This window comes from Culex pipiens, chromosome 2, assembly GCF_016801865.2.
Source record: "Culex pipiens pallens isolate TS chromosome 2, TS_CPP_V2, whole genome shotgun sequence".
Lineage (NCBI taxonomy): Eukaryota > Metazoa > Arthropoda > Insecta > Diptera > Culicidae > Culex > Culex pipiens.
In genome coordinates, this window is record NC_068938.1 from 213,479,684 (window position 1) to 213,686,060 (window position 206,377).

The 206,377-nt window shown below is 37.8% G+C and overlaps 13 protein-coding genes and 1 non-coding gene across 20 annotated transcripts; 10 read left to right on the plus strand and 4 right to left on the minus strand.

The window, feature by feature from the left end:
• Positions 1 to 14,670: 14,670 nt before the first annotated feature.
• Positions 14,671 to 16,189, plus strand: LOC120416826 (pickpocket protein 28-like). The gene is made up of 3 exons (XM_039578713.1): positions 14,671 to 15,224; positions 15,283 to 15,627; positions 15,679 to 16,189. Exons 1-3 carry the CDS (start codon positions 14,671 to 14,673, stop codon positions 16,187 to 16,189), a joined length of 1,410 nt encoding a protein of 469 aa, XP_039434647.1.
• Positions 16,190 to 19,892: 3,703 nt separating this feature from the next.
• On the plus strand, positions 19,893 to 22,422 carry LOC120416850 (pickpocket protein 28-like). The gene is made up of 3 exons (XM_039578741.1): positions 19,893 to 21,066; positions 21,122 to 21,472; positions 21,533 to 22,422. The coding sequence occupies exons 1-3, from the start codon at positions 19,898 to 19,900 to the stop codon at positions 21,774 to 21,776; spliced, it is 1,764 nt and encodes a 587-aa protein (XP_039434675.1). The 5' UTR covers positions 19,893 to 19,897; the 3' UTR covers positions 21,777 to 22,422.
• Positions 22,423 to 22,887: 465 nt separating this feature from the next.
• LOC120416861 (zinc carboxypeptidase-like) lies at positions 22,888 to 24,440 on the minus strand. Its single transcript, XM_039578757.2, has 4 exons — positions 23,638 to 24,440; positions 23,377 to 23,579; positions 23,239 to 23,323; positions 22,888 to 23,174 (listed from the first exon to the last, which is right to left on the minus strand). Exons 1-4 carry the CDS (start codon positions 24,392 to 24,394, stop codon positions 22,975 to 22,977), a joined length of 1,245 nt encoding a protein of 414 aa, XP_039434691.1. The 5' UTR covers positions 24,395 to 24,440; the 3' UTR covers positions 22,888 to 22,974.
• A 630-nt stretch (positions 24,441 to 25,070) lies between these two features.
• LOC120416862 (zinc carboxypeptidase-like) lies at positions 25,071 to 26,650 on the plus strand. Its single transcript, XM_039578759.2, has 4 exons — positions 25,071 to 25,866; positions 25,922 to 26,124; positions 26,184 to 26,268; positions 26,325 to 26,650. The coding sequence occupies exons 1-4, from the start codon at positions 25,104 to 25,106 to the stop codon at positions 26,564 to 26,566; spliced, it is 1,293 nt and encodes a 430-aa protein (XP_039434693.1). The 5' UTR covers positions 25,071 to 25,103; the 3' UTR covers positions 26,567 to 26,650.
• Positions 26,651 to 44,601: 17,951 nt separating this feature from the next.
• LOC128092715 (uncharacterized) lies at positions 44,602 to 58,118 on the minus strand. The gene is made up of 2 exons (XM_052707092.1): positions 57,959 to 58,118; positions 44,602 to 44,840 (listed from the first exon to the last, which is right to left on the minus strand). Exons 1-2 carry the CDS (start codon positions 58,116 to 58,118, stop codon positions 44,602 to 44,604), a joined length of 399 nt encoding a protein of 132 aa, XP_052563052.1.
• LOC120416854 (transcription factor collier) lies at positions 56,984 to 130,450 on the plus strand. 7 transcript variants are annotated; one of them, XM_039578744.2, is made up of 14 exons: positions 56,992 to 58,238; positions 69,886 to 70,042; positions 70,165 to 70,228; positions 74,126 to 74,181; positions 88,643 to 88,716; positions 90,502 to 90,570; positions 120,843 to 120,924; positions 121,682 to 121,859; positions 123,130 to 123,284; positions 123,517 to 123,643; positions 123,723 to 123,953; positions 124,013 to 124,192; positions 128,737 to 128,911; positions 129,014 to 130,450. In XM_039578744.2, the coding sequence occupies exons 1-13, from the start codon at positions 58,117 to 58,119 to the stop codon at positions 128,877 to 128,879; spliced, it is 1,638 nt and encodes a 545-aa protein (XP_039434678.1). In that variant the 5' UTR covers positions 56,992 to 58,116; the 3' UTR covers positions 128,880 to 128,911; positions 129,014 to 130,450. The 7 variants fall into 7 exon arrangements, with proteins under 7 accessions (XP_039434681.1, XP_039434683.1, XP_039434685.1 ...); XM_039578748.2 differs by having other exon boundaries at positions 56,994 to 58,238; positions 121,682 to 121,796; XM_039578746.2 differs by having other exon boundaries at positions 56,994 to 58,238; positions 69,886 to 70,039.
• A 5,199-nt stretch (positions 130,451 to 135,649) lies between these two features.
• On the plus strand, positions 135,650 to 135,721 carry Trnad-guc (transfer RNA aspartic acid (anticodon GUC)). The gene has a single exon. It is a non-coding gene; the product is annotated as a tRNA-Asp (tRNA).
• Positions 135,722 to 135,772: 51 nt separating this feature from the next.
• On the minus strand, positions 135,773 to 142,935 carry LOC120416840 (zinc finger protein 271-like). Its single transcript, XM_039578729.2, has 2 exons — positions 142,774 to 142,935; positions 135,773 to 137,080 (listed from the first exon to the last, which is right to left on the minus strand). The coding sequence occupies exons 1-2, from the start codon at positions 142,800 to 142,802 to the stop codon at positions 136,042 to 136,044; spliced, it is 1,068 nt and encodes a 355-aa protein (XP_039434663.1). The 5' UTR covers positions 142,803 to 142,935; the 3' UTR covers positions 135,773 to 136,041.
• A 125-nt stretch (positions 142,936 to 143,060) lies between these two features.
• LOC120416838 (SET and MYND domain-containing protein 4-like) lies at positions 143,061 to 148,184 on the plus strand. Its single transcript, XM_039578727.2, has 2 exons — positions 143,061 to 144,416; positions 147,635 to 148,184. The coding sequence occupies exons 1-2, from the start codon at positions 143,125 to 143,127 to the stop codon at positions 147,918 to 147,920; spliced, it is 1,578 nt and encodes a 525-aa protein (XP_039434661.2). The 5' UTR covers positions 143,061 to 143,124; the 3' UTR covers positions 147,921 to 148,184.
• Positions 148,004 to 149,224, minus strand: LOC120416839 (probable cGMP 3',5'-cyclic phosphodiesterase subunit delta). The gene is made up of 3 exons (XM_039578728.2): positions 149,047 to 149,224; positions 148,804 to 148,990; positions 148,004 to 148,668 (listed from the first exon to the last, which is right to left on the minus strand). The coding sequence occupies exons 1-3, from the start codon at positions 149,097 to 149,099 to the stop codon at positions 148,453 to 148,455; spliced, it is 456 nt and encodes a 151-aa protein (XP_039434662.1). The 5' UTR covers positions 149,100 to 149,224; the 3' UTR covers positions 148,004 to 148,452.
• A 2,764-nt stretch (positions 149,225 to 151,988) lies between these two features.
• LOC120416821 (midasin) lies at positions 151,989 to 172,544 on the plus strand. The gene is made up of 8 exons (XM_039578708.2): positions 151,989 to 152,225; positions 152,289 to 156,284; positions 156,341 to 156,638; positions 156,733 to 159,111; positions 159,176 to 167,290; positions 170,341 to 171,253; positions 171,339 to 172,122; positions 172,187 to 172,544. Exons 1-8 carry the CDS (start codon positions 152,133 to 152,135, stop codon positions 172,367 to 172,369), a joined length of 16,761 nt encoding a protein of 5,586 aa, XP_039434642.1. The 5' UTR covers positions 151,989 to 152,132; the 3' UTR covers positions 172,370 to 172,544.
• A 743-nt stretch (positions 172,545 to 173,287) lies between these two features.
• Positions 173,288 to 174,289, plus strand: LOC120416824 (signal peptidase complex subunit 2). Its single transcript, XM_039578710.2, has 2 exons — positions 173,288 to 173,467; positions 173,572 to 174,289. Exons 1-2 carry the CDS (start codon positions 173,423 to 173,425, stop codon positions 174,106 to 174,108), a joined length of 582 nt encoding a protein of 193 aa, XP_039434644.1. The 5' UTR covers positions 173,288 to 173,422; the 3' UTR covers positions 174,109 to 174,289.
• Positions 174,290 to 178,847: 4,558 nt separating this feature from the next.
• On the plus strand, positions 178,848 to 191,898 carry LOC120416823 (regulator of microtubule dynamics protein 1-like). The gene is made up of 3 exons (XM_039578709.2): positions 178,848 to 179,234; positions 179,588 to 179,827; positions 191,188 to 191,898. The coding sequence occupies exons 1-3, from the start codon at positions 179,067 to 179,069 to the stop codon at positions 191,782 to 191,784; spliced, it is 1,005 nt and encodes a 334-aa protein (XP_039434643.1). The 5' UTR covers positions 178,848 to 179,066; the 3' UTR covers positions 191,785 to 191,898.
• Positions 191,899 to 198,416: 6,518 nt separating this feature from the next.
• On the plus strand, positions 198,417 to 202,913 carry LOC120416852 (regulator of microtubule dynamics protein 1-like). Its single transcript, XM_039578742.2, has 2 exons — positions 198,417 to 198,852; positions 202,016 to 202,913. Exons 1-2 carry the CDS (start codon positions 198,766 to 198,768, stop codon positions 202,613 to 202,615), a joined length of 687 nt encoding a protein of 228 aa, XP_039434676.1. The 5' UTR covers positions 198,417 to 198,765; the 3' UTR covers positions 202,616 to 202,913.
• The last annotated feature ends 3,464 nt before the right edge of the window (positions 202,914 to 206,377 follow it).

A 206,377-nucleotide genomic window follows, 5' to 3' on the forward strand; every position in this document is an offset into this window, starting at 1 on the left:
GGGCTTTAGGACACAATTTATGAAAGTGTTAGTTCTTTTTTCAATCGTGATTATGTGGATAATTCAACAATTTTACACTAAAAATGTACAAACCAAATTATTTTCTCTGATATCCAGTTTACTGGATTTTCATCTACTGAAATTGCAGTAAATGATTAAGTTATTTAGCTTTACTGAATTTTCAGTTAACTGACATTTGTCACTTTGATAGATAGTTTACTGAAATTTTCAGGGCGATGGCCTGATATGAGCTACTGAACAACATTGGCAATATGGCGTCGTTTGTTTACAAACATGGGATTGTTCGTGGATGAACCGAAAAATTTACTTTTTTGTAAAAAAATCTATAACCATTGTGCAATAACATTAAGTCTTGCACCCAAAACTGGCAGCGCTAGTCCGAGAGAATGATGGTCTCGAGTCGAGAGAATAGTGGTACCATTCACGGACGCAGAGAACACAGCTCGAGATGGGCGATAGAACTATTCTCTCGTGGTTCATTTGCAAAAAAAGTTCATCCGTCAAACAAAAAACCAAAAGTGTCGACAACGGGAATCGAACCAGAGACCTTTGATAAACCAATCCTATGACTTAGCTGCCTCGGCCACCACAGCTTGGTGACCAAAGAGAAGTCAGAAGTCGATGTATGACACTTGTTGGCGATTTATTGATTCAACTAACGAATGAACTCAATTGTTATGATGGTGTGAGTTGGTACCATTATTCTATCGATTTTGGCACTGAGCCCTCAATAAATTTTGAGAGAACGATTATCTCGACTCTGAATTTTGGGTGTGCAAAACAGTCAAAATTTCGTTAAATTCTAGACCAGAATTTATTTTATTATTATTTTTCAATTCAAACCAATCAAAATTCTCATCAAGATTGCACATCAAATCATCGTGCCTTTAATGTATCTTTAGAATTTCACATCGATTCGCTGTAGATTCGTGTTTAAATTTTGAAATTTAGCTTAAATTAAAATAAGTTGCACAATTCCCAACTTCAGCCATGTGCAACAATTTCCACATCACCCATGCGGGAAACCGATAATGGGGTAATTCATGCGTTCCAAACTGTCAAAATTCCAAAACTTCATTGCCATCAATCTTCGGTTCGATGCTTTTGTTCGTGTTTGAAGTTTCGGGCCGAGACTCTGGAAATTTCAGTAAACTGATACCAAAAAAAATGGAATTTCAGCAAAAGAAACACTTCAAATTATTATGCTGAAAATTCAGTAATTTGACATTTGCATTCAATTTGACAGATCAGATCAGCTGAAGATTCAACAATCGTTGTTGTTGAATGTTTTTAAAGACTGAAATGATTAGCAAATCAATTTTTCTGTAATTCGAACAATACTTTTTTAATTAAAAGCATTATCTTAACAAAAAAATAACTTCAATAAACAAATCCCAATTTGAGCATAGTTTTTAATCTACCATTCTTGAGTGACAGTGCGTGGCCGAATGGTTACGCTGTCCGCTTTGTAAGCGGATGATTCTGGGTTCGATTCCCATCTGCTGCAACCTTCCATCGGATGAGGAAGTAAAATGTCGGTCCCGGCCTTGGTTGTTAGGCCGTTAAGTCATTCCAGGTGTAGGAGTCGTCTCCATGCCATAAGTACAAACAACACACCAAACCAAGCCTACTCCGGTGGAATCGCTGGCGGCGGTTGGACTCGCAATCCAAAGGTCGTCAGTTCAAACACTGGGGTGGAAGGTTCCTTGGAGTAAAAAGAGGTTTGGGTGTTCTCCCCATTCAAGCCTTCGGACTCCTAGGTTCGAGCAGAAACTTGCAATAGAGACCACAAAAGACCCGGGGGTCGTTAATGTGGATGGTTTGTTTTTTTTTTTTTTGAGTGACAAGATTCCGACTAAACTTCTAGGGGCGGCAACTACAGTGTGATGGTAACGACCGAGGGAAAGTGGCATTCACTCTTGATTTGAATTTTCCGCCTTTTCCACAATGCACTGGTACAATCAGTCTGTGTGGCTGGGCTATAGAGTAACCGAGGAACCGCAATAATTGAATCATTTCGCGAATTGGATTAACCCCGGCACTTGATGAGCGTGATTTCCCGCAACGTTTGCGGTTTCGAGGCTAGATTTGGAACCAACCATCATTGGGCTGGAGTTTCTGGGGGTTCCGTTATTTGCTTCATTTAGTGCGCTGGAATTCGGTTGGATTGCTAAATTTTGGTTAAATTGGGTTGGGAATTGAGGGGTAGATGTTTTGGCGATGTCTTGATTTGCTTGAATGTTGAAATTTAATTGTGCAGCAAAAATAACCCTTTAATATTGCGACAAATTGTGGTTCCCTCAATCGCGCCAACAATTGGATCGATTAGTGGACAACATTTGTTCACGTCAATTACGATGTCAACTGTCAATAGAGTTGTCACGGCGTGGGTGATATATTCCACAAGCTCGAGAGCCGATTATTGCATTACCAAGGGCATAAATTATTCGCCACTTTTGGTGCAAGATTTAAAACACACACACACACAACACGCACATCATTATGTGGCAATGCAAATGCAAACCGATTCGACTCACCCTTCCCCAGCAGGTCATTTCAGCATCATTGCATTTTGTGTGGCGCAGGAGAAGGGTTGTCATTAGGGGTTGGTTAAGGGGTAGTTTAAATTTATTAACATCAGGCCAACCAAACTCCACTTGCTTTGTGTGGATTCAACGCTGGTCACAAAACCAGAATAGATGGACCCAACTCGGATGTGCTGTTGGTGGATGTTGGAACAAGTCAGTCTTAATTACTGCGTGCATTGTAAGGCTCTGTCATCCGTGGCTAGCCGATGTGTGTTTGGGCTTTGGGCTTGTGTTTCGATCGGATATTGGTTTGTATTTGCAGCTCTGGGAAGGCTGACCAGTGTGACTTGACTGTTGAATGCCTACCTTACTTGTGGTTGGAGAAGTGGTTGTCTTTTTGGTTGAGGTGAGTTTAGCAGATTTTAAATTTGATACAATCTGTTACAGTTTAGAGAGTAAAATGGCTTCGGATTTGTCTGTGGGAGTCATGCCCTTTAGAATGAACTTGAGAGTAAAATGCTCTCTGTCATCTATGGCATGCTTTCTTCACACTGTTGACTTTATCGTTTTTCCTAGTGTGGTAGTTTGCTTCAAAAATTAACTAATTTTTTTCTTTCTGATAAAATTTTATAAAAGTTATATTGCTGATCCTCGGTTTACTTTAGTTTGAGGTTTTCATTGATTTCTATGTAAAATTATCCGGGATCCGTTGATAAAATGAAAAAAAGAAATACCTAAAATAAAACTATAAGTGCACAGCTAAAAAAGTAGTAATCCAGCTGAGTGTAAAAGGTCTGGGTGTAAAATAAATATTGCAGTACTTTATGCAATTTTATGTGATTTTACACTCTGAAATATGTAGCCCATCAGTATGGGAAACCTACTTGACCGAAATGTCAAGCTCATATATGCGTTTATCCTTACAGCTTTACATCGGTCTGATGGCCGAGTGGGCTAAGGCGCCAGTCCTTACTGTTGGTGCTGGGTTTGAATCCCGTCGGTTGCAACTTTTTTTTGTGTTTGCAAAAATTGTACATGCAGTGTGTAATATTAAGTGTTTATTTTGACGAAGGTGATGTGCATGCTTTTGCATGCGATTTTACCATCGGATTTTTTGCTGTGTGTAAACAAAATTAGTTGCTGTGCATTGATGGGTTAATTTTTATTCTTATAGTCAAAATCAAACCATCCACATTAACGACCCCCGGGTCTTTTGTGGTCTCTATTGCAAGTTTCTGCTCGAACCTAGGAGTCCGAAGGCTTGAATGGGGAGAGCACCCAAACCTCTTTTACTCCAAGGAACCTTCCATCCCAGTGTTTGAACTGACGACCTTTGGATTGTGAGTCCAACCGCCGCCAGCGATTCCACCGGAGTAGGCTTGGTTTGGTGTGTTGTTTGTACTTATGGCATGGAGACGACTCTCACACCTGGAATGACTTAACGGCCTAACAACCAAGGCCGGGACCGACATTTTACTTCCTCATCCGATGGAAGGTTGCAGCAGATGGGAATCGAACCCAGAATCATCCGCTTACAAAGCGGACAGCGTAACCATTCGGCCACGCACTGCCACTATTCTGCCACGATTCTTATAGTACTATTCTCCAATTCTTTTTGATGATTCATAATTGGTTAAACAATTATAGGATTTTAAGCGTTTTCCTTGATCGACGCCCATCTTGAAGCAGGGTTGGGTCTTGGAAGGTTAAGTACAAGACAAATAGAGTAAAGATCAATTGACAATGAGACATCGATATTCCAACTTAAAAATGGTAAAGGAAATTTAAGTGAAATCATTCCCCTGCTTTTACAGTCATATTTTACGTGTTTAGGTTTATTGAACAATCTTAAGAGTTTTTGAAAATTTTTGATTTACAGTACCGCAAAAAGATTTTCTTTCGCTAAATTTTTTGTTATCGTCAAATCTTTCATTTAAAAAAACTGATGATAGCAAAACAACTGAACTACACAGAAAAAAAAATCATGGTAATATTACATCTGGGAAGGGGTACATCTTTAATGTCAGAAAAAAGGTGTAATTTTAACTCTGGAAATGTGTAATTTTACCACTTTTCTGGTGTAATGTCACTTTTTCAGTCTAAATTGAGGTAAAATTACATCATAAAAGAGGTAATATGCAACCTTCCAAAATTACAGCTTCAAAATTTACATTTTTTTCTGTGTAGTGTAAAATGCATTTTAAAACACTTTTTTCATTCATATGTTGAGAATTAGGCTTGTTACTTTAATTTTTGCCCCCTCTACTCTCGACAACGGGCAGAGCCGAGGGACAAATCTTTTAAAAATATTTTCGAAAAAAATTGCACTGAAGGTGGCTTTAATCCTTTTCGTATAGTTGAAAATAAAATCATTTCTTCATTGAAAAAAATCTTCGGTCTTATTTAGCACTAAAAATATTTTTTAGAAAAAATGGTCTATAATATTTATTATCATGTACTGTGAAGCAAAAGATGTAATTATTTATCCCTTAAACACATTACAATAAGGAAAATCACAAAATTTGTGTGGAAATTAAAACTACAGTAAAGTAATTCTTTGCCAACTCAGACGAAATCGGAAGAAGTTTCCCTATTCCCCTGTGATTTCCATGTTTTTTTTTTAATAATTTACAAATCGAAATGGTGATGAGTTGGAATTTTTTTGTCAAAGGAACATGTAAGTTCCGGATTCAAAATTTAAAAAACGTATTTTTTCATCAGAAAACGTTTTTAAAATGTTTTAAAAACTCTTTTAGATTTCGATGTTGTTCAATGTTAACAAAAGTAAAACGTAATGTAATTTTTTAATCTGTATAATTCAGATTTTTTTTTCAATTTTGTTGCATGATTTTTGATTAATTTCAAAATTTTAATTTTATATTAGTTTGCTCGTAACCATAACGAGTTATCGCGATTTCAGGAAAAAACTTTTTAAAAATCAGTTTTTGCGTTTCCCTTTGGTTTGTCGTTTGTACTTTGTCGCAACAAAGTGCAATTAGAAATGATGGAAAACATTTTCCATTAACTATTTAATTTAACTCGAAATATTTTGTTTTCAATTAATATTGTAATTATCCAACATATTTATATTAAAATTTAATTACGTCAAGTGTGTGTGGTGCATTCTGTAAAGCTATTTTGAAACATTATTTAATTTTTTGTTCAAAAATCTAAAAGTTTTCCGAAACCAACCAACCACTCAACGCACCCCGTCCTGAAATTCGCAAGCATGTAACCGATAATCGTCTGCGGAAGGTTGACTTTCAATCGGCCTGAACTCAATTGAACGGAAAATTGCACCACTTCCAAATCCCTCAATTATGGGGAAGGCAAGCGAATCTGTGACAAAGTGCAACCTTCATCTCAGCAGAATTTATATCTACGCGAGCATTATTTATTCAGTGCATATTCCGTGGACCTGCCGTTCGCCGTTCCAAGGGCTGTCTCAGCAGCATAGCAGCATTAGCAAACCGTTACACGAACTTCGTCAATGTCTTCTTCGGCGGTCGATTGCGTGCGGGACGGAAAATGTTCGCATTTGAATATTAATTCAATTATTCGAATCGAACCGCCCGGTCGTTTTGCGATATTGAGCAAAATATGAACTCGAGGTCGAGGGTTCCCTACTTTGCTTCTTTTGGCGGCAATTATGCTCTTACTCACCACCGCCGGAATCATCTCTACAAATGATGAAAATTGCACGGTTTACCAATGTTGTTTGCTGATTAATAATTGACGACCGGGACGAGGTATTGTCAATTTCGGTGATTAAATTACACATTTCATGCCTGATTGTTATTGCTGTTGTTGTGGGGGTTGGAGGGTTTTGTTGAATTTGGGTCATTTGTGCGAATAATCGATAATTTGCATAACCTTTGTGCGCGGAAAGAGGTGTTCGAACCAAATGATCCTTTGTGTATTTTTTTACAACGGCTTAAACAGCCAAAAAACCTGCAATCTTCCAAACTAACCCCCAGACCGTCCCAACTTTGATTTTCCCGCTGGGAGTTGATAATTTTCCGCCTTCCTCGAACGTAAAAGAAGCTCATTTTATTTTATTTTTATTTACTTTCCTTTCACCACTATCTTGTCCTCGGAAGGACTTTTCCCCTTTTTTGGTCGCCCCGGAAGGTCCTGAAGAAAGAAATCACAGCCGTTTGGATTGGACCATATAAGTAAAACACGGGACACGAGAAGAAAGGAGCAAAGAAAGGAACTTGCGCTGATAGCGAGTGTCATTACTTCTCACATCATTACAATTGCGCTTTTCCCCCGAACTAATGTTTGTGTCGGATGGTTTCGTCTTGTCTTGTGTAATCACTGTCGTACAACCCTTGTTTTATTTCGCACCATCATCATACGAGGATCGTGTTACTGCTAATTACGGGGGTTGTGATTGCGATTCTTGCTTTCTTGAGACCGGATGGAGCGATGTGTTTGCTAACGAATCGTTTGGTTTGGAACGTGACCGGAAAGAAGGGAGACATGCTTTGAAGAACATTTCCGTTAAAAAGAAGTTTTTTTTTAGAGTGTATACATTTATTTAGATTACAAATTAATCAGGTTATCATAATCGTAGAAAATATGAATCAACCGATCAATTCTACAGTAATTTTTTCAAATAACTAACTTCAAATGTGCTATTAGGGTGCCCAGATTATGGGACTTTTCCTCAAAACCTCGCTCCACAAGCTGAATATTGTTCCTTGGGCTATTTTAGGGCTCTGGGTCAAATATGAGCAAAATCGGTCACTCACTTTTGGTAATATTTGGATGGAAGTAGCGCACCGTGCTGACCAAACCGTAAGAAACTTGAGTTTTCCATACATTTTTTCGATTTTTTCCATGCAAACTTCACCTCCGAGTATCAATGTGTAAATGATGTCCGATTTTGTTCATATTTGGCCCAGAGTCCTAAAATAGGTCAAGGAACAATATTCTGCTTGTGGAGCGAGGTTTTGAAAAAAAGTTTCATATTCTGGGCACCCTAATGTGCACTCATTTAAAAAAAAAATAAAAACTGCGACTATTTTCAAAAAAGTCACTTAATAATGGATATAATTTGAAAGTGGTGCACTTTATTAAAATTACACTAAAGTACTTTTTGATTGCAAATTTGATTTTACATCGAAAAATGAAGTTGAAAAATTTTTGCGACCAATATTTCGATTTTTTTTTTTTAAAATCAGTATTGATTAAAAAATTAATAACTCGGTCAAAGATTTTTTGCACAACCTGGAATTTTCTGAAAAGTTGACATTTTGTGTCCTCGAAAACATATAAAAAAATAATAAAAATAGTGTTTTTTTGCAAATCAAGTTTGAGTGATAAAAAGTTAAATAAAAAATGACAATTTTTTTACCGTGTATTATTTTTTCCAGTGTAGTCCCTATCCTTAACTACAAATAGAGTATTGGTATTTTTTATTTCAAGCCATTTTGAAATTTATTTAGTCTATTTTCAGTTTAACTCTGAAAAGATGTCTAACGAAAATGCAAATTCAGCCAAAATTATAATTGCCTGCCTTGCATTCTTCAGTTGAATTATTTATCCAGTTGAAAATATGAAAAGAGACAAGAATCGAAAGATTGTCTCCTTTTTATCAAATTGAATATCATGACTTCTTCGTTAAGAACAACATAAAGTTTATTCAAAATTTGGGTATATTCTAAAAATACATAAACTTTTCTAACTGAAACTCAGATTTAACCCATTTTTTGCATTGTAAGTTTATATGAAAAGCACTAAAATTTGTGCAACCAAAAAAAAAACAATACAATAATCACGATTTAATTTTTCCGAAAACCGGAATTTTATTTACGTATTTCAATTACGAAAATTTTGGTACCGTAACATGTATAGGCCATCGCTTAAATTTTTAATTTATCGCAGTTTGATTGAAAAAAATCTATTATTTGACGTTTTCGACATTTTCCAGCTTTGCGCGCGGCGCGTCGAAAACCCTAGTTTTTATTTTTAAAAAATCGTATCTTGGAATATTGAAACCATAGCTTTACAATTTTGTGATATATTATGTAAAATTTTCCGAGGAATCTGATAAAAATATTTTCAGACATATGCTCTTTGGTCCCGAGACCCTCAAAAGAGCATTTTATGTTTTCATTTGACCTTTTCAATTGTTAGACTAGATATTTGAAACTTTGAACTATTTTTTTAAAAGCCTATCTAATACCCTATACTATACTATTCTATCGGCCAAGGAAACCCCAGAAAATTTTTGAGTCCGATCGGAGAACTTTTTTTTCGAATCATGCTGTTTTCGTGGAGAATTGCTGAAAAGACATAAATCGAAAGATTATCTCCTTCTTTATCAAATTGAACGTCATGACTTCTTTGTTAAGAACTAAAGTTTATTTAAAGTTGGAGTGTATTCTGAATATTTCTCACAAAAACTCAGATTAACCCAAATTTTTTTTTCGGTTTTATGCAATGTTAGTTTGTATGAAAAACACTTAAATTTGTATGAGGAATTGAAATTACCCAAAAAAAGTGTCCACGTGGTTTGTGGATAAGCCCTAACAAACTTGATGCCCAATTCCGCCTAAAATAGTTAACTTTACTGAACTATATTCAAAAGATATTAATTTTCCCTTTAAAAATATGGAAGAAATCAAACCATGGCTCCCTCAGACTTTCTGTACAATTCCATTAAAATCATCAATAATTCCGTCACTACTTCCATTAATCAATCCCGACATCTCGCATGATTAGCATCGTCTCCACCTTCGTCATTCGCAAATTTTCCTGACCGTCCTTCATAGGAAAATTGGTTTCCTTCTGTGATACCATCGTCTTACATTTTTCCACCAGTCAATCCCACCCTGCCAAAATGATAAGTTTGATTACCGCAATCCAATCCGGTCCCGAACCCTTTGCTCGCAGAAAACCTTAGGGCCAAAGTAAATGCAATTTGGTTTTATTTTATTCCACCCGACGCTGGCTCCCTCATCACCCACCGAGTTCGACAGCATCATCATCATCCTCATCCCGGAGTCGTTTAATTTCTTTGCGGCCAGGCCCAGCTTTCCACACCTTCGCACAATTCCATCAAATCTCGAAGCTGAACGAAATTCCGGTGGGAAATTTCTTTGCAATTTGCTCTCCTCGCGTGCTCTTCCCCGTCAAAGTCCGCGCCATTTTCCGGGGGTGGTGGTTTTGTGAATGAGAGTCGACTTCATTTTTCTCACTCAATGTGATACTTTCCCTGCGCCGCACCCTTCCAATCATCCCTTCGAACGGGTACGTGATTGTAATTAAAGCGAACGAGATCGGGCTAAACAAATAGGCGACATAGATAAATGGATCTTATGAGCTGATGTAGATAGACGAAAATTCAAATTATTTACGAATTCTAGAGACAGTATTTTTATTTCGAAAAATTTCCTTTTTCATTATTTGTAGTTACAACAAATAATGAAAATTTATGCCACGAACATGCTTTTCCGAAGTGTAAATGAGCTGTGAAAACAGCCCCGAAGGCACAACACCAAACAAACCACATGTTTATCCACTCGAAAGGGTTTAGGGCACACCTATTTCCACATGACTATCCACTGACACTGTTGTTGGTTGTAGGCAAATGTGGTCTCTTTAAGGGTCCCGGGAAAATTCTCACCAGGAGGATAATTTATATTAATGATGTCAGCCGGTGAAGATTGCCACTCTGTGTTTGCCAAAGGCCACACGCACATTAAATTATTAACCTCGAAAAGCCATTTTCTTGCATATATACGAGATATTTATTAAGAAGATGATTATCTTCTCATATGGCGGTCGTCGTCGTCGTCGTCGCCGACGGATTTTTTGGTCGTTTTGAATATATATGCCAGAGCGAATCCTGAAAGTTAACATTAATTACGGAACGAAAGGGTTGTTCTGCCTGTTCTGAAAGAGTAGAACAGTGGGTAATTAAAACACATTTTTATTGCCGTGCTGCTAATGACTGTTTTCTCTAAATAAGATTTATCTCGCCGTTTCGGTGATTTATGCAGACCCAACACATGAGTTATGCTTGTAGTTGCGAGATTTTAAACATTTTTGGGGTAATGTATATTTTCTTTACATGGTTGAAACCACTACTGAATAATTAGTTGTTGTAAAACATTTAAACTGTATTTCTTCGGTGTGAGCTTATAAAAATAAAAAAAGCAAACATAAAGATTCGAAAAGCGCATTTAATCTTCCTAAAAATGACAAACAAGATAATAATAAACAACAAAAAAAAGTTCAATTATTTGATTGATTCCATAAATAATCTAAGGATGTTTTCTTGTCTGGGATAAATGGACAAAAATTACTGCATACTTCAAATATAGCAAATGTTACTAAAAAATACATCCACAGTTGACTTCTGAAAAAAAAACGTCACTCAATCCACCCTAAGGTGGTTGGTGCCTTCCTCACATTTAGAGGGTAATGCTATCCAAAATAGATACAAAAGGGCGGACCTTTCAGTGTTCTATCAACTTGATTCCTTATTCATACCATCAGATTGGATAGTCAGATCTTCATAATTCAGGGCACTTATGTGCTTATAAGTTTTGATAGGGTTGTCAGATCTGCAATCTTTTGAACTCGTTGGAAAGGTCTTTTGAATACCTTTCTAAAAATATATAATATGACGGGGTTTTTTACAAAACCACCCTTTTTACTATCTTCCGAACTTTTGATAAAATCGTTTTTTCAGCATAACTTTTGAAGTACTTAACTGAACTTTATAATTTTCAATAGCGACTTATGGGACCTCAAGACGGATCGAATGAGACCAAAACGGTCTAAATCGGTTCAGCCAGTGCCGAGATAATCCAGTGCATTTTTTTTATCAACATCCCACCACACACACAGACATTTGCTCAGAATTTGATTCTGAGTCGATATGTTTACGTGAGGTTTACGTGGCCTATTTAAGAATTTCGTTTTTCAAGTGATTTTATAGCCTTTCCTCAGAAAGGTGAGGAAGGCAAAAAAAACCATTTTTAACGGTGCACAGCAACTAAAGAAGATGTCGTATTCTTATTTCAAAATTGTCAAACTTACGGACTCAATCCTGCAACAATTATGCTGTAAAAATAGTCAAAAACTGTTGTAAATAATTTTGAAGACAGCTTTTTAGAATCAAAAATTATTTCGAAAGATCCTGTATTTTGAAGATAATAAAATGTGTGAATCAGAAATCTTGGTGCAAAAAGCTCTGGTTGATGTGCACCGTTAAACACATTGTTCTTGTGACTGTCACATTAAACAAGTCAATTGATTAATCTTTCCACCCTATAATTTTCTTAAATTTAAAATGTTTTTCTATTCAATACATTTCAAAAATCTTAAAATTAGCTGGAAAATTGGGTTGGCAGGTAGATGGTTAACTAAGCTCATCAGCTATTGAACAAAATTTGTAAAAAAAATTTGCTCCAAATTAATTAGAAATTGAATTTTTCACAAAAATGTTTTTTTTTGTTGTCAACAAAACTAGTTATGCAGCATGAATCAATTTTTTTCATGTTTCTACAAAGTCATGGTAATATTATATCATTATATATTGAAAAACACCTCTTTTTTCGCATGTTCAAAAATGGAAGGAGTCGTACCGCCCCTCCGTCACGAGATATCAAAAAACTGGCCTCGGATTCATAATCAGGGACAAAAGTTACCCCTAAGGACAAAGTTTCACGCAAATCAAAGAGGGGTCGGGGCAACTTTTCCCGATTTCCCATTTATAAAAAAATAATCGATAATGCTGTCGTTTTTTTTATTACAAAACTTTTTGATTGAGAAAAACATGACATTTTGAGAGTATTACCATGATACTATTTTCAATGATATCCTGATTATAGTTAACTAACTATTTTTTTAGTTAACTAACTATGCAAACTTTTTAAATTTTGTTAAAAACTACTTCAAGAGGTTCTTCTCTACAAAGCCAGTATGGTTTCATACCATCTTCAACCTATCAATGTCACACCAGTATATCCCAAGTAACATTTTTTCCAGGAGTTCTACAAGAGCTCTTTAAGATAGCTACAGCATAGCAGTTTGGACCGCGGTAGGATAAAATTCTCTTCAAAACTTCTTCAGGAGTTTAGAAGAGTACTTGAGGAGAGTTTTATCCTACCGCAGTCCAAACTGCTATGCTGTAGCTATCTTGAAGAGCTCTTGTAGAACTCCTGGGAAAAAATGTTACTTGGGATGGTACCTTCCTCTGAATAAAGTATTCAAGAAATACCATAATATTGCCATATTCGGTCAATGACTGCGTCACATGAATTTGGATAGTAATGAACGTTTAAAATAACTCCAAATTATCAGTAGGAACTTTTCGATAAATCAAAACGTTATTTAAATGAACAATATTTTTTTGGTTAAAAGCGTGACTTTTTTATCTGTTCATGACTAAGCTTCACCATCTCTGAGAATTTGTTTTATTTTTATAGAGATCGGATAGATTCCTATAAATTTGCTTAAAAATACATACAAAAAAGGATAGTTTCAAATCAGCCCTATTATTTAATATGGTCAGTGTTTTAGGGCCTGCAGGGTTGATTTGAAAATTTTGGAAATATTTTTTCTTTGAGGAAAACGGTACATGATATTAAATTTTATGTATATTACTTTTAGTCAAAAACGTATTTTAACCTTTTCTACGATTTACAAAAATTATGATTTTTCTCAAAATTAACTTCCAAATTGATATAGACCAACATCCGTCGCAGATCAAAGGATGATTTTTTTTTTTTCATTTAAAACTTATCGAAAAACGAGATTTTTCAAAAATGGATATGTGCCCATATTGAATTGCGAGTTTGTTTAAAAAGATGAATTTATTTTGGTGATTTGGTATTTTTTCTCAAGTGTAACTATTTTATAAGTTCTAAGCAATATCTAGAACATTGTCAAAGAAACCAAATTGATCAGGAGTTTCTTTCTCAAGATACATATTTTTCAATATTGTAATAGCCTTATTGTATGGATAGCTGCCAAAACTGCATGAAGACTTGTATTGACAAACTAATGATGTTACCAAAGTGGCACTTTCCAAGTATCTTTACGTTTGTGTGTGACATGTTCGTTTTCCGCAACAATGTCAACCTCCCCATTGCCCATTTCCAGCAGAGAAAGGGGTTCGATTGTAAAAATATTTTTGCAAGATTTCCTCCCGCTACACAGCTTCCCACCCACATACCTGAAAACTTCCTTGCTGATGGGTGATCGGAAAATGCGAAAATACCCTTAAGTGCAGGAACCTGTTGAGATTTGAAAATCCCACAACGATCCCTTCAACGAACCATCGCCGTCGTCGTCGTCATCATCGTCATCGTCCTCATCATACTATACTGTGGAATGAGAGAGTTCGGTGTGTCGTCTCGGTCTTGGAAGATATTTTCGGGTTGTTCCATCTTTGTGGTTATGTATATTTGCGTACATATTCAAAGTAGCACACTCATATGCTGATTTGGTAGTTTCTTGGAAGCAAGGGGTGGGTTTTCTTCATCCGGAAGTGAATATTTATGTGGGTTTTCCTTTGGTATTGAGATGAACGTGTAACCGCATTAGGGTTTATGGAAATGCATTGCCTTTTTGACGTAATTCGGTTGTCAGATTTGGAATTCATGTGAAATGTCTATAAATTCCAACCTAAAAAAGAAACAATTACACGCAGAGGTGTGAAATACCGCTCACCAAAAATTAATTAACTTATTACGTGGGTAGGCCTAGTACGAGTCATCAAAGTGGAATAAATTAGCGCCTCGTCCAAGGCCGGAAGGTGTGACTAAACGATACCGGCGATGCTCGTAGACCGCTCATTTGCATATCTATCCCACCCACGGTGTCCTTTACGATGTCGACCAAAAAAAAAAACCCCTCGATTCTTATCAAACAACTGTCCCATCGCCCACAAAATTGGCGTCCCCTAATTTTGGCCCGGATGAGTAATTAACAGGCATGACGCACTCAATTACCATTCATCAAACCGTGGGGCCTCTCGATAACCCTTTGGAAAGTGGATTAACGGTAAGATAGTCCCCGAAAATTAATATATAAAAATGCTGACTGTTGGAATAGTTGCGGTATTTCAACTGTGGAGTTGACACTCTTCGGACCGGAAATGGACGAGTCGGACACGAAAAGTGATGCTGCAAAACGGGTCGTAACTCAAGAGAATGGTGTGGATCATCTGGATCTTGAAGAAGACGATGTAGTTGCGGAACAGAAGGAGGGCTCTTTTCGGGAATACCTGCGGAATACATCGTTCTTTGGCATTAAATACGTGTTTAGCAGTGAGCTTAAGCTGATTGAACGATTGTTCTGGTTGACGATCCTCGTAACGGGCAGTGTGTTTTGTGGAATCTTTCTGGCGATTTGTTGGAAACGGATTTCGTATCAGCTGGTAATTAAAGTCCCGAACGAAGAACCTTCACCGATTTGGAGCATTCCCTTTCCGGCTGTGACCATCTGTGGTCAGTTGAGTAGTGGCTTGCGGGAGGATCAACGAGGACAGTGCTTGTCCCGGATTGTGGCGCTGGACCGGTTCTGCGAGCAAGTGTGTTGGCATCACCAGTGCGACATCTGCAAGTCGCTGTTCACGGAGACTAGAACTGAGAATGGAGTGTGCTACAGCTTCAACAATGTGGCGGCTGAAGAATTGTTCAACCCAGATGTGTTAGTATTGAAATTTGCCCTTGAAATGCGAAATATATAGTCGAAAATCTCTTTGCAGTATTGTCCCAGACTCGATCCTTTCGAACGCCACAAAGTCTTTGGAGAACTGGAGTCTCCAAAGTGGTTACGCCAATTACGGAGTTTTTTTGAAGTATTACCCTCGACCTGCGGTCGACCTTTCAGGAAGATACCATCTCAAGCTGAAGCTGAAGTTCAACGAGACTTTCCGCGATGACGAATGCGGCGATTCTGCTCAAGTAACTATATTTTTGCATAATCCTGCGGATTTCCCAGGAAAGGGCAAGAATGGCGTGCAAGTCAGATCATCAGAAGTCGTGGACGTTACCATCAAACCCACTGCCTTGCATACATGTCCTTATATGAATTACTATCCGGCACAAAGGTAAGACTCTAACATTCCCGACTAACCCTCGTAACGAACCCCTTATTGCAGCACCAAGTGCTACTTCGAGGGTAAACGTTACCTGCGATTCTTCCGGACCTACACCAAAGACAACTGTGAACTGGAATGTCGGACCAACTACTTTCTGCAAAAGAAAAAGTGCGTTTTGGCGTACATGCCAAGGGATTCCAACGCCAAACTCTGCAACAACAGCTACCAGTCGGATGATCAACTTGACAAAGAAGCGATAATTCAAGCTCGGACGGAACAATTTCCGCTATCGCAGTACTTTGTGAAAACCTGCAACTGCTTGCCGGCGTGTAATTATGTGAGTTATGGCAGTGAAGTGACTAGGAAGGAGAGTTTGGATGGAGGAAACTTTACCGATGTTACGATAAGGTTTGGAGAGGATCACTTTTACGGGACAACCAGAACGATTCGGTACGGGTTGATTGATTTTGTAGCACATTCCGGGGGATTGCTGGCGTTGTTCTTGGGTGTGACCGCGATAAGTGTCGTGGAGATGATCTATTACTGTACGCTGAGACCATTGATTAATTAAATAGCACTAATCTGTAAACTACACAGTTCTGTACTATGAAAGAACTCTTCCTTACCTAATTTAAGCGATTCTGATTTCATGAGTTTTTTTTATATGTTTATGTCAAAATAAGCAAGAGAAATAAGCTGCAACTAACCAGCAGCTCGAAACTGTCCCCAAGTTTCCCGTTAGTGAAAAATGAATTGCTTTATTCGCTGCAGAAACTTTCTTATTCACGTTGATTACCCCATGAAAAAGAAAATCACGCCAATCCCTTCCGCGGGCACGAAGTGGCCACTTCTGGCAAAACTCTTCCTCAACCCTCAGCATAATCCTGCACCCAGGGTGAAATATTAAATTCATAAAACGCGACTTTTATTAGCGTTTAACTAGCGGACAAGGAAGGTCTTCAAACTTGCGTTAAGGCAAATCCCCGAGCGGCAAGTTTGTCTTGTGAATGTCCGTAAGAAAACCCCTTTCTTCCTTCACCGGAACATGGAACACGCTGTAAACGCGGAAAAACTTTTCCCCCCGTTTTCTTTAGACAGTTGATTTTTTTTGCCCTCTCTTGTTCCGTCTTGGTCGTCTCGCGTGATAAAGGGGTGTGAACTTTGGCGAGGAAAAATCTCTATTTAATTAGACGGAAGCCACTCGTCAAAAGGTAATTTTCGGCGCTAATTCGAACTGACAGCGCGAACAACCGGAAGCTCCCTCGAGGGGTTCCGAAGGGTGTCCTGCCTGCGGGTGGAGTGGACTCTTGGGAAGGGTAATTTTTTTTCCTTGCGGGGACTAATCGTAACTTTTCTTCTAAAGGGTGGTGGGACGGACTATCAATTGCCACTTGTCGTAAAGTTTTGTAAGCCTTTCACAGGAAGTTAAAAAAAAGTTCTGGTGGGGACACTGATTTGAGGACTTGTTCTCGGATGAATTATTGCTATATTTTTCCTTCGTTTAATTTCATCTTCTCGGACTAATTTGCGAACAAGAGAATCATTGAAAAAAACAGCTTAATTTTTCTCAATTCCTCAATCATGCAAACAAATAGTAATGCATTCAAACATTACTTTTGCAAAAGATTTGGCTTTCAAAATGGTGGTCCAAATTTGATTTCTCTTTTACTGGTCCGTAATTTTTATTTTCGAAGGTCTAACAAGCTCCTGAAAGCTCAAAACTGCAATGTTATACATACCAAATTTGACATGAATCGCAACATGCTGAATTAGGACATTATTTTCATTAACCCTGTTAGACAGGGTGGGCACCTTGGGGGAAAAAACGGAAATCGGGAAAAGTTGGGATTTTGAATCCGGCGGGAGAAAATGTGGAAAATCTCTGGAATTCGACTGAAAAACCGAGAAAATATTTGAAGTTACCCAATTTTGCACAAACTTCTCTTAAATCAATTAAATATTTTTCTTCTCCATTAGAATATTATTATGCTAGTTTTTCTCATAAATTTGCGTGCCAATAGTTAGAATCAAAGAACAAAATTGTGCACAAAAATATGATTTTTGAAGTCTTATACACATTTGAATTCTATGAACTCAATAATCAATCGAATCATCATTTAATTTTTACTGTAAACCGTTAGATGAAATTTAGAAATTTAGTAAACGCCTCAGTTTCGTCAAGGTATGATAGATTTGGGCTCCCTGAACACGCTCCAATCAACAGAATTGAATTTTAGTGAATTCTCTGCAAATAAATAAAATTGTAAATTTGGGTATAAAACCTATGGAATCATGTTAAACAACCATGCGTTCCCTCATATAAGCAACCATGCGCACCCCCTTATTTTTGCTACCCCCATAGATAAACGTGGGTGCGCATGGTTGCTTAAGATAATTCCATAGAATTTGTTCCCAAATTTATAATTTTATTTATTGGCAGGGAATCCACTAAAATTTAATTCTGTCAATTGGAGTGTGTTTAGGGAGCCCAAATCTATCATATCTTGACGAAACTGAGGCGTTTACTGACATCAACTTTAAAAATGTCGAGTCGTGTAATTATTTATTTTGAATAAAGCCTTGAGAAAAAACGGAAACATTTTTTTAAATAAATCCAATTTCAATATATTATTTAAACTTTCAATTTGCCTCTAATATTTGGTATTCAGAATATATTTAATAGATGTTTAAGAAACATTAAATTCGTTTAAAAACGTGTCGAGCATTTGAACTTCAATTAAAAAAAAACGTGTTCTATCGCTTCTCTTCGCTTGATGGCGATTATTTTAGTGGATTGCATACTTGATATCGTCATGTTGTAAGTTGAATATCTATCTTGTTTTTTTTATTTTTTTCTTTAATCCTGAGAAATGAAAATATCCAAGATATAGTATTTCAATACTAAGGTCAGATTGAAAAATATTGGAATTTGATATAAAAACCTCGAAAAAAATCCGGGAAAAACGAACATTAAAAATTGAGATCTGGTGACCACCTTGCTCTAAGATACAACTCCACCTATAGGTTGACATCAATCTATAAATTCACCAGAAATTCATGTTCAATCAATTTCTGATCTTCTTAAAACATTGGGAAGAAAAACTCTTAACTGTTTTGAAATGCTTCAGCTTTGAAGATTTTACTAACTTGATATGACTCTGAAAATGTTTTGAAAACAACATTTTTTTCTGTGGTCAACTTTGGCCCTGTTTTTAACCAATATCTCCTACATTTTATGTCAAAATGGAAATGCACAATTGATTTGATGTTCCAGCATAAAAAATGCTGGTAATGTTCATCAGGATATGGTGACAGATTTTGTGTGAAAAAATGTGTAATATTACATCAGAAACTGGTGAATTTTCATCACTTTCTGAAATTTATCTTTTTGCTGTGAGATTTTACATACTTTGCTGCGAATTCAAAAAGCTAGTTTTTATACAAAAATGTTAAAATTACTAAAAAATCTAAAACGTAGCTAGAAAATTATGAAAAAACAAGAAGAAGAAACAAGATACTAAACAAAGTTAAAATTCTTGCTAAAGATGGTCTCCTGAACACGGGAAAACATGGCTGGTACAAATTTTATTTAAAGTTTTTGTCCCCCCCCCCTTCAATGTTGGCCCGAAAAATCAGGGAACAAAAAAATATTTTTTTCAAAAAACTTCAATATTTTTATGAAAATTTAAGTGCAATTAGTTAAAATCAATTTAAAATGAATTCCCCTGCGTTTAGAATCATTTTTAGCATGTTTGGGTTGATTTAAAAATCTTTTGAATTTTTGAAAATTTTCGATGTCTACTATCGCTAAAGTTTTTTTTCGCTAAAATTTTTGTTTTCGTCAAATTTTACATTTTTTGAAAACTTTTATTGCAAAACAACTGAACTAGTGTAAAATCCATTTTAAAACACTTTTTCCATGCAAATGTTGAAACTATGGCATGTTATTTTAATATTTATTTTTTTATTTTTTTGCCCCCCCTTCGACTCCGGCCAGAGCCGAGGGACAAAAACTTTTAAAAATATTTGCATCGGCCTAATCTTTTAAAAAATAATGTAAATGTGCTTCGACAAAGTGTAATAAAGTCATACAAATCAACTAATTAAAATTCTTCTAAAATTAATAAACAACAGAATCATGATTCAAGATATTCTTAACATTTTGACCCATCGAAATCATATCATGCAAATTAAATATTTTATTCCTACTACTTTATGACACACCTCACTCCCCGAGGAACTCTCAACCCGTTCCCCAACTATAACCAGGGAACAATAAATGATGAATTGCACACCTCCATCAAAGTTCGAAGGGCCGCGGGACAACCACCTATCAGTAGTATCCATCATGACCTGCGAGCAACCGGACGACGACTCCGAACCCGCGGCCTCGACCGCGGTTGAAGTTAGCGATGTGTCCGTGACTGCACCGACTGAGATAAAGAGTCCTGTTGGGGTGCGCAACTTTGGAAATGGACTCATCAGACGACTGGGAAACAACAAGCACTTGAAGCAGATTCACTCGCTGGAAGACTCGTTGGTTGATTTTTGCGGAAGTAGTTCGATTCATGGCGTGAGGTATATTGGCTGTAGAAGCAGTTCGTACATTGAGAAGCTCGTTTGGACCATCATCTTCGCGACGACGCTGTACTTTGCTGGCACTAACATTGTGGAAGCTTGGATCAAGTGGGAGAAGAATCCGGTCAAGATTGTGTCCGCGGAACATGTGACCTATAGCTGGGAGGTACCATTTCCAGCGGTCACCATATGTCCGCAAACCAAGTCCAAGAAGTCACTGTTTGATATCGGAAGGAGTTATCGGGAAACGGAGGGTAATCCGGCGAAGTTCGATGATCATCTGAAGGGGCTGTTGCAGCTGTGTGATGCCCCATGCCCGTACAATGTGAATTTCTCAAGTCCGGCTAATCCGAGGATTGTCCGAGCGATACGTGAGGTATCGTTGTCGTTGGACGACATCTGCGAGAGCGTGACCTGGGATATGGACAAGCAGAGCTGCGCTGGGATGTTTCACCGGGTGTTGACTGAGGACGGCATTTGCTACAGCTTCAACGGGCTTGCCGGTAAGGAGTTGTTTCGGGGTGATCGACTTCATCGGCATTACAATCATAGCGAAGGGACGGCGGCGATCCAGAACTGGAATCCGGAGGTAGGGTATGGTTCGGCGGAAGCAGAGATTGAGTACCCGAGGAGGTCATTCTTGGACGATAAGAAGATCGATCTGGTGATTAACTTGCGGCTGGATCGGGGTGATTTTGATTACAGCTGCCGAGCGGAGCAGGGCTTTATGGTGTACGTGCATTCGCCGGAGGACTTCCCGCAGGCTCGACTCGGGGCCATTTATGCTCCTATGGGCAAGAGTACGTACGTTACGGTGAAGGTGCGGGACACCCAACTATCGAGCAAACTCGTGGATTTTCCTCCGGAGAAGTAGGTAGCGAGTTGAGTTATTTGGAGAAGTAACTTGAAGAGTAGTTCATTACAGGAGAAAGTGCTACATGGTTGGTGAAAAGGAACTGGAGTACTTCCGAGTCTACACGCAGAAGAACTGTGAGCTGGAGTGCCGTGCCAGGGAGCAGCTTTTCACCGAAGGTTGCGTTAACTTTGCACTACCTCATGACGAAGAGGATAAGTTGTGCAATGTCCAGAAGCAACACTGCGGTACAGTGGACAGTCATCACCGAAGTCGCGAGAAGAAGATTCGACCCCGGCGGAACTCGGACGCCAAGAGTTGCCACTGTCTGCCGACGTGCACCTATGTCAAGTACGAAACGGAAATGCTGCAGACGGACCTGGACTACCGGAGCATCCGCAAAGAGCGCAAGGAGTCGTCCAAGTGAGAACTTTTACTTCGGAAAAATGACCTTTTTCCTTAACAAACCTTCTTTCTTTCCAGCATTTCCTACACCCAGATCAGCGTGCACTACAACAAGGAAAAGTTTCCGACCTTCGAGAGGACGGACTCGTACACGATAACCGAACTGCTCGGAACGTTCGGCGGTTTGCTGGGCCTGTTCATGGGAGTGTCACTGCTGAGCTTCGTGGAGATTCTCTACTTTTGCACGCTGCGACCGTTTTGCGTGTGGCGCCGAATGAACCGGAAGTTGAAACTCCAACAGCAGCAGGGAGCCTCCACATAATATCCAACGGCATGCAACATTGTCCAATCCGACCGGTTCTCACCGGACCCAGTGCGACATAAAATATTCAAAAGGCGGAGATTTCCCGCCAACCCCACTCTGCTTTGCTGTACACAGTACATAACACTATGTTTTTGCAGCTTTTCTCTCCTCAGATTTGGGAACATGCGCAAAGCTGCCCGCCGGAGCTTTCACCTACTTTTTATGGTCATTTACTCTCTGCGTCCGGATTTTTAGTACAAGCATTAGGAAACAAAGATGTCCCCAATCCTGGAGTTGGACGCGAGGGCGGATCCTAGCAGGCTGCCGTAAAAATAAAATTACAATAAAAAAATTCAATATCTTCCCATAACGCTGTAATGAATGTAGAAATAAAAATTTCCAGCAAGGAAAAGGGACATTTTTGGACGGTGTCATAAATTCAATTACTTCGCCCCTCTCTTCGTTGACTCTGATTTACATCAAAAGGCTTCTAACGAAGGCTGCGGAATCTATATGGGAGTGAAGTGTGAAATAGAGAATCGGAAATCGAGTCTTGCAGGATGCTGATTTGTCATTCGATATCAATTATTATCGGGACAGAATGGCACTGAACCGGGCTTGAATGAACTTACTGGAATAGAATTACTCAAGAGGAGGAAATCTGCGTCAATTTCACAGGACAAGAAATTGTTATTATACCAATAGGTTTAATGTTGTCTGAGTGTTAATTTGCTCCAAATATTTAAATTTTTACATCGTTGATGGTGCTTTTATTCTTGCGTTCTTGTATTCTTGCATGTAAAAAACAGTTTTCTGTTTACTATCAATAGGCATGAATGAACAAGTCTATTCTATTTTTATGTGTCCATCAAGTGCACATTATCTAGATTAAATTTTCAAAACAACCTATCCCTCATGGGTTTCCTATGCAGATAGGACCTATTGAAAATTTAATCTTTAATGTTTGTAGATGATGTCATTCATCATCAGAAGTAGTAAATTGATACGAAATTTAATCAAGAATTGATTATGTGGAATGCTTTATGTTATCAATAGGCATGGATGATAAAAAATCTTATCTAATCCCACCATATAGCTTCAAATACGTAATCAGTAATCACAAATAAAGTCCATTGTAAATTTAGAAGAGATTTTTTATTGTGACCATTAAGCTTATCAGCAAATAACGCTCAAAGTCCACCGCAAATCAAACAAATCACCGTCGGTGCAGACCGCGGGCCTCGCCCTCCTCCAGGATCACGATGATCGAGTCAAGCGTTTCCTCCGAGTTGGGAATGATCTGCTCCGGCGGCAGCACGAATCCGTGCTGGCCCAGATCGCGCAGCTCGTACGTGTATACGATCGGCGTCTGGTAGACGCCCTTGATCCAATCGATGCTACCCCCGGTGGCAATGTCTACATGGGAAGAATTGACTGTGTTATGAGGTATTCAGGAACCGAAGTTTGCGACAGAACTTACAGATGGCCTCGGCAATGTTACCGATTTGGTACTGAGTTCCGTAACGCTCGGCGAGCTTCGCGATCGCCTTGGTACCGATCTCCATCTGGAATTGAATGTGTTGTACAAAAACTCCTTCAAGAAATCCATTTTACTTACGATTTCATGGTAGTTATCCAGCGGCGCAGTGGTATGTCCGTACGGCAGCAGCAACAGCTGCGAGAACGAGTGGAATGACAGGTACGTGCTGATCGTGCTCTCCACCGACGAGAAGTAGTCCGCCAGCAGACGAGTTTCCGGCTCGGAGAAGGGTTCCGGTCCGGCGAAGGTATCCGAGCACGGGTTGTTCGAAGCGCCTCCCTCTGCGATGATTGGGAACATTAATATCTAAGTTGATCCGGCTGTCGCTAGTGTACTTACGCATGAAGTTGTACGCCCAGTTGCGGTTGGGATCGGCTCCAGTGCACAGAATTCCATGCGGCTGACGAGTCTTCCTCCACATACGGTTGTTCGTGTGGGTGAATTCGTAACCGTCCGGATTCGTCACCGGGAAGAAGTACCAGTCGTAGTTCTCGGCAATGTTGCGCACCTGGCTGTTGGTCGAGGTCAGCAGCTCGTTCAACACCCACGTGACCGTAGCTCCACTGACCCACTCGCGAGCATGGATCGTTCCCTCCATGAACACTCCCGGATTGCCCGACTTGTACGACACCTTAATACCGCGGATCGGACGACCTTCGAACGAGTTTCCAACGTTGATCGGCGACAGCACGTTGGGATACTGAGCCAGCAGACCGTCCATCCAGGCGTAGATCTCACCCAGCCGGTAGTAAGCGTTCCATCCGAAAGCTTCCTTCGTTGGTCTTCGCTGCTCTGCATCAAACAACTTCTGCAGATCCTCAACGTTCAGTTTGGCCTTTAATCCAAATCGTTCAACCAGCTCTTCAAACTCGGCAAACTTGTGCGGGGGCACCACCAAGTCCACATCGCCATCAACCTGGGCAGGTTCGGACCAGAAGTTGTATCCCTCGTTGAGTTCTTGAACCGCTTGCAGCACCTCCAGTTGGGCCACGCTCTCAACGCGGATCCGGTACAGCCGGTAGTTGTCGAACCGTGCCTTCTCGGCAAAGGCTGCCGTAGCGAGCAGCGCTAACGCGAATATTAGCTTAAAACCCATCACGAGTTCCACGGCAATTCAAGTGGAATTGACTGAGCTAGGGCTTTGTTTTGAAGTGCTTTTATAGTCCGCGAAGTACGTCCTGAAAGCGTGCAATCTAATCTTCGGGAATACACAGATTGGTTATTGTCTGGATTGGACTCGGTATACTGGAAAGCCCAAACGGTAGCTTTTTGTCTAGTAGATAGCAGTTATCGACGAATTACGTTGAAAACAGTCGTTGGCCAGTTACAACTGACGCGTTGATGAGTTGCTTTTTGGGATTATCTTTACATCGCGATAATACGTTACTGAAAGCTTAATATATTGACTTCTCATGTATCCTTGTAATTAGGCCAAATCACTCTATGAGCTAGAAGTAATCATTAAAATGTCAAGAAAACATAACTGGATCTACAGTTTTATTCATAGACTTCTATCCTACCAGAAACTTGGAACAATCTTCAACAAATCATTTTTGAAATCAAATCAGCATCAACTTTATGAATGAATCTATGTTCATACATTGATAAGCAGCTTAGATTGTTACGCTAGGTCAGGTAACCGATTTTCGGGCGTCGCTATCACCTGTGATTGATTACGCAGAGTGTCATCAGCAGGTGACGAATCGGCAGATAACGATATCTCACAACGATTGTATTAAACGTACAATGACTATAAAAAGCCCTTGTCGTGGCCATTGTCCGGCTTAGTTCCGATTCCGATCGCGATGAAGTTGGTGATACCGCTGTTTGCAGTTTTGTTAGCGGCGACTTCGGTCGCTCTAGCGGAGAAAGCTCGCTTTGACAACTACCGGTTGTACCGGATACAGATTGACAGTGTTCAAGATTTGGAAGTGCTTCAAGCGATCGAGCAACTTAGAGAGGGATACACGTTCTGGGCGGAACCAGTGCAGCTGAACAGTCACGCTGATTTGGTTGTTCCACCCCATAAGTTTGCCGAGTTTGGAGAATTGGTCGAACGGCATGGACTACGAGCGGAGCTGACCGTGACGGACTTGCAGAAGTTGTTCGATGATGAGCAAAGAAAGTCTAAGCGAGAAGGCTTTGAATGGGAAAACTATCACCATTTGGAAGAGATCTACGCGTGGCTCGACGAATTGCTGGGTCAATACCCGGATGTTCTAACACCAATCACCGCAGGAAACTCCTACGAAGGTCGTCCAATTCGCGGCGTCAAGGTGTCCTACAAGGCCGGCAACGCTGGTGTCATCATGGAGGGAACGATTCATTCGCGGGAATGGATTAGCTGTGCTACGGTCACGTGGATCCTGAACCAACTGCTGACTTCAACCGACCCGCAGATTCGTAACATTGCCGAAAACTACGACTGGCACTTCTTCCCCGTGGCCAATCCGGATGGCTACGTGTACACACGCACAACGAATCGCGCCTGGAGAAAGACCCGCAAGCCGCACAACATCCTGTGCGTTGGCGCCGATCCTAACCGGAACTGGGACTACAAGTTCATGCGTGAGTGGGTCAACTTGCCTCTTAGACATTTATTTGAATCTACCACAATTTTCAGAGGGCGGAGCTTCGAGCAATCCCTGCACGGATACCTTCGCCGGACCGGAACCGTTCTCCGAGGATGAAACTCGAGGTCTTTCGCAGTACATCACTTCGGTGGCCTCGACCGTCAGCACCTATCTGGACTTCCACGCTTACTCGCAGCTGTTGATGCTTCCGTACGGTCACACACCAGAACACCTTGACAATTATGATGAAATGGTAATTTGGGGTATTGACCGTTCGATATTGATGGCCTAATGATCGATTTTCTTATCTAGCTGGAAGTGGCCAAAAAGGCAGCTGATAAGCTGAAGGAACGCTACGGAACGGAGTACAAAGTGGGCAACATTGCCGAAATCATTTGTAAGAAGTGATTAACCTATTTAAAAGTTACAGTGATTAAAGTTACAATCTTGCAGATATCGCGTCCGGTAGCAGTTTGGATTGGGTAAAGGGAAATTATCAGACTCCGATTGCATTTGCGTACGAGTTGCGTGATACTGGACGGTACGGATTTGTACTGCCCCCGGAACAGATCGTGCCTACTGCGGAGGAAACGCTGGATTCGGTTATCGTTATCCTGGAGGAAGGTGAACGGTTGGGTCTTCATCAGCCGTTTGCGGAAGCTGCAGCTAAGAAAGCGGCTAATCGGTTGGAGTGATCAGACCTGCTACAATTAAAATCATTAGAAGTAGATTTAAATTTGCAACATAAATTAAATAATATGAAAACTTATCCTGGATAATACTTGTGTTTTATTTATTTATAAAATTCATTCGAGATCAATAAAGGGCTGTGATTGTCGGTTTAAGGTGAAACGGGATGCAGCGCCATATTGAAACCACGACTCGAGTTTCTGGAAGCACTTTTAAGGAAAACGCCTCAACTAAAACAAGTTCTGTCTGTTGCAAACGATAAATTTAAAGATAGCAAGCAATCTGTTTAGTTAAGAAATGATTTTTTTTTTTTTGCTATTCCGCTGTGAAACTGTCAACTTTTCCTGTCCTTTTAGAGAAACAGAATGGCCTACTTTCCTAACAAAAAATAACAGAATGGAAAATTAATACCTTTCAATAACTACTTTTCAGCACTAAGATGGGTGCTGAAAAATTGAACTTTTCAACACTGGTATTGAAAAGTAACATTTTTCATTTTTTTTGTTTTGGGCGGTGAATTTACTATGGATGTTTGACATGAAATTCCATTCAAGAAGCGTTTTTGGAATTGCAAAAAATCTTCCTTTTTCAACTTGTTGCATAAACTATTATTAGTTTAACAGGATGATCGAATCATCAAAGCAGTCAGCTTAAAAAAATCCGCTTTTCAATGTTAAAATATGAATTATTTGTTAAGAATGATTCATATTTTAATATTGAAAATCGGACCATTAGTGGCTGACCATTTGATGTTTGAGTGAGAATTAAAAAAAAAACAATTTTCCTGTTTTCTTTTTATCTGCTGTATCTTAGCAACCAGTGATCCAATCTTCAATGTTTCTTAGGCGAAATTGTAGGAAAATTTTCTGAACATTTCGACAATCATGGACACTATTTTAAAAAGTCAACTAACCAAAATTTGTCGGACAATATTTAACTTTGAATGGCTATATTTTGAAAACGGTCCACTTAATCCTTGACTTAAGAAAATTGTAAAGTACTTTTCAATTGCAAATTCGATTCTACATAAAAATGAGATGAAAAAATTTTAAATACTGGATTTCAGTTTTTTTAAAGACCACTTTTTTTAAAAAAAACATCATCGTCGGACAAATTTTGGTCCATACTTCAGAATGACTTAAAAGATGCGGGGTTTTGTCCCCTAAAACAAATTAAAAAAGATCAAAAATTTTAAAAATCGAATTTTAGGAAATTTATTTTTTTTGTGAAAATAGTTGAGGGTAATTCTCTACCAACTCACACGAAATCGGGAAATGTTGCCCCGACCCCTCTTCGATTTGCGTGAAACTTTGTCCTAAGGGGTAACTTTTGTCCCTGATCAAGAATCCGAGGTCCGTTTTTTGATATCTCGTGACGGAGGGGCGGTACGACCCCTTCCATTTTTGAACATGCGAAAAAAGAGGTGTTTTTCAATAATTTGCAGCCTGAAACGGTGATGAGATAGAAATTTGGTGTCAAAGGGACTTTTATGTAAAATTAGAAAAAAAGTTACTTTTTGCGTTTCTCTTTGTTTCGTCGTCCGTGTCTGTCGCGGGTGACCATGAACGGCCATGATCGATGACGACCAACTTTTTTAAAACTTTTTTTCGTAAAATCGTGATAACTTGTGATGTTTATAAGCAAACCCCTTATGTATATATATCAAAATTTTTGTAATTGTCTGCTCTACAACTTTGTAGGACATTGTTACACTCTAAAAAATAACCCTGCAAAGTTAGAAAAAACACGAAATTTTAAAATGAAAAATTTTGTTCTAAATGAAAAAATGACCCTTCTGGGACAATGTAGATTCGAAAAGTACATTAAATTTCCCATAAAATGACATGTTCCAAAATTTTTTACAGTCGAGTAACGGAAAATGGGAGAATTTTTAAAACTTTTTTAGTGTTTTTTTCGATGAAAAATACGTTTTTTCGGAATTCTGAGTACGCCATCAAATCGGGCGTCTAATTTTACATAAAAGTCCCTTTGACACCAAATTTCTATCTCATCACCGTTTCAGGCTGCAAATTATTGAAAAACACCTCTTTTTTCGCATGTGCAAAAATGGAAGGGGTCGTACCGCCCCTCCGTCACGAGATATCAAAAAACGGACCTCGGTTTCGTGATCAGGGACAAAAGTTACCCCTTAGGACAAAGTTTCACGCAAATCGAAGAGGGGTCGGGGCAACTGCTGTGTGAGTTGGCGGAGAATTACCCTTGAATAAAATCAAAAAAAGTTTGAACAGGTAATTAAAATTGATTTTACTTTTCTGAATAGTCCTCATCAATACCTACAACTTTGCCGAAGACACCAAATCAATAAAAAAAATTCATAAAAAGTTACAGATTTTCGAATATTTACGTACCATTTTTGTATGAACAGCTGCCAAAATTGTATGGAGATTTGTATGGGTGAACCAATGACACAAAATGGCTTCTTTAGTGATAGAGAAGGCCCCCACAAAGTTTGAGCCAAATAAAAAAAAAATCTAAAAATAAAAATGGTCAAAATCGGCCAATTTTGTTGAGAATCGCTCATTTAATGAAAGGAACTATTATGTTTATAAGTTTAATATAATTTTATCACATAAAAATATTAAAAAAAAACAAAATTTGTTTACAAAATCCCAAAACCACGCAAAAGATTAGCTAATCCATTCGACCACCGCAGTTTGCTAATCTTCGTTCTTTTTGTTCGTCCCAACCTTCACTCTACCAGCATGTGTACGTACAGTATAGGGTGGTGTTATGATTAATGTACCCATCGTCAGAGGCGTTTTTGAACCCTACCCAAGTCTCTGTGCCTAGCAAGCAAGGGAGTGACATTCGCCAAGGGTCGAGCCGAGCTCTACAGAAGTTAACATATGTGAGGACAGAACTCGCCATGGGCGGTCGTTAACCAGCGAGAGTACAACAAAAAAAAGTTGAATTCTAGGACTTCCGTGGAAAGGGGACATTTTCGAGAGTATTTCGTTACAGGGTTAATTGGGTTTTTTCGTGCTTTCGAGGATCGACTTCCGCACGAAAGGCTAGGTAAGGTTTTTTTTTGTGTCTGTTTGATAATGTAATTTTTTTTAAAGAGTGAAAAAAGTTGATTAAGGAACGGATAATTGTGCCAGCCGGGATAATTTATTGCGACAATTACTAATAATTTTGCTTTGTGAGAGCTCTTCAAATGACGTTGAAGTGCGGAGTTCATTTGCATATGAATAAAAGCAATTCTGACCTGTTTTTTTTTTACCAGAATTAATATTTTCACAAAAAAGAGTGATGAGCCCCAGAATCGTCCCCGATTGTTCCCGCCGAAATCGATCCAGCTAATTATCCGGGGCCAATTTGCACTCCGCACCTGTCAGTGCTCCGAAATGCCACACCCCCGGGCGCTGTCAAACTTTTATCTTCAAACTGTTGATTACCCATTGTCTTTATCGCGGATGATTTTTTTTTCTGTCCTCTCACCCCCTTTGATGACTCGTTTTTCCGCCAATTTCCGCACTCGGTGCGAATATTTCAGCACATTTTCACCACGGTTGGAATGTCCTCGTGGGAATTTAGAGAGACGGGTGCGCACAAAAAACAAAATTTCCGCCCCGCGAAATCTGAAATATTGACAAGCATCATTATCGCGAATGAAAAAATCCGCAAATTTTCCCCTCCCCAACTTGAGCGTTTTTTGGGTGAGATTTTCGCGCGGGGTTGGAAGGAAAATAAACCGGATAAAACAAGTCATAAAGTGATTACGAAATTGGCGAATTTATTCTCATTTGAATAGAAAACACATTTCGCGTAATCACTTTTAATGTTTTGCGGAGTGCATACCTCGCAGGCGTGATTTCTGCCTCGTAGATCCACATTAATTTGATAAAGCTATTGTTTATCAATTTCGGGGGAAACCCTCCAGGAAGAAAATAAGGAGAATGATATTGCCGAGCGAATGAAAATTTAAAATATCCCTTGGAGGGAACAAATTTATTATACGGCTCTTTAAACAATTTTGAGTTCGTAAAAAAATATGAACCATAGGGCCTTTGCTGCCGTTGTCTATCTTCCAGGCGGATGATGTCTTTTCCCCAGGTTGACAATCATTCCCTTAACTTGCCACTGCAACAGCAGCAGAAGAAAAAAAAGTCGCGTTCTTATCTAATAAATTTTTAATGCTTTCCCTTTGCCGTGGAAGATGAACTTAACGAGGTGCGGCATTGCCGCGCATTTTCGCATTTGAATTGCAGCTATAAAAATAAATTCTTAAATACAGCAGAAGCAGCGGCAGCGGCGATATTTGCAAAGGGGCAACGTTGTCGCCCCTTTATGCGATCTATACCTTTGGTCAGGGGCGTCTGATGATATTTTTCTAGTAGAGCAAAATGATTTCCATGTGATGATCAAATAAAACAAAAATAAAAGTTTTTTCTTGATTTATTTTTGAAAAGATTCAATAAACCAAATTTTATTCTTTTGCTTTTCAGGTGTTTTTAGTACCTCTGGCTCTACGCGGTTTTAAAAACACTTTGAAAAAATATTATTTTTGGTTTATTGTACCCTCTAAAGAAAAATTCCAATTCCAACTTTTGCTTGAAATTTTATATTATTAAGATAAAATTGATTAGGAATGATAAAGGTGAAGTAAAAATAACTTATTCAGAAGTGGAAAAAAACTACTGAATTATTTTTTTTATTAGATTAGAAAAATAAACCAATTTGGTAAAGCTCAGTCTTACCTTAAATTAAAATATAAACAAATTTTTAACCCATTTTTGGGGTCTTGAATCCTCAGCCATTTACATATTTTCTTGGTCACATACCAGAATAAAAACAAAAATAAAAAAAATAAGTAGAACAACAATAAGGCCGTTGCAAATATTTATTTTCATATTTTTCCAAAACTTCAAAGTTTAAACGGAAATGGAACTCTATAATCAACTTAAAACAATCTTAAATGTTTTAAAAATACCAAACATGTTTGGATTTGCATAAACAAAAATTTCGTAAAATTCCGATGTGCAGTACCGTAAATTAAATTTTCCGTTGCAAAAAATGATTAGTCGTTACTTCGATGTTTTATAAACTAAAAATTTCAAAACAGTTGGACTCATGTAAAATGCACCTAAAAATATTTTTTATTCAAATGTTGAAACCATGGTTTATGGATTAATTTTTTTACGAAATAAAGAAATGATTAATGTTTTGGGTCATTGAGTATTGTTATGACATTTTTTTAGTTGTTGTGTCTCTCCCTCCAAAAAAGGGAAAAAGATATTTATAAAAAAAATGAAAATTTTCATGTAAAAATATAATACTATGCCTTCAATTGTAACTGTTTAGCATAAATCCACTTTTTGTATTTCTATTAAAAATGGATATCTAAAATCAACTCCTTGACAACAGATTAAAAAAGTTGAATACAAAAAACAAGCATTTCAAGATTTTGTAGTTGGAGAGCAAAAATTGGTATCATTCCATTTTTTGGTTTTATTCTAAAAATGCAAAAATCAAAAACTGACAAAATTCACATACTAAATGAAGGTATTTTTATGGTAATTCAGTTATTTACCAAATTTCCCTGAAGCTTTGAGGAAAATTCATCAAATTTTGACAAGGTTGCTTAATTTGTATCAATGTGGTATTTCGAAACGAATGTTTTTTTTAAATAAAAATATTGATTTTTTAAATGATTAGTATGCCTCTTAAGTTTTCTAGGTCGATATTTTTGGTACTTTACTTAATGTAATGGCATTTGAAAAAGGATTTAAAGAGCTTCCACAAGCAGGGAATATCTTTTTGTTCATGACGACGCATCTGGACCGAATATGCCACTCTATAGGTCAAAGGAAAGTGGGTCAAATCGGAACACTACGTTTTCAGGTTTAAAAACGTCAAAAAAAATTAATGTGTTTGATCAAACCGTTCTCAATCTCAAATGGCAGTCCCAGATGTCCCCAAAAAGCTTCAGGGCGATTCGAGTTGATATCTGGATGGAACACTTATATATTTGAGTTTGATAATTTGGCTTTTTAGTGCAGTGTAGTAGATTTAACCAAATGGGATGCTTCACCCTCCATTTTGTTGCATTTTTTCCTGATTTTCAGATGTATTTTGAGTTTAAAAATTCAATTCAATTTTGCCTAAATTACAGCCTTTTTTAGATCTTTGACGTTTTTAAATCGTTAAGCTTTGTGTCCCGATTTACCCCACTTTCAGTTGACATTTTTTATTCGTAGTATTTTGTAGAAGCTTGGCTAAGAAAAAGTTTCAAACATGTGCCGCTTATCAATGCCCATATGGTGAAGAATATATTAGAGAACAATTTAGAATCAACAGATTGTAAATTTGCCTGCATAAGGAATAAGGAAACGACATGCTAGACTAAAAAAACACCTGCTGTTATAAAGGGGTTTTAAAATGCTATTAAAATAAATTTTAAACGTTGAAAAAGCAAAAAAAAATTAATTATTCGATGATTGTGCTTTTCAAAAAAAACCTAAATCATAATTATAATATTTTCAAGGTGGCCCAATTCACCCTTCACCACGCCACTGCCACTTGGCCAAGGTGGACGGACATTTTCCACGTTTTGAAACGATGCCATTAGGCATAAATTTATCATCAGTCGCAAGTGATCGCTTGGGGGCGTATTGAGTCAGTCGAAACTTGTCACAAAGAAAGTCAAACTTTTTTTTCCTTTCGCAGAAATTGCTTCAAATTTTCGATACTTCTGCGAAAAATGTCGAAATAATGTTCACCTTGCAGTAAAAATAACCATTAATCATAATTCCACCTTCACACACTCACATACCGTGGGTGGTGAGGTGTGTGTGTGTTTTGACACACCTCACACCTTCAGACCGGGGAGAAAATTCCGACGAAGGGCTTTGTGCCCAAATCCGCAGAAAACGAATGTTTTCCAAACATCCTCGGGAAAAATCCCCAGGAGCATTTCCACGAAGCATGCCATGGAGCTGGGCCATATATTGAACACCACCACAGTACGCCATGATTCGGCGAAAAAAATATCTGAAGGAAAAAAAGGTTTGAAATTAAACAAATAAATACAAATTATTGAAAGTGTACACAGCCAAGGTGTGGAACAAAAAGACACCGGGAGAAAGGGATTAGGATCGGGGAGAGAAGCGAGAAAAAAAATCCTTAAATCTACACGGAAGCAAAAAAGGATAAATTTCAAAGTCAAACATGTAAACAAAAACACCACAGAGAACTAGAAAGGTAAGACCCAGGTAAGCAGGATCATTCGTTTTTTTTCCTCTCTACACACTAACTCGCCGAATAATCCCTCGTAATTTGAGGGGATGAGCCGTAACTAAACGGGTTATTTATGGATTTATTACGGGTACTGCGGTGGAGATTTTTTGTACTTTGGACCACTTTCGAGATTTATGGGGACCGGTTTGATAGCGGCTCTTTTTTTGTGCCTAAATTGTAGCCATGTTCAACCTTTCACTCACAGATGTGAGAAAAAAAATTATGTATAAAATGTTGAAATTATTATTGCTTCGCTAGAAAATGTGTCATAAATCATCCAAGTCGCCCGAACCGAAGTCCTTTTGAGTGGTGCGTGATTGGATTTAGCATGCCAAACATCGGTGCCGAACAGGACATCGCAGTAGCCGGTGTGGGTGGAGTCCCCCGAGGGAGAGGTCCCAGAAATAGTCGAGAAATTGGATGTCCAAAGTTTTTCGGTCCTTTTTCTCAAGTCGTAGGAGGCGGGATTTTTCTTCGACCACATGGACAAGGGCAACTTTTTCGATTGTTTTCTGTGGCCATATTTCCATCATATCATCATTACGGGAGGATGAGAGCTCTGGACCACGGGGAGACAAGGGTTTTTTTTTCGGACAGGAGCTGTACTCTGGCCAGAGAAGGGAAGTGTTGCCGCATGTGGGAATCACGTTGAACAGTGAATTGTTCATCATACGGTTAAGGCTTTTTCCAAGAAAATAAAATGATTTAAAAAAGTGGAATTCATTACCCATTACCAAAGAAAAAATCAAAAAATCTAACAAAACAAAGAAACATTCTTGAAAATACGTATATAGGGGATTGACTGTACGGCTAGTAGTCTAACCTTACAGGTTTTCATTGCAATCACGTAAATATTGTGACGGGAATAAATTTCTTTTGCAGACATGCGGCTGAATCAAATCTTTCTGAGCAAAATTTCTCATACTACTGGGTGGGTGAACGGCATCGTTGCTCTGGAGGGTCAGAGAAGTGTTAATTCATCAAACCACCCAGAAAGTGTCTGTAATGGTTTTTTATTATTTATTATCGTTTTTTAGGAAACACTTTCCTGATCTTTTCAATAGATCTTCAAATCCTCAAGGGACGTGAGGTCAAGTAGTTTGACTTTACACCTGGTCAAGATTTAAAATGAAATAATGGAGAGAAATTTGGCTGTAATACAACAGCAAAAACATTGGAAGCTAAATTCCATGCAGCTCAAAAGATTTGTTTTCATGCAAAGAACAAATACCTCCGAAAAAACAAACAATCGATTATGCTGCGAAATCAATTCGTAATCCCCTTTCAAAACTCTCAAGTCGAGTTTTTCTTTCTTCCACCAAAAGAGGGGGAAAACTTTACCCACCGATTTGAATATGAATTGACAGATGAGCTGGAAATTGATCCATTCATATTTGGGCTCAATATAGAACAGACTGGTTTTCCCCCTCTCACTCATTGCCAGCTCGAAATGCATTTTTTATGTTTCATTGATTGGGTTGGTTGTAATTAATGGGCGCACATTTCAATTCAATATGGATGATGATCAACCGGGGTTGACAGTTTAGATCGGGAAAGATGAGTAAGAACCAAGGCTGTATATCATAGGTACTCGCGATCTTGCTTTGCATTAGTGTGAGTGCATGGCTCCGTGCCACTAAAACCAAAACAATAACAAACGAACAATGGACCGTGCCAGGAAAACCAAAACATAAACAATGTCAGTGTCAGTGGAGTGAGAGAGTCAGAGATAACGATTTTGACAACCGCACTACTACACACTCAATCGCGAGTACCTTAGGTAGAAAGCCATGAGTTAGAACGGGATGGGTAACTTTTAAGACTGAGTTTGTCTATTATTGATGATATCAATTTGTATTCTGATTAAATGCATGATTTTATAATTTTGTGAAGAATAATGTTTCTAATAATCCCATTACAATATTTTTTATTCCGTTTTGGCCTACTATCATCTAAATAACAATGCTGAAAAGTTCATTTTAGCACTGATTTGGGTGCTAAAAATTTCTGCTTTTAAGCACTTGTATCGGTAACAGTTTAGGTTTTTTTAGTTGATGAACACATAGATAAATAATCCATATCTTAGCCAATTTGATCTTAGCAGTGATAAAATATCCAAGCAATGCTCCAAAGAATAACCTTTTTTTTAAATTTAGTTGATGATTTTTTTTATTTGGATGAAACTTTGTGTGTACAAAATAAGTCATTTGGCATCACAAGTTTCCATGCAGTTTTGGCAGCTTTCCAGCTTTACAAAAGGCTATTAAAATTAAATTTAAATATTCGAAATTATGTATCTGAAGCACCGATATCTTATCGTGCAAGTGTCTTTGTCAATTTATAGGACTTTTAAAAAAAATACACTCTTTTGCAGATTTCTCAAAACACTTATTTTTTATACTCTATTTTTTATATGTTTAAGATGACAAAAAAAAGTTTTAGCTTTGGCAAAAGCAAGTCAAAATTCATTAGGCAGTGTTGTCAAGTTATCGAAAATAAGGACTTATATTCTGGAATTATTTTTGACTCTATTTAAAAATGTATAGTAAAAAATGCAATCAAAAAGTACTTAAAATAAATTTCGATATTGATCCATTTAAAAATTATATCCACTTAAACTTGTTTTTTTTTTTGTTGATAACAATTTCGAACAAATGATTAAAATTTTCAGTAATATATTGCCCAATCCACTTTTTTGTGTAAGGGTATTATTTTTTCAAAAGGTGTAACTTTTTTTCTGAAAGGTCATAAACAGGGTTGCCAAGTAAAAATTGAAAAAATCTTATCAAAAAAAAAAAATCTGAAAAAATCTAGCTGACGAAAATTTAACTATTCTGGATTTTTTTTAAAATGGCCTTATAAACAACATTTTCAACATTTGTTTTTTGGGTGTTTTTGATACCGCCTTGAGTCAAGGGTATTCAAAACATCAAAAATCAGTGTCTTGCGAACCTTCGTGGTGAACGGACACTAGAGCTGCGGTATTTTTTACTACCTAAGCTCAGAGTTATTTCAAAACAAAATTCACAGTCTTTTTAAAGACTACCTGAGTTATTTTCCAAAATTCTAAACAGTCTTTTCAAGACTAACCCCACCTGAAATTTTGTTGTATTTTACAAACAAAGCCATCTTTTTAAGAGAACTTTGCTTGCAAAATGCGTCAAAACAAAGGTAAACGCAAATCTTCTGAAGATTTGGTCGTTACGTCGGTGAAGCGTTTGAACGCTAAACCGGCTAACGGAAACAGAAAAAGAAAACAGCCTCTTCTGAGGTCTGATTCTGATTCTGAATGTGAGGTCAATCCTCCAATTCCATTGACAAACAGTTTCGGTGTTTTATCCGAAACTGATGACAAGGAACCTTCTCCTCGTACTGAGCCTTCTGCCGTCGAGAAACGAGTAAAGGCTCCGCCAATTGTAGTGACTTCCGTCTCTGATTTGGCCAGCTTTCGAACGCAACTGAATAATTGCAAGGAAACTTGCAATTTGAAGGTTTCGTTCCAGCTTGGTCGAAGAGGAGAATGTCGCTTGTTGACGGAATCTTTACAAGATCACCAAACTTTTGTTGGTTATTTGAAAAACCACAAACACAATTTCTACACGTATGATACCAAGAATGCTCGGCCATTCAAGGCGGTCTTGAAAGGTCTCTCCAACGACTTGTCGGTGGATGAGATCAAAAACGAACTTAAGGTGTTGCTTGGCTTTGCCCCATCCCAAGTAATACCGATGAAGAAAAAATCAAACGGGAATATTTCTCGCTTTGGTTTGACTTCACAATTTTATCTGATTCATTTCAACAGAAATGAAATCAACAATTTGAAACTTTTGGACAAAGTTGGGTAATTCTCCGCCAACTCACACAGCAGTTGCCCCGACCCCTCTTCGATTTGCGTGTCCCTGATCACGAATCCGAGGTCCGTTTTTTGATATCTCGTGACGGAGGGGCGGTACGACCCCTTCCATTTTTGAACATGTGAAAAAAGAGGTGTTTTTCAATAATTTGCAGCCTGAAACGGTGATGAGATAGAAATTTGGTGTCAAAGGGACTTTTGTGTAAAATTAGACGTCCGATTTGATGGCGTACTCAGAATTCCGAAAAAACGTATTTTTCATCGAAAAAAACACTAAAAAAGTTTTAATAATTCTCCCATTTCCCGTTACTCGACTGTAAAAAATTTTGGAACATGTCATTTTATGGGAAATTTAATGTACTTTTCGAATCTACATTGTCCCAGAAGGGTCATTTTTTCATTTAGAACAAAATTTTTCATTTTAAAATTTCGTGTTTTTTCTAACTTTGCAGGGTTATTTTTTAGAGTGTAACAATGTTCTACAAAGTTGTAGAGCAGACAATTACAAAAATTTTGATATATAGACATAAGGGGTTTGCTTATAAACATCACGAGTTATCGCGATTTTACGAAAAAAAGTTTTGAAAAAGTTGGTCGTCATCGATCATGGCCATTCATGGTCACCCGCGACAGACACGGACGACGAAACAAAGAGAAACGCAAAAAGTAACTTTTTCAAAACTTCTTTTGGTAAAATCGCGATAACTCGTGATGTTTATAAGCAAACCCCCTATGTCTATATATCAAAATTTTTGTAATTGTCTGCTCTACAACTTTGTAGAACATTGTTACACTCTGAAAAATAACCCTGCAAAGTTAGAAAAAACATTAAATTTTAAAATGAAAAATTTTGTTCTAAATGAAAAAATGACCCTTCTGGGACAATGTAGATTCGAAAAGTACATTAAATTTCCCATAAAATGACATGTTCCATAATTTTTTACAGTCGAGTAACGGGAAATGGGAGAATTTTTAAAACTTTTTTAGTGTTTTTTTCGATGAAAAATACGTTTATTCGGAATTCTGAGTACGCCATCAAATCGGGCGTCTAATTTTACACAAAAGTCCCTTTGACACCAAATTTCTATCTCATCACCGTTTCAGGCTGCAAATTATTGAAAAACACCTCTTTTTTCACATGTTCAAAAATGGAAGGGGTCGTACCGCCCCTCCGTCACGAGATATCAAATAACGGACCTCGGTTTCGTGATCAGGGACAAAAGTTACCCCTTAGGACAAAGTTTCACGCAAATCGAAGAGGGGTCGGGGCAACTTTTCCCGATTTCGTGTGAGTTGGTAGAGAATTACCCAGTTCAGTTTTTGTTCCATGTACGGGTAAAGTGGGAGCATTTTAAGAAACATGGCGGTAATGGCCAGAATCTGACCCAGTGCCGGCGTTGCCAGGCATTCGGTCACGGTACTGATCATTGCGCCATGGTTCCAAAATGCATGGTTTGCGGGGATTCTTCTCACGACAAGGACAATTGTCCCGTGAAAGAAGTCACCCAATTTAAATGTGCAAATTGTGGTGGAAATCACAAATCAAATTTTTGGGATTGCCCCATCAGAAAAAAGGTTTTGGATTCTCGTGCTAAGCATCAGCCGAAATCCAAACCGAAATATTCTCAAAGTCAGGTTGTACCTGCATCTTTAAATCAAACGTTCGTGCTGTCTCACTCGAACAATTCTAGAAATACCCCTACCGTGGAAAAGTTAGGTAACAACAATGGCATTTCTTATGCTAACGTCGTTTCGGGTTCATCCACGAATTTTAAATCCTCTACCAATCTTTCTGAAATTGGGCAGGTACCTCAAATCTCATTTGAAAATTTTTCTGCTGGCAACGCTTTGGGATCTTCTGATCTCGGCGATGTTACGTTTGAAAAAATGACTTTTTTGCAAAACTCACTGTTTGGTTTGATTCAAACAATGAGTAATGCTACATCCATGATGGAAGCTATCCAGATTGGATTAAAATTTGCGAATGATGTTGTTCTTACCCTGAAGTTTAATCATGGATCTAAGTAATTCCATCAATATTATGAATTTTAATGCTCGCTCTTTAAAAGCGAAAGAAAATGAATTTTTCAACTTTTTACGAGTTCATAACGTGCATGTTGCTGTTATAACCGAAACATTTTTAAAAACTGGCACTTATTTGAAAAGTGATCCAGATTATAAAGTTATAACTAATAACCGAATGAATCGAAATGGCGGTGGAGTTGCAATAGTTATCCACCGTAGTATGACTTATAGCACGTTACGTGACTTTAAGTTAAAAGTTATTGAAAGTTTGGGCATTGAACTTGAAACTTCTTTTGGGAAAATTATGATTGCAGCTGCATACTTGCCTTTCCAATGCACTGGGGAAAATAAAAATTATCTTAAAGGGGATTTGAATAAACTTACTCGGCATAGATCTCGATTTTTGATCATCGGTGATTTTAATGCCAAACACCAATCTTGGAATAATTCAAAAGTAAATTCCAATGGTAAAATTCTGTTCAGAGATTGCACTTCTGGTCTTTATTCGGTTTTATACCCGAATGGGCCAACTTGCTTTTCTTCTGTTAGAAATCCATCAACAATTGATTTGGTTTTGACAAATCAAAGTCAGTATTGTGGTCCTTTAGTGACTCATGCTGATTTTGATTCTGATCACCTTCCAGTAACTTTTTCACTTTCTCATGAAGCAGTTACCAGACCCAATAGTTCTGTGCTAATTGGGACAGGTATCAGCATCATATTGAGAATAATTTAAATCATGATTTTGTTTTAGAAACCAAAGCTGATATTGATTCAGCCTTGGAATCTTTAACTAATGCAATTTTGGATGCTAGGAATATTGCTATTCCTAAAGTTCAAGTCAAATTTGATTCTCCCATTATTGATGACGATCTTCAGCTTCTGATTCGTCTGAAAAATGTTCGCCGAAGACAGTATCAACGTTCTCGTGATCCTGCACTGAAGCGAATTCAAAAAGATTTGCAAAAGGTTATTGACCACAGATTCACTCTCCTGCGAAATGAAAAGTTCGCAAGAGATGTCGGACAAATTAAACCTTATTCCAAACCTTTTTGGAAACTTTCAAAGGTTCTTAAGAAACCTCAAAAACCCATCCCTTCTTTAAAAGATGGTGATAATATTCTATTAACTAATGGGGAAAAAGCTCAAAAACTTGCTCAGCAGTTTGAGAGTGCTCATAATTTCAACTTGAATGTTTTGAGTCCTATTGAAAATCAAATTTCAATAGAATTTCAGAATATTGTTGAACAAGAATTTTCATCAGATGAAGTTTTTAATACGGATCTGAATGAAATAAAATCTATTATCAAAAAATTTAAAAATATGAAAGCCCCTGGTGAGGATGGCATTTTTTACATTTTAATTAAAAAATTACCAGAAGCAACTTTAAGTTGCTTGGTCAAAATTTTCAACAAATGTTTTGATTTGGCATATTTTCCCAGTAGTTGGAAAAATGCCAAAGTAATTCCGATTTTGAAACCGGATAAAAATCCTGCTGAAGCCTCAAGCTATCGGCCCATTAGTTTGCTTTCATCTATTAGTAAATTATTCGAAAGAATAATTCTTAATAGAATGATGACGCACATTAATGAAAATTCAATTTTCGCTGATGAGCAGTTTGGATTTCGCCTTGGGCATTCAACTACTCATCAGTTGTTGAGAGTTTCAAATTTAATTCGAAGCAACAAATCTGAGGGCTATTCTACTGGCGCTGCTCTTCTAGACATAGAAAAAGCATTTGACAGTGTTTGGCATAAAGGATTGATTGCGAAATTGAAAAGGTTTAATTTTCCGATTTATATCGTGAAAATTATTCAAAATTATTTGACGGATCGTACTCTGCAGGTATGTTATCAGAATAGCAAATCTGATCAACTACCTGTGCGTGCTGGCGTCCCTCAAGGAAGCATTTTGGGTCCAATTTTATACAATATTTTTACTTCTGACTTGCCTGATTTGCCCCCAGGATGTCAGAAATCACTTTTTGCTGATGACACAAGCATCTCCGCCAAAGGTAGAAGCCTTCGTGTCATCACAAGAAGATTACAAAAAAGCTTGGATATTTTCAATTCTTATTTGAAAGAATGGAAAATTACTCCAAATGCTGCAAAAACTCAACTTATTATTTTCCCTCACAAACCAAGGGCTGATTTTCTTAAACCAAAAAGTCATCACATTATAAAGATGAATGAGGTAAATTTAAAGTGGGAGGATCAAGTGAAATATCTTGGACTTGCTTTTGACAAAAACCTTACTTACAAGGATCACATTGAAAGTATCCAGGTTAAATGTAACAAATATATTAAATGTTTGTATCCACTTATAAACAGGAATTCTAGACTTTGTCTCAAGAATAAACTGTTGATTTATAAACAAATTTTCAGACCTGCCATGCTTTATGCTGTGCCGATCTGGACAAGCTGTTGCTTAACCAGGAAGAAAAAACTTCAGAGGATTCAGAACAAAATTCTGAAAATGATTCTGAAACTTCCTCCCTGGTTCAGCACCAGTGAACTTCATCAATTAGCCGAAGTTGACACTTTGGATGTTATGTCCAATAAGATAATTGATGCATTTCGACAAAAATCATTGCAGTCTTCAGCTGCATTGATCCGCTCTTTATATAGTTTATAAGTTAGTTTTAAGGTATCCCTTTTCCCTTTTGTACATGTAGGACCTCCTACATTTGAAATCACTGAATAGCGAAAGCTACAATATTTCATGAATAAATGAAAGTTGTTAGTATTTAAAATTGAGGTGAAAAGTCATCGTTTGTGATTGGACACTCAATAATATTTTAACTGAATGAATGTACATGGAAAAGAAATTTGAATAAATATAAATTAAAAAAAAAAAAAAAAAAAAAAACATCAAAAAAGCAAAACAAAAAAATGCAAATTTTGTTTTAAGGACCTTTTTAAAAAAACTCTAGAATTGTAAATGGAGAAGGGGAAGGGGAAGGGGATATTAATGTATAATTTATAAGGTTGAAATGCTATTTGGCCTAAAACGGATTGAATTAACAATTGCAAAGCCGTCCATAATATAAATATTTTTTTTATATTTTAATAGCCTTTTTGTATGGAAAGCTGGCTAAACTGGATGAACACTTGTAATGACGAACTTATGATGCCTCTATGATCATAGAAAAAGTACACACAATTAAAGAAATTAAAATTTAAGTTTATGCCAAGTTTATGCAATTAAAAATATGCATTTGTTGCCTAATTCCAGACAATATTCAATTTAAATGCTGGTAATCGCGTTAGCCAAATTATACCGATATCAAATCGCTAATTTCACGTAAATCCAAATTTGTCCCAATTCGGCACAACTCGTCCGGCGCGAGGCCATTCTCAGTTCAGGAATAATTTACGCCCCGGACACGATGCTACTGACTGGCCAAAAATGTACCAACCGCACCGATTATTGACACCATCTGGCCCGTACAATCGCCATTAATTAAAACAAATTGTAATTTGTAAACCTGTACCCAGGCATGACACAATTGTCACTCCCTCCCTTTCACCCTCTTACAAATTTGCACGGTATTGCAACTGGACCAGAACTGCAGCGAATAAAAAGTAAAACAATAGCGTCTCATTTACCTGATCATGTCCCCCACCAGTGCAAACAACATTGCCAACGGGATAAATTCACAATTCGAAATAATAATTAATAATTTCCCGATAATAAATAAAATAAATTTAATGAAGGGGGCGCGCGGCGGCTTTTATTGCCCTCAGAGAGTGTGTGTGTGAGCTCGATTGTGTGCATGCAAAAGGGACGACCCCTTCTGTTGACGTGGGGTCGCCACGAGGGTGCAATTTGGTGCATCAACATTTACAAATTATTAATTTCCGAAAGAACTTTTTTCCTTGTTTGTGCAAACTTCTCGTTTTTTTTGCGTGAAACAATTGAGAGCAAAAGGGGAGGTGGGGTTGAAAGAAGTGTGTAAAACAATAAATTTGCATTTGTCCCTGCTTATTTATTTAAATGCACTCGAAATTAATTGTTATTGAAAGTTGGAGAGAATGCTTTTGGCTTGAATGAAAGAGGGTGTTACTTTAATAGGTCCTTGCTCTCAATTGCTTTTTCGGAATTGCAGTTCACCGGGAGGATATTTTGAGGGAATTCTAAATAAACTGATCCTATTTTTGAAAATAACATGGTGAGCCACAAATAAATGTGAAGGTGGGTTCAAGAAGGCCACTTAATATTTTGTGAATAAAATTACACTATTCCTTAATCTATTATTTCCCAAGAGTCCGATAAAATGTATCAGCTCGATTTCTCACTCCCATACAGGGAAGCAACCGGCAGGATACGTTCCCGAAGTTATAGGTGTACTATAATACGATAAAGTGGAAGTTACTTTTTTTTTGTTCGACCCCAGTCATTGCGTGTGAGAGGTGGTTTGTCTTATTTCTGGAATAGATGGTCCTTAAATTAGGATAGCGTGCACCGGGAATAGCTTTGAGTGTTTATTTTGGAAAGGCATTTTGAGACCAAAAGTTCACGGTTATGTTGTAGGTCACGTGTAACATTTTCGGTATTGTACAAAAAATAGCAATGAGTTCTACAAATGTTATCCGAACTCTACCGACTCATAAGAACGTGGAGTGAACTCACGGCCAAGCCAACTCCACCTCCCATGATGCACCTTCGCAGTCCCTGAGAAGATTTGACCAGCACTCCAGTACAAGCCCCGGCGGCTACGTTGTTCCAGAGGTCATCCCGACCTCCCCGAGTCAACTGGAACAAAGCGCCCAGCGAACAGTACAGCAAAGCCACCGATCCTAACGCGATTCCACCGGATCTTGACCGTTTCAAAAAGTGATTCAAAATGCTTGAAAAAATAACTAATTTGAGTTTTAATCCCACCGATCTCAAATTGAAAGCTCACTGCGACCGTCGTATCGTTCCGTCCATAAATCTCGTGGAACCGATTCCTTCAATGATTCCAGTCAGTCCCCCCGTCACGAACCCCACCAGGAAGGAGGCACCAATCAGGGGGAAGGCACGCTCCAAGCGACCCCTTTGGCGTGGGATTATCGTGGGAAGGGCTGGGTTGTCGTCCAGCAGGTCGGCGTCGATGTTAAAGTAGGGCGAAAGTGGCTTGATCCTTTCACTTTGAAGTACTGGAATAAGGGTATAAATTATTCTCAATTCAATATATTCAACTTTTTAAATGTTCACGTTTAAGTTGCAGTTTAGAACTGGAGAGAGAGGTTTTTTCTTCAGATTGTTCAACCATTTTCTGGTAAAATTCTCTAATAAATTTATTTTACACATAATTTGACAGATATTTTTGCAGATTGATTTTAATGCACTGTTATAATCTAGTAAGCATATTTTCTTAAATATTTGCTTTCAGTTTAGACTCGATTATAGGAAGTCCAAATAAAAATATTACTTGGGATAAATAATCGAATTACATTTGTTTTGATTTTGTCTTTTTTTGGGGTCTTTGAGCTTAAAATTGACCCCCAAAATTATTTAAAATGATCTGCAAATTTGTTATGACAGATGGTGGATGTGATGACATATTTATTTATAATATTGATAATTTGACTTCTATGTGGTCACTTCAACATAAAAACGTTACTTAATCCACCCTTAGGTGGTTGGCGCCTTCCTCACATTTAAAGGGTGCTATCCAAAATGCAAAAGGTGCGTAAATAACACTTAAGTGCTTATAACTTTTGATAGGGTTGCCAGATTGTCAATGTTTTGGACGCGTTGGAAAGCTCTTTTGAATACCTATCCAACAATCCGGACAACGTTTTCATCAACATATCTGAGATCCGGCCTCCAAAAAGCGTATAAATAACACTTAAGTGCTTATAACTTTTGATACAGTTGTCAGATCTTCAATGTTTTGGACGCGTTAGAAAGGTCTTTTAAATACCCATCCATTGATAAGTCGTATGAGAGATCTGGACAGCATTTTCATCAAAATATCTGAGATCCGGCCTCGAAAAAATGCGTAAATAACACTTGAGTGCTTATAACTACTGATAGGGTTGTCAGATCTTCAATGTTTTGGACGCGTTAGAAAGCTCTTTTGAATACCTATCCAACAATAGGTCGCATGAAAGATCCGGACAACGTTTTCAACAAAATATCTGAGATCCGGCCTCCAAAAAGCGTATAAATAACACTTAAGTGCTTATAACTTTTGATAGATTTGTCAGATCTTCAATGTCTTGGACGCGTTAGAAAGGTCTTTTAAATACCTTTCTGAAAATGTATAGCATGACGGGTTTTCTAACAAAAACCACCCTTTTTACAATCTTCCGGACTTTTGTTAAAATCGTTTTTTTAGCATAACTTTTGAAGTACTTAACTAAACTGCATAATTTTTAATAGTGACTTATGGGACCCCAAGACGGATCGAATGACGCCAAAACGGACAAAATCGGTTAAGCCAATGTCGAGATAATCGAGTGACAATTTTTTGATCAACATCCCACCACACACACAGACATTTGCTCAGAATTTGATTCTGAGTCGATAGGTATACATGAAGGTGGGTCTAGGAGGTCTAATTGAGAAGTTCATTTTTCGAGTGATTTTATAGCCTTTCCTCAGTAACGTGAGGAAGTCAAAAATTGAACATACAAGGACATTTTTTTTTTCATGAATGAATTATCCCAAGTGAACTGTACACCAATGTGGAATCTCCAGCTTTTCATTTTTTTAGGTGCGTGAAAAAATGTTTTTTTTTTCCAATATGATTTGGCACACTCAAAGCTGTTTTTTTAATTCTGATTTTGAAAACACGCAAGGTGTTAAAGAAGGCAAAAATGTACTAGGAAATGAATGGACATTTTTTCTCAAGTTGGTATTTTTTTAGAATGATTGATCATTTTTTATTTAATTATTGTTCTAATTCAAATATCTTTGATTTTTGAAAGTAGAATCTATATTTGAGTTTATGTGTAGCTTAAAGTATTGTGAAATTAATGTTTTACTAAATTTTTACCTAAACAGCTCATTTTCGGGGTTTCGACTTGTTTTAGGTCAACTTTATGCTTGACTTTATGTGTTTATAAAAATGTTTTTGTGAGTTACAGACAAAAGTCACAATTTTCATATAATATTTGAAGTTCACAAATAAGATTTATAAAACTTCAGGTTTTTGAACTAGTATTTTGCCTAGACAATTTTCGGATTAAAAAAAAAATGTTTGAATTTAGATGCAAAGCTCGAGTTTTTTTTCAGCACTCCTCATATACATCTAACTTGGCAGAGTTCAAATGCTCAATTTGCCACTTGTTTCTTCAACTACCATTTCAGAATCCACTGAAAAATTATACTTTTTGGAATTAGAGCAGTTCTCTGCGGAATCGGTCATTTTCTTTAATTTTAATTTTTGTATTTTTTAATCCGACTGAAACGTTTTTGGTGCCTTTGGTATGCCCAAAGAAGCCATTTTGCATCATTAGTCCGTCCATATAATTTTCCATACAAATTTGGCAGCTGTCCATACAAAAATGATATGTGAAAATTCAAAAATCTGTATCTTTTCAAGGAGTTATTTGATCGATTTGGTGTCTTCGACAAAGTTGTAGGTATAAATATCAACTACACTGAAAAAAATGATACACGGTAAAAAAATTGGTGATTTATAATTTCACTTTTTGTCACTAAAACTTGATTTGCAAAAAACACTATTTTTTTTTTATTTTGAAACAATACAGATTTTTTCGAAAAAATCGAAATATTGGTCGCAAAAATTTGTCAACTTCGTTTTTCGATGTAAAATTGAACATGCAATCATAAAGTACTGTGAAATTTGACAAAGTGCACCGTTTTCAAGTTGTGTGTGTTTGTGTGGTCCAATCCAATACCCGTTAACCGGTAGCGATATTATGGGAAAGTATAGTTTGTATCAGACTTTGTATATGCCGAATGCTGATACAACTTATCTCAGTCCCGGGTATTAGGTGGTGATAGCCCTCGCGCTGCTTCCAACGACCCGTTTCAGAATGACAGAGCTCCTTGCGGTCCAATTCCGAGGTCGCTGGGCATTGTTCGGCCCCGCCTAAACATAGAAGCAAGCATCTGAAGGAAACTCGATCTATATTTAGACTTCCAATCCCGTCAGGCAAATCAGGGATCAGCGCGTATTTAATATGAGAAGATAGCATTTTTCAACACTACGGATCAATTCTCTGCTAGAGTGTGAACCTTCTGATGGCCGACTGCTTAGCGTCCCAGACCACCAATCCAGAGGTGTGAGTTCGAATCCCACCTGATTCAATTTCGTTTTTTGTTCATATTCAATGTTCAAATTCCTGATTCCAAATTTCAAAGGTACCGGCCGGGATTTGATCCTTGAACCTTCTGCTTGTGAGGCAGAAGCCGTAACCATTAAGCCACGGAGCCGGTCTGACAAAGTGCACCGTTTTCAAGTTATAGCCATTTTAGGTAACTTTTTTCAAAATAGTCGCAGTTATTCATTTTTTTAAATTAGTGCCCATGTTTGGCCACCTTTGAAAAAAAAAAATGAACAGCTGAGAAAATTCTCTATATTTTGCTTTATTGAACTTTGTTGATACGACCCTTAGTTGCTGAGATATTACCATGCAACAGGAAAATTGAAGTTTTCTAAGTCTCACCCAAACAACCCACGATTTTCTAATGTCGATATCTCAGCAACTAATGGTCCGATTTTTAATGCTGAAAAATTAAACATTCGTGAAATTTTCCGATCTTTTTAAAAACAATATTTTTGAAAATTTTAAATCTAGATTAACATTTCAAAAGGGCGTAATATTGAATGTTTAACCCTTTTGAAATGTTAGATTTGATTTAAAAAGAAGACACCATATCTATCAAAATATTCCTTCAAAAGTTACAGATTTTTGAATTTTTACATATCATTTTTGCAAGGACAGCTGTCAAATTTGTATGGAAAATTATATGAACGAAACTAATGATGCAAAATGGCTTCTTTGGGCATACCAAAGGCACCAAAAAAGTTTTAGCCGGATTAAAAAAAATCGAATGACCGAAATCTCAGAGAATTGTTCATTACAAAAAAACAATTGCAGGGAACTCGTTGTAAAACTCGAATATTTCAACACATGTTATATTTCAAGACTTTTTTTTTATTAGGTCATATAAACATATGAAACACAATAGTTTATAGAAGTTCTCAAAAAAGACTATAGATTTGTTCCATTGAATACTATTTTACTATGAGTTGAATACCAATACCAATTTATAAAAGGGATGTATCCACAACTGCCGTTGCAAATATGTGTCTCCAACTGAGCAGCAGGGGAAAAAATAGAAAAAAAATGAATTCACAAGCCACCATGGCTTACACACATTTACAATTACATTACATTTGAATGAAAAAGGTATTTTAAATTGCATTTTACATCCAAATATTTAAGAATTGACTCTCAATTTTTTCTCGATAAAAAAATTGCGGAAGATGCATCGAAACTTCACAAAAATGTAGAATGTTTTTAAACGAGCTCAAACATGCATATGAAGGGTTGTAAATGCTGGAAAATGCATTCCAAATTGTATTTAGTTGATTAGACTTCTAATTCGATTAAAACTAAGCTTTTTTTATTAATGTTACGCGCCTGATTTTTGAGCCGATAAAAACATTAAAACATTAAACAAAAAACTGCTTCCTAAAACAATTATTGAAAAAAAAAAACAAATTAAAGTTTTTCAAATGTCAGCTAACCAGCATTTTATCTTCAAATGCCGATAGTTTCTTAATGAACTGATAATCAATTTTGAATGTTTCCTGAAATTGAGGGTAGACAAAAACCGAAAATTGTCATTTGATCCATGAAACCACTGCTAAACTGTCTAAAAAGTACCACTCAAAGTGGTACCACAACCGTTTCCATCCGTCATCAAATATTAATCATCCAATTTGACCGAAAAGGGGGAACCACGTATCCTTTTACCACAAAACTCTCTAAGCCAACTCTAAACCACCACCACCGGGTACCGTCCAGCCAGATGTCGTCCATTTTTTCGGCCCATCAGCTAACGATTTGTCTTCTGCCGTCCATTGATTGGGCTAACAAACCGCACGCCAAGTGTGCTGCTCAACGTTTCACATGTGTTTTACCAATTTTCACACAATTTTTGCGGCCAAACCTCCCTCTCCTTTCCAGTCAGCGGTTTTTACGATCGTTTTCCTGAATGGTCGCTCGTTTTTGGAAAAGGATTGTCCCATTCGATTCATCGATACTTGGTTTGACCACTTCTTTTTCAACGTGGGGTGACCAATTCGTATTGCCTTGAATCAGTATTAGGATGTTCCTTTGGACTTTGATGGAACAATGTAATAATAGGGTGATACACTTTAACAAAATTGAATTAGCTTAAATTTAATTGAAAGAAACGGTTAATCACTTCAAGTTGACATTACTTTCTAAAAATTAAAATAACTCAAATTCAACACCCTAAACCTGAACAACCAGCAGATGATTTTGGGTGCCAATGAGCTTGGACTTTGGACGATTCATCGATACTTGGTTTGACCACTTCTTTTTTTAACGTGGGGTGACCAATTCGAATTGCCTTGAATCAGAATTAGGATGTTCCTTTGGACTTCAGTGAAGCAATGTAACAATAGGGTGATACACTTTAACAAAAGTTTATGAATTTAAATTTAATTGAAAGAAACGGTTAATCACTTCAAGTTGACATTACTTTCTAAAAATTAAAAAACCGAATTCAACACCCTAAACCTCAACAACGAGCAGATGATTTTGGGTGCCAAAGAGCTTGGACTTTGGACGATTCGTCACTGATGAATTTATGGGTCCCTGCGGGTGGGCCGTTTTTGCGGTCATGACTATCTAATGGGATTAATCAAACCCCTTTTCCTTGCTGCCGCAGAGGCTGGCCTCTCCATAGGCTATTGGTCGTCGCCACCGCCGCCGGATGGTCCGTTTTCGGAATCCCACAGAGAGTGGTTCGCCGAGGCTGGTTTTTGTTTTTCCCACATGGGTTTTGACACCACAAACCTGGAAGAGTTCGAAGTGTAATAATCCTTCTGTTTCGGAAAGTTGGAGGAAGTGCCGCTCGCCTCGGCAGGAAACTTTCAACTTTTGACCCTTTCTCCGTATCCTCCTCCCCCTTTCCCTCCGGTCCGGTCAGTCCCTCATCCTGGTGGTGATTATCATCTTGCTTAGGCTTTCAAAGTTTTGGGCCATACAAATGGGTTGTTGCATGGAAAACGAATTGTGGCCAGGGCGTTTATTGTTAATTTATGGCCCCTCTCGGACGTTGCAATCGGGGGTTGGCCACGGGGCAGTGGGACATCCGGCAGGGCGTCGTGGGCTCACACTTTTTGGGGCTGACCTAGTCAGTTAGTGAGGGAAGGATATCGTTGGAAGTTTTTGAAAAAGTTAGATTTTTGTTGGTTTACCGCAAACATGAGAGCAGAAGGTGTGAAACGTTTTTATTGCTTTTGTGAATAATTTCTTCAACGAGATTCGAAAATACTATTCCGTCAATATTCTGCAAGTTTGATACACATAATACTCTCATATTATTTGATTCAAGTTCTAAGCAATTAAAAGTTGGTATTACTTTTTATTTTATTGTGTAATTTGTAAAATTACATTAATTTCAAATATTAATTATAGAGTAATCGGTACACTTTATCGAACCAGCACCAGCGCCAGATACAATTTTCCTTAATATTGTTTTTTTTAAGGACCCTCCATCACACCCCCACACCAAAAAGCTCATAATTGAGCCCCCTGGTAGTGGTCTCCTTAAATGCTCAGCTAACAAAAGTTAATGTAAAGGACGAAAGCAAACTAAATTTATGCTGAGAACATTGTTTTACATTGGTGGGCAATGAAGAATAACTACTGCTAATACTAAGGTGAAATCCCAGTGGAAAAAAGATTTGCTTTTAAGGGATCCACAAAACTAAAATAAATGAAAATAGCTCGACTAATAACAAGAAATATAACCTATTTTATGTATTCGGTGTTAAGTGTATTCTATTGGAATAGTTCGTGTAACTTATGTTTTAAATGCTGTTTTAATCTGATTGTGAAAATGGAGGTGCTAGTGGTTTGTTTCAAATCAAGGGGAAGTGTGTTGTTCGGTTTTATCAAAAACTATTATTTAATTGAATTAAATTAGTTTTTCGTGCTCAAGATACAAATCTGTCCATTAAAGTCTATATACAATCTGATAGCTGTTCTTACAAAAACTGATGATTTTTTAGGAGTTTTGGGAGCAAAAAACTCATTTTTTAGCTAATAAGAAGCATGGACAAAACCTAAAATCATGTTTCGTAAATTTTTACATTTAATAAAATAAATATTATTTCAATTCACAAAAAAATATCAATAGTTCTTTAAAAATATTGATTTATGTTTCACTTTACATTATTTTTTTTTCGAATGGTGTTTCAGAAACACATTAAAAATTATTATTTAGTAATTGATTGGTAGGATTGGGAAACAAACTTGCAAACTAACATCAGAAATATATGTTTTTTTTTTTTTGAAAATCCTGGGTTTATTGATTTGGCTTGTAACTTTGCCAATGTCTTTTACATTTTAGTTTGGTCAACGTTGTCAATGTTTTAGATGATAATTCCTTCTTTCAGTGTCAAAATAACTTTTTGCAGTAATTCTTCTTCTTTTAATGTCCTAGATTTTGTTTTTATTTAAGAGTGAGTTTTTCACAAGTGTGTAACAGGTCGCATCGAGGTGCACCGTAAATTTGATTTTAAAAAAATAATTATATAAAACATTAAAAAAAAAGATTTTGTACACCCTGTGATCAATACGTCAAATGTTGTATCAAGTAGGCGAATAACTGTTTTACCCATAATTCGACAAAATGTTAAAAATTATTCAATTTATTCTAAATGGCATTTTTTCAATCAAATTAACAACTTTTTAACTTCAAACTTGCGTGAAATTTTCCGAGGAATCCGAATATATACAAAATTTTGCCAAAAAGTGCCGTCTTCTTGGGCTACAGGGCAAAAGTTAACGTTGTAAAAAGTTTGTTATAGAAAAATCGCAAATCTATGAGAACGTATTCATACGTTAGTAAAGAAACAACAGTAAAAGCATTTGTGTTTTTTTTTCACAAAGAAGAGTTTGAAAATTGGTTATATATCTTTAAATAAGTTTCTTCAATTATAAATCAAATAAGGAAATGAAATAAGGAATGCATAAAAAGTATCAGTTTCTTGTTGTGTATAAGAAGTTGAAATTAATGAAAACTGTTTCTTCGTTTGTAAACTTGAATTTACACATGTAAATGTTGTTTTATGACCTCCTTCAAAAGTCAACGACGCCCTTCACACACTCAAACCCATTTTACCGCCCGCAGGAAATGAGCCCTTAAATTGCTGCTCGGCAATTTCGCGTGATTCCACGCATATAAATCCAATTATCCTGAGGAGGCCAGAGAACGTGGGCGAAATGAGCCCCACTTGAAGATTGCTTCCCGAGGAGTGGCGCGTCCTGAATGCTCTCATTTTATTATTCTTATGCTAATTTTTATTATCTGTATACGAGCTTTGTCACCGAAGCTAAACACCCAAGTGCCATATAATTTCTGAAAGTGCTTCTTCTTCAAGTTATTTTCTTTTACTTCATTGGATTGTAAAAGTCCTTCCATATATCGACAATGTCTCCCACGGTTTGTTACTTCGCGCTTGAAGAAAAACACGAAGATCTCTCAATCAGGCTTGGCAGCAAGCCCGTGATTTCATCCTGCTTCCACCTTCCAACGTATAAATCGCGACTTTTTCCTTTTATGTTCGACAATATGTTTATGCATACATTAAGGCGCCCTGCTCGTACAACACGCTGCGATGGGGGTTGTCTACCATCAGGAGAAATCTTCCGAGAGCATAAATTTGCTTACGCGCTGCTTCTTCTTGCCTCTTCATCCTTCTTCATTATCCTTATCGTGTGCACACGTGGGTGGGTGGGGGACGCAATCCTTGACAATGCCAAACCTACTTGAAAATCGCGAGTACGCGCGCTTTTCGGCTCACCACAGAAGAGGTGAGTTCACTTCGCGGCTGGATTGAGTTCATCCTCTTTCGTATGCAAATTGGATGCTATTTTTATTTATTTATTAGCTTTGGCCTGGAAAAAAAGCAAACTTTCCTCCTTTCAGTTCACGTTTAACAAGTGGGAGTCTAGTATGAAAAATACGATGGGATAAAATAAGACAAGATTGGTGTATTGTTGTTGCTCGTGCTTCAAAGGTGGGAATCTTGACTTTGTTGAAGAATTTATTGCACTTGAGTTCGCAACCAGCCAAATCGCTTCACATTTGATATTCATCAGATTAATAATCTTGAGTAGATAATACATTTTTTTCTTTTATAGAAGCTAGAAGCAACCCCAGAGCAGAAGATAAACTGTTTGTTGTCTTATCGCTCGGCAGTAAACACATTAGATTTGAAAGGTTACGTGAAATATGGTTATGAGATAAACGGTTCTAAGGCTGAGCGAAGCCTAAGGAAAAATTGTTACTTGGAGCAAGCACCAGTTAAGTGGAAAAGTGTTTTCGACAAGCGAATTATGAAGGATGGAAAGCATTCAAGCATCTTATGAAAAATACATCGAAATAGAAGAAAAAGTAACATTAAACATTGCTTGACTTTATTTTCAAGCAAAAATTGCTACATTGCACTCGCATGTAAAGTACTTTAGTTATGATCAAAGAAGCAATATGATTTCTGAATAAAAAAAATAGTTTCGCATTAAAAATACATTTTTTTTATTGACTTTCCCACACAAGAATAGATTTGCATAAAATAACTTTTATAGAAATTAGTAATTTTCTGTAATATTCTGATAACGAATAATGTCACAATTTGCATTATTGACAAAATATGAAAAAAACATATTTTTTTTAAACGTAAAGAATGATGTCGACTAAAATTGATACCTTACAATCAAATAAATCAAAAAGACCAAAAATTTTATTGTAAAAAAAATCGATAAAAAGTTAAAATCCAATAATGTTTGAACATACAATTTTCACATAGATCGGAATATTTCCTATAATTTAGCATCGAAAACATTGGAATTTTGACTAGTTATAAAAATTAAAATTCTTGAATAAAAATATTATTTTAATTAAACCTAATATTTTTTGAAAATGTCGAGAAGCACTTACTATGGAAGAGTTGAGGTATTTGTTAAAAAAAAACTTTTGATATTATTGATTTTTGAACCCTGATTTCAGACCCCTAAAAAGGCTAAAAATCAAAACAAAATCAATTTTCACTTTTTAAAGCATGCCATTGCAACATTTGTTATACAAAGTATGCTACAAGCTTAGGTTTAAAATGTTGCTTGGAAAGATAAGCAAAATTTTAATGCAACCGAAAAGTACACACTAAAGTTTCTACTGAGTCCGGCTGAACTTTATCGATTTCAAACTCATTTCGGTAGAAATGTACCTAAGTTTGGTAGTTAGTTCATGATTTAATGTCTGCAAAATAATTTCAGATTTTTTAGTGAAGGATTTAAATAATCCAAGCTTGGTTTTTTATTAGGTACTATAAACAAATGAAAATTCTTTGTAAGTGGGAAACTCTCAATGTTTACATTTGTTTAGGACCCTACAGAAAAAAAAAATTGCAGAAAATGTGTTAATTACAAGTGTTTTTAACGACGCCGAACGATTTCCTCAGATTTGTGCAACTGTCACCCAGTGTGCGCGAGTCTGGCCCTGCGTCGCTGTCAGCGACGGTGCTGCCAACGTGACCGCGAAAAACGACGCAACGTGTGTAAATAGTGAACGAAATTACAAGTGTTTTTGGATTAAATATAGCAAATTGAACCCTGTGTTGTGTTTTTATCACCAGAACACAAAAACCCAGAATCTAGTTGAGAGATGTGGGCCCCAACATTTGGTCACTTCGACCCGGATAGACATTGGCCTATCGAATAGATCGTCGGAGTCAAATCGGCGCGAGTGTCTCGACGAGAAAAGTGCTCTAGTAAGGGGGAAGTCCGCGAGTAGTGATTCGGACGACGCCGATTCCTGGAGAGCGTTCCATGCGACCCGGAACAGCATTAATTATGTTCCTGCCACAAATTTTGAAGACACGTTATGATGAGCGTTGAAAAATCAAATTTTTAAATGCTGCCTCGGTGAAGTCGCTGGTAGGCAGTTGGACTAACAATTCAAAGGTCGTCAGTTCGAATCCCGGGGTGGATGGAAGCTTAGGTGTAAAAAAGAGGTTTGCAATTGCCTCAACAATCAAGCCTTCGGACACCTAGTTTCGATTGGAATCTCGCAATCGAGAACGCCAAGGCAAATGCTGTAGAGCGAATAATTTGATTTTTTTTAGACGCTGTTTCAAAAAGTGCTGTTGTGTTTTCAAAACACAAAATAGTGCTTAAAGAACTTTTAAGAATTTTCTTATTTATATATATAAAACAAATTTCGACAGTTTTGTTCGAACGCGAATCAGTTCAATACGGAGCGTCGTATCGAGGTGCTTTTTGTTGCGTTGGGTTTGTAAAAGTCCAAGGAAGGTTCTTACGCCAAAATATGACAACTTTGGCCACTCTGGAACCGAGGCTAAATTGGCAAACAAGCAAGAAACGTCAGGAACCAAAAAAGGGCAGGACAAAGTTTGCCGGGAAGAGTTTGTTTTAAATATTTTTTTATGAATGACTCTCAAGCCACGACAGATGTTCAACGAATCCCCAGCACACCTTTTCTCATCAACCAAAGTGATTTTTTAAACAAAACACTATACCTTACTCACGCCCCCATTGCAAATTGTTTAGAAAAAGAAAAAAACAGAGTCCAACCAACCCAACCTCTCCACCGAATGCAGTCACCTCTTCTAGTTGCACAAAGAAGGAAGGAAAGACGCAACAAGTCACAACTGCTAGAATTTAGTACAAGCGATGTGAAACATAAACAAACAAAGCCAAGTGGGAGTGGAGTGAGAACGACCGCATGCTGAGCGGGCTTGCGAGAAAGAGCCAAACAGTGACCGCAGCGCAACTTCCCCTCTTTAGCTTTATATTTTCTCTCTTCTCTTTTGGTGAGAGAGTTGCATTCGAACGAAGGGGAGGAGTTTGGAGGATAATGAATGGAAATGCACTGTGTCTCGTTGGGAAATTGTTGGTCGAATGTTGGTCAATAGGATTCGGTGTGATCAATTGAAAAGGTTCAAGTTTTTTTGGGGAAGATTCCTGGCACTTGTACGGTTTTCGGTATCAGTTCGCGATTGATAGGTTAGGTCTGCTTTACCGACGCGCGCGCGACACGCACGTGGCGATTAAGGAAGAGAGCGTGAGCGAGAGCGAGTGCGAGGCGGAGCCTACTGGGACTGGGGTAAATTTGACTCCGGAGAGATATCCTTTTCAGACTGTTGGGAGTTGGCGCGTTTGGGAATTAGTACAAGCGCAGGGGTTCGGCGGGTTCCGAGGGACAGAACGAGATGGCAAGAGGCAGCGGCCACCGGAGGGATTGTAAATCCGACGACGACTGCTCCGTTGCGTCGCGGTGGCTCTCTCCGGCCATGTATCCGGTGTGTATACGCACCAACACAGCTGTAAGCCCCAGCTGGGACATACGGCAGCAGCAGGAGTACGACGACAGCGTGTGCCGTCTCCTTCTGGCGAACGGGTTTGGGTAGCGGGAAAACTCAAAAGTTAACCCAGAAGGAACAGAGCAGAGCGGAGCGAACGAATGTTTCCAGTGGCAGAGAACCAGTAGCAGCAGCAGCAGCCGCTAGTGTAAAACTCCGATCGTAACTTTGGCCGCGTGCTGATTTCAGTTGGGGTTTAGCAGCCACACGGGACGAACGTTTACACTCTCTGGAGATCTGACCCGCGCGGGAACCGGAACAGGCCGTGTTTTTCGGGAGTGTGAGGTGAAGCAGTAGCAAATCGGACACTGGAGACCAACAGCGGTAGCACCTGTGGTAGACGTCGATAGTGGAACATGTGCGTGGAGAAGAACCAGTAGAGGTGACACACACGTCTTCGACCGGGACCTGTACGTGCGGTGATTTATGTGGTTTTGCGGAAGTTTGGGTTTCGATCCCTGGTGAATAACGAATTGTGTTGTGGTGTTGTCGATTAGTGCGTGAGAAGAAACAACCGGAAGTGTGACATTCGTAAGCTTCTGAAGCGAAGTGTCTTGTGTGGTGAATCAGTGGTTTAAAAAGAAGCGACCAAGCTCAACCCATTCAGGTCCTCCGGAGGAACCTGAGTGGTCCACGGCACCTTCTATCAACAAGCGGTCACAATAGTCGTCACGGTGTACGACAACGGACTAAAGCTGCGTTCGGACGAGACCGTGCCGGGCTTCAGCTCGGCATCGCCCTGGCCAACGCTCGAGCTCGAATGGGGCCGGAAGCTGTACCCGTCGTCGGTGCCGCGCGGCGCCGGTGGCATGATGTTCGGCCTTCCGCCATCCGGGGCCGACATGAACCAGCCGCGCGGCCCGATGACCTCGCTCAAGGAGGAACCGCTCGGAGCCCGCGCCTGGATGCAGCCTGCCGTCGATACCACCAAGTAAATACAAAAGCCTGAACATCGGGCGGGCACTATCGCACTTTAATTGTGCCAAAAATTTACGACCGCGACCATAAATCACGGGAATCTGGCAACACTTCCGCCGTAGTGTCATCGATTTGCAGCGCGAGCGCGCCACCTCTATCAGCACTGCCATAATTATTAAAGATCCGCGAGTCGCGATAACTGACAGTATTTCATCGCGGCTTTCATCGCGGCGCGCGAGAGCCTAAATCTCGCCTAACATTTCGCGATAAGCCGCGGTAGTTGTAAATTGTTTAGGTTTTTGCGCCATTTTGCGCGCGTCAGGTGACAAAATCTAGCGACCGCATCTAGGCAGGCTAGGGGAGAGGAAAAAAAATACGTTGATGATGGTTTTTCGCGCCAATGATGATGATGGCAGTAGGCTGTTGGTTTGAGGGGGGAAATTCGCGATAATCATTATCGCTGGCGCCTGCAGGTTATACTACGGGCGTAACGCGTGTGGGAATCCCGTTTTTTTTTCGACGGGGCAGACGCGAGGACTTTTTATTGTTTATAACGGGGCTGGGTGTTTTTTCGATCCAAAATATATGGTTCATAAAAACGATAAAATTTGTGCTGATAGGACGGCGCGTGGTACGTTTGGGCAGTTGGGTCAGCGGGTCGACGGGTTCATTGAATATTTTTCGCAATAAATTAATTTGTCTAAAATGGTCGAACACTTCGTAAATTGTTATTGCGGGATTTAAGTTGAGCGGATTTATTGCCAAGTGTAATTGTTTTTGAGAACATCATTGAAAGTAAACATTTTAATCGCACAAAAAAAAACAAAAACATTTCAAAGAGACAAGATAAAAAAGTGAGTGAATGTACAGGAAACGGTGTTGATTTCAGCTTTCAGCTCTGGAAGTGATTCTCAGTCGTGAATACTTTCTGAGCGCAGGGCGAAAAAGCGATAAACTTTCTTCTTGCCCTTTTGCAGCGTGGATGATCTGAGATTGGAGGGATGTGGGAGTGGAAATTGAGGGGGGAAATCTCGTTTGTAAAGTGTTCTTTTAGGGTTTACACTGTAAATTTTGAAGACAAAATATAAGATGTTGCGAATGTTCAAATTCAAATTAATTGCAATTTATTCAAATATTAAAGTAATTTAAAAAACAGATTCCGAACTTGGTCTATTGTAATTATCGCAAAATAATTGTATAACTTCTTATTAAATGTAAAGTGACAGCTGTAAGAATTCATTACTCCACTTTAAAATTTAGTTTCATAAAGTTTGTTATCATTGAATATGTTTATCTAAAATGTCATGAAAAAATATCTTATCTCAATTATTGCAAAAGGTTTAAAATCATGTAAATTATTTTCTGAGAATGATGAAAAAATGTGTCGTTTTACATGTAAATTTACCTTAAAAAGATGTAATATTTATTCAAACAAACAAATTTTCAATCTTTCAAAATTCTATTTTTTTCCTGTGTAGTTAGAGTTATTCAAACCTACATTTTACACTAAACTTTTGTTTTTGCTATCATTCAAACGAGAAATATACTTTGCAAGTAAATTGGTTGGCAATGATTCTACTAAAAAATAAGATCTGTGACAAAAGATCAAACAATATTTGAAAGGGCCTAACATATTTACAGTATAAGAGATTAGATAGGATTTTTACGTTTAAGACATAAAACATAATCAGGGAGCCAAAATAAATGGTCTCATAAGCTCATTTGTTTTATAAAAAAAAAACATTTTTTTTTTCTTAGATTTGAAGACATCAAATATGTTATTTCGATAATCACAAAAAAAAACTTTTTGTTTGCGGTTTAATTTGTTTGTATTTTCTGTATTTTTGAGAAACAAAAAAAACTGGTAAAAAATAACAAATATTTCTTTTATCAGAACCGATGTCTTGCATTTAATTTTCTATTTTTAAACAAATCATTAAATTTGCCTAAAAAATCATTCAATTCAGTCATTTCTAAAATTTCTTGATTTAATATTATTTTTTTAGAATTTTGTGAAACTTTCTGTGCGTGTTTTTTCGTATTTTTGAGAAATGGGAAAAAACAGCCAACTTAGATCGATGCATATATTTTTAAACGTTTGTGTCCCTCAATTCTGGTTAAACAAAATTATAGCCAAATTCACAGTAACTAACTAACTAACTTTCAAAATATTCTGGAGTAAACTCATTTTGAAAATGAAAAGCAGTGCTGAAATTTTTATAACGATATTTAGTTGATTGCATGTCTAATTTACTACAGAAAAAAAGGTTTTTAAAGGAATGATGTTGGCCAAACTTGAAGAAATAAATAATTGCAACTGCTTTATTTTACTATTTTTTGTGACTGTTATGGTAAATTAATTGATTTTTTTCTGTCCATCTGAAGAGATAAAATGGCCTAATTCGCGAAACTGAAAATAGCACTCAAAGAGTTTTTTTCGGAATTGCACACAGTGTTTTGCAAAACTCGTTGCAAAACTCGATTTTCAGCCTTTTTTCTTTTTATTTAAATTTATGAATCTGATTAAAACTTGTACGACTCTTGCTGAAAAAATACTTTCGCCACTAAGCATATTATTTAAAAAGTTGATTTGGTTCTGATAATTTTATAAATAAATTTGAAAAATAAATTTGTACGACTCTTACTGAAAAAAATATATTCGCCACTAAGCATATTATTTTAAAAGTTGATTTGTTTCTGGTAATTTTATAAATAAATTTGAAAAATAAAATTACACAAGAAAAATAATTGAAAAAAAAGTTAAATACCTTTTTTTAAATAAAATTTTAATCATTGATATCACACCTTGCCTTCATTTATCCTTTTCATGCTTCACAAAAACTTTCCAAAAATAATTAAATCTATGTACACGAAAAAAAAAGAGTTCTTAAAATCGTGAACAAGCGTTTATAAAAAGGGGTGGTGGTGGTAGTTGATTTATTTCAGGCAGCTTTAACATGAATATAAAAAGGGGAACCAAAATCAAAATCGTACCATGGGATTTGAACATTTTGTTCGTGGTTCCCATTTTCATGAACGCTTGTTCACGATTTTGAGAACTATTTTTTCTCTGTGTAAAACAGATAAATGTGTGAACGCTCATCGAAATTTTTATTGCAATAAATTTCATCAGTGCTAGTAAAACATGTGGAAAACGAATATAATCTTATGCAATTTGTTGAACTTTTTGAACGAAAACTTTTAAAACTCAATTCACTCAACTCAACTCACCGTGTACCCTTTCACAGGCCGATACCTGAACGCAAACCGATGTTCCATGTCGAAATGCCGCCGCGTGAAAGCTTTCTTCTTGTTTGGAAAATCAGTCAGCTTCAGAGGGATCCCCCCGTCGCTTGTGTTTGCTTGCCAGCCAGGCCAGTTCGACCTACAGTGAATCCAAAAGTGAAAAAAAGCAAAGCGGTAGCAATTTATATCTGATACCGCCAATCTCGGGTTTTTGGTCGCTTTTTTTTCTTCCTTTTACTTGCTGTGCTAACTTTGGACGTTCGTGCGCTGTTTTGGCGGAAAGTGGCGACGGCGGCACACGTTGAATAAATTTTCCCTCCCGCCCCAACTGCTCGGGTTTTCCCTTCTTTGTGGAAAGCTCTTTTGCCGCCGTCCTCACGCCAAAGCCCTCCTTCAAGCAGGGGGAGGCAAGAAAAAGGGGTTAAACGGTTTAAATCGGCTAGTAATCTTGACACCTTTGCTTGCTTGCTTTTGCTTCTTTTTGGTTTGAGGGCCGTTTTTGCTCACAACAAGGACGTCAACGGTTCAGAACTGACGACGACGACCAGGTTTTTGTTGTTTCAGTTTGAGCGGTTTGAGAGCAGCACAGAAGACAACATTTTCATTTGTGTTAATTTTCTGTAATTTGTTGCGAGGCACAGTTTCGCTGGGCAAAAAGTGAAGAGATTTTGTCTGTAAACTTTGGGCAAGAAAAACTGCTGGAAGGATTTGGATTGGGAGGAAGGAGATTTTATCTAGGTACACACGGTTATTTGTGAAAGTGACAAGATTAAAGAGGGTGATTATTTGAATTAACGTCAATTTAAGATTAAAGGGTAAAGAGACCTAAGGCACAATTTTAATACAGAATTTTAAAGTTTCTCTTTTTATTTTAAGACTTTTTATGCAAATCAGAAAGTAAGTTAAAGTGAATCGTTAAAAATCAACTGAAAACTGTAAAGAAAATCAGTGGGCCAATGGTAAAATTTGATTGATTTATATTACATTTTAAACTGATTTCGAAGCACGAATCACAAGTTTTTACATAACATTTGTTTAACTAACATTGCCTATAAATTTGGAGAATTTTTTTAATTGTGTTTCAAAAACATATATTATTTATTATTTACAAACTTATTTTGCCTTCTCTTAGTGGAAAATTGTCCAAAGAATCCGAAAATGCATTCCGTTTTCCGATTCAAAATCATGTTCATTGAGAAAATCATGACACTTTCTGAAGTATGAAATAATGTCTTTCATCAACATTTTCTATATTATAGCTAACTAATTTTTTAAAATTTTCAAAATATTATTCTTGAGGTACTTTGAATACTCCTCTAGCACGGTCAGTATTATTTCAAACCATTACGTATTTAATTTGTACTCTTCATTTTGCGGTAAAATCTCAATCCTATCAAAGTAACCCCGGCAATCAAAGTCACCCCGTTTTACGGTACTTTTGTTGTTTTTTTTTTGCTGGATTTTCCCGTTTTTTTGCTTAATAATTATGCCATATGCTCTTGAGTTAAAATAAAAGGCGCTAAAGTAAAATCTATACTGTACTTAGCAAAGAAGTGCTCAAAACACATGCAAAAGTATGTTTTCAACCAACTTATTAATTCAATACCTCTGACTTTTGTTATGCTAACTATTTTACCAAGTTCGCTTGTTTCGAAACTGGAAACTTTCATAATTTCTTTGTGAATCAGAAAGCAGTAAAATAAATTTCTAAGTTATTTTTGAGAGAAGAAACAAAACATAATTTACAAGTATTTTCTAATACAAAGGAACTTTTACTAGAATTTAAAACAAAACTTTATGGATATTAAACAAGTTTTACAAATTCAAACATATTTCTATAATAAATTGAATGAAAATATGACAAATTTCATACCTTTAGAACTACCAAATCGATAAATTATTCATGATTGTCAAAAGGAAACTTAAGTTAGAAATTTGTGACACCTATTTCAAACACTTAATTAACAATTTCATAGCTATTAAAAATATATTTTTGTTATTTTTGTTTCCTTTAAAGATTTTGTGAAAGTAACGATTTTGTGATTTAAATAGGCTAAAATTTTGTAACTTCGAATAGAAAATCATCGAAACGTAGGTGTGTTTTTTTGGCCTTAAAGAATTATGCTATGTTTCCTAATAAAAATATTACGTGGATAAAAATACATTTAGAAGATTTTTAAAATAAACAAATGAGTAAAATATAATAATTTTGCTGTTAATTTATTTGAAATTTATTCGACACCTCGCTAAGAGAAATATTCTGAAGAGGCCAAATTTGTTGTCATGATTTTCGGACGAATTAAGATTTCACAACAAAAAAAACCTGCAGCGTAACAAAAGATGAACATTGTTTTTTTAACAAATTAAACAAACAGTATCGGTATATTTCAAACAGTAACCTGAAATTTAAAACATAAGAAGCATAATTTTATTCAATTGAAATTCATAATAAAACTTTAAAATTCGATGTTTTTTGTCAATAGGATTGAAAAGGTTTTCATCAAAACCTGTGCTACCAAGAAAACTCATCAAAAACATAATAAATAGTTCAAATTGCACGTAAAATGAACCAATTCCACACTAAATGAGAGCCACTTCCGATAACATCGTTGTCGTAAGCTCATTTCCAGCTCTCTCGCCCACATCAAGTCCCTCGTGACACTTCCGTCCGTTCATGGCCCATCCGGATTATATGGTCAGTTTATACTCCTGAGTACGTGTTGTTGCAGGCTCGATTGCTACAAGCTGGCCGAGATGAATATGTATGACGACATCCCATGTAGTCCTGGCACAGTCCGGCGAACGAAAACCCTGGAAGTGGTGATGAGCCGTTGATGATAATGCTTATCCCATTTCGAGCCGTGGTGATGTTCCAGGACCATGTCGAAGCCTCAATTCAGAACCATATCGAGAGAGACTAATGACGATGCTGATATGAGCCAGTCTGCTGTTCTCGATATCAAACGATTAACATTTCACCACGCAGTTGAGCTGCAGTTGAACCGAGGTGGTGGCCAAAAGGTCCGATGTTCCGGAACCGAAGCCGGAACGCCACATAATCATGTGGTTAAAATTCAATTCAATTAATGTTTATAAAGCGGGCGCTCGTTTGAGCTGCTCCCAACAGTGGTGGTCAACCTCGGTAAGCAAACATAAATTGGCAACCATCAAAGAGAGAGAGATAGAGAGAGAGTGAGGGTGTTGATTGGGCTTGAACGGAACGGACGGACAGCATTCCGGCTACGCATTCATGGCCGATTTGGGGGTGGATCGGACAGGTGTATGTCCGGAGGGATTGGTCCTGGGAGGGGGAGTGCTCATTCCACTCGAGTTGGGATCAATTTTGCTCTTCCGGGTGCATAATGATGTGGCAGAAAATCAGATCCTTCCAGCAACATTCGGAAATCAACGAGGGGGAGGAGTTAATGACGCTTGAAAATCAATTGGCCACTTTTGGTTGAGAGTTTGGTCGTCGTTGAATACTTTTTGAGATATGACGGAAATTAATTTTGAATTTGTTACAAATTTTTCAATCCCTACAATAAATCTGATACAAATGAAGATCAATTCCCATAAAAAGTCACAAAACTTGAAGAACCCTTCCAACATACCATTTAAGCTAATCAGTCCGATCGCAGAATCAACAGTTTGTCACATAATAGTCGCACTCACGTGAACCACCGAACCGTCATTAAACCTGTCGAGACGATTTTCGTCGAATTTGTGACCGACATCGGGGTGGGACCCAACCTTCGATATCCTCATAATAGCGTGTGTGTCCTTTTATCAGTTTGGAAACCATCGGACAAATGCGTGGGGCGAGAGACACGTAATTATGATTATGTCCTCGTGTGTTCGTCAAGTGTGATCAAAACAAAGTAGGATGACTCTCTCGTTCGAGAAGTACGAGTAAAAGGATAACGAAAGTGAAACAAAAGTCCCGGAAAAAGGATATTCTGGAATCACTTGCTTGTTCCTGGTGCGCCGTGAGGTTCCCAATTATGGGCTTATTTATTATGCCTGCTAATTAGGTTTTAATTATCGGTCATGGCGGTGTGAGAGTGAATGAACTAATGTTAGTGACGTGATGTGACGTACGAATGTAGACACGGCTGTAGTCCAGCCGTGACCGATTTGTGACACATACACGCACAGTAATTGAGGTTAGGATTAATTAACTTGTCAATTTGGTGACAGGTTAGGCAATACGTGCTGGGTTCGTGATAAATAGGGTGTCTTTGAGTTTCGCCATGGTTGACAATATTTGGATATTATTTGTTCTTTATTAAAAATTCACTAAGTGTGAGTGGACTAAAATCTAAATCTACAAGTAAATTGAAAGAAATCTTCGCAAGAAGATTACAAGGATCAAATATCTCCATTTTACCCTACAAAAGGGTACCCTACGAGAAAGTGTTCCAAAATCTTGCACCACAAGCTGCGGTATTTCAAGGCTAAATATGAGCAACATCGGCTAACACTAGACAGTAAATAAAGGTAAAATCAAGAATGTTTAAAATTTGGTTAGATAAATATTTTCCCCTTTTTGAGTAATTTTATCTAAATGAATGTGTAAAAATGTGAAATTCAACAGGAACTAATGAAAATATCATCAGTTCCTGATCCAAATTTATTTTTTTTTCAGAAGATCTCTTAAATTTTTCAGGTGTTATTTTAGTATTTTTTACTGTGTAATGTTTGATGCTCGACATGGGTGACCAAATTCAGAAGTTGGAAAAGTCATTAAATATCAGTTAAAATGAACATTTGACAGTTAATTGGTTGTGAGATAACAGAACGTACAGTCTAGACTCGATTGTCCGAGGTCCTTGCACAAATTAAATCGTTATTCTCAAATTTGACCCTCAAATCAATTGTGGCCAATACCGCAATAGTGGAATATTGGTCAAATTCATTTCTTGAGTTTTTTTTTAAGACCTTATAAACTTACTAAACACAGTAGCTTTTAGAACTTTTTCAAAAATCAAACTGGAGATTTGGTAATACAGCAAAAGCAGCCAGGAGAAAATTTAATAATCTGCCAAGTACCGATTAAAAATCTAGAAAAAATCTGACAGACGAAAAAAAACAATTTTGAATAGGGAAGGAAAGAGAGTTATGAATCTTTCAAAATTTTATAGAATTCAGCTGGTTTAATTGATTTTTTTTATTGAAAAAAGAATAAATTTACTTTGGAATTAAATTAAATTATTATTGAATTTTAAGCATATAATTAGTTCATTTTTATCAAAAATTTGTTAAAATGGTCAGGAAATGAAAAGTTTGAAAATTGGAGAGTGTTTATCTTTATTTTCCCGACATTCCAAGATTTATCAGGCAACCAGGCAAACCTGAATGTTGCATTGCTGTCTAACATTCAAGTTTGACGTATTTGGAATTGCAGAACATGATCTTGATTAAAAAAAAAACAAGACTTTTTCCGCTGTTCGATATTTTTAGAAGTCCTTTGGAAGAGTCATGACTATAGAATTCCAGGAATTGAATTCTCAATTTACCGATAAATACCAACTTCTATAAAAAAATCAAAGTTGAAAAAAATGGTAAAATTTAATTTCATTCTTAAAAAAGTTTATTCAACTATTACAAAACTAGCATTATTTAATATGTTTAATGATAACATCAATTCACCTTTAAATATAACTCGAAGGTGATTGAGATTCAGATCATAGATTTACACGACTTCCGCGTCAAACTGCACTTCCGTATTTACATAACCAACAAAATTTCTAGGCGTCCGACGCTCTAACCAACACTCCAAACCGCAACAAAATTAGTTCTTGAATTTGAACACATGTGCGATCCGGCAGCACAGCTGTCCGGGCAGCCTGCGGCGCAACCGGCATCGTATCACACCTCCAATTGCACTTGCATCCGGACATGAACCGTGTCATGTCGTCCTTCTGCACCTTCCCCGGGCCGAAGAATCGTTCCGGTTCCGTCGCCGCAACGAAACATTAAAATGCAAAACAGTACAAATTTATTCAAAACGTATTCCAATAAAATTTCATCGAAATATTGATAATATCCTTGCGGCGTCGAATGCATAAATTGGAGCACACGATGGCTCCTGGATTGTGCAGCGCAGTTGGTCAGAGGTTCCGGAACTGGGGCCAGAGAGATAGGCCCCGGCGTGCTATACGACCGGGTGATAGCAGAACGACCTGGAGGGTGCCAATAACGGCCAAGTATGAAATTATAACCGTAATAAACAAAATATGAGTGTTGGTCCACGTTGGTCGTTGCACACCATTTTTGGGGGACAACTCTGTGTCTGTCCTTCCGACGAAAACACACTTTTGCCCGTAGACCTAGTCCGACTACAGGCCTTACAATGTGGACACCCAGATTGGGTGCTGCCTGCCTGCTTGTTCAAATTTAATTGGTTACTAATCAAATTTATTGTTTGATAAATTGTGTGTGCTAGACACTCGATTTAGACAATTCCAACCTCAGGACCTTAATAATGTATGCCTGAAACTGGACTTGTTACGATTGGAAGCTGGAAATTGAGCAGAAAGGGTTGACCATTCCGAGGCAGATCTAACATTGTTTACTTGGCTTGAATCTTGGCCTAAAAATAACAAGAAGTCATAAAGCATTCAAACGCTGGCAGCACTGCACAGCTACAACTTAACGTGGCATTGCACGTAATGCTGTAGTATGTAAAATTCAAAATTTTTTTTCTGTGCGTTTCTGCAACCAGAGGGAGGGCCTCCCCTTTGAATAATTCAATTATAGAGGCAAACTCAGTCTCGGTACTCCCCATGTGGGATCCACTCGAAGAAATCAATCTTCAGGGAGTAGTAGTCGACTCCGTCCGTCTTACGAAGAGTCCCACAAAAAGGGTTTCGGATCCTAATTGCTCACCGGGGTATTGTTGACTTCAAAGAGTTCAACGAGGCTGCAAACCGAACTCGTTTGAAGTGATGTACGAGCTGCGCTCGCTCTCGAATCGAAACTAATCAAATCCGAAATCCGATTCGACCCAACCCAGGGCAGTGTGGCCAGCCGCGCGCGGCTCGTCGTAATTCGGTTAAAGTGATGCGCGTTTCGCGACATTAATTGGCGCCACGATTGACAGCTGGTGCCGATTGAGTTTCGAAACTGTGGGAACGGGTTGAATTAGCGCGAATTTGGGTGGCACGTGATTTGATTTGGTTGTACACAACTATCATCCACTACCTGGTCAAACTGGTGGTTTTGGATGGGGCATTTGAGGGAAATTAAAATCGCAACTCGCGGGCACTAATTAAAATCGAGGCTAATGAGGCGAACATATCATTGCATGAAACATGATTTGTGTCTGTCTAGGGGCCAATTGAAAGTGGTTTATTGGACGTTAAACTGTTTGAAAAACATGACACCCATATTGATAATTAAAATTGCCTCAGTTGAAGTAATCAATTCTATAAAAAGCATACATTTCAAAGAACAACAACTTTGTAAAGCTATCGAGCTAATTGTTCTGAACAACCTACAACCATCATCACCTACCACAACATTTGTTCTCCAATCTCACACAGAACATTCAACAGATCAAGTTCCGTCCTCGACGACGCAGCATTCCTTCCGATAGCCCAACAGCGAACTGCTGACCACTAATTTAAGAGATAACACACGCACACCATTTATAATAAATGTAGGCCATCGCTCGTCTGCGGCCTGCGTTCCTGCTCTGTGGTGGCCATGTGGCCGCCCAACGGTCCGGCCAGCAGGCCCGATGACGTCACGCTGTCAGTAGTATGTTCTGAACCACCATTTCCAGCACCGTCTAATATCGCTCGCTCTTGGTCGTCGTCGCCGACTTCGACCTTGAGTCCGGGGCTCGAATTGCACTGCGTTTTCGAGATGGCCTTCTTATCGGATTAGGTTCGCCGGAGGTGGTCGTCCATATTCCAAACGGCCGAACGCTCCGAGGCACTCATCTGTTCCGATGGCCGTGTGCCGTTTTCGACTGCGACTGCGACTATCTTAAACGGCTATAATTGTCCGTCGATAAAGGGTACAGTGGCCGGTTGCAGCAGTGTCATGAATTTAATATGCCCGACCGTTGCAACCCGATTCAAGCCCCCGGAACAACAACGCAACGGTGGCGGGGACAATCTCGCAGACAGTTCCGTGTTGCTGCCAGTGTGTCGAGGCACTCCCCGGGGACCACCTTTAGAATATCGCCGATACACACACAGAGCAACATAATTTTAAGCTGGCAACACTGCCGAACCATCGCTGGTGGAAACGGTTTTGGCCACCGGCTGAATCGGACGCCGCAGGCCATCGCCGATTTCGTCCAATAACATTTTACGACGTGTGCACTTTTTGGGGCTCAATTAAAGTCTATCAATGAATGTCCACCCCCCATCCGCGCTAATCTGATTCTTCTGGTTCTCTTGCAGCTTGGGCATCGGGCGGGCCCACTTTGAGAAGCAGCCTCCGAGCAACCTGAGAAAGTCCAACTTTTTCCACTTTGTGGTGGCGCTGTACGACCGGGCCGGCCAGCCCATTGAGATCGAGCGGACGGCCTTCATCGGGTTCATCGAGAAGGACCAGGTAGCGAGTGGAAGAACCAACGGTGACTTCAGCAGCAATAGTTTGTTGGTGGAGTCGCATGGTGGTTTTAAATGTTGGGGAATTTGAGTTGATGTTAACGATTGATATTTTTCTCATTTCTACAGGAATCGGATGGACAAAAGACTAACAACGGAATCCAGTACCGGTTACAGCTGTTATACGCGAATGGTGAGTTGTTGTATCTTGGTTATCTTGAACTTATTTAGTTTCAAATTCAAAATTTTAATAACTAAATCTCTAAAATCTGAAATCTAAACATAATCAGGCCAATAGAATATCTGAAAATGTTATACCCTAACAACACTTAGAAAGGTAACCGTGCAAAAAAGTTTTAATTATCAACCCGGTTTGTCTTGCATAATTTATGCAAATAAGGTGTATGTATGAATGTATTGTGAGTTTATGTCAAAGTACCAAGCAAGCACCAAGTTTTCGTCCTCAGCTTCAAGTGTGCTAATGCAAAGCAGTTAAATTTGCATATTTGTGATGGATTACCATGTGCAAACTGCTCAAATCGTTCAGTTTCACGGTGGAAGCTGTGTTTTGTCGGCAACGCTTTTTTCAGGGTAAAAAAAAACCTGACATACATGCAGTTGCATAATTTTGCAGCAAATCTAGCACTAATGATATGCTTAAAGCCAACTTAAGGCTTCTTCGCAGTCCTGTTGGACACTTTCTGGACATTGCGACACTAAACCTGGAGCAACCAGCTCGCCACACACAGATATACACACACGTGTGCGACCAGCTTATAATGTGAGATTATGAAAATTATAGCACTTTAAAAAGTCCCCAATGAATACCGCTCACAATGTCTGGTGTACCGTCCAATGCATCGCCCATCCAACTGCACCAGTCGAGAACCGGAGAGAGTCCTCAAAACAAAAAGTGTCTCTTTATTTTGCTCAACCCAGCGTCCAGTTGGCGATAAATTTTATAATAAAATCCAACCCCTTCCAGAGATAGGGAGTCCCTTTTGTGCTCGCCAATGTCCACTAAAATTAAAGTTTAATAACCCAGCATTATGGGCATATTTTGTTGTGAAGCACATGGTCGCCAATGGTGGTTGGATTTGGGTGAAAAGATGGGCGATATTTTCATAATAAATCACACCAAAATAATTACTCCTGCGGTGGGTTTGCTGCTCCTTTCGTGTGGTCACTCTTAGGGCCCGAAAAACGGGAGGCCATTTTTCTTCTGGCATTGTTTAGAACTTAACTCTTTTGGACCCCACCTAACCTTCAAAAACTTTTTTTTACATCAAAATAATCAGAAATGAATACTTCTGAGATTGATTTGCATTTTTTTATTTGTTCATGGAATCAATCAATTCTGACCAAAAATCTTAGTTTCTTTTTCCAAAAGATATTGTCCGTTTCTCTCGAAGGTACACGCCGCGCAGCATTTCAAAATGTGCCGCAGACACTGTTGCCTGCGATTTTCTGCACTTTTCGGCCAATAATAAATATTCCCGGCAACAATGCCATGCAATTCGAAGAAGAAGATCAACAAAAACAAAACGCACAGTATGGGATTTGACAGCGCGCATTTGCCGAAAGTGCGGCGCGTCGTTTCGAGGCTGGTATGCCACGTGTCCTTTTCGGGAATACGCGCAATATGCCAATGTTAAATTGAACTTTCTTTTGGCATTTAACTTTTTTTCAAGGCAAAAATCTGTACAGTATTGAAAATCATTTGGTCTGATTGTTGAAAAGAATCCCGATCTCGAAAGGAATTTCAAAAGAACCTCAATATTCGAAATTCTCTTGGGTAGGTGATGTTTTCTCTGATGACAAACAAACAACCAAACTCGCACTTTTTCGTGTTTGACAGTTTGCCAAACTCGCACATGTTTCTGCGGCAAACTTGCAAACAAAGCAAAATGTATGCAGGCTGACGTTTCTGCAAACAAACAATGCTGGCAAACTGGCAAACTGTCAAAAATTGTGAGTTTGTTTGTCATAATCTAAAACCTCCTTAATATATAATTACTTATGGAAAGTGAAGTGAAGCTTCAGAAAAATCAAACCTTAGTGTGCATGATTTAAAATCAGCAGTTATTAATATTGATTTTGAATGTTGAGTTAAACTTTTAAGGGAAATTTCGCCTTTATGATGTTCAAATTAATTTAAAAACGTTTGAAACGAAACTAGTTTTTCAAATGTATTGTGAAACGGGCATTATAAGCATACAGATTAATTACAATATGAAAAATACTAATTATACTTAACTTGGCAGTGAAGATTTTTCAGTTAACTTAAAATAAAAAAAAATAGATAATAAGCAAAGCAAAACTTCCTTAATTTTATTGTGAAATTAAGATAAGTATATTTGTATTATTTGATAAATATTCCACTAAGAGGGGTTTTGAATTTTATTTAAACAGAATGTATAAACAAACCAAAATTTAAATAAAAATAACTGGTCTTATGTACATATGAACTTATAAAAAGTAAGCGAGAATTGAAATAAATAAAATAGCAAGTTGTTAAACAATTCCAATTCACCTTTGTCTAATAATTTTAAAGTTGAACGTTTTTTGAACACAGAAGCTAATTTTGGTAATTTAAGTTTAACCCTCTACAATCTAACTCCGCCTTTAAACGGGCTTCGATTTAAAAAATCGCTAAAAATCAATTTTTCAACCGATTTTGATCTTAAAAAAGCATTGTAAAGAAGAACTCTTAAAATTTTAGGGGAAATTTCAGGGTTGAAAGTTCAACTTGTTTTATGTGACTTTGCCAATGGTTTTAAAAATGTAATTTTTTTAGGGGTCAACTTGGGCTGTGTTTTTTACTAACATTTCCTATATTTTCAGTAAAAAGAAGTATGCAGTAATTTGTGTAGTGTCCCAGACTATGCCTCTACGCATTTTTTTTTGCAATTTAAATGATGGTGGTGCCATTCTATAGCAGAAAAAGTGAAAAACATGCAAAAAAAATGGAAAAAGTGACTGTAAAAACGTGAAAAAAATAGATAGGCAAAATGTAATTATATTAGATGGTAGAATAGGCCAAATACTACCAAAAACAAACATAAACTAAGCAAGATAAATGCAAATTAAAATACTAAAAATAAAACAAGAAAAACATCAAACAAGAGAAGTAAAGTTTTTCGTAGAACAAAAGTTGCTCAAAATGACCTCCTCAACAAGGGAAAAATAAAAAAATTCCAAAAAAAATTGGGCAGTACAGGGTTTCGATTAAAAAACACATCAAAATCTTGAAAAATTTCAAATATCTGTGCATAATTCTGGGCCTTAGCTCATATTTTTTTTTCCTATACTAGAGGTAAATTAAATTTCTAGCTATCAAAATTTTAACTAATGCTTCTATGGGTCGCAAAGAGTTCCAGCTAATCTGCCTGCTGTATCGCTTTGGTCAAGAAGACATACCCTATCCACCGTATGGTCAAAGTTTATCTCCCCTCTGAAAGAACTTTTCACCCTCCCCCCATCCCCAAACTGCACCCAACTTTCCCAAACTTTGCGACCATTCGCCGGATCTTGTGGACCAAGGAAACCGCTTCCGTCCGATGTTCCGGCCATGGCTCATACGCGTCCAAAGGAAAATTTAATAATCGTTGTGTTTGTTGTTGCGTTTGAGGCCGTTTTCTTTTGTCTTGCCCTGCAGGTCTCTTACGTCCTGTGGCCATATGGCTTGGGAGAGGGGGGACATTAGACAAATAAGATTTCGGGGACGTTGGGTTCGGAACTCCCCAGATCCCACAGGGGCCACCGACCAAGCCACACTTTCACTTTTCAGTTTGGTTGGTAGCTTAGACGACGCACAAGACTCTGCTTCGCAGAGAAGGCCAACTTTTTTATCTTCTTAATTTATCCAATTAAAATTAAGTGTGTTGTGATTGTTGTTCCTCCAAGGGGCTGGCCACTCTAGCCGTTTTCAATTATTTATCGAAAGTGTTAAATCTAGCTTTGGAGGAGCCGGCACAGCCGGCAGATGCAATAGGTTTAATAGTTTTTGTTCTGGATATTGAATTTGCAAACGATCCCGAGCTCGACTAAGTGGCAATTTTAAAGAAATTTTTCCCTCTCTCTCTTACAGGTGCCCGCCAGGAGCAGGACATCTTTGTGCGGCTCATCGATTCCGTTACGAAACAGGTAAGTCCGCATAAAACTGTCACCGGTGCGATATCCGGACCAACCTGGACCTGGCCACACCATACGAGGTGTGAATAATTGAAGAAAGCCCGTAAAATAACTGGTTAAATTGCAACAGACTGCACTGCAATAAAGACAGTTTTTATTGGGATGCCACACGGTGGGTTTAGCAGTCGAGGTCAACAATAAACCCACGGACTTTGCGATTGTTCGCAGACTTACACCGTATCGATTGCTTTAACTCGATTAATTTAGCATCTACCGTGTGTGCCAAATACACTGAAAAGTGCTAAACTCACCCCTTTCCGGAATGGCATTCCAAAGTTCCGAAAGGGTTGCAACTGCATTCTTCCTTCAACCTTGCACGGTGTGCCCCTCTTAATATTTAATGAACTTCTAAGCTCATGTCCATAAACATTTCCGATCGAGTAAATTATTTACACTTTCCTAAGCAATTTACCACCACCCTGACGGAAGAGTAGATCGACTTGAACAAACAGCAGCTAAGGGTAGGGTATCGATGCCGATTCCGAACTTCGATGTGGCACGTTCCCCCTCTGCCTTTTGCTCTTTTATTTGCCGGGACCTGCCATAAATCCCGTGATTCAATCCGATTCGGACAATGTGGCCATAAAAGCTAACAACTTTACTTGTCCAAGCAAACGGGGATATCCTTTCGCAAACAACCCAAAGATTATTTGTCCAGTCGCGGTACAGTGACACTGTGGGACACAGAAGCAACAAAAAAACATAATCAATTAAGGCCATTCTGCACCTCTTGCTCGCAAAAAGGGCCAAACGACCCAAGTTCATCATGACATTTCTCCTTCCGTCCCACTCAGCATCGGAGTAGGCCATTTGGAGGTTCGTTAGCAGTGCGTGCCGTAATTCATTCGATGCACCCTATTTTAAATTTGACATTTCACTCTCCGTGCGGGACCAAAACAAACCATATGGCAACAACGCCGAGCAGTGCAGTTAGTGTTGTGGCTTGACAGTTGTTTCGAACGCGAAGGAAACAAGTGAATCAAATCAAAAATTAACGCCTCATTTGATACGTTTTGTTAGTTTTTGGGAGTTGCGAAAGGGCACTCGAGCGTTCGGGGTTTTTGGAGGGGGTTGTGGAACTACAATGGTTGTTTTGATTAGAATGCAATTTTCGTGTACGGGTAGTTCATTATTTACGATTTATGATGCGACAAGTGGTGAAAATTTCAAGTGAGTTTGATGAAGTACCTGCAATATGGCATTATCTGAATCAAGTTGGTTTTAAAAGAATAATTGAAAGTTAGAATGGGTATAAATCGGTTTACCTTATTTTCATCTCAACCTCGATCTCAACATACAAGAACAAACCACAACGATCATCATTATTGAATTATTTTTCATTTAATAAAATATTTGAAACACCTAGTTTGCAATACTGTTGACCTACGGAATATTGAATACAAAATAAAATATTGTTACTTTTTTATGCATCTTGTACAAAATCCAACGTTTAAATGAAACATTCTGAATAGGACTGACTTTATATATGTAATACAACTTTTAATATTTAATATTTTAATATTTTTATCATTGATACATTTTTTGTAAATCTAATCGTAAAAACTCATAATTCACCATAAATTATTATTAAAAATCTAAATAAGCTTGAATCTATTAAGGGGTTACATACATGTAGAAAATCACAAAATTTCATATAATCGAAAATTTATTAAATCCACTTAAAAGATGAATTTCAATCACTCCGGAAAGTTTTATGAAGATATTTTATGCTTGGACTGAGTTAGAGACGATTTAAGCTCAAAATATTGCCATGCGCAAAGCAAACTGTCAAACTTTGTAAGCGTTTTGCCTTCCTCACTGAGGTAAGGCTATAATCCTGCTCGAAAAATGAACTTTTGAAATACAGCTCGTAGACCTATATTCATGTATACCTATCGACTCAGAATCGAAAACTGAACAAATGTCTGTGTGTGTGTGTGTATGTGTGTGTGTGTATGTGTGTGTGTGTGTATGTATGTATGTGTTAAAAATTCTTGCCAAGTTTTCTCAGCACTGGCTGGACCAATTTTGATCAAACCGGTTGCATTCGACTTGGTTTAGGGTCCCATACATCGCTATTGAATTGTTTGAAGTTTCGATAAGTAGTTCAAAAGTTATATATAAAAATGTGTTTTCACATTTATCCGGATCTCACTTATATACATGAAAACTATGTCCGGATCCATCATCCAACCCATCGTTGGTTAGGTAATCAAAAGACCTTTCCAACGAGTCCAAAACATTGAAGATCTGGCAACCCTGTCTCGAGATATGGCCACTTAAGTGATATTTATGTACTTTTTTGAAGCCGGATCTCACTTAAATGTATGTAAACTATGTCCGGATCCATCATCCGACCCATCGTTGGTTAGGTAATCAAAAGACCTTTCCAACGAATCCAAAACATTGAAGATCTGGCAACCCTGTCTCGAGATATGGCCACTTAAGTGATATTTATGTACTTTTTTAAAGCCGAATCTCACTTAAATGTATGTAAACGAAGTCCGGATCCATCATACGACCCATTGCTGGTTAGGTAATCGAAAGACCTTTCCAACGAGTCCAAAACATTGAAGATCTGGCAACCCTGTCTCGAGATATGGCCACTTAAGTGATATTTATGTACTTTTTGGAAGCCGGATCTCACTTAAATGTATGTAAACTATGTCCGGATCCACCATCCAACCAATCGTTGGTTAGGTTATCAAAAAACCTTTCCAACGAGTCCAAAACATTGAAGATCTGGCAACCCTGTCTCGAGATATGGCCACTTAAGTGATATTTATGTACTTTTTGGAAGCCGGATCCCACTTAAATGTATGTAAACGATGTCCGGATCAATCATCTGACCAATCGTTGGTTAGGTAATCGAAAAACCTTTCTAACGAATCCAAAACATTGAAGATCTGGCAACCCTGTCTCGAGATATGGCCACTTAAGTGATATTGATGCACTTTTTTGAAGCCGGATCTCACTTAAATGTATGTAAACTATGTCCGGATCCACCATCCAACCAATCGTTGGTTAGGTTATTAAAAAACCTAACCAACGAGTCCAAAACATTGAAGATCTGGCAACCCTGTCTCGAGATATGGCCACTTAAGTGATATTTATGTACTTTTTGGAAGCCGGATCTCACTTAAATGTATGTAAACTATGTCCGGATCCATCATCCGACCCATCGTTGGTTAGGTAATCAAAAGACCTTTCCAACGAATCCAAAACATTGAAGATCTGGCAACCCTGTCTCGAGATATGGCCACTTAAGTGATATTTATGTACTTTTTTAAAGCCGAATCTCACTTAAATGTATGTAAACGAAGTCCGGATCCATCATACGACCCATTGCTGGTTAGGTAATCGAAAGACCTTTCCAACGAGTCCAAAACATTGAAGATCTGGCAACCCTGTCTCGAGATATGGCCACTTAAGTGATATTTATGTACTTTTTGGAAGCCGGATCTCACTTAAATGTATGTAAACTATGTCCGGATCCACCATCCAACCAATCGTTGGTTAGGTTATCAAAAAACCTTTCCAACGAGTCCAAAACATTGAAGATCTGGCAACCCTGTCTCGAGATATGGCCACTTAAGTGATATTTATGTACTTTTTGGAAGCCGGATCTCACTTAAATGTATGTAAACTATGTCCGGATCCACCATCCGACCCATCGTTGGTTAGGTTATCAAAAAAACTTTCCAACGAGTCCAAAACATTGAAGATCTGGCAACCCTGTCTCGAGATATGGCCACTTAAGTGATATTTATGTACTTTTTGGAAGCCGGATCTCACTTAAATGTATGTAAACTATGTCCGGATCCACCATCCAACCAATCGTTGGTTAGGTTATTAAAAAACCTAACCAACGAGTCCAAAACATTGAAGATCTGGCAACCCTGTCTCGAGATATGTCCACTTAAGTGATATTGATGCACTTTTTTGAAGCCGGATCCCACTTAAATGTATGTAAACGATGTTCGGATCAATCATCTGACCAATCGTTCGTTAGGTAATCGAAAAACCTTTCTAACGAGTCCAAAACATTGAAGATCTGACAACCCTGTCTCGAGATATGGCCACTTAAGTGATATTTATGTACTTTTTGGAAGCCGGATCTCACTTAAATGTATGTAAACTATGTCCGGATCCACCATCCGACCCATCGTTGGTTAGGTTATCAAAAAACCTTTCCAACGAGTCCAAAACATTGAAGATCTGGCAACCCTGTCTTGAGTTATGACCACTTAAGTGATATTTATGTACCTTTTTGAAGCCGGATCTCACTTAAATGCATGTAAACGATGTCCGGATCCATCATCCGACCCATCGTTGGTTAGGTAATCGAGAGACCTTTCCAACGAGTCCATATAATGAAGATCTGGCAACCCTGTCTCGAGTTATGACCACTTAATTGATATTTATCTGGAGTTTTTTTTGAAAAGGTCCAATAAACCAAATTTTCAGTTTTTGCTTTTTGGGTGTTTTTTAATACCGCTGACCCAAGGCGCACACAGCGATGTCCGGAACCATCATCCGACCCATCGTTGGTTAGATAATCAAGAGACCTTTTCAACGAGTCCACAAAATTGAAAATCTGGCAACCCTGTCTCGAGTTATGACAACTTAAGTTATATCTGTGTACTTATTTTTCTGGACCTAAAAAAATAGCTGAAATATGTGTCCAAACCACTCATATTACCCATTGTTGGTAAAAAGTGAGGAAGGCATCAACCACATAGGTGGATTAAGTTAGTTTTTCTCAAAACACTGAGTTGATTTACGGGTGCCACGATATCTCGAGATGGGACGGACCAAATTGGCTGAAATTTTGGGTGAAGACTCTCAAGACATATCCCGTGTGCATGACGAAGCCCGATTTCGAAATTTTTAAATTTTCAAAAAATACAAAAATCAAAAACTTGCGATTTTTTATATGAAAAAAAAGAAAAATATTTTCAACCTTTTTTTTAATAAACTTTTTGAAAATCGCCCTTCGTCATGCACACGAGACCGGTTTGACGAGTATTCACCAAAATTTTGAGCCAATTTGGTCGAAGCAATGTTGAGATATCGTGGCACTCGTTTTTTGAAACTGCTTACTTCAAATAGCTATATCTCGGCAATGATACAACCAAATGTCTTCAAATTTGTTTTGTTAATAGATGAAAATGTATATTGTAATGCCCTGAAAACAGATTTTGAAAAAAGCTTTTGTGTGTGCTAAAACCAACCTCTGACATTTTTGCCGATTTACATGTATGTAACCCCTTAAGAATTACCATTTTGAACTAAAAAAAAACTAAGATTTACCAAACATGATCTATGGCAAGTTATTGTACTTTGTCATGTTCTCGTAATCTCCCTAAATCCTCTAAATTATTTCCAATCCTCCCATTATCCCTTAACCAAAACAGAACAAAAATCCGCACATCTGTAAATCAATTAAATTCAAATAACAGATTACGACGTAACACATGCATCATCCCAGCCTAACCCGGGTTCATCCCTATGGGTTGTAACCCCGGGTGGAAGATCCCTAACCTATCCTAAAGCCCACTCGACGCCACCCTCGCTACCGTTCCAAAAGGAACTGGCGGGATATCTATTAGGCCGGATCGCCGCTCCAAATCCGGCCGGATAACGCGCTTGTTGGTCTTAAAAATCTTGCCAAAATTATGCCTGAGGAGGAAGATGGTCGACCCTCGTCGCCTCCGACCAGACAATCCCTGGGTATCATCCCGGGTCAAAATATTCAATTCGAGTGGCTGCGGTGGCAGGACCGAAAAAGGATAACGGCGACTTGCTTGGTAGTTAGTCAGTGTTTGGAGTGAGAGAGGGATAATAAATTGGGTTCTAATCTTGCCATCCTTTGTGTGTGTGAGCATACGCCGCAGTCAAGGTGCAATAACTGGGATAAAAATGGTAACAGTTGGTGGATTGCGATCTAACCTTGGTGATGTCATCGGAGGTTTTTTTTAGCTAGCTTCGGAAAGGTCGTTGAACAGTTTCGACTTTTTTTTCGTTTAGTTACAAAGTTTTGACGTCATTTTTGCTTCGAAACTTGTTTCCTCAGGTTCGTTACAAAAATTTGACGTGTGCTCGAACTGTTGCCTAACGAAAGGCGCACCGCTCTTACAAATTTGACAGCGTTTGTCACACTCCCCACCGCCCAGCATAAATTAGCAATAAAGACGGCTCGTTGTACACGTGGTGCTACAAATTGAAAGCAATTCGATTAGAAATAATTGGAATAAATGATCCCTGTAAGCGGCCGGAGTCCAGCTGAGGACGACTCCCTCCACATCACACCGACCAATAATTGTTAATTTGACAGGGAGTACTGGCAATAATTCTGGACCATGTTGTTTCTGCGCACTTCAACGTGATAAATTACCCCTTGGATTCTCGATTTGCACCCTTTACAATAACACTGCCTTGGTTCGGAACCCCCTTAGTGAACTTGTTACAAAAAGGCTGCATTTTAATAGGATATTCGATACCTTTTCAGCTACCAAACGTAATTCAAATCACCCCTTTTGCAACAACAATCGAGAGTAAAAAGTTCAAGGGGTTGCCAACTCTTGCATAATTGCCTACACTCTGCGCCCAGTGCTACCGGTTCCGACAGGGCGTCTCACGTCACATGTGACAGCAGAGAAGTGGCAGTACCCGGGAGATTGAGATCTTATCGAGCTGACCATATCTAAATGGATTTCGGGATGGTAGCGAAAAGAGCAGCGGGTTTGTCGCTTATCGAGGCGGTTTTTTAAAGTTGCTTGTTTGAGGGGTGATTTTAATCCACCACTTTTGAACGTGGTGCGCGGCAAACTGACGGGGCGTTACAACCGGCGATGAAGATCTTGGCGCTGGACCGAAGGCCGGGCACGCGTACGTGATGATGTAATCAGGAAGGATTTGGATTTGGGATAGAGCTCGGCAGTCTCACGAAGATTATACTGCTCGTACTAGTGAGTGGAAGTGTGATTGAGGAAGTACTTAACTAATTAATGTGTAAAGTGTTGCTGAAGTGGCTCTTACATGCTTTAAGCACACAGAACAGAGATTGGAAAAAAAGTTATTCGAAAACCATTTCATGAACATCCGAGGACATCCTTGGACGAAATTTTAGGATTTTTTCCATAAGAAAACACGATTTTTGATAACTTCATCAGGGTTCATTTTGCACTTAAATGCTCATAACTTTTGATAGGGTTGTCAGATCATCAATCTTTTTGGCTAACTGAAAAGGTCTTTTGATTAATCATCCTATGACGGATCCGGACCTCATTTTCATAAAAAAAAAAACATTGAGATCCGGCTTATAAACTGTGTAATTAACACTTAAGTATTCATACCATTTGATAGGGTTGTCAAATCTCCATGCTTTTGGGCTCATAGGAATTGTCTTTCAAATATTTTTCTAAATGAGATTTTTTTTCAAAAACCATTTTTTTACAATCTACCGAACTTAAGCTTAAATTGTTTTAAGCATATGTTTTGAAGTATTCAACCAACAGATAAAAAACAACAAACATGCCAAATCGACTAATGTTCAGCGTTCAGGATGCACCTGACTTCACCGATAAAGCGCCCTGAAACGGCGGGGTAGCCGTTTGTTTACATTTTCAAATCCGTCCCCCGGGGGATGAGTTGGATTCCACAACGACACAACGTTTCACAGCATCACCCCCCGGAGAAGAGGTCAGAGGCGTGTTGCACAATTAGTTTGATTGAATGAATCTCGCTCGGCTTTGGCTTCCGGATCAAATCGCCGGAACAGAAAAAAACGAAAAGGTTTCGCTCCGGAATCGACGCTGGACGACGATACGATGTGAGAGACGGAGTCAATGCAAAAAACAAACGCAAAAGGACACCCGTGCTGGAAGCCAAACAAATAATTCATGAAATTTTATTTATGGACTAAACGGCTGAAGAGCTGCAAGAGAGCGGGCACATGTACACAAAAAGAGTGTAATCGGCGTAAATGGCGGCTTACGTGTCACTTTTCTGGATCACGTGGGTAAAAAATGTACCACGTTGGACTACAAAACAACTACAGAAAAAAAACAACAAATGGAAAAACATTGACATGCAAGTCCAGCATTTTATCAGTTATTCATGAATTCTGTTGCATGCGAAAATAGTTGTTGCACAGAAGGAAAACAAACCGAAAAAAAATGTGAACATTTGTGTTTGCCCTGGTTTGTTTGTAAAACCGCCGGCCCAAACAAACCATTTGACAGGTTGTAAACAAAAGTGCGACCACCAATTGGCCCTCTCAACAACTTCCTTCCTTCTTTCCGGAAAAATTGGTGATATCCGATTTCCCCAGGAAAAGAAATGAAGAAATCAAAATTATTAATTGTATTTATTTACTCAAAATGTGAGCGCGGGCGCGCCAACACGTGGTTTCCTCTCGGGTGGCCACGTGCGCCTGAAGGTCGCGTGGCATCGATAATCAGAAGAACCGCGGAGGGGTGGGTGCCGGGCCTGTCCCGGGAAAATGATTAAAATTTACACAATCGCTTGCAGCGCGCGCCGTCTTGTACAAATAAGGGGGCGTTATGGCCCTCGGAATCCGATACTCGTCGTCGCGCACAAAAGAGGAAATAATCATTTAAATATCACTAATCGGATCGACGGAGGGGGCTGGGAAATTTATGCTGCTGCCATAATTGTAGTGTGTGCTACATATGTCCGGAATGCTTCCTGTATGTTCCTCTTGTTCTTCTTTGATTGTTTGTTCAGAGTGTTTTGCGATAAGTGCGAGATCGCGGTGATTTCCCTTCTATGAAACTCGTATTAAGATGTAGATATTTTTTCTGGAATATGATTTGCCCTTGGAAGGCACGTGACCACCGAACGCCTCCTCGAGATTGTGTAATATGACACTACGTGAAGAATGAGTTGTTAATCTACATTGTATACTGTTTGCCTTAAATGTCAACTTAGTCATTTTGGCAAACATTTGTAACAGCATGCTACCCAACAACAAAAATGCTTGGAATTAAAAGCCCACTGAATAAATTAACAGCAAACGTGTTCTTTTTTCTCCCGGTGTCCGGTTCACCTGGCTAAGTTCAGCGTTTTTGTTCTACCCCCTTTGACCGTGATGGGTGTTTCTTTTTTGTTGATGTTTATCCAGCAATTACAGTTGCAGAGTAAAAGCGCTTTTTCCGCTTTGATTCTCCCCCACATCGTGCCAGCATAGAGATGCACAGGGGCGTCAAAATATTTTTGACTCAAAAAACTCAAAAAAAAGGTTAAAACAGATTATAAAACGCTTTTTGTGTATTTTTGCTAACTTTCAAAGAAAACAATTTACAAAAAAAAATGTTTAGGAAATGCTGTTAAACCTTTTAGTCATTTTTTCGTCCCTCGGCCCTGGTCGATTTCGAGGTTTCCCCTCAAATAATGCAAAAAAACTTTATTTAAAATCTTAAACTTCCCAAGTAAAATTTTAGGCTTTAACAAAGCTGTCGCAACCGCTATAAAACCTATCAGCCAAAACCAACATTAAAACCACTTAGTCGTAACAGCCTCCCCAGAACCCCGATAAACCTCTGTTAAAACCCAAAAGGACCACCGCAAAAGTTTGTCACGGCTTTAAAATTGAATCCTAACAACCTCCTCAAAGCCTTAATAAAATCTTTGTTAAAAACCAGTTAGGAGTTATGGAAAAATGACTTTTCATACGTTTTTAAACGTCTTATGCCAGACAGATATTATTTTGACAAAAAAAATGATATAATGGAGATGGCAGGCAAAAATGGCGATGATGAAATAATATCCCAAGTAACATTTTTTTCCAGGAGTTCTACAGGAGCTCTTCAAGATAGCTACAGCATAGCAGTTTGGACCGCGGTTGGATAAAATTCTCTTCAAAACTTCTTCAGGAGTTTGGAAGAGTACTTGAAGAGAGTTTTATCCTACCGCGGTCCAAACTGCTATGCTGTAGCTATCTTGAAGAGATCTTGTAGAACTCCTGGAAAATATGTTACTTGGGATGTACTGGAGGTAATTATAATAATTTGAAAAATTATTTCTCGCAAGTGGTGGCTTGATTTCTGCGGCGGTTGAAAAAAATCAACTTACTGCACCAAAAACAATTCTTTTGAAATTACAATTGATTAGGCCGATGCAAATATTTAAAAAAGTTTTTGTCCCTCTGCCCTGGCCGAGGTCAAGGGGGGGGGCACAAAAATAAAAAAATATAAAAATTTAAATAACAAGCCATAGTCTTCACATTTAAATGAAAAAAGTGTTTTAAAATACATTTTACACTAGTTCAGTTGTTTTGCAATCTCTAGTTTTCAAAAAATCTAAGATCTGACAAAAATAAAAATTGTATCGAAAAAAAAGATTTTGCATCGAAAATTTTCAAAAAAATTTAAGATTTTTTAATAAACCCAAACATGCTAAAAATGATTTTAAACGTAGAAGAATGTATTTTAATTTGATTTCAGCTGGTTGCACTTGAATTTTCATTGAAATTTTGAAGTTTATTGTAAAAATATTTTTTTTACCCCCTGATTTTTCGGGCCAATTTTGAAGGGGGGGGGGGGTGACAAAAACTTTTAAAAATATTTGTACCAGCCTAATAAGCCATAGTCTTCACATTTAAATGAAAAAAGTGTTTTAAAATGCATTTTACACTAGTTCAGTTGTTTTGCAATCATTAGTTTTCAAAAAATCTAAGATCTGACAAAAACAAAAAAAGTATCAAAAAAAAAAGGTTTTGCATCGAAAATTTTCAAAAAATCTTAAGATTTTTTAATAAACCCAAACATGCTTAAAATTATTTTAAACGCAGGAGAATGTATTTTAATTTGATTTCAGTTGGTTGCACTTGAATTTTCATTGAAATTTTGAAGTTTATTGTAAAGATTTTTTTTTTGCCCCCTGATTTTTCGGGCCAATTTTGAAGGCGGGGGGGGGGTGACAACAACTTTTAAAAATATTTGTACCAGCCTTATTAAAAAAAAAAGTTTCAGGTTTTTGAAAAAAATGTTCAACACATTTTTGAACATCGATGGTTATACTAGTTATGTCAGAAATTCATCATAAATGTGTGTTTTCATCAAATGCTAATCAAATTTATTGCTTTTTCAACTTTTTCTACCAAGATGGCGGTCAATCACAATCAATCAAACCACGCGTTTAGCGCCATATTTATGCATTGCTATTTGGCCGCGTTAAATGCTTTTCAGGAGCTTATGGTTTTAAGTAAGATTTTGCCTGCCTAAAGGCACAGCTAAAACACTCTTGGTTTTAAAGGAGCATGAGATAAAACCATTAACCATGATATTGCCATCGGGTTTTCAAGACTCTCTTAAAACTTTCATAAAACCTTATTGGAACCTTTAAATCATCTCATGCTCATTGGATGCTGTGAAAGCCAACATAAAACTTACAAGCAATCAAGATTCTACCATAAAACCTCAATAAAACTAGGTGGTAGCTAGTTGGTTTAAAAAAGTTATGTGGGTTATACTTCAAAATCATATGTAACAAGTATTACAAAATGCTACAGAAGTTGTTCTGCAAACTATTTTCTTTACAGCTGTTCCATTTGAACCAGCAGGATCCAGATCAAAAGTGCTCCGATTTGGCTCAAATTTTGCTGTAGTTCACGATAAGTAAAATGCTTCTACATTTTGATTCAGCATTTGAATGTTTTTTTTTTCTAAAACAAACATGTCCGCCAAATGCCCGACCGGGAATGATACCTTTCAGAGACTTAAGACATGTTAAAAATATAGCTAATGCTAACTTTGTTTGCTGATTTGGGAGTCCAAGGGACCAAACTAACAGCAGAAAATATATGTTTAAAAGTTTTTTTTAGCCATGGGCTAGTTTGGACGTTAAATTTTTTCGGTGTCGTAAATTTGACGTTTTCTCCGTTTTTTTTTATATATATTTCTCACATTTTTTGGCCAATTTTTACAAAATTCCACGACGGTTTCGGATTTGTTCTTCGGATGGCTCTTTTCTGCAAGAGAATCTTTATGTGGCTGAAGACAAAAGTGAAGCTCTCCGTGAACTTTTTCGTATGGCGGAACGGTGAAGATTCCCTTCCGGCAAAGCCAGAAGCTGTTTGCAACCTGCGGAGCCTGTCCCTTCACTTAAACAGCCCCTAAATGGAAGCAGATTCTATTCGATTTGGTTCGTCGACGGAAAACTATCAAGAACCAAGAGGAGGTGACGACCGTCACGCCGTCAGGCTGTGTCCAATTTCGGTTGCAGAAAAATGAAGATTGAAGCTGCTTATTTAAAATAGCCAGATTTTGGTGAGATCTTTCCATAATTTTTTGCTGTTTTCTTTTTACATACATACCATACCAATATAAATCATATACTATTGATTAAATGAAATATCCTTCCTACCCCTTCTCCATCTTCCATTTTCCCAATCCCCATTCCTCCCTTTAAATATAATTATTTGCCAAATTTACACTCACACACCCAACCACAACTATTTCGGAGCGTTTGGTACGGTATGTCCACGCATCCTTCCTCCCCTGTAGATTCTGTGAAATGTGATCCGTTCACAGAATCCTCTTTGCGGTAAACACTACGCAGTAGGGCTGGCCGCTTTAATTTTTGCAATTCATTTTCGGGTGTTCTCGGATGTACTGCAATTATTAATATTGACAATTGTTTTATTTAATGCTCAAAGATGTTTTACCACATAAATTTATTTAAAAAAAACATCACTTAAAAAAAAGCAACACCTCTGCCCTGGTTGATCCTTTTATTTTTATTTACACATTCTCCAGTTCCCGCTCCGTTTCTACCTGCCAGAAAAAAAACTGGAAAAACTCCCATACACACATCATAATCACATCTCTCCCAGCATCCCAGGCTTCATTGAGAACAAAACAGCAACAACAACAGCATGTGTGAGCAACGATATCACTGAACCAGTAAACGATGACCAAAACGGCGAAAGCGCAACAACGTCAAGCAAAACAAAAAAAAATCTGCAACAACCAGCAAAATAGGGAACAGTAACAAAAGTTAAATTATTATGTCCGATTTAAATTGTTAGGTTGTTTTTCGGCTCAGCAGTCAGAAAAAAGGAAGTTTTTGATTTTTTCTCAGACTACTGAACCAAAATTCAACGAGATCAAAATTTCGTGGTACAAATTATTTGAAAAATCTTTTTTTTTTACTGTGTCCAAAAAGTTAGAGTAAAAAACATCCGAAAACATACAAAAGAAAAAAAAAGCACTTTATGATGAGCTTTTGTTTTCTGGACGGGCGCGAGTTGCATCGTTTTTTTGCTGCCACCACTTTGGTTTTGTTTCTTTTTGGCCGGAATTTAACCCGGATTGCCATTCCCCTAACCCTCCACTTCGCCCCCTCTCAAAAGAGGTTTAAATTCTTCCAGCGACCTCCCCAGTCGAACTGGACCTGGCCGCTCACATATGTTTGGATTGGTCAGTGTCTTTTTTTTTTTTTTTTTTTTGGTTCGTTTTCGTTGGAGCTATTTTCCAAATGACCAACGACGAGATGCCCAAGCGGAAGAGGACGAGATTTTACCTGCTTCATAATGCATGGCCCGTGTTCCAGCAAAACGGTCCCGACTTTCCGGTGCAGATTGTGATGTTCCCCCCGGATAGGCCCACGCCAGAACCATGCAACTGTTTTTTTGGTTCAGGAAGGGAACTCTCACTTCCGAAGGAGGGCGAGGACAATGACTGATGTCGGAGAGTGCACTTTTTTTTGTTAAGGGGGAGTTCGCCTCCCAGGTTTTTATTGAATTGCCCCCCTGACTGGATCCGGATTCCGGAGAGTCCGGGGAGGAGATGAAGATGAAATGATGGTGAACAAAGTGGCAAGCGATTAAGTTGAAATATTTATCGGATCACGTTTGCTGTGCAGGGAGGAAACGAGAGATTTACGAGGTTATTAATTAAATAGTGCAACTACGAGAAATGGGGGTTGGTTTTTGTGCATTCGACTGTAAATATTGACAGAATTGGGTTAGATAACACATTGAATTCATGACCTAAGTAGCAAAAATATTCAGAGCAACCTATGCAGCAAAAAAAACCTATGCAGCTCTAAACCTTCTTTCAGACTCTTGATTCCTGTATGACAGTTGCTTCTTGATTCACGATTCCATGAAATTTGTTCACGTTTACACGAACTCATGTTTTCGCGTGCTTTCAACTGAGAGTAAAATGCTCTCAATGTGGTATTAAAATGGTACAGTTGACACATTGAGAGGATTACTACCGAGACGGTCAAGAGAATTTTACTCACAATTTTGTATTCGCTATCTCTCAATTCGAATCGAGATCATTTTACTCGTGCTTGTCATTATGAAAAATCAAGACTATCAGCGACAACACTAAAAAAACAACTACTAATTTCGTTTTTTATTTTTTCAACTTTTTTCCAGGCAATAGTGTACGAAGGTCAGGACAAGAACCCGGAAATGTGCAGGGTGCTACTGACCCACGAAGTGATGTGCAGGTGAGTCTTCGTTGGTAATATCTCTGGCTATCGCTCGCCTCCAACAAACTGACAGCATCATAGCGATTTACTAAAGCCACTCGCCAGCAAAGTTGCTCCAGCGACGTCAGTATCCTGTCCGCCTGTCTGTCTTCGGCCATGAGACTTAAAGCTTTTTATCAGTCAGCACAAGTTCTGCCATACGGTCTCCGGACCGACTGACTAAGGAGAAAAAGAAGCAAAAAAAGGCACGACACGAACCACAATAAAATTCAACGACAAGGATGCTGGTCCGGTTTTTCCGGCGAAGAAAAACTAGAACGGTCGCAATATTTTTATGTTTGATTCTTCATCTCCTTCTCGGCGTCCGACATACATTCGGGCGATCCCCCTCCTTCGATACATCGATATATTTGTATGGATGTGTGCCGTGCATATGCGTAGGCGTCGTGCGTGTCTATATTTATACTTTTTTTTTCCTTCGCCTAGGCGATTCTGTCTGTGTGCGAGTCGACTTTGTATTCCCAGCAGAGCACGCCTCCAGAGATTTGCGCGCCCGGGAAACCGTCCCAATCCCCCGGGGACGGATCCACGAGACACGGAGCTAGGAAGCGATTGGCTGGTCGAAGAATCGAACCCAGACGAGAGGGGTGGTGTTGGAATTACGGTGGCCCTAGGCTTGTCACCTTAAGAGTAGGGTGACGAGTTTTGATAGACTTTGACGAAGAATTTGTGGAATTTCACAGAATATCAAACTTTTTTAACTGATAGCAATACAAAGTAACAAATTTTCAAAGTTTAGTTGTAAACCCAAACGAAAACCTCTGGCAATTAATGTGACACACAATCTAGTACGTCATGACATCAAGTCGTCATGGTTTCGAATCAAATCCTGTTAGATTAACAAATTTTTGTTTTGTTTTTGTTTGAGATGATCAATGATTGTCAAAATTTCTTTGAAAAATTACAAATAATTTAACTCAAATTTTACCAAGTCACCCTAACCCAGCTCGGTTAAGGCCCAATCTAGACCTAGCCCGAAACCGTACGCCAACCTAATCCTACAAAACCTGGAAGAACTGCCCATTTGTCCTTATACGCCGGTCGTAAAAGTCGTTGGAGCAAAAAAAAAACAAGACGAGAAAAAAACTGTCACATTTACACTCACAAACACAAACTTTTGCCACACTTCCTTGAAAGTGATCCTTGAGAGGTGCTTCGCGAAACGTGAAAACTACTACTACAGTCGTGTTTTGCGAAGGGAGAGATTCCGGTTAAGATCTCTACCACCCCGCGCCATAAAAGGCCAATGAACATAAAATTCAGTTTTATTGTATACCGTTCGATGTGTTTTTTGCGTTGGCAAACTGGTGATTTTGGATGTCATTCATGCGGAGCAGGAATCAAACTAGATTAGGGTTTTAGGATTTTCCTAGAACAGATTTTGTTAGGTGAATAGAAACATAATTTGTAAATTTCAAATAAAACTTTGTTTGCCTAACGCTAGGCGCAGAATTGCGACAAAATTCTGAAAAAATCAAACTCAAATTTCATCCAAAAGAGCCTGAACAACTTTTGTTCCGGCAAAAGAAACACACTTTGTTATTTGCTAGACAAAATTGATTTGGCCTAACACTAGGCGCAGATTTGCGCCTAAATTATACTGCTCATAACCTAAAATTTCCACACAATTCCAAACCCAAATATCACCCCAAAGAGCAATGATAGCCCGCGTTAATGATACACCCCCAACATGTAGTACTATAGTCACATTATAATAACTCAATTTTCCCGTTGCATTTTCAGCCGATGCTGCGACAAGAAGAGCTGTGGCAATCGCAACGAAACACCGTCAGATCCTGTGATTATAGACCGGTAAGTACCGACTCTCTGTAAGCCATCGTTGGTGACTCTCGTAAATCGAATTATGATTGTTTTATGTCGCCAGGTGACTAAAATTAGGTTTTGAAGCTGAAATTTTCCTATAATTTGATTTGTTGAGGTAATTCAAAAATAAGTAAAAAAACAAAAACATCTTGTGAATGAAAAGAAGCCCACACAACTCGCCTCCTGCAAATCAAGTAATTTTCCCAGCCACTAATGACCTCACACAGTGCGCGCGGAATGGACGGAAAAACGGTGCTGCGTGGGTGTTCCACAGCCAATCGGCTTAACCAGAATTGGCATTTTCCTTGTCGTGTCTCACTTGTGACGCCGTGGCCGTGCCCTTCCATGGTCATGAGATGCTGCCCGAGCTTCATTCCATCGTAATTAAAACAAATTTAAGCCTCCACCACTAACTGACTGGCGGGGTGGCCCCGTCCCGGGCGATCAAAACAAAACGAAAGAAAAGGTACAAACTGCTTGCTGGGAATCCCGAGCAGAATAAGCAGAGTAAAATAACAAAAATTTCAAGTAGAAACTAAAAGAAGACAAATCTTAAACATTATTAAAGCTTAGATTGCGAAATTTGCATCAAAATTTAAACAATTGTAACATAACTTGATATTCAAATAACAAGCTGTGTTCTTGTAAAAATTTATTTTCACCCGGGACATTTTTTTGCATATGAGCCAAACATTTTTTGTAAAACAGCTCTGTAATTTTTTTTATCAAATCTATAACATAATTTGTTCTTGAAAATAACAAATCATGTTCTTATTAAAAAAAATCCGTCTGCTCGGCACCCCGCAGCAACTTTACGCGGAAAATTAAATTTGTAAATGCTCGGCGTGCCATTTTTGGCCTTTTTCCCCTGCCCAGAATCCGACCACAGAACCGGGAGGCTCATTGAAATTCCGCAACCTTCCTGCGAGGACAATGATATCGCGGCCCAAACAAGACGTCGTCGCACAACAAATCTCGGTACGGACTCCGTATAGTGTAATGCCCCCCGCCGTTGGGCACCGGGCAAACAGGTATTTTTGATTGATTCAGACCACACACGCCGGAACACACCGTTCCGGAATGGGTTTTTAGGAAAAACGAGAACTTTTTGTTTTCGTGCTTAATTTTACGACCTCGGCGATCATTAGTTCTGGCGAATTTTTGCGCAAATTCCGGCCAAATTAGCAGGTTTTTTTTCCAGCAGTTTAAAGCTGAAAATCTGCTCCCAGCTGTCAAAAAGCTTGACCGGAGCGGAAATATGACAGCCGATCAAGATGGGCGACCCTCATTAGCGTCATATATTTCATCTATTTGACACTAGCGAATCGATCGCAGCGGTTAAGGAATCGCCGCCTCGCCGATCGAGAAAGGAGAGAAGTCCCCCGCGATAAGATCTCATAAATCTTTCAACGGGGGCCCTTTCTTGTGACCGGCGGCATGTGCCAACCCTTAAGGTTGGCCGCGGCAGATTTGTCATGCCGGCAGCAGAAATGGAGGTGACTTTTTGTTGCTGGCTCTCGATTGGAGTTTTGATGGATTGACATGGGTGATGGTGATGGTTTTTTGCTCTGTCAGGTTATTTTTTCTTGAAGCTCATCGGAAATTACGAACAAGTTCTGGGAAAATCATCAGTTTAAGGGAACCTAAACTGAAAAGACACAAATTTGGCTCAAAATTATTATTTGGTGGCAAAATTTCATATCTTTAAACTTATAAACAGTTAATCAAAATAATTTAGTTGAAAATTATCATTATCATACTTGTCTTCACCAATACCCAATATCTTGGTTTGTCTACTTTTTAATCATTGTTCTGACAATCATGGTCTAATAGTTTTGTTATACGGAAATACGAACAAGTTCTGGGAAAATCACCAATGGAGCACCCGATTCGAGTGGTAGAAATGACAGCTCTCTCATAAGGGATACATTGTAGAAAAATGTACCAATACTCAGTATCTTGGTTTGTTTACTTTTTATTCTTTTTTCAGAAAACGAACAAGTTCTGAAACTGCAAAGACAAAAATTTGGCTCAAAATTATTACCTTTTATTTATTTTTGGTGACAACATTTCGGATCTTTAACTTATAAACAGTTAATAAAAATTGTTTAGTTAAAAATTATCATTTTCTGACTTGTCTTCACCAATACTCAGTATCTTGGTTTGTTTACTTTTTATTCTTTTTTTGTGACAGTCATGGTCTTATAGTTCCTAAATATTCGGAATTCCTTGAAAATATTTTTTCAAAACTATCAAAAAAGTGTTTTTGTTTATTGTTTGTTACAGTAACTACAGTAAGCACAGTACTACAGTCGGTACGAACAGCAGCGCCGCAGGTGGTCGCTAGTGGTTACTGCTTTTAGCAGGTACATTCTACCCCACTAAAACTCCGATGATTTGACACTGACTGTTGTCAGACCATCAGGGTCTTTTTTTTTAGTTTGACACTTTTGACACCACTTTTACTTGGCGTTCACAAATACAACTAAGCCATTGTTTTCATAGTGTGTGTAAGCGCCGTGCAAAAAGTGACATTTCTTCACTTTTAAGATTGACGTTGTGAAATCAACGGGCTTCAAACTCAAAAGTGTCCAACTACCGGAGGTTTAGTGTAGTGCAGTTTGCCTCAATGTTTTATTTTCGGTTTGAAAGCAAAAATAAAAATTAACAGTTGAAATGTTATGCTAAGAAATTTTGTTTTGAATTTAAAATAGAAAATATTTGAATCGTATTTTGGAAGTGTCGATGCATTAAACATATCCTGTCATAATTTGAACAGATTTGATTTATGAGCTCGTGTTCAGACAAATTAATATTCAACAGTCATGATTGATTGCCGTACATTCCAACGGTCAGTTCGACATGATCTTCCAAGCGACCACCGGCGACTCCACCACAGCTAAACAAGATGTTATTCAATCAAGCAATTAAAATTGATCAAACTTGGCCACTGGTTTCGGTTCCAAAACAGGCCACCTCACCATCCTTGGTCGAAACCGTGCGACATCCACTACACTAGAGTGTTCTCTTGTGGGGGGAGATCAACTGCCTGCCCGGCCAAGAAGAAAAAAAAAAGGCACAACATTTGAAAAATGCTCCATCTTGGGCAGAATCCCGAAACGGCCAACCTATACCAAGAGCCCTGTGGCAAGTGTCTCAAGCGGATTCCGATTACCATTTTCAACCTCCACCGGTGAGCATTTCGCGCAGATTAATTGCTTCTAAAATGGGACCGTCACGGTGGAAATTCGCTCCTGCGACGACGACCGGATTGTGCCACATTTTCACACCTGGCCCCAAGGAGGAGATGACCAAATTTCCCGAACTGGCTAGGTGTGGCCTGCCCCGGCTGTGGTGCGCATATTGATGAGCCGCGAGACTTAATTGGAGTTGGGCTCGGAAAACCGTTACGCAGTTGAAGGCATTCTCATCGACACCAGCGAAGAAAAGCGCGCGCAAAAGAGGGATTAAGTGCTGTCAATTTAATCAGCGTCAAAATTGCAACATTGACGATGAGTGGGGACGGGAAATTGATATCCTTCACCTTCTTCTGCTGCTGCTGCTGTAAGAGCGCGACGACGACAAGAAAAGCTGTCATCACGCCGGAAAACGTGCACCGAAAACGTTACGAGATGCACTCGGGCCGAGACCGCAGCAGCAGAACAGAGTCTAATTGAATAAAAATAAAGACGGTGGATGATTGTGATGCCAATTTTGTAATGTTTATTGTTAAAGTCAAAAATGGCACGTGATATGGATATTGAAGGCTCACTGCACGGTAGCTAGCGAAACAGCGCAGCACAGACCGCAAGAAGTGAGCGTTCGTCAGTTTGTTCAGAAGAGAAGCTGTAGCAGCGGCGAGCTGATGAAGATGAATTATGTATCGATGTTGCGGGGGATCCAATAGGGTTGGTTCAACTCTCTACGTTTCAATTCGTGAATAAGAGGTTAAGATATTTCAAACTCGTTCGTGACTGTCCTTTTCGTAACGTCACAGCTTGGAAGGCATTTGACGGATGATTGGTTGAAGGCAATCAAAATACATCAACAAGTCCTACTCATAACATCACTTCTTGGAAGGTATCGGCACTGATAATGTTTTTTTTTGTGGTCCTTTCCATAACATCACAGCTTAGAGGGCACGCCAAAGATAAGTGAAAATACGTTTGAATATATATTTTTATACACAGTAAAAAAAAATCATGGTAATATTACATGAGGTGAACGTACATAATTAAAGATGTAATACTCAATCTTCCAAAATTACACCTTCCTAATTTACACATTTTTTTACTGTGTAAAGAAGAAAATTGTAAAATGTAAATTTACACTTACTTTAAAAACGTAATTTCACATGTTCTACATAAATTGTGAAAAGTTACATCAAAATGAGGTAATACAAAACTATCATTTTTTCCAAAATTAAACTTCATTTATGTTTTTTTCGATATTTTTATTTATGTATTTTTGTTACTTTAGAAAAACTTTGTTCCTGCAATCGATGTGTCAAAAGAAGTCATTTTTCATCATTGGTTTTTCAATTTAAGGCTCCATACAATTTTATTACATTACCATACAAAATGGGCATGTGAATATTCGAAAATCTGTAACTTGAGAAAGGACTTTCTGATGATCGACTTGGTGTCTTCAGCGAAGTTGTAGGTTATGATAAGGACCTGTCAGAAAAAATGGTAATCGTAAAAAACACAGTTATTTGACTTCACTATAAGGCCGTTGCAAATATTTTTTTGAAGTTTTTGTCCCTCGCCTCTGACCAAAGTCGAGGGGGGTGCAAAAAGATAAAAAAAGTATGAAATTTAAATTACAAGTAATGGATTCAAAAAAGTGTGAAAAAAGTGTTTTAAAATGCATTATAAACCTGTCCAGTTGTTTTGCCGTCATTAGTTTCCAAAAGTAGTATTGAGGAAATTTTTTTTTTTTTGCTGATTTTTTTTTATGCGGTGCTGTACATTGGAATTTCATAAAAACTCAAATCATTTTTAAACAAGCCCAAACATGCTTAATATGATTATCAATGCAAAAAAATGCATTTGAGATTGTTCTCGGTTGATAAAACTTCAATTTTCATGGAAATTTTGATTTTTTTTTGAAAAAAAATTTGTTTTGCTCCCTGATTTTTCAGACCAATTATGAAGGGGGGTGGGGGGCGACATAAACATAAAAATATTTGCAACGGCCTAAGTTGAACTGTCAAAATACTTATTTTTTCAATTTTCTATTTCTTTAATTTATTTTAGAAGACTCAAAATGCATACTTCGTACTTGAGTTTATTGTGGTGCAAAATCTGGAAGCGGAGTAAAAAAAAGTAAAAAAAATGATTTCTTGGTAAAATATGAAATATTGTAAAATAAAATTTAAATATCGTTTAAGAATGCAAACCCAAATTTGCATTCAAAAATGTCTCTACACCTTCTTTAAAAGAGTGTACCGTTTTCAAATTTAAGTCATTTCAAAGCAAAAATTATCGATAGATGTAATTTTTGTGCAATTTGAAAATAGCTCATAAAAAACACGCCTGCAGAAAATATCATCTAAGAGAGAAGATTTTGTTGAACGAACTATTGATTTCTGAAAAACAGCCTCCCAAAGCATAAATTTAGTGAAAAATTAGTTTTTCTCAGTGTCTTCTCATCAACACTCAATGTTCATTTCGCGATATCTCGGAAACTATCGGTTCGATTTTCAATGTTAAAGACTGCAACTTTTGTAGAATGTTCTGCTCTTTTAAAATTAAAAATAATCTAGATATTTCTAGTCACCAAAACCAATTTATAGCATGAATCAAATCTTTCCCAAAATTTACTAAAAAAAAAACTTGTACTGAAAATGCTTTTATATCTGAAGATATTTTCAACTCTGTTTCAATAACACTTAAAACCGAATTTTTCTTGAGAAAAACATGATACTCTGTGGGTATTTAAATAATCCTATTTGTGAATGTTTTCATAATGATAGTAAAGTCCGTTGCGAATGTTTTATGAAGTTTAACAAAAAATTGAAATGGCCAGATATGGCATCAACATTTCAATGTTTTCCAATCAAAAGTTTTCAAAAAATTCTAGTTTTATGCAAAACATATTTTTTTCGTGAAAAAAACAAAATTTTGAAATTCTATAAGAATTTTTAATATGTTCCAATTGGTTCAATCATACGTAAAAAGCAATTTAAGTAGTTTTCAGTCGATTGCAAGTCTAATCCATTAAAGTTTTGAAGCTTTTTGAAAAAAAAATCCTCTAGATTTTTGGGGCCGATTTTAAGGTGGTAGATGGTGTCTTTCACTTTTCGGGCAATGACTGTCAATGATGGTTCTGAATTCAGGGTCCAGAAATGAAAAAATAATCACTATATGTAAAATGCTCAATGTCAAATTAACAAAGTATTACATAAACTTGAATGTAATTGCTGAAAAATTAAAACTATTTTTTTTTTCTTAACTTATTTTTATTAGGTCCTTTTAGGTGCTGTGACCAGGTTGGGACCGAGGATCAGTAAAACAAAATACAATAACAAAAAAAACTCCTTAAATTCCATACTTTGAGATCATGTAACTGACGAGGGTTACTTGGTCCAAAAAAAAAAAATTAAAACTATAAATCCTTTTTTTTTTTCATTATGTCAAAATGCAAACCAACCCTATTCCTCCCAGCCCAATAGTGCAAGTGACCGCGCACGTTCTCCGTGTGCGATGCATCGCCGCGATGGTACACATTTTATAAGAAAACGACAGAACCACGATTCGCTTTCAAAGTCGACGACAACGTGCGTTTCGCGTTTTTTCTTTTCAAGAAAAAAAAGTAAAATAAAAAAAAAGCTAGCAGGGGCTTTTCCGCTCAGCTTACAATTGAGAGCAAAATACTCTCTCGCGCACGTTCAATTCCTTGCGGTTCGGGCTCATTATTATTGACGATATAGTTATTGACATCGCGTGCTTCGGCGAAGCACCGACCGAACCGAGGGGAGGAGAGTATACCGCGAACGAGCAAAGGAGATTAAATTAATAATAATTCGAGAAATAAATCCATTTCTCGGTACAAATATAGAATTTATTAGTGGGGAAAGGGAGGAACGCGAGGGGACGTGACGTGAAATGCGCACGTCAAGTCAACACGCGCGCACACGCGGCCACTTTGTTAGCATTGAATTGGTTCGCGACTGGTCAAACGAATACACACACGATCACTCACCCGATACATTACACATTCCACCTTTCCTATTGATTGTTATTGATCGTTTGTGTTCGGGCCCCCCGCTTTGGTCTAGTAGGCCTGGTAGGATAACGATTGACCAACAAGCGAGAGAGAGAGAGAGCGCTCGCTACTGTTTTTGTGTCGTTTCATTAATTTCATTAAAAACGACCAGTTATGAATGCGTGATTGAATGCGTTTGCCATAAAGCACACAGAAGCCATTGTTTGAGGTTTTCCGCGATCGTTTTGGAATTTTTCGTTCGTTATGATTTCCTTGGAGGGTCAAAACGAAACAGGAGTTGTTCAACAGCTTTAACAAAATTGAAAAAAAAAATCGAAAACAATCGCACGCACGGTTGCAATTCCGTCCATGGCAAACAACTTTTTGCATTCCTCTTTGTGTCGTTCTTCGCTCCGTTTGGGAACAGCGTTCACGACTACTAGCGAGGTGAGGAATAGCCCAGACTGTAAAAGCGCTGGTCCAACGTCAACTTGTTGCGTGTTTGAATCTTGTTTCTTAACGCTTTCGACATTCTTCTGTCATACGATAACGATTGCATGCGTGTCGTTGAAAAGCAATCAATTTGCGTATAATATGATTAAACGATCCAACCACGAAACCTTCAAAAAGGATAACAACATGGCATAATCGTGGTCCCGAAAAAAAAAAACTAGTCCAACCTAATAACGATAATAGATATCACGACATTTCTTTCGGAAGCCCTTCAAGTTTTCCAACCAACTTTTTTTTTAATTTTCCTAATGCACTCGGACAGTTTTCCAACGAATGCCAAACCAAAAGAGTGGGGGTACAAGGTGTCATATGTGAGCATAGGTATATCTTTCCACCTCGGAGAATGTCTGGAAAAGGTGGACACGCCAGGAAGAAATGCTCACGTTTATGTAAATGACGATGATGATGTTCTTCATCCAGGCTGACTTGCGTCCGGTGTGTGTTACATAATCGGGCACCGTCGACTTGTATGAATAATTTAATCGGAGCATTTAACTAGCTGGCACGCGCTTGTGTGACTGTGTTTTTTTTCTGCACGTTTCTTTCCTTATGGCACATCACGTGAACGGGATGAAGGTTGACATTATCAGTTGGTGGCTGCTGCTGCTACTGCTTGGAAAAGTTTGTCTCCTTTTTCCTCGGCAGCGGGTGACCAGCTGGTTTGAAGTTGGATTCTTGGAGGTGAAATGAAGTTCTGGTCACTCTGGAAGAGTCGGAGTAGTGACAAAGTAACTCTTACTCTGAAGCATGTGTGGAGTTGGATGTTGGACAAGATATGCAACAGCTTGTTACAGAGCTGGTTGTGGAATGTAGAGACAAATTGTCAAGAATTGTTGGGTTCGTTCGTTGAAAATAAAGCGTTGTCTACCGTTGTCTTGGGGTTAAGAAAATTTCGTTCCGAAGTTTTTTTTTCAATTCTACTTTTTACAAATACTTTATTTTCAAAAAATCCAAGCATATTGAACATTATCTAGTCTCTCCACCAGACATGCATCCGCTCTAACTCCTCTTTTAGAAGAACTTGTTTGGCATTTCACGTAGAAGATACCCAGCATGTTGTGCCAGTGATTAGAATACGCTAATTACGCTTGTCTTTTAGGCTCCCGAAGACCCTGAGAGATTATTTTGAAACCCAACCGAGATATAGGTTAAGAACTCTTAATTGCACTCAAAGAGCTTTTAAGAAGTTCTTCTTGAGAGCTTAAGAGAACATTTACATGTAAATATAGCTAAAATCGGATTTTCCAATGAACCAATGTTTTGTACACATTATTCAAGCCAAAAACAAGAGATTTTTACCTAGCAACAAGCATAACATTGCTTTAAACGAAAATGCCATGTAGAACAAGCTGAGTGCCGTTAAAAAGAGCTCATAGTGCCGATGCATGTCTGCTCTCCACTGTTCATGAATGATTTCATCCCAGAACTGTTGTTGCAATCAAGAAGTCAACAGACATTTGCAATACGACTCCTGCGTGGACACTTCCATTCTCCAGCGTGATGGCAATGAAAATTTAATACTATCGAATTTACATATTTTCATAGCCAGGACTCATGACTTGAGGCAAATTGGCACATCCGTCGTCCCTGAAATTCCGGCCTGGTCTAGACCACGTGTGACACATTGCTGGAGACCATCGTCGGAGGCGCTTCAGGCATCGGGCACAATAAATAAATATTAACACTCTCTCTCACACTCTCGTGTGTGGTAGAATCGCTTTTCCAGAACTATACGTCTAGCTCCTGCGCTGAAATTGTGCAAGAGTCGTCGCCGGAAGGTTTTTCCCGGAAAATGCTTGATTTGGGTGCCTCGATAGCGCGACCATCTGACACTCATAGAAGTCCTAGCTCGAACGCACCGCACACACGAATATCCTTCCGACAATGTTGAGGAGTATATGCTAATTTGAACAGATGTGTGAGTTGCGTTGGCGTGACTGTTGTGGGCCAGTCAGCCCTGCCGACCGCGAGAAAATCGATCATGGAAAATGGAATTAATTTCAAGTTCTTCCCCAGCGTCGACTAGAATAACTGACTGGCTGGCTTGCCCAATTCCGGGTGGACCATTTAAGTCTGGGATTCTTCTTTCGTGCTGCGATGAGCAGCTTGTAAACATAAAACTAATTTCACGTAATTATTGCTGGTTGGTGAGAAGGGTGGGAGGTGGTGGGGAGGAGAAGAAGTAACCAACCCTCCTCGACTAAATGACTGACAACGTGATAAAAGGTGCTCACGTGACCTAGGGGAGAACGAGGTTCTTGGGGCTTTGATGAACTTTTAGTTTTCAGAAATAATTAATGAAGCTTCATTGAATATGTTTTATAGAAGATTTGATATTTTAAAAAATCCAATTCAATCGCAATTGTTGAAAAACATCACAAAAAATTGTAAAAACCTAACAACCTTGGTTTTATTATCGATGATAATCTTATCACCGATAAAAAACGATAACTCATTTTCAAAATCTTTCTAGAATCGACTTAATTAAAACAAATCGTTTTAAATTTTCAATGCTTTCACTAAGAATATATTTTTTAAAAATGTAGTAAGTTTCAATGTAAACATACTCAAAATTCCGTAGCAACAGTTCAATAGGGTGAATTTGTGATTGTAAACAAGCAGTCTATCCCTTTTGCTCAATTGACAGTTCACGTCAAGTAAGAGGGGGATAGACTGTTTGTATTGAACTGTTACTACGGAATTGTTAACAAAATACCGTATTTTTTCGAAAATACTAAAAGTTTTATAATTTGCAATATGGTATAATCGTGGTCCCGAAAAAAAACGAAGCGAAATTTTGTATGCCTTTTCACTTAAGTTGAGTTTTTTTCTGAAAAATACTTTTTCACCTTATTAAAAAAATATCTAATAAACTGAAAATGGATATCGAATTTCGTTTCGTTTGATACTCATATTGCAAATCATGAAAATTTTAGTATTTTCGAAAAAATGCAGTATTTTGTGAACAATTTTGAGTGTTTATACTTTGAAACTTACTACATTTCCAAAAAGTATATTCTTAGTGAAAGCATTGAAAGTTTAACACGATTTGATTGAATCAAGTCGATTTTCGAAAGATTTTTGAAATTAGTGATTGTCCATTATTGATTATTATTTAAAAGATTTTTGATGTTTGCCGATGCCCTTAAACATTACATCAAAAGTTATTATGATTTTTTAATGTCCGTGATATGTCGTGTCGTGGTTTACCATGGCTGATCCAACAAAAATTAAATTTTATGTTTTCCAATGATTATAAATCAATCTTAAATGATATTCTGCCTTTCACGAGTATGTTTTAAAACGTTTTAAAACGTGCAGGAATAGATAGAACAAAGGAAGCTAATTCTGGATTTTTGAATTGATTTAGAGAAATTGGAGAAAATTTGTTATTTTGACCACTAGCGTGTCTAGATCCTCGAGGAAGGTGTGGCAACCATATGAGCGTTCGGAAAATTTTGTCGTTTATGGACATCCCCTGACCAATTTTAGAACAAATTTCTGAGGATGGTGGGGCAACTGCCCCATGTTGCCCCACCCTGTGCACGCTAGTGATTTTGACTCTCTTTTGTCTAAATTATTTTATTTTTTTATGTATTTGAGATCATCTTTCGCACATGTTTTTGATAATATCAAAAATCAAAATCAAAATATAATAATTTAAAAAAAGGTAAAAAATACTACGGTTGATTTTTTTCATTAAAGTAGCGTCAGCTTGAATGGATATTAGAGAAAATGATAAAGATCTCGTAATGTATAAATTGAATTCGTGATTATTCAGCCAAAAAGACACGAATGTTGATCAAATACAGCTCCAAATAAAATTATGTTTCATTGTCTACATTTACGGAGATGCTACTAAAAACCTTCGTCTATCTTAAATTTTGTTAGATAGTTGCATTGACTCATAAAGCACTAAAAACACATCGTAACCCACTTATAACCGTTTTTCATTCCATTTTTTCAGTTCTTTTTTACTGTTTTGGTTCCTGAACACAAAAATTCGCAAGAAAAACAAAAATTGGAACGATTTCAATATTTTTGTGTATTCTTATCATTGGTTCTTATAAACTAACAGTTCACAGTTCTACAAAAAAAAAACAACAATTCTGATTCAGAACGTCATCAAAAATAACAATCGAACCAATATTGCTCCCGAAAAGTCATAATCATTTCCTTCCTCCAGAATCGACCTCCCCTCTCTTCCCACCCGGAATAAATTCCTCCGCTTTGTTAAACATTTATTTTAATGTAATCCGAACCGGGTCAGCTCGCGCACTTCCAAAACAAGAAAGATGTTTAACCGTTTGCGGCGGCACCACTTTATCTTCTTCCGACCCTGCAAACGTCGTCGTAGTCGTGGTCGATTCTTTCGATTCACGTTCGTCGTCTTCCTTCAATCGATCTGCTGTCTCCTGGAACAATAAAACATTTTCCGCGCAAGTTGAGTGTTTTTGCTGGCTGGACCTCCAAAGTCGCGGAATTTGTTGCTCTCCGCCGTCCGATCTTCTTCGCTTCGCCGCGAAGGTGGATGAAGACGAGAAGCAGAGCCAACGCACACGTGTTGACGTAGATCATGGTTGTCCCCTCGCCCGACATCTGACGGTTCTTGAGGAGCTCTTCGGCGGTGCGGCGGCGTGACCAGAAATGGGCAGGACAAGTTTTATGCTAAAGAACCAGCTTGCAAATACCCATCAGGCGGTGGGCTCCGTTTTTGCGAAAAGATTCAATTAATTTAATGATTTATGGTGGAGTGGAATTTTAACGACACTTGGCTGGCTGCCCCACCGTTGACAGATGATTTATGATCGGGGGACGATGGTCACACACAGGTTAGAAGACCCGTGAACACGGGATTGACCGCGTGCTGTTTGACAATTTAAACGCCACGTGCTACCGGGCTTGGAACGGGGAGTGATGCCGGCGGAGGAAAGGTAAACATTGGCCCGATTGGATTAGAATTAAATTATTGATCGAAGAGGTGGCCGGAGGTGGCACGTGTCCTGGCGGCCTGTGAAAAGTAAACAGATCCGTCCAAAAGTCGAAGAAATCTTGTACGTAAACAAGATCCGGGGAAAAAATAGTTGTTCATGGGGTAGCTTTACGACTCCCGGTTTCTATGTTTAGCGTTGTGTTTACATGTAATAAGTTGGCGCTCCGCCGGCAGAGCATAAATCTATTCTTTGTCAAATTGGACTAGAAAAAGTAAAAGTTACACGGGGGCCTTAATCATCGCCGCCACGCACGGCACGCAACCAATTAGGGCCAGGACGAACCCCTCGGAGTGCGTGAAACCAAGAGACAATTGCGAGCAGCAGCAGCACATGTTCATCGCATTTACGAGTGCTTAACCTCGAAAAATTGTAAGTGAGTAGCTGCTCATTTTGGCTTTTGGGATCGTAAGGGAAGTTGGATCAATGAGGCATTTGTTAAAAAAAAAATGTATATTGCAAAATTCTATCAAATTAAAATGCACCAAGAAAAAAACTATCAGCAAATCAAAATCAAAAATCAAATTATTCGCTCTACAGCATTGCCTTGGCGTTCTCGATTGCGAGATTCCTACTCGAAACTAGGTGTCCGAAGGTTTGATTGTTGAGGCAATTACAAACCTCTTTTTACACCTTAGCTTCCATCCACCCCGGGATTCGAACTGACGACCTTTGGATTGTTAGTCCAACTGCCTACCAGCGACTCCACCGAGACAGGACCCAGGGAGACGACTCCTACACCTGGACTGAGCTAATGACCTAACCTTTTTAGGTTAGTCCGGGGCCAACATTTACTTCCCGTCCGACGGAAGGCGTGATCAGGCAAATCTCGTCACTATCAGCAAATATAATTTTAATTTCAAATACTGGCGCAATCAATACAGAGCGGATTCGTTAATTCGAATTTCGCTACTTCGAATGTCTGCTAATTCGAATGCTCGCTAATTCGACTTAAAAAGCACTCAAACGTAAAACAAAGTTGTCAAACTAATGTCTACATTTGGACCTGTATTCGATCTGTATTAGTCTATTGAGCAATTCCAGCTCAAATCAGGAATTTTTCTGATACTTTTGTACCCGACCCTCTCCAATTTCAATGAAACTTATGGAGCAAATAGTACTCGAGAATAGCATTTGAGGAGGGCGTAAGGTATTTAAATATTTTTGTATTCTGTAATTTAAAAATTACTGTATCTCGAAGCCGTTACGTCGTATCAAAAAGTGGTCAAAGACAAACTTGTAGGAAATTGGACGGGCTTTCTGATAAAAATACACTGAAACAAAAATACACGCCACATCTATGAGATTTTTTGATTTTTAAGTCTAAAACTTAAATTTGAAGGTGATGTCACGATTTTTTTTCGTTCAAAATTTTTGAGGAAATAGCCTAAAATGTTACTAAAAGACTGACGAAAAATGCAGGATGGTATGTCTCTCCTAAAAAAATACAAAAATCATTGACTAAAACTGTTTTTTTGAAAAGTGGTCTAAACGTCAAATTTTTAAAAAACCGGTAGTGGGAATCGATTCTCCAGACAATTTTACATAAAAGTCTCCGTACTGACCATTGTCCTATGTCCAATCCTTGGGAAGATACAGCGGTTTTAAAAATAAAAATGTTGAAAAAAACGGGATTTTTTGTGGTTTTTGACAATTTCTATATGACAGACTTGGTTTTTCAGTCTCGTAAATATTTTTAACGGAAAGCTCGTCCAATTTCCCATAAGTTTGCCTTTGACAGCATTTCAATTGGATGTAAGGGCTTACAGATATAAGCTTAATTACATTGCTTATAACTGAAAATAGAATATTTTTTTCAGTGTGGTAGAAACCAGGATAGTAAATTTGATTACGTAAATATAAAAACGATATAAATCAAAAAGCTGTCAAAGGCAAACTTATGGGAAATTGGACGAGGTTTCCGTTAAAAATATTTCAAAAAAAAATCAAATTATTCGCTCTACAGCATTGCCTTGGCGTTCTCGATTGCGAGATTCCTACTCGAAACTAGGTGTTCGAAGGCTTGATTGTTGAGGCAATTGCAAACCTCTTTTTACACCTTAGCTTCCATCCACCCCGGGATTCGAACTGACGACCTTTGGATTGTTATTCCAACTGCCTACCAGCGACTCCACCGAGGCAGGACCCAGGGAGACGACTCCTACACCTGGACTGAGCTAACGACCTAACCTTTTTTAGGTTAGTCCGGGACCAACATTTACTTCCCTTCCGACGGAAGGCGTGATCAGACAAATCTCGTCTCGAAAAATGCCACCGGGACCGTCTGGGATCGAACCCAGGCTGACTGGGTGAGAGGCAATCACGCTTACCCCTACACCACGGTCCCGGCGAGACTGAAAAACCAAGTCTGTCATATAGAAATTGTCAAAAACCACCAAAAATCCCGTTTTTTCAACATTTTTATTTTTAAAACCGCTGTATCTTCCCAAGGATTGGACATAGGACAATGGTCAGTACGGAGACTTTTATGTAAAATTATCTGGGGAATCGATTCCCACTACCGGTTTTTAAAAATTTTGACGTTTAGACCACTTTTCAAAAAAACAATTTTAGTCAATGATTTTTGTTTTTTTTAGGAGAGACATACCATCCTGCATTTTTCGTCAGTCTTTTAGTAACATTTTAGGCTATTTCCTCAAAAATTTTGAACGAAAAAAAATCGTGACATCACCTTCAAATTTAAGTTTTAGACTTAAAATTGAAAAATGACATAAAAGTGGCGTGTATTTTTGTTTCAGTGTATTTTTATCAGAAAGCCCGTCCAATTTCCTACAAGTTTGTCTACAAAGTTTCATTGAAATCGGAGAGGGTCGGGTACAAAAGTACCAGAAAAAATCCTGATTTGAACTGGAATTGCTCTATTTGAATTGTATTTTTCGACGTTATTTTTATCACGTGTGTAATTTGAACACAAAAAACAAGAAAATTGAGTGAAACAAACATGAAAATTTTGCAAATTCGTAATTTAATTGATCGATATCTCTATGCTCTCTTGTACTAAGCTTGCTGAGATTCCTATCTAGTTAGCATAAGAGAGCACTGAGGCATCAAAATGTGAGCATTTGCAATGCAGTCTGAAATAAACTTGGAAAACCTTTTGCAATTTTTTTTTGTTCATGAAATGAACCATTGACGCGCACTTTTCACGCCATTTCGATGCGTCATCACGCGCTGCATTTCCCATTTTCCATTTTCCTCCAAAACGAGAAGGAAAAATCATCACAGACTAACTCTGAAGGATTCGCACCGATTTTCCCCCAATTCATTTTCCCGAAAAACCGCTCGCCCGTTTGTTGTTGTTTTGAACCCATATGATTTTCCGGCCTGCTTTTCCGCATTTGTATTAGTCCTTCCTGCCTGAGCTTGTGTTGGTGTCGGTCCTCGCCAGACAAACGCACTTTTCATCCTGATGATGATGCTGGTGTATCATGGGATCCCTTCCCTTTCCTTGCCCATTCGGTGGCCATTCTCCAGGGAGTCGGGGCCTTCTCCGTCGTCGGCGTTGTCACGGGGGGAGAGTTTTCTTTGTCAGAGTTTTCTTTTTCTTCACACCGTCGTCGTTGAAGTCGTCGTCCTTCTCAGAGGGGTTGGTTGGCGGAAGTTATTGTAGGAGATTATTGCTGTCGTTGTTAAGTGTTACACGCTTGTTCTCAACCCTTACACACCGGCTTGTGTCGTCAAGGGTTTATGCCGTGGGTGTGGAGGGGACTGGATGGAAATCAGAAATGGAAATAAATGTATCCGACTTGATACGTGTTCGACATTCGGAAAATGGTGGATGGATGCAGATTTTTTGGCATGGCGACCGAAATTGGTGGGGGAAGAGGCTTGCAGATTGGAATGGCCTCTCTTGGAAAGGGGAAAGGATTTGTTTTTTGCTGAATTTGATGTTTTTTGCCCCTTTTTTGGAAACGATGGGTGATTTTCTGAATGTGATAACGTATAATTTTATTTCTTTATTACGGGAAGAATCACTTGAAAACGTTGATGGAAAGGAATTTATACAATTTGTAGAATTCTTTACTTAAGCTTAGCTGAGTTGGTCTTGACCTAAAGTTGTTTGAAACTTGAATTAAGACCGAAATTTAAAAAAAATGTATCGATGTGAATTGATTTGTTTAAAAGTGTATGTTACATTCTAGTGGAGGCGAAAAAAATACAACTTTTTTTTAATAAAGAAATCTTTAAAAATGATCTAATGAAATACCAACACAACACGACAATTTTGAAGTTGATTTCATTAAATACTTAAGTGTTTTGTGCTCTCTGAACACACTCCTATTGACAGATTTGAATTTTAGTAAATTTCTTGTGGAATAATAAAGTTCTAAATTTTGGGTATAAATGCTATAATTCGTGCTAAGAAACCAGGCGCCTCCATGGTTTTGTTCTTAGAAAGAGAAATTCAATGGAGACGCTTGGTATCTTAGAATGATTTCAAGTCATTTGTACCCGAAATTTACAACTCTATTCTTTTGCAAGAAATTCTCTAAAATTTAATTCTGCCGATTTTAGCGTGTTCAGGGAGCTCCAATCTATTCTACCTTGACATCATCATAAAAAAAGTCTATACAACTTTAGGATGACTTTAAATAAATATCTTAAAGACTTGAAGCATCTAACCAACTAGATAAAATGTTGATTTTTTTCCTAAATTTTCACGGTTGGACATTTCAGTCTGTATTTTTCCGAATCAGGAAAAAGCAAAAGAATGCATCTCGTGAAAAATGACCCTTTCCAGTGGAAGGACATTAATCGTCCCTGCACATCCGGGGTGACAATCGTCGTTGTCATCGTCCTCGGATGCACTTTTTTTCGAGTTCGTCGTCGCGAATACATTTGTCTTTTCCAGTGCACCATTGCAGCTGCAGTGCAGCCAGCTTAATCGTCACTAATTAATTCGAACGACGAAATAGCTCGATTTCGCGAACCGTTCAATCTGGTCGATGTTTTCCCATTTATTGCCGCGCTGGTGGAAATCAAACATGAGTGTTTTTGTGCGTAACACAAAAAAAAACTGGAGAATTTTCCGATTCAGGTCACGGAACGACTGACTTTAAGAAGACACATTTGGAGTGTCCCCTACAAAAAAGGTCTCCAAAAGTGACTATTTCGCACTCCATTAATCGAAGGCAAACGAAACTCACGCACTCCTTGCTGTGTTGGTGATGTGTACAAAAAAACAAAAGTGTATTTGTTATACGAGAGGAAACACGGACTTTCCACCCAGCCAGCAGCTGCCGATGCATGACAACACACAATAAATTTGTCGAGTCGAGTTCCCCGGAAGTTCAAGTTCTGCCTTCGTTCTATTTCTTGAGGCGTCCAAGTCTTTGTCCCCTTTTTCGGGAAGGGATGAAAGGATGTTGTTGCTATGGATACCAGTGAGTTAGAGTTACCAAGTGTAAATTATTTGTCTTTTTTGAAATCTGAAAAAAAATCCTGATTTTTTTTCAGGCATCCCTAACAAGTTACAAGAACACAAAATCAAACTGCAAGGAAGGTTCCCCGCTGCCGCCATAATCCTGCCACTGATCCACCCTAATTTGGTCCCCACCCACCCCCTCTCTGTTCACCAAAACAACGAAGCAGCTCGCGCGTGTCCTCCGGAACGTGGCAAGCATCGAAATAACACAAATCGTCCCATAAGACGATTTTCTTTATGATTTCATGATTTCTAACCATTTTTAACCAGCGGCGCGCACCCAACGAAGAGGACGACCTTCGAAATTGTCTGCGTGTTGTCAAGGGGGAGTGGGACGGCTTATTGCGAAGGGAAAGATGCTCCCCTAAGATGCTGTGTCAGACAGTGTCTCGGTGTTCTTCTCCGGCTGTTGTTCGTAACTGAAGGTCCTGGAGCGGGAGACATGGTCTTGACTTTTGCTGGGTCTCTATACCTTTTCAGACTGAGAGCAACTTGTACCTTTATTGGCGAGAGCAGCCTTAACAAAGTGATGCAAGTGTGAGCAGAAGGTTATCATCGAGGGGCTAAAGGATGGTTAACTGAAGGTCGCGAGCAAAATTTGTTACAAACTGTAGTTTTATTTTTTAGAATTCTTGTCAAACATACTTGGCAAAAACAAACAAGAATCACTTAAAACCTATTTGTTGTAGAAATATTTTCCAAAATTCGATATTCAATGAGTTTGCTTTGAGTTTGTGAGTGGCGCATACGCTAGTAGTAGGCCATGCAAATAAGGAAGGATTTGGTGAGCAGTGAGCAACCAATCGCGTACCGGTTTGGAATTTGATTGCGAGCTTTTCATTTTTTTTTTTTGAATTAAATATACTTTATTGAATCTTTCTTATAATAATTACATTTGGTTTACATAATAAGTGGTCAGCTGTGCCTCTTCAGCTTTAGTTTGCTTTTCGTGATTTAAACACTGTTCATTTTCGTAACTTTAAAAGTACATGATTTATCATTTTTGTAACACTAGGTACAATTAGGAAAAAAAATGTTAAGAAAACATAACCTAACCTAAAAAATATAACATTTTTCCCTGAATTTCAAAAGCTTTTCATTTTAAATTTGATATATCCAAAGATTCTGATTTTGACCCTCAGCAAACGTCAAATGAACACAAATTGCTGCCGGATCTTTTTCCGGATCGGAAAAGATCCGGCAGCAATTTTGTTTGGTTTGACGTTTGCGGAGGGTACCAAAAAAAGGTAAACAAATCCCTTCGTGCATCGACCAATAGCTTCACCCAGCGAAACTTCGTGAATTTCTTTGCCTACTCCGTCCGTCGACACGAGCCATAAACGAATATGTTCAGAGAGGAGAGAATCTAAAACATACCAGCTCTGCGCTCTTTTGGTCTGCGCTAACACAGTTTGCCGTGGATTTGTATTTGGCAAGGTGAAAATTGCTTTCAAATGTGTCTTTGATGTTGTGTTACCTACAAAATTGCAAAACAGTTTTGATAACATTGATTTTAAGCAGTTTAAGTAGATCAAAACAAAGCCGACAGCTGACTATTTTGAGTCAGCTTTGAGCGTTAGAACGCCAACGGTCTCTCTATGCCATTCGCTGTAATACTTGATTGGAGTGAGAGGGAGAGCATGGAGAGCGTATTCAGTAGCGATTGGTGTGGAAGTGACAAACGGTAGGAAACGGTCAGAGCAGTTTTTCGTCGCGTTCGATTTGTGATCGCGAGTGAATGAGTCTTAAAATTGCTCGCGTTTGCGTAAAACATTATCAATTCCAACTCTCTTAGATACATTCGAAAGGTCTTTTGAAGCACTTCAAATTGAGCCATAGACATCCAGGATTGGTTTAAATTTTTCTCATAGCTTTTGCAAATTACTGTTAAAATTATTATTTTTTTTTTTTCAAACCTTAATATCTTTTTGCAACAGCCTCCAACACCCATACTCCCATAGGTCAAAAGTTAGGGAATTTCACGGACTATAAGCTTACGGTATTAACTTTTTGGCCAATCGCAGTTTTTCTCATAGTTTTTCGATTTTTCTGAATCAAAAATTTTACAACGTTAGTTTTTGCCCTGTAGGCTTCCATAGCGGCACTTTTTGGTCACAATTTTGTCATATTTGGAATCCTCGGAAAATTTCACGTTAGTTGGTATGACTTTACATTGACATATCTTTCAATTTCATGAAGTTTGATATGTCGGATGATAGGGTTTCTCTCATATTCCGAGAGTGTCCCCAAGGGGCCACCGGTAACCGGTTCCAAATTGGCCAGGATGGGTCAACGAACAACGGCATGACCGTAGATTGACATATCTTTCAATTTCATGAAGTTTGATACGTCGGATGATAGGGTTTCTCTCATATTCCGGAAGTGTCCCCAAGGGGCCATCGGTAACCGGTTCCAGATTGGTCAGAAAGGGTCAGCGAACAATTGCATGACCGTAAATTGACATATCTTTCAATTTCATGAAGATTGATATGTCGGATGATAGGGTTTACCTCATATTCCGGAAGTGTCCTCAAGGCGCCACCGGTAACCGGTTCCAGATTGGCCAGGATGGCTCAGCGATTAACGACATTACCAAAGATGGATATATCTTTCAATTTCATGAAGTTTGATATGCAACTTGATGGGTTTTTAACAAAAAAAATCAAATTGGCCGTTCATCGGGTACCCGGGAACCGGTTCCAGGTTACCCGGAAGTGGCCACTAACACTCCAGAGTGGTTCTGGCAATCGTGTATTGTGTTTTTAGTAAGTTTTATGGATCAATTTCAACTATCATGAGAGTATTGGTATCACATATACGTGAAAAACAGTAAAATAAGAACTTTTTGGATGTTCCGGATTTCCGGAACCGGTAGGTCACCTGGCCGTGATATTAATATTTGTGGTTAAAGTACAGGTAATCATATATTAGATTAGAACGGATACTAACGATTCCAAAAATTGCTTGATTTTGAATCATAAATATGATGAAATCTTAAAACCAATATTTCCCAAATACATTTGCCGACCCCTCGTCATGCCAGCAATATCTCAGCAAAAGGCAACGACACGGAAGTAAGACGATCGAATAAATTTAATTTCATTTAATTTTCCTCGGCTTGTTTTGAGTTGTGGAAAAGTTAAGACTGAGGATAATATTTATGTCCTCACCAGACTCTCAGTACCAAAGCAAGGTTGTTCTAGCCGAGGACAGCATCTTAAAGTTTCTTGCAAGTAATCGCCTCTGAACCAATTCCGATCATCCCCTCCAGCTTAGTGCCATATAATCACCATTATATGCGACTATTACAACATCCCATATCGTCAGACTGTGTCGCACATAATGGCGTCGTTTTGCCTCCGCTTACTTCCAGAGGGGGTGACCAAAAGTTTCGCCTTTCAAGATGTGAAAAGTTTTCTCCACCAAGATTTATTTCTTTGCTAAATTAGCCTTTACGCACGTTCCCAATCGTGACCAGCGGAACCAACTGTCCCCAAGTAAACCGTCACTTTGAGGAAACCACGTGCTGCCTTGAACTCGCACACGCACTGTCTTCCACCCCCAAAAAAAACAACAAGAGGAAAACGAAAACAAATAAAAGTATGTTTTCCTCGCCATTTAACAAAATGTTTTCGGTATTGGCTTTTCGCTGGGCAAGCTTTCCTTTTGTTTTCCCCCCTTTTTTGGGGGGCTGTTTTATTGCTTTAAGACTTGACCTTTTTTTCGGGGCCGCGCGAGCGACGATTTTCCCGCCAAAAGTTTAAGACGCAGCGCAAAATGAAGAAATCAATACCCCGAAACGGGACCATTTCGGGGGCGCCCTGCGATGATTGAACTAGGAGATTTTTCCACCAGGAAAATCTATTCCTCTGAAATAGCAAAATCTTCAAGAGGCGTGAAAATGGAATCGATTGAAGGGTCAAATGTTGCCTAGCAAAAAAAAAAGTTAAGGATCGACAGACGAAGGTCGTTTCTGGAAATGGGAGAAGGATGCCAATAATAAATATCGATCTATACGACTTTACGACTTTAATAAATACGCACGCTTCGACAGCTACCAAGAATCTCGGGGTATTGATTTTGGGCGGCCGAAATCAGGTTAATATCAGGCAGCAACTTGTGAACGAGCTATCATAGTCACTAATCAGGTCCCTTCGTAATTGACATTAATTTGGCAGTTGACTGTCGAAACGATGCTGGTGATGTGGTTGGTTTAATTTGAACGATTTGTTACAGTTAATTTAGCCTGTTCTTAGATGGAGAGATATTGCAAAATAACTTTGAAGTGACAATTTAAGTTATACCTTTACGACTTAAGTAAAATTTTAATAAATTTTGAATCTTGACAATGAAAATTCAAGCCATCCAAAATACCCTCAACCTTAATCACCGCTAATCTGTAAAAACTGCTCGTAAGCACCGCTAAACCGCGAGCACAAAAGTAGCTTTAATTCAATTAGTGACTGTCGGAACATTTCATTTCGCGCCAATTTGCCCGAAATTCTTCACAAAACGACGACGACGATGACGACGGCTTTAGGCTAAAAGTGCTAATAAAACGTAACTGCGTTTAGCACGCGAACCGTGCGCGACGAACTCCGTCGACATCCGCCGAAATCCAAGAGGTAGGTTGGGGATGATGATGATGATGGGGTGATGGCATAGACATTAGTCGCGTGAAAAACATGGTTTGAGATGTGTACGCACAAACCCCTTTTTTTCGCGAGGGGAAGTGTGAAAAGTCGCACTTGGAAGACAGCGAAGTTTGTCGGCAAACATAATATTCTGTATATATTCTGAAGGAAGTTTTTAAACTCCAATTTTATTTTATTTGAGGGCGTAATATTGAATGTTTGACCCTTTTGAAATGTTAGCCTTGATTTGATAATTTTGAAAATATTGATTTCGAAAAGATCGGAAAATTTCACGAATGTTTCATATTTTAACATTGAAAATCGGACCATTAGTTGCTGAGATATCGACATTAAAAAATGGTGGGTTGTTTGGGTGAGACTTAGAAAACATCAATTTTCCTATTTTTAAACCTTTGCATGGCAATATCTCAGCAACTAAAAGTCGTATCAACAAAGTTCAAAAAAGCAAAATATAGAGAATTTTCTCAGCTCTTCAAAAATATTTTTTTCAAAAGTGGGCAAACATGTGCACTAATTTAAAAAAAATGAAAAACTGCGACTATTTTCAAAAAAAGTTACCTAAAAATGGCTAAAACTTGAAAACGGTACACTTTAACAAATTTTTACTTAAGTACTTTTTGTTTTCAAATTTGACATCGAAAAATGAAGTTAAAATTTTTTGCGACCAATATTTCGATTTTTTTAAAATCTGTATTGATTCAAAAATTAATAACTCGGTCAAGGATTTTTTGCACAACCTGGAAATTTCTGAAAAGTTGGCATTTAATGTCCCTTAAAACATATCGAAAAATAAAAAAAAATAGTTTATTTTTGCAAATCAAGTTTTAGGCCGATGCAAATATTTAAAAAAAGTTTTTGTCCCTCGGCCCTGGCCGAGGTCAAGGGGGGGGGCAAAAAAATAAAAAAATATAAAAATTTAAATAACAAGCCATAGTCTTCACATTTAAATGAAAAAAGTGTTTTAAAATGCATTTTACACTAGTTCAGTTGTTTTGCAATCATTAGTTTTCAAAAAATCTAAGATCTGACAAAAACAAAAATTGTATCGAAAAAAGGTGCAGGTGGTTATGTTCTACATGACCAATAAGACAAAGAACTTTGTACAAAACTCTAAAAAATCATTCTATTGTTATTTATATTTTTTAATTCTTTGCCAATTTATTTAATCCTTAATAATTAATACTAATTTAATGTCTTCAATCATTGACATCTCTGTGAAAATAAATTGCCAGAAAACGAAACTATTGCCAAAACAAGTATGGTTCGGAAAATGTCTATCCCCTTCCTCCCCCCCCCAGAAAAAACGGCATCCGGAAATCATGGACCTTACAACCACTATCGAAATGGCAAATTTCATGTCCAGTCTCAAAAACGACATTGCCCCAGGTCGCATGGTTCGATAAATGTCCCCGGTAGAACCTTCCCTCAGGGCAATGGCCAATCCTGTCAAAATGGCCATTTTCATTACCAGTATCAAAAACCATGAATTTTGATACCCATATTGCCCCAAGTCGCATGGTTCGATAAAAGTCCCCGGTTGAACCTTCCCTCAGGGCAATGGCCACTCCGGGTGTGGCCAATCCTGTCAAAATGGCCATTTTCATTACCAGTATCAAAAACCATGAATTTTGATACCCATATTGCCCCAAGTCGCATGGTTCGATAAATGTCCCCCCGGTAGAACCTTCCCCAGAGCACTGGCCACTCCGGGTGTGGCCAAAATCCTACCAGATTGGTCCCAACCCCATTGCCCTAAATCATTCTGGTTTTCGGGTGACCGTCCAACAATCTTTATAAGAACAGAATTCCTCCCAAGTTGGTGCACAACCTGTGTCTATCAATGTGTGGATGTGTGTGTCTGAGCAATAAAATTACCACCGTGGATCCGTCTTTGACGAAACCTCGTAAGGTACTGAAATTTTCTGAGGCTATCTGTTAGCTTAAATAGTTCGCATGAAATGTGGCAACAGTGGTGCAACATTCTCGCGTGACAGTTCCACGAAAGCAGGAGGCAAGGCAAAATTTGTAAAGTGCTCTCAGCCAATCAGCAGCCGGGATTTTTCCTGCATTCATTTTTTATTTTCATCTTAACTTTTGAATACTTTAACAAAGTTTTATCAACTTTGTGAGGTAGTCTACTTGCAATTTAAGACTTCCCCTTTCGTTTGGTGGATAAAGCATGCAGATTGCTTGAATTGGGTGGAAGATATAAGCGTTCAAACAATTACAGAAATCGTTACACTTTCGCTTCGCGAAATTTTGGATTGACACCCGTAGACAGTGCCCTTAGGACAAAGTTCTTTGTCAAAAAAGATTTTGCATCGAAAATTTTCAAAAAATCATAATTTTTTTTAATAAACCCGAACATGCTAAAAATGATTTTAAACGCAGAAGAATGTATTTTAATTTGATTTCAGCTGGTTGCACTTGAATTTTCATTGAAATTTTGAAGTTTATTGTAAAAATATTTTTTTTGCCCCCTGATTTTTCGGGCCAATTTTGAAGGGGGGGGTGGCAAAAACTTTTAAAAATATTTGTACCAGCCTTAGTGACAAAAAGATAAATTAAAAATCACCCCTTTTTTTACTGTGTATCATTCAAATTCAGTGTAGTTTTTATCCACACCCAAAACTTTGCCGAAGACACGAAATCGATCAAAAATTTCCTTCAAAAGATAAATTTTTGAATTTTCATAAATCATTTTTGTATGGACAGCTGCCAAATTTGTATGGAAAATAATATGGTCAAACTAATGATGCAAAATGGCTTCTTTGGGCATACCGAAGGCACCAAAAAAGTTTCAGCCTGATTAAAAAATACAAAAAAATCGAATGACCGAAATCTGAGAGATAATAAAAATGCTGAAAAGTTTGTTTCGAGTTTGTATGAATTTAGGAAAGAAGTGCTGAAAAGTTGAACTTTTCGCCTCTCAAATGAGTGCCATAATAATCTTTTCAACACTATTGTTGTTGGTGGCAGGAAAAGTAAGTATTTTCGAAACGAAATTAAAAAACTTCAGTTTTAAATTGTTATTATCTTTCAGATATTTTTAATTCAAATATTCATATACAGTTTTGTGTAATTTTGGTTTATTAAATCTTAGTCACATTTTACCCATTAGAAAAAAATGTGCGTAAAAACCCTAACCTAACCTCATTCCTCCTCCAAATTCCCCGTCAGTCATCACACCTTTTCTCCCCCAAGATTCCGGAATTATTCGACAAAATTCGCTTTGTTTGTTTATTTGATGTGCGTGTGGTAGCACCACCACCACCACCACCCAAACATCCCTGAAACATCCGTCGTCGGAACAAAAACAAGGTCTCCCCAAGTCCCAACAGCATGGCAGTCGAATCCCAAAGCCACCCTCCTTCTCCGACCATCATCAACCGTCATCGCCATCCCAATCCCTCCTCAAGAACTGTTTCTTACGACAGCATCCTACGTAAGAACACAAAAAAGACGAAGACGACGACGCGTCTAGGCGTCACATCTCATTGACCGTTGAAAGGTAGGGGGAGATTCTTCTTACTTTGCAGTTTTTCCCTTGTTGTTACGCATCACCACCCACGCAACAACACCAATACAAAGACGCTTCTCGAAAGAAGCAAAACGGGGGTTGATTTAAAACCTACCCCCTTTATCAGCCACCGCCACCGACCGAGACCGGTCATGGGTTCGATTCTTGCTTTTTACAGACAAAACAGAAAAAAACGGATCATCGTGCGAAGCAGGTCGTGTGCGTACACAAAAGCAATCATCGGCTCGCTCGCTCACCAACACATTGAAACGCAAGGACACGCACTTTTTTTTGGCGAGAAGAATCGGATTGTGGTGGACACGTGGAAGGGGAGGGGGTGGCCTCACCCCACGTGACGAAAGCATCATCAAGATGTTATCGTTTTTGGGGGACACGACGCGTTTGTTTGTTGTCGGTTTGGTTTTTGTGTATGTATTGGCGGAAACCGGCCATTTTTCTTCCCGCTCCATGGCGTTTTTGTCGGGCAACCCCGGCTGATAAGAAAGTGGAAACTTATGTGCTTGTTATGGGCATAAACACGATTGAGGGAGAATTTTGCTGTTTCCGAAGAATCGGTGTTGAATTTTTCTTTTTGGAATCTTTACACTAAATCTCAGCGAAATTTAGCTTATTTTAAAGGTGTTTTTTTGTTTGTGTTTGTTTTTTTTTGTTTGTTTGTGTTTGTTTGTTTGTGTTTGATGGGGGGAGAGGGTCGAAAATCCGTTAGTTGCGTTACGTAATAAAATAACGCTCCCTTACAGTAGTTGTTCGGTAACCGTGCGATAAACGTCAAAAAACAATAATAAAGTAAAATTTCAAGGGATCAGTGGTTGTAAAACTTATACGGTGAAAAAATAACGTTTAATATTGGATTTTTGGACAGAAAAAAATGCATGCTCAATGAGTCCCAGTTATTTAGCCGCAATAAGTTCTCGGTTATCGAACTAGCACTGTTGGGGGTCATCCATAAACCACCTTCAAATTTTGTTTTTTATTTCTTGTTTTATTTTAAACTCAAGTTTGATCTAAAAATTTACACCATATGACACAATTTACTCGATCAAGTGCCCGTCTCCCATTAATCATATCTCATTTCAAATTGAGCGATTAATCACAATCACGCAACCCTCTTCAGCCGCGTCGTTTGTGACAATCCGACAAACTGCACCACACTAGACAGTATGTCACTTAATTTTGCATCATCCCACAAGCCACTCCAGGCAATAATCCCGGCACGCTCGACAGGTTAGGGCGAGAAGTGGTCCTTAAAAACCCTCAAGTACCGCAAGTTCTAAAAACTGTACTAAAAATCATCGCGCTTCGCGCGTAAACCGGAAGTGTTTACGCAATTTCACACTTCATCAAGCTGTCAGTGGCGGGATCGCGGTAGCGGAAGCTAACCTCAAGAACCATCTTTCTATTGACGCCACTTTTTTTTCTTTTTACGTCCTTCTGTAATAAGACGCCCCTAATTTGTATCCAAACATAAACGGTGTTTACGAGTCTTGCGTTTCGGGAAGCAGCCTACTCTGACCCTTGGGAAGACCACGTGTTTGACGCTGCGTGAAGATGTTGCATTTTCGGTTGCAGGCGTCAACAATTCTCGGAATGTTCAATATTTGGACATGTTTCGGGGTTCGTCTTTCCTGCAGAAGACAACGGCGACAAATTAGTACCAAATTTTTGGTTTCGCGGAACCCAACGTGACTAATTTGTGAGAGCTATCCGTCACAAAAAGTAAGTGCGGTTAGGGTTGCTCGAGGGGCCACTTCTGGCTAGAGGGCCATTATTCAAATTTAGTCGTGCTGGTTGTTTTGTGTGCGAATCGCTCAAGAAGGTCCACTTTTGGGTAATGGTTCTGGTATTCTTTTCTGTAAAAGGGGGAAAACGTAAAAGTCACCGACTGTATTATCGTGTTAGGGAGGGAACGACCTGCGTGTTATACCGGCAGCATCCCTATATTTCTGGTCCGACTTGGGCAAGTCGTGTGATATATTTGATACTTTTTTTCTCGTTTCTTTCATACATGTAACGTACATTAAGCGCCGACAGTTGGAAAACATGACCTGTTGTGAGCGAGCAGGACCCTCGTTTGGTAACATTAAAAAAGAATCCCCCGTTGTTTCGAGCCCTCGACGTAGGAAAAAAAACAACAAACACACGCAAGTAATTGAGAAGTCCCTTCAATTACGGCGCGCTCAGAAGGAGGCCCATCATGATGATTTCCGAGCCCGGTATGACACGAAATAAATATGTTAATTTTCGGAGCATATTTCCTTCCGTTTCTTTTTTGTTACGGCGTCCCCGGCGTAATTTATTGGCTCGATTAGTTTCACGTGGCGAGAAGTGAGCTTATTTATTGGCTCTTGAAATGTCACCTTGTTTATTTATACTACGGGCATAATTAAACTGTTAAGGTGCGAGGTAATTGCTGGATGTCTTACAGATGCGAGTTTAACGTCTGATTCTCAGGTTTCCAACAGCGAAGAACATAACTCAAACCTCGACCCTGAGCATCTCGGGAAAACCGTTGAAAATCTGACAGCTACCCCTGCGACTGACCTTCAGCGAACCTCAACCGAAACCTAATCCAACCGCAACTCGCGCGACAGATGAGCTCTCCAGATTACCCCAGTTTCGAGAGCGCATCCTCTTCAGCAAAAACGCTCATCTGTTCGCCGAAATCCGATACCTGGCGCTTGCGCCTCGTTCCAGAAATTAGCATCACTCCCTGCAACTGCAGCGGACAAGTGCTAAACTAATTATCTCCCCTATTCATAACAAATACCCCTCGGCGGGTGGTACTGATGCAACTTCTCGAGAGTAAACACTTCAGTCCCGCAAAAAAAACACACTTCACTCACCCCAGGACATCGAGGATCGCTTCACCCACTCCGAGCAGCTTCGCCTAGTGCATATGTGGTTAGGATTTAGTTTCACTTTCGCCCAACAGAAATCCAACAGATGTTTGCCTCCGGCCAAATCACATATTAAATAGACACTCAGCGGGTTACCGAATGGGTGCCGGATGCTGGTATCTTCCCGAAACTTGGTGGACCAAGGCGAAAAACGACCAGAAGTTATTAATAAATAAAAACAGTACAGAAATAATAAAATATTTACAAAGGAACTCGTAATTGAGTTGATATGTATAACAGGTTCGGCGAGGCACACTTTTTTTTGGCAAACTGGCGAGGGGTTCCGGGAGGAAGTATCACTATCCTAGGGGTGCGATTCCAAAGGACCATCAATCATTAGCACCGGCAGCACCAGTAGCCGCGAGGGTTGAAAAGTGGGCTTTCTGTTTATGCTACGCCGTAATCAGGTTCCACTTGTACCGTCGAACGGGCGGGGTGGGGGTGATTGAATGGTAAAAAATCTGTTACGATTTTGCCGGCGTTTCTCAGCTGTTGTTCTATTTTCCGATGATGATCTGTCCGGAATTTGCGTAACCCGGTGCCCCGGTAATAGGGCCTCCCAGTGGGACTGTTGGCACGGTGCAGCACACGCCGACGAATTGTGATCATATTTCTTGAAAGCTTGAAATGATTCCACTTACCAAACCGCACCGCCATCACCGCTGCTTTGTTTACATCCTAATTGTCAAACGCCGCGCGCGCCCCAGTGGGTGCAATACGGCGCGCTCACCGCACGCTTTGATCTATTCACTCACTCTCGGGTGCAACTACCACAGACCCGTTGTAAAGATACACCTTAATGGTCTACGTGGGGATAGAGTTGTTCTGCTCTAAACGGGGTGTAGAATCACAGGAACTTTAGCGCACCACCGTGGTATTACATGTGCGCGCGATGACATTTTTTACAATACCCTCGAGAGCGACCGAGCGAGCTCGTAAAGTTTAACCACCGCTGATTTCTGGCTCGTTTGTTTACATTCTTCCTCTCTCCGCTCTGTCTCGTTTCAGATTTTTCCTTAAATTTTTCCTCAAGTGTAACCAGAACTGCTTAAAGAATGCCGGCAATCCGCGCGACATGCGACGATTTCAAGTGAGTATTAATCGCCATCTTTTTTACAGCGGGAAGGGGGTAAGCTGACTCCCATTTAGTGGCGGTGGGTAATTTGTTAAAAATGTTTACCCACTCCTTTCGCTCGTGTTTGTCTCCGTTGGCGACTGAATCAACATCAAAGAAGAACCAACCAATACGGAGAACGGAGGAGGCAAAAGACAAGCGACATAAATTAAAAGTGCACGGGAGTCGGGAACTTGCCGAGTTAACAGTTTTTATTTGGAAAATGCAATAAATTTCCACAAACGCGACCTAAAATAGACCGCACGGCAACTGGTTAGGTTGGCTGTGTTTTTACTAGAAGTCGGTAAATTTAGCTGATGAAGGACTGAAAAGTAGAAACGTCACCGCCTACTTTACACTCGTGCCGCCGCCACTTCAAACCGGCTTAATAACGATGGCAATAAATTCCTCCATCTTTGCTCCGTCTCACTCTCTTTGCGGACCAGACTCTACTCTTGTTTGTCTACCTTCTTCGGACCGATCGTTCGCTCGGTTGGTTTTACATGTAGACCATAAATTAAAAGCTTGTTTCTCCCACTCCACCAACACCGATGTCGTCGATTCTCCATCTTTTGGGTTCTTCTTTGTCGCGTCGTCCTCCTCCTCATTGAGCTCTGCTCTTAATCCACCCGTCGATTCAATTAATTATATTCTTCTTCTCTCTCTTTTCGCTCCTACTTTCTCAACCCCCTCCCAAACCCGCTTTCTCCCTACTCTTCCCCATATATTGCAGGTAGTGATAGCGACCCAGGTCTCGGTGGACGGCCCGCTGCTCGCCATCTCGGACAACATGTTCGTGCACAACAACAGCAAGCACGGCCGCCGGGCGAAACGGCTCGATCCCGAAGGTACGGGAAGTTCTCCGTTGGCAATCTCGGGCCATCCGCTGGCCCCGGACAGTACGTACGACGGTCGGTTTCAAAATTCACCCTTTCTTTCTCTATACTTGCATTAGCGTTAAATTAGTAGCACTTTGATTTCGATTTTGGTTGACGTTTTGACAGTTGCTTACCTTCAGCGATGTAAACATTGGACGCAGCTAAAGGTAAGCAACTGTCAAACGCGGGGTTGCTCAAACCAAATTCAACCAAAATCGCCCAAATCAAAACTGATTGTGTAGAAACAAATCAGCGGTGTGAGCGTGTGAGCTTTAGTTTTTTTTTTCTTTCTTTCTTTCTTGATTGGCCCAGAAACGAAGAGACCGCGGTTCCGGGCGGAAAAGCGGAGTATTTGTGTGTTGAAGCTTTTCCGGTCGGAAGCGAAGCGTTTATCGTCGTTCGTACTATGGGAGATAGTAAGGAAGAAGTGGCGCGGCAGTCCCAGCAGACACATCGAGCAAAAGTAGTTGCCAAAGCGAACGAGTGGGAGCTCATTAAAAAGAAGTTGAATTGCAGGGATAAATCAAAAGTGCAATATTTGCACGCTGACTGCACTTGAAAAAGTCAATAGAGCGAAGCGTTTTCTTGCAAATGATGTCTTTGTCGGTTGAATGAGCAAGTTTTTGAGATAAATCATCAAATTTGAATATTGAAATTGAACCAAAACTACAAGCTAAATCTCTGATAAAGCGATTAAACCTAACACATCGCTACATCTCTCAATTTCAAACCAAAAAAAGTGCCAAAAGCAATTTTCTACCTTTTTTCTCGAAATCCTCCAATTTAAAACTTCACATCGTCCCGCAAACGTATCGTGTGTTCTCACTCAATTAAATTTTCACCACAGGCGCGCGCGTGTCGTTCTACAAAACATTTCACGCCTGCATGTATGCATGAGGTAGAACTCTATCATACAACCGCGTTCTTCCGGTAGCATAGTTTGCGGCGTTATATCGCGGCGCCATCTCGCCGCGGTTAGCGGAATCAACACGTGGTTGAATTTTTAATTCAGTTTCAAGCGCGGAATTCCATTCCATTTTTTATGCTACAAAATTGACTTTAAGGCACGTCCTCGAATTAAGTCCCCACTAATAGAGCCCTCAAATTGAGCGCTTCGTACGCTGTAGGTCTACGGCTCAATGACTCTCGATGTGTCTGGTGCTGCTGCTGTTGCTGCGGTCGTAGCTATGATTCCTATAATCGGATTATGTCAACCATCACCGCAGGAAGCTCGAAGCAGAAAATAAATCCTTGTTCCGCTCTTTTTTTTTGTCTGACTTTGGTTCTGGTTCTGGTTTTGCAGGCATCTATCCCCCGCTACCCATGGCAACGCCCTGCATCAAGGCGATCTCGCCGAGCGAAGGCTGGACCACGGGCGGCGCGCAGGTCATCATCGTCGGCGACAACTTCTTCGACGGGCTACAGGTGGTCTTCGGGACGATGCTGGTGTGGAGTGAGGTAAGACAGAGAGCACTTTGATTTCAATTTCAGTTGAATGCCAATACGTTTGACAGTTGCTTACCTTTAACATTGTAAACATTGATGCCGCAAAGTTGGCAAACTCGGGGTGGCTCAAACAAAATTTTACCAAAATTGAGCATTTTTTACAGAAAAAAGCAGATTTCCGTTGAATTTTCAGGAAATCTTTGCTTCTAAAATAGCCCTAAAAGTTTCCTTTCCGTCATTACAGTTGATAACATCGCACGCGATACGGGTCCAAACGCCGCCGCGGCACATACCCGGTGTGGTCGAGGTTACGCTGTCCTACAAGAGCAAACAGTTCTGCAAGGGATCGCCGGGCCGGTTTGTCTATGTCTGTAAGTTCCACACGTCCAAGTTTCTCCCAGTAAACTTCCCGAAACTAGACCAGATTCTGACCGCTTCTTCCCTCCACAGCTCTAAGTGAACCCACCATCGACTACGGTTTCCAGCGACTTCAAAAGCTAATCCCGCGACATCCGGGCGATCCGGACAAGCTCCCAAAGGAGATCATCCTGAAGCGAGCCGCCGACCTGGCCGAGGCGCTCTACTCGATGCCCCGATCGCCGAACGGTTCCTCCGGCTTCAACTCGTACAGTGGCCAGCTGGCGGTCAGCGTCCAGGACGGCACGGGCCAGTGGGCGGAAGGTACTTGAAACCTCATTTTTGTTTAAATTAACAATTCAAACTTTAAATTTTAAAAACAGCCGACGAGTACACCCGGGCCCAGAGCAGCAGCGTGAGTCCCCGGGGAGGGTACTGCAGCAGTGCGTCGACGCCGCACTCGTCCGGCGGGGGGTCGTACGGCAGCAGCAACGGGTACGCGACCGCGTCCAACATGAGCGGGCTCACGTCCTCGCCGGCCAGTGTCTTCAACTCTTCGTCGAGTGAGTACCAAGTTCATAAATGTTTAGTTATTTAAAAAAATCTATGTGTTAATATTTGTCATATTTGTGGGATTTTCTCTAAAAAAGACGAAAAGTTTTTTCAAGATTTTTCCTTACAATTTCTCAACAAGCATCACAAGTTTTTTTTAAATACGTTTTTTCATGTTTTTTCTTCCGTTTTTATTCATAAATTAAAAATTAGTTAACAGATTTTGAACTTTAATGTCAGTAACTGCTGGTTTTTTTTTATCAGAGTCTGTTAGACTTTGGCTTCCTTAAACTTTTCCAATCAACAAAATAAGGTTTGGTTCATTTCCGACCTAAAAATATTAGTTCAAATAGAGATGGCTTCAAATTCCTTTTGTTTATACAGAGAGTATAAAATTTCCCAAAAAAAATTACTTCCAAAATAGAACCAATATTTTTTTACGTCTTAAAAAATTTCACTAAGCAACGTAATTTAAAACTTTATGAACAAAATATTGCAAAAACAAAAATTTTACGTATTCTTTCAAAACTACGTAGTTTTGTGAAAATTTTTAGTATTCAAAAAAATATTATTTTCGAAAAAGTTTTTTTTCGCAATTATCGTGAATATTCATACCTTTCGAAAATAGATAATGAATTTTTTTTTAAAGTACCGTCAGTGGGGGTGACATTGGGTCTGGGGGGTGAGATTGGGTCAAAGTGATTTTTAACGGATTTTACAATTTTTCAGGTTATTCTCAATGAAACTGAATTCTGTTAACATTCCAACGCCCAAGGCTCCAAAAAAGTTGGAACGGTAACTTCAACTCGCTGGTTCTCGGGCATAACTCACCCAATCAAGACGATTCTTTTTTCCAGTGATTTGTTAGGATGTCTAGATGATCCTAGAACTTTGCCGAACTCAATTTGATCAAATCTGTAATTTTTGCGATCAAAAACATCGTTCCAACTTTTTTTTTCGCGTGTAAAAAAAAATTCGCCAAAAATTCCGCGGAGGCAGTCTTTTTGAAAAAGTTGGAACGATGTTTTTGGTCGCAAAAATTACAGATTTGATCAAATTGAATTCTGCAAAGTTCTAGGATCATCTAGACATCCTAACAAATCACTAGAAAAAAGAATCGTCTTGATTGGTTGAGTTATGCCCGAGAACCAGCGAGTTGAAGTTACCGTTCCAACTTTTTTGGGAGGCTTGGGCGTCTGTATAAGTTGGACATGCGTTGGGCGTTCCAGTGTTAAGATGACTTCGCTGAAAAAATCTGGTTCCTAGAACAAATCCTGTTATTTTGGCAGATGTCTAAAGTTGGGGTACGTTTTTGGTCAAAAATTACCTCTCGAAAAATCCTTTTTCAAATATTTTTGTAAGAATTGCTCGAAAACTACCCAAATGTTTGAAAATCTCCACTTCAAACATTGTAGCGTGTCAATACGATTCCCTCGAACAAGAAACGCTGTTGGATGACTTGTTTTTACCATATCGTTGTATTTGAGCATCATTTTAGTTTCATTTGACCCAATGTCACCCCCCTAAGCGGTGAGATTGGGTCAATTTTCAAACTATTGGCATTTAAGGTAGTGTTCATCAAAATCCACTATATTTTGGGAAAATGTTAGTAAACTATCTAAGAACAAATCTACGTTGAATGATTTTCGATGTTATTTAAATTGTTTTTGTTATTAAGAAATTTCGAGAGGTGTATCGTTTTTTGACCCATAGTCACCCCCACTGACGGTATTCTTTCATTTCATTTCATTTATTTGGTTGCTTTAACAAATACATTGGCGCAGTTGTTATCCTGAGCTGAGATATGGACTACCTTTCAACAGCTGATTTGTTATCAATGGGGAGAGAGTTTACTCTTACTAAGAAGAACGACGAATTGGACAGAGAAGGAATAAATTTGCAAAAATAACCTTCGAAATAGCTTAAAAAAAATGTTCTGAAATTTCACAAAACTACAAATTTATTTAAAGTTTTTGTTTTCGGCCTGAGTCGAGGGACAAAAACTTTGAAAAATATTTGCATCGACCTAAATATTTTTTTCTTTTTTTTAAATTTGTAAGTATGTGAATTTTTTTTGGTATTTCCAAAAAAATTATTATTAAAAACTCTCAATGATTTGATACCCGTATTGAAATAACTATTATTATTATTAGTTTTATTAAAAACACTTTACCATTGCAATGGCATTCGTGTCGTTGAAATAACTATAATGCTGAGATTTTTTTTTCTTAAAAAACGTAGTTTCGTGAAAATCTAGATTTTTTTTTTAAATTATTGTTTTCGAAAGGTATAAAAAATCATTGCAAAAAAAGAAAAAAAAACTTTTTTGAAAAGTTATAATATTTTGAAAAAAATATTATTTTCGGATGGTATGTAAAATCACAATCATTTGATACCCATATTGCAAAAAAAATGCTTTATCGAAAATTCGTGGTTTTGTAAAAATTTTGAGTATTTATAAAAAAATTGGAATATTTTTTCATATTTTATTTTTTTTTTTGAAGGTATGAAAAATTACTATCATTGTACAAAACAAAAACTTTATCGAAAATTCCTAGTTTTGCGAAAATTTTGAGTATTATCAGAAAAAAAAACAATTCAAACGTATGATAAACTCACAATCAGTCGTAGTTTTGAATATACGTAATTTTATGAAAATTTTCAGTATTTTAATATAAATATTTTTTTTCAAAATGTATGAAAAATTCCTAATTTTACTACTTTTAACATCAAGTTCAAATTCTGGTAGATTGCCTTGAAAATTGCCAAATGTATTTTCTCAATAATTCATTTGGCCGTCATCTTGCTTTTTTTTATTTACTTTAGAGTTTTGCAGGGGTCACATTTGAGCTTGAAAATCATAAAACAAGACATCGGTATAATAAGGCCGATGCAAATATTTAAAAAAGTTTTTGTCCCTCGGCCCTGGCCGAGGTCAAGGGGGGGGAGGGGGGGGGGGCAAAAAAAATAAAAAATATATATAAAAATTTAAATAACAAGCCATAGTCTTCACATTTAAATGAAAAAAGTGTTGTAAAATGCATTTTACACTAGATCAGTTGTTTTGCAATCATTAGTTTTCATAAATCTAAGATCTTACAAAAACTAAAATTGTATCGAAAAAAAAAGATTTTGCATCGAAAATTTTCAAAAAACCTTAAGATTTTTTAATAAACCCAAACATGCTAAAAATGATTTTAAACGCAGGAGAATGTATTTTAATTTGATTTCAGCTGGTTGTACTTGAATTTTCATTGAAATTTTGAAGTTTATTGTAAAAATATTTTTTTTGCCCCCTGATTTTTCGGGCCAATTTTGAAGGGGGGGGGGGGTGACAAAAACTTTTAAAAATATTTGTACCAGCCCAACAAGAACAAGAAAATAAAAAAAAACTGACTTTTTAAAAGTATTCTTTTTATTTATTTGTTAAATAAATATTGCTTTTGAAATTTAAAATTTAGTTTTTGTGTCTTTGGCAAGTTCTGATCGGTTTTGTGTCTTTTTTTTGTTGCAATTTTAGCATATTTACCAAATTTTCAATAAACAATTATTCACAAACCCAAAATTTTGAAGGCATTTTTTAAGTCCACATTTGGCGGCCCCTCAAGGGATTAGCAAATTCTCAACAAATTATTATTTTTTAAATGTTTATTCGACCTTTAGTTACAGACTTTGCAAACTAATTAACCTTTGTGAAATTTAAAAATAAACATCAAGAGAACCATAAAAAAATATATTTAATTTTTGTAAACGCAAAAAAATTCCAGAACTATAAAACCACGACTAACATTTGGAAATGGCTAACTGCATAAATCACGAATAAGGCGGAAGCAAATATGAGCATGCTCTTAGTTTATTTTTTTTAATGCTGATCGTTTAATTGATTTATAATTATTAATTTTTTTTTTGGTTTTTTGAGGTGTTTTTCCATTTTTTGCCAAAACCATTGGATATTATATCCAATTACATCACTATGATTATAGTGAAATGATAGTTGAAAGTTACTCCAAAATATTGAATTTCAAAAAAATACAAAATTGGAATTGATTACAACAAAATGAATTAAATTGAAAAAAATATGATTCCTTTGTTGTTATATTTAAAAGACGATCAAATTATGTTTTTCTTTTAATTTAATTTAATTTTCCACATAATTTTCACATTTTCCACGCGTGTTATTGATGTACCCTTTAGTTCTAATTCTAATCCCACAAATAAAACCATAAATGCTCGCACTTAACCTAGTAATCGATTAACACATGCAATACTAACACTAAAGATTGGAAAAAACAGATCTTCAACGAACCCAGTCGCCACAGATCGATTCTTCGAAATTTAAAAACTTCCCTCACTTTCGGACCATTTCTATCAAAATTTCTCAAAATTCAAAACTATCCCGTAACTTTAAATCGATGAACACGCTGTCGTTAGTACTGCATGTGGCCGTCGACATTTTTCCCTTAAATGTGTTTGTGTGTGTGTGTGTCGTTTCGTGTCGTTCATCGCTCTAAAATACCCACCTTTTCTCTATCCCCTCAACGTACACCACCACCAGTCACTTCGTCGGCCAACCTGTGGCACTCGCAGCTGGTTCCGTCGCACGCCGGGTACACGGCCGCGGCCGCTGCCGCCGCCACCGGTTCCCACCAGTTCTGGCACGCCTCGTCCACGGCGTCCTCTGTAGCGACTGCGGTTTAAGCTTAAATTGTTGAGGAAGCCCAATCTTTACTGTTAGTATTATTTTTATTTGAGAATCACAGACAATCAGAAAATCTACGATTCATTTATTTGAACAATTTAATAAACATTTTTTTTTCAATTTTGATTTTCAGGAATCAACGGACTGATGAGTGGAGGCAGTGGTTTCAGTCCGTACTCTATGACCACCTGCGGGTCCCAGGGCTACACCCCAAGTCCGCTGGCGGCGGCCACCACGACGTCCAAGTAAAGCAAGAGAGGAAAAGTGCACCCCGACCCCAAATTGTTTGTTGTTTGTTAGAATCTTTCCCCATCCTCGAGAAAAAAAAAGTCCGTTCCTTGTTCCTGTACATTAACATCGCAAAAAAGCAAACTTTTTTCCTTCCCCTGATAAGCTCATCTATTTATTTAAAAATTTATTTTGTGTTCTAAGTGCAATAAAAAAAAATCACAACCCTTTGCAGTTAAAAAAATGACTGTAAATTGTACACTTTGTAAAAAGCAAATAAAAAAGTTATCAAAAAAATTAATTGTAAGATGCTTGGTAGTTAAAAATTTTGGGAATTTTTCCAACCAAAAAATCAACGAAATAACGTAAAAAAACATAGTAAAATACATATCCTGCTAAACACAGAAAGAAAACAACCAACTTAAAAAACGAACATTTCATCAGTCATATCTACATGTGTCAGTAATCAAATTTATTACAAGAATAGTTATTGCAAAAAATCAGCATCAATAAACAAAAGAGAAGGAGAGCGAGAGAAAACATTCATTCTAAAAAACACGCAGCAAAATTTGTATACGAACTCTTCTTTACACATCCAACTACGCTCATTTAACTCTTTTACTCAGTTAGAATTGCCAAAATAGAAAATCGAATCTCAACCTAAAATTCACATTTCATTTGATCCCCCTCCCCTCTAGAACCAGTGAACGAAATGATCTCTTTTTGTATAAAGAAACGAAAACAAATCTGCAATGGTACTTAGTTTTACGCTGTAAGAAACAAATATATATTTTGATTAGTGCAAATTTATCCGCTCTAGCGTTTTATTATTGTGTAGAAAAGCCAGTTTAGTTTTGTGTCCCCTACTCACACCCGCCACCACCCCACTCTCAGTCTGCTCGAACAAAAAAGAGAATTAAAAGTAACATCGCAAAGCAAACGAAAATGAATTAAATTAAAAACAAATCAATTACTGTTAAATAGTTTCAATTTTTGCAACAAAAAGGAAAAAGTAACCAGTAAGAGACGAAATTTGAAGAGGTTTAACAAAATGCATCACAGTAAAAGCAGCAAAAAAACAATGCTCTTATTTATATACACAAACACACACACACGCGCAGAAAAGAAAAGTCACACTTGCTAAAGAAAACAACATAGGAAATTTAATCAATTACGAAATCAAAATCGACGCAAATATCACGAACAGAAACAAACACGTACATAACAAAAACACTTTTTGTCCGACGTGGAACAGCGGAAGTTGAGGATATCAAAAAAAGATAGAGAGACAAACGAAGGTGAAATGATGATGAAATTAAACATATTGGTGTGAAAATTAAGATCCCTCTTTGTTTCACTTGAATCGAATATATCCGAAACCCTTTTCGACCTATAAATCAGATACCCGGTTCGTTGTCTCGCTAGCGTTGAAGTCTCCCGCGATTGAATCGCTTTCGCAAGCAGCACGCAGCCAGTTTGGCATGGCAGCCTCGAAGTAGGCCGTTCCCGCGTGCACGTGTTGATGTTGAGTATTTCGCTGCCTCTGTGCTCTCTTATGCTAACTAGATAGGAAAAAAACACACATTTTTTCAAAAATCACAACTCCGCCTAATTCAAAGACGCATTTTTTGGTATCCAAGGAAATTCCCAGGATTTTTCCCTGGGATGGAAAATTATACGCTCTAAGCCTAACCCATTAAGTCCAAATTTGTGTTTTAAACCTTGGCTTGGGTTGAGAGGTTGTAAATTTTTACAGATGTTTTATTTAAAAAAAATTAGCAACATTTTCGTAATCAAAAGATTCAACTAAAGCTATCGCAGTTTTATGTTTTTTCCCCGTATTCGTCATTTTCTCGATTATGCACGCGGTCCATTGTCCAAGGAATCCGATAAAAATATTTTCAGATATAAGCTCGTTGGTCCAGAAACCGTCAAAACGGCATTTCAATGTTTCGTTCCACCTTTTCCAATGTTAGGCTGGATTTTTCGGTCTTTAAGCTTTTTTTTTCCTAGAAAGAACAACAAAATAACTAAAATCGGTTAAAATATCACGGAGTTATGATTTTTTGAAAAAAAATGTGGTTTTTGCGAAAACTGACGAAAATTACCGTTTTTGGGACCACCTTAGCACGGTGTAGGTCACAAAAAATCTTATTGTTTTGGCCAAGGAACTACAAGAAAAAATTGAGCCCGATCGGAAACCTTTTTTTGGGTTTCTGCCTTATTCAAATGGAATATGTGTAGGTCTTAGTCTAACCCATTAAGTCCAAATTTGTGAAATAAACATCACGAGTTATCGTGATTTTACGAAAAAAAAGTTTTGAAAAAGTTACTTTTTTCGTTTCTCTTTGTTTCGTCGTCCGTGTCTGTCGCGGGTGACCATGAACGGCCATGATCGATGACGACCAACTTTTTCAAAACTTGTTTTCGTAAAATCACGATAACTCGTGATGTTTATGAGCAAACCCCTTATGTCTATAAATCATTTTTTTTTTTTTGAAATTGTCTGCTCTACAACTTTGTAGAACATTGTTACACTCTAAAAAATAAACCTGCAAAGTTAGAAAAAACACGAAATTTTAAAATGAAAAATTTTGTTCTAAATGAAAAAATTACCCTTCTGGGTCAATGTAGATTCAAAAATAACTTTTTATTTCCTATAAAATTACATGTTCCAAAAATTTTACAGTCGAGTAACGGAAAATGGGAGAATTAAAAAAAAATAGTGTTTTTTTCGATGAAAAATACGTTTTTTCGGAATTCTGAGTACGCCAATTTTACATAAAAGTCCCTTTGACACCAAATTTTTATCTCACCACCGTTTCAGGCTGCAAATTATTGAAAAACACCTCTTTTTTCGCATGTTCATAAATGGAAGGGGTCGTACCGCCCCTCCGTCACGAGATATCAAAAAACGGACCTCGGATTCGTGATCAGAGACAAAAATACCTGTTATTATCGCTGCCAATTGACCCGTACCGTCATCTGGGGTGAATCGGGACTACAATCTAACTAGAGACAGCAGTTTTTAGAACGTTTAACCCTCTAACGCCAAGAGCTGTTTGCTTATCGTAAAAATAGAAATTGGCTTAATTTTGGTACAATAATGCAGGAAATACTTTACTTTGACCCACAATCATCGAATTGAAGCAAAAAAGTAGAATTTGAAGTGGTGCACCAGAGCACCATCAGGAAGATGAGCAACTTTTTTTTAAACCACAAAATTTCGTTTTCTTCAAATCTATTGTTTCATTTGTTTGAAAACGCTTCGAAATGTGTTAAAACTACATATTCTTTGCTGTAAGACCATATTTCTGAAGTATTAACTACAAAATCTAAAATCTCTGCATTTTCAGGTTTCTTTGATTGGCTCATTCAAAACCTATAAACAACCATTTTCATGCAAAATGAGAAAATAATAAAACCATCGTTCTAAAAACAATGTTTTGTCTTGTTTATGAATAGTCAAAACGTTTATAAACTTTTGTTTTGATAAAAATAAGCTTTTTCTGTAATTTAGAAAAAAGTGCTCCTAAATATTTACACAGATATCTGTGATATTTAGTTGCTCATATGCCTAGGTGGTGCTCTGGTGCACCAAATGAAATGAAAAAGGTTGAAAAACACTTAAAACCGGTCCAAACTCACAATGTTATTCACATGGGTTCTTGTCCAAGGTTCAAATGATAGCAAAACATTTTTTGTTTCATAAAAATTTGTGTTTGGTAATTTTTACGGGCTTCCGAAAGCAGGTCTTATTTATTTCCCTAAAATTGGCCCATTTTTGTTTACATTTCACACTGTAACTTTGCTTGTGCTTAACCAAATTTGATGATATTTGGGGAGATGTTAGTATACATTCTACATGAACACCTGCAACTTAAAGCTTTTTGGCCCACTTATTGAAAAATATCACAAATTGCACGAAAAAAATGTTTTCAGAAGTTAAATTATACAGTCCAGACTTGATTATCCGAAGCCTCGATTATCCGAAGGTTTGTATGGGACTTCGGATAATCGAATCATGAAAAAAAAATCGTTTTTTTTATTTTCTTATTTTTAACATTAAATTCGTATTCTGCGACCTAATGAGAACAAAAACAATACAATGATATCTCGGATTAGTTTTCAAAAGGACGCAAGAGCCATTGACAAACTAAGCCCTTTTTACATCGGTACTCGTCCTTCTTACGAAAAACCAACTTCAAAAATGCTTGAGATTGTTCATCTACACGTCCTTCGAGTGCCCTAAATTTAAAACAAATGAAATATTGGTTCAATTTGGAGAAAAACGAAAATTAGTCCCGGAGGTCACGGTGGCTCTTACGGCTTTTTGAAAACTCAACCGAGATATATAGCGGAATTAAAAGGAATAACTCGTCTCTTTGTATTCGTAGTAATGCATTCTGCTAAAACGCTCAACCAAACCACAAACAAAAACAATTTTTTTTTTTCGTTATTCGATTATTTAAAGTTTCGATTATCCGAAGTGAAATTTTGCCAAGGCCTTTGAATAATCGAGTCTGGACTGTATCTTGTATTTTTTTTTTTTTTTACAGTGGCACAACTGTAACAATGCACAGTGGGCGAAATGGAACCCAAAATCGGACTTAATTGAATTCGGCTGGTTCCCTGGTATGAATAATAGTGTTTCTTATGTAAAAAAAATCCGGGAAATCGATTGGTGATGGTTTCATCCACCGCACGAAACAGCAAAAGGTCCATTTTGCCCCAATTCCCAATTTTTTTACATTCTTTCTTGAAAATCGGTCTGTATTTAGAGCGGAGGCTTTATGCGGCCTTCCAAAATGCACTTAACTTATGTGAAAATGACCCAGGAATCCAGTAAAAATAACCACATGCACCGCAAAAATCATCTAGGGTCCATTTAACCCCAATTTTGCTATAAAAGCATTTTCGGCCGTTTTCAAATGTTAGGTCAGATTTTAAAAATCTGAAAATATTTTTATCGTAAAGATCAGACAATTTTACATAAGAATGACGATTTGCACTTGATAGTTTTACACATTTATGTTGATAAAAATAAAATGTATGTGAAAGGCAGTTTATTCTGCGTTTGGGATAATTGGCCCAAAAGTGATTCTTCAATCATTTTATTTAGTTTAATTTCTATAACAACATAAATGTGTAAAACTATCAAGTGCAAATCGTCATTCTTATGTAAAATTGTCTGATCTTTACGATAAAAATATTTTCAGATTTTTAAAATCTGTCCTAACATTTGAAAACGGCCGAAAATGCTTTTATAGCGGAATTGGGGTTAAATGATGACCCTAGATGATTTTTGCGGTGCAAGTGGTTATTTTTACAGGATTTCTGGGACATTTTCACATAAGGTAAGTGCATTTTGGAAGGCCGCATAAAGCCTCCGCTCTAAATACAGACCGATTTTCAAGAAAAAATGTTTAAAAAAATGGAGAATTGGGGCAAAATGGACCCTTTGCCGTTTCGTGCGGTGGATAAAACCATCACCAATCGATTCCCCGGATTTTTTTACATTAGAAACAGTATTATTCATACCAGGGAACCAGCCGCGTTCAATTAAGTCCGATTTTGGGTTCCATTTCGCATTTTATGATATTTTTTGTTCAAACATTTTGAAAATTATGCTTGAAGTTCGAAATTTAGATTGTTTTATATTTTTGCAACCTTAACCTACTTAGCTGCTTACCAGATCCATTATGGTATCCATTATGATAGATCTATATTGTTTTCCGAATCTGTTCTAAAAATCAAAGCATCGAGAAATGAAAAAAAAATCGCTTATGAGGTACAGTCATCCCACATATTCGGAACGGTTTCCAGATCAGCCAATGTTCAAAAAATCATAGCAAATCGAGAATTGAACCTAATGATTTGCTTTTACCTTCATTTGAAAGCTTTTCTTGCGATCTTTTGAATGCTGTATCGAACATCTGCAAATTTTAACTTTTATATGAAGTTTTTGAAGAATTACTTTGACCCTTGAAATCCACAAATTCGGAACACTTTTTTCTTACGAATGTAAACAAACTTTGGATCTCTCCAAGAGTACATATTTATTACCAAATAATAACTTCACACACTGAAACCAATGAAACTCAAGCTTAGTGATGTTTTATACATGGTTTGATAACTTTTTTGTGAAAAAATCAGTTAAATTCAGGTGTTCCACAATTGTGGGAGGCACAACAACATCCCACAATTATGAAACAGGCCATTTGGAGGCAGTGTTTTGCTGCTCTGGACAAAATAGTCTTGGAATGAAGTTTTTTGTTCAAAAAGTACTACTTTTACTAGTGAAATAACAAGATAATGTCCAAATGAAGGTTCTAAAAATAGTGAGGTCGATAGAAAAGCTAGTTTTGGCATGCTATTGACAAATTATCACAAAAGTGTTCCGAATTTGTGGGTGTTCCGAATATGTGGGATGACTGTATGAGGTTTGAATGTTTGATGGATTCTAAAACTCTTGAAAGCAAAAAAAAATCGGCGCGATCCAAAATCCACAAAGTCGTCATATTGATCCTGCTTTCCCAAGTCCTCGATAGTATAGTGGTCAGTATCCCCGCCTGTCACGCGGGAGACCGGGGTTCGATTCCCCGTCGGGGAGGGAGTTTTTTGTTTTGTTCGTTCGTTCTACTTTAATAAAACTACCTTTTTATTGTACAATCAGGGTTTTTATTAATTTGGTTTACACTAGGTTTTTCGAATTTCAAGCATGAGAAAACTTTTCCGCTGTGATAGCACAATTTGGTTTATAATTCACTTACATTCCTGAGTAAACTTTTTTTTCTTAATCTGTGATTGCTTACGGCTACAATTGGTGCTAGAAATAATCATCGTTTGTAAAATTCACACACGCAAAACACACAAACATTTAAACGACTTTTGAAACTCGATGGCCTCCGGAAGAGTTCCCCACGTTCCTGCTCACGCCTGCTCATGCTGCCCTCGGTGACTCTTGTTTATGTGGACGTTCAAGTTGCTGCGCTGAGTAAACGACTTTGGACATTGCTCACACTGATAGGGACGCTGGCCGGTGTGGGTGTTGATGTGTAATTTAAGGTTGAAACTCTGCGCGAACGCCTTTCCACAGTACGGACAGGTGTGCTTCTTATCGGCAATGGGACGTGGCGAGGCCGTCTCAACGGGGGCGTGTTTGGCCTTGAGATGCAGCACCATTTGGTCCATCGTGGAGAAGGCGCGGTCGCAGGCGTTGCACTTGAACGGACGTTGCGGATCGTGGGACGCCTTCATGTGGTAGTTGAGGTTGCTTTTCTGGGCAAACGAGCGCTGGCAGAGGTTGCAGGTGTACGGTTTGTAGCCGGTGTGGGTGTTGATGTGCGCTTTTAGGTTGCCTGATTGGCTGAAGTACTTTTCGCAATGGGGACACTTCCAGTGTTTTTTGTCTTTGATGTAAACGACCAGCGATTTCAGATCGATGTCCATCGGGGGCGTCAGCGTGTAGTTTTTGATGGGTTGTTTTCGATCGTCATTGGGCGGACTGCTTCCGTTTGATGGTACCGCGCTAATCTTGAAAGCGCTTTCGTCAAGTTCTTCCTCAACATCTTTCCACCCATCCTCCTCGATCTTAATACTATCGGTCAACTCGGCAGAACCATCTTCCGGTTCAGGCATCTCCTGCTCCTCCTCACCGTCATCCTCGTCGTCACTGTGCAGGCCGAAGATGTCCGGCACCACCTCGATCGTCTCCATCGAGTCCAGCTTGCTCTGGAAGATTTCCTCGCAGCGAAGGCACTGGTCGCGGAACTTGCTCAGATCCTCCAGCAGCAGGCGGCAGCGCACGCAAATCGACGAAGCGATCCCGTTGGCCGGGGCCATCTGAATCGAGGTGCATTCCAGAATGCGCTGGACGAGCCGGTTGCCGGTGTCGGTGAAGAACAGATCGTCCAGTCTGCCCTCGGTGCTCAGACAGAGCCGGCATATCGAGTGGACGCTCGAGAGATCGCTGTTGGAAACAGTTAATAAATTTCAAATATCATACGTTTATCAAAGCAGTCATTTTTTTGTCATAATATTTGTAACGCTTGCACGAGGTCATGTCACAAGTGTAAATTTGTTTTTAACTTTTAAAAAAGTTGTTTAAAAATTTAGGCCATGAGCAGAATGAACAGAATCATTACAGGGTGACCACTCAAATCCCATTTTCGAATTCCCGACTTTTCCAGAATTTAAAATAGTAGGCATTTCTTACCCAAAGAATGGTTGCAAATCTAAAACTCTGGAGTTTTTTTAAAGATCCAATATGGTTCTAAAAAAAACTCCAGAACTGTCTATAAAATGTCGATATTAAACATCAAACAACTGAATAAACTTAGAAAAAGAAGCTTCTTGACAATGACATTAAAAATAGAATTTTAACAACAATAAAAAAAATATTCTTAAAAGCACTCAACATTTTGATTTATAGAGAAACCATAAAAATCGGTCTTTAAAAGTAATTATTACTAAGCATAAAATTGCATGAATGTATCATCCAACATCTTTGTTGGCTAGCTTTATTATTAACACGATAAAAGTTATAAATGTTTAATAAAACAAAATATCTTTAAATTCTTAAAAAAAAAAGCTGTTTTTAAATATTCTTTATTCAATTTTATTGATTAAACAAGTTGTCATTATTTTCATGTTTTCATTTCTTTTTTCAATGCAAAAGCCAGTATCTCATTTAAAGCGAAATTTTGGAAGAGGTAAATTTTATAAACATATTTGTTAAGTCGTAAATGAAAGTTTCTTGAATCTATTTTGTAATTTTTGCATATTTTTTTTTAAATCAATTTTTAACAGGAAATAAATGTTTTTTTTTACAATTAATACTTAGTTTTTTTTTAAATAAATGAAAATTATGCTTTGAAATGTTTTTATAATTAAAAAAAAATGAATAAATAAATTAATTCATTCATTAATTTAGATTAACAAATTTTACATGTTCAATATAGAAAAAAAATCTATTGGCAAACTCAAGATAGAATCGTTTGTAACATATATGAGCAATGTGACAAAATGAAACAGAATCACAAATTCCCGACCTATTTCCGTTTTTTTTGCGGATTTTGGCGAATTCCCGACTTTTCCGATTTCCCGACTTGAGTGGCCTGTGCTGGATTTTTTCAGCTATCCTCAGACATAATTTAATGTGAAAATTTTAAAATAAAAAAAATTGAAAAATGTTTGCAACGACCCTAACAATTGAAATATTAAGAAAAATATTAAGAAAAAATATTGAAATTCCTAAGTTCAAACAATATTTTTCTTTCTCTAAGTTTTTAATTTTTAACTAGGTTTAGGTACTTAATTTTCATTTAAAAAAATTGGTTAAATTTTTATTTATTTTCCAATTTTATAAAAAAAAATCCTGCATTTTAAAAAAATGTACACTTTCGAATTATTCAAATTATTGAATTTTTTATAAGTTTATTTGGAATTCTTTTAAATTTTATTGTATTTATTTAACTGTGGTAACTTTTGAATTTTCATTTTTTTTATATTTTGAATCTTTATTTTTAAAATTTTTGAATTCGTCTGGAAATCGGATTTGCTGTTTATCAGACCTCAGAAATTCAAAAATTTAAAACATTAAAAATAATTTATAAAAATAAAACTTATCAATTAAAAAAATCCAATTGTAATTTTTTTTCTTGGTCAGAGGCGAATAAGAATTTCAACTCGAGTCTCAGGTCGATTTTGGCTAGTATTCGACCCAAATCGACTCGAAATTATTGGAACGCTCTTGAGTTTTTTTAATATTTATACTTTTGTTGATTTTGTTTTTGTTATTAAGTTTAATGTTTGTTTTAATTTTAGAATTTTTATAGTTTTTCATTATTTTTTAATTAATATTAGCTTTTATTATTTTATTGAATTTATTTAGATTTTTGTTAATTTTTTTTATTCATTTTATTTTATATAAAATACACCATAATATTGAACGTGTTGATTTCGTTTTTTTTCTGAATTTTTAGGACTTTTTTTTCATTTTGATAAATTTAGACAAAAAACATTTAAAAAATACAAACCGTGGTTTCAACAGTTGGATGAAAAAAGTATTTTAAAATACCAGTCCAGTAGTTTTTTATTCGCGAAAAATCATTTTATTTTTTTCAGCTCCATTGAAATTTTAAAGTTTAACAAAAATATATTTTTGCCCCTGATTTTGGGCCGATTTTTAGGGGGGAGGGGCGACATAATCTTTGAAAAGTATTTGCAACGGCCAACGGCCTATTTAAAAAAAGTTTTTGTCCCTCGGCCCAGGCCGAGGTCAAGGGGGGGGGGGGGGGGGCAAAAAAATAAAAAAAATATAAAAATTTAAATAACAAGCCATAGTCTTCACATTTAAGTGAAAAAAGTGTTTTAAAATGCATTTTACACATTTTGCATTTTTTTGCATTTTAGTTCAGTTGTTTTGCAATCATTAGTTTTAAAAAAAATCTAAGATCTGACAAAAACAAAAAATTGAATCGAAAAAAAAGATTTTGCATCGAAAATTTTCAAAAAATCTTAAGATTTTTTAATAAACCCAAACATGCTAAAAATTATTTAAAACGCAGGAGAATGTATTTTAATTTGATTTCAGCTGGTTGCACTTGAATTTTTATTGAAATTTTGAAGTTTATTGTAAAAATATTTTTTTTGCCCCCTGATTTTTCGGGCCAATTTTGAAGGGGGGGTAACAAAAACTTTTAAAAATATTTGTACCGGGTGTACCCCATTTGGCATAATGGACATTTGGCATAACGGGTTTTCAAGACATCAGGGACGTTTGGCATAATGGACATTTGGCATAATGGACGTTTGGCATAATTCGTTCAAAACCCATCAAGGACGTTTGGCATAATGGACGTTTGGCATAATTTTTGCAAGCTTTTTTTTTTGTTCAATTAGTATTTATTTATTGTAAAGAAAAATAATTTATAGGTTTTTTTTCCTATTTTCTAAGCAGATAACTTTACTTTAAAAATGATTTTTGTTTTCAAGAAATCTAGTATCTTTGTCATTTTCTCCCAATAGATGTATTTTTTTTTTCATTTTTTTCTTAATAAAGCTTGAAAATGCAATTTTCATAAATATAAAATGCATTTTTTTTTTCATAAATATATAATATTGAGATTTGTCTTCTTTTGAAATATTTATCAGCTAATTTTTTGTATTCAATTATTCTTTCTTTTATTTTAAATTTAACCTAACAAAGTGATGCAAGTTTTGCCAGTCTTTGAAATTTAGCAATAAAGATTTTATACTGTTTACCTTTTTCCCTCCTTTTTCAAATTCAACCTAAAGAATGTATGTACATTTTGCTCCTCTTAAACGAAATGCATTTAATTTTTTTAAAACAATTTGCTCTTCTTTTATTTTAAAGCTAAAATAAGGTAAAATCTCTCAAAAAATGTGCAGTTTGTTTTTTTTTTTCAAAATTTTGCAATTATTGTTTTTATGCAATTTTTTCTTCTTTAATATTCATCCTTAATAAGGGATATACATTTTTTCTTTCTTTAAATATTTGTCAAATGAGTTATGAATTTTTCCCTTCTTTTATTTTATATTCAACTTTTAGAAGGGAAAATCTCTAAAAACAATACTTTTCGAATATTTGACAATTAACTTCGATTATGAAATTTTTTATAAAATTTATATTTATTTATATAAAATTCAACTTATGGAAGGAAAAGTAAATTTAAAGATTCACATTTTGACACTCTTTAAATGTTTGACTATCGCAATATTTTTATGTTTTTCACCTACCTCTCTTAAAAATAACATTTAATCAGCATTTATTTGAGGTGAAAAGTCATCGTTTGTGATTGGACACTCAATAATATTTTAATTAAATGAATGTACATGGAAAAGAAATTTAAATAAATATAAATTAAAAAAAAAAATCAGCATTTATTTTTTTGGGCAGTTGTCTCTTCTTTAAGATTAGTATTGAATAAATAAAAGAAGGGAAAAATCCATAAACAAGTTTATTGCAAAAATTAAACCAATAGATAAAAAATGTGCAGAAATTATATAAATGTTTAAAGACAACATCTATAAGAGAATTTCCCTTTTTCAAGTTAAATATAAAAAATGATGGGAAAATTGAAAAAATAAACTTAATTGCTAAATATTTAAAGAAAAGCAACATCGACATCCATTCACCCAAAATACAGGATCGAGAGTATAATCGTCGGTATAATTCCATCAAAATTTATAGAGAGCTTAATGCTAAACTCGATAGAATATTGGTACCAACTCATACCTGTAAAACAATTAATTTAATTAATTAATTGAAACAGTAAATCTGCAACAAGAGTCATGCATCGAAATCTGACTACTCTTGTGTCACCAAGCTGCTGTGGCCAAGGCAGTTTAGTCATTGAGTTAGTCTATTAAAGGTCTCTGGTTCAGTTCCCGTAGAGAACACTTTTTGTTTTGAAGGATGAACTTTTTCTTGAAAATGGACTCGAGGGCATAATTCTCTCGGTCATCTAGAACTGTGTTCTCTGTGTCTGTGAATCTTTCCGCTAGTCTCGTGTCGGATGAGTGCTGCCCAGTTCTTGGGTTGCTTTAGATTAAATTCGAAAAAAAGAAGGGAAAAATGAGAATTTATTTAGAGATTTCCTTCTTCAAGTAAAATTTTGATCAAAAGAAGGGAAAATTTCATTATAAAAGCTCAATTGTCGAAGATTTGAAGAGGTTTTTCTCATCATGAATTTCATATAAAAGAAGGGAAAATTTCATTAAAAAATTACTGCTAATTATATTGAAAGGGGAAAAATCTTAAGCTAACAAGAGATATTTTCTTCTTTATACTAATTATTTAATAAAAATATCAAAATTTCATTGGACAGATTTGTTGTGAATTATTCAAAAAGGAAAGAATTTACTTTTGGGGAAAAAATATAGAGATACCAAATTTTTTTATAGAAAAAAATGATAATCTCTTAAAGTAATATAAAAGGGTAAAAAATATACATTTTCGTTCGTGAAAATGACAAAAACTTAACAAAAAAAAACAAGCTAGTAATAATTATGCCAAACGTCCATTATGCCAAACGTCCATTATGCCAAACGTCCTTGATGGTTTTTGAACGAATTATGCCAAACGTCCATTATGCCAAATGTCCATTATGCCAAACGTCCCTGATGTCTTGGACCAATTATGCCAAACGTCCATTATGCCAAACGTCCATCTTGAAAACCCGTTATGCCAAATGTCCATTATGCCAAATGGGGTACACCCATTTGTACCGGCCTAATTTGATGTAAAAAAAATCCGGAAAAAAAAACATTTTGGTCTCCGGAGAGTTTCTGCAAGTTTCGGCAAAAAAAAACTGGGAATTTGAAAATCGAAATTCGGTGTTCATCCTACTTTGGATACTAGAGAAGCACGTCCCGAGATGGGAAAGGGCGTTTCATCTAAGACAAAGTTCTTCGTAAAAAAAACCGTTCGGAAGTCGCAATTTAAATTTTTATACAATCGGGTATTATACTAGAGAAACAACTACTTTTTAAGAACAGTTACTGTCAAATCCGTTGATTAGAACTTTTATAACCTCAAGTAAGCGTGAATGAATGAAGGCTTGTCAATGAAGCCAAGCGTCTGTTTTGGGTCGGAAATTTCGAAAAGTTTTTGGAAACGTAGTAAAGCACGATACTTACAGATTTTGCCGTAGCAGTTCGTAATTCATGTCGGTGATTTTAGGTATTAATAAAAATTGAAACTTTATTTTAATTATTGGCTAAAATTTACTAAAAACCAAGCAGCATTTTTCTCCAAACAAACGAAACAAGATGAATGAGGAAAGCTTCTAAGTTTTTGAAGAATTTGACAGCACTATCAAAACGTCAAAATGGTAAACATTGATTTTACCGAACGAAAAAGCGCAGCCCTGCTGCGAGCACACATTCAAAGTTGAGGGACAACCCAGTGAAACCGGCGAAATTTGTTTTGGAAACAACGTTCCAATTTTCACGTTTTTACAGAAAAGGTGCCGAGTGTTTTCCCGCAAAATGATCCCCCATACCCGCAGGCAACTGGTCCAGCAACTTTCGTGCCCCTCGTTCGGACTGGCCACCTCGTGGATCATCTCGCGCAAGGCGGTTCCGGCCGATTCGCTCGGCGAAGCGCTTTCCTTGCTCAAACGAGAAGTTTGGCCATTCCCGAAGACTTTGTCCCGTAAGGATTTAACGGTGGCCAAGGCGAAACGAGAACAGGCCAATGAGACCTACCGGAAGACGCCGTCGGAGCTGGGCAAGATATTGGAACTGTACAATGAGGCCATCTGCTGGGCGCCGGAAGGTTCGGAAGAACTTGCAATGGGGTACGGGAACCGATCAGCGATCTTCTTCAACGGAAAGCAGTACCGGCGATGTTTGGCCAACATTGAGCTGGCCAAGGGTAGTAACTATCCGGAGGGTAAGCTGGACAAGCTGTTGGAACGCGAGAAGAAGTGCCTGAATCTTTTGGAGAAAGAACCAAAGTTGAACGATGTAGAGGACAAGTTGTTCCTGGAGGTCACCGAGACTTCCCATTCGGGTCGTGGACTTACAGCAAAGATGGACTTCCTCGTGGGAGAAATCGTCCTGCACGAAAAACCCTCACTGGTGGTCATCGAACCGGAAGTGACCTTCACCAGATGCAACCATTGTGGCCGTCGGAACGAGTACGACCTGATTCCGTGCAAGACCTGCTCCTCCGCCATGTACTGCTCCGAACAGTGCAGAAAAGAGGCCTTCACCAAGTACCACCGTTTCGAGTGTGAAATCGTCGAAGATCTGAAGAATTTGTTCAAAGGACCCAAAACAACTCGAATGTTCCAGCTCACGCTGCGACTCTTCTGGATGGTTGTCGCGGACTTGATCGCAGATCGTGATCAGTTCCTCAAGCGTTACGCGGATCTGTCCGCGTATCGAAACCCACTACAAGGTGACAAATCAACTCTCCACCTTCACGTCCTGGCCGACAACCTTCCAGACATGTCCGCGGACCAAACTGGCAAAGGTGTGACCCAGTTCCTAACCGCTTTAACGTACAAGCTAGCGTTGGAAGAGAACGACTCCGTCCCGAGAGAACTCATCAACGAGCATCAGGACCTGCTGCTGGAAGTTATGTTTCGATTGGCCCTGCAGGCGCGTCTCGTTTGTGACCAGAGTCCCGCGGACATCAGCTGCCTGTTCCCGTTGTTCCGGATGGTGAACCATTCGTGTGCGCCGAACGCGGAGCGGGTTTTGAACGGCGAGAGGTCGATGCTGGTGGCGAAGCGGCCGATTAGGGCGGGCGAGCAGGTGCTGGTGTGCTATTTGTGAGTATTTAAGAAATTTAACTTCTTTAAATTGTTAAAAGGACAATTCCAAATTTCAACAATTGACCCATTATTCCATATTTAAAGTATCTAGCTATAGCTTATATATATTTCTTCAAAATTAAGATATGGAAAACATTACGTAGTCCTACACCATTCCGGTTATGTCTGGGACATAACTACTTTGACTTTTGTATGCGTTTTTCGGGTTTTTTTGGATGCCTGCCAAGGTGAGAGCAAACATGTAAAAAAATCGACAATTTTAAAATTCTAACTCAAAAAATTTAAAATAAAAAAAAACGAAAATGAAAAAACGACGAACGAATTAAGAAAATCAAAAACATAGTAACATTTCAAAAAGTATAAGAAATATTTTTCTGACTTTTTTAGGTTTTTGATTTTTAAGCATATTTTTTTCAAAATTTGTTCGCAATCTTTTTCTTTAAATATTTTTTTTCTATTTTTATAACTTTTTTATAAATTTCTAAACTTTTTGTTATTTTTAAATTTTAATTTAATTTTTTAATGGATTTTTTTATGTTTGTTTTTTTTATTATTTCTAAATTTTTAAAAATTAGTTTAAACTTTACCCACCTTCACGTATACCTATCGACTCAGAATCATGTTCTGAGCAAATGTCTGTGTGGATGTGTGTAGGTGGGTGGACAAAAAAAATTGTCACTTGATTATCTCCGGACTGGATGAACGGATTTTGACCGTATTAGCCTCATTCAATCGGGTCCCATAGGTCTCTATTTAAAATCAGCAAGTTTAGTTAAGTACTTCAAAAGTTATGCTAAAAAAACGATTTTGGCGTATGTCCGGAAGATTGGTTTTTGCAAGAAACCGTATCATGTTATACATTTTTGGATAGGTATTAAAAAGACCGTTCCAATGAGTCCAAAACATTGAAGATCTGACAACCCTATCAAAAGTTATTAGCACTTAAGTGTTATTTATACACTTTTTGGAGGCCGGATTTCAGATATTGTGATAGAAATATTGTCTGAATCTTCCATGCGAACTATCGTTGGATAGGTTTTTTATCAGACCTTGCCGATGAGCCAGAAATATTGAAGGTCTGCGAACCCTATCAAAAGAAATGAGTAATAAAATTGATTTGTTAAACATGTTAAGGGGGGATGTTGCAATTTTTACTGAATGTATTGACTTTATGAATGTGAGGAAGGCACCAATCACCTAAAAGTGGATTAAATAACGTTTTTATTGTTGTTTTTAAATTTTTATAATTTATACCTGCTGTTTATCTATTTGCTTATCTTTTTAGGTATTTTTTTTTTGTTATTATATTTTAGCTTTCAATTCTTTTAATCGAACTCTTTCTTGTTTGTGATGGCAGTCATGAACAAATATTCAGACACTCAAGAAATCAAAAAATAAATCAAAAACTTGAAAATTTAAGATTTAAATTAAAAATTTTAAGTATTGAATTTTTAATTTAGTCGAATGTCTTAGAATAAAAATGAAAAAGTTTCAAAACTGAGTTAAAAAACTAACTGTTTTGAAATTTTTTGATATTTTTTTCTTCAAATTGATTTTTATTCTAAGACATTCAACTTTAAAAAATGAAGTTCGGTTTTCAAAAAAGAAAATTTATTTATTGAAAAGTTTTAAGATTTAGAAAATCAACAATTTAAAAAAATAATTTAAAAATTCTAAAATTCAACAACATAAAAATATTGTTACTTTTTTTCTAAGTATTTTTTTCTATTTTTTTTTTGTACCAAAAATCTGAACCTGTTGATTTTTTTAAATTTTAATGTTTTTACTGATCTTTTTTACTCAGACACTAAAAATACTAAAAAATTATAATTCAGAAATTCTATAACATAAACAGATTTAAAATTTAGAAAATTTCAAATTTTAAAATTATAATATTTAGAATTTAACATTCCAAAATTTAGAATCTATCATTCCAATATTTAAAAATTTGGCAGATTTTAAATTCTAAAAGTTTTAAATTTTAAAATTCTGCAGTTGAAATAAACAACAGATTTGAAATTTTCATGTTTTTAAATTGAAAAATTTATATCTGTAGAAATTCCAAATTAAAAAAATGTCACACATTCAAAAATTGCCAAATCATTTCGATTATTTTTTTTAATTTGTTGAATTTAAAATAAAATTTGGAAAATTTACAAAAAAGATAAAATATTAACAAAAATATATTTCTTTTTTGTATAAAATATATTTAAAAAAAAGTGTGTTTATTTATTTTATTTTGTTGTTGTTGATCTTTATTTTTTGCTGTTTAAATTTTAGAAATTGCTATTAAGTGCCATTCTTGAGAAAAGTTTACAGTTTGGTTTAACCAGAGAGTATTTAAATTTTTAAATAAATTGAATTTTGTTAATATTTGAGCTAAAAAACATTTTGAAAAATTTTAAGCATTCATTTTTTTGTGAGTATTAATTTTGTTCAATTGAAAAAATTGGGGATCCATATTTTTTATTGTTTTTTAGTGTTTAGGCATTTAAAATAAAATAAAAACATGATCCTAATATGGATCTCACAGTTTTTAAATTTTAGATTTTTTAGTCTTTGAATTTTTCAGTTAAAATCTCTCTTCAGATCGATACATTTTTAAATTCAAATATTTTAAAATTATGTTATATAGCAATTTTGGATTTAATTTTTGAAATTTGTGTTTAATAAATTTTGAATCTTCTCGAAGATTTTTTTTTAACTTTTTTTTTAAATCATTAAATTTTAAAATTTTTATTTTTCAAGGTTCTTAAATCAAATTTTAAAACATTTATGTTTTTTCTCTTGATTTTGGATTTTTTTCAGGTATACATTGTTGAATTTAAGAAATGTTTTTTTTTAAATAAATTTCGATTTTTAGAATTGAAAAATGTAATAAATTTAGAATTTAAGAATTTTAAAATTTTAGTATCCTCAAATTTTGGAGTTCTAGAATTTTAAATTTCAGAAATTTTCAATTTAAAACTATGTTTTTAATTTATTTCTTTATGGTAATTGACTTTTGTACTTTTTTTTAAATTTTAAATAATTAAATAAATTTAATTTTTTCGTGCATCATTCCATTTGACGCGGGAGATATCTGGCAACAAACCGGGTAGCAAAGTGAATTCCCGATGAACTGGGAAAAAGTTTGCTAACGCTGTGGAGACACCCTCAGTCGTATTCAAAATTTAATGAAATTACAAAAATCGTCGTTTCCTTCCCTCTTCCAGCCCCAACGGCACCACGGACTCCGTTCCCAAGGACAAACGTCGCGCCCAGCTGCAGCGCGAGTTCAAGTTCGACTGCCAGTGTCTGGGCTGTTCGCTGGACTATCCGCTGCTAAACGCGATGGACGACCACCCGGAACTGCGCACCGAACTCGAGCAGATCCAGTCGGAGGCGGACTCCGGCAAGCGGCTGCGACTGCTGGCAAATTTCCTGCAACGCCACGACGACCAACACCCGCGGAAGGAACTGTCTGAAGCTTGGCGATTGTTTCGCGACATTAAGATTTAGGGTATTTGTTTTTGGATTGTTTTTAGAGAAGGAGGGTGTAAACATCGACCTTGTTGTTGTTCTACGAAACTCTCACTTCAAACCTTACTCACAAAAATTGATTATGTTTTCTTCTATCTGTTTTTTTTTACACAATCAATACTAAAATTAGTAATAAAAAAAACTTAAAAAGTAGCTTAATTATAGAACGCGAAAAATGCGTGGTGCTGTTCTCAGTTGCGTGTCCGAAAACGAAAATAATCGAAGATTGCTCCTGACGACGTCGTCAATAAATGCTTGTTTGGTTTGTCCATCTTCGTGTGGCAATTATCAATTTAGACCAGACTGAATGTTTAGTGTTTGTTTGTTTGTGTTGTTTCAAGTGCATGCACGCAAAGCCTTTCTAGAACAGCGCGCAAACATGTTTTTATGACCTATTTATCTAGCGATATACTTTTTCGTAATTTAATGAGGACATCCCTGGGATTGTGTTGTCCCCAAAACTGTGGGACTAGAGCCAAATTTCGTCTTCTTCTTCTCCCTGCGCTGGTCCTTAGATGTAGTACAACCTTACCACGGATTTACTTATCAGCGTCTCCCCGTCGAAGAAGCTCGTCTCGATGGTCACATTTCCGTTCAGGACCTTGGCCGGCATCATCTGCGACTCCGGTGCGGCCTCGATCGTCGATTGCCACGTGTTGGTGGTGTTCGGGCTGACCCAGCCCATCTCGAAGAACCACTCCTCCATGATCCGACCCTTGAACAGGACCTGCGTTGAAATGAACAAGACACAAAGCCATTAGCACCCTCTTAAAAAACCCCCGTCCAAACGAGCCAATCAATAACCCAAGCTAATTGGCCTCGCGTGACTACGTTGGCCTTCCCCTTCCCCGCCGCCACCCACCTTCTGGTCCAGCCGAAAGTTCTCCATCGCTTCCACCGTGCTAAAGTTGATCTCCCGCGAGACGGCCCGCAAATCCAGAATCTTGATGGGGACGCGCGCCTCGTGCTCCACGTCCGGGCAGGAAAAGTCCTTGTTCTCCTGCCACAGAATCTTGCCGGTGTCGGCGTCCCGCAGGATGAGCCAGTTTCTGCAATGAAAACAGTTCTTAGAGAGAGAAAAACAACAAAATTTCCAAACACTCACATTTGAAAGCCCTCGCGGATCTTTTCACTCTTGGCCACGTCGTCGGTTCCCATGATTGTTGGATATTGCAAATTGGCAGCCAATCAAGCTGGATTGCTCGTTTGCTTCGGAGCCGAAAAAAAGTTGCTGCGGCAGCTGTTCTGGATTTGGGTTGTTTTCTGTTTTAGTTTTTTTTTGCTTCTGACAGCTAAGACCACAGTTGGTCCATCACGCAACTGTCGGCTGTGTCGGAACTGTTGTTGCTGTTTCGCACAAAAAATTTAGATAACTCAAATTTGTGTAAAATTCTACACAGATCGCACTAAAACGGGAATTACACGGAATCGGTGTTAACGCCGTTTACCCAAAAGTGATAAACCAGTCACGACGTTCTGCCCTGCTAGAACGGTAGAACCTTAAATGCAAAAAAAAATCTGCTAGAGTGCTGTAAGTATGAGAACTTTGCTAGAATCAAAATCACTCAGTTTTCGCCAAAACCGAACCTACTCAGAAATGAGCAAAGGGAGCATCTTTCAGATTTGAATGATTTTCACTCAGAATTGGGTTTGGTCTGGTCATTTTGCCATTTCGGTAAATTTGACCTGTTTGGTCCTTTTGGTCATTTTGGCTATTTTGGTCGTTTTGGCCATTTTGATCATTTTGGTCAATTTGATCAGTTTTGCCATTTTGACCTTTTTGGTCATTTTGGGTGTTTTGATCATTTTGGCCATTTTGACAATTTTATTCAATTTCGTCATTTTGGTCATTTTGATCGTCATGGTCAATTTGGTCAATTTGATTATTTTGGCTATTTTGACCTTTTTTGTGCCTTTTTGGCTATTTGGATCATTTTGATAAATTTCATCATTTTGGTCATTATGGCCATTTTGACCTTTTTGGTCGTTTTGGTCATTTTGTTCTTTTTGTCCATTTAGGTGATTTTGATTTTTTTGGTCGTTTTGGCAGTTTTGGTCGTTTTGGTCATTTTGGTCATTTTGGTCATTTTGGCCATTTTGATCATTTTGATCATTTTGATCATATTGGTCAATTTGGACAGCCATTTTGGACATTTTGGCTATTTTGATCATTTTGGCCATTTTGATCATTTTGGTCAATTTCGTCATTTTTTTGATCATTTTGATAATTAGGGTCTTTTTGTGCATTTTGGTCATTTTGATCATTTTGGCCATTTTTTTTAATCATTTTAGCCATTTTGATCATTTTGGTATTTTGGTCATTTTGAGCATTTTGGTCATTTTGATTTTTTTGTCATTTTGACCTTTTTGGTCGTTTTGACAGTTTTGGTCGTTTTGGCCATTTTGATCAATTTGGCCATTTTGGTCATTTTGGTCATTTTGTTCATTTTGATTTTTTTGGTCAATGTGGTCATTTTGGTCATTTTGGCCATTTTGATCTTTTTGGCAATTTTGTTCATTTTGGTCAATTTGTCCATTTTGATCATTTTGGTCTTTTTGATCATTTTGGTCTTTTTGATCATTTTGGTCATTTTAGTCATTTTGGACATTTTGACGTTTTTGGTAATTTTGGCTATTTTGATCATTTTGATCATTTTGATCATTTTGATCATGTTGGTCAATTTGGTCATTTTGGTAATTTTGATCACTTTGGCCATTTTGCTCATTTTGGCAATTTTGATCATTTTGGCCATTTTGGTCAATTTGGTATTTTTAGCCATCTTGATCATTTTGGCCATTTTGATCATTTTGGTAATTTTGAGCATTTTGGTCATTTTGATTTTTTGGTCAATGTGGTCATTTTGGCCATTTTGATCTTTTTGGCCATTTTGTTCATTTTGGTCAATTTGGCCATTTTGATCATTTTGGTCTTTTTGATCATTTTGGTCATTTTGGTCATTTTCGTCATTTTGGACATTTTGACGTTTTTGGTAATTTTGGCTATTTTGATCATTTTGATCATTTTGATCATGTTGGTCAATTTGGTCATTCTGGTAATTTTGGCCATTTTGATCATTTTGGTCTATTTGGTCAATTTGGTCATTTTGATCATTTTGACCATTTTGGTCATTTTGGCCATTTTAGCGATCTTGATCATTTTGGCAATTTTGATCATTTTGGTAATTTTGAGCATTTTGGTCATTTTGATTTTTTGGTCATTTTGACAGTTTTGGTTATTTTGGTAATTTTGGCCATTTTGATTTTTTTGGTCAATGCGGTCATTTTGGTCATTTTGGCCATTGTGATCATATTGCCTGTTTTGATAATTTTGGTCAATTTGGTCATTTTGGACATTTTGACGTTTCTGGTAATTTTGGCTATTTTGATCATTTTGGCCATTTTGATCATTTTGGTCATTTTCGTCATTTTGTTCATTATGGCCATTTTGATCATTTTGGCCATTTTGATCATTTTGGTCATTTTGGTCATTTTGGCCATTTTGATCATTTTGGTCATTTTGGCCATTTTGGTCAATTTGGTCAAAGCAATCAAAGCAATCAAAGTAGCCCATAGTAGATCATGGTTGAAAAGTCTGCGATGTGGATGTGGCTTCAGCATAAGCAGAACTTCAAACCTAGCTTCAAACATTCATTCATTTCATTCAAATACAAACAGATCCAAGCGTTAATCATTGTTTTTTTAATTCATCTATCGGTGCATCATCTTTTGCAACTGTCAAACGGGAGTAAATGGTGTAAATGAGCGGTTGTGAATTGAAAATAGCTGTGGTGAGTTTCTAAACATTCAAATTAACCGTTAATTTGCTGATTGATGGAATTTAAAAGATTTACGTCTCTTTTTATGTGTTTCATCTTGAGAAACAAATCAAAACAAACGTATCCAAAGTAAATACCCAATGCGAGAGTAACTTCTAGCAATCACATCAAAAAGATCGAATACTTTCAAACATCGCACACCCTCCCGTCACCGTGCACAGAAATGCCAAACTCGCACGTGCTTTTGTTGATGTGCGCGCAACGTTCAGAGTTTATTTACCATCGGTCGCGTGTTCGATGCGGGTCGTGTTTTTTTCGCGTGTGATTTTCTGCTCCGGTTCGGAGATCGTTCATATTCCGTGCAAGTTCGTGACGGATTTTGGTGAAAGTTTGCAAATTAAGTGCAGCATCCAGTATGGAAGTGGACTGCGAAAAAGTTCGGCGCGTTTTGCGCCGACTGCGCGAGAAATTCGACTGCGCCGAGGTGGAACCATTTTTAAGGTTATCTGTAAGTGTGGGAGGAATGGGTTTTTCGTCGGAATTTGATTTTAACGTTGATTTTTGTTCGCAGAAGCTCACATCGTCCCACATGGACGAGCTGGCCACGGTGCTGGGCCGACTGATTGAGGATCCACAGTACACGACGGAGATTGGGAGTGGATTCGCGAGCATGCTGCTGCTGATCGTTGCGGGTGCTTTCGGGGAGAACAGTTCCGGCGGAACGCCGGATCGCGAAGCGCACCGACGAAAGTGCGTTGCACTTTCCAAGTTGGTGCACTGCTGCCCGGATGTGTTGCGGTTCGCCGTGCAATACTTTCGTCACAGTGCTCCGCCGTTTGGGGTGGGGGAATCGCTGGCGTACACGCCGAAGCAGAAGCAGAAGAAGCTGGAAAAGGGTCCGGTCAGTGAGTTGGAGCTGGTTCGGTGCTGTTATCGGTTTTTGGTGGCCGATCCGGCCCACTTTCGGTCCGCTTGGAATTGGTCCGAGTTTTTTGAGCAGTTTGCTGGGAAGGGTTGTCCGAGGCAGCGGTATTACTACAACCGGATTCTGGCCACGGTCAGTTGTATGACGCAGAGTCAGTTGAACGTACTGGACGGAGATATTCCGTTGGAAGTTGTGGTTCGGGAGCAGCAGCAGGAGATGGCTGTGGGACGAGTGGTCAACGAGGAAGAAGTTGGAGCTTGCGGGGAGAAGATTCGGTGGGACTTTCGGAGCAACGTGGTCACGAACGTGGGCGACGTGATGTTGCCGATTTTCGACGCGAGTAATTGCGAGTTTTATCGCGCGAAGGAGCAAGAACCTGAGGAGCTGGTCATCGTGGACTCGACACGGTTGAACGTGCGTAGTTTGGCGCTGGGAGTTTCGTCGGGGAGGGCGATTTGTCTGTCCGGGCCGGTTGGTTGCGGGAAGACCTCGTTGGTGGAGTATTTGGCCCGGAAGACGGGTCGGATTGGTCCGAAGGCGCAGGAAGTGGAGCGTCGTATGAAGAAGGCGCTCAAGCCTAGCAAGAAGCGCAAGGTTAACGGCGAGGACGAAGTCACGTTCGACGCAGGTTTGGAGCAGTTGAGGAAGGAAGCGCCGCGGAACGGGTTCCTGCGGATTCAGCTCGGAGATCAAACCGACAGCAAGATGCTGCTGGGACAGTACCGCTGTACGGATACTCCGGGAGAGTTTGTGTGGCAGCCGGGTGTGCTGACGCAGGCCGTCATGAACGGGTACTGGCTGCTGCTGGAAGATTTGGACTCTGCAACGCAGGACGTCTGCACGGTGCTGACGAACCTGCTGGAAAACAACTACCTCAGCGTGCCCGGATTCCGCGACTGTCTACGCATCCAACCGGGCTTTCAACTGTTCGTAACGCTCCGAACTCACAAATCCGGCGGCACCGCCACCGCCCACAGCACCTACTCCCTGCTGGAGAAGTACCTCTACACGGTGAACGTCCTTCCGCTGTCCCGCACCGAACTCTGCACCATCATCTGCACCAACTTCCCAAAACTGGCCACCGTCGCTAGTCGGATCGTGGATATTTACCTCACCTTCTCCAGCGGCTGCCACGCGATCCAGAACAACGAAATCGTCGAAAGCGTCAGCATTCTAGAGCAGCAGAACTCGGACGTTCCTGCAACGCAGGAAGAGTCCAGCTTGCCACGCTTTCAGCACGAAGGTGGAACTCTTGGTCTTCCCAACTCCGGCCGCCTGGTATCAACCCGCGACTTGATCAAGCTGTGTCGTCGCTCCAACCCGACCTTCTCCGTGACCAGCACGGAGTGCGCGTACTTTGTGTTCCAGAACGCGGTGGACATCTTTTGCTCTCACCTGCCGGCCGGCGACGTTCGCCGGAACCTGGTGCTGAGCATCGGCGGCAACATCGGCATCAACAAGAGTCGCTGTGATCACCTGTGCGAGGAGTACAAGCCGGAGGTGGACGTGGCCACGTCGAAGGAGGTCAAAATTGGCCGGGTTCTGTTGAAGCGCAACTTGAAGGAGAACTTGGAGAACGACGAAAACGCCTTCTCCCACAAGAAGATCCGGCTGGACAAGAACGCCTCGAGCACGGTCAAGACGCAGGACTTTAAGCTGCAAAGCAAGGCGCCGACGTTCTCCTTCACCCGACCTGCGTCCTGCCTGCTGGAGCGAATCGCCGTGTCCGTGGCCCAAAACGAACCGATCCTGCTCGTGGGAGAAACCGGAGTCGGCAAAACCAGCTCAATTCAGTACTTGGCCTACCAAACGCACCACAAGCTGGTCGTCGTCAACATGAACAACCAGTCGGACGTCTCCGATCTCGTTGGCGGCTTCAAACCCGTTGACCTGAGCTACGTCATCACCCCGCTTCGCTACGAGTTCGAGTTCCTCTTCAACAAGACGTTCAACGCGCAAAAGAACGAAAAGTTCCTCACGAACGTCTCGATCTGCTACAACCGCGGCGAGTTCCCCGTGCTGGTCAAGCTGATGCTCAAAATCGCCGAAAAGGTCTTCCTGCGCAAACAGGACGAGCAACTCCGCCTGGAGAACATCTACGAAAAGTGGACCACCCTCCAGGAGAAGCTCACCCGACTCGACTCGCAGCTCAAAAACTCCGTCAACGTGTCGTTCGCCTTCATCCCGGGCTCGCTCGTCAACTGCATCCGCAACGGCGACTGGGTCCTGCTGGACGAGATCAACCTGGCCTCCACCGAGACGCTCGAGTGCCTCTCCACGATCCTCGAGCCGGACGGCTCGATCGTCCTCCTCGAAAAGGGCGACTTCGTCCCGGTCAAGCGCCACCCGGACTTTCGCATCTTCTCCTGTATGAACCCCAACACGGACGTTGGCAAGAAGGACCTCCCCGTTGGCATCCGGAATCGCTTCACGGAGTTCTTCGTCGACGAACTGGTCGCCGAGAACGATCTGCTGATCCTCGTCAACGACTACCTCGGCAGTACCGGCATTCAGAAAGTCCGAATCCTCAACACGGTCAAACTGTACCGCAGACTTCGCGCCCTGTCCCAGCTCGAGCTGAACGACGGCCTCGGCAACAAACCCGTCTTCTCGCTGCGAACTCTGTGCCGCGCGCTCAGCATCTGCGCCAAGAACTTGTGCGGATCGATCGAGCGCAACCTGTACGAGAGCTTCTGTCTGAGCTTCCTCACCCAGCTCGATCTCAAGTCGCACGCCACGGTACTGACCTACATCCAGAAAACCCTGCTGAACGACGTGCACCAGGCGATCTCGCAGCAGATCCCCAAACCCGCCGACGGCGAGCAGCTCAACTTTGAAGGCTACTGGATCGAGCAAGGTTCGAAGGAGGTTCAGGAGTGCGAGAGTTACATTTTGACGGAGAGTGTAAAGAACAACCTGCGCGATCTAGCGCGGATCATCTCGATCGGCAAGCTGCCCGTCCTGCTCCAAGGCCCCACCTCCGCCGGCAAGACCAGCTTGATCGAGTACATCGCCAAACGCAGCGGCAACGTGTGCCTCCGGATCAACAACCACGAGCACACCGACCTCCAAGAGTACATCGGCACGTACGTCGCAGACGTGACCGGCAAGCTCACCTTCAAGGAGGGCGTCCTCGTCGAAGCCATGCGCAACGGCTTCTGGATCATCCTGGACGAGCTGAACCTCGCCCCCAGCGACATCCTCGAAGCGCTGAACCGCGTCCTCGACGACAACCGCGAACTCTTCATCCCGGAAACGCAAGTCGTCGTCAAAGCCCACCCCAACTTTATGCTCTTCGCCACGCAGAACCCACCCGGCCTGTACGGCGGCCGGAAGATGCTGTCGCGTGCCTTCAAGAACCGCTTCATCGAGCTGCACTTTTCGGAGATCCCGCGGGCCGAGCTGGAGGTCATCCTGGAGAAGCGCTGCCTCATCCCGCGCTCGTACTCGCAAAAGATGGTCAAGGTGATGTCGGAGCTGCAGCTGAATCGGCGGAGTACCGCGAAGCAGAACTTTACGCTGCGCGATCTGTTCCGGTGGGGCAATCGGTACACGTACGCGGACAAGGCGCTGCTCGCGGACGGCAGCTACGACTGGAACCAGCACCTGATCGATGAGGGGTATTTGGTGCTGTCGTCGAAGGTAAGAATTGATTATTCCCTTGAGCGATGATAACCACTCTCTCTCTCTTCTTCAAGATTCGCAACCTGTACGAAACCAAGATCATCCAGGAAGCGCTCTACACCCACTTCCGGAAGCGCGCCGCCGAGGACGCCCTGTTTACGCTGAAGGCCACCGCAACATCCCAGGTGACGCGTGGCATCCTCGAGCAGCTGGAGCGCCAAACCGCGCACGACGGCGTCGTGTGGACGTTCGACATGCGCCGGATGGCGGTGCTGACGGCGAAGGCGCTGCAGTTCAACGAACCCGTGCTGCTGGTCGGCCCGACCGGATGTGGCAAGACCACAATCTGTCAGATACTGGCGGCGATTCGAGGTAAGCTCCGCGCACTGGGGACAATGGCAATGACGGATTTACTACTGTTGTGAAGAAAGGCAAACCGGCACTAACCGGGAACGATCGATTTTAGGAACCACCCTGCGGATCCTCAACTGTCACATGCACACGGAGGGTGCGGACTTCCTGGGCGGGCTTCGCCCGCATCGTCAAGCGGAATCCGAGGAGAAGGACTCCAAACAACTGTTTGAGTGGTCCGACGGACCGCTGGTCCTGTCCATGGCCGAAGGTGGCTTCTTCCTCGCCGACGAGATCTCGCTCGCAGAGGATTCCGTCCTCGAGCGGCTGAACTGCGTGCTGGAGCCGGAACGAACGCTGCTGCTGGCGGAAAAGGGAGGCGTCTCGGCGGGGGCGTCCGAGTTTGTCATTACGGCTTCCGAGGGCTTCCAGTTTCTGGCCACGATGAATCCCGGCGGTGACTTTGGCAAGAAGGAACTGTCGCCAGCGTTGCGAAATCGGCTGACGGAGATTTGGTGTAGAGCTACGGATTCACGAGATGATTTGGTGCGGATCGCGGAGCATGCTCTGAAGAAGGGGCTGACCGACGTGGACTGCTGCAACAAGTTGGCCCAAGTGATCATCGGAGTGGTGTTTGTGCTGAAAAATAAGATCGACAAGCTTAACTTTAGCATTCGAGACGTGCTGGCGTGGGTTGCCTTCATCAACAAGAATCAAGCGAGCTTGTCGCTCGCGGAGTCGCTGATGTACGGACTGGAGACGGTCTTCCTGGACTCGCTGGAGATGCTTCCGTACGAGACGTTCGAGGAGATTGTCGCAATCAGGAAAGAGATTCTTGCCGCGCTCAACGCTTTGATGCAAAAACTGTTGGACATCAAGCAGTTCAAGCTTCAGCGAGGTTCCACCGTTGAGTCCAACGAAACCTCCTTCGGAATCAGTCCCTTCTACATTGAGCTGAACCCGGTTCAGCGCGATCGCGCCACGGAGTTCATGTTCAGCGCTCCAACAACCCAAAACAACCTGTTCCGTCTCCTCTCAGCACTTTCCCTGGACAAGGCAATCCTGCTCGAAGGTCCACCCGGCGTCGGCAAGACGTCCCTCGTGGAGAACCTAGCCCGTGCCGCCGGCTTCGCCATCGTGCGGATCAACCTGTGCGAGCACACCGATTTGGCCGACCTGTTCGGTACGGATCTACCCGCGGACGATCGCACCCTAGAACTGACCAACAACGAGGTCGAAGCCACCGAATCCAAGCTGGGTTCCTTCGTGTGGCGTGACGGACCTCTGCTAGCCGCGCTGAAAGCGAAAAACACCTGGATCCTGCTCGACGAGCTGAATTTGGCCCCGCAAAGCGTGCTGGAAGGTCTGAACGCGATCCTCGATCACCGTGGTGAGGTGTTTATCGCCGAGTTGAACAAAACGTTCAAGCTGGGCGCGAAGACGAGGATCTTTGCCGCGCAGAACCCGCTGCGTCAGGGAGGAGGGCGGAAGGGACTGCCTCAGTCGTTCCTGAATCGGTTCACCAAGGTGTATCTGCGGAAGCTGGAGCGGGCGGATTTGCTGTACGTCGTTGACGGGAAGTATCGGGAGAAGTTTGCGAGCGCTGGAAGCGGGTTGATCGAGGATCTTGGAAGGGAGGTTGGAGGCGATGTTAGTTATTTTGAAGCTTTCAACGCGACGACCGGATCGGTCAAGTTCGACCTGTCGGAGAGGATGGTGCTGTTCTCGGAAGCGCTGGAGACGGGAATTGCCAACCTGGAGTTTGGCTACAAGGGAGGACCGTTCGAGGCGAATCTTCGAGACATTCTACGCTGGTGTGAGTTGTTCTTCAGCGAACGGACTGGATTCTTCCGTAAGAAGTTCAGTTGCGCCAGAGATTCGTACGACAACTTCCTGTTGGTACTGTTCGAGAAGATGAAGCTGGTCTACTATCAACGAATGCGAACCGACGTAGACAAGAACTACATCCTGGCGGTGTTCTCCCGAGTATTCGCCTGCGATGCGTACGATCTGGAGCAGCGCTCCCAGGACATCGCAGTGTACTGGACCGACGACAAACTCTACATGGGCGATCTTGTGCTGGAAAAGCTCAACAAGTCCGACGAGATGAACCCGATTTCGCAAAAGACCCAGAACACGTTCCCTCTCCTGCTAACCAGCCAGCTTGAAACGCTCCGCAACGTAACCGAGTGCGTCCTGATGGAAAAGCCGGTGATCCTCTGTGGCCCGAGCGATTCCGGCAAGACCAAGATCATCAACCTGTTGACGACGCTGAGCAACAAGTTCTGCAACGTGGACACGATCGACGACTCGGTAACCGGGAGCTTCCAGCAGTTTGACTTTAACCGGCACCTGGAGGAAGTGTCCTCGAACGTCGAGGCGATCGTGATGGATGCCGTGAAGGAGGCGGCCTTGGCTGATGGAGGGAGATCGCTGCTGGTGCAGCTGATCGCGACGTGGGAAAAGTACGTGCAGTTCAACGACGGCAAGATGGGTGAGTTACTAAACAATGTTTAAGGTTTCACGGTACTTACAATGTCGGTTCTTACCATTTTTAGCATTCGCCACCAAAAACCTTCAAACCGAAGAGTTGGCCCTGTTCCGTAAACGACTGACGGCACTCCAGAACGTGCTAACGCTGCTAGCAGGTCAACCGACCATCGCTCACGCCCACCCGAAAATTCCCAGCATGATCGCCGTCCTAACGGCGCTGGCCACCATCTCCAAAAACGCCGAAACCCTCAACACCGGCGGTCACTTCGAGTGGGTCGACTCCAAGGTCGTCAAATCGCTCAAATACGGCCAGTACATTTGCCTCGAGCACGTCAACCTGGTCTCGTCCGCAATCCTCGATCGCCTCAATCCGATCTTCGAGCCCGACGGCAGTCTGCTCATCTCGGAGAAGGGCGTCGACGCGAACAACGAGTCCGAGATCATCCGAGCGCACGCCAAGTTCCGAGCGTTCCTCACGCTTGACCCGAAGAACGGGGAGATCTCGCGAGCGATGCGAAACCGTTGCATTGAGCTGGCGCTGCACAAGGAGACGTACGGCGATGACGATCTGCGGCGGTTGGTGTTTGCGAACGGAGTTGGAGACCTTGCGCTGATCAATACGATCTTGTCGATCCACAAGGGACTGAAGAAGGTGTCAGAGTTTAACCAGTTTGGGATTGCGCACGTGATCAAGTTTGCGTATCTCGTGGCGCAGAACAAGCGGCTGGGCATGATCGAGGAAAAGTGCCTGCTGATCAGTGCGCTGGAAGTGTACGTCAGGTCTTCAAACACGGATCTACTCGGGTACGGGTTGGAGTTTTACCGAAACGCACTGAAGACTGTGATCAAGGACGAAATTAAGAACGCTGTCACGATCCCGAACTTGGTTCAGCTTGAAAACGTCCTGCTGCGATCGGACAACCTGACGGGTCTTCAGCTGATCAAGCTACAAGCGGAACCACTTCTCACCACTCTCAGATGTGCGCAGAACAGCTTCCCGGACGTCGTCGAGCTGCTGACGAACATCGCTTCGGCTTACTCGCAACAGTCAGCCGTAACTCTGGACAACGTCAAGTACCTGTTCCATCTGCTGTATGAAGTGTCGAGCTTCGAGGACGTCAAGAGTCGACGAATTTACCTGTCCGATTGCTTGAAGACACTTCAGCAGGTTCAACCGAAAGAAGAGACGCAGGGCGCCAACTCGAACGGCATTGTGATCGATGTGCAGCTGGAAGCCTGCGCTGACAGCCAGTGGAAGTCGTCGGAGAAAAGCCTGTCCGGCTACCGGGATCTCCAGCACACGAAGCGAGAAAAGGTGGATTCTGAAGAAAGCAGCAAAGCTGTGTTGACTGTTGGTGAAGTGGTACAGCAACTGATCGAGCTGAACCAAGTGCTTTCCAGCACGATTGAAAAGTTTGGTAAAACAGGTAACCTCCCCTGGAATCGATCAATGTTCCCGAGGATTCGAGACTACCAGGAAGACAGTACGCCCGAGCAGCATCGCATCAGTGCAACTCTACTGCTCAACACAACCCTGAAAGCGATCGAGGTGCAGAATGCTACCAAACTCAGCAAGATCGATGCCCTGTCCTACTCGAAAGCCGTTTCGGTTAAGATCATCAACGACACGGTTGAGCACAAGCTCGTCACTCAGCTGTACGACTTCCTCGCAAACTTCAAACCACTGCTCGAGGGAGCACTGAAGGACACACGTCTAGACGGCGAACTCTACACCAAGCTGATCGGATCGTACCTCTGGATCAACCGCTTGATCGAGCTGTCCCATCAGAACCTGTTCATCAACAAGGAGGTCAACACCGCGCTGGTGGACTACATCACGCTGCACTTTAAGTGGATCCAGAAGCACTGCCTGTCGCTTCTTGAAGGAACCCGATTCGCTGCAGTTCGCCACTCGCTGGAAGAATCCGTCCAAAGTTCCGTTCATCCGCTGACGGAGCATCGCAAGCTGCACGCTAAACGCTTCCTGAACAACTTGCCGTTCTACAGCCAAGATCAGATCGAGTACCGACTTCGCCACGTCGATTTCAACGAAGGGTTGCGTCTCGTGCCGAGACTTACCAAGCTGTACGACTACAGCGACTTTTTGCAGCGGGTCGCGCTGCTGAACCATTCCAATACAGTCGATCTTCGGCGATCGATCTTGGCCAAGTCGAGCTGGTCAACGGAGTTGACCTTCGACCAGAAAGAGACTGAAGCTAGCTTGGACAGCGAGGACTACCGTCGGTTGATTGCGTTGATCGCGCAGTTTGGTGACGCCCAAGAAGGTGATCGCCTCACGGAGATCCTCGCACAGCTGAACCGGTATCGCAAGTTTGTCGCTGGCTGTGACCCGACCGAGACCTATTCGTACAAGTTTCTGGTGGAGATGCTGCCGCTGCTGGAGTACTTTTTGCTGAAATCACTCGCCGGCAGGGCTGAAGTGAACTACGACTACATCGCCAGCGTACGATCGCTCAACCTGGACGCGTTGGTCCTGCTGAAACGGCTCAACAGTGCCGAACATGGAAAGCTGCTTGAAATGGATGAGCTTTTGCAGAGACTGATCGGCAGCGAAGGATTCGACGACCTGCTGAAAAGTCTCCCGACTGGGTTCTACCGCAACCTTCGCACCTACTTTGCCTCGATCCAGAAGCAGCTCTACGAGCTGGAGATGAACTCTCTAGCCATCAACCAAGCAGTTTGCTTCAAAAATGAAACCGAAGCCAGCTACGAAGCGCATCTGGAGCAAGATTCGAACCAATCCGTACACGGCCCCATCCTGACCAGCAACTGCCTGTCGATTCTGCTGACCAACGGTGGCGAGTTGCGATCAACGGGACTCGGAGAGCTCCCCGAGTGGAGAGCCATGGTCAGGCTCATCCGCGATACCGTTTGGAGCAACGCGACTGTTATGCGGAGTGAGTTTGATCAGCAGTACGTTGGACTGACAAAGGCGCAAGGTCAAGCTGAAAGGTTACTCAAGGAGATCGACAGTATTCGCTCGGCGATCCATCGCGATCTGTCGGAGGAACAATTTGTCCAGGACTTTAACGCTGCCACTGAAGAGCTGGGTCAATTTGTAGAGCAATCCAGGGAGTTGCGAGATGATCGCACCGGCAACAAGAACCGTCAGTGGCAGCTGACCTCGCTGCTGAATTCGCTACGCGGAGTGATCGAGCTTAACCTGATGGTTTATCTGCCTCTGCTGGACCCGGTTGAGAAGAACGCACTGAAGAAGACGTACACTGATCAGGACATCCAGCATTACCAGACGTTGGTGCAAGCGTACGAGTACATGGCGATCGTCATGAACTACCGTCGACTTGGAGAGGCTACCAAGCAGTCCTTCTTGAAGCAGCTGGAAGCGCTCGAAGAGAAACGTGGCAAGTTGTGCCGCAAGGTCGCGCTACGTCCCGTCGACAACATCTACACCGAACTGGCCAAGGACGTCAACAATTTCCTGATCTCGTGCTGCTACCCGGGCACGATCCTCGCAATGACCAGAGCCGCCAAGCTATGCCTAGACTTTGAGATCGACACAAAGAACCCGATCAAGAACTGCACCGAAACGAAGAACTTCCAACTGAAGGTGAACGAAACGATCAAGCAAATCGAGCTGTGGATCAACATCGCCAACAAGTTCGAACACCACACGCTGAAGCGGTACGAGGGCTACTACCGGGACTTCCTCGAGCCGGTGTGCTGTGCGATCGCTACGCTCAAATACGGCTTGACCGGACTGAAGCACTGCCTCACGATCAAGCGCGACTCGGTTGGCTTGAAGAGCGCGAACGGCGTGTTTTACGACCTGGCGGAGAAGGACGCGCTGGGCAAGATTCTGCAAAAGTTCGTACAGTTCCCGATGGTCAGCTCGATCAAGCTGTTTGACGAAGAGTCCTCCGGACACAAGGTGAACATCTACTCGGTGCTGGAGAAGATCGATCACAGCGAGGCCAACTACTTCCGGCTGCTCAAGTCGAAGCTGCAGGAGGTCAAGAACGCGATCACGCTTCGCGGAGCGATTGGTGAGGGGGATTTTGTAGATTTGGATCGCATTGTGAACGTGTGCAACCAGATTTGGCAGAAGCAGGAGCATTTGCGGAGGAAGAAGCAAGCCGAGGAGGACAGTTTGTACCAAACGAAGAGTCACTGTGAGGAAGAGAGTGAAGAGGTTATGGCGCAGCGTGAGATTGGGGACATGTTCCCGAACTACGTGGACGAGGACTTTGCTGACTTTATTCAGAACGATACGCTGGAGCAGGTGATCAAGGTGGACACGGTCAAGAGAAACGCACGACTGAACGATACGGTGTGCAACGAAGACTACGCACTGATCTGCGAGAGTTTCATCTACTTGATGAACAAGTTCTCCAAGTCGTACTACTACAATCCGGAAACGGTAGCAAACCTGCCGGAGGTGATCGCGCCCGACTTTGTTGGTCCGTTCCGGACGAAAACCGCGATCTTCTACCAACTTCTGCACAAGTACAGGTCGGCTTTGAACAGCACCTTGGATGAGAGTTTCTATCCTGGTCTGAGCTTCCTGATAGGCATGGTGCAGGAAAAGTACGATGATCTTGACCTTAACCTGCCCGGCTCCCACGCCTACAACTTCTACAAGGATTCCAACATTACCGAAGTGGTTCAGTGCGTTGAAGTGCTGAAGAAGGTCGAAGCCTCGGTGCAAGCTCTTCTACTGGAGTGGCCCGACCATGCCGGATTGAAAGACATCATCAAGATCATCGAGCGAATCCACGCCCTTCCGTCGACGGCCCCGATCGTCCGGTTCAGCACCGGGCTTCAGCTGCTGCGGTCCAAGATCGACGAATGGAACGCGGTCGCGCATCGGCTGAACAACTTGCGCGAGCTGGAAGCGGACATTGTCGAGTTTGTGCACCGCTGGATGCGCATGGAGCTGCAGTATTGGCGGGAGTGCATGAGTCGTACGCACGAAGCGGTACGATCGAAGGCGTACCGCTATTGGTTCTTCATGTACAACCTGCTGCACGAGTTCCTGCAGAGTGATTCCAAGGCCAAGTTGGGCAACCTGCTGGATTACCGGAAGGTTGAACGCTGCTTCGGCGAAGATGAGCTGCTGGAAGAGGACGACCAGGTCGAGGAAGGAACGGTCAAGATCGAAGACCTGGTGCACGTGCTGAAGCAGTTCATCGAGTCTTCAAACTACGCCGAGTTCGCCAACCGTCTGCGCATCTTAAAGTCCTTCGAGCAGTACCTGATGTATCTGAACTTTGAGGACAACCGCAAGAAGGACACGGTCATTGCGGTGCTGCACAATCTTCACATGTACTACGATCAGTTCTCGGCGGAGATTGAAGAGTTCATCAAGTCGAAGCGCAATCCGATCGAGAAGAAGCTGAAGGAGTTTGTCAAGATCGAGTCGTTCAACAAGGATCTGTCGTACTTTAGCATGCGAAACAACATCGCGCGTGTTCATCGACAGCTGCACAAGTTCCTGAAGGAGTTTGAGAACGAGATCAAGGCGAAGATACTGCCGGTGTTTAGTCCGAAAGATCCGGCTGCGGAGATCAACGACGCCGACCAGCAGAAGAACAAGAGCTTGCGCTCGGAAGCCAAGATTACGTACTACATGGTTGACGTGAAGAACTTTATGGCGTCACCGAAGTTGAAGGAAAAGTTCTCCGTACGTAACATGGCGACGGAGACCACTCCGAACCAGGAGCTGTTTGGTAAAATTGATCGATTCTTCGTAACGTCCCGGAACGTCGTTAAAGAAGCTATCTTGCACGCTCCCTTCCCTGGACTGATCTACAGCCTAGATACGTTCATGCACGATCAAATCGAGACGATCGAATACCTCAGCGGGCTCGAAGTGAACCGCGATCAACCGAAGCCGAAGCAAAAATCGCAAGCCAAACAGATCCTCAACCAGAAGCGCAAAGCCCTGTCCGACTTTTACAAGAGCCTCACCCAGCTCGGCCTCAGCTACCGAAGCGGTATCGTCGAAAGCGCGATCGAGTCCGACCCGGTCGACGTGACCATCAAACCGTTCTCCGTCGATCTGCTAGCCCAGAACAGCAAGTACCGCAAGGTCGATCAGCACATCGTCTTCCTCAACGACAAGCTCGATCTGTACTACGTAAAGTGCGTGTTCAAGATCAAGATGCTCATGAAGGTGATGCTGCAGCCGAACGCGGACGTCGGACTGATCAACATCGATCGCATCAAGGGTTTCGCGATCGACCTGTTTCTGTTGGTGCAGAACCAGCAGAAGGAGCTGGGCAAATCGGTGGCGAACGTGTTCGAGCTGAGGGATCGCATCCAGGATCTGACGCAGCTTGGCGGCTGTCTGGAGTCCAAGACGCGGCAGTTTAACTTTGAGCGATCGCGAAGGCATTTGAAGAACGTCAACGCGTGCGTCGTGCAGGTTCAGAGCGTTTTGGAGCAGTTTAATCTGCTGCTAAAGTGCGTTCCTGCGGAACCCAGGGAAGAGCTGAAACTGCTGAAGAACGAGCAGGTGCTGACGCAGAGCGCGATCGTTCCTATTGTTCAGCTGTCCAACGACTGCTTGAAGTTGGCGATCAAACTCGGCAAGGATCTTAAAAAGTCCGAGGAGAACTACATCGCGGGAGATTTGGTGAGGATCGTCGATGAGCAGTTTGGTGTGATTTGCGCTAAGTTGGAAGCCCTCGGTGATCAGCTTAAGTTCAGCAACTGCGACGAGCGATCGATCTATGCCAAGCCGATCGTTGACCTGTTGGAAATCGTAAGGAGTACTGTTGGCAACGAGGTAGCCGTTGAGGAGTCTTCAGCTGAGCAGCAAACGGACGAGGAGAGTTTGAACAACGAGCTCGAGAACATCATCCACTCGATCCTGATTGCAATGCAGCAAATCTACAAGAAGTACTCAACTCCCAAGCCGGAAGCGGAAACACCGAAGGAAACATCAAACGGCCTCGAAGAGACGGAGGAAGCCGGTCCAGAGTCCGAGTTGCAACCTCAACATCTGAAGGAAAAAATCAACTCCGACCTGCTGAGCGATCTGCAATCGCTGAACATCCGAAAGGTGGTTACCAAAATCGGAAGTCTGCTGTCAACGCTGGAGAGTCTCAAGAATCCCGAGCAGTGTGCCGCCATGATTCAGAAGCTGACCCGGTTGATTCCAATCCTGGAGCAGTTCAACCTGCTCGTCGAGTACTACCTGATTCAGCAGCTGGGAGCGCACAAGATCGCTACCAAGATGCTGTCGGTGATGTTGACCGTGTTCATCGAGCTCGGAACGAAGGGATTCTGCATTCCGAAGGACCTGATGGACGACGAAGAAGCTGGCGGTGAACAGCAGGAAGGAAATCAGGGCGGAGAGAAGTTTGGCTTCGAAGACGGCGAAGGTGAGAAGGACGTATCGAACAAGATCGAGAGCGAAGATCAGCTGGACGATGCGAAGAAGCCGGGCCAGGAAGATAAGAACGAGGAAGAAGAGAAGGACAACAAGGAAGAAAAGGGCATCGACATGAGCGAGGACTTTGACTCGAAGCTGCAGGATGTGGACAAACCGGAAGGTTCCGACTCGGAGGATGAAAATAAGGACGACGAAGAAGACATCGATAAGCAAATGGGAGACGCTGAAGAGGGCGAGAAGCTCGACGACCAAATCTGGGGCGACGATGAACAGAAAGAGGAAGAGGAAAAAGAAGATGAGATGGACGAAGAGGACGGCAAAGGTTCGGGAGAAACCGACGACAAACACAACAACCTCGACTCGGAGAAGGATAAGGCTCCCGGTGAGGAACAGGACGGCACGGATGCCATTGATCAGGCCAAGGACGACAGCAAGAAAGAAAAGCCAAAGGACATCGAAGATATGAACAACCAGGAAGGTGAGGAAGAGCAGGAGAATCCGCACCACAACGAGCTGGAAGAACCACCGCAGCCGGATGATCTGGACTTGGACGAAGAGTTCAACCTGGACAACGATGATCGGCCCGATGGCCAGAACGGTGAAGAGCAGAACGAGGAAAATCCGTTCGATATTGACCAGATGAAGGAAAATGGTGAAAATGAAGGGGAAGAAGAAGCGAAGGAAGATGAAGCGCAGAAGGAGGACGATCAAAAGCAGGAAAATGGCGACGATTCGTCGGATGAGGAGGACCAGGAGAATCCGGACGGTGCGGAGAAGTTGGCCGAGGATGAGAATCAAGAGGGTGAGTTAAAATATTAAAATATTGAAATATTAAAATATTAAAACATTAAAATATAAAAATATTAAAATATTGAAATATTAAAATATTAAAATATTAAAATATTAAAATAATAAAATATCAAAATATTTAAATATTAAAATATTTACATATTACAATATAAGAATATTAAAATATTAAATTATTAAAATATCAAAATATTAAAAAATTAATATATTAAAATATTAAAATTAAAATATTAAAATATTAAAATACTAAAATATCAAAATATTAAAATATTAAAATATTGAAATATTAAAATATTCAAATATTCAAATATTAAAATATTTACATATTACAATATAAGAATATTAAAATGTTAAAATATGAAAATATCGAAGTATTAAAATATTCAAATATTCAAATATTCAAATATTCAAATATTCAAATATTAAAATATTTATATATTACAATATAAGAATATTAAAATATTAAAATATTAAAATATCAAAAAATTAAAATATCAAAATATTAAAATATTACAATATAAAAATATTAAAATATTAAAATATTAAAATATTAAAATATTTAAATATTTAAATATTTAAATATTTAAATATTAAAATATTAAAATATTAAAATATTAAAATATTAAAATATTAAAATATTAAAATATTAAAATATTAAAATATTAAAATATTAAAATATTAAAATATTAAAATATTAAAATATTAAAATATTAAAATACTAAAATATCAAAATATTAAAATATCAAAATATCAAAATATTAAAATATTCAAATATTCAAATATTAAAATATTTACATATTACAATATAAGAATATTAAAATGTTAAAATATTAAAATATCGTAGTATTAAAATATTAAAATATTAAAATATTAAAATATCAAAAAATTTAAATATTAAAATATTAAAACAAAGACGGAAACGGCAACGAAAATCCTGCGTGATAACCGCGACGCACACCGTTCAAATTCTCCAAAGCAACTGTCAAACAATCGCGAAATCACCCGGGTCGAAATACACACACAATCGGGGGGAAAACAAAGACGGAAACGGCAACGAAAATCCTGCGTGATAACCGCGACGCACACCGTTCAAATTCTCCAAAGCAACTGTCAAACAATCGCGAAATCACCCGGGTCGAAATACACACACAATCGGGGGGAAAACAAAGACGGAAACGGCAACGAAAATCCTGCGTGATAACCGCGACGCACACCGTTCAAATTCTCCAAAGCAACTGTCAAACAATCGCGAAATCACCCGGGTCGAAATACACACACAATCGGGGGGAAAACAAAGACGGAAACGGCAACGAAAATCCTGCGTGATAACCGCGACGCACTCCGTTCAAATTCTCCAAAGCAACTGTCAAACAATCGCGAAAACACCCGGGTCGAAATACACACACAATCGGGGGGGAAACAAATACGGAAACGGCAACGAAAATCCTGCGTGATAATCGCGACGCGCACCGTTCAAATTCTCCAAAGCAACTGTCAAACAATCGCGAAATCACCCGGGTCGAAATACACACACAATCGGGGGGGAAACAAAGACGGAAACGGCAACGAAAATCCTGCGTGATAACCGCGACGCACACCGTTCAAATCCGCCAAAGCAACTGTCAAACAATCGCGAAATCACCCGGGTCGAAATACACACACAATCGGGGGGAAAACAAAGACGGAAACGGCAACGAAAATCCTGCGTGATAACCGCGACGCACTCCGTTCAAATTCTCCAAAGCAACTGTCAAACAATCGCGAAAACACCCGGGTCGAAATACACACACAATCGGGGGGGAAACAAATACGGAAACGGCAACGAAAATCCTGCGTGATAATCGCGACGCGCACCGTTCAAATTCTCCAAAGCAACTGTCAAACAATCGCGAAATCACCCGGGTCGAAATACACACACAATCGGGGGGGAAACAAAGACGGAAACGGCAACGAAAATCCTGCGTGATAACCGCGACGCACACCGTTCAAATCCGCCAAAGCAACTCTAAAATATTAAAATATTAAAATATTAAAATATTAAAATATTAAAATATTAAAATATTAAAATATTCAAATATTAAAATATTTACATATTACAATATAAGAATATTAAAATGTTAGAATATTAAAATGTTAGAATATTAAAATATCGAAATATTAAAATATTCAAATATTCAAATATTAAAATATTCAAATATTAAAATATTTATATATTACAATATAAGAATATTAAAATATTAAAATATTAAAATATCAAAATATTAAAATATTAAAATATTAAAATATTGAAATATTTTAATATTAAAATATTGAAATATAAAAATATAAAAATATTAAAATATTGAAATATTAAAATATTAAAATATTAAAATAATAAAATAATAAAATATCAAAATATTCAAATATTAAAATATTTACATCTTACAATATAAGCATATTAAAATATTAAATTATTAAAATATCAAAATATTAAAATATTAAAATATTAAAATATTAAAATACTAAAATATCAAAATATTAAAATATCAAAATATTTTAATATTTACATATTACAATATAAGATTATTAAAATATTAAAATATCAAAATATTAAAATATTCAAATATTCAAATATTAATATATTAAAATATTAAAATAATAAAATATCAAAATATTAATATATTAAAATATTTAAATATTAAAATATTAAAATATTAAAATATTAAAATATTAAAATACTAGAATATCAAAATATCAAAATATTAAAATATTAAAATATTGAAATATTAAAATATTAAAATATTAAAATATTAAAATAATAAAATAATAAAATATCAAACTATTAAAATATTCAAATATGCAAATATTAAAACATTAAAATATTCAAATATTATAATATTATAATATTAATAGTATATTTTCAAATCTTTTAATCCTTAAGAAACATATTTTTTAAATTTTGTAATGTTTGAATTTTTGAGCTTTTGAATTTTGGAACTTTCGAATTTGCATCGACAACATGCGACCTGCAATAAATAGTTAATCGATATTTTCTTCCCCCAACAGGTGAAGATCCGCAAAACAAGCCGGAAGACGAGGAAGTGCAGCAGATTCCGGACGAGCACAAAGATGAACAACCGGAAGAGCCAAAAACCGAAGAAGAGCAAAAATCCGCCCAGAAAGACCAACCTCACCACGAGTCCAAGGACAAACGGTCCGAGCAGGATCGCATCGAAGCCATGCCGGACACGGAGCACAAGGGCACGAACGATCAGGTTGCGAACGAGCCCGACAAGCCGGAAACGCGCCAGGAAACGGAACTTGATGAACAGGACACGGGCGAGGATCGGGACGGGGTGGGGCAGGCCGAAAATGAGCAGTCGGAAACGGGCCACCAGGGAATTGCCGAGTCGAAGGATACGCGCACCAAGCGCGAGCAGAACGACCGGAAGCAGCGCGAGGAGAAGCGGCGACAGGGAAATACGGACGAGGAGCGGTCGCTGGGCGATCCGGAAAAGGCGGAGAAGAAACGGCTGAAGACGGTTGACGAGTTGAATCGGGAGGAGAGGGGAGGAAAGGAGGAGGAGGGTGAGGAAGATGAAGGGGAGAAGGATGATTCGGAAGAGTATCAGCACGTGAAGGATGCGAAGCAGTCGGACAAGACGACGCTGGACAATGCGACGGAGGAGCAGTCCAAAAAGGTGCAACATCAGGAGAATAAGGAGGACGATGGGCAGAAAGAACAGGAGGAGGAGTGTGTGGATGAGTTGATGGACGTTGATGAAAAGGTCGAAGAGCTGGAGGAAACGCAGAAGGAGCTGCTGGAGAGTGAGAAGAATGAGCGCAAGAAGGATAAACCGGCCAAAAAGGACGAGAGTCAGCGGGAGAAAGTTGAAACGCTGGAGAATGTTGAAGTTGAGGGAGAAATTGTGGACACGGCTCGGGTGCCGCGAGGGGAGGAAACGACCGCTCATACAGTGTAAGTATTATTTTTTTGAGTTCAATTTCCACCATGTCGACACCATGTCACAATTGAACCAATGTTAACCTATTTTTCTCTACAGTCTAGACATCCTGAACGACATGACCCTGCCGGAGGAACCGACCACGGGCGAGGTGCTCGAGATGCGTAAAATGGTCGAAAAGGAATCGCTAGCGGTGAACGCGGTGCAGCCCGGCCACGACGAGTTCGATCGCTGGCAACAGATCTCGAACAAGATGTTGCCGAACGCTCGCGAGTTGTGCGAACAGCTGCGGTTGATTCTGGAACCGACCAAGTGCACCCGACTGAAGGGTGATTACCGGACGGGTCGTCGCATCAACATGAAGAAGATCATTCCGTACATTGCGTCCCAGTTCCGGAAGGACAAGATCTGGCTGCGGCGAACGAAGGCCGCCCAGCGAGACTACAAGATAACGATCGCTGTGGACGATTCCAAGTCGATGGACCACAACAACAGCAAGGATCTGACGCTGCAGGCCATTTCGTTGGTTTCGCAAGCGTTGACCCTGCTCGAGAGCGGCCGGCTGAACGTGATGTCCTTCGGGGAGTCGCCGAAAATCTTGCTCAAGCATTCCGACCAGTTTGACGGTGCGAAGCTGATCAGTTCGCTCAACTTTGAGCAGAACCAGAGCCGGATCGCCGAACTGCTGGACTTTGTGCGGACGGTCAACGCCGAGGACTGCTCGTCGTCGGATAACGGGATTTTCGAAAATCTGCTGCTGGTTCTGAGCGACGGCCGGAACATCTTCAGCGAGGGCGAGAAGAAGGTCAAGAACTCGGTGAAGCTTGCCCGGCTGCAGCGGATATTCGTCGTGTACGTGATCATCGACAATCCGGAGAACAAGGTAGCTTCAGTTGACGGCTTTTGTTTTCGGGTGAACTTTAATGCAAAATTTGAAATTCTTCCAGCACTCCATCATGGACATTCGGGTGCCGCTGTTTACGGCCGACCGCAACCAGATCGTGATGCAGTCCTACCTGGACGTGTTCCCCTTCCCGTACTACGTGATCGTGCGGGATCTAGGCCAGCTGCCGCTCGTGCTGAGCGACGCCATGCGCCAGTGGTTCGAACTGGTCAACAGTGAGCAGTAAAGGAAAATTAGGTTGTAGTTATTGTTTTGTTTTTGTATTGGTTACAAAATGTAAAATATTCGTAGTAATAAGGAAATATACTGTTATTTCTTAGTCTTTATCGCTTGTAAAACAAGTTCTATATATCTATGGCTTAAAGTATATTTGTAATAGCCGAGCAAATAAATAAACAAGTAGCAATTGCAAATAATGCCAATTATTTTATGTAATTCCAAGCAGTTTCTGGCATTCCAAGTTATTCCGAGAAATGAAAAATAACCCGTAACATATTTTCAGTAATCCTGGTAATTCCATTCACACTGGTCAGTAATCCTTGATGCTGGAATCTCCTTGAAATTAACCATCACAGCGGTGAAAGTTTCACTCGAGGTCTTGTCATTGCCATGTCTCACAATTCTCCCGTCGGTGGTGTCGCTGGTAGACAGTTGGACTCAGAATCCAAATGTCGTCAGTTCGAATCCCGGGGTGGGTGGAAGCATAGGTGTAAAAAGAGGTTTCAATCAAGCCTTCGAACCCCCCATTTTGACAATGAAAAACGTTGTTGAACAACAAACTTCACTATAAAACCGTTGTTGGTTAAACAGCAAAAAATGTGGTTCTGTAACAATGAAAATCATTGTAAATCCACTGTCATTTTTTGTCCGGGTAGTTTTAAATAGGAATCTCACAATCGAGAACGCCAAGGCATTGCTGTAGAGCAGCGATTCTTATCCTTCTCCCAGGTTGGTAACAATTTATTTTATTTTTATTCGAGGTGCCAAATTTCTTATCTTAGTTTGTTCTACAAAACACACCGCGCGCTACATTCCATCGATTCAATGTCGGCTCACATCTCACTCGTTTATTTGTTCGTTCGGTAAATCCCGATTTCGTGTGCAACCCTGCAGCGAGCTCCTCGTTGACATCGCGCTGTCGAGTTGTCAAAAATATTGTTCGTTCGTTGTGTGGCAGCAATCGGTGGACGCACTTTTCCAGAATTCAGCGAAAAAAGTTCAAGTTTCTAGTGATTTTAATCCTCCAATTTGCACAAATTCGTGTTAAATACTAGTTCAAATGGGTTCCAAGACGAAGACCAACGAGGGCAACAAGGATGACGAGGTAAATTTGGTGCAAATTGCGAGTATTGGACCGGCAAGAAATTGCCAACAAAATCGACACGTCAGAGCTTAACCAAAATGCTTTGCGATTTCCCCTCTTTCCAGCCCGTCAAGATCAACAAATGGGACGGAACCGCGGTCAAGCACGCGCTGGACGACTCCGTCAAGACGGCCCTCATGAACCGAACCAACATGAAGGAACACCACGCCATCATCGACGGCCGGCTCTTCATCTGTGCCCTGGCCGTGTCCACGGCGCTGATTGCCCTCGGGTACGACTACCAGTACTCGTTCCCCACCTCGAAGCCGGTTCTGATCGTGTGCGTGTGTTTCTACTTCTTCCTGATGGGCGTGCTGACCGTCTACACGACGTACGTTGAGAAGGGAATCTTTGCCGTCGGCAACCAGAAGGACGACAAGGGCAACCAGAAGCGCTGGCAGGCCAGTTCCGATATGCGAAAGTACGATGACAAGTACGAGCTGACGCTGCAGCTGCGGGATGGCCGTGGAGTGCGGGAGGCGACCGTCGTCAAGTCGGTGGCCAACTTTATCGACGTCAACGGAACGCTGTTGGACGATTTGGTTGCGAACGAGCTGAATCGCATCGTGAATTCGCTGAACGCGGAAAAAAAGGACAAGTAGGGAGGAAGATTTGGGGAGATGCATTTTGGGCCTGAGGGAGAAGGGCCGACGTTTGTCTCATTGCAGCAGAAATTTAGGAGTAAGAATCAAGCGAGAGAGGAAGCAACAAAAAATGGACATAAAACATACATTTCCAGTTTGTGTAATTTCGATTCAATAAAGTAAAGTAATATTGCCTGTATGAGCACTTGTTTTTATTTTGTGTTTTAGAGATATCCGAAAATAATGATATCTTTTAGTAAAATCTTAAATCGAAACCAAAAAATTGAAATAATTTGAACTGCCTAAACATTTGTTTGTAACTAATAAAAAAATTCCAGAGATGTGTTTCACAGCTAAATTTTACTAGTCAAAATTGTGTTTTTCAAAATGAGTCTAAGGCCGTTGCAAATATTTTTCAATATTTTTGTCGCCCACTTCAAAGTCGACCTGAATGATCAGGAGTCAAAAAATATTTTTTCGAGAAACTTCAAAATTTTAATGAACATTTAAAATTAATCATTAAAAATAAATTAGGAAATTCATAAAAATTAGTAAATTTCAAAAAATCTGAAAATTCAGAAAATGAAGAATATTTACAAAACTTAGAACATTTAAAAGAATGAAAAAATAAAAATAAAACATTTGAAAATACAAATTTTACAAATTTTACAAATTTTACAAATTTTACAAATTTTACAAATTTTACAAATTTTACAAATTTTACAAATTTTACAAATTTTACAAATTTTACAAATTTTACAAATTTTACATTATTATTATTTATTTAGAAAATTTAGAAAATTTAGGAATTTTTGAAAAAAAATTTGAAAAAACTTCTGAAATTTTAAAAATTTTACAAATTTTACAAATTTTACAAATTTTACAAATTTTACAAATTTTACAAATTTTACAAATTTTACAAATTTTACAAATTTTACAAATTTTACAAATTTTACAAATTTTACAAATTTTACAAATTTTACAAATTTTACAAATTTTACAAATTTTACAAATTTTACAAATTTTACAAATTTTACAAATTTTACAAATTTTACAAATTTAACAAATTTTACAAATTTAACAAATTTTACAAATTTTACAAATTTTACAAATTTTACAAATTTTACAAATTTTACAAATTTTACAAATTTTACAAATTTAACAAATTTTACAAATTTTACAAATTTTACAAATTTAACAAATTTTACAAATTTTACAAATTTTACAAATTTTACAAATTTTACGAATTTTACAAAATGTACAAAATGTACAAAATTTACAAAATTTACAAATTTTACAAAATTTACAAAATTTACAAAATGTACAAAATTTACAAAATGTACAAAATTTACAAAATTTACAAAATTTACAAAATTTACAAAATTTACAAAATTTACAAAATTTACAAAATTTACAAAATTTACAAAATTTACAAAATTTACAAAATTTACAAAATTTACAAAATTTACAAAATTTACAAAATTTACAAAATTTACAAAATTTACAAAATTTACAAAATTTACAAAATTTACAAAATTTACAAAATTTACAAAATTTACCAAATTTACAAAATTTACCAAATTTACAAAATTTACAAAATTTACAAAATTTACAAAATTTACAAAATTTACAAAATTTACAAAATTTACAAAATTTACAAAATTTACAAAATTTACAAAATTTACAAAATTTACAAAATTTACAAAATTTACAAAATTTACAAAATTTACAAAATTTACAAAATTTACAAAATTTACAAAATTTACAAAATTTACAAAATTTACAAAATTTTACAAAATTTACAAAATTTACAAAATTTACAAAATTTACAAAATTTACAAAATTTACAAAATTTACAAAATTTACAAAATTTACAAAATTTACAAAATTTACAAAATTTACAAAATTTACAAAATTTACAAAATTTACAAAATTTACAAAATTTACAAAATTTACAAAATTTACAAAATTTACAAAATTTACAAAATTTACAAAATTTACAAAATTTACAAAATTTACAAAATTTACAAAATTTACAAAATTTACAAAATTTACAAAATTTACAAAATTTACAAAATTTACAAAATTTACAAAATTTACAAAATTTACAAAATTTACAAAATTTACAAAATTTACAAAATTTACAAAATTTACAAAATTTACAAAATTTACAAAATTTACAAAATTTACAAAATTTACAAAATTTACAAAATTTACAAAATTTACAAAATTTACAAAATTTACAAAATTTACAAAATTTACAAAATTTACAAAATTTACAAAATTTACAAAATTTACAAAATTTACAAAATTTACAAAATTTACAAAATTTACAAAATTTACAAAATTTACAAAATTTACAAAATTTACAAAATTTACAAAATTTACAAAATTTACAAAATTTACAAAATTTACAAAATTTACAAAATTTACAAAATTTACAAAATTTACAAAATTTACAAAATTTACAAAATTTACAAAATTTACAAAATTTACAAAATTTACAAAATTTACAAAATTTACAAAATTTACAAAATTTACAAAATTTACAAAATTTACAAAATTTACAAAATTTACAAAATTTACAAAATTTACAAAATCTACAAAATTTACAAAATTTACAAAATTTACAAAATTTACAAAATTTACAAAATTTACAAAATTTACAAAATTTACAAAATTTACAAAATTTACAAAATTTACAAAATTTACAAAATTTCCAAAATTTCCAAAATTTACAAAATTTCCAAAATTTACAAAATTTACAAAATTTACAAAATTTACAAAATTTACAAAATTTACAAAATTTACAAAATTTACAAAATTTACAAAATTTACAAAATTTAGAAAATTTACAAAATTTACAAAATTTACAAAATTTACAAAATTTACAAAATTTACAAAATTTACAAAATTTACAAAATTTACAAAATTTACAAAATTTACAAAATTTACAAAATTTACAAAATTTACAAAATTACAAAATTTACAAAATTTACAAAATTTACAAAATTTACAAAATTTACAAAATTTACAAAATTACAAAATTTACAAAATTTACAAAATTTACAAAATTTACAAAATTTACAAAATTACAAAATTTACAAAATTTACAAAATTTACAAAATTTACAAAATTTACAAAATTTACAAAATTTACAAAATTTACAAAATTTACAAAATTTACAAAATTTACAAAATTTACAAAATTTACAAAATTTACAAAATTTACAAAATTTACAAAATTTACAAAATTTACAAAATTTACAAAATTTACAAAATTTACAAAATTTACAAAATTTACAAAATTTACAAAATTTACAAAATTTACAAAATTTACAAAATTTACAAAATTTACAAAATTTACAAAATTTACAAAATTTACAAAATTTACAAAATTTACAAAATTTACAAAATTTACAAAATTTACAAAATTTACAAAATTTACAAAATTTACAAAATTTACAAAATTTACAAAATTTACAAAATTTACAAAATTTACAAAATTTACAAAATTTACAAAATTTACAAAATTTACAAAATTTACAAAATTTACAAAATTTACAAAATTTACAAAATTTACAAAATTTACAAAATTTACAAAATTTACAAAATTTACAAAATTTACAAAATTTACAAAATTTACAAAATTTACAAAATTTACAAAATTTACAAAATTTACAAAATTTACAAAATTTACAAAATTTACAAAATTTACAAAATTTACAAAATTTACAAAATTTAGAAAATTTAGAAAATTTAGAAAATTTAGAAAATTTAGAAAATTTAGAAAATTTAGAAAATTTAGAAAATTTAGAAAATTTAGAAAATTTAGAAAATTTAGAAAATTTAGAAAATTTAGAAAATTTAGAAAATTTAGAAAATTTAGAAAATTTAGAAAATTTAGAAAATTTAGAAAATTTAGAAAATTTAGAAAATTTAGAAAATTTAGAAAATTTAGAAAATTTAGAAAATTTAGAAAATTTAGAAAATTTAGAAAATTTAGAAAATTTAGAAAATTTAGAAAATTTAGAAAATTTAGAAAATTTAGAAAATTTAGAAAATTTAGAAAATTTAGAAAATTTAGAAAATTTAGAAAATTTAGAAAATTTAGAAAATTTAGAAAATTTAAAAAATTTAGAAAATTTAGAAAATTTAGAAAATTTAGAAAATTTAGAAAATTTAGAAAATTTAGAAAATTTAGAAAATTTAAAAAATTTAGAAAATTTAGAAAATTTAGAAAATTTAGAAAATTTAGAAAATTTAGAAAATTTAGAAAATTTAGAAAATTTAGAAAATTTAGAAAATTTAGAAAATTTAGAAAATTTAGAAAATTTAGAAAATTTAGAAAATCTAAAAAAAATTTAGAAGTTTTTAGAAGTTTGTAAGTTTAATAAATTTTATAAGAATTTTTGCTTCTGTTTTTGGAATTGAAATGCATTTTAGATGTTTTAAATAGCAAATAATACAAATTAAAGTCAAGATTTCTCGAAAGTAGCCTTTCGACTGTAATTTTTCGATGGAAAGTCGTAATTTGTCGATGGCAGATCAAAATATCTTGAGTTAATAAATTCTAAGGGTTTTTCGTTTTATTTGTAATAAATTTTCGACTTCCACTCTATTTGCCTGTGATGTAAATTTACAGTTGTGTGCGTTGCATGCACGTTGCAAATTAGTAGTGGTGTGCGTAACCCACCTTCTCCCGCACGCACACCACCCACTTCCACCCAATATTTTGTTTATCATCGTGTAAAGTTCGTCGCGTTTTGTTTTCAAAGTCCACCTCTTCTTGTCTTGTTAGCGCTGCATTCCGTTCATGTGTCAGTGGCCAACTCTTGTTAAACGCAGTCACTAGCTAGTGGAAGTGTCGTTTATGTAAATAACAATATTATTGTCTTCCCTTCTGCGGCGGTGACACGATTCAGCCTACTACGATTTTATTCGTTTTTTTTTCGTTTTGCGTACACTTGTGTGAGGATGGTAATTCAGGCGTTGAACAAGCACGGCCGCCAGCTGCTGATTGCCAGTGTGTTGGCACTAAGACACTCATCGTTGCTGCTGAGCTGGAAGAATAAGTGCAGCACTAGTTTGGGATTCGCTAAGCTGCACAAGAACCGTCTTTTGCGACTGCTGCCCGGAAAAACGGTGAGTCACAGGCGGTAATTTTCCTTTCTTATCTTGTCAGTTTTGTTCAAAGGATTAATCTCTATAAATTCGATCCACTTCGATATCTTAAACTAGTAGATAGTGCAACAGCTGATGTGATAAGTCCAAAGTCCACTGCGACACAAGTTAAGTGAGTTTCGAAAGTCGATTTAGGATAACAGCTCAAAAGAGCGATAACAGTCTTAATCCTTGGTCAGTTATTATCAGTGAAGTGGCTTAGCTTATCATAGTTGGCTTAATCGCAAGTTTAAAATTACTCAACAAGTTTTGAGGTCAATCGTTCAATTTAAACTTGTTTTCTTTCCCTTCTCTCCGCCCTTCACCAATTTCAGCCAATTGAACCGACTGTACGAAGAGCGCGACTCCCCGTTGCAACAACAACAACAACATCGCTGATTGCATCGTTCTCGTTGTGGAAGAAGAAAGGAACCCCCGCGGCAGCGGACCCCAAAGCGGACAGCAAAATGGCCGAAGCGGCAGCGAAGAACCTGTCCGAGACGATCCAGCACTCGGACCAGTTGTTCGACGAGAATAACTTTCAGGAGGCGTACGATTTGCTGGTCAAGAGCGCGGTGAGTGGATGTTCGATAGACAAATCCAGCGAAAGCTCAACGCTGCTTTTTGATGGTGAGAGATTTGACAGCTCCCATACTAAATGTCTCGATTTTCATACTTTTTGTTAATTTTCTTTTAAAATAAAATACTTAACATATGAAAACTATATATTTTTGGTGCCCAAAATTCCTGCTGAATCGAATGGTGTACTTATTGTCGTGATCGGGGACTTTCTTTTATAATAAAAACACAAATATTTTGCAATTAACAAACAACACGTCTTATTCCACAGAAATTAACCACAAAACTGATTTGACAATCTTCATTCTCTCTTTCGCCTGCCGCGCGCATCTCGTTGTTTTCTCGCTCGTCGTTCTCTCTCGCAGCTCGCTAGCGCGCTCTCGCACTCAATCCACAATCAGCTAACAAGGCAATATTCATGAAGGTGCGCACTTTTTGTTGCGCTCTTAACTCTTATTTATGAATTATATCAATCTTATAATAAATACTCATTTAATAATTTATTACATATTCAATCCTGCAACCCATAATCCCTACATTCTCCCTCTTTTCTACTCTCAAGATGACGAATATCAATCATAATTCCTAACAGAAAAATTGCCTGAATGCTAAATCAATCAATATTTTTTTTTTAATTTCCTAAAAGATTTTCGTCGGGTTCCTCGACTTTGTTTTTATGCTGATCTAAATACGAAAGCGCAGTCTTCGAAATGTTTCATCTATGTTGTCCAAGAGACTGACATCCGATCGCAGGAGTTGTAGAAATGGAATGCGCTGATGAGGTTGAAAATTTAAAAACACCTGAAAATATAAGAAAAAAAAAACGAGGAGAAAAACAAAAACCACAAATATTTCTCAAATAAACGCAGGTTTATCAATCAAACGAGATAAGTGATTGTTTACCTGATTTTCTTTAAATTTTATGTAATTTAAAATTAAAAAGCAAATTTTACAAACATTGCTGAAACAACACGATTTAAAAATATAATAATTCAAATTCAAAAGCAATTTTTATTTTTTTAAACATTTCGAATGAAATGGAATCACATTATTTTTATTTATTATCATTTTGTGAATATGAAATATAAAACAATGTGTTCTAAATTCAAAAATCTAACATGTTGCTGACTTAAATAACAAATGAAGCATAATTCTGGCGTTTTTAAAGTTTTAAATTTATGTGTACCATAAAAAACAAAGAATAAACATTTCTAAAAGTATATACAATGTGGTAATTTATTTAACTTATTTAAAAAAAAATTTGAAACAAAAACTATGACAGGCACAGATATTGTTTTTACTCAAATTTACACTTTGAATTTATGTGCGCCCGCCACGCAGTTCAAACCGATCTATGGATTATGAGCCCAAGCCCAGTGCCACGTCCGATTGATCCACCAGACGGGACTTGAAGGTAAACATAAACTGATTTTAATATTAAATGCAGACGTGACGAAAAGTATATGTTTGTAATTAATACCCAAAAACACCCAAAATGGATCTACAAGCAAGCTTATTCCTTCCTCATTTTCAATATTTTTATGTGTACTTTTCTGTAATTTATTCGCAACCAAGCTGTACAGCTAAAACATACAACATTTGTTTTAAATAAAGGTTAGTATGGAGATCTGAAGGAAAGGGGTCAAGAAACAGCTTTACGAACAGCAGAACAAAGGAGAGGGAGCGTTTTCTTGAGGCTTTTCTTCACCCTATCTGGCTTGCTTTCGCTTCTACTGCTGCCCATTTGAATTTTTTCTTGACCGGTTCCTTCCGATGTGCAAACACCGCTTAACATTGTATCAAAAATTACCGCATTTTAACTAATTTTGAAACTGTTAATAATACATGGCAAAAATTACTAAAATGCAAAATCAGTAATATTTTCGAAGAATTTGTTTTCATCAGTACCGGTACACTTTTATAAAATAAAAAATAGTCCATATTTCAGTTTAAGATGATTTCTTGAAAAGCAATCTCAATAAATGAAGCAAATTGCAAAAATAATATAAATAATTCAATTAATGCTCAAAATGTGCTTTGCTGCACAAAATACATTTTTTTTTATAAAAAATAAAATCAAATGTTGTTTATTTTTGCTACAAAAGCTTTCTTTAAAAAAAATTACCGATTTAACGATTTTGTTCTGTAAATGCATGGTAGTATCAACATTTTTCAACTTTTATATTAAAAATTTTGAACTTTCTATTAATATTCACTTACGCGATCTTTTAACCAGACAAACGATAGTTTTTACCGAATAGTTTTTTTTTTTCTCTGTTGTGTCTACTTAATAATATTTTTGTTTATCTTGAAACAAAACATAGTACCGAAAATATTATTCTAATGAATAAAACAAAATCATGTGGTAAATTGTTGCAATAAAAATAAAACATATAAACTGAAATAAATGCCGTTCCGCTATATTCGATTTCTATTATATGTCAAATTAATTTTCTCTTCAAATTGTATTTATTTTAGCTCAAATTGTATGGATTCAAGCACTTTTGATATTACCGTAGATTAGATTATTCAATGTTACATTTAATCATGATCAAAACAATGTTTAAGGTCATATTATTTATATATACCTTCAAAATGTACTGTGCTTATCAGATAACAACAAAAAACATATTTTATTCAATTATTCTTGTAATGCATAGATGTATAGATTGCAATCTGACTACTTTCTCAAAGAGTTCCAGCTCAGGCGAAACATTTTTCAAACTACCACCGCAGAGGTCTGTCAGGCTCCAACACGGAGGAGACAATATCCTAACCATAATTTCCTTCAAAACGTATCTTGCTTATCTAAAAACAGCTGAAAGATTTTTTAATGTTTTATATTTAAATATTTTGTTTTATTTTTCTCGTAATGTAAAATGGGTTCCAAGCAACTTTGATATATTACTTGAGTAGATTGTTCACAGAAACTTATTTTTTTTAATCACGATCTTTACGATCCCTGTCAATAATTTCTTTTCTTATTTAAAATTTTAACTTTTTCTTTGCTGATAAACTCCTGTTATGTAATTTGAAAAAGTTTGGTTTCATAATTATGTACAATCGATTAAAAAACCCCAAAGTTTCTTTAATTTATTTCAAAATAATGTTTCTCTTAATTTAATTTTTGATATATTTACATTACTAAAATTCTGAAAGTTTTTTTTTTACTCAATAAAATGATACAGTGTTAAAATATAATTTCTATCGAAATTAATGAATGATTTTGAACTATTTTGATACAAATAACAGATATTGCATTGAAAAATAAAAATAAATATAATAAATATTTCCTAGTTTTTTTTTAAAAATAATGTTTTTTTTTCGTTGCTCAAATTGTCACTCATACTTCTCAACTCAAAATTAATATTTAAACATTTGTATTATTTTCTCTTGTGATGCAACGCTCTCACACTTTAAATTATATTTTAAGCATTTCTGATGATTAATCATACCTTTATTTATTATTTAAAAATGCATCAAATTAATTATTAAGTGAATTATTTTACCTTTTTTTAACTAATAATGTATTGTTCATGTTAACGATTACTTAAATTTTTACTTCCCTGTGAAATAATGTTGGGTTTCAAGCAACTTTTGTATCACAGCTGAGTAAATCGATTAAAGTAACAATTAACCATAACAACTATCAATATGGAATACTTAATCATTAACGTCTTTCAATTTAGAGGTTTATCTTTCAAGAGAGGACAACTCCAGTGTTAGTGACAACCGTTTTAGTCCTATTCGATGAATTTAAAATCATTTTTTTAGGTAGTTCACAGACATAACGCCAAAATACATATTGCTTTATTTGTGGATATCAAAAAGTGCTCACTTTCACATTTAAATTTGTTTATTCATTTTCTTAGGTCAATTTCTTTTGTGATGTTAAAGACGGTCCTTAATTGAATGAAAAGATTTGCTGAACAATATATTTTTAAAATCCATAAGGCTCCTTCTGCGAAGTTATTTTAAAAAAAATCATCACAAAAGTCTGTCGGGTTCCTTTATCGAGGAGATTGTTATCTGACTGCTTTCGCAAAGAACTCCAGCACAGATTATTCATTTTTTTTTAATCTGACTACCATCGCAGAGGTCTGTCAGGCTCCAACATAGAGGAGACTTTTTTCTGACTACCATCGCAGAGGTCTGTCAGGCTCCAACACAGAGGAGACTTTTTTCTGACTACCATCGCAGAGGTCTGTCAGGCTCCAACACAGAGGAGACTTTTTTTCTGACTACCATCGCAGAGGTCTGTCAGGCTCCAACACAGAGGAGACTTTTTTTCTGACTACCATCGCAGAGGTCTGTCAGGCTCCAACACAGAGGAGACTTCTTTCTGACTACCATCGCAGAGGTCTGTCAGGCTCCAACACAGAGGAGACTTTTTTCTGACTACCATCGCAGAGGTCTGTCAGGCTCCAACACAGAGGAGACTTTTTTTCTGACTACCATCGCAGAGGTTTGTCAGTCTCCAACACAGAAGAGACTTCAAAATTAACTATGACTAATCAATTATAACGGCAAAAAACGTTGCTCAAATCAAATTTCAAAGCAAAACATTGATTGTCAATTGGGTCCTAAAATGAAGCTTAGATTGCTGATATTATTGTTTACAGCGATAAAGCTTATTTTTCTGAGTACAATGACCCTTTGTACGAGCACAAAGAGTTTAAAATGGATTTTTAAATCAATTTTGAAAAATTAACCTCGCGGTCCTTCTTGACAGAAAAGCTCCTACTTGACAGCTCGTTCCAAGGGGACCATAGTTGATCCATCGAAAAAATGTTGTCTTGTCAAAAAAAAATTTTGCATTAAAATGAAAAAAAGTAATCAGAAATGGTTTTTAATCGTGTTTTTACCGTTGTACATAAAAATTTACATAGGGTTTTAGTACCCAATTTCTGCATAAATCTATAAAATTTTTATTAGAATTCTAAAACGATAGTTTTCAATTTCCACAGCATCAAGCAACAATCTAATATTGCATCAAATTCACAGTAAAAATTTATCGTCAATAATAACAACAATCAAATCTTCATTCAAATGAGAACTAAACATTTTTTCATTAACCATAAAATTAATAATCAAATTTTGCATCAACTTCAAAACAAAACATTGGTCATCAATTACCATATAAACAATCAAATATTGCGTCAAATTTAAAACTCAAAATTGCCCATCATAAAACAACAATCAAATATTGCATGAAATTTAATACCGAAAAAAATACCGTTCTATAATAACAAAACTCAAATTCAGAAAACAAATCTTGGCCTTCGATTGCCACAACAAAAAGCAAATCTATCATCATATTCAAAATAATAACTGGTTTTCGATTACCACAATATCAATCAAACCTCGTATCTTACTCGAAACAAAATATTGGTTTTCATTTATCGCAAAAATAAGCAAATTTGTCATCTTATCATAACAAAACATTGGGCTTTAATTCCCTCATCAACAATCAAATCTTTCAATCAAATTTAAACCTGTAAATTTTGTAATTTGTGATTTTATTGGACTTTGCATCAAGTCATTGCCACAACAAGCATATCTTTCATTAAATTTAAAACAAAACTAACAAGAAGCAAATATTTATCTTATTCAAAATTAACATTGGTCTTCAATTACCAAAATAACCAGCATCCAATCCAAAATAAAAAATAAAAATAATGATCATCAATAATAACAACAATCCATAACAATCAAATTTTGCATCAAATTCAAAACAAAACATTGGTCGTCAATTATAATAACAACAATAAAATTCAAACAACAAATTTGATTTCAATTACCAAAACAACAACTAAATTAAAAACAAATTATCTACCTTCAATCGCAAACTAATCCTCCATCAAATTCAACACGAAATATTGATTTTCAATTTCCACAATCTTGTCAAATCTTTTGTCAAATTATAAACAAAATATTGATTTTCGTCAATCACAAAAATAAGAAAAAAAAATTGGAGTCTAATTCGTAACAAAACATTGGAGTTCAATTTCCACACAACAATTATACATTGCATCAAATTAAAAACAAAACATTGGTCGTCAATCAAAACAACAACAATCAAATCTAAAGCAAAAATGTGATTGTACAAAAACAATCAAATTTCGAGCAAATTATTTGCCTTCAAATTCCACCATAAACTTAGAATAAAACATTGGTTTTCAATTATCACAACGAAAAGCCAAACTTACTACTTCAAAACAAAACATTCGTTCCCAATATCACAACAACAAGCAAATCATTCATTAAATTCAAGACCGTCAATTATCGCAGATAGTTTTATGCCTTTTATCAATTTCAAATAACAAGTTCAAGCAAAAATCTACCTGTTTCAAAACACAGGCAAAACAACAAAGCGAAACTTTGGACCTGCATCCTGGCAGGTAAACAAAACTGTTGGATTTCACAACACAACAATTCAAGCAAAACAAATGATCTTTCATGAATCAAAAGGTTCGACTTACCGGACTGTGCCATTGTCGTGATCGGGGACTTTCTTTTATAATAAAAACACAAATATTTTGCAATTAACAAACAACACGTCTTATTCCACAGAAATTAACCACAAAACTGATTTGACAATCTTCATTCTCTCTTTCGCCTGCCGCGCGCATCTCGTTGTTTTCTCGCTCGTCGTTCTCTCTCGCAGCTCGCTAGCGCGCTCTCGCACTCAATCCACAATCAGCTAACAAGGCAATATTCATGAAGGTGCGCACTTTTTGTTGCGCTCTTAACTCTTATTTATGAATTATATCAATCTTATAATAAATACTCATTTAATAATTTATTACATATTCAATCCTGCAACCCATAATCCCTACACTTATCTCGATTGCAAATTTTTCGAACAGTTTTTATTTTAATAATATTCTAGACACATTTTGTGCACCTAATCAATCAATACATTTATCATAAATAATCATTTTATTGCTTAAAAATTGAGTTTTCCAGAGCTCCCATATTCAAATACATGGAAGCTGTCATTTCTATCACCATTGGCCACCTAGCGGCCATTTCAAACTGAATTCGTCTATTTATCTGTGTTGTTATTATTCTAGAAGGCAGTAACTAATTTAATTTGAAGTTTATGCCCGTTGACTGGGAAATATTTCATGGCAGTTTATCATATTTTTTTTTGGTAATTTTTAAATTTGATTTATTTATTTTTGACGAATTATTATTGTTGCGGAATTTTTAAAAATCCTAATTTGATATAAAAAGATGCACTTTATACCCGGGCAGACGGGGTAATAACAAAATTCATGCCATTTCAATAACAAATACTGTAACAAATAACAGAAAGTGTTATGAAATCTTCTGGGAAAATCATTTTTGCATAAGGGTTTAATAACAGTTTATGTTATAATAATAAAATTTGTTATTGGTCTGATATTGGTTGAAAGCCAAAACAACTTTGGAATAACATTTTTTGTTATGGAAGAATACCTAAAACTGTTATTGGGATGATCGGATTAGTTGTTAAAATAACAATAATACACTCGAACCCCGATGGTTTGACATCAACTGTTGTCAAACGAACGGGGTCACTTTTTAGTTTGACACCCCTTTTACACGGAGTTCACACGCACTACCAAACGTTTGTTTTGATAGTGTGCGTGAGCGCCGTGTAAAAAGTGACAGTTCGTCACTTTTTAGTATGATTTTGACCCACCAACGGGGTACAAACTAAAAAAGTGTCAAATGAAAAAGTGACCAACCACCGGGGTTGAGTGTAACAAAGATTTGTTCGAAGAATAACCAAAAATGTTATTAGTCTGTTATTACAATAACAATCCAATAACAAAAGAATCGACGAATAACAAATCTTGTTATAAATAACATAAAATGTTATTGGCCTAGTATTTTCAAATATCAAAAATTGTTATTCCCAAGTTATTTCCGTCTGCTCGGGTATAAATTTTTGTTCAGAATTAATTAAGTTTTTGATTTTTAAAAAAATATCATGTCAGTATGAGTTTCACCATGAAGCTGATGTGCAAAGTAAAATTTTAAAATTGGTATTTTGGGATGCATGTGTGTAAATTTGTATGGAAAACCCTGATTCTTATTGAACTAAGAACATACCAAAAATACAAACAATAAAAAATGGAATGCCAGTTGAAAAAAAAATATTTTCTTCAAAATTCTAGAAAATATAAAAAAATAAAAAATGTGAAAGAGTGTTCGTTTGAACTATGAACACTTTTTTCATATTTTATAAATCTAAAAATATGTTATTTTGTTCATTTTCTGCCAAATTATTATTAAGGAATTTGTTTTGCTGAGGTTTTTTTCAAATAAAATATTTTAGCAGTTTATTTTGAAAGGTTATGCTGCCCTTATTTTTTTAAGAGATTAAAATCGATATAAAAATTTTAGTTTTTCATGGGAAGGTCGCAATCAATTTAAAATCGATTAAAATATAGTCAAAAGCTTATTTTTAAATTTTCAATCATTTACAAAAAATATTACTGGCGGAGGAAAGGTCATTACAAATTTAATTCATAGTTTAAAAGCGAGAGGGCCATAAACCACGTGAACACTTTTTCCAAATTTTGGAAAAGTACAAAAGAATATCCATTTTCTTTGGAAATAGTCAAATAGAAAACACTAATTAATATATGAAAAAGTGAATATCAAGCTAAATTATTTAGTTATAGTACTGTTACAAATTTGCAAAACAAATCCGATCTGTTGCTACAAAATTCAATAATTTTGAAATAGTTTAGAATTGTCTCACTTGACGAAAAATTGAAAAATCTACGTTTTAAAATGTCTTCAAAATCCCAGTTTTTAGTAAAAAATATTTTTTTTGTGAAATTTTTATCAATTTTAGAATGATTTTATTTTTTATTTTTTGCTAAAATTTTGTAATTTAATGAAAATCAATACTTTTTGTTCGGATTAAAACACAGTTTTTTAACTGAGGGTTTAATAATTGCAAATTTTTTAGCCTTTGTTTAAGATTCATTTGAGCAATTTTTGTTCAACGGAAAGTTTAATTTATTTTAGTGAACCAGTTTGACTTTTTCGGTAGTTTTTTAAACTATCCCCGAGTTTTTTTTTTATCTTTTTTTGTGATTTTATATTTATTTATTTTAGCTTGTAATATTTTTTTAAATTTTTCAAAGTAGGTATATTCTATAATCATCAATCACAATGACTGTTTTGTGTTTTTCATATTTTTTATTTGTTTTTTATTCACATAATTGAACTTGCGTCAAACATTAGCCTAGGATTTAAATGTAAAAAAATTTAAATGTGATTTAAAAATAGAAACCATAATTAGGTATTAGTACGGTTTGTGAACATTCACTAACTTCCGAATTATGAAGATTTAGCAATTCTGTCAAATCAATTCTTCAAAGTATTCTTCAGTAGAAATTGTTGTCTTTCCCTGAGCCAAAATAATTATAGAAGGAACAATTGAATTCCATTAGAGTTGAGAAAAAATACTGAGTAGAATAGAATGCTATTTAGAGTATCATAGTATCATCATAATAGTTTATCAGTTTCTCTTAGGAAACTGACTATATTCAGTAATATTGTTATTCGCTGTAATAACAATTTGACTTTTCTATTTTATTTGAAAGGTATAATTTTTAAAGAAATTAAAAGATTAAAGCTTGGTTTGTTTCAGATTAAATTAAATTTTGACCTATTATCACCTTCTAAGAATTTTTTAGATTTTTTCTAAGTCTTGTTTAGTTTACACGATTTTGGTTATTTGGGTGGATGGTTCTCGTAAAAGATAAAAAGATACCAATTTTTCTTTTGTTTCATGTTATGATTTTTTATATTTTTGCCTTCCTCACCTTACTGAGGAAAGGCTATAAAATCACTCGAAAACTGAACTTCTCAATTAGACCTCCTAGACCCACCTTCATGTATACCTATCGACTCAGAATAAAATCCGGAGCAAATGTCTGTGTATGTGGTGGGATGTTGATCAAAAAAATTGTCACTCGATTATCTTGACATTGGCTGAACCGATTTTGTCTGTTTTGGTGTCATTCGATCCGTCTTGGGGTCCCATAAGTCGCTATTAAAAATTATGCAGTTTAGCTAAGTCCTTCAAAAGTTATGCAAAAAAAAAACGATTTTAACAAAAGTCCGGAAGATTGTAAAAAGGGTGGTTTTTGTAAGAAAACCTGGCATATTACACATTTTAGAATGGAATTTAAAAGACCTTTCCAACGCGACCAATACATTGAAGATCTGACAACCCTATCAAAAGTTATTAGCACTTAAGTGTTATTTATGTACTTTTTGGAAGCCGGATCTCAGATATCATGATGAAAACGTTGTCCGGATCTATCATGCAACCTGTCGTTGAACAGGTAATCAAAAGACCTTTCCAACGCGACCAATACATTGAAGATCTGACAACCCTATCAAAAGTTATAAGCACTTAAGTGTTATTTATACACTTTTTGGAGGCCAGATCTCAGATATTTTGATGAAAACGTTGTCCAAATATATCATGCGACCTATCTTTGGATAGGTAATTAAATGACCTTTCCAACGAATGTGAGGAAGGCACCAACCACCTAAGGGTGGATTAAGTAACGTTTTTTAATGATTTCGTTACAGAGTATATTATTTTTAAAGTTACAGAGTATTTGAATATTAATTTAAAATATTTTTACTGGACCTCGGTACAGACCTTCAAAGTTTGGCATTTTTTCGAAAAATCGGTCCCGGCAAAAAAGATATGCGTCGCACCTCGCGACTCCCGAGACGCCATTTGATTTTGCTGGGACCGATTTTTCGAAAAAAGGCCAAACTTTGAAGGTCTGTACCGAGGTCCAGGATGCTCAAAACTTCAATGTTATATATACCAAAAGATGCGCAAGGATCTGGCCTACACGCCAGTAATGTTTTTGGTAAACGCATTGGTGGCCAAAATGCCTCAAAAATTGTCATTTTTGAAAAAATATTTTTTATGGGTTAAATCTTATTTAAAATTGATTGGCGGAGCGCCAGCTCCTGTTACGTCCATTCAAGGTCATATTTGGGATTTGGACTCCGTATGCCCACCGGAACAAACCCTTGAATGAACGCCAGAAAGTCATTTTTGTTACATCCTATTGTCCACGCTCCATACAAAAAAGTTTTTGTTCGTATGGACAATTGTTCACGAGGGGGGCGGTTGAGATGTCCAAAAAAGTGTCCACGTGGTTTGTGGATGGTCCCTTAGCATAATAAACATAAGAAAATGTTTAAAAGTTTTAAAGTTAGGTTAAACTCGTGCATTTATTTCTACTTTTTAAATTTTAATCAAACTACGGTTTATTAAGAAATTTCAATTCAACGACATTTCCTTCTTTTTTTCCAGGAACCCGAATCCTACGACATCAAGTGGCGCATGGCCCGCGTCATCTACAACCTGTCCAAGAGCGCCCCCAGCCCCAAGAAGGAAGAGCTGATCCGCGAGAGTTTCCAGTTCGCAACGGATGCGCTGGCACTGAACGACAAGGACTACGCCTCCCACAAGTGGTACTCGATCCTGCTGGACGCCAAGAGTGGACTGGACGGAATCAAGGAACGGATTACGCAGCTGGAGAACGTCAAGAAGCACATGCTGAAGGCGGTCGAGCTGAACCCGAACGACGCCACCAGCTGGTACATCTTGGGACAGTTTTACTACGGACTTGCGGATCTACCGTGGTACCAGCGGAAGATTGTTTCGACGATTTTCGCCGCGCCACCGTCCGGGTCGTACGAGGAAGCGCTGGATTGCTTCGAGAAGGCCGAGAAAACGAAGCCCAACTTTTACTCGATGAATCATCTGATGTTGGGCAAAACGTGCCAGGCGCTGAAGCAGAATGACAAGGCAAAAGAATATCTTGCGCTGGCCGCCAACGTGGTCGTGCTGAACGAGGACGACAAGCAAGCGAAGGAGGAGGCCGCCAAGCTGCTAAAGAAATTGTAGGGCGCTCTAATGTCGATTGATTTGTACTGATATTTTTCGATTGTTTTTTCACATTATGGTTTAAGAAGGCAAGATTTACAAATATATACAAGAGTTTTTGGTACGAAAAAATAACCCAGGTAATTTTACTACTCTTTACCACTAAAGATAAGCCTCGCAATTCCCAATTAGAGACCAATCCTATAATGAGCTTGCGCCTTTTCAAACCAGATATCGCCGGCATCACTTAAAAGGGTTCAACGGCATGATGGTGTCGCATTACAAACACACCGGCGCTCGCGTTCTTGAAATTGCCATACCCAATCGCTCGCGAGCGCCTGAAAAAAAACTTCCACGATTTCCAAATTAGTCACCCCCCACTAACTGTCCATCGCCAATTACGGTGTACCTACCTTACTCGCGGGACAGCGTGAAGCGATTTTGTCATCTGCCACGGTCGGTTGTAAAGTCAAAAGAGGCATTATTTTTTGTTTGACCGGTGCATGCAAAACGTTTAACGGTTGGGGTGGCGTTGCGTTGAAGCTCAGGTATATCGACGTGGAGATCGGTCGGTGAAAATGTTTTCATTTCCGCTAAGCGAATTCGTCTATGAAAGTACTCATATAAATTTCAGGTTTACCTGTAAAGAATATTTGTTGAACCAGGGGTTGATGGATGTAAAATTTTACTTTAGAAAATTTTATTAAATGGTCGAATCTTGGCAAAAATTTGGTTCAGATTCGAAAAAATATTTTTTTTAAATTATTTATAAAACTGTTTTTGTCTTCTTTATTTTGTTGTTGTTAATTGTTGCTCTAATTTCAGATCTTCACATAAGGCTTTCTAGCCGAAAATTTCCTAACACATTTACACCTCTGAGTCACAGATCACATTTTTCAAAAAATCATGCCTCCTGAACTGCTGAACAATTTTTAGCATGCCACGTTGCAAAAGAAAGGTGGTCAGTTGAGCATTTAATGAAAAATACTAAAAAAACATAGCTGAATACAGTTATATACCAAATGAAAACTTTTGTTGTTTATTTTATGGTCTCAGGAACAAAGAGCTTACAGCTGGGTCATTCCATCTGAAGCGGAACAGCATTTGAAAATTACCATCTCCGATTCTGCTCAAATTTGGCAGAGCTGTTGAGACTATCAAAATATGCAAAAATCCCGAATTTCATCCAAATCGGACCACCCCCTCCATTTTTGTACCCTCCCAAAAAATCGACATTTTGGCGATTTTTGAGCGAAACCCCTATCTTCAAACGACGATAACTCAGGAACCGCAAATCTTAGAAGGTCGGTCTTAGACTTAATTTTGAAGGAAATTGGACGCAGAATCCATTTCCGTGATCAAAATTTAGATTAAAATATTTTTTCTACCTGTATTGCGCAATTGAAAACTTTAAATGGCCGTATCTCAAAACAGCCCTATTTATTTTTTAAATTTGACCTCACCATCGTATTCCCCGTCCAATTTTACATAAGAATCACTTATCGGCAGAAAGGAATATGGTTCGTTCCAGAGATCGAATTTTAAAGTTTTAAGTATTTGAGATTACCTAAATTAGCTACACTCGCCGCATATGCTAGAAGCACTCAGTCGTGCTGATCAATAATTACTACCTGGTGTTCTGTAAGATGAATTATTTTTATAATTTTATACGATTTTGAGATAATCAATACCTTGAACAATCTATTTTTTTAAGGAATATTTATTGGGTAATTTTGAATGCGCTGTTTTTCCTGATTTCAGTGTCATTGGTATTTGGTAAAATTTGAACTTTTAATATTAATGTGCAAATGCTACAACGTTTTTTCAACAAAATTAAAAAAAACTAACATTTTTCTATTGTTTTCATATTTTTTCTAATTCCTCATTTCTTCCCACTTTATCAAATTATTTCTTTTATTTGAAGCAAGAACAAATGTAGAGCTGGATGTAGAAGATGAAATAATTCTCATGGGTTTTAGAGCTTTTGCCATGTGCGGTAGCAAAATAGTGCCATTCAGCAATAAACCCCAAAATCTGCCTTACGTCTTGAAAGATTGATCATATTAAACCGATTTTTATATTGTGAGCCAGTTTCATCTGAATAATTGATGATTATTTTTTCAATTCTGGTACATTTAATTTCAAAAACGAAACCATTTACTTCTGATACATGTGATCAGCAGCTGTATCGTCTTCCAAGATTTCGAAATGATTGACAAAAAAAAAAGATAATTGTTCGGACGGTGTCGAAATCAACACCACCATTATCTTAATCAGATAATAAATCCGAATAATCTTTGTGATTTTCTTACATTTTTCAGTTTTATACTTTCCAGAAATCCTCTTGCTTAATCATGCTTCACGAGAGTTTTATTCATTTTAATTCATAATTTTTAATACGATAATGTATCGTACACTTTTTCTTAAGTGTTTGTCAATTTCAATTTCCTGCTAGCTTAGCGGGAATTCCATTCTGCCCTGTATTGCGTGTCGTTCTTGCTCGTCCTGTGGGCTAATTTGCTAATGATTATTTGGGATGCAATCTTATTTCGATAAATAACCAGGTAGCAGTTATTGATCAGCGCGCCCGAGTGCTTCTAGCATATGCGGCGAGTGTAGCTAATTTAGGTAATCTCAAATACTTAAAACTTTAAAATTCGATATCTCTGGAACGAAACATATTCCTTTCTGTCGATAAGTGATTCTTATGTAAAATTGGACGGGGAATACGATGGTGAGGTCAAATTTAAAAAATAAATAGGGCTGTTTTGAGATACGGCCATGTTATGTTTTCAATTGCGCAATACAGGTAGAACAAATATTTTAATCCAAATTTTGATCAAGGAAATGGATTCTACGTCCAATTTCCATCAAAATTGAGGGGGTGGTCAAATTTGGATGAAATTCAGGATTTTTGCATGTTTTGATAGTCTCAACAGCTCTGCCAAATTTGAGCAGAATCGGAGATGGTAATTCTCAAATTTGCATTTTTTCTTGCACACTTCAGGTGGAATAACCCAGCTGAAAAAATGTTTTTATGATTTTTCAAGACGTATGACATTTCGATTTGATTTTCTGAAAAAAATACGGATTTCGATTAATTAATCGAACCAAAAGTACCATGCGTCTCCAGCAAAATGTACTGTAGACTCATGTCTATGGAGAAGCATGGTACTTTTAGTCTGATAGATATAATAAAATACGATATTTTTTTTCAGAAAGATATATATCTCAGAATCTTGGTCATGGATACTCATCATGGTTGAATATGCTAATCAAAGAACATTTAAAAAAATATATTTAAAAAAATACAAAACCGGGTAGAAAAAGGGTTTTATGAACAAAATGCTACTAAGACTTATTACAAGCTTACCCAAAAGTTTATTGATAATTTTTTAAAGGTTGTTATAGTAACAAAATTAATAACGGAGCAGGTCACTCCAAAAAAACAGCTCAATATATTATTAGAAATGATAACATGCAAATCCAACAACAGGGATAAAATGTTCTCAATAACAAAATTTGGTATTGCTGCAATTTTGTTTTGTTTAATTTTGATATTATTTCGAAATTGAAGCTTATTAAAAATTATTTGATTTTTTAAAATTATGATTTGCCGGACTTCAATTATATTTATGTCATACAGTTTCTAATGCTAAATATATTATAACATCGGCAGTCAGCTGAACCAAAGCTGAAACCAGACAAATTACACAATTACGCATCTCTACATATCACACTAGTTTTTCACACAAACTTATTACAAGGTAATTTTGAGGATCTTAAACCCCATGGTTCCTCATCTCACGATTCGTCGTGAGTGTCGTCGGTGTTTCCATTCGAACTTCATCAATAACTAAAATAAACTTTTTTTTTTTTGACTTTGTATCAATGTTTTAATTCATGCCCATATTATTGAGTTTTCGACAAATTTTGACAAATTTTCTGTGGATCTAACCATTTTCAACAAAACAGAAAATATAAACATAATAAGTACCGGAATATTGTTTTTAACATTTTTTTGATTTTAACTTTATTTTATTGATTTAGGTATATATCGTTCCTTGTGTGCTATCTAGTGATACGTCCTATATTTTTTACAGCAGACTTGTCAAAAGATAGCAAAACAGCGACGATATTTGAATAATAACAAAATAGCTATTGATCTCCGGTTGGGACGCAAGGTATTATAAGTTGATTGATGATGGGTATTATCGTCAACTGGGGCGAATCGGGACTAAAGTCTGAATAGGGACACCAGTTTTTATAGCAATTAAATAAATACTTCAAATTTAAAAATCGATTAACTATTTTTTTTGTACTGTACCTGTTCTACCCGAAACTAATAAAAAACATCAAAATTGTTCTTTTTTTAATTTTAATTTTTCATTTTTTCAGGGATCACTTTGAGCAACGTTAGTTCTACGGAAAATCTTACTTCTCGTTCTCGTTTGTATCATTTTTAGTATTTTAATTCATAAATAAATTTTTCAGTCTATGTTTATTTTTGATAGTATTTGGCTTATTTTATCATCTCCTATCATTATGATAGGATTAGTGAATTTTCACGATTTCGCGGACAGCGTGAAATTCGTGAAATTTGAAGATTTCCGTGAAATCCCGTGAAATTTTTCAATTTTCTCAAATCAATTCTTTAATGAATGAAATATTGATTATGTTATTATTTTAAAGAATTGATTTGAGAAAATTGAAATATTGATTATGTTATTATTTTAAAGACTTTTTAAGTAAATTTTATTAGTTTTCAATTGAAAAGTGTGATGTGAAACATTTGAAAAATTGTTAGCAAAACCTACATTAACATGAAATTGATAGAACATTTACTAAGAAGTAAATGCTGCGAAAACTTAAATGATGTTAACAAAAATCAGTCAAAGTAAAAAATATAATCTCGCAATTTTTTTTATAAATTCTGTATTTTTCACCCGAAACTTGCTAACTTTGATTGAACAAGTATATTGTGGTATTTATTTAAAGATTGCAAAGATTTTTTTTTTAATTTTAATGATTTTTTTTAGAAATCAATTAAAAGCAAACATTTTTGTAAAAGTAACATTGAGCGAAAAAAGTCGTCTTTCCCTTTTCCTTCGGTCAATGATTTAACCGGAGGAGCAAAAAAAAAAAATGATTGAAAAATTTAATTTCTTCATAGGCAAGAAAAATATTGAGAAAATAGATTGCTATTTACTAGATACTCTAAAAAAAGTTTATCAATTTTACTTAGGAAACTAACTTTATTTAGCAATATTTTCATTAGCCGTAATAACAATTTAATCATTATTTAATTTGATATTTGAAACATATAATTTTAAAAGAAATTAAAAGAGTCATGCTTGGTCTATTCAACATGAAATTTATATTCATTTGTTAGTTTTTTTTATCTTTAAAGTCACCTTTTTAGAACATTTCACCTGTTTAATTTTCACGATATTTAATTATTTGGGTGAATGGCTCCCGTGGAAATTAAAAAAAAATGTTTGTTTTCTGTTCGGATTTTTAATAACATTTTGAAGATTTCGTTACAGATTAAATTATTTTTGCCAATTGATTTTAAATTTAGTTTTTGAAAAGTGAGACGAAAACTCAAAAAATATTTTCAACTGGGCAAAATGTCGCAAAATAAGTTATTATAGCTCAATAAATGGCAATAAGTGGATTTTTTTTAAATTACTATAAGTTTTTTAGTGTCACGTTCAAATAAAGTTATGATTTTTTAAGTTAATTGAAAACAATATATAATAAATTATAAAAAGTAGTTTCTGGGATATTTATTTTAAAATTTTTCACGTTCCGCGAAATTTCCGTGAAATTTGGTGTTTTGAAATTAGGGTCCCTGTGAAATTTGCAATTTTTGAGTGTGAAAAATCACTAAGCCTAATTGAAGTAATGCTTTATAGTTTTTTTCTGAATATTTTTGAAGTCACTTCTGCATTAGAATGATACCATTATTATTTAAATTATAAAAAATGCGTTGAGGTATTAATCATTACAAAAATGACTGGAATACTTATTTTCAACTTATTTTACTTAAAATATAGAAAATGTTACACAGTTGACCCCTGTAAAATTACATTTTTTTTAAATGGCAAAGTCACTAAAAATAAGTCAAACTTCAAAACATCACATTTGCTATAATGTAAAGAGTTCTTTCTTTAAAATAGGGAAGAGAGGGTTTAGTTTCAAAAGTTTTCCTAAACGTTTACTGAATTAATATTTTTCAATAATTTTTTCAACATTAATTTTGAATTATTCTTAAAAAGTAAATACATTCGACTACCTTCACTGTTATAGTGAAATTCAAATTTGCTCTTGCACCATCGCACTGATACTAACTGGGTATTACAACAAAGAGAAAGAGAGAGGGGGAATTGAACGGAGAACCGGAAGATTGGACTGGTTGGTTTCGTACTTGTACTGTACGTACCGCATGAAGCCGGTTGGCACATTTTTACGGCGTGACGACGACATACTTTTTGGAGATATGTTCTGTACAATTTGCTGGGTGCAGGGTGAATTGTGGGTGGTGGTGGGAGGTAATTTCGTGCCAAACACACGCCTGCGCACAACAACTGCCAAACCTGGAGTGTGTAGGGACCATATTATACAGCTGTTCATACAATTTCATCGTCCGAGAAACGAAACAGTCACCGGGCTCAGAGTCCAAGAGGCGATTATTTTCTTATCATACAAAGTTGTTGTGTGCGTTTGAGTCGTGAGTGAGTTTGCATGACTGACTACTAGCCGCTACTTAAGCTCTCTAGGCTCAATCGACGTCGCGACGCCACTACAAAAGTAAGAGTGAGAACTTGGACTCGCGGCGGTGCTTGAAGCTTGATAACAAACCCGCCCGAGTCGGCTTCGAGTGGACAGTCAGAGTTGCCACCTCTCATTCGGTGCTAGAACGGAACGTGCTACGGACGTACATCAGTGAGTTTCTAAAGGAAAGTGCCCATTAGTGACAAGTTTTAATAGCCAGTTAAAATGTCCGCGGAAGAGCTGAAGTTGGCCGACGAGCTGTTTGACGACGCCAAGTACCAGGATGCGTTCGAGCTGCTGGATAAGCTGAGTGTAAGTGGAGGTGCAGGAGAGTGCAATTCTCTGGAAAGTCGAAAACCAATATAAATTCTTTTGTATTTGCCAAGAACTTCGAGTTAACATTACTGACCTTATTCGAATATTGGTAACAATCGTGTAATCAGATTTGTCTAGTAAAGAAAGTTAAAATGTTAAAATAGTAGAATTATGCTTGAGTATCAATAAAAGTGATTATGAATGATTAACAGAAAACGGAAAATTTTAGGCAAAGGGAATTAAAATACACCTTCAAATATTAGGCTTCCAGTTTCTGTTGAACTTCAGTTTTTTACACATTATTTAAGGTAAAATTAGCTAAAAACATTTAAAAGAAACTTTTACGTTTTACTAAAATTGTTGCTTGAAATAGACAATATTGTGCAGCATAACAGAATAATCTTCAGAAGAAAAAATGTATTTTCCTTCGATTTGAATTTTCAATCTGAAGAAATGTTTCAAAAATCCATTCTGTTAAATTTTAGATGTTTTTTTTGCTTAGTATTTTATGATTTTTATTGAAATAAAGTTTTTTGTTTGTATTTTTTTGTTCAAATTGAACTTTGAAATATAATATTAAATTTATTCAAATACTTTTTAAACACATTTGGCTCACAAAATTGCTCAAAATATTTGAAAGATTTGAAATTATTCTTTAGAGAAAAAAATAATCCTAATTTTAAAAGTAAGCTTTTTCAAAATATCAGAAAAAAATTCTAAAAAAAAAATTATTATATTTTCTGAAAACTAGTGTAATGTTACGTTTACTTTTACATTTCCTATCATGGAAATTAACTTCATTACAAAAAAAAAAAACGCTCAAGAAACGGTCAAGAAAAGGTTCACATAAAGACTAGAGTTAAAAGCCAACATTCAACTCAGAAATTTAGATGTTAAAAAATTAAAAAGCAAGCATAACTTAGAAATGAAAAAAAAATTAAAATTAGGAAATAAAAAAAAGCACGCAAAATTCTAATATAAATATTTATAATCTACAATTAAAAAATATGTTTTTTTTAATTCCGAAAGAGGAAGAAGCCATAACAAAAAATAACTAATTAGAAATTTAGATAGTAAAAAATAAAAAAAGTAATTATTCAAAAAAAAAAAAAAAATAATTCGAAAATATAAAATTTAACAATGCACAAGTTAAAAAAAATATACCTAAAAATACAATTCAACAAATATGTTCTATGAAATTCCGAAATTCAAGAAATTAACATTTCAAAAGCTCAAACATTAAAAAAAAGTTGAAGGATTCGAAAATTTAAAATAAAAAGACAATTAAAAATGCAATTAATCGTAAACTATAAAAAGATTATTCAATAAATAATCGGAGAATTAAATTTCAACACTAAAACTCAAATCACGTATACAAAAAACAATTTTTTTCTAAAAATTTAAAATTCCTTATTCAGAATATCGAATATTCAAAATTTGGACATTATAAAATTTAAAAACTCAAAAATGCAGGAGTTTAAAAATTAAAAATTAATACAATCAACAAAAACAACAATATGTGTTCTCAAAATTCCTAAATTCAAAAATTCAGAAGTTAAAAAAATCTAAAATTAAAGATTTTAGAAGTACAAAATGTAAAAAAGTTTAATAATTCGAAAATTTATAATTAAAAAAAATTGAAATTTTTAAATTGAAAAAAGCAAACAAAAAATATCATTCAATAATTTAAAAATGTTATTTCAAAACATAAAATAAAAACATGAATTAAAAAAATCTGAAATCTAAAATTTAAAAATCTAATAATTTTAAAATTCAATATTCAGAATATGGAATGTTCAAAATTCAAATCATTGGCTAAACCACATTTAACAAATCTAATAAACAAATTTATATTTTTTTCAAAAATATTTTCTTTTTGAAGGCTTTTTGTAGGCAAAAACAAAGATGAAAAAAGATTAAATTATCAAATCTTATACATTTAAGAGCTACAAAAATACAACCTGTTCTCCAGTAGTTTGCATGCTTTTTGCCTTCCTCACCTCACTGAGGCAAGGCTATAAAATCATTCGAAAATTGAACTTCTTAAATATACCTTCTAGATATACCTTCACGTATACATATCGACTCAGAATCAAATTCTGAGCAAATGTCTGTGGGGATGTGTGTAGAAATGATTTTTTTCCACACGATTTTATCAGAACTGGTTTTGGCCGGGTCAGCCTTATTCGATTCGTTTTGGGGTCCCATAAGACCCTATTCAAATTTATTCTGTTTAGTAAAGTATTTAAAAAGTTATGCTAAGAAAAGAATCTACAAAAAAGGATGATTTTTTGCATAACCTCAAAAGGCCGGGTTTTTTTGTTTACGTGCGAAAGTCGCGCCAGATGCGAAACGCCCGATTGCCATATTGCTTCAAATGAGAGTCTGCATGTTTGCTGGATAAGTCTGTATCAGGCAGGGATGGAATAATCGCGAAAAAATCAATTTCGCTTGCGAACTTTCTTCACCCGCGAAAGAGAGAGGAGGCAAATCACGCAACAGAAAATCGCTCCCGAACTTCTCCAAGAAAATCAATCTGCTGATGATTTTTTGGGAATTTCCTTGTCAGCACCACTTAAACATATTTATTTCACTTTGTTTACACACATTGCCCATCTACAAAATGTGACAGGTCATATTTCGACGTGTGACGTTACACTTGCAAGTGTATTAGTGAAAAAGATGTTCCGCCGAATAATCAAGATGATGATTTTTTTAGATTTCTTTTACCGATCTTTCGTGCGCGAGAGAGGAGAGCCATGCTCCCTTCGGATTTTTTCTCTTGATGAACGTCCAATGATTTTCTTTTGATGATGATTATTCCATCGCTGGTATCAGGTATTTTTTTTTTTTCATAAACTTATTTTCATTATTATTTTGTAAATGTGAGGAAGGCACCATCCACCTAATGGTGGATTAAGAAACGTTTTATAATTGTAAATGATTGTTTATTTGTGACGAGAGCCTGTTAATTTACAACTTTTTGTCAGGTTAAGGAGGTAATTTAGAAGGGATAAAAACTTGATTGAAAGCATTTAAATTATGTTTGGATTAATAAAATTTGAGGCAAATTAAAAATTAAAAGTAGTCTTATAATCTACAGAGAACTGCACCTGCAAACTCCTCCAGCAATGCACTGATAACTCTCCCCAACTTTCAGGACAAAGACTCGGTCGAAGTGCAGTGGCGGCTGGCACGTGCCGTATTCTTCATCTCCAAGCAAACCCAGAACGCCGACGAGAAGGCCAAGTTTGTGCGGGAAGCGTTCGTGTACGCCGAGAAGGCCCTCGCCCTGGATGGGGCCAGCTTCGGCGCGAACAAGTGGTTCGGAGCGATCCTGTCGGAAAAGAGCAGCCTGGACGGAACGACGGAACGGGTCAAGCAGCTGGAGAACGTGAAGAAGCACTTTTCGCTGGCGAAGGACGCCAACGACAGTGATCCGGGCATTTGGCACATGCTGGGCCAGTTCAACTTTAAGATTTCCGAGCTGGGATGGGTAACGCGAAAGCTGATCAACTCCGTCTCGTCGAACCCACCGTCGGCTTCGTTCGAGGAAGCGCTGGAGTGCTTCGAGAAGGCGGAGAACCTGAAGCCCGGCTTCTACAGCCAGAACCAGCTGTACCTGGGCAAGACGTTCCTGGCCCTGAAGCAAAAGGACAAGGCCAAGCAGTGGTTCCAGAAGGCGTCCGAGGTGGAAGTTCGCAGCGAAGACGATCGCGTATGCCGCGAGGAGGCCGCCGAAGCACTGAAGAAGCTTTAAACTAGCCGTAATTTATGAGCAGAGTTCGTGCGACGACGACGACGCAGTCCAACGGCCGCGCGCGCACGTGATTGCTGAAAATCAGTACCTTTAGAAATAGTAGTATCGCTTTGATTGAAGTGCTCACGCCACTCACCGCTTGTTTTAAAGGGAGACCCCATTGAACTTGCAATTGCACTGTTAATGACCTGCTGGCCGCCGCTACTGCTAGTAATTGTGTGTCTACCGACAGGAAAGATCATCAATGCCATAGAAGTAACCGGATATAAATATAAGAAGAGTGTGATTGTCGATGAAAGCTTCGCTTCTTTTGCTGCGACAGTGATTCTCACCACCCTAACAAGATAATCTACCGGATGAAGTGTCGAGAGGGTAATGATAGACTCGTTGTCACTTGATGCCTATAGTCGTCGTCCGTGATGTCATCGTGTGCATACGATTCTGAACAAGTTCAAAGGTTTCCGCCTGAGTCACTTAAACTATACGCGGAAAGTGTTATGCTAATTCTATAGTTTAGGTTGAGGAATGTTTTATGGAAGGTACTTTTAGTCAGCACTTTTTTGGTTATTTAATCAAGAGGCATTGGTTTGACTTCTTTTTATGAGCGAGATAAGGTTATCTCTAATTTGAACGAAAACGTTGACTTTGGTGCAGTTGTATTTCTTGATGATAAGATTGATTTGTTGGTTATGCGCTCTGAATTTTTTACAGTTTCAAATTGAAACCACTGCTGATAGATTTTCAAATATATTTCTTTCAGTTCAAGCTTAGATAAAAGGGAGAAACATAGGATAAATAAAAAGTTTACTTTTTAAACCAAATCCCGCATTCGCATACGTTTATAAACTTTGTACACACTTTGTAAGGGCACTTGTATGAAACGCCAAAACACGTGGCTTCCGAAAGGGGTAGATTCCAAAATGCTAGAAAAAATCAGGATGTAAAAAAAATCTAAAAATTTAGAATATCAACTAAATTACAAGCATACTGTCGATCTCCACATATAACTGTCCCATGTTCAAAAAAGTGCATCAGAAAAAAACATAACTGTCCGGATCCCCGGGATTCGCCCTAGACGTTCCTAATCGTCCCGTTATCAATTTATGTGTGATCCTCTTGCTATACAACAGGTAAACCAAATATTTTGTTTTGCTCCGTGAAACGAATGATTCTGTAATAGAAAATACTTGCGGAGACAATTATGACAAACAGATTTGGCCATATGTGCCTTATCGCGTAAAATTAGTAGGGTAGGGTAGATGTCCCTATTTTAAGCGTACTAAGCAAAGCGAACTTTTATTTGCTGTATTCTCAAAGGCTGCTATACTGCCCATGTTCACATAAATGTTCAATCGGGAGCGAATGACCCATAGGGTTAAAGTTCCCCTAATAAAATCAACAACAACAACAACAACAACATAAATGTTCCATATGCATTTTCATCACTTTTGCAGTTTGGTGTAAAATCGTGTGCTCTTTCGGAAAAACTAATTTGTTTTAGAAATCTGGAGAAAATTTAGTTTTTTTCGCGAGAACATATAACACGTGGCCAAACTTTCTTTACGTTTTTCTCAGTTTGCTGATTATGCATGGGCAGTATAGGCAGCCTAGTTTATTTTACATGCTAAAGCTAAATGCTAAAGTGTTTTAATGCTAAAGCTCGTACATTATCCTTTTTTTTGATAATCATAACTTATATCGCTGTAAAAGCCCGAAAAACTAAAACACTTTTTGCCCCTATTTTGGGTCTGTTGCTCCTAGGATCCCACCTTCTAATTGGTTGAAATTCCGAAGCACGAGGAAAGCAGAAATGGTGCAAGTTTTTGAACCTAATCGGAAGCTGAAATTGTCCATGAAAAGTGAGAGTGATATGATTATTTCTAATTAAAGGGAAAAAAGTTAATTATTTTTATCCATCAAAATGAAGAGAATGAAAGCACGTATCATTCTCAACTGGCAGATTCCTGCCAGATCGGTGAAAAACACAGTTTTGTTAAATTATGTTTAGTAATCCCAAATTAGGGTACTAGGCACAATAAAGGTACAACATATTTTGAATAAATGAAAATTAATACTAACAACTTTGCTAAATACAAAAAATAAATAAATAAAAAAACGAATTTAAAATTTAAGCCTGATTTTAGAAAATTTAATACAAAACGTATCCCGGACAGACGGTAATAACTAAAATACATGCCATTTCGATTACATATACTGTTAAAATAACAAAAAATATTATTGAATCTTCTAAAATCTATTAATTTATAAAAGTTTAATAACAGTTTAGGCTATTGGCGCTATTGCAAACAATTTTCAAAGATTTTGTTTCCCCGGTTCGGACGGTCCGAAAAATCAGGGGGCGCAATTTTTATTTCAAAAAGCTTTAAAATTTCAATTTAATATTTTAAGTCCAATCAGCTGAAATTATTTAAAATGTATTCCCCTGCGCCCCCTCGACCTCGACCAGAAGAGATGAAAAAAAAACATTGAAAAATATTTGCATCGGCCTTATTATCTGACATTTGTTAAAAGTGCTTGAAGTTTTTTAATACTAGGCAAATATCAATTTATGTTTTTTACAACAGTCATTGTGTTAACAGAGTAATACAATTTTAAGTTATTTTTTGCAATTCCGTCGTGAAACTACTTACTTTTCCTGTCATTCTTAAACGACGAAATAGCCTACTTTTCTGTACCAAAAATAACAGAATCGAATAGCAACACTTTTCAAAATAAATGCTGAAAAGTTCTACTTTTCAGCACTGAAATGGGTGCTGAAAAGTTGAACTTTTCAGCACTTGTTTCGAAAAGTAACACTTTTCAACATTTTTTTCATTTAAACGATTTATTGACAAAATACATGAAAATTCGACTTAAAATTTCACTCAATGGGTGTTTTTCGAAATTGCAAAAAATGTTGTATGGAACTCGTTGCAAAACTTGATTTTTTCAGCACTCGTCGTATTTATCCAACTCGGTGAACCTCGTTGGATAAATGTACGACTCGTCCTGAAAAAATCCTCTTTTTGCAACTTGTTGCATAAACTACTATTTCGAACATGCCCTTGTTAATGATTTGTGTTATTTTAACAGCTAATCCGACCATCCGAATAACAGTTGATGATCTTGCAACAACAAGAACTGAGCTTTCCATGTTGTTATACAATTTCAAAAAATGTTATTCCCATGTTTTTTGTGTATCCTCGGGATTACAAATTGCTTTAAACATGATCAACTATCAAAAATAAGCAATCCCTTAATTATTTTTCTAAACGATCAGAAAATCTGTATTTGATTAAAAATGCATAAATAAGTGTCATTTAATTTGTTATAAATTATTCACAATCAATTTTTGGAAGTTTTTATAATTTGTTGGCTTTTATTTTTTAGGATATTTTTTTTTTTAATAAAAAAATGATTAAAAATGCATAAATAAGTGTTATTTAATTTGTTATAAATTATTCACAATCAATTTTTGGAAGTTTTTGTAATTTGTTGGCTTTTATTTTTTAGGATATTTTTTTTTAATAAAAAAAGTTTTCAATGGCATTTTAGTTCAATTTGATAACATAAATTTGATAAAAAAAATACTTGCAGCTACCCAGCAAAAGCAACTTTTCACCCCAACGTTCGTTAAAATTCAACCATGATTAATTCCGCTAGTCGCCACTAGGTGGCCGGCACTGCAGTTCAGCGCAGTGCACTGTTTGAAATTATGCGTGGAGGGTTGTGGTTGATTCAGAATAAAAATCAGAAGAGGAG

Excerpts from the sequence above, each read along its gene's own strand:
- LOC120416826 (XM_039578713.1), top strand. The coding sequence starts at position 14,671 with ATGGACGAGTCGGACACGAAAAGTGATGCTGCAAAACGGGTCGTAACT. Across the intron at positions 15,225-15,282 it reads GAATTGTTCAACCCAGATGT|TATTGTCCCAGACTCGATCC; the intron begins GTTAGTATTGAA and ends ATCTCTTTGCAG. Across the intron at positions 15,628-15,678 it reads AATTACTATCCGGCACAAAG|CACCAAGTGCTACTTCGAGG; the intron begins GTAAGACTCTAA and ends CCCTTATTGCAG.
- LOC120416850 (XM_039578741.1), top strand. The coding sequence starts at position 19,898 with ATGATGAATTGCACACCTCCATCAAAGTTCGAAGGGCCGCGGGACAAC. Across the intron at positions 21,067-21,121 it reads GTGGATTTTCCTCCGGAGAA|GAGAAAGTGCTACATGGTTG; the intron begins GTAGGTAGCGAG and ends AGTTCATTACAG. Across the intron at positions 21,473-21,532 it reads GAGCGCAAGGAGTCGTCCAA|CATTTCCTACACCCAGATCA; the intron begins GTGAGAACTTTT and ends CTTTCTTTCCAG.
- LOC120416861 (XM_039578757.2), bottom strand. The coding sequence starts at position 24,394 with ATGGGTTTTAAGCTAATATTCGCGTTAGCGCTGCTCGCTACGGCAGCC. Across the intron at positions 23,324-23,376 it reads TGGATAACTACCATGAAATC|ATGGAGATCGGTACCAAGGC; the intron begins GTAAGTAAAATG and ends ATTCAATTCCAG. Across the intron at positions 23,175-23,238 it reads TAACATTGCCGAGGCCATCT|ACATTGCCACCGGGGGTAGC; the intron begins GTAAGTTCTGTC and ends CTTCCCATGTAG.
- LOC120416862 (XM_039578759.2), top strand. The coding sequence starts at position 25,104 with ATGAAGTTGGTGATACCGCTGTTTGCAGTTTTGTTAGCGGCGACTTCG. Across the intron at positions 25,867-25,921 it reads CTGGGACTACAAGTTCATGC|AGGGCGGAGCTTCGAGCAAT; the intron begins GTGAGTGGGTCA and ends CACAATTTTCAG. Across the intron at positions 26,269-26,324 it reads CAACATTGCCGAAATCATTT|ATATCGCGTCCGGTAGCAGT; the intron begins GTAAGAAGTGAT and ends ACAATCTTGCAG.
- LOC120416854 (XM_039578744.2), top strand. The coding sequence starts at position 58,117 with ATGATGTTCGGCCTTCCGCCATCCGGGGCCGACATGAACCAGCCGCGC. Across the intron at positions 74,182-88,642 it reads TCGATTCCGTTACGAAACAG|GCAATAGTGTACGAAGGTCA; the intron begins GTAAGTCCGCAT and ends ACTTTTTTCCAG. Across the intron at positions 121,860-123,129 it reads CCCGGACAGTACGTACGACG|GCATCTATCCCCCGCTACCC; the intron begins GTCGGTTTCAAA and ends CTGGTTTTGCAG.
- LOC128092715 (XM_052707092.1), bottom strand. The coding sequence starts at position 58,118 with ATGCCACCGGCGCCGCGCGGCACCGACGACGGGTACAGCTTCCGGCCC. Across the intron at positions 44,841-57,958 it reads GACGACTATTGTGACCGCTT|TACTTCAAAGTGAAAGGATC; the intron begins GTTGATAGAAGG and ends CCCTTATTCCAG.
- LOC120416840 (XM_039578729.2), bottom strand. The coding sequence starts at position 142,802 with ATGAATTACGAACTGCTACGGCAAAATCT. Across the intron at positions 137,081-142,773 it reads GAACTGCTACGGCAAAATCT|CGATCTCTCGAGCGTCCACT; the intron begins GTAAGTATCGTG and ends TGTTTCCAACAG.
- LOC120416838 (XM_039578727.2), top strand. The coding sequence starts at position 143,125 with ATGATCCCCCATACCCGCAGGCAACTGGTCCAGCAACTTTCGTGCCCC. Across the intron at positions 144,417-147,634 it reads CAGGTGCTGGTGTGCTATTT|CCCCAACGGCACCACGGACT; the intron begins GTGAGTATTTAA and ends TCCCTCTTCCAG.
- LOC120416839 (XM_039578728.2), bottom strand. The coding sequence starts at position 149,099 with ATGGGAACCGACGACGTGGCCAAGAGTGAAAAGATCCGCGAGGGCTTT. Across the intron at positions 148,991-149,046 it reads ATCCGCGAGGGCTTTCAAAT|AAACTGGCTCATCCTGCGGG; the intron begins GTGAGTGTTTGG and ends TTTTCATTGCAG. Across the intron at positions 148,669-148,803 it reads ACTTTCGGCTGGACCAGAAG|GTCCTGTTCAAGGGTCGGAT; the intron begins GTGGGTGGCGGC and ends ATTTCAACGCAG.
- LOC120416821 (XM_039578708.2), top strand. The coding sequence starts at position 152,133 with ATGGAAGTGGACTGCGAAAAAGTTCGGCGCGTTTTGCGCCGACTGCGC. Across the intron at positions 156,285-156,340 it reads ATTTGGTGCTGTCGTCGAAG|ATTCGCAACCTGTACGAAAC; the intron begins GTAAGAATTGAT and ends CTCTTCTTCAAG. Across the intron at positions 171,254-171,338 it reads GAAACGACCGCTCATACAGT|TCTAGACATCCTGAACGACA; the intron begins GTAAGTATTATT and ends TTTTCTCTACAG.
- LOC120416824 (XM_039578710.2), top strand. The coding sequence starts at position 173,423 with ATGGGTTCCAAGACGAAGACCAACGAGGGCAACAAGGATGACGAG. Across the intron at positions 173,468-173,571 it reads AGGGCAACAAGGATGACGAG|CCCGTCAAGATCAACAAATG; the intron begins GTAAATTTGGTG and ends CCCTCTTTCCAG.
- LOC120416823 (XM_039578709.2), top strand. The coding sequence starts at position 179,067 with ATGGTAATTCAGGCGTTGAACAAGCACGGCCGCCAGCTGCTGATTGCC. Across the intron at positions 179,235-179,587 it reads GACTGCTGCCCGGAAAAACG|CCAATTGAACCGACTGTACG; the intron begins GTGAGTCACAGG and ends CACCAATTTCAG. Across the intron at positions 179,828-191,187 it reads ATTTGCTGGTCAAGAGCGCG|GAACCCGAATCCTACGACAT; the intron begins GTGAGTGGATGT and ends CTTTTTTTCCAG.
- LOC120416852 (XM_039578742.2), top strand. The coding sequence starts at position 198,766 with ATGTCCGCGGAAGAGCTGAAGTTGGCCGACGAGCTGTTTGACGACGCC. Across the intron at positions 198,853-202,015 it reads AGCTGCTGGATAAGCTGAGT|GACAAAGACTCGGTCGAAGT; the intron begins GTAAGTGGAGGT and ends CCCAACTTTCAG.